This window comes from Eurosta solidaginis, chromosome 1, assembly GCF_040869045.1.
Source record: "Eurosta solidaginis isolate ZX-2024a chromosome 1, ASM4086904v1, whole genome shotgun sequence".
Taxonomy (NCBI): domain Eukaryota; kingdom Metazoa; phylum Arthropoda; class Insecta; order Diptera; family Tephritidae; genus Eurosta; species Eurosta solidaginis.
In genome coordinates, this window is record NC_090319.1 from 106,459,913 (window position 1) to 106,670,684 (window position 210,772).

At 39.0% G+C, this 210,772-nt stretch overlaps 3 protein-coding genes and 1 pseudogene across 6 annotated transcripts; 2 read left to right on the forward strand and 2 right to left on the reverse strand.

Moving 5' to 3' along the window:
* The first annotated feature begins 306 nt into the window (after positions 1 to 306).
* Positions 307 to 155,490, forward strand: pps (protein partner of snf). 4 transcript variants are annotated; one of them, XM_067759550.1, is made up of 14 exons: positions 44,138 to 44,659; positions 45,003 to 45,434; positions 45,495 to 45,764; positions 45,840 to 46,387; positions 46,439 to 47,263; positions 47,325 to 47,875; positions 47,937 to 48,111; positions 48,288 to 49,025; positions 93,359 to 93,499; positions 93,562 to 95,952; positions 101,135 to 101,282; positions 101,337 to 101,536; positions 110,149 to 110,386; positions 154,062 to 155,490. In XM_067759550.1, the coding sequence occupies exons 1-14, from the start codon at positions 44,500 to 44,502 to the stop codon at positions 154,214 to 154,216; spliced, it is 6,972 nt and encodes a 2,323-aa protein (XP_067615651.1). In that variant the 5' UTR covers positions 44,138 to 44,499; the 3' UTR covers positions 154,217 to 155,490. The 4 variants fall into 4 exon arrangements, with proteins under 4 accessions (XP_067615653.1, XP_067615651.1, XP_067615650.1 ...); XM_067759552.1 differs by lacking the exon at positions 44,138 to 44,659 and adding an exon at positions 307 to 815 and having other exon boundaries at positions 45,495 to 46,387; XM_067759549.1 differs by having other exon boundaries at positions 45,495 to 46,387.
* Positions 155,491 to 163,914: 8,424 nt separating this feature from the next.
* Positions 163,915 to 170,768, reverse strand: LOC137237485 (uncharacterized; annotated as a pseudogene).
* Positions 170,769 to 174,441: 3,673 nt separating this feature from the next.
* On the reverse strand, positions 174,442 to 176,000 carry Scgbeta (sarcoglycan beta). The gene has a single exon (XM_067760568.1). It carries the CDS (start codon positions 175,777 to 175,779, stop codon positions 174,772 to 174,774), a length of 1,008 nt encoding a protein of 335 aa, XP_067616669.1. The 5' UTR covers positions 175,780 to 176,000; the 3' UTR covers positions 174,442 to 174,771.
* Positions 176,001 to 193,750: 17,750 nt separating this feature from the next.
* On the forward strand, positions 193,751 to 194,652 carry LOC137237212 (c-Myc-binding protein homolog). The gene is made up of 2 exons (XM_067760579.1): positions 193,751 to 193,909; positions 193,973 to 194,652. Exons 1-2 carry the CDS (start codon positions 193,898 to 193,900, stop codon positions 194,483 to 194,485), a joined length of 525 nt encoding a protein of 174 aa, XP_067616680.1. The 5' UTR covers positions 193,751 to 193,897; the 3' UTR covers positions 194,486 to 194,652.
* The last annotated feature ends 16,120 nt before the right edge of the window (positions 194,653 to 210,772 follow it).

The following is a 210,772-nucleotide window of genomic DNA, read 5'->3' on the forward strand; positions in this document are numbered from 1 at the left end:
ATGTTTAAGTTTTCTTTTAGTTTCGATTTTTACTTCGGTTGCGCGGACGTAAAAAAAATATGAGTTTTTGTGAAATAAAAAAATTTAAGAAAAAATAATCGCGCGAGTGCATTAAGTGAGAGATAAAAAAAGGTTAAGTGCAATCGCAAAAAGTAAAAAAAAATATTAATTGAATTTAAAGTTCAGATGGAATGAATAGTGTAAAAAAAATCTCCATAATATTAATGATTAAAAGAAACAAATTAAAATTCATAACTTTGACAAATAAAAAAATGTTTACCAAAATAAAAGAAATTTGTGTGCAAAAGTGGGATGAGTAAGTTTCATTAGAAGTAACCAACTCAATTAATGTAATTAAGAAAAAAATTATACTACAATAGTCTAAAAATTCTTATTGTAAACAAAGCAGAAGAAAAATCCCAAAGAGAATATCTAACTGAAGCCCACTTATGACCTTTTGCACACAAGTGACTGCTTATGTAAACTAATTAAAAAGAAAGCGCAATCAGTGGAAAAAATTCAAAAGCAAATAAGTTTTGCAAAACTAAAAAAATTCTATCTTACAGCTTCGATTCTTATATAAGTTTTACAAAAATATAAAAAAATTAAAACAAAAGAAAAAAACGCAAATGTGATTACTTAGCAAAAAAAATTAATAATATTTTTTTTTGTATTATTAAATTCTTAAATTTTCCTGGTGAGCCCTAATGACTTATCGGAGTGGTGGGCAGGTGAGATGATGAGAGCGCCAGTGGGGGAAATTTGATTGGCTCTCCCGTTCGCTCAATTTGTGATGTTCTGCTCCGTTGTTGCTGGTGAGTGATGTTGCTTGTTACATGTATTGATATTTTCGTGGTGGTGGATTCGTAATGTTACCTATGTTGCTGGGTATTGTCTTGACTTGTTGCCAGCCACTGTGCAGGATGTTGCTGGGCCACTTACCAGTATGTCGCCGTAGTTATGTTGAGGGATTTTGTGTTCATGTGTGCTAGTATATAATGTTTTGTGTCGTGTTCATGGATTTTGCCTTGTATTAGTGTGAAGTTGCGTGTCTTGCCTTTGATGTTCGGGTTTGTTCTTATTTTCTTGTTGGTGTGATGTTGGTGACTTTATGATTATGTTGTGTGTGCGTGTTTGTGTATGTGTTTGCGAAATCTTGGCGCTAATGCGTTTGGATGCTTTTGGCCAATATAGCCTTTTGACCAGAACCCAATCCCTTAATTTGACGATTGACCCCTTTTGTATGTGTGGTTGGTGTCTGTTGTTGATTTGTGTGTTTTCTTCGACCAAATTCGTATCTTTTTGTATGTTTTTGCGTGTGATTTTGTGTAAATTTATGTAAAAAGAAGTCGCGGCCTTCGGCTGGCTTCGTGCGCTGCAAAAAGAGAACGCATATATTTTAAAATATTTTTATTTTAAAGAATTTTTGTTTAAAATTTTTTCTGGATTTGAAAAAAATTTAGTTATTTTGTTTCTCTTCTTCTAAATTTAAAATGACTTAACAAAAAAATATTTCAATTATCTCCTCTCTTCTTCTTTTAATCTAACTTTTGTTTGCATATGTGCTCGTGTACATATATATGTATATACATATGTACATGTAAGTGCACCTATGCATATTTTAATATTTATGAATTTTAAATTAAGACCAAATTCGATCGAATAAAAGTCAAAAAATTTAAAAATTCACAACAAATATTTCGACGGGAATGCAAGTATTTACACCGAAAAACGGTCAACATTTGAAAGGGAATTTTGGGTAAAAAAAAATTTTTAGCTTGGTAATAGAGGAATGATTTTTGTGTAAAAGCGCCAAAGAAACATTTATGAAAAACTCTACTTTCGCACAGTGGATTTTAGGTTGAGCCGATCTAACGATTCGAAACTATTTTTACCTCAATTAATTTTTTTTTTTTAAAAATAAAATGGTTTACTAACAACTCTCCTGCTTCAAAAAAATTTACCAAAAAAAAAATGTTAATTTCAAACAAAATTATTTAGACCAAGGTTCAAAAAAAAAGAAAATGTTCTAATAAAAGGAAAAAGATGTAAAAAAAAACGGGGGTAAAAAAAAAACACAATGGTTTCTCAAAAAAATTAAAGGAATTTCAAATATCACACTTTGGCTTACCTGTGACTTTTCTGCTTCCTTGCGGGGATTTTTCCACGCCCAGTTGTGGCGATACTCCTTGCTCTGCGGTGCACCTAGGGAGGATTCCCTGGTATCAAGGTTCACTCTTATTTTTTTTTTCGCTCGCGTTTACTTTTCGCGTGAAACCGCACTTTAAAAAATATTTTGTCACTCGCGCACCCACACTTTAAGGTGAACAAAACGCACTTTGAATACAAAACTTTTCACTTCACTTTTGGCACTAGTTAAGACCGCGACTTTTCAATTTTGAATGCTGTTGGTTAGCGGGACCCCCTTTTATACCTACTAATCCTTGCGGCAATTAGGACACCGTAAGTCACGAATCGCCTTCCTGCTTTGGTTGAGCCAATCCGCGTTCGCCCCTTAGGCGGCACGTATATACACATATGCGCAAGCGACAGTTCAACCCACTCACACAATCAAACATCCGCTTTGTTAATATCGTAAAGCGGAGAAGGAGATTTGATTAGCGGTTGCTTACACATCTGTTCATATACCCGCTTGCGTGTCGTCAGAAAAATCCTCAAAGGCTGTCGTTACAACCGTTATTGTAAATGTGAAGTCTGGACCCGAAAGCCACTCCGAGTTTTTATTCAAAAATCGCTCCTTATGTCTTCCAGAAGTGTTCCACTTTTGATCCAGCTTCGACGAATATGCCGATATTTGTAAGCTTAAACTTTTTATCGAATACTCGGCTGCTTCGCTTAAATCGTACTTAAGTACAACAAAACTCAATAATTCTTTATATCTGGTTTCCTTCGAATGTTGAACCCAAATGTCAAAAAACTCCGTTCTTGGTACGGTTATAACTAAACTGCTTTGTGTTTTTATTTTTTTGATTTTCCGACAGGGTGAATAGTGTTGATTGTTGTGCTGCCGTTTGTAGATCAGCTTTAAAGGTTCAAATATCTCGTCGGAGCTGGTACGTACATATGTACATCCTATTTTATATGTAGAGATAACTAAATCTACAAAAAAAAAAAAAAATTTAAATAGATGTGCAAAGAATTCGCAATGGTTTTTTCTTTGGACTATTAGAGAATACTTGCGACTATAACATATGTAAAATTTAGCCCCGATGTCGGCGGATGTATGTAACTTTTTTGTCCCTAAAGTTAAAAATATAGAGAAAAAATACCTTTTCTTCTTAATAACGGAATGTTAAATATATTTTCTTACCTTCGAGCTTAGAATCCATCAAAAAAATTATATAAAAGTGTTCACTTAAAAGAAATATGAAGCTTAATATTCAACAAGAATTTTGCAAATTAATCAATGCATTTTACGGCCACTCCTGCCTTCTTACTTCAATTACTAAATATATATGAGCAAAAATCTCAAAAAAAAAAGCAAAAATCCCGTTATTTTGTTTGTTTTCTTTCATTTCTCATTACACTTTTCTTGGAATAAGAACTTTGTTTTTGTCCAACTAGCTTGTTCTACACGAAACACTGTGCATTGGTCAGGCCTATTTTCGAATACGCTTCAATAATTTGGAATCCACGTTATCAGGTTCATTCTGACAAGCTGGAATGGTCCAGAAACAATTTTTGTTTTTTGCTTTAAAACACTTAACATGGGATACTTCCAAAAATCTTTCCCCCTACTGCAACCGGTTAAACTTACTACAGTTGCCCACGTTAAAGAGCCACAGGGAGATGCATGGGGTCTGGTTTATTGTACAACTAATAAGTGGGTCGATAAATAGTCCATTTTTGCTTGGCGAAATAAAGTTTAACGTTCCAACTAGGCCATCTAGACATTTTCTTTAAATTTTTGTAGCTACATGCAGATCGAATTATGAAATGCATAAACCACTTCGCTGTTTATGTCATGGTTTTAACAAACAGTGCAAAAATTTTGAAGCCTGTGACTCGTTTCTCAGTATGAAAAAATGCCATTTAACTACATTAAATTTGTAATTCGAAATGAAGCAAGAACGCTAACCGTGGTAATACTGCTCAACCCTCTATTTTAAATATGAAAGTGCTAGTTATTGGAAACTTGTTTGCAAAATTGTGATTTGATCATTGTCTTCATATGCCCCCTACTGGGCAAACAGCTCCCTCATGAGTACTTTGAGCGAGGTCGTTTGGAGATACAAGAATTCGTTTACAACATTTTAAACTTCTGCTTACTTCTAAGTTTTGAATTCAAATTATCAAGCGTTTAATTAAATAATGTTTAATATTGTTATTTATATCGTCCATTATATCTTTAAATTGTCTGTATAATTGTTTAATTTGTAGACTGATAAATAAAATTAAATAAATAAGATGTGCGTGTTAAAAATTTAAACTTTTTTCTACTTATTTTGCATAGACATACATATATTATGTGGGTATTAACAATAAAAAGGATTCATATAATACAATAAGGCGGCTCTTTGCTGATCTTCTACACCCATATCTGCATCCATTGTATTTGTTCTTCTAAACGTGTAACAGCTTCGTTATACGAAAAATTGTACTTATCCTTGAATATGTGAACCAGCCACTCAGGCATTAAGGGATTGGCAAATAGCTTAGAGTACTGTATATATAAAAAAAGGTTAAACATTTTATGTACGAAGTAAAGATGGATCAAGCCAATACCGCCTAGGAGCTTAAGGAGTCATCTCCGTAAGCATTATGAGGTAATACGGCACCTGAGAACTCAGCCGTATGAAGCAAAAAAAACACAAGCAGGTCCTCAGTGAACTCCAAAAACAGGCGTCGGACCTTTATGCCAGAAATGGCCCGGTGAATCCAGTACTCAAAGAACAGTACCCAAAACTTGCGGAAGATGTTCGCACACTCCCCAGGGAAACGCGAGTCACTCTAGCTCAACTTCGTTCTGGATACTGTAACAGGCTAAACTCCTTCCTATCCAGAATCAACCCCATCATACAAAATGTATACCCTGCTTCCAATGTGTCCCCACATGACACCAACAATCTCTTCAATTGTAATATAGAACCAACGCCTCTAACACCCCTCTCACTATGGTCCACCCCTGTTGAAACAGCAACTTTCCTTGGACTCCCGTTAGAGGATATTGATGAAAATTTGTGATCGGTCGCTCCTATTGGATGGGGCGAAGCACTGCTATAACAACAACAACAAGCCATCGAATATTCTAAATCATCTAAAGCAGTAGGCCCGTCCCTGAATGCCTCACAAATTGAAACTGGCGAGGGTGGTACCGCTACTAAAGGTGGGAAACCAGCTAACATAGGAGTTTCATATCGTCCGAACTCTCTCCTATCGCCAGTAGTAATTTCACCATAAGCCTGCGACTTGCAAATCATTCGCAATGCTTTCGAAAATTGCTTACCACCACTGCTCTGAATGACATCAACACACAAATAAATTGCGAAATGAACCAAGACCCCATTATCCCTAGAATATCATACTTCGTCGAAACGACGACGCATGTTTTTGTTTTTAGTTTTTCTCCTTAAATTATATGTTTTTTTTTTTTTGCTGATTTTTTGTATAGATAATATTAAAAACCTAAACTGTTTTTGTCTTATTTCATATTACATTAAAAAGAATTTAAAAATAAAAATAAATAAATTTAAGGCGCGATAACCTCCGAAGAGATCTAAGGCCGAGCTTCTCTTCCAATTTGCGTCGTGCTCCTCTTGATTTTTCCCTACAAATTGACCGGACGGGACCTACATGCTTTATGCCGACTCCGAACGGCATCTGCAAGGCAGATGAGTTTTCACTGAGAGCTTTTCATGGCAGAAATACACCCGGAGCACTTGCCAAACACTGCCGAGGGGCGACCCCGCTTAGAAAAATTTTCTTCTAATTGAAAAACCTTATTTCTAAAATTTTGATGTTGCTTTGCCCGGGAGTTGAACCCAGGGCATACGGTGTGATAGGCGGAGCACGCTACCATCACACCACGGTGGAATTTATTAATACAAATTTAAACATTTTTTTAAACAGGAGACATCCTTTGTACCCTTTTAAATATTACCGTAGTCAGTTCGACGAAGTATGATGTTTACGTATTAAAAATAAGTATGATATTCTAGGGTTATAAAACAGTACTCGTAGCGCTAGACTTATCAAGACCTTTGACACGTCAATCACAGAACGTTGGCTCTAGACTTTGAAGTGTCTACTCAATCTAAAAGGTGGACTGCAAATTATATGTGTGGTCGGCGGGCATCGGTGCAGTTCAGGAACGTAACATCAAAACCTGGAAGAATTAAACCAAATCCTCGGCGGTCTTGTTTACAACGTGTATGCGGCAAATTTCGGCAATATTGGACACCCATGTCGATGGCATTACGTTACCAACTGACCTACAAACAATAATACTGGGTGTGACGTTCGATCAGGACCTACAACCTTAACAAATTCTCAAGTACCTTGCCGGCAGAAAAAGTGTTTATCGCTACAACAACTAAAATCACCAACCATCTTTTCAATTACAATGTGGAACCAACGCCTCTTACACCCTTATCTCTTAGCAAATTTCCTCAAACTCCAAGTTTCCCGTAAAAGGATATTGATGTGTGAGTGATCGCAACTTTTGGATTGGGCGAAGCACTGCTACAACCACAATAAAAGTTAGTGGTGTTATGGATATGGGAGTCCTTTTCGGATATGAATTCGCTAAGCTCAGGTACGAGGCCGACTGCGAGAGAACCCATTTTGCACCCCTCGAATCTTAGGGCTTATGTGTTTTAGTTGCCTTTTACGACTGGAATGTTCTACCATGGGAATGTAGTGAGGCCCTTAGCCCGGTGGTGACTGGAAGGTTCGATCAGGGCAACTCAGAACGTTCGCATGAAATTCGGTGAACCGAAGTCATATCCGACAAAAGCCCTAAAATATTAAAAAAGTGAAATCTGGGTGGGGTCTGCCTTTCTTATTTTAATATGATTGGTTTTATAAGGGATCAAAGGACAGATAATTTTTTAAAAAACATTAAACAGGATATACATATTTGGAGCGCTGTAATTCAGTTTGAGTTGAGCAATCAATCAGTTATTGATTAAGCACGCGATCTGGCGGCCAATAGTAGAGTTCAATTTGAATTATCAATCAGTTTGGTTATTAAGCCTGCGAGTAGCAAAGTATAAGTGTCATTGTGAAGTACTTTAATAAAGGCCATTTTTCCATTATTCAATATTGGAGTTATTTATTCAACAGTTTAGAGATTCGAACTTAGCAGAGGATTGCAAATAAGAGGATTTGCAAGTAAAATCGTTACAACATTCTCCATATTTTCATTAAATCTCAATTTTGCCTTTCCGCTGCGTTCATTATCTGCAATTTCTTCGGGTGTTCAATAAACAATACGTCTACGACGCCTCTGCTGCTTTAGTTTCTTTCGCCTGCGAATATTTACTAGTTTTAGATGCATTTTTCGACGATTTAACTAATTCTTCAGGTTTCTTCTTACCCAGCCATTTACTCATGGGTAATAGTGCAGTTTACGGTACCCACCGAAATTTGGGCCAAAATTTTCGAGTGGGGTATGAAAAGACGCGTATTTACGTCTAGATCAAGAATCCGAAAGCTTAAGTTAACTTTTTTTACCCGTTCAAAAGATATTAACGAAAAACCGAAAAAAGACCCGCGGGTCCCTCCGAAACCGGGGGTGGGATCCATAGTATTTTTGCGCAGAACACCTTTCTGCGTTGGCGGCCTTCGGCCGCGCTTATAAGAAATAACCCTGGGCTACGCCATGCCAAGTCCGGGTGTGTGGTATAACCGTGGCTACCGCCACGGTGATGCACAATTTTTTTGTGGTTACAACACAACAATAACCACATTAAAATCGCCAACTTCAACTGCAAATATCTTCGGACAGAGATAAAATTTTTCTTTTCCGTCTTCGGATTATTGTTCTCGAGATTAATACGCGTCTTTCGATACCTCACTCGATAATCTTGGCCCAACTTTAGGGTGGGTACCGTAAACTGCACTACTACCTACTCATGGATTGCTTCTCTTGCTGACATAAGAGTTCACTTTTCCTTTCTTCACGCTTCCGTTTTTATACTGAAGAGTGCGACGATGTTTGCACCGAACCGGTTATTTTGGGTGCCACAAGTTTAGCTGGCGTCGTCTCAACAACAAAATAATCACTTTCAGAACCAAACGTTTCCGTACGAGATCTTTTGACCGCTTTTGGTTCTTGAAATTTTCACTCTCAGCGGCGGATACTTCATAACGTATTGGTTTTACAAGCGAACGGTACGAACGGCGTTGTTCTGGATTTCGCCTCGGATTTGGTTTGTTCTTCTCTCCGCTGCATTTGTTAGATTTGTAAATTTTTGGCTTATTAAATCTATATTATCACTTTTTGTTGACAACAAATTACATGTCAGTTTTCTTCTTCCGTCACTTTTACCGAAAAAATTGAAAGAACTATTGACAGTTTATGGTCAAGCGGCAACAACAAAATACACGGGAGGGTTGCATTTTCACTTATGTTTCTACCTGTTAATTGTACCATGGTTACGACGGTAACCAAAAACCAATTGGTTGGCTATGATACGGTTACGACCTTAGCGGCACCAATAATCGATTGCATTCATTCTCATAAGGTTGGTCGAATCAGCTGTTATAAGGTTACCGATAAAGCACCAATGTCTGCAGCTTAAGGAATGTGAAATTTCCACTAAGCTTCGCTAACTTTTGCATACTTTCACAAGTATTCAAAAATTCCTTATAACTGATATTTAAGTACTTAAACTTTCATAGTCCCCAAAAATTTTGTAGGGAAGAATCATTCTGTTAGTGCTATCCACCCTACAAGAACACTGACTATCATATGACTATCATCTGATTGTCAGCAATGTCAACCTAACGATCAGCGCCTCATACAAACTTTCTATCACAAACTTAAGGGGACTTGCGCAAATGTGATGTAAACAACTGTGTGCGTGTGAGTTTTTGTCTCCTTCTTATACACTAACATGGCCTACTGATTAAGTATATAGCCGTACTGCTCACTCTCATTCCTTTTCCTGGATCAGTGCTGACACTCTAACTATCAAAAAGTGTCATAAATGATAGTTTACTGTAGATATCAGGTTTGACGGTTATACTATCATAAATGACCATTGTTATATTCCGCCAAAAAAGAAACAATGCTTTTTTCTTTTTATTTACTTTATTTCATTACGTTTTTAATTTTGTACGTGATAAAAGCATACGTGTTTCTTATTTGTTTAAAATAAATAGTTTTATAAGAATTCGAGTTCAAAATGTTCAATTTAAATTCAGAAAATAACAAAACAACAGAAGAGCGATTTCCTCATGCGGAAACACATTTAAAAATGAATCACCACTAACCACTATTATTTTTCGCGAATCAATTTTTTGAGTGCGCCCCATACATTCCGACAGCTTTTGGTATTTTTTAATATTATTTTAGATTTTTTTTCTTTTAGCATGGAGCTTTGAAATGCTCTCTTTTTCATTTTTTAGACTTATTTTTTATATGGTTTTCGTCGTTTGAAAATGGCGGAATTTAAAAAATAACAAAACAACCGTGATAATCATTTGACTGCCGTATGACAGTCAGTAGTGACAACATGATTAAATCGGATAATCTGTTCTCGCATACATAAAATTCCGTTGAGGATTATGTATCTGTCTCACATGCATTATGGTATCTGCTGTATGTTCTTTTGTTCTGTACCAGGTGTCCGAAGCCTTCCCAGTTTGAGTCCTTTTTCATAATTATAGGCTGTCGTTGGGAACATGCGGACATGCGTGAGCGAGCAAAGGAACATACATAAATTTGAGTATCAATGTTTACGTCATCGCAGGATCAGCATTGTCAATTACAAGTGTGAGTGTATTAGTAAAACTATCAGCGTTTCTTGTAGGGCAAACACTACAATATCAATTCAGTACGCTGCTTATGCTCCCTTTTATGCAGGTTTAAATGCATGAGAATGTCGCGTCAGTAACCCAGGGCAGTCCCCAAAATTCAACTGTAGGACCTGTATTTATATGTTACTGAAATCAAAAATTCAATTTCGCTTGAAAATAGTTGCGATGCAGATGAAACACCCAATCGAATCGAATGGCATACACCCGGAGCGAAAATGATAAAGGTTGATTTTTCTTTAACAAAGTTACTACGCCTCGATTTATGTATATCATAACACTAACTGTATCTTTTTTTAAGCCATTAAAATTTTTAACATCTATCTCAAATGCATTCAATTTTCCTAAAATTGAATCTTCACCATTTTCCCAAATTTTTCAAAAAACTAAAGAGAGCTAAAAAATTTATTTACAAAGCTTAAAACTAAATCGAAACTTTTCAAGCTAAACGGAGAAAAAAAGCTAAATCTAGCTCGAAAAAAGCTAAAATGGCAACACTGGTTGGTGCATTTCAGAAACTTTGAACTAAATTGATTGAAGGTCCAGTGCATTGTGAATTCATACAAGTGGCGAATGTTTGAAAAAAAAACGTTCACAATAGTAAATAGCCTGGATTACCTGTTAAATCGCTGTTCGATTACTTAAATCATTTGCTCTAGTGTTTTTCAAAAAAAAATTTAAGACGACTGGTACATTGCGTTATTTACATATTTTAAAATGGTTGCTTAACTGGCTGCTCATATTTCATCTATTAACAACATTTTAAAAATTAATATTAATTTGTAGTCTCATTTTCTGTGGATACATTTGAAACACAAATAAGCAATTCATGGCACTTCAATTTCTTAACCGCGAGCAACCCTTCAAAAATTGTTGGATCATGTGGTCCACTTATGTCCTACTGGAGTACTTACCATTCTACTCCACTGTAATGCAGCAATGGACCAACTCATGTTTCTACACGAACATATTATAAGCCGATCATTGATCTTTTTTAACGATTGTAATTACTACACGATGTTTATTGGACTGTGGGTATTCCAGGATTACTCTGCTGTAATGCTGAGCTGGAGTATATGGGCCAGTCCTAGGACATGTTATGGTAACGCATCTTTAATGGAGCAGCAAGGAAGGCAGTCGGCATGATCTGGTCGTGCACTGTGGCTAGTCATGCCGGCTGGGCGGGGTTCTTGCCAACCTTGCTGTCCTGCGCCATAAACAGAAAAAAATCTATCATGCCTTTCAAAAAAAAAAAAACTGACAAAAGCGCAGAGCCGATTCAAAACGCTTATATTTCAAATTAAACCAACATCCGGTCGAACCGGATGCCACGGAAAGACCGTTAAAAATTCAAAATTAAAAAAAAAAATCTAACGCAAAAATTTAACCGAACCGGAAACGACCGGTTATCAAACGCAGAAACGAAAAAAAGGCTGAAAATTAGAACAACAAGAAAAAAAGGACCAGAAATGGGCCGAATATATATAGGGGGCGCCGCGGGTGTTGTTGCGACGCCCGGTGCTTGACCCACCCTCATCGATGGCCATCGACGCACCTAATTATCGATGGCCCCTTACCTGCATTACCTATGCCTTCTAAATAACAAGGAAAATCAGCATTCCCATTTATAATACTGTGACGAATATTAGTGACACTAATGTGACACATCACTAGTCTGATGCTAAGTAAATGAAGCCACAACAACAATAAAGCAGGCAGTTACTTGTATCTACATAAACGAATCAATCATTATGTCTACACATATGTACGTACACGAAGCGCAGAAGTGACGCACAAACACATGCATATATCTTATCTGATATGCGCTCAAAAGTAGGCAATAATTTGTACAAGTATCACTCACATATACACACGCATATGAGAAGCTATACACGTGCATCTGTAGTTACAATTTTATAGCTGGTAACTAAGTAAATTCTGGAATCGCCTAGAAGTATGGAACGAGGAAATCGAAGAGTATAAAAGAGCGCAAGTTGAGGCACGACAAATCAGTTTTATTTAAGCACGCTATCTGTCGAGCAATAGAAGGGTTATTGTGAAGTACTTTAATAAAGGCCATTTTTCCATTATTCAATATAGGAGTTATTTATTCAACAGCTTAGCGATTCGAACTTAGCAGAGGATTGCAAATAAGAGGATTTGCAAGTAAAATCGTTACAATTGGTGTCAGAAGAGGAATTGTTGAATAAATTCCAAAGGACAACAAGGACATGGCAAAGTTCAGTGAATTGAAGATCCAGCAACTAAAGAAGGAGTTGGAGACCCGTGGATTGAATACAAGGGGCGTTAAACTTGAACTTCAGGCACGGCTACAAGAGGCAATGGAAGCAGAAGGAATTGATGTGGAAGAGTATGCCTTTCATCTTGATGGCGAGGAGACAACAAAAATTGAAGAGAAAAACGAAACATCGCAAACGGTTACCAGCACAGACTTGAACTTGATATTGCCTGCAATATCTGCACAAACGTCGACAGTAACATCGAAAATTGAAGCACAAGAAACACGTATTTCAGAAATGTCGACACAAATTTCTTCACAACTGGAATCGCAGGAAACCCGTATAACATCCAAGATGGAAACTCAACTGGAAGAACAGAAAACGTATATGTCATCACAAATGGAAGCACAAGAAACGCGTATTTCAGAAATGTCGTCGCAAATGTCATCTCAACTGGAAGAACAGAAGACATATATGGCATCGCAACTGGAAGAAGAGAAGACATATATGATATCTCAGTTGGATCAGCAGTTGAAAGCGCAAGAGGATCGCATATCATCGCAGTTGGAGGGTTTTAGTGAACGACAAGATAAAATGGAAGCTGAGATGGATGCTTTGAAAGATCGGATTCAGCAGTTACAATTAAATCGTCCAGCAGTTTCAGCGAGTAATCCAAAGGTAAAAACACCATCCTTTGACGGTTCTGTTCCTTTCCAAGTCTTTAAGCTACAGTTTGAGAAGACCGCAGCAGTGAACAACTGGAATGTGGAAGATAAAGTTGCCGCACTCTTCGTAGCATTGAAAGGACCAGCTGCCGAAATCTTACAGAATATTCCAGAGTACGAACGGAACAGTTATGACGCATTGATGGCTGCTGTAGAACGGCGATACGGAAGCGAACACAGGAAACAGATATTTCAAATAGAATTGCAAAACCGCTACCAAAAAGCTAACGAGACTTTGCAGGAGTTTGCTTCGGACATTGAAAGATTGGCTCATCTTGCAAATGCGGATGCACCCGTGGAATACACGGAAAGAGTGAAGATTCAGATCTTTATAAATGGCATACGGGACGTCGAAACGAAGCGAGCCACATACGCGAACCCAAAGCAAACATTTTCTGAAACGGTATCCCATGCATTGACTCAGGAAATGGCGTCATTATTGAGTAAACCAGCATACAAAGCTCATCGTGTGGAAGTAGAAAGGCCGGAGTGGGTAGATACAATTTTGGAAGCTCTAAAGGGATCACAAGAGAAAAATGCCGGAGTTATGAAATGTTTCAAATGCGGTAACCCAGGTCACATTGCACGTCATTGCAGTAGCAATTCCAATAGTTCCAACAATGTGGGTGGCCGTAAACGCAGAGCTGAAGGAGACGAGCAAATCTCCAAATCCACTCAATCGTTAAACTAAAGCGAGTCAGCTGCAAGGGGCGACAGCTGGCTCCCTCAATTGAATGCCCCATAATCTCTATCTCGCAAATTGGAAGAAGGTCAAGCAATCTTACTGTCGGAGGACATGTGGATGGAAAGGAACGTTTACTAACTGTAGATATGGGTGCATCCCATTCCATCATTCGATCAGATTTAGTCAACAAGAAGATAAGACCATTGCTTGGAGCAAGATTACGTACAGCCACGGGAGAGGACACCCAGGTAATTGGAGAAGTAGAATGTGAAGTAGCAATTGGGAACGTCACGGTACTTCACAATTTTATAGTGGCAGGTATTGTTGATGAAATCATAATTGGAGTGGACTTCTTAATCAACCAAGGCATCAAGATCGATATGCAAAGCAAGACGATGCGATATAAGAACATGGATGTGCCACTTAATTTCGGCTACGAGAGGCTACAGCAGTAAACGAGTGCTGGTGGAAGAGAGTCAGCAAATACCACCAAAATCAGAAGCAGTCATCTGGGCAAAGGTAGATGGAGATTGTGGGACAAACAAATTGTGGGTTGTCGAAGCAGCAAATAAATCAGCACTGAACATACTTGTAGGAAAAACCCTGGCTATGACAAAACAAGATGGACGTATTCCGGTAAGAGTACTCAATGAGTTCAAGTCACCATTCAATTTGACCAAAGGAGCTATTTTGGGAAGATGCCAAGAGGCCGAAGTAGTTATTAACTGTGAACAGCTCCAGGAATACGTTTCATCTAGTAATACTAACCTTTCAAATGATATCACGGCATGGACGCATGGGCTAGAGGAAGCCTATCAGAGTAAGGCAAAACAACTGCTCCTAAAGTACGCGAACATATTTGACCAGGATGATTTTAAACCAGGCCGCACCAACGTTGTGAAACACCAAATTGATACTGGAGATGCGAGGCCGATCCGTCAAGCTCCACGTAGTGTTCCACTGGCGAAGCGGGAAGTTGTGAGTCAAATCATTCAAGAAATGAGCGACAGCGGCGTCATCGAACCATCAGCAAGTCCGTGGAGCTCACCGGTAGTACTTGTAAAAAAGAAGGATGGAAAAATGAGGTTTTGCATGGACTACCGGAAGTTGAATGACGTAACGAAAAAGGATAGCTACCCATTGCCAAGAATTGACGACACTCTGGACTCGCTATCTGGTACGAAATGGTTTTCCACGCTGGACTTGAAAAGCGGCTACTGGCAAGTGGAGGTGAAGGAGGAAGATAAAGAGAAAACAGCCTTCAGTGTCGGTGATGGTCTTTGGCAATTTACAGTGATGCCTTTTGGACTTTGTAATGCACCAGCTACTTTTGAGAGACTCATGGACCATGTACTGAAAGGACTACATTGGAAAACATGCTTGGTGTACCTGGACGACATCATCGTATTGGGCAAGAACTTTGATGAACATCTTAAGAACTTGGAGGAAGTTTTCCAGAGAATAGCTGGCGCTGGTCTGAAGTTAAGTCCCAAAAAGTGTGCGCTGTTTAAAAAGGAAGTCAAATATTTGGGTCACAAGGTAACGACAGAGGACATCTGCACTGCAAACGAAAACATAGAGGCTGTAAAGGATTGGCCAAGACCACAGAACCTACATGAATTGAGAAGTTTTCTTGGGCTGTGCACATATTACCGCCGATTTGTACCAAATTTTTCCAGCGTAGCCCATAGCCTCCATGAGCTTACAAGAAAAAAATAAAGCTTTTGAATGGAAAAAGGAGCAAGAAGTGGCTTTCCAAACATTGAAGGCGCGTTTGTGCACTGCCCCAATGTTAGCATATCCGATTCCAGGAGCAACATTTATTCTAGATACAGATGCGAGTGGATATGCTATAGGAGGCGTTTTATCACAACTGGTCGATGGACAGGAGAAGGTAGTTGCATATTACAGCCGTTCGATTGGAAAACCAGAGAGGAACTACTGTGTTACGCGGAGAGAGCTGTTGGCATTGGTAGAGTGCATTAAACATTTTCACAAATACCTCTACGGCCAGCGATTCCGTGTCAGGACAGATCACGCAGCGTTGAAATGGCTTCTGCAGTTCCGTAATCCGGAAGGACAATTGGCACGGTGGATCGAGCGACTACAAAGCTACGACTTTTCCATTGAGTATCGAAAAGGTAGTACCCATGGAAATGCTGATGCAATGTCACGAACACCATGTAGTTTGGAATGCAAGCACTGTTCAAAATCCGAGGCTAAAGAAGACATTATAGATGTCCGGCTAATGAATATAACATGTACAGATGAATGGGACAAGGAACAGCTAAGAAAGTGCCAGCTAGAAGATGCAGATCTGTCACGTGTTATGCAAGGGCTCGAACGAAATGAAAGACCAAACAGAGAAGAGATGTCAGCAGAGAGTCCCATTGCGAAGTCATATTGGGCACAGTGGAACAGTTTAGAATTGATATCCGGTTGCCTTCATCGAGTATGGGAGAGTGAGGATGGTAAATACAAGAATAAACTGATAGTTGTTCCCAGAAAGAGGATTCCTGACGTGCTCAGCGAGCTGCATAATGGTCCAAGCGGAGGTCATCTTGGAATCACGAAGACGCTCGAGAAGATTAAACAGAGATTCTATTGGGTTGGTTACCGTCAGTCGGTCACTGAGTGGATTGCGAACTGCGAGGTTTGCAGCAGAGCGAAAGGGCCCAGAACACGAAGTCATAGCCAGATGAAGCAATATAACTCAGGTGCGCCATTTGAAAGGATCGCCATGGATGTCGCAGGTCCATTTCCTACTAGCACCCGCGGAAACAAATACGTACTGGTGGTTATGGATTGTTTCAGTAAATGGCCAGAGGTATACCCAATCCCAAACCAAGAAGCAGAAACAGTAGCAGAAGTGGTTAAAAACGAATGGGTTGCAAGGTATGGTGTACCAATGGAGTTACATTCTGACCAAGGCAGGAATTTCGAATCAGCTGTGTTCCAGGAAATGTGTAAGTCATTGGGCATTCGAAAAACACGGACAACTGCATTGCATCCTCAATCCGATGGTATGGTAGAACGATTCAATAGAACATTGTAGGAGCACTTAAGGAAAGTAGTAGACAAGTACCATAAAGAATGGGATACCCGCATACCATTATTCTTGATGGCTTACCGATCAGCAGTGCATGAGACAACGGCCCAAACCCCTGCAAAAGTAATTTTTGGCAATGACCTTAGACTGCCAGCTGATTTGAAGTTTGGGATAGATGCCAATGCGGAGAGAAATGTCAGGAAATCCACTAGTGATTTGGAAGAAGAGCTAAGAGAAATACATGATCTGATAAGGCAACGAACAAAGATTATGAGTGACAAGATGAAAGCCAGATATGATAAAGCAATTAATTCAGAAGGTTTTCAGGAAGGAGATTTGGTGCTGTTATACAACCCACAACGTAAAAAAGGTTTGTCCCCGAAATTGCAGTGTAATTGGGAAGGCCCATACAAAGTTGTAAAACGGATCAACGATGTAGTGTACCGCATACAAACCATCGGTAAACCACGAACCAAAATGAAAGTGGTCCATTTGGAAAGGCTGGCAACGTTTAGATCGAGAGATTTGTCTGATCGGGACGATCAGACTTAGGTGGAGGGCAGTGTCACGGATATTAGCATCACTAAATTATCCCATCACGAAGGCGATGCTAAGGCCATGCCAAGCAGTATTTACGTTAATAATCAAATCAAGTATACACATATATAAGGCAGCCCAGAGAGATGTCACACACAGATGCATTTACTTATACGCCTATATGCGCGCGAGAGACTGTAAACTACAAACATTCACATCAATAATTCAATCTTTATGTATCTACATAAACGAATAAATAATTGCGTCTACACATACATATGTACCATGTACGAATACGAGCAGCGGAGAGTCAATGCGCAAACACATGCATATATCTGAGAAGTTTGAGAGCTAATGGACTAGTAGATTCTGGAAGCGCCTAAAAGATGTATAAAATTGTGCAATTTTAGTTATAGCTGAGAAGTTTGAGAGCTCATGGACAATGCTAGTACATTCTGGAAAAATGCGAACGAGGAAACCAAAGGGTATAAAAGGCAACAGATGAAGAGGCGCTGTAATTCAGTTTGAGTTGAGCAATCAATCAGTTATTGATTAAGCACGCGATCTGGCGGCCAATAGTAGAGTTCAATTTGAATTATCAATCAGTTTGGTTATTAAGCCTGCGAGTAGCAAAGTATAAGTGTCATTGTGAAGTACTTTAATAAAGGCCATTTTTCCATTATTCAATATTGGAGTTATTTATTCAACAGTTTAGTGATTCGAACTTAGCAGAGGATTGCAAATAAGAGGATTTGCAAGTAAAATCGTTACAACATTCTCCATATTTTCATTAAATCTCAATTTTGCCTTTCCGCTGCGTTCATTATCTGCAATTTCTTCGGGTGTGAATAAACAATACGTCTACGACGCCTCTGCTACTTTAGTTTCTTTCGCCTGCGAATATTTACTAGTTTTAGATGCATTTTTCGACGATTTAACTAATTCTTCAGGTTTCTTCTTACCCAGCCATTTACTCATGGTTAATAGTGCAGTTTACGGTACCCACCGAAATTTGGGCCAAAATTTTCGAGTGGGGTATGAAAAGACGCGTATTCACGTCTAGATCAAGAATCCGAAATCGGAAGTTAACTTTTTGTACCCGTTCAAAAGATATCAACGAAAAACCGAAAAAAGACCCGCGGGTCCCTCCGAAACCGGGGGTGGGATCCATAGTATTTTTGCGCAGAACACCTTTCTGCGTTGGCGGCCTTCGGCCGCGCTTATAAAATATAACCCTGGGCTACGCCATGCCAAGTCCGGGTGTGTGGTATAACCGTGGCTACCGCCACGGGGATGCACAATTTTTTTGTTGTTACAACACAACAATAACCACATTACAATCGCCAACTTCAACTGCAAATATCTCCGTACAGAGATAAAAATTGTCCGCCTTCGGATTATTGTTCTCGAGATTAATACGCGTCTTTCGATACCTCACTCGATAATCTTGGCCCAACTTTAGGGTGGGTACCGTAAACTGCACTACTACCTACTCATGGATTGCTTCTCTTGCTGACATGAGAGTTCACTTTTCCTTTCTTCACGCTTCCGTTTTATACTGAAGAGTGCGACGATGTTTGCACCGAACCGGTTATTTTGGGTGCCACAAGTTTAGCTGGCGTCGTCTCAACAACAAAATAATCACTTTCAGAACCAAACGTTTCCGTACGAGATCTTTTGATCGCTTTTGGTTCTTGAAATTTTCACTCTCAGCGGCGGATACTTCATAACGTATTGGTTTTACAGGCGAACGGTACGAACGGCGTTGTTCTGGATTTCGCCTCGGATTTGGTTTCTGCTTCCTGCTTGTTCTTCTCTCCGCTGCATTTGTTAGATTTGTAAATTTTTGGCTTATTAAATATATATTATCACTTTGTTGACAACAAAATACATGTCAGTTTTCTTCTTCCGTCACTTTTGACCGAAAAAATTGAAAGAACTATTGACAGTTTATGGTCAAGCGGCAACAACAAAATACACGGGAGGGTTGCATTTTCACTTATGCTTCTACCTGTTAATTGTACCATGGTTACGACGGTAACCAAAAACCAATTGGTTGGCTATGATACGGTTACGACCTTAGCGGCACCAATAATCGATTGCATTCATTCTCATAAGGTTGGTCGAATCAGCTGTTATAAGGTTACCGATAAAGCACCAATGTCTGCAGCTTAAGGAATGTGAAATTTCCACTAAGCTTCGCTAACTTTTGCATACTTTCACAAGTATTCAAAAATTACTTATAACTGATATATAAGTACTTAAACTTTCATAGTCCCCAAAAATTTTGTAGGGAAGAATCATTCTGTTAGTGCTATCCAAACACTACAATATCAATTCAGTACGCTGCTTATGCTCCCTTTTATGCAGGTTTAAATACATGAGAATGTCGCGTCAGTAACCCAGGGCAGTCCCCAAAATTCAACTGTAGAACCTGTATTTATATGTTACTGAAATCAAAAATTCAGTTTCGCTTGAAAATAGTTCCGATGCAGATAAAACACCCAATCGAATCGAATGGCATACACCCGGAGCGAAAATGATAAAGGTTGATTTTTCTTTAACAAAGTTACTACGCCTCGATTTATGTATATCATAACACTAACTGTATCTTTTTTAAGCCATTAAAATTTTTAACATCTATCTCAAATGCATTCAATTTTCCTAAAATTGCATCTTCACCATTTTCCCAAATTTTTCAAAAAACTAAAGAGAGCTAAAAAATTTATTTACAAAGCTTAAAACTAAATCGAAACTTTTCAAGCTAAACGGAGAAAAAAAGCTAAATCTAGCTCGAAAAAAGCTAAAATGGCAGCACTGGTTGGTGCATTTCAGAAACTTTGAACTAAATTGATTGAAGGTCCAGTGCATTGTGAATTCATACAAGTGGAGAATGTTTGAAAAAAAAACGTTCACAATAGTAAATAGCCTAGATTACCTGTTAAATCGCTGTTCGATTACTTAAATCATATGCTCTAGTGTTTTTCAAAAAAATTTAAGAAGACTGGTACATTGCGTTATTTACATATTTTAAAATGGTTGCTTAACTGGCTGCTCATATTTCATCTATTAACAACATTTTAAAAATTAATATTAATTTGTAGTCTCATTTTCTGTGGATACATTTGAAACACAAATAAACAATTCATGGCACTTCAATTTCTTAACCGCGAGCAACCCTTCAAAAATTGTTGGATCATGTGGTCCACTTATGTCCTACTGGAGTACTTACCATTCTACTCCACTGTAATGCAGCAATGGACCAACTCATGTTTCTACACGAACATATTATAAGCCGATCATTGATCTTTTTTAACGATTTTAATTACTACACGATGTTTATTGGACTGTGGGTACTCCAGGATTACTCTGCTGTAATGCTGAGCTGGAGTATATGGGCCAGTCCTAGGACATGTTATGGTAACGCATCTTTAATGGAGCAGCAAGGAAGGCAGTCGGCATGATCTGGTCGTGCACTGTGGCTAGTCATGCCGGCTGGGCGGGGTTCTTGCCAACCTTGCTGTCCTGCGCCATAAACAGAAAAAAATCTATCATGCCTTTCAAAAAAAAAAAAAACTGACAAAAGCGCAGAGCCGATTCAAAACGCTTATATTTAAAATTAAACCAACATCCGGTCGAACCGGATGCCACGGAAAGACCGTTAAAAATTCAAAATTAAAAAAAAAAATCTAACGCAAAAATTTAACCGAACCGGAAACGACCGGTTATCAAACGCAGAAACGAAAAAAAGGCTGAAAATTAGAACAACAAGAAAAAAGAACCAGAAATGGGCCGAATATATATAGGGGGCGCCGCGGGTGTTGTTGCGACGCCCGGTGCTTGACATACCCTCATCGATGGCCATCGACGCACCTAATTCTCGATGGCCCCTTACCTGTATTACCTATGCCTTCTAAATAACAAGGAAAATCAGCATTCCCATTTATAATACTGTGACGAATATTAGTGACACTAATGTGACACATCACTAGTCTGATGCTAAGTAAATGAAGCCACAACAACAATAAAGCAGGCAGTTACTTGTATCTACATAAACGAATCAATCATTATGTCTACACATATGTACGTACACGCAGCGCAGAAGAGACGCACAAACACATGCATATATCTTATCTGATATGCGCTCAAAAGTAGGCAATAATTTGTACAAGTATCACTCACATATACACACGCATATGAGAAGCTATACACGTGCATCTGTAGTTACAATTTTATAGCTGGTAACTAAGTAAATTCTGGAATCGCCTAGAAGTATGGAACGAGGAAATCGAAGAGTATAAAAGAGCGCAAGTTGAGGCACGACAAATCAGTTTTATTTAAGCACGCTATCTGTCGAGCAATAGAAGGGTTATTGTGAAGTACTTTAATAAAGGCCATTTTGCATTATTGAATAGTGGAGTTATTTATTCAACAGTTTAGTTATTCGAACGTTAGTATAAGGTTGCAAATAAGAGTAATTGCAGTAAATTCGTTACAATTGGTGTCAGAAGAAGAATTATTGAATAAATTCCGAAGATTTTGAATACAACTTGGACATTGCAAAGTTGAGTGAATTAAAGATCCAGCAACTGAAAAAGGAGCTGGAGAACCGTAGATTGAATACAACCGGCAATAAGACCGAACTTCAAGCAGGGCTACGAGAGGTAATGGAGTCGGAAGGAATTGATGTGGACGAGTATGTCTTTTATCCTGATATGGAAGAATCAACAACAAAAATTGAAGAGAAAAACGAAACATGCAATCCACAAGTAAAAACACCATCCCTTGACGGTTCTGTTCCTTTCAAGGTCTTTAAGCTACAGTTTGAGTAGACCGCAGCAGGGAACAACTGGAATGCTGAAGATAAAGTTGCAGCTCTATTCGTAGCATTGAAGGAGCTCGCAACAGAAATCCTACAGACGATTCCCGAAGGAGAGCGGAACAACTATGAAGCATTGATGGCCGCTGTCGAGAGACGTTATGGAAGCGAGCATAGAAAACAGATATACCAAATTGAGTTGCAAAACCGTCACCAAAGAGCGAATGAGACTTTGCAGGAGTTTGCCTCGGATGTTGAAAGGCTGGCACATTTAGCGAATGCGGACGCACCCGTAGAATATAGCGAAAGGGTAAAAATTCAGAGCTTTATTAATGGAATACGGGACATCGAAACGAAGCGAGCGACATACGCAAACCCAAAACCTACATTCACAGAAACAGCACCACATGCTCTGATTCAGGAAATAGCATCGCTTCTGTGTAAGCCAGCGTTCAAATCACGCCGTGTGGAGGTAGAAAGGCCAGACTGGGTGAACACAATATTGGAGGCGCTGAAAGGATCGCAAAAGCGGAGTGAAAGAGTTATCAATTGCTCAAATGCGGGAAGCCCGGTCACATTGCACGTCATTGCGATCTTGATCCTAGTGGTTGCAACAGCATGGGTGGTCTTAATAACAAAGCTGGAGGGGATGAGCAAGGGCGAGTAAGATGTAGAGATCGAGGGCTATCTCCAGCTATTGAATGTCCTGTGATATCTGTGTCGAAAATTGGAAGGAAATCAAGCAGTCTTACCGTCAGAGGGAATGTGGATAGCAAAGAACGTGTACTGACTGTAGATTCGGGCGCATCTCATTCCTTAATCCGATCTGATTTGGCCAACAGGAGAGTAAAGCCATTACCTGGAGCAAGGTTGCGTACGGTCACTGGCGAGTATAACCAAGTCCGGGGAGAAGTGATCTGTGAAGTCTTAATTGGGAAGGTCATGGTTCTACACAAATTCGTTGTGGCGGAGATTGTTGATGAAGTCATATTGGGAATGGATTTCTTGGTTGACCATGAGATCAAGATCGATATGCAGAGAAGGGTGATGCGTTATGAGAACCAGAATGTGCCACTTAACTGCAGTTTGGAGAAAGGGTTCAGCAGTAAGCGAGTGCTGGTGGAGAAGACTCGACAAAGACCACGAAAGTCATAGGTAAAGGTTCATGGAACGAATGGGCCAAATAAAGCGAAATCAAAAGTACCTGCGAGAGAAACACTGGTATTGACAAAATCAAATGGACGCACAAAAACAAAGGAAAGAATTTCCCAGAAGGAATGCGACGGTAGTTTCAACCCAAGGCGCACTACTATTGTGAAATGTGGGAACGATACTGATTATGCGAAGCCAATCCGTCAAGCGCAAGCTCTGCGAAGTAGTTCAATGCTAAGTAAATGAAGCCACAACAACAACAAAGCAGGCAGTCACTTGTATCTACATAAACGAATCAATCATTATGTCTACACATATGTACGTATACGCAGCGGAGAAGAGACGCAAAAACACATGCATATATCTTATCTGAGATGCGCTCAAAAGTAGGCAATAATTTGTGCAAGTATCACTCACATATACACGTGCATCTGTAGTTATAATTTTATAGCTGGTAACTAATTAAATTCTGGAATCGCCGAGAAGTATGGAACGAGGAAATCGAAGAGTATAAAAGAGCGCAAGTTGAAGCACGACAAATCAAATTGATTTGTGAAGTACTTTAGCAAAGGCCATTTTGTATTATTGGATAGTGGAGTTATTTATTCAACAGTTTAGTTATTCGAACGTTAGTAGAAGGTTGCAAATAAGAGGAATTTCAGTAAATTCGTTACAACACAATATTTATTTAAAATACATTATGCAAGTAACTTATAATTAAGCGCAATTGTTATATAGTATGCCTAACTTAAAAACAAAAAAAAAATGTTTATTGACGAAACAAAATTTGATAAAGGGTTTGAAGTTTTTATAAATTTAGGCAGTATACCTTTTTATGTTCTTATTTTCTAAGTGAAATAAATTGTTTATGGAGAACTACAGTTATTTTCAAATTTCCCAGCCTGCAAACTAACAATTCATAAAAAAAAAATTATGCGAGAAATTCATCTTTTGAAAATTTCCCTTCATATGTGATACTTTAAAAGTTCTCAAAATAACATAAGGTATAACGGCGTTTTCAGTTAAATTTTTACGCCGTACTTCTACTATCACAAACAAACGCAGTAGAAATTTTACTGATTGTTTTGTCATTTAACATTGTGTCAAAGCAAAGTAGGACGTAAAGTTTATCTAAGTTTTATCTACTTCAGGAATGAATTTTATAAGTTATTTGTTGCGTTTGATGTAGCTAGTATTTTATTTCTTTGTGGTATTTATTTAGTTTATTTGTTTATTTATTTCTTTTATTGGCTTTTTTGGTCTTGTTAATTTATTCGTTAGATTTATTTACTTTAAGGTAATTTTATCTTAATTTACTTTTAATTTAACTTTTATTTCATTTAGTTTAATTGTAATGTTATTTAGTTTAATAGTAATTTTAATTTTCTATATCTTCCCTTTCCCTTTTTCCTACCTCCAATTTAGGTAAATGTTAATTTCTCCTTATTATACCTTTCATGAAAATGAAATGGTATATTAATTTCGTCACGAAACCGAAAATTGTAAGTCCTTAAAGGAAAATAGATAGACCCACCATTAAGTATACCGAAATAATCAGGTTGAAGAGCTGAGTTTTTTTAGCCATGTCCGTCTGTCCGTCTGTCTGTTTGTATGCAAACTAGTCCCTCAATTTTTGAGGTATCGTGATAAAATTTGGTGAGCAGGTGTATTTGGGTGTCCGATTAGACATTTGTCGGAACCGACCGGATCGGACCACTATAGCATATATCCTCCATACAACCGATTTTTCAGAAAAAGAGGATTTTTGTAATATCTTACCCAATTTAACAGATTGAAGCTTCAAACTTCACCATATACTTTCGTATATTGAACATATTGTTGCCTGAAAAAATTTATGAGATCGGTCGTATATATAGTATATATCCCCCACAACCGATTGTTCAGATAAGGAACTTTTCGTAATTACTGCCCTATTTTAAGAGCTAGAGGCTTCAAATTTCAGCGAATGCTTACGTATATAGCATATATTGTTGTCTGAAAAAATCATAAAGATCGGTGGTATATATAGTATATATATGGTGGTATATATAGTATATATATATAGTATATATATATATATTTTCGCAAATTTTAGCCCTATTTTAACAGCTAGAAGCTTCAAATTTCACCGAATATTTACTTATATAGCATATATTGTTGTCTGAAAAAATCATAGAGATCGGTTGTATATATAGTATATATCTCATACAACCGATTGTTCAGATAAGAAACTTTTCGCAATTTCTACCCCATTTTAACAGCTATAAGCTTCAAATTTCACCGATTGCTTACGTATATAGCATATATTGTTGTCTGAAAAAATCATAGAGATCGGTTGTATATATAGTATATATCTCATACAACCGATTGTTCAGATAAGAAACTTTTCGCAATTTCTACCCCATTTTAACAGCTATAAGCTTCAAATTTCACTGATTGCTTACGTATATAGCATATATTGTTGTCTGAAAAAATCATAGAGATCGGTTCTATATATAGTATATATCTCATACAACCGATTGTTCAGATAAGAAACTTTTCGCAATTTCTACCCCATTTTAACAGCTAGAAGCTTCAAATTTCACCAACTGCTTACGTGTATAGCATATATTGATGTCTGAAAAAATCATTGAGATCGGTGATATACATAGTATATATCTCATACAACCGATTGTTCAGATAAGAAACTTTGCGCAATTTCTGCCCCGTTTTAACAGTTAGAAGCTTCAAATTTCACAAAATGCTTTCGTATATAGCATATATTGTTGTCTGAAAAAATCATAGAGATCGGTGGTATATATATTATATACTTCATATAAACTGTCATATTGACCCCTTTTTTACGGCTAGAAGCTTCAAGATTCATCAAATTTCATCAAATAGTTACGTTTACGTCATATATTTTTGAAATACGTGATTCGTAGCCATAGTTTTTACATGCTGACCACAAAAAACGTGAAGCTTTGCATCCTCACACAGATTACCTACCTATTTTTTATTTTATATTTATCTTAAAAATCGTTTAGATATGTTCAAATTTCACCAAGTGCTTACGTGTATAGCATATATTGTTGTCTGAGAAAATCATAGATACCGGTGGTATATATAGTATATATCCCATACAACCGATTGTTCAGATAAGAAACTTTGCGCAATTTCTTCCCCATTTTAACAGTTATAAGCTTCAAATTTCACCGATTGCTTACGTATATAGTATGTATTGTTGTGTCAAAAAATCATAGAGATCGGTGATATATATAATATATATATGATGGTATATATAGTATATATATATAGTATATATATATTTTTTTTACGATTTCGGCCCCATTTTAACAGCTAGAAGCTTCAAATTTCACCAACTGCTTACGTGTATAGCATATATTGATGTCTGAAAAAATCATTGAGATCGGTGGTACACATAGTATATATCTCATACAACCGATTGTTCAGATAAGAAACTTTGCGCAATTTCTGCCCCATTTTAACAGTTAGAAGCTTCAAATTTCACAAAATGCTTACGTATATAGCATATATTGTTGTCTGAAAAAATCATAGAGATCGGTCGTATATATATTATATACTTCATATAAACTGTCATTTTGACCCCTTTTTTACGGCTAGAATCTTCAAAATTCATCAAATTTCATCAAATAGTTACGTTTTCGGCATATATTTTTGAAATACGTGATTCGTAGTCATAGTTTTTACACGCAGACCACAAAAAACCTGAAACTTTGCATCCTCACACAAAGTACCTACCCGTTTTTTATTTTATATTTATCTTAAAAATCGTTAAGGTATGTAGATCTGTTCACTATATATTTCTTATCTTATACATCCGATTATTCGGAGATTACGAACGGGATAAGATTATTGTTCAGCCCCATGCATGAAAGGTATGAAGTCTTCGGCACAGCCGAAGACAGTCCCGTTCTTACTTGTTTTTCTTTTGAATACGCTTCACAATAACTAGACCTATAACTTATTCATTACGAATTAAAATATTACACAATGTGAAATTCTTTTCTTATAAACCAAATTATAGGTGACACCTGCATTACTTAATGCTACTGCTAAATACATCAAACCATAAAATTGGATAAGTGCTATGGAAATATTTTAAATTTTAATTAATTTTAGTATGCTAATATTGTCGCGTTATAGAAACGCGGCGAGCGTATTGTACATAGGACATAGTTATACTGTTATGGATTCGCATTTTCGGTGGAAGCAGTAAGGAAGGCGGTCGGCATGATGTTGTGGTGCACAGTGGCTAGCCATTGTCGGCTGGGAGGGTCCTTGCCAACCTTACTGTTCCTGCACCATAAACAGAAAAAAGTTCCTATCATGCCTATTAAATGGTCACACAGCGCAGAACTAATTCAAAACGCTGGAAATTCAAAAGAAACGACATCCGGTCGAACCGGATGCCACGGACAGACCGTTAAATTCAATTCAAAATACAAAAAAAACTAACCGCAAAAGAAAATTTACCGAACCGGAAATGACCGGTTACTATTATCGACATTCAAAAAAAGCTGAAAGTTAAATTTACAAAAAAGAGCTGAAAAGGGAAAAGGGGAAAAACAAGAAGGGCCGAATATACAGAGGGGCGCCGCGGGTGTTGTTGCGACGCCCGGTGCTTAGTCCCACCCTCAAAAACCATGGCCACTTTTCAGCTCATAAGGCAATACATAAGGCAATAAAAGTTAATTTGTTTTTTGAAGTCTAAATTTGCATTTTGTTGGAATTACATAAAATATAGTATAAATTCATAAATATATGTATGTTTACGCATATAAGTATAATAAATTGATTATATTAACGTGTATTGGTATTTTCGGTTCTTAAATAGTTTATTTAAATGCTATTCTGCTTTACATATGTACATGCAATATATTATCTGTTTAACAGCAAGTTTGGTTATGTTAACTTACTATTTATGCATTCATGCATACAAAGCAGCTTAATTCAAATATATTTCATATGCTATGTACATGTATGTTTATAGGTAGATACGTTAGAAATGAAGAAATCAGAATATCTGCCGCACGTAAAAAAAAGGGAGATTCACTAGTAGGAGTGATTAGTGAAAAAAAACATATATATATATATATAGTTCTTTCTTTTGGGGTAAAACTTGTTTGAATCAGGGTAATATTTGCTTTTGTATTAAGTTCAAGACTGATTGGGCAAGCAGTTAAGGTATTTATACAATTTACATGTATGCCTATATGTATGTGTACTAAGACTAGGAACTTATTGTATAAATAAAATGTCATGAAATCACATACTAGACTACACGAACGCTAAATGCACTATTAAATAAGTTTAGATCTAGTACTAAGTAGGGATGGCTGCAATAGTATGAAGCTCGCTTATATAAACGTGCGTCATAGATCGCCATTAGAAACCAATATGTCAGTAATTTACACGTGAAACAGAAACAGAAATTGTAATATAGTTTTCCTTAACTTACAAAAATTTTGTTCAAAATTTTTCAAATGGCACTAATGACAGCGCAGTTAAATTTCTGTATGTTTGATATTAAACCAGGGATGCACCTTAACGTTAAGCTAATCGTTTATCAAAAAATTTCCACCGTTTCCGTTGAAACACTTCGAAATATTATCGATAAAGAAATTATCAAGATAAATTGTATCTCGTTTTTAACCGAAACGAAAAGCTTTCGTTAACGTTAAAAACGTTAACGAAAACTTGATACTTTATGTTTGAATTATGCTGGCAATGCTATAGCCATGGTGAAGCCGTAAGGTGGCAACAACGAGCGCACATACACACACAAACTCTATGTAATTTGTTTGTGTAATTCGTTGGTGGTAATGTCAAAAATACTCTGAGAAATGTTCGTACTGTCAAAATTCATGAGAAAAGTTGCTATCAGCTTGGATAATGCTTTCACCTTTAATGACTCCGCCATCAATCAGCTTTGCCAGCATAGTTTGAAATTAATAATCAACATAAACGATTTGATTTCGTTTTGATATGGCAGAAAACGAAACGAAATCATTTCGTTAATTTGACGATCTTAACGTTAATAAACGAAACGAAATTACTTCGTTTCGTTTATTAACGTTGATTATCGTAACGAAATGATATCGTTTCGTTGGTTAAGCATGCCTGTATTAAACACATATGCATGTATATGTACTACATATTAAGTGGGTCTTTGTTGTTCCAGAACGATGAGTTGCATTATACCTGCTAAACTTGGGTTTTTTTTGTTTTTTTACATGACAAAACCAAACTGTAGAACATAACTAATAAAATCTTTCTTTTGCTGCTCTTTTCTTTCTCGCAGGTGTATTATATAACATTGAAAAGTATAAAAGTATATACGTATACAAACATCGGAATTTAGAGCGGCAGGTATACAAAAATACTGAAAAGGGTATATTTTGTTATGTAGGTATTAAATGTGGCTATTGTTTTCGAGTTTTAGCACATCAAAACCTTTAATACCCAACACAAAATATACTCTTTGTGGTTTAGCGAATTGGAACAGACTCACCGGGTTTTCTAAATTTTGTTTGATTGCCGGTAAATGAGGTTCTTTCCGGTAATCGATATTGCTGGTAAGTGCTCTTGCCGGTTATGGTTGCGCTAGCTGGTGGTTAAGCATTGATGCCGGCTACCGGTGTTGGCTGATGATGTGGATGGCTTTTGCAGTTGCCGTTAATTGTTGCTCCCTGTTTCCTACTGTTGACCATATATTGAAAGGTTTTCTGGTTTAGCATCACGATAAACTACACCCGCATTGTGTAGTTAATAAGACTCAGAATGTTTGATGCTAAGATTATCATCCATTACCTGGTAGTGATAATACTCCAGTAGCTCGTATATTTGCTTGGGTTTTTGTTGATTTCTCGCTGGTTTTAGAAAATATATCCACCCGAAACTATGGGATTTGTATGTGCACTCCTTTGCCTCACAAATGATTAAAGGCACACCTGTATGGCATAAGCTATGCATTAGAGGTCATACCATAGTGGGTACATATGTAGCTATATGTATAAGTAATTTGGTTACTGCAGGAAGTACATGCGTAGTGCGTAGTTTTGGGGACGGCGGCGATACTTTAACACATTTTTAATGAATTTGCATCTCGAGTACGCATTACTTACAACGACAAAAGTAATCCCACTCAATGCCACATGATTCCAACACTTAATATTCCATTTTAAAAATTCTTTCAAATTTTCATTTCTTTCCACTCTTACTCAATTTGAAGCAGTTTTTAGGGCTTTCAGCAAGTTAATTGGAAAATCAATAGCCAGTGCGGTTTCCGGCAAGATCCAAAGAGAAAAATGTGTTCGTTTTTCAGCAACTAAAGAACAAGGAAAAAACCCATCTCTTTTTCTTCCGGAAACTCGTGGTTTTTTTTCTTCGCGATCGCCCTTTTTCGATTCCTTCGCCTCGATACATTTCATCGCAACTTTTAGGTCCCATCACTAGTCACTAGGCGTGTTCGCACGCCGACTCTCTCAAGTAGATCGTAACAGTAGACCATAACAGTATACCGTAACAATACTTTAATATACTCATTATAATTATGTACTAGTTTGGATACGATCTCTAAATACCAGTTTTTCAGTCACGATTTCAATACGTTGTGTAAATTATATATCAAGTTATAAAATAGAGTTAATTTTGCTTTTTAAAGCAATAATGAACAGCTTTTTACCTAACCGCTAGGAATCCTTTGATGAAAGAAAGTCAGTTCTGGAAAAGTTCCGAAAATAATTACGCAATAGTCACCAGGTTAACACTTTTGAATTTAATTGGAGGTCGGAAATCCGATAATAAAAAAAAAATACTAAAATTGAACTTCTTACCAATTTTTTTAAGTATTTCGTACTTAAACGACCGTATATTATAGAAATATTATAAAAATATTGCTCTGGTTATTCGAATATTTTGGTAAATAATATCTGTGAAATCAATTGTTACTTAAATAAGTTAAGATAGGGTTTGTTTCCCTGAGTGAGCGATAGATTGGTTTTGAAATGATTCGGTGGTATTTAAATTCAAACACATGGCAACCAATGAAAACTAAACTAAAATAATTCGAAGTGTGTTCTTTTTCTTGAAAGGTTCTAAAATTTAATGGTCTGCCATGTAAGATTCTAAAATGACAAATGTATCCCAGGCGTATACTGAAATGTGCTTGTCTTCCTTTTTACATACAATAAAATGCTAAAGTCAGCCTAAAAAACTGGCGCCGAATATCTAAAATTAAATGCTAGACACTATTCACTGCGCACGTAAAGGTTTACAATTTAGATTGTGCTATTTGTAATCTCGAACTTTATGTAGATTAGTTTTCAGAATTTCTAGGTTTAGGCCAATGTAACTACAGGAGAGCTCAGAATTGTATATAAAAAAAAAATTGGCTTTCCGTTTCACGGAACGAACTCACCCCGTTTTAAATGTAGTTATTGTTGTAGTTGGTGGCTGTATCAGCAGGCCTATGTTCGCCGGCCCTGCTGTTATAGTTGTAGCTGGTAATTGTTCCTGTTGTGCCGCCTGTTGTTGCTGTTGGTGGTAGTATCAGCAGGCCTATGCTCGGCAACCCTGCTGTGTTTGTTGCAACTGGTGGTGGTGGTAAGTCTGTATGTTATCAACAATGATTGTATCGCATTGATTTTGATAGCCAACGTGAGGATTGGTTCTACGTCCCAGATCCCAATTAACACCTACTGTTTTTGGGCGATGGTGTAGATTTAGAGCATCTGGATTTCTGACATGGCTTCCATAAGCGACAAGGGGTCTGAAGTTCTTTCATATTTACAAACGCAACATCTTGGTTTATTGTGGCGATGTTATTGGAATGCATAAGCTTGTGTTAAACGTATCTATATGAAAAATGTCATTGTGCCGCGGCCTTAACACAAGCTTATGCATAATGAGTAGATTGCACGTATTTTTATGGAGAACGGTAGAATGAGCGACACTGGCGCCATCTGATATTGAAAAATAGCCAACTCCCAAATTTATATAACAGTGCTTCGCGAAATTCTGTATGTGAATGGGGAAGGCGAAATAAACTTTAATTGCCAAGTCTGAAGTTCCTTCATATTTACAAACGCAACATCTTGGTTGATTGTAGCGATATTATTGGAATGCATAAGCTTGTATTAAGCGCATCTATATGAAAAATGTCATTGTGCCGCCGCCTTAACTATGAATAAAATAAAAATAAATGTAAGGCGCGATAACCTCCGAAGAAATCTAAGGCCGAGCTTCTCTTCCAATTTTCGTCGTGCTCCTCTTTATTTTCCCTACAAATTGGCCGGACGGGACCTACATGTTTTATGCTGACCCCGAACGGCATCTGCAAGGCAGATGTGTTTTCACTGAGAGCTTTTCATTGCAGAAATACACCCGGAGCGCTTGCCAAACACTGCCGAGGGGCGACCCCGCTTAGAAAAATTTTCTTCTAATTGAAAAACCTTGTTTCTAAAATTTTGATGTTGCTTTACCCGGGGTGTGAACCCAGGGCATACGGTGTGGTAGGCGGAGCACGTTACCATCACACCACGGTGGCCGCCAACTATAAATACAATCAAACATAACTATAAATACAATCAAAATAAAATGCATGCGCAACTACATAGCAACCATAGATGTTGCACCTAACCAAATATGTGCCTATTTTCGAATCAGCCATATTATCTTATGCAGCATATGCAGCGAAAATTAAATTTTAAATTTTTTCGTGTTTTTCTATTTTTCGTAAATTATTGAAAATAATTTATTTTTGATTGTCATTTGTTACATTGACAACAAGATTCGAAGTACCAAGCAAAACCTACTGGATTTTTCACTCTATTACGCGTTCAATAAAGCAATAATGAGATAATTAAGAATTTGTATTGTGTATGTAAGATTGAATTCAATTAGGGCTTTAATGTAGAAAACTTGACTAATTATTTCATTAAGCCTCTGTGTGAAATTGGCATTACTAAATATATTGAAAATTTAAATCGTTGCATCTCTTTTTCATTTCGTATAACATCTTTCTTGATTTTTTTGTTTACGTATATATGTATGAAAGATGACGCTCCGGTCAAGAAAGGACCATGTGGAAAACAATTTATACTCCTTTGGTGTGACCATTAGGGGCCGGTTGGCAGAGAGAAGAAGCGACTGGCGTGCCTTGTTGGAGGACCACAACCGTTTAAACGGTTAAGCGCCACTTAAGTAAGTAATATATGTATACAAAAGATTACTTTAGGAAAATCTTACATCAGTTCTGATTCCTACAAGATACAATTTTTAAAGATTAATTTAGGTTGGTGTATTCAACGGTTTCATATGCAGACATAAAAGAAAGAAGAGCAAACTATCTAGCATTTTTCTTTTGAATTGTATCTGGTTTTGAAATCGTTCGTTAAAGTACAAATATTTGTCGATTTGTGACAAGCAAAATAGTAAATAAAACGGTTATTCAAAATGTAAAAATTCAAAGATTTGGTTTATTTAGTACTGTTTCTCAAATATTTCTGTCAATAACATTTACATTTTTACATCGTTAGAGGCACAAAACTGTACTCATTTGAAAGACATAAATTACATCGAAGAATAAACAAATGGATATTTATATGCCAGTTGATGTCTCCGCTTATGAAAAAGGGGTTTCGAAATTCCAAATATGCAGATTTTGTATACTTGAGGTATGGCTCGCAAAGAATATGGCGCATAATCATAGTCAAAATAAAATAGATTTTAAATTTAGTTACAGCTTTTTGACATAATTTTTTATGAGCTATCTTTCAAAAAAGCTGAAAATAAATTTAAAACCTATTTTATTTTGACTATGATTATGCGCCTATATGTTTAATGTCATATAGTGCTATTCATTTAGGAAAAAGCGTCCTTTACCGTACTTTAACTAATGGCCTCAGTTTTAAAAATTACTTATAACTGATATATAAGTACATAAACCATGGCTCAATTATATGGTTGGCTCATCACATCAGCTGATTTTATTTTTATCATTGCATGGTCGATGGGATTGTCAAAAGGAGATGGCAAACTCAAAAATGAAACCAACACATTGACAACATTTTCTTACCACACACAAAAAGTGCTATGTTTTATGTTTTCATTTCATTCCATTCGCCTTATACCAACCCACAGATTTTGACAATTTGAACAGACATAATTTGTTGATGAGCCAACCATATAGTTGAACCATGTACTTAAACGTTCATAGTCCCCAAAAATTTTGTAGGAAAGAATCATTCTATTAGTGCTATCCAAACACTACCATATCAATTCAGTACGCTGCTTATGCTCCGTTTTATGCATGTTTAAATGCATAAGAATTTCGCGTCAGTAACCCAGGGCTGTCCCCAAAATTCAACTGTATTTATATGTTTCTGATGATGAAACACACAATCGAATCGAATGGCATACACCCAGAGCGAAAATGATATTACGTTGATTTTTCTTTAACAAAATTACTACGCCTCGATTTCTATATTCCATAACGCTAACTTTATCTTTTCTTAAGCCATTTAAATTTTCACCTTATCTAGATTTTCCCAAATTTTTCAAAAAAGCTAAAGACAGCTAAAAAATTTCTTTAAAAAGCTTAAAGCTAAATCGAAATTTTTCAAGCTAAACGGAGAATAAAGCTAAATCTAGCTCGAAAAAAGCTAAAATGGTAAAACTGGTTAGTGCATTTCAGAAACTTTGAAGTCCAGTGCATTGTGAATTCATACAAGTGGCGAATATTTGAAAAAAACGTTCACAATAGTAAATAGCCTGGATTACCTGTTAAATCGCTGTTCGATTACTTAAAGCCGGAGTCATTGGTGCCGTATGTCGTATCGCTTTATCCGTATCCCTAACGTAATCAGCTGTTTATCGTTACGACGGTAAACCAAAACCCAATTGGTTGGCTACGATACGGTTACGACCTTAGCGGCACCAATAATCGATTGCATTGATTCTCATAAGATAGGTCGAATCAGCTGTTATAATGCTACCCATACGGTTACCGATAAAGCACCAATGTCTCCAGCTTTAATAATTTGCTCTAGTGTTTTTCAAAAAAAATTTAAGACGACTGGTACATTGCGTTATTTACATATTTTAAAATGGTTGCTTAACTGGCTGCTCATATTTCATCTATTAACAACATTTTAAAAACAAGTAAGAACGGGACTGTCTTCGGCTGTGCCGAAGACTTCATACCTTTCATGCATGGGGCTGAACAATAATCTTATCCCGTTCGTAATCTCCGAATAATCGGATGTATAAGATAAGAAATATATAGTGAACAGATCTACATACCTTAACGATTTTTAAGATAAATATAAAATAAAAAACGGGTAGGTACTTTGTGTGAGGATGCAAAGTTTCAGGTTTTTTGTGGTCTGCGTGTAAAAACTATGCCTACGAATCACGTATTTCAAAAATATATGACGAAAACGTAACTATTTGATGGAATTTGATGAATTTTGAAGATTCTAGCCGTAAAAAAGGGGTCAAAATGACAGTTTATATGAAGTATATAATATATATACGACCGATCTCTATGATTTTTTCAGACAACAATATATGCTATATACGTAAGCATTTTGTGAAATTTGAAGCTTCTAACTGTTAAAATGGGGCAGAAATTGCGCAAAGTTTCTTATCTGAACAATCGGTTGTATGAGATATATACTATGTGTACCACCGATCTCAATGATTTTTTCAGACATCAATATATGCTATACACGTAAGCAGTTGGTGAAATTTGAAGCTTCTAGCTGTTAAAATGGGACCCAAATCGTAAAAAAAATATATATATACCAGGCATGCTTAACCAACGAACCGATATCATTTCGTTACGATAATTAACGTTAATAAACGAAACAAAGTCATTTCGTTTCGTTTATTAACGTTAAGAACGTCAAATTAACGAAATGATTTCGTTTCGGATTCTGCCATATCAAAACGAAATCAAATCGTTTATGTTGATTATTAATTTCAAACTATGCTGGCAAAGCTGATTGATGGCGGAGTCATTAAAGGTGAAAGCATTAGCCAAGCTGATTGCAACTTTTCTCATGAATTTTGACAGTACGAACATTTCTCAGAGTATTTTTGACATTACCACCAACGAATTACACAAACAAATTACATGGAGTTTGTGTGTGTATGTGCGCTCGTTGTTAGCACCTTACGGCTTCACCATGGATATAGCATTGCCAGCACAATTCAAACATAAAGTATCACGTTTTTGTTAGCGTTTTTAACGTTAACGAAAGCTTTTCGTTTTGGTTAAAAACGAGATACAATTTACCTTGATAATTTCTTTATCAATAATATTTCGAAGTGTTTCAACGGAAACGGTGGAAATTTTTTGATAAACGATTAGCTTAACGTTAAGGTGCATCCCTGATATATACTATATATATATACTATATATACCATCATATATATATTATATATATCACCGATCTCTATGATTTTTTGACACAACAATACATACTATATACGTAAGCAATCGGTGAAATTTGAAGCTTATAACTGTTAAAATGGGGAAGAAATTGCGCAAAGTTTCTTATCTGAACAATCGGTTGTATGGGATATATACTATATATACCACCGGTATCTATGATTTTCTCAGACAACAATATATGCTATACACGTAAGCATTTGGTGAAATTTGAACATATCTAAACGATTTTTAAGATAAATATAAAATAAAAAATAGGTAGGTAATCTGTGTGAGGATGCAAAGCTTCACGTTTTTTGTGGTCTGCATGTAAAAACTATGGCTACGAATCACGTATTTCAAAAATATATGACGTAAACGTAACTATTTGATGAAATTTGATGATTCTTGAAGCTTCTAGCCGTAAAAAGGGGGTCAATATGACAGTTTATATGAAGTATATAATATATATACCACCGATCTCTATGATTTTTTCAGAGAACAATATATGCTATATACGAAAGCATTTTGTGAAATTTGAAGCTTCTAACTGTTAAAACGGGGCAGAAATTGCGCAAAGTTTCTTATCTGAACAATCGGTTGTATGAGATATATACTATGTATATCACCGATCTCAATGATATTTTCAGACATCAATATATGCTATACACGTAAGCAGTTGGTGAAATTTGAAGCTTCTAGCTGTTAAAATGGGGTAGAAATTGCGAAAAGTTTCTTATCTGAACAATCGGTTGTATGAGATATATACTATATATAGAACCGATCTCTATGATTTTTTCAGACAACAATATATGCTATATACGTAAGCAATCAGTGAAATTTGAAGCTTATAGCTGTTAAAATGGGGTAGAAATTGCGAAAAGTTTCTTATCTGAACAATCGGTTGTATGAGATATATACTATATATACAACCGATCTCTATGATTTTTTCAGACAACAATATATGCTATATACGTAAGCAATCGGTGAAATTTGAAGCTTATAGCTGTTAAAATGGGGTAGAAATTGCGAAAAGTTTCTTATCTGAACAATCGGTTGTATGAGATATATACTATATATACAACCGATCTCTATGATTTTTTCAGACAACAATATATGCTATATAAGTAAATATTCGGTGAAATTTGAAGCTTCTAGCTGTTAAAATAGGGCTAAAATTTGCGAAAATATATATATATATACTATATATACCACCATATATATACTATATATACCACCGATCTTTATGATTTTTCCAGACAACAATATATGCTATATACGTAAGCATTCGCTGAAATTTGAAGCCTCTAGCTCTTAAAATAGGGCAGTAATTACGAAAAGTTCCTTATCTGAACAATCGGTTGTGGGGGATATATACTATATATACGACCGATCTCATAAATTTTTTCAGGCAACAATATGTTCAATATACGAAAGTATATGGTGAAGTTTGAAGCTTCAATCTGTTAAATTGGGAAAGATATTACAAAAATCCTCTTTTTCTGAAAAATCGGTTGTATGGTGGATATATGCTATAGTGGTCCGATCCGGTCGGTTCCGACAAATGTCTAATCGGACACCCAAATACAGCTGCTCACCAAATTTTATCACGATATCTCAAAAATTGAGGGACTAGTTTGCATACAAACAGACAGACGGACAGACGGACATGGCTAAAAAAACTCAGCTCTTCAACCTGATTATTTCGGTATACTTAATGGTGGGTCTATCTATTTTCCTTTAAGGACTTACAATTTTCGGTTTCGTGACGAAATTAATATACCATTTCATTTTCATGAAAGGTATAAAAATAGGTAGGTAATCTGTGTGAGGATGCAATGCTTCACGTTTTTTGTGGTCTGCATGTAAAAACTATGGCTACGAATCACGTATTTCAAAAATATATGACGTAAACGTAACTATTTGATGAAATTTGATGAATCTTGAAGCTTCTAGCCGTAAAAAAGGGGTCAATATGACAGTTTATATGAAGTATATAATATATATACCACCGATCTCTATGACTTTTTCAGACAACAATATATGCTATATACGAAAGCATTTTGTGAAATTTGAAGCTTCTAACTGTTAAAACGGGGCAGAAATTGCGCAAAGTTTCTTATCTGAACAATCGGTTGTATGAGATATATACTATTTATACCACCGATCTCAATGATTTTTTCAGACATCAATGTATGCTATATACGTAAGCAATCAGTGAAATTTGAAGCTTATAGCTGTTAAAATGGGGTAGAAATTGCGAAAAGTTTCTTATCTGAACAATCGGTTGTATGAGATATATACTATATATACAACCGATCTCTATGATTTTTTCAGACAACAATACATGCTATATAAGTAAATATTCGGTGAAATTTGAAGCTTCTAGCTGTTAAAATGGGGCTGAAATTTGCGAAAATATATATATATATACTATATATATATACTATATATACCACCATATATATGCTATATATACCACCGATCTTTATGATTTTTTCAGACAACAATATATGCTATATACGTAAGCATTCGCTGAAATTTGAAGCCTCTAGCTCTTAAAATAGGGCAGTAATTACGAAAAGTTCCTTATCTGAACAATCGGTTGTGGGGGATATATACTATATATACGACCGATCTCATAAATTTTTTCAGGCAACAATATGTGCAATATACGAAAGTATATGGTGAAGTTTGAAGCTTCAATCTGTTAAATTGGGTAAGATATTACAAAAATCCTCTTTTTCTGAAAAATCGGTTGTATGGAGGATATATGCTATAGTGGTCCGATCCGGTCGGTTCCGACAAATGTCTAATCGGACACCCAAATACACCTGCTCACCAAATTTTATCAAGATATCTCAAAAATTGAGGGACTAGTTTGCATACAAACAGACAGACGGACAGACGGACAGACGGACATGGCTAAATCAACTCAGCTCTTCAACCTGATTATTTCGGTATACTTAATGGTGGGTCTATCTATTTTCCTTTAAGGACTTACAATTTTCGGTTTCGTGACGAAATTAATATACCATTTCATTTTCATGAAAGGTATAATTAATATTATTGTAGTCTCATTTTCTGTGGATACATTTGAAACACAAATAAGCAATTCATGACACTTCAATTTCTTAACCGCGGGCAAAAAACAAACGTTTCTTCCATTCTCTAGTCATTCGCGCAAGCCGTTCTCCCTGTGAGCAATTATTTGACAAGTAGGTATGGCAATGGAGGAATCATTGTTAATTCATACAAGTGCCTATGGCGAATGTTTGACAAACGCGTTCACAATATTAAGCAGCGTCGATCACCTGTTCAATTGCTGTTCGATTACTTAAATCATTTGCTCAATAGTGTTTTTCAAACATTTTAGTAGACGACTAGTATATTGCATTATTTACATAATTTCAAATGTTTGCTTAAGTTACTGTTTACATTTAGTCTGATTTTCTGTATACGCATTTAAAAGAAAAGCCGATTTGAAACCCAAATGAGCAATACATGGCACTTCAAATTAATAACCGCGAGCAAAAAACAGACCGTTCTTCCATTCTCTGGCCCATTGTGAATTCATACAAGTGGCGAATGTTTGACAAAAACATTCACAAAAGTAAACAGCCTCGATCACCTGTTCAATCGCTGTTCGATTACTTAAATTATTTGCTCAATAGTGTTTCTCAAAATTTTTTGTAGACGACTGGTTTATTGCATTAATTATATATTTTAAAATGTTTGCTTAACTGGCTGCTCAGATTTTATCTGTTAACTAGATTTTAGAAATAAATAGAAATATGTAGTCTGATTTTCAGTATACACATTTAAAAGAAAAGCTGATTTGAGACACAAATGAGCTACTCATGGCAGTTCAATTTAATAACCGCGAGCAAAAAACAAACTTATCTTCCATTCTCTGGCCATTCGCGACAGCCATTCTCTCTGTCAGCTATTATTTGACAGGTAGGTATGGCAATAGAAGAATAGAAAGATTTTTTACTTGCATGAATTCGCAATGCTCTGGCCATTCGCGACAGCCGTTCTCCCTGTCAGCTATTATTTGACAGGTAGGTATGGCAATAGAGGAATATAAAGATTTTTCACTTGTATGAATTCACAATGGTCCAGTGATAGCTATTAATAATTTAAAAAATAAAAAAGCTATTGAGTTACATTGTGATGCAAGTTCATGAATGCTCGTATTGCAAGATGGGCATTAGAACTTGAAAGGTTTCATTATACTAGCCGTTTTTTTTACACGCGTATACGTTTCTTTTGCACGTGAAAAAACGCCTATCTCGCTTAGATAATGCTTAGGAGACCCATCTAGTGGCAGTAATTAAATAACTAGCTACAGCACAGGGTGTATCGAAAAGCGGAGACACAACCCTCTGTTGTATTTCTGTGTATAACATATAGCTGAATCAGTCGTGATAAATAGTGGACGCGCATAAAATACACAGAGATAGTGCAGAGCAGGGATGCACCTTAACGTTAAGCTAATCGTTTATCAAAAAATTTCCACCGTTTCCGTTGAAACACTTCGAAATATTATTGATAAAGAAATTATCAAGGTAAATTGTATCTCGTTTTTAACCAAAACGAAAAGCTTTCGTTAACGTTAAAAACGCTAACAAAAACGTGATACTTTATGTTTGAATTGTGCTGGCAATGCTATATCCATGGTGAAGCCGTAAGGTGCTAACAACGAGCGCACATACACACACAAACTCCATGTAATTTGTTTGTGTAATTCGTTGGTGGTAATGTCAAAAATACTCTGAGAAATGTTCGTACTGTCAAAATTCATGAGAAAAGTTGCAATCAGCTTGGCTAATGCTTTCACCTTTAATGACTCCGCCATCAATCAGCTTTGCCAGCATAGTTTGAAATTAATAATCAACATAAACGATTTGATTTCGTTTTGATATGGCAGAATCCGAAACGAAATCATTTCGTTAATTTGACGTTCTTAACGTTAATAAACGAAACGAAATGACTTTGTTTCGTTTATTAACGTTAATTATCGTAACGAAATGATATCGGTTCGTTGGTTAAGCATGCCTGGTGCAGAGGGTGAAACATAGACACATATTTCAGTTACATCTGAGTATAATGCGTATTGAAATTTAGTAGTATTAATTTTATGCGTAGCAATTTCAGAGGTGCATTTAAAGTTTTTCGCTTAGCAGTCCAAATCTTTACGAAGCTATGTTCACATTATTGGTTTCCGAAAATGAAACAAAACGTAAAAAAAATGTGTACAAAACTGTCTGAAGTGTATTATTTTTGTAGAACCCATTCCGGTAAATGAACGAAATTTGTTTCATATACCTAAAAGACCTGCAACACTTAACACAATTCATATCGACCACTTTGGTCCCTTACCTTCAATACAATCCAAATGAAAACATTTGTTAATTGTGATTGATGCTTTTACGCAAATCGTTAAACTTTATCCGACAAATTCAACGAGTACCAAACAAGTTAATGCGGCGTTAAATAAATATTTTAGCTATTATAGTCATCCGAGACGCATTGTAAGCGACAAAGGTATATGTTTTAGTCATTGGACTTTGAAAACTTTTTATTAAAGAGAAATATATTACATACTAAAGGACTTCCGCCTCTCCACAGCAAAGAGGCAAGTGGAAAGGGTAAATAGAGTTTTGAATATTATGTTAGGAAAACATAATCATCCACTGAACCATGCAGATAGGTCCAACAAACTTCTCCAAGTGGAATAAGATATTAATAATTCGGTTCACAGTACTATGGGAAATTCTCAAGTAAGATTTAATTCAGCGTACAGAAGAGGGATGAGATAGTGGACGAGTTCAAAGAGTACCTAGAAAATAGAATAAATGTTGGTAATAGTGCAGTTTACGGTACCCACCGAAATCAGGTAAATGAGGTATCAAAAGACGCGTATTCACGTCTAGATCAAGAATCCGAAAGCAGAAGTTAACTTTTTTTACCCGTTCAAAAGATATTAACGAAAAACCGAAAAAAGACCCGCGGGTATCTCCGAAACCGGGGGCGGGATCCATAGTATTTTTGCGCAGAACACCTTTCAGCGTTGGCGGCCTTCGGCCGCGCTTATAAAAAATAACCCTGGGCTACGCCATGCCAAGTCCGGGTGTGTGGTATAACCGTGGCTACCGCCACAGTGATGCACAATTTTTTTTGTGGGAAACACAACAACAACCACATTAAAATCGCCAACTTCAACTGCGAATATCTCCGGACAGAGATAAAAAAATGCACTCGAAAATGGCCCAACTTTAGGGTGGGTACCGTAAACTGCACTACTACCTAAATGTTAAATAAACACGTGATCTTGAGCAAATAACAGTAAAAAGTCCTAAAAAGTGAGAAAAACAATTTTACTTGCAAAATGTAAACACACACATAACCTAAGCAAGTTTCGAATACTTCTTCTTGTGCATTGCTTTCCAAGTTGGATACTTTTTGGATGACGCAAGTGGCGTCTTACCTGCCATTCTCCAGAATATGACTTGCAATCTACTCATCGTGAATTATTGTTACGTTCAGATACGGATAGAAATTTAGTATACAAATGCAACAACAATTTTATCAATATGGGTCACATTGTTATTGCATTTGCATGTTAAATCTCTATCCGTATCTTGATCACGTTTCATTGGAACACGAGGAATAGCGAAACTCAGCTTTGGTAAGATTTTATAATAAAATTCGGTATACGCATATATCTTTAAAAAGTAAATATTCACACGAAAAAATCGCAAAATACACCACAAATGAAAAATTTATAATTTTCAAGTTGGCTGCTGCATTCATGTTAACGCATTAATAGCCGTGTTTTTTAACACGCGCGTATACGTTTCGTTTGCGCGTGTTAAAAAACGCCTATCTTCGCTTAGATAATGCTTAGGAGACCCATCTAGCGGCTGTGGTAAAACAACTAGCTACAGCAACAGGGTGTACCGAAAAGCGGAGACGCAACGCTCTGATGGCCATAGGGTATAACATATAGCTGAATCAGTTGCGATGAATTGTGGACACACATATAATACATAGAATTAGTGTACAGGGTGAAACAAAGACACATATTTCAGTTACATCTGAGTATAATGCGTATTGAAATTTAGTAGGACAAAATTTATGCGCAACAATTTCAGAGGTGTATTTATAGTTTGTCTCTTAGCAGTCAATATAAAGTTTAAGCGTAAACGGATATACGCGTGTTAAAAAACACGGCTAATGTGGAAAAATGCCATTTTGAGGAGTTCGAACGTGTTTTCGGAGTTTCATTTTATTGTGCTTAACGCATCTACACGAAAACTTCTTCTGACGTAGCCATTAATACATTTGTTCGATAGGTTTTGATGTGTGGCAAATGGCAGCATTGGCGGAAAGCTAAATGATCCAACAGCACTATTTTCCGTACGTCTCCGATTTGCAAAATAGTCTCCAAATACTTTCGGAAAAATTGCGCGTTTGTAAAGTGCGAGATAAGAATTTTCACCACCAAAATAAAACTACCGTGTAATTAGTTGAATTTAATAAACTAAAAACAGTTGAAAATATTCAAAACATCCGTAAATTCCTTTTATATCAAAAATAGCATTTACCGAAATATTAGGCTAAAGTGGCGTACCAATTTTGCTCTTGATTGGTATACTCTTCACTTCGGATTTTTCCATCTGTATTTTCTTTCGGGCATTCGTGTTTTTTTTTTGTTTTTTATTCCACTTAATTAAGTGATTCGGTGTTGTAACCGGTCTAAAAGCGGAAATATGAATAGTCAATTGATGAGAATTAGTTAAAAACAGTTTCATAATAACAAAACATGTCCAGCTCGGTGTTCATTGAAAGCTGCCCAAAACCTGGCAAAGGTGCTTTAGGAGCGGATGAGCCTGTAATTTCAGGGTCCCCTGATTCTAATTTAGTGGTAGTGTATGGCAAGAGTGGAGTCAACTTCGATCAAAGGGGAATAGAAAATCTCATTGGTAAAGTACATTTTATTTACAGGACATGCACTGTCTAACATTTGTTGAAAAATGTCGATGGGTGTTTAAAATACGCATTTTGACGTCGGTGTTAGTACTGCAAAATCACGCACATTGTGTTTCGGCGTATAACACCATTTTACATTGGAAAATGTCTTACGCGCTGTACAAATATGAACCCTGTGCCGATCCAGCTCTCAGCATTCTTGCTCAGAACGGTTCTGGTATAGGCGCTGACAATAAGTGTGTGTGCTTACAAAACATTAATCCCCAATCGACTTTTGATATTTACTTAACCTTAATTATTTTTCAATTTGATTTAAAAAGAATGACTCCATTTCAGAGGAAAAAACTCTTTCATCGATAAGCGTTATACGGCTGACTTCACCAACACCCAGTATGATAGACGAGGAAAAAGAAGCCGAAAAAACAGAGGAACTGTTGCGTAGACAGGCAGAAGGTATATTTGATGACGACTCAAATGATAGTAGAAGTGCGAATAGTTCGAGCGCAGACGAATGTGAAGAGCATACGGAAAGTGAAGAACTGCCTACTGGGGATGATGAAAAGAGCGATGGCGATGAAAACTCGGCTGATAATGTGAAGCTACAAAATCGCAAACAAAAACGGAGGAATAGAAAAAAATCTCTTATATCAACCAAAATACAAAATATGCAAAATAAATTACAAAAAGAACGTCCAGATATTGTTGGCCTCACTATTGAGGAGTTTTATCCCCCTGAAACAGCAAAGGAAGTTGTTAAGGAAGCTTTAAGTATTGTTTTTCTTTAAATTTTATTATTTAAATTTTGATAATTTATTATGTTGCTTTTAGAGCTTGCAGGCGTGTCTACAATCAAACATACTGCAGATTATGAATTTCAGTTATTCGTTATAAAGAGTGATCACTGCTATACTCCGTTTACGTCTCCCTCGCAAATGAGAGCTAAACTGGCCGAAAAATATAAGGCCGAGAAGCATGCTATAATCGGACGTAAAATCATTCCCATACCACATAGCGCCATAACCATGAAGCAAATACAATTGAAAAAGAAAGTTCTACAAGATATGAATGATGGTGTCGAACCGTCACCAAATCATTCTGGTAAGGAGCAGCATTTTAAAGTATTAAACAAAAACTCTGAACTATCCAATAAAACCGAAATGTATGAACATTTAGAAGATGATGCTGAAGTGCGAAGTTCAACAGCAGAGTCAGACTTGGACATAATAAGTGAGGAATCCGGAGATACTGACAACGATCGCGATAGTGACTTAGACTTTGATCTTAACAACAGAAAAGGTCGGAAGAAAAAAGATCTTGTTACAAAAGCAAAGCGTTTGTCTGCTGGTAAAGTATATGTAAAACGTCAGTTGCAAACTCATGATGAATCAGATGACCAACGCAATAAAACTATACGACCAGTTCAAAGCGCCGTGGCAAATCGGTCAAATAAAGCTGGAGTACCATCTAGGGCTGCCGGTTGCGCTCCCATCGCGGTACAAAAACTTCTTTCAGAAGCTGTTGCTGCTTTACCACCAATTCCAAGGCGTTCTGCTACTACCAACCTGAAAGATGCGACTACAAATCCTGTAGCACGGCAACAATCTATACCCGGTACTATGCGAAGAGGTCCAGTTATAGAGGTTGGTGGAGAAAATACACCAAGCTCCCGCACACAATTAAAATCATCACCACAACCTGTTAAGGAAATTGCTATTAATAAGGTACTGTAAAAAACTTTTACAAATATTTTGTAATGCATTTTTGTATTTTAGGTAATGGCTAGTCCAAAAGGAGGATTTACCGAAATAGGTGAATTACTTTCTCAAGTTGAAAAGCAAACACCAACAAAAGGTTTTCCTACTACTCCAACTAGCAGTATAAAATCACCTGGGTTTCAGTTTGGTATCAGCCCATCACGTTCCAAAGGATTCATGCCCCTTGGAATTGAAACTGCTGCTAAGAATAAGCTTCCCGCTCAAATTTCAATTCAGACTCATCAGAGTTCATCTGAATTGGCTGCGAAAAATAAAGTTTCTTTGGAACCACATAATATGACGTCAATTGACAATGCATCAAATAAACCGGAAATACAACTGCCGCAAAAGGAACAAATTTCTCCAGAATTTGCAGCCGAACATTTTGATCTCATTGTTTCTATTGTCAAAGACGAAATGCAAAAAACTGACTTAATGAAAGTGACATCACAACCAAATGATAAAATACCAAAATTAGTAAAGATGCTGGAAAACGCGGAACAAACTCTGGAATCAAATAATGCCCTTAGGCAAATAGACAATAGTCTTTCTAATTTTGGTCCTTCCGCGGATAACACAGTTGATGATATTGATATATCTAATGCACCACTTTTAGATGCCACTGAGGGTGATGAAATCCCCGACGATTTACTGCAGCATGTCGTTGACCTTATAGAAGATGACGAAACATTACAGGACGCTGTTCAAAATCAAGTTTTTGGTGGCGCAAATAACGAAGGAGCCTTATGCCTCAGTAATGCTGATGATGGGAAGGCAAATATATCTTCAACGATAACTGTGTCCATTCCACCAACCGTAGCACAAACTCATGTAACTCAACCGGTGTGTTGTTATTGGTATTTTATTAGTAATGTTTCTATTATAACTTTTTGATTTGTTCCAGGAACCTAATCAACCAAAGAGTATTATAGAAATGGCTATATCCAATATACCATCTACACCGAATAGGGGAGGCAGCTCTGGTAGTAATACACCAAGTCGCGTCAATAATGTACAAACATCAAGATCACCACTGGTTCGCAAGGAACCTATTCAGATCATCCGAGGAAATGGGCGAGTTATTACTTTACCGCCAATCGAAGCACCAACTACACGCGCAAAGCGAAGAGCGCAAAATCAACCAATTACTGGTGTTCAAGGTGCCACTGCTAATTCCAGTACACTCCTTAACGAGTCGTCTATGGATAGTTCACTTCAATCGAATTCCTCAATTAACGTTGTTGAGCAGCCCGTACATCAACTTACAGTTGTCGCTGAAAATAAAAAAGAACAGTCTAATAAAAGACAAGTTTCCAAAGAATCAGCGACTTCTGGCGCATCTGCAAAAGCAAAACGGTCCACAGTTAAAAAGAGCAATGCAGCTAAAAATGTCAATAAAAATGTAATTGAAGAAAATGGTGCTGGGTCCCAGGAGGACGATGACGATCCAAATAAGTATGTGCAGCTGCATGAAATGTCATGGTATTTAAAACATTAACATTATTTTATTTTGTAGACTTTGGTGTATATGTCGACAGCCGCATAACAACCGATTTATGATTTGTTGTGATGTATGTGAAGATTGGTTTCATGGTACTTGTGTAAGTATCACAAAGGCGATGGGAATAGAAATGGAACAAAAAGGCATTGATTGGACTTGCCCCAAGTGTATAAAACTACAAGAAGAAAAGGTACTAACATCTTTAGTTTCAAAACTACGTATTTTTGAAAAGTTACACGATTTGAATATATATATAAATGTTAAGTATTTCTCTCGAACATGTTGGCAGGGATGAAACAAAAATGCATTGTATATAATGAAACCGGCGATATTACATAGATTCATTATTTTTATTAATTATTTCAGACACAAAGAAAAATTACAGACATGCTTATGCCAAAGGACCCTACATTTACCACTTCTTTTGAAAGAAACAAAAAATTTGAGTTACAAACATCAGATGCATCTAGATTAGAGGCTATAAGGGAGAGCGTTGTTGATGTATTAAAAAATAGGAACTCTTTACAGAAATCTGATGGGTTAGACATAAAGCAAGCTATAGAGCCAAGTAAAGCTCAGTCTGGTACAATACCGCCTATAAAGCCACCATTAAAAAAATCAATTGGCGGAGTGAAAGTAGCCAAAACTGCACAGAAAAAGAAATCTGCGATTGCGAGAAATAAAACTTTAAATAATAGTCTCTCACAAACTAAACAACGAATTCCCATTCAGCAGCAAGAACAAAAAATTCAAATGGACCACGGTAAGCAATCAGCAACAATTGTATCTATGCCTGAATCTCAGGAAAAAGTTAAGGACTTGCAAAAACCTCTTGGATCAGAATTGGTACCAACCGTAGAACGTACATTATGTATTGTTTGCAAAAAAGTTGCGCGACAAAATTCGATTTATTGCAGTGATGATTGTATTCGGAAACATGCACAGAACGCTCTTAATTTGTTTGCAGCTGCTTCCGCCGCTAAACCCCCAGAGCCACCAATTATAATATCAGCTAATGAAGAAATTGCGGCGAAAAAAAAGAAAGCAAAGGGTCTTTTTGAGGATCTACTCTTAATGGCTGATAGAAAGCCAAAAGTTGAAAGGGTAAGCATAATGTTTTGAATTTTTTAGCTTACAATCTTGTTATTGTTTAATTCTGCATAAGAATATTGATATTTTATGAAGTTAGGTTGGGAGTTGCTTCCCTTTTTGGTTGATTCTTCCTGTCCAAACAACGTCAACAACAAAATTTAAAAAATAACGTTAAAATGTTTGAAAAACAAGTGAAAATTAAAATATTTTAATCTTTTTTGATGAAAATAACATTATACAGCCTTGATATAATTTGAATGTCCAATAAATATGAGCTGGATATCAGCACTGTGGCAACACCTGGGGCCGAATTGTAACATACGATCACGGATCAAATACGAAAGAACTACGTGATACGTGAGCCGTATACGTTAAATGGGATTTATAACATAATGTAACGAATTTAGGGAAAATCCGCTTATTTGAAACCTTGTGCTAACGTTCGAATCCGTAAACTGTTGAATAAATCACTCCAATATTCTGTATTGCAAAATGGTCTTTATTAGACTACTTGGGGAGTAGTACAACTATACTTCACTTCGCAACTGATAGCGTGTTTAAATCAAACTGATTACTGACTACTCAGCTTGGGCTGCTTTTATACTCTCCGTTGCTTCATTCGCATATTTCTACTAAAGTCTAGAGGTTTCGCCTTCTAGAACTGCTGTATCTACTGCGTGGTAATTGAGCTACATATGTGTTGTTGTGCCTTTATTTACTAATAACATGGTGATGCTAAACTCGCCACAATAAGATAGCAATCAAATCTCGATTTATGTTGAATGAATTACTCGTTAAGAACCAAAAGTAAAAAAAAAAAAAAAAAAAATTGGTTGTAAAAATACCAAAAAAAAATTAAGAATTCCAGGTTCGATTCGAGCTCAAGGCCAGAACAATAATTTTTATGACAATTATTGTTTTTTTTATTATTGTTATTGGCCTTGAGCTCGGATCGAATCTGGAATACTTTATTAATAGGCCGCTAAAACAAAAACAAATGTAAAAATAATAAATTCAGCGAGGAGTTCAATTACTCGTTCACGTATATCACCAGTCGAATACGAAACAAGTAGTACGATCACTTCTTTTATAATCCGAAAAACATGTTTTTACGTGACGAGTTATACGATCACGGATGTTAGGATTCCATAGCAGGTTGACTAGTAGCTATAAATAACATTAAAAGTGCTATAACTTCTTAGTTTTTTGACATAGGGAATGGTTCAAAAGGAAAACGGCCATTAATTTGAAAATACTTACGTCCGGTAAAACAAAAAGCATACTTAGTGGGGATAAAACCCTATTAAGTGACCTTATCAAGTGAAAACGACACTGTATGTCTGGAAGTTAATTTTTTAAAGATTACTGCGCTCAGGGGTCGAATTTAACCACAACGAGGTAACTTAACCAGAAACAAATAGCTTCGCCCTTTTTGTTAAGAGCTTCGTCGGCTTCTTATCGGGAACAAACGATACGGACAAGGATCGAGACATGGATTTGTTATTAGCTTGCTATAAACAAGCCATTGTCTTATTGGTTTCTTAACGGCTTGCTATCGAAGGGTTATAGGTTCGTAAACGATTTTATATGGAAGTCTTGAAGGTATGTGTTTCATAATAAACTCATAAGTCGACGTTAAAAAATCGATAATCCACTGGTAACAAATCGATACATTTTTGATAATAAAATCGATAATTCGCCGATAACAAATCTAAAATTTTCCGAAATTTAACTAAATTAAATTTAACTTAATTTAATTTAATCTAATTTTCCTTGGTTAATTTATTTTTATTTACTTTAATTTAATTTAATTTTGTTTGGTTTGATTTTTTATTTCGTTTATTTTAATTTTATTTATTTTTAATTATTTAATTTTTTCTTTGTGCAATTATTATTTCATATAAATCCAACCAAACAATATACAAAAATGTGCAACCAACAAAACCCTAAGAAAGGAACAAATTTCAACTTATACCTAACCACGTGCTTTATTTTTGCAAACACTTTATTTCTAACAAAACAACAGCGCATCCATCTCTTGCTCATGCATGCACAACGTATATATTCCCAGAGACTTAAATATATATGTAAGGAGCGTGTTTGCTTCCTGTATGACAGCGCTCATATCAACATACCTTGCTCCCACATTACGCTAGAGTACTCGAATATCTCCGCATGAAACTGGGGCATGAAAGAAAAGAAAAGAGAAAACAGGGAAATGGGAAGAAAAAGTAAATAAAATTGGAGGAACGTCGGAAAAGTAAAAAAAACAAGAGGAAGATGGAGAGTGAGTGTAAAAATAAGAATAAGGTTTATGGTTTAAGGCAAAGTAGAAAAAAGAGGTTTGCAGTAAGATTAAGAAAAAGGATAAGACTAGGAGTGATATTGAGAGTTAGACTTGGTCGAGAACAAAAGCGGGGAGAGTAAGAGCAAGAGCGGGAAGATTTAAGGAAGAATGAAAATGATAGGTAAATTGAATGAGCCGATTAAGGCAAACCAGAAAATACATACTGGAGAGGAAAAAGGGATGAACAGGGTTAGATAGAGGAGAGGCAGATGCATAGAGAAAGTCAGCACATTGTCTTTTGGGTTTGATAAAAGGGCTGGGAGTATCCTGTTTGTCTAAACTTTCAATCCCGAGTTTTCGTATTACAAGCAACTTCATGATATTGTTCCAGATCGTCAATCATCTCATTGACGTCAGCGGTATGTTTCCATATTCCTTATTTGTGGAAAACGTGATACTCTGAAGACCTAGCCATTCATTTCTGTTGACTGGAACATTTCCATCTCCTCCCGGGAAAATGTAATAATCCCTCCCACAAAATGAAATACAGACAACAGGTTTTTTTCCTGTACGTTCATATTTCAGAAAGGCATTAATGAAGTATGTTTTTATGATACTTAAATCTAAGGCGAATCCATGCCAGGTGGCAAAGCGAATTCAACCAATTCGCCGTGCAGAAAAATGTCAAGTCAAAAGAAAATGTTCATTGATTTCGATTAACTGACATGTTGTAGTACAAGGTGTTGTATGGAAAATAATCAAGAAGAAGCAATCAGCTGTTGGGATAACAACACTTGCCCTTTAAAAAACGCGAGTACTCCATAAATAGTGTAAGGAATACTCCTTTAGGAGTATAGAAGTGTTCTAATCTGTATTCATAAAAAAAATTTGCTCTAATTAACATTGCGATGTCCTAGGACAGGAGTAGGTGATCCCACTCTCGCTTTGTTTGTGAGTATTCCATAGAGTACATACGTGAGAGTACTTTCCAAAGTACTTTCACTGTAGTACTCCATGGAGCACCCACAGAGGATCATATGCCAAAGCACTAAAGAGGAATTGTTTCGGAAAGAATTATCGGATGGAATTTAATTTAAAACAAGTAAAGAAGGCTAAGTTCGGGTGTAACCGAACATTACATACTCAGCTGAGGGCTCTGGAGACCCTGGAATGTGTTTGTATGACATTGGTATCAAATGGAAGGTATTAAAGAGTATTTTAAAAGGTAGTGGACCTTAGTTCTATAGTTCGACGCCTTTTCGAGATATCGCCATAAATGAGGACCAGGGGTGACTCTAGAATTTGTTTGTACCAGGGATGCACCTTAACGTTAAGCTAATCGTTTATCAAAAAATTTCCACCGTTTCCGTTGAAACACTTTGAAATATTATCGATAAAGAAATTATCAAGATAAATTGTATCTCGTTTTTAACCTAAACGAAAAGATTTCGTTTACGTTAAAAACGTTAACAAAAACGTGATACTTTATGTTTGAATTGTGCTGGCAATGCTATAGCCATGGTGAAGCCGTAAGGTAGTAACAGCGAGCGGACATACACACAAACTCCATGTAATTTGTTTGTGTAATTCGTTGGTGGTAATGTCAGAAATACTCTGAGAAATGTTCGTACTGTCAAAATTCATGGAAAAGTTGCAATCAGCTTGGCTAATGCTTTCAACTTTAATGACTCCGCCAACAATCAGCTTTGCCAGCATAGTTTGAAATTAATAATCAACATAAACGATTTGATTTCGTTTTGATATGGCAGAAAACGAAACAAAATCATTTCGTTAATTTGACGTTCTTAACGTTAATAAACGAAACGAAATGACTTGGTTTCGTTTATTAACGTTAATTATCGTAACGAAATGATATCGGTTCGTTGGTTAAGCATGCCTGGTTTATACGATATGGGTATCAAATGAAAGGTGTTAATGAGTATTTTTAAAGCGAGTGGGCCTTAGTTCTATAGGTGGACGCCTTTTCGAGATATCGCCATAAAGGTGGACCAGGGGTGACTCTAGAATGTGTTTGTACGATATGGGTATCAAACGAAAGGCGTTAATGAGTATTTTAAATGGGAGTGGTCCTTAGTTCTATAGGTTTTTTCGAGATATCGCCATAAAGGTGGACCAGGTGTGGCTCTAGAATGTGTATGTACGATATGGGTATCAAATTAAAGGTATTAATGAGGGTTTTAAAAGGGAGCGACCCTTAGTTATACATGTGAAAGCGTTTTCGAGATATCGATCAAAATGTGGACCAAGTTGACCCAGAATATCTGTCGGGTACCGCTAATTTATTTATATATGTAATACCACGAACAGTATTCCTACCAAGATTTCAAGGGCTTTTGATTTCGCCCTGCAGAACTTTTTCATTTTATTCTACTTAATATGGGAGGTGTCACACCCATTTTACAAAGTTTTTTCTAAAGTTATATTTTGCGTCAATAAACCAATCGAATTACAATGTTTCATCCCTTTTTTAATATTCGGTATAGAACTATGGCATCATACTCGGATTTCGGCCATTTTTTATGCCAAGACAAAGTGAGTTCAGATATGTACGTGAACTAAGTTTAGTAAAGATATATCGATTTTTGCTCAAGTTATCGTGCTAAGGGCCGAGAGGAAGGACAGACGGTCGACTGTGTATAAAAACTGGGCGTGGCTTCAACCAATTTCGCCCATTTTCACAGGAAACAATTATCGTTATAGAATCTATGCTCCTACAAAATTTCACAAGGATTGGTTAATTTTTGTTCGACTTATGACATTAATCGTATTCTAGACAAATTAAATGAAAAAGGGCGGAGCCACGCCCATTTTGAAGATTTCTTTTATTTTTGTATTTTGTTGCACCGTATAATTACTGGAGTTGAATGTTGACATAATTTACTTATATACTGTAAAGATAATCAATTTTTTGTTAAAATTTGACTAAAAATTTTTTTTTATATAAAGTGGGCGTGTTCTTCATTTGATTTTGCTAATTTTTATTTAGTACAAATATAGTAATAGTGGTAACGTTCCTGCCAAATTTCATCATGTTATCTTCAACGACTGCCAAATTACGGCTTGCAAAACTTTCAAATTACCTTCTTTCAAAAGTGGGCGGTGCCACGCCCATTGTCCAAAACTTTACTAGTTTTCTATTCTATGTCATAAGGTCAACCCACCTACCAAGTTTCATCGCCCTATCCGTCTTTGGTAATGAATTATCGCACTTTTTGGATTTTTCGAAATTTTCGATATCGAAAAAGTGGGCGTGGTTATAGTCCGATTTTGTTCATTTTAAATAGCGATCTGAGATGAGTGCCCAGGAACCTACATACCAAAAACGGATTGCCGTTATGCGAACAAAGTTAATATACTCTGTGAGCTCTGCTCAGCTGAGTATAATGAAGGTAAATGATGAGGGGCAATACAACTTTTATATTTTATACTACGAATATTCTTATGTTATTTAGCATTTGCGTGAATAAAGAAACTAATATTTCTCTATACTATAGTATGTATACATAGAAGCAGTGCGCGGTTGCATTTTATCAGAGTTGGCATAGTAAAATTTTATTATCAGTTATTTGTATGCAATATTTTACTTTTGGCAACTCTGTTCGATCGTCACCGTGTCGTGACCACGGTCGTTAAGCTGATGGTGGTCCGCAAACGCATTGCAGAAGAGTATTGTTAGAGTACTCCAACATGAAGAAAATGGAACACGTAATCCAACAATTTTTGCAGGGTGGTACTGAATTCGCCTTGTTTAAACCAATTTATGAGGGCGAGTATTGTCAAATGAGACTCCATTTTGTAATATTGACTTCACCTGTCTGGTTTATTTGCATCTTGGAGTTGCCCAACAAAAAATTCGAATATTATTTGTCACATTTTTTGATTTATCGTAAATTTGTTTATTTGATAAAAATTTTTATAAATAGGTGGAGCTACATCCAAACTAATGTACAGTTTTATATGGCACTAGAGAAATGACACTGCCTCAGTGAAAGTGATTACCGTCCGATACCTAAAGCGCCTTCAAAAGTATGTACATTAATAAGTGAATTTTGGGGACATGTTGTTGTTGTAGCATTGGGGGAGATAACTACCTACAGTGATCTATCACCTGAGCGATTTTTGTTACGTATTTTCTTCAGGTGACAGTTTCGAAAAACTGTTGTTGTTGTCGTAGCGTTAAGGACACTCCCCGAAGGCTTTGGGGAGTGTTACCTATGTTGATGGTCCTTTGCCGGATGCAGTTCCGGTAACAAGCACAATACAGGTACTAGCCCGAGCACCTCGGGAACGATTTGGTATGACCACATGCAAGCTATATATTGCGCAAGCAACCCCTTGAGAGGTTGTGCTTGGTATTTTAGTCGCCTCTTACGACAGGCGGGTATACTCTAGGCCCCCTAACCCGCTGGGACAGAAAGAAGATTCTCTAGATTTTTCAATATTATTGGTATTTTGAGGTACCGATTCAACAGAACCAATATTGGATTTATTAACAACTTCTCATAATTCATCATCCAGTTTAACCATTTCAAGTATATTGGTAGTTCTTGAAGATGTAAGGGCAATAATAAATTTTTTTGACAGTTTTTTAAGCCAAAATTGCTTATGAAGTTCTGTATCGAAACCAGAACCTGCAAGAAGTAATAATGAACGATATACATAACTCTCAAGTTTTCAAGTATAAATATTCATATTGTAACGACTTTTGGGAAATTCCGCTTATTTGCAACCTTCTGCTTACGTTCGTATCGCTAAACTGTTAAATAAAACACTCCAATATTCTGTATTACAAAATGGTCTTTATTAGACTCACTTCGCAACTGATAGCGTGCTTAAATCAAACTTATTACTGACTACTCAGCTTTCGCTGCTTTTATACTCTTGTGAGGACCAAATATAACACCATTAATTTGGCCCACACAAAGCGACCCCACATCATATTCGATACAGCACTAACACAACAGCCAGTCACAAAAGGCTATAGCAACAGACCAACCAACAAGTTCAATACAGCATACATCATATTCGATACAACACTAACACAACAGCCAGTCACAAAAGGCTATAGCAATAGACCAACCAACAAGTTCAATATAGCATTGACACAACAGCCAGTCACAAAAGGCTATAGTAGCAGACCAACCAACAAGTCTCAGCAACACAACGGGCAAGCACAACACTTTAATGCCAACACAACAAACTAACAAATCTCAGCAACGCAACCATTTGAGCCAGCAGGACAGAAGTTAGTTAGCACGGAGCTGTGGCCGTGACCAGAGCTACTTGTGGAGCGTCCCTTGAAGTTATCGGTTCTACCATGCGGACAGGTCGTTTCACAGGAGTAAGTCGTGGGCTCAAGTGGTGAATGTGTCGGTTATACCACCAAACACCGCTTGAGACTTCGCCAGCAACGGCACTACCACAGTAACGCGCACCCGCGAACAGGCAGCGTCCGCCCGCCTGCGCCGACAGTAACAGCGCCACAAACAGCGCTACGCAAGCATATACGTTGGCCGCAGCAACACTACGCAAACATACAACGCTAGCCGCAACAGCATCATAGCTAATATATACGCTGGCCATACCATTACGCCAATCTACTACGCTGGCCGCAACAGCACCATATCTAATACACTACGTTGGCTTCAGTACTGCGCCGATCTACTACGCTGACCACGACAGCGCCCCTATAATATACTGCGTTGACACAGCAAAGTTACGCAAACCTGCTACGTCAACTGTACCAGAGTTACCCTCGTGCCGAAGCACGGAGCTGTGGTCGTGACCAGAGCTACTTGTGGAGCGTACCTTGAAGTTGTCGGTTCTACCATGCGGACAGGTCGCTTCACAGGAGTAAGTCGTGGCCTCAAGTGGTGAATGTGTCGGTTATACCACCAAACACCGCTTGAGACCTCGTGAGCAACGGCACCACCACAGTGACACGCCCCGCGAGCAGGTGACATTCGCCAGCCAGACTACCACGCTGGTCACAATCACAAACATACTGCGTTGGCCATATCATTACGCCAATCCACTACACCGGCTACAATCGCACACACACTACGTCGGCCACAGCATTACGCCAGCCACTACGCTGACCCCGACCGCACCACGCTAACATATGTGGACCACATCACTCCGCAAACATACGACGTTGGCCACAGCATTGCGCCAACCCACTACGCTGACCGCAAGCGCCAACATACAACGCGGGCCACAACAGCGCTACGCAAGCACATTACGTTGGTCACCGCACCACGCTGGCCACAACAGCACTACGCACACATACTACGGTGACCACAGCAGAGTCACGCAAATACACGACGTCAACCACACTAGGGTTGCGTACATACACGCCAACGCAAGGCGTCACCGAAACACGTTTTACACGCACTCAGGCAACGACCAGCCGGGCGTCCTAACGGGACACGCACGCCGACGCATCGAGGCGTCATAACGGAACACGAGTACCGTTGGCCCACCACGCAGTATAGAGCAAGCATACAGTGATACGAAAACAACAAATATTTCTTCTTTTGATTACGTAAAATTTTTCATTTTAATTATAGTGTACATACATATATAGAATTAGAGAAATAAAGTGAATTTATATGAAAACGATTTGCACGGTGTCCCAAATTTACAAATCTATTGTAAGCGAACCTTGGACACGGCGAGTATAGCCCTAGCACTTATTGAAGAAGCGCCGGGACGGAAAAAGCTTCGTTACAATTGGCGCCCGAGCAGGGACCCTGCAAATCGTTACCACGTCAGAAGGAACATCCCTGACGAGAAACCTAACCACAAAATGGTCGACCAGATCGATACCACGTGGTTAGACACAATTTCAAAGGAGCAGCTGATATCCATCACACAGGAATTGGGTATTGAGAAGACAGGTACCACCCGAGAAATCCGAAAGCGCATAGCAGCACTGGCCTCAAAGGCAAATGCGGACTCGGAAATCCACGAAAAATTTTTATCCCTACAAACCACCTACAAGGAAACTACGCACATGAGCGACGTAAATGAGGTTAAGACACCGACTCCGTCGAACAGAGGAGGCACACCGAAGGTCGCCGTTACAACAGTAGAACAAACTCAATTCGCGTTTCCTCCCAGGAATACAGTACCCACACAACAGTACTTACCACCAGGAATAGCGGTACCACCCAACGGTACATCTCAGGCACCTCCCAGGAGTACAGTACCCACACAACAGCACGTACCATCAGAAATTACGGCATTATCAACCGGTAACCCAGGTAACCCAAGCACCGACCGTGGTGTTCGCGCCCATCATCGACCAGGTAAGAAAGTGGTCCGTAAAGTATGAAGGTGGACGGGACCCGTTAGCGTTCATCGAACGGTTAGAGGAGTTAGCCGAAGTATACGCGCTAAACGTGGACCTCCTGCCAAAAACCATGCCCGAGCTACTAGGGGGCGCCGCGCTACAATGGTACCGCAATAACAATGCGCACTGGGGAGAGTGGACAAGCTTCAAAAAGGATTTTTTACGTTTCTTCCTACCAGTCAGGTACTTCGAGCGGCTCGACGACGACATACGCCAACGAAGGCAACACAACAAGGAGAGGTATAAGGACTACGTACTAGGAATCCAGAGCTTGATGAGACACGCAGGGTACACCAGCGAACAGCGGCTGGAACGAATCTTCCGTAACACCCACCCCGATTACCAACTTTACATCCGTCGGAGGGACTTCACTAATCTCGCAGAGCTCCTGACACTTGCCGAAGAATACGAGAACATACGCGAGCACTATCGAAGATCATCAGGCGGACATCACCGCGAAGTTACGCGACACATCGCCAGTGACACAACCCGGGTGTCACCATCAAAACCTGCAACACAACCACCACCGAACCTAACGAACCGCACGCCTCCAGGCAATCAGAGATACGACCCCAACGGCGTATGCAGGAGATGCGGCGAACGAGGACATGACACCAATAGGTGCCGAAACCCACATCAATTTTTTGCTGGGAATGTGGCCGCAACGATATACGAATCATCGAATGCTGCCGCCGACGTCAGGGAAACGACAGAGGGCTCCACGAAGAAGAAGGCGCCGTGAGCCCAAGGGACCTAGCGCCGAAACGGCAGTAACGATACCCAAGGAACCCAGCGCTGAAACGGCAGTAACAATGTACAAAGAGCATGGTCGCCTCTACGCCGTAGCCAAGCTCGGCGCGGAATCAGCCGAGGCGGTCATCGACACAGGGGCATCAAGAAGTTTCGTCTCGAGCAGCTTAGCAGAACGTGTGGTGAACTCGGGAAGCGGAGAAATGGTGAGAGTGGCCATCAAAATAACGATGGCAAACGGGACTAGCACTACCACCTTCGACGCCATAAGGACTGATGTACGCCTCGTAGAAGCGTCACTCCACACAGTTTTACACGTCATGCCCGGAGCGATCGACGACATCATACTGGGCCTAGATACGCTAGGAAGCATGGGAGCCACCATATCATGTGGAGAAGGCCACCTCGTGCTAACCAGACCCCTTGCCCAGCACACACCGAATCCTGGAGCCGCGCCAGAAACTATTCAGAGAACAACATCAGCAAGAACGAATATCGCCAGGTACGACAGCCCTGGGACTATTCCAAGTTCAATATCATCAAGAAAGGATATCGCCAGGTCGACAGCCCTGGGACTATTCAAAGTACACCATCAGCCAGAACGGATATCGCCAGGTACGACAGCCCTGGGACTATTCAAAATTCAACATCCTCAAGAACGGATATCGCCAGGTACGACACCCCGGGGACTAATCAGAGTATAACACGAGCGAGAAAGGGTAACGCCGGATACGACACCCCTGGAGCCCCATCTGGAACCATTCAGAGTGTAACAGCACCGAGCAGTAGTAACTTCAAGCACGACGGCATTATGCAAAACAACGACGACGACATACAAGAAGAAGCGGAACGAGTGCGCGGTTTTCTGGCAAAGGAACTCCGAAAATTCGAGAGCATGAGTGGAGTGACGTCAAACAACGTTACTTCCCACGCAACCCAGCCATGCAGACAATCATCAACAGCGAAGTTGACGAATTGCTCCAGAAAGGATGCATCGAGCCATCCTGTAGCCCACACAGCGCACCGATCGTACTGCCCAAGAAGAAAAACGGGAAGTGGAGGTTATGCGTGGACTATCGGCAGCTCAACGCCCGATCCGTACCCGACGCATACCCCTTACCCAGAATACAATACATCCTGGACAAACTACGACGAGCGAAGTACATCAGCAGCTTAGACTTGAAGAACGGCTACTGGCAAATACAACTGGAGCCCAAGAGCCGGCCCTACACAGCTTTCACAGTACCGGGACGCGGATTATTCCAGTGGCGCGTTATGCCTTTCGGCCTACACTCTGCACCCGCAACGTTTCAAAGAGCACTAGATCAGGTTATTGGGCCTGAAATGGAACCCCACGCCTTCGCATACATCGATGACATAATCGTCATAGGATTCACTGTGGAGGAGCACAATCGCAATCTGAGGGAAGTAATGCTACGACTACAGCGCGCCAACCTCAGAATAAATCCGGAGAAATGCAAATTCTTCAAGAAGGAAATCCGATACCTAGGACACCTAGTAAGCGACAAGGGAATTCACACCGACCCCGAGAAAGTCACAGCCATCAAAGACTTGAAGCCACCAACGGACGTGAAAGAGGTACGCCAATATCTCGGTATAGCATCCTGGTACCGACGTTTCGTACCCGACCGCCACGATCAGCCAACCACTCACAACCCTACTGAAAAAGGGCAAACACTGGAAGTGGGGGGCGAACAACAGGAGGCCTTCGAGGCCTTAAAGCAAAAGCTCACGGAAGCACCGATACTTGCTTGCCCGGACTTCACCAAGACCTTCACCTTACAAACGGACGCCAGCAATTTCGGGCTGGGTGCCGTATTGACACAGGACCTGGAAGGCGGAGAACGCGTGATCGCCTACGCCAGCAGGAAACTCAACAAGGCGGAAACCAACTACTCGCCCACCGAGAAGGAGTGCCTCGCGATAGTCTGGGGAATACGCAAGATGAGACCATACTTGGAAGGATACCGATTCAAGGTAATCACGGACCATATGTCTCTAAAGTGGTTAAACTCCATCGAAAGCCCTTCAGGCCGTATAGCACGATGGGTATTGGAGCTTCAACAACACACTTTCGACATCGAGTACAGGAAAGGGAAGCTGAACCTGGTAGCGGACGCACTATCACGGCAGCCACTGGAGACCCTACCCCTAGCAACGACAACAGAGCCACAATGCAAGTGGTGGCACAAGCGCGTCGGCGAAGTACGCACTAACCCCGAGAAATTTTCTGACTACATGATACAAGATGGGCAACTGTACCGCCATATTCCCTGCCGGTCACACGATGAGGAAACGGTCCCTTGGAAATTTTGTGTACCAACACCACTGCGACAACGAGTGTTAGAAGAAAACCACAACATCCCAAGCGCTGGACACATTGGCATCCGCCGGACGGTAGCACGGATTGCCAACCGCTATTACTGGCCCGGCATGTTTCGGGACATCAGTCGATATGTACGGCAGTGCGAGTCTTGCCAGAAATACAAGGAGGCACAGCAAAAACCAGCAGGAAAAATGCTCACACAGGTGGCCCAAGAACCATTCGCCACGGTATGCGTCGATTTCGTCGGACCACTCCCACGATCCACACACGGGAACACGATGTTATTAGTATTTTTCGACCGCTTCAGCAAATGGGTGGAATTGGCCCCCATGAGGCGTGCGACAGCAGAGGGCCTTCGCCGCGCGTTCAGAAAACGCATCCTAGCAAGATTTGGTGTTCCCAAGATACTGATATCGGACAACGGCGTTCAGTTCACCAGCACAATGTGGCAGCGTTACCTCAAGGAAATGGGGATACGACAACAATTCACGGCGCCCTACACACCGGAAGAAAACCCGACGGAACGGGCGAATAGAACGGTAAAGAGGATCATAGCGCAACTCACCAAATCACAACACAACAAATGGGACGACTTTATCCCCGAGATCGAGCTGGCCGTCAACACCAGTGTAACCGCGTCCACTGGGTACAGTCCAGCCTTCCTCGTACAAGGACGGGAACCGCGATTACCAGGGGCATTGTTTGACGAGGTCAACCTGGGGACGGGCACAGCCACCACCACGGCAGAAGAAAAATCCGACAGAATGCAAGAGGCATTCAGAATAGTGAGGCAGAACATGGAACGAGCAGCGGCAGACCAAGCACGGCATTACAATCTACGGCGGAGAAAATGGACCCCCGTAGTCGGCAAACTAGTGCTCGCAAAGGAACACCATCTCTCCAAGGCCGGGGAAAATTTCGCGGCAAAGTTGGCCCCCAACTATGACGGGCCCTACCAAATCCTAGGATATGTATGTGAGAAGGGATCTGGCATCTCTGTTAGTCAACACCAAACGTGGCAACAGCGAAGAGAGTTGAACAAAAGCGAGAGGAGTTGAGTTGTATTTTGACCGGCGAATAAAACAGACGAAAACGACGCGAGCTGTAAAATTCTAAATCAAATTCATTTTATTAACTTTGTACTTTCTTTTAAATATTTAAATTCATTTGAAATCATTAAATTAACATTATAATTTCAATACACTAAAACATTCTATCAATAAATTGATCAAATAGTGATACATTCATATGTACATCACCACATATGGGGGCTCAACCTAAGAATTTTCAATAAAGAAATCAACCTAAGAATTTTCAATAAAGTAATCAACCTAAGAATTTTCAATAGTGAAATCAGCCTAAGAATTTGCAATAGTGAACTTAACAAAAGAATTTGTAATCGTGTGCTCAACATATACAAAAGTGCGCATTCAACAGTGAAAAATTGCGTGTTGTATTTTGGCACAGAAACTTGCACGTACAAGAAGTTTGCACGCACATAGTTCTTATACATACATACAAACAGTCGGTTGGAATTAAAAAAAAAAAAGTTGTCAGTATGTCGCGTCTGGTGGAATTCGAGAAAATTCGAGATGCGCTTAAGAATGAGTGTAAGCAAAAAATTGTGCTGCTGCACAAATATGTTTTTGAAAGCGACGGTAACCGCAACAATCGAAAACGTCTACGCGAATTTGAAGGCTTCGATTTTAATACAGACGGCGAAAAATACAATAAAAAAATCGAATACATAGCCGAAAACCTATCTAGTAACGATTTAGTGGTAATATGCAGTATATTACATTTGCAACATAATACCAGTGATTTAGCTGCGCATATATTCATGAATTTGCGCAAGGGGAATTTGTTAGCTGATGCTGTTTTTGTAGCTGAAGACGACGACGACGACGACGATGGGCACGAAGGCAGCGTTAACAGAGGCAACGAAGGGTGTGAAAAGAGCAGCAAAGTAAACGACGATATGGTAGGCAATAACGTGTATACAACAGCAACGAGCATACAAACAACGAGTGAAAATAACATTGCAAATTCAACAACAATGATTAGAAGTGGTGAAAATACAACTGCACACAGATTTGTATTGAGTTTTAGAGACTTGGAAGATTCCATTAGATCTTTCACAGGCAACAATGAATTTCCTATTGAAATTTGGATTCAAGAATTTGAAGAAATGGCATGTGTTATGGGGTGGGATGAATTGCAAATGTTTATCTTTGCAAAACGTTCGCTTAAAGGCCTTGCAAAATGTTTATTATGAGTGAGCGCGGTATTACTTGTTGGAATTCGTTAAAAGTCGCATTATTAACAGAATTTCAATCAGACGTTAACAGTGCTCAAATACATAAACTAATGTCAGAGACAAAAATGAAGAGTAAAGAGAGTGTACAAGAATATTTGTTACGAATGAAAGAATTGGCAATACGAGGTGGTGTAGAGAATAAAGCGTTGATGCAATATGTCATTGTTGGCATAAACGATCTAATACGGCCCATACATGACACAAAAACCTTGCGCAAATATAAAACGACGAAATTTGTGCAAATGAAAATTTTTACATACACGGCTCAAAAACACTGCGCAATATTCATTTTTAAAGTAGCGCAACAAATGAAACATGTATTTTAATTGTATAAAAAAGGCATTAATTTTATAAAAATTCACTATTTATTTTCCACAGTGCTGGTAATTCACGGTATTAGTCGAAAAACTCGCACAGAAGCATTTATTTTCCATTGTATTTATAAAATATATATTTTAATTGCAAGACCAGCTCAACTCATTGCAGCACTGCGCAATATTCATTTTTCAACTACCGCAACAAATGAAACATGTGTTCTAATTGTATAAAAAATTATTATTTATTATTGAATTTGTGTGAATTCCTGTTACAAGCTAGAGATGGTCCTTGCGCCTTCGATATTAACATTTTAAAGCAATAATTACTGATGTTATATTATCAGGAACCACAGGTAAACTGTGTAAGATTCACCACACACGAAGAAAAAAGCATGTGCAATATTTGCAGACATGCGTAAATATCAAAATCGTTTTGATTTTAGCGCAGTTTTCTGCGCAAATAGCGCAACCAGTGCACACACCGTGTAATTGGCGTATAAGTGTAAATAAGTCTATTCTGTACAATGCAAGAGATTTGAAAGAGTTTAAAGATAAGCTGAAATGCTACGAAAAAATACGTGAACGATCGGATAATGTCAGAGCTGCGTTCGATAATATGAAACACAATGAAAACAAAAATAAAAATGCAGTAGGTGAAAAAAGCCAAAAGACAAATTATGATAAGAAAGAGGTGAAATGTTTTAACTGTGGCAACAAAGGACACATATCGGTGCATTGTGATAATAAAAATAAAGGCAGAAAATGTTTCAATTGCAATGATTTTGGCCACATAGGAAAAGATTGCCCAACAAAGAAGAGTGGTAGTGACAAAAAACCAAGCAATGTATGTAAAGTGACAAATAAGTATATGTCCATGTGCAAAAACGTTCTTATGAATAAACATAATTTTATTGCATTGATAGACACGGGTAGTAAATACAACATTGTAAGTGAAGAAACTTATAAAAACTTGAATAAACCAGCGCTGAGTGTATGTAACTTTTATTTAATCGGATTTGGAAATGAAAATAAAGTGAAACCTATTGGTGCTTTTGAACATAGTTTCGAAGTAGATGAAATGCAATTTACAAGTAAATTTGTAGTAGTGCCTTCACAATTTCTAGATGTTGAAGTGGTGCTAGGAGCAGAATTTTGTAAACAAGCTGAAATTAAAATAAATCGTGATGGCATACAAGTGAACAAACCAGAAAATGAAGATGAGTTGACAAATTTAATGAAAATTGATATTTTGACCTATAACGATATTAACAGTGACATTGAAATAAGTGCAAGTGAGGCAGCTAAGAAGCAAGTGTACGAATTAATTAAAAATTATCAACCAAAAAAGGGTAAATCAACTAATGTAGAAATGCGAATAGTAGTTAAAGATGACGTTCCAATTTTTTCGCGACCTCGAAGATTTGCTTACTCTGAACGTTGCATAATTGAAAATCAAATTGAAGAATGGTTAGAAAATAAAATTATAGAACCATCAGAATCAGAATACAGTAGTCCAGTAGTATTGGCAAAAAAACGTGATGGTACGCCGCGATTGTGTGTTAGATCGACTGCAAGAAGCAAAATTTTTCAGTACAATCGACCTAAAAAATGGATTTTTCCATGTTGGCGTAGAAAAACAAAGCCGTAAGTACACTTCTTTTATTACTCACAATGGGCAGTATCAATTTTTAAGAGTTCCATTTGGTTTGACGAATTCGCCGAGTGTATTTCAACGTCACATTAATGCTATTTTTCGAGATTTGGCTAGCAAGGGCATAGCTCTGCCATACGTAGATGATATTATCATACCAGGGAAATCAGAAGACGAGGCAATATCAAGGTTGAAGCAAGTAATGAAACAATGCGAAGATTACGGTTTAATAATTAATTTTAAAAAATGCTGTTTTTTGAAGAAAAAAATTGATTTTTTGGGGCACGTCATAGAAAACAATAAAATAAGTATATCTCAAGCGAAAACGCAAGCCGTTACAAAATTTTAAATCCCTAATAATCAAAAACAACTACAAAGCTTTTTGGGACTAGTGGGTTATTTTCGGAAATTCATTCCAAAATTTTCGATAATTGCCAAACCCTTAACCGACTTATTGAAAAAAGATGCGAAATTTATTTTGAACAATGATGCAATGGTTGCATTTAATACTTTAAAGAAGTTGATTACACAAAAACCTGTTTTAAAAATTTTTCATCAGCTACACGAAACTGAGCTGCATACAGACGCTTCCATAGATGGTTTTGGAGCGGTTCTGTTGCAAAAATCACCCGACGATGGTCTTTTACATCCAGTTTATTACATGAGTAAAAAAACAACTGAGGCAGAAAGAAAATATACTAGATACGAGTTGGAAATTCTAGCAGTAATAGAAGCGTTACATAAATTTCGATTCTATTTGTTAGGCATACATTTCAAGCTTATCACTGAATGTAATGCTTTTGCCAAGACAACAGAAAAAAAAGACGTTAGTACCAGAGTTGCGCGTTGGATTATGATGCTACAAGAGTTAGACTACACAATTGAACATAGAGCTGGAACTCGTATACGACATGCAGATGCTTTAAGTAGATATCCAGTAATGACGATCAACGACACTAGTATGCATAGTAAATTGAAGTATGCACAAGCAGGAGATGACGAATTAAAAGCGATTATTGACACTCTAGCAGAAAAAGCAATACATAACAATTATTTTATGAAAAACGGTTTATTATACAAATTAATTAACGACAACGAACTTCTAGTAGTACCTTTAAATTTACAACGTGAAATCATTAGACAAGCGCATGAGAAGGGTCATTTCTCGGTCAAGAAGACAAGAGAGGTAATTGGTGGAGAGTATTACATTCCAAATTTAGAAGAAAAAATTCGAAAACACATTAGTTGTTGCATATCATGTATTGTGTCGAACCGAAAGAAGGGCAAACAAGAGGGAGAATTGAATCCAATTGTTCGAGAAGAAGAACCGTTACAAACTTTACATATAGATTTTTTGGGACCGCTGGAATCGACGCACAAACAATAACACATATTAGCAGTAATCGACGGCTTTACTAAATTTTGCTGGCTTTACCCAACGAAAACTACAGCAGCAAAAGCAGTTACAACAAGATTGCAGGCGCAGAGTACAATTTTTGGTAATCCGGTACGGATTATATCTGACAAAGGTTCCGCTTTCACGTCCGAGGAATTCAAACAATACTGCGAAGACGAAAAAATCATTCATCACAAAATCACAACAGGTCTTCCGAGAGCTAATGGACAAGTCGAAAGACTCAATGCGATAATTATACCAGTTTTGTCTAAGCTATCTATCGACGATCCGAGCAAGTGGTATAAACATGTTAGCAAAGTTCAACAAATAATAAATTCTACATACTGCAGAAGTACCAAAATGACACCATTCGAGTTACTTGTTGGTATCAAGATGCGTACACAATACGACGTAAAATTGAAGGAGATGATCGATAACGAGATAATTCAGATATTTAACGACGATCGCAATGAAATGCGTAAACAGGCTAAAAAACAAATTATACAAATACAGAATGAGAACAAACGATCATACAATCTTCGACGGAAACCAGCGACAGTTTACAAAGTGGGCGACATAGTTGCAATAAAACGTACGCAACTAAGCGGCGGTTTGAAGTTAAAACCAAAATACATGGGACCGTATAAAGTCATTAAAGCAAAAAACAACAATACCTACGACGTAATAAAAGACGCAATTATATATGATGGTCCAAACAAAACATCTACATGTGCTGAGTTTATGAAACCTTGGCATTTCAACGAAATTAACAACGATACATTCGAGGCAAATGTGCAGTAGGATGGCCGAGATGTGAGAAGGGATCTGGCATCTCTGTTAGTCAACACCAAACGTGGCAACAGCGAAGAGAGATGAACAAAAGCGAGAGGAGTTGAGTTGTATTTTGACCGGCGAATAAAAAAGACGAAAACGACGCGAGGTGTAAAATTCTAAATCAAATTCATTTTATTAACTTTGTACTTTCTTTTAAATATTTAAATTCATTTGAAATCATTAAATTAACATTATAATTTCATTACACTAAAACATTCTATCAATAAATTGATCAAATAGTGATACATTCATATGTACATCACCACATGTATCCCCAGCGATACTCAAAATACGAAAACCCAACGGAGGAAAGGAAAAAACTGTCAACATCGCGGAACTAAAAGCATATCATACAGCAGAGATCATCTCGTGAAACCAAACAAATTCAGGGAGAACAATTTTTTTATATTATTAATTAATATCAAGGACAATCAAGCGCCGGTCATTCCAACGCAAACCTCCGAGGTGACAACATCGTTTCCTTTTGCTACGAATTTTTTTCACAAACCAATAATCTACAATGCAGAGCTATAACGCTGGACTAACCAACAGCGTCAAGCGTATGCGCCAGCGCTACGAGGAGGAGGAAGCAAAACGCCCGAGGGCCGTATTGCTGGAAGGAGTTACAGGCGCCACGGCATTACACCATTAAATACTACAGGCGGCGACGTCAACAACACGCGTGGAACTACACGCGCAAAGAGGTACGCTGACGTCGCACGAATCATTAAACTACCACACATCACGGGCACCAATGACAACACCACGAACACCGAACCAGTCACGGCCAAGGCCCACAATAAGACCGGAGCATCGCCGATAACATTCACACTCGGTAGGATAGAAGTGAAGGCAGGGTAGTTGCCGGCAGCTATCGAGTTCCCCTCCAATGAGGACACAGCTCCACCGGAAAAGCCACAGTCGCCGAAAATTATCGAGCTCTCGGATGAGGACACAGCCCCACCGCCGAGAGACACGCCTAAAATAATATTCCCGGCAGGACCAGGCGGCATACCCCTCTATACGACTGACCTCGACACTCTCAGAGAATCGAAATGGTTGACCGACACCGTCATTGACGCTTGGGCAAAGGGACTGGAAGAGCAACATGGGCAACAAAATACGACTCTCAGCCCGTTCGTGATCTGGCAGCTGACCCAGAAGAGTAACACGGAGGAAGACTACCAACGCATACGCCAATGGGTCCGGAACGTCGACCTGTTTGGCAAGAGTGCGGTCCTAGCACCCCACAACACAGCTAACCACTGGTACCTGCTCGGTCTGGCAAACGCAGTAGTCACCCACTACGTCACCGACACGGAATGCTGGCAGGAACGATATATATGGGTAGCAGACTCAATGCACAGGGCCAGAGTCCCCCACGCAACCCAGGTTTGGGCAGATTTCCTCCGGTGGGAATACATACAGCGGTACGGACACGACGGTTTTAAAGCGCAGGAACTAATACTCGAGGTGCCCCAACAACTCAACAACAACGACTGTGGCATCTACGTAGCCGTATGGAGATGGTTTTACGATACACAGGGAGCGGAGAAGGAATGCCCGAACTGTGTAAAAAGCCGTTCAGGGAGGAAATGGCGAGCAAGAAGCGCACAGAAATGCTGGCACGGTTCCTACGAGACGGCCGAAAGCCCAAGGAAACCATACAAAACAGTATCACCACATACCACTCTCACGCAGCTCCACAACTAAGCACCGAGGACAACACCCACCCCATAATACCGGACACCAAAACGAAGCCACACACGACAACAGAAGACCTCCAAGTAATAACCATCGAAGCTAAAGACGCAGATGGACCAATGCTGGACCGATTCCCGGAGATAGCAGGGGAGGTACGGGACAAACTCCGACGCATCGCCGAAGGTAGAACCTACTCCCGAACACGATTCGTGACAGAGACATACCGGGTCATCATAATGAAAAGCAAGGCGCGCATTCGACTACTGAATACCGGGGGCTCACTCTCCGAAGTGGGGGGGGGGGGGGGGGGGGGGGGAGGACCAAATATAACACCATTAACCCACACAAAGCGACCCCACATCATATTCGATACAGCACTAACACAACAGCCAGTCACAAAAGGTTATAGCAACAGACCAACCAACAAGTTCAATACAGCATACATCATATTCGATACAACACTAAGACAACAGCCAGCCACAAAAGGCTATAGCAACAGACCAACCAACAAGTTCAATACAGCATTGACACAACAGCCAGTCACAAAAGGCTATAGCAGCAGACCAACCAACAAGTCTCAGCAACACAACGGGCAAGCACAATACTTTAATGCCAACACAACAAACTAACAAATCTCAGCAACGCAACCATTTGAGCCAGCAATACCAAACAAAGCAATAAAAGGAGCAACACAGCAGGACAGAAGTTAGTTAGCACGGAGCTGTGGCCGTGACCAGAGCTACTTGTGGAGCGTCCCTTGAAGTTGTCGGTTCTACCATGCGGACAGGTCGTTTCACAGGAGTAAGTCGTGACCTCAAGTGGTGAATGTCTTGGTTATACCACGAAACACCGCTTGAGACTTCGCCAGCAACGGCACTACCACAGTAACGCGCACCCGCGAACAGGCAGCGTCCGTCCGCCTGCGCCGACAGTACCAGCGCTACGCAAGCATATACGTTGGCCGCAGCAACACTACGCAAACATACAACGCTAGCCGCAACAGCATCATAGCTAATATATACGCTGGCCATACCATTACGCCAATCTACTACGCTGGCCGCAACAGCACCATAGCTAATACACTACGTTGGCTTCAGTACTGCGCCGATCTACTACGCTGACCACGACAGCGCCCCGATAATATACTGCGTTGACACAGCAAAGTTACGCAAACCTACTACTTCAACTGTACCAGAGTTACCCTCGTGCCGAAGCACGGAGCTGTGGTCGTGACCAGAGCTACTTGTGGAGCGTCCCTTGAAGTTGTCGGTTCTACCATGCGGACAGGTCGTTTCACAGGAGTAAGTCGTGGCCTCAAGTGGTGAATGTCTTGGTTATACCACGAAACACCGCTTGAGACTTCGCCAGCAACGGCACTACCACAGTAACGCGCACCCGCGAACAGGCAGCGTCCGCCCGCCTGCGCCGACAGTAACAGCGCTACGCAAGCATATACGTTGGCCGCAGCAACACTACGCAAACATACAACGCTAGCCGCAACAGCATCATAGCTAATATATACGCTGGCCATACCATTACGCCAATCTACTACGCTGGCCGCAACAGCACCATAGCTAATACACTACGTTGGCTTCAGTACTGCGCCGATCTACTACGCTGACCACGACAGCGCCCCGATAATATACTGCGTTGACACAGCAAAGTTACGCAAACCTACTACGTCAACTGTACCAGAGTTACCCTCGTGCCGAAGCACGGAGCTGTGGTCGTGACCAGAGCTACTTGTGGAGCGTCCCTTGAAGTTGTCGGTTCTACCATGCGGACAGGTCGCTTCACAGGAGTGAGTCGTGGCCTCAAGTGGTGAATGTGTCAGTTATACCACCAAACACCGCTTGAGACCTCGTGAGCAACGGCACCACCACAGTGACGCGCCCCGCGAGCAGGTGACATTCGCCAGCCAGACTACCACGCTGGTCACAATCGCAAACATACTACGTTGGCCATAGCATTACGCCAATCTACTACCCCGGCCACAATCGCACACACACTACGTCGGCCACAGCTTTACGCCAGCCACTACGCTGACCCCGACCGGACCACACTAACATATTACGTGGACCACATCACTCCGCAAACATACGACGTTGGCCACAGCATTGCGCCAACCCACTACGCTGACCGCAAGCGCCAACATACGACGCGGGCCACAACAGCGCTACGCAAGCACATTACGTTGGTCACCGCACCACGCTGGCCACATCAGCACTACGTGCACATACTACGGTGACCACAGCAGAGTCACGCAAATACACGACGTCAACCACACTAGGGTTGCGTACATACACGCCAACGCAAGGCGTCACCGAAACACGTTTTACACGCACTCAGGCAACGACCAGCCGGGCGTCCTAACGGGACGTTCCTAACGGGACACGCACGCCGACGCAGGGCGTCACAAAACACATTTACACACACACAAGCAACGACCATCGAGGCGTCATAACGGGACACGAGTACCGTTGGCCCACCACGCAGTATAGAGCAAGCATACAGTGAAACGAAAACAACAAATATTTCTTCTTTTGATTACGTAAAATTTTTCATTTTAATTATAGTGTACATACATATATAGAATTAGAGAAATAAAGTGAATTTATATGAAAACGATTTGCACGGTGTCCCAAATTTACAAATCTATTGTAAGCGAACCTTGGACACGGCGAGTATAGCCCTAGCACTTATTGAAGAAGCGCCGGGACAGAAAAAGCTTCGTTACACTCTCTGTTGCCTCGTTCACCCATATCTCCTAAGGTCTAGTAACTTCGCGAACTCCATGCCTGGTTACCAGCCTATATGTACATGTATATTTGTAGTTTATAGTCTCTCGCATAGCCATATGCGTATGTATATGTGAGTACTACTTCGGCTGATGATTACATCTGTGGTTGAGTTATATCTTCGTTGCCTTGTATGTGTGTGGGTAAATGATGATTAATGTGTTTATGTAGCTTGCTTTAATGTTGTTGTGACTTTATTTAATAACCTTAGGTATGTAAGTATCAGTGATGCTAATATTCGTCACAATATTTAGTATTGTCTGTTATAATATTTTTTGAAACAAACTGACTTTCCAAATGTATTTAATTTAATCGATGAAGTGGAAATTTCCAAATTAGATTGTGTATGTGTTGTTCGTTGCACTTGGATTTATGGGAGTATTTAAACTATAATCAGCCCTAGTTGTGCGAGGTGGCGAATGAGTTATGATTTTGTATATCAATTAAAGAATCAATACAATAATAATATATATAAATATCTAGCTATTACCCGGCTTACGTTGTTATGCCGCAAAACTAAACCTATTGTATTTTTCTGTTTGGGTAGATATTTTCTTCATTAATTAGGAACTTCCGTTAATGCAACACTCTCTTGTTTAATTGGTATTTCCAGGAATGAAAAAAGTTTGGTTCTGTGGTGACCCAGTTCGTCATAGAGCGACATATCGCTCGTTTTATTGTAGATGTAGTTCTAAATTTTCATTTGTTAGGAAAACGTAAACAAAGTTAAATTTTTTCATACAAGATTACAAAATTTAAATTTAAAGAAAACAGGTCCCGTCATTTTTGCCCCTAGCAATATTCTATGTATGTCAGCATAATTTTACCAGGAAGTTCTTTCGAGATAGCATAAAATCTCGGAAATTTAAAATTATCAATTCACGTCTTTATTTCGGTTTCGCATGCATATTTATCCGTTTTGCCAGGTTGATGCTACTAAACCGAATATCAATCAAAATTACTTCACTAAAAGCTTTCATCAACAACTTTCATTTGATACCCATATTGTATAAACACATTCTACGGGCATCCGGATCCACGTTTGGCTATATCTCGAGACCCGAGTCATCCAGGGGTACGAAAAATCACCCTGTAATAAAGCACTCATCAACAACTATCATTTGATATCCATAGTGTATAAACACATTCTTGTGGTATCCGGTCCACACTTTGGCCGAGACCCTACAGACCCAGGGGTACAAAAAATACTCCGTATTAAAGTACTTATCAGCAGCTTTCAGTAGATACCCATATTGTGCAAACACATCCTTGGGTTACCCGGGTCCACGTTTTGGTCTATATCCCAAGACCATAGCCACCTAGCGAGATAAAAGTATGCCTAGGGACTTCAGTGGGGGAAACTACATAAGCATGCGAAAAATAATCCTGTTAAGACCTGGTTGAAGTCCCTTCTGTTGATAATGGAGTTTTTTTTTAATATCTGGGCCACAACTTATTAAAATTCAAAATTATGCAATTATTTTTCAAAAGAATTGATTTAATTTTATTGGATGATTCGTCGATCATGTTTGAATATTGACTATTGCATAGGTTTCTATGGCCCCTATTTTGAAAATTATCTTTTGTAACCATGAAAGTGGACTGGCAAAAAATAAGTGGGGATACCGAGGGTCAAATAACGGGAAAGATCAACATCACATACTATCGTTTTATATCCCACTGATACTCATAGTTCAGACACATTTCCAAATTGTGCGATGAAATGGCAAAGGATTGGCTGTGGCCATCTCCCTTTCGTCGCGTCCCGTATCGAGTAAAAAGGAATTTGCTGCCGGCAATTTGGACATGTGTCTGAACTGGGACTATTAGTTCGATATTAAGAAATTCGCCACGTGCTAAGAATATTTCTCATATAAAACGGTATGGTGAATTCTTTCTCCTACTTGCGAAAGATGAATCTACTTGTTCAACATTATTTGGCACAAAACATCGGTTTTTAAAAGGGCACAAGTCCAGGGAATGAGCATCGCCTATAAAATTGTATAGGGTAAATGTGGAAATGTGAAGTTTTGCCAATAAAAAGGCCCTGATTAAAAGAATACATTATATACCCCATATAAACTGTAATTTCTGCCCCCTTTTTAACGGCTAGGAGCTTCGAATTTCATCAAATACTTACGTTTACGGCATATATTTTTGAGATAAGTGATTCAAGGTCAAAGCTATTTCAAGCGGACCACAAAAAACGTGAAACTTTGCATCCTCACACAAAGTACCTACCCAATTTTTATTTTATTTTGGAACAAATTTAGGAAAATCCTGGTTATTATTATTCCGCTATCGTTTGTTTCGCTGAACTGTCGAATAAATAACTCCAATATTCAGTATTGCAAACTTGGCTTTATTTAGATTACTGTGGGAGTACTTCACAGCTGATAGCGTGTTTAAATCAAAACTGATTCTGATTCCTCAGCTTGCGCTGCTTTTATACTCTCGTTTTTCTCGCTCACACAGTTCTCCTAAGGTCTAGTCATTTCGCGAAAATGTGTTCGAGAACAGTTGTATCTCATGCTTGGTTAGCAGCTATATACATGTATATTTGTACTCTATGCTTTTCTACTAGCCATATACGTGTGTATGCGTAAGGATCAACTTCTGCTTTTAGCTGATGACCACATATGTGTATATGAGATATTCTTCGTCGGCTTCTATGGATGTATGTGTGTAAATGATGATTGACGTGTTCAAGTACAAGTGTGGCTTGCTTGAATGTTTATGTTTTTGTGATTATTTACTAACATAGTGCATAGCATAGTGATGCTAATATTCGTCACAATATTTATCTTAAAAATCGCTTAGGTATTGTAACGAATTTTGGGGATTTCCTGATAATTATGCACCTTCTACTAACGTTCGAATCGCTGAACTGTCGAATAAATAACTCCAATAATCAGGGGCCGAATCGTAACATACGATCCGTGATCGAAGGCCGTTTTTTAAATCACAATAGCTCCGAAATGGTGTATCGGATTAATGAAATATGGGAACTAGGGACAACGGGTACTCACTAGATCCATCATATACTATTATTTTTTTAAATAGTTCCATAGCCACATTTTTTTCGCTTGAGTGAAACCAGTTTTTGTTCCGCAGTCGTATGTTACGATTCCATAATAGTATTGCAAAATAGTCTTTATTTAGACTACTTTGGGAGTAGTACTTCACAATTATACTTCACAACTAATAGCGTGTTTAAATCAAACTGATTAGTTATTCCCAGCTTGCGCTAATTTTATACTCTCTGTAGCCTCGCTTCGCATATTTATCTTAAGGTCTAGACTTTTCACGAACATGGAACAGTTGTATCGCAACAACAGTTGTACATGGTTGTTTAGCTATTATGCGTGTGTATGTGTGAGTAACAACTTCTTAGCTGATGACTACATATGTGTATGTGAGACAATCTCTTTGGTTTAAGCCGCTGGTTATGTGTGTGGAATAGTCTTCATCGCCTTCTATGTAAGTGTGGTTACTTGGTTTAATGTGTACATGTACATAAGTGTGGCTGCTTGCTGTTTTTGTTGCTGTTATTATTTACTAACAGCACAGTGATGCTGATATTCGCCACACTGCTCCCCACCTAAGTCGTATCGTCCCGATCAGACAAATTTTCCGATCTAAACGCTGCCAGCCTTTCCAATTAAACCACTTCCATTTTGTTTCGTGGTGGTTTGACAGTGGTTTGTATGCGGTAAACTATATCGTTGATCCGTTTTACAATTTTGTATGGGCCTTCCCAGTTACAAACCTTTCTTTCATTGTGGGTTGTATAATAACATCTAAGACACCAGTGGATTTCTTCGCATTTCTCTCCGCATCGGCATTTATCCCAAACTCAAATCTGCTGGCAGTCGAAGGTTAAAATTACCTTTGCGGGAGTTTGGCCCGTTGTCTCATGCACTGCCTATCGGTAAGCCATCTAGAATAATGATATGAGTGTATCCCACTCTTTATGGAACTTGTCTACTACTTTCCTTAAATGCTCTATTGAAACGTTCCACCATACCACCGGACTGAGGATGCAATGCAGTTGTACGTGTTTTTCGAATGCCCAATGATTTACACATTTCCTGGAACACAGCTGATTAGAAATTCCCGCCTTGGTCAGAATGTAACTCTATTGGTACACCATACCTTGCAAACCATTGTTTGTAAACACTTTTGCTACTGTTTCCACTTCTTGATTTGGGATTGGTTATACCCCTGGCCATTTGCTTAAATAATCCATAACCACCAGTACATATTTGTTTCCGCGGTTGGAAATGGACCTGCGACATCCATAGCGATCCTTTCAAATTGTGTACCTGAGTTATATTGCTTCATCTGGCCATGACTTCGGGTTTCGGGCCCTTTCGCTCTGTTGCAAACCTCGCAATTGGCAATCCACTCAGTGACCGACTGACGGCAACCAACCCAATGGAATCTCTGCTTAATTTTCTGGAGCGTCTTCGTGATTCCAAGATGACCGCCACTTGGACCATTATGTAGCTCGATGAGAACATCAGGAATCCTTTTCCTGGGAACAACGTATCAGCTTCTTCTTACATTGACCATTCTCACTCTCCCATATTCGATGCAAGCAACCGGATATCAATTCTAAACTGTGCCCAATATGACTTGGAAATAGGACTCTCTGCTGACATCTCCTCTCTGTTTGGTCTTTCGTTTCGTTCGAGCCCTTGCATAACATGTGACATATCTGTATCTTCTAGCTGACACTTCCTTAATTGTTGCTTATCCCATTCATCCGTACACGTTATAGTCACTAGCCGGACATCTATAATGTCTTCCTTAGTCTCAGCTCTTGAACAGTGTTTGCATTCCAAACTACATGGTCTTCGTGACATTGCATCGGCATTCCCATGGGTACTACCTTTACGATGCTCAATGGAAAAGTTATAGCTTTGTAGTCACTCGATCCACCGTGCCAATTGACCTTCTGGATTACGGAAATGTAGGAGCCATTTCAACGCTGCGTGATCTGTCCTGACGCGGAATCGCTGCCCGTAGAGGTACTTGTGAAAATGTTTAATGCACTCTACCAATGCCAACAGCTCTCTCCGTGTAACGCAATAGTTCCTTTCTGGTTTTCCAATTGATCGGCTGTAATAGGCAACTACCTTCTCCTGTCCATCGACCAGTTGTGATAAAACGCCTCCTATAGCATATCCGCTCGCATCTGTATCTAGAATAAACATTGCTCCTGGAATCGGATATGCCAACATTGGGGCAGTGCACAAACGTTCTTTCAATGTTTGGAATGCCACTTCTTGCTCCTTCTTCCATTCAAAAACTTTATTTTTTCTTGTAAGTTCGTGGAGGCTATGTGCTACGCTGGCAAAGTTTGGTACAAACCGGCGGTAATATGTGCACAGCCCAAGGAAACTTCTTAATTCATGCAAGTTCTGTGGTCTTGGCCAATCCTTTACAGCTTTTATCTTTTCATTCGCAGTGCAGATGCCCTCTGTCGTTACCTTGTGACCCAAATAATTTAGCAGTGCTCCGCCCCACCTAATAGCTGCGACCGATCACAGATTGTCATCAATATTCTCTAACGGGAGTCCAAGGAAACTTGCTGTTTCAACAGGGGTGGACCATAATTAAAGGGGTATTAGAGGCGTTGGTTCCACATTACAATTAAAGAGATGGTTGGTGTCATGTGGGACACATTGCAAGCGGGGCATACATGTTGTATGTCGGGGTTGATTCTGGATAAGTAAGAGTTTAGCCTGTTACAGTATCTAGAACGAAGTTGAGCTAGCGTGACTCGCGTTTCCCTGGGGAGTATGCGTTCCTCTTCCGCAAGTTTTGGGTACTGGATTCACCGGGCATTTCCTGGCATAAAGGTCCGACGCCTGTTTGTGGAGTTCACTGAGGACCTGCCTGTGTTTTTTTGCTTCATACGGCTGAGTTCTCAGGTGCCGTATTTCCTCATAATGTTTACGGAGATAACTCCTTAAGCCCCTAGGCGGTGTTGGCTCATCAATCCGATGTCTGCTGGGATGCCCAGGTTTTTGGGTATTCAACAGGAACTGTTTGGTTAGCATCTCATTTCTCCCTAATGGGGAGTATTCTCGCCTCATTATGTAGATGGTGTTGAACATAAGAATACAGCCCGTGGCGGTTCTGAGAGCAGTATTTTGGCAGGCCTGCAGCTTCTTCCAGTGAGTAGTTTTTAGACTTGGCGACCATATAGGGGACGCGTAGCATGTAATCGGCTGGCCAATTGCTTTGTATGTGGTAATGAGCGTTTCTTTGCTCTTTCTACTACCAGCAAGGGATTTGAGGATTTTATTACGGCTCTGGATCTTCGGTACAATTGCGGCTGCATGTTCGCCAAAATGTAGATCCTGATCAAACGTCACACCCAAGATTTTGGGGTGTATGACAGTCGGTAGCGTAGTGCCATCGACGTGGATGTTCAAAATGGTCGACATTTGGGACGTCCATGTTGTAAATAAGGTCGCGGAGGATTTAGTCGGTGATAATGCCAGGCTTCGCGAGGCGAAAAAACTGGAGAGATTGGGGAGGTATTCTGTTGCAAAGCTCATCGATCTGTGGGCCTGGGCCTATGACCATTATTGTGCAGTCATCGGCGTAGGAAACGATAGTAACTCCTTCTGGTGGCGAAGGTAGCTTAGATATGTAAAAATTAAACAAAAGTGGGGATAGGACACCACCCTGTGGCACCCCTTGTTTAATTCTTCTTGGTTTTGATATTTCCTTTCTAAATTGCACCGATGCCTGCCGACCACCCAGATAATTTGCGGCCCACCTTTTAAGACATGGGGAAGGGTAGACCCTTCCAGGTCTTGCAGTAACGTGCCATGGTTGACCGTATCAAAAGCTTTTGATAGGTCTAGCGCAACGAGTACCGTTCTATGACGCGCGGTGGTGGTGCTATGGAGTTTTCTGAAGCCATGCTGATTACAGGCTAGCTGCAAATTTGTTTTGAAGTAGGGGAGGAAAATGGGTTCAAGCGTCTTGGCTACTGGCAATAGGAGAGATATCGGGTGATATGATTCTTCTATGTTAGCTGGTTTCCCAGGCTTTAGTAGCGGGACCACCTTGGCCATTTTCCATTTTTCGGGAATGACAAAGGTGGAAAGAGACAGGTTGAAGACATGCGCTAAATATTTGAAACCCTCTTTCCCTAGGCTTTTAAGCATCGGCATGGCTATGCCGTCTGGGCCCACTGCTTTGGATGGTTTAGCATGACCGGTGGCTTCCTCAACCACTTTGGCGGTGATGGTGATTGGTGACGCGCTGAATTTATGTTTATGTGCGTGTCTGTTGGCCCTCCGCCTAACTTTGTCGACCGTAGAATGCATTATATATTGTCGGCAGAAAGCGCTCGCGCATTTTTTCGCATCCGACAACACTTTATCTCCAAAGGCGATGAAAACTTTGTCATTGTGCCTAGACGGATTCGATAGGGACTTTACGGTGGACCAAAGTTTACCTACACCGGCAGGCAGGTTACAACCGCTTAGGCGTTCCTCCCATTTCTCCCGCTTATGTTCATCCACAAGAAGTGTTGTTGTTGTTGTTGTTGTAGCGATAAGGTTGCTCCCCGAAGGCTTTGGGGAGTGTTATCGATCTGATGGTCCTTTGCCGGATACAGATCCGGTACGCTCCGGTACCATAGCACCATTAAGGCGCTAGCCCGACCATCTCGGGAACGATTTATGTGACCACATTAAACCTTCAGGGCATTCCCTCCCTCCCCACCCCCAAGTTCCATGAGGAGCTTGGGGTGCCAGAGCCTCGTCTGTTAGTGAAACAGGATTCGCCGCGGATAGGTGAAGCTATATATTGCGCTGGAAACCTGAAGGGTTGCGCTACACAGCCCCTTGAATCTGGTATTTTAGTTGCCTCTTACGACAGGCATACCGACCGCGGGTATATTCTGATCCCCTGACCCGTTGGGGGGTCCATCCACAAGCAATCTGATGCGTTGGATTATATCCCTTATTTGGGGGTCGGCGGGATCGAGCTGTCTTATAAGGTCACGTTCTCTCGCTAAATTTGGGGCCTCCGCGGGAAAGAGGGCCGAATTTCGGAAATTCTACCGGCGGGAATGAAGTGAGCCGAGGCGGATTCAATGAACTTGCGGAAAGCACGCTCCCCTTGGCGGGCATCAGTCGGGATAGGGAGGGCAGCAAAGCGGTTGTCTGTAAAGGATTTGTATTCGTCCCACTTTCCTTTTTTGAAGTTAATGAAAGTGCGTTTTTCTGGGACGATGAAGTCGGCGGTACGCTCGAGCGAAATAAGTATAGGCAGGTAGTCGGATGCCAATGTTACCATCGGCTGCCAGTTGACGCAGTTTACGAGTTCTGCGCTCACGATTGATATATCCGGCGAACTGTGACAGCTTCCTGCCATACGTGTGGGGGCGTCTCCGTTTATTGTGCAGAACGTCGTTTCTTCTATTTGATCCGCCAACATCTCACCCCTACTGTCCGCCCGCAAGTTTGAATGCCATAGATCGTGAAGGGCATTGAAATCGCCTAAGATAATGCGATTGTTGCCTGTGAGTAAGGCGCTAAATTTAGGGCGGTATCCACTGGGGCAACAGGTGGCAGGAGGCATATAGATGTTGATGATTTCTAGGTTTGCATCGCCTGACCCGACAGATAAGCCTTGACGTTCTTGCTGTGAGTTTAGTCTCTTGAATCGCAGCAATGCAGATGTTGTGACGTGATGTGGGAGACGTCGCCACTCTGGGAGTAAGTGACGGGTGAATACGCCTGGGTTGTGGAAGGCTAGGACGCAACTTCTGTTGTGGCCCTGGGACTGGACATCCTTGGGTAAGCATTGGGGTACCCTTTGTATTTGGGTATGCGGCGTGGCAACATGGCGCAATGAAACTCGTCGGGGGGTTCACATTGGGGACGAACTTTTTAAAACCACCAACATATCACATATGTATATTAACCAATTTTAATCATTTTTGTACAGAAATTTTTGTAATTGAATTCTGAAGAAACTCAATCGCCCGATTTTTAAAATTAATTAGAAAAAAAAATTTTGAAAAAAATTAATTTTGCAAAATGGTCTTTAAAAAATTGTTTAAACAAATTAATTTTGCAAAACGATTAGCAATACCTACTATCTCTTAAAGTGTATATCATTCTCTTAAGTATTGAGCAAAAATTGTATGTCATGAAAGTGATACATAAATACGTATTATAATATAAAGTTCTGCAAAGAATTGGCTATTTTGCAACAAATTGTTTATTAAACAAATTATTTTGAAGAATCAAACGATGTGAGTCTCTTCAGAATTCAATTACGAAAATTTCTGTGTAAACATTGTTGCAATCGGTTGATTTTTCGAACCTGTAAGTGGTTTTGAATGAAATTAGTGCTTAATCCCCAATGTGGGGTTGCCGTCGCGGAGACCAGAACATCTAAGAAAGTGACACCGTCCATGGCAGGAGCTGCATTGGGCGGATGTCGCAAACATATATATTCTGTGCTGGCAAACGGTGCAAAGGGGGTAGGGACTAAGAGCCTGTTTCCCTGACCTACGCAATTGCTGCCGGAAAAGAGGGGGGGGGGGGGGCGAAGACGGGGGCAGGGGCTGATGCTCGGCATTGCTCCCGACTCTACTACTGATATTGTAGGTATGAGTGGGAGCAGCCCTATGAGTTGGTGACGCCGAGGGGCGCGAGCAGCAGCGGGTACTTGTTGTGGCTTGATGGGCAGCAGGGCTGCTGGAAGGGAGTGGAGGGGGGGGGGGGGGGGGGGGGGGGGGGGGGGGGGTGGAGGCGCTGAGGCGTAGACTACGGGACGCCCTAGGGCGTGAACAGCAAGGAGCCACAAAAGATTTTTAGAAGTTACATGGACGTCTGGTTTTGGGATCTAGCCCAGAACAACCTGTCCGATGCAACCATCCCTTACACGAGACCGTCCTAAAAAGATTCTTTTCCGGCAGATGCAGCAAAACCATTTCTCAGGACCGGGGTCAGGAGACGGACCCGGATTGGGTTCGATACCTTCCCGGAGCAAGAGAATATGGAGCAGTCCCGCTGCAAGGAGTTGCTGGGAGGATGACACTTTGTGGGAGGGACGCAACAAATTAACTGGGGTTACACTGAAATGACAGTTCTTGGTCGGGAAAAACCCCGAGTCGCTCCGGTACATAGAACCGACTGATTTGGGAAGCGAACCGACTGCCTTGGGAAGCGTCAATGCAATGGTCTTATATTCTTGTTGGGCCTATGTAGACCAACGCGGACGGCAGCCACTTGAACCTAACCTTGAAATGTGATCGAATTTTGGAATGAGATGCGCCCGTATCTTCCTTTCTATCCACATGTCCTCCGACAGTAAGGCTGGTCGACCTTCTTCCAATCTGCGAGATAGAGATTATGGGATATTGAATTGCGGGAGCCAGCTGTCTCCCATTGTGGCTGACTCGATTTAGTTTAACGATTGAGTGGTCTTGGAGATTTGCTAATCTCTTTCAGCTTTGCGTTTACGACCACCCACATTATTCTTCTTCTGCGTTCCTTTCAATGCTTCCAAAATTGCGTCTACGTACCCTGGCCTTTCTACTTCCACACGATGGGCTTTGTATTTGGTTTACTCAATGACAGTTTCCTGAGTCAATTCATGTGATACGGTTTCTGTGAATGTAAGCTTTGGTTTTGCGCTCGTTTCGTTTCAACATCCCGTATTCCATGGATAAAGCTCTGAATATTTACCCTTTCGGTGTATTCCACGGGTGCCTCCGCATTTGCCAAATGAGCCAACCTTTCAACATCCGAAGCAAACTCCTGCAGAGTCTCATTAGTTGTTTGGTAACGGTTTTACAATTCTATTTGGTGTATCTGCTTCCTGTGTTCGCTTCCGTATCACCTTTCTAGAGCTCCCATCAATGTTTCGTAGTTGTTTCGTTCTCCCTCTGGAATGGTCTGTAAGATCTCAGCAGCTGGTCCTTTTAACGCCACGAACAATGCAGCAACTTTATCTTCGGCATTCCAGTTGTTCGCTGCTGACATCTTCTCAAATTGGAGCTTGAATACCTGGAAACGAACAGAACCATCAAACGTTGGGGAGTTTACCTTCAGAGTAGACGTTGAAGTGATTAGACGGTTCAGTTGTAACTCCTAAAGCCGATCTTTCAAAGCATCCATCTCGGCCTCCATTTTATCTTGTCATTCACTAAAAGCCTCCAGCTGCGATGAGACTTTTGTTTCCTGTGCCTCCAGCTTTGTTGAGATACGCTCTTGGATGTTAAACGTGTCTCTTGTGATTCCAGTTTAGATGCCATTGTCGATGTTTGTGCAGATATTGCAGCCAATATCACGTTCAAATCTGTGTTCGCCGCTGTCTGCGGTGTTTCATTTTTTTCTTCCATTTTTGCTGTTGACTTTTCCACATCAGGATGAAAAGTGTGTTCATCAACGTCGATTCCTTCTAATTCCATAGCTTCCCTTAGTAGTGTTTGTAGCTCTGATTTATAGCCAGTAGTATTCAATTCACGGGCTTTAAACTCCTTTTTCAGTTGCTGGATCTTCAATTTACCCAACTTGGCCATGTCCTTGTTGTTGTTGTTGTATTAACAGTGCTTCGCCCCATTCAATGGGCGCGACCACTTACAAATTGTCATCAAAGTCCTCTAACGGGAGTCCAAGGAAACTAGCTGTTTCAACAGGGGCGGGCCATAGGGAGATAGGTGTTAGAGGCGTAGGTTCCACATAACAGTTGGAAAGATGGTTGGTGTTGTGTGGTGACACATCACATGCAGGGCATATATTACGTATGTCGGGGTTGATTCTGGACAGGTAAGAGTTTAACCTGTTACAGTAACCAGAACGAAGTTGGGCCAGGCTGACTCGTGTCTCCCTTGGTAGTGTGCTTTCTTCTTCTGCAAGGGTGAGATATTGCATATTAATAACGGGGTTCACCGGGCGCGTCCTGACAAAGGCGTTTACCGATTCAGTGTGGATTTGGCTAAGGGTCTGCTTATGCTTGCCTGGATCAAACGGCTGTGTTGGCAGGTGCCCGATCTCGTCATAGTGATTTAGGAGATGTTCCCTTAATCCCCGTGGAGGCGGGTCTAAATCAAGCAATTGTTTTCTAGGATGTCCTGGTTTGTGACAATTAAGCAAGAACTGCTTGTTCAGCATTTCGTTGTGCTCTTTAATATTGAGCTCTTTGGCCTCACTATGTAGATGGTGTAATGATTGTCCAATAAGTAATTTAATAAAACTTTTGAAATAATTCTATAACAGTCAATGTCTTTGTATTTAATGAAAATTTTTAAAATATAAAATTGATAATAAATATTTAAATAACTTGATAAATATTAAAAAAATTCAAAGTAAAAACAGAAGTAAATTTGTATTAAGGTTAAAACATTAAAACTAATACAATAAAAGTGCCCTACAATACTCCCCCTTCTGCTGGTTTTAAACGATCAACAGCAATATTTTTTATTTCATCATTTATTTCAACCTTGAAATTTTTTATGACTTTTTCGATAACCTTATAAGGACCCTCATATGGATGTTGTAAAGCATGTTTGTTTACAACACGCACAAAAACAAACTTACAATCTTTTAACGCCTTTGGAATAAAAATATTAGAAGAACTTTTGATGATGGACTAATTTTGATCTAAAAATTTTAAAGTGTTCACGCAAACTGTTTAAGACATCTGATGAACTTAAGTTTTCATTAACCGATATAAAAAGCTCACCAGGTAACCGTCAATTTTGACCATAAACCATTTCTGCAGGTGTAGCCGAAACACCTTTTAACGTTGATCGGAAACCTAGAAGTATTATCGCCAACTCTTGATACCAATCTCTGAGTCCATTTCTAGCCATAATTGATGATTTTAACTGTCTATGAAAACGTTCCAACGTTCCAACATTCCATTTGCTTGAGGATGGTAGGCAGATGTTGTTATATGATGACTCCCAAGTAATTTAGTCAGTTCCGAGAACAAATATGACGTGAACTGAGTGCCCTGATCTGTTGTTATTTTTAAAGGAACGCCAAAACGAGAAACATATTCTTAAAAAATTTCTTCGCAGTAGTTGCAGCAGAAATATCTTTTAATGGATATGCCTTCGGCCAACGAGTAAATCTATCAATTAAAGTAAAAATATATAGATGTCCTTTCGATATTAGTAAAGGGCCTACAATATCCAAATGGATATGCTCAAATCTACTTTTTGGTATTGGAATTTAGAAAATAGGTGTTTTTGTATGACGATAAACCTTCGACTTTTGGCAACTGATACATTCTAGAGACCATAGATTAATTTGTTTGTTCATATTTAGCCAAAAGTATTTTTTAATTATAAGTCTACGAATAGCCTTTGTACCTGGATGTGATATTTCATGTAACATTTCAAAGATCGGTTTTCTTAAATTGTATAGAATATGCGGTCGGGGATGTTCACCCGAAATTTGACACCAAATATTAAAATTTAGTACAATAAAAGTATCCTACAATGGTGTTCGGGGGTCATAAGGAGACATCCGGTGGCAGTTCTGATTGCAGCATTTTTACAGGTCTGTAGCCTTTTCCAGTGTGTATTTTTAAGACCAGGCGACCAGACTGGTGACGCGTAGGTCATGAGTGGCCGGCCAATTGCTTTGAACGTGGTTAGCAACGTTTCTTTATCTTTTCTCCATGTGCTGCCGGCTAGCGACTTGAGGATTTTGTTGCGACTTTGTACTTTAATCTCGGTGGCATGAGCCTTCAAGGTTAGAGTATTATCGAATGTTATCCCTAAGATGTTTGGGTGACTGACAGTCGATAGTGTGACACCATCGACGCGTACGTTCAATATTTGCGACATCTGTTCCTTCCACGTCGTAAACAGGGTGGCCGTGGATTTTGTCGGTGATAATGCCAAGTCGCGCGAGGTGAAGAAACCGGAAAGATCGGGGAGATAGCTGTTTATTTTAGAAACTAATTGATGAATTGAAGGGCCAGGTCCATCCAGCCATAATCGTGCAGTTTTCAGCATAGGAAATGATTGTAACTCCTTCTGGTGGGGAAGGGAGTTTTGATATTTAAAAATTAAACAGAAGCGGGGATAGGGCACCACCCTGTGGAGCCCCCTGTTAAATTTTTCTAGGTTTAGAAATTTCGTTCCTCAATTGAACCGACGCACAGTGGGGGCACTTCATACAAAAGTTGGCCATAAATAGTAAAAATCGACCTACATACTTCAAAGTTGACACACATGTTCCTTTGATTAATAATAGTAAATCCTGCTAAAATGAGCTTAATCCGTCCACAAATACTCCCCCTCCCCATATAACGGTAATTTTGAAAAACGTTCAAATTGCAATATTTTCAAAACCATTGAAGTTAGAATGCTCAAAATTGATATATAAGCACATATAGTATATGAAATTAAAGAAGTTTTATTATCATATTTTGAAAGGGGTTACACCCTTTTCATAATTTTTTTTTTTTTTTTTCAAAATGTCCTTTACAGAAATTACCGAAATTTGGTTATCTGCACCATTACTTACATATATAAGTTAGTTTCATTCATACATATTTTTTAAAATATGCTTAAAACTCCATATTCAATTTATAAACATTTCCAGCGCTTCTGGTTCCAGTTCTTTAGATGGCTTATCTCTTTTAATGCGTAAGCTACTAATAAGCGGGTCTGATGAAATCAAAAGATAATGAAATACATCTTCATTATTTTCGACTCTAGACCAGCATCTATCGTAATCATGCCGGGCATTTTTAAATACTTTATTCGACGCTCCCTGGCCTCTTCAGATATTCGCCTAATTGCAATTGTCATAGCTTCTATTATTTGCCTTCCATGTAGTAAAACTTTATGGACACATGGAGGCATATTATACCAGCCATAAAGTTGAACAAACATCTCTGCCGTTTCTTTGGTGTAGGATTCAAACTTTTCCGTATCAATTCTCTTCCCGCAACATAAAACTTGTAAAATATTCCTAAATCGTTTAATGAGGTTTACATCCAATATCCGTGCATTGCGAAACAATTTCCGCTTCTGAAAAAAAAAACGTCGGGCAGTGTTGCCAACATTTGTGCTTCCATAACCAGGCTTTACAAAATCTACACAAATCGATAGATTTTGTTTAAGTTTATTCTGAATCTGTCGCTTTCGTTCCTCTTTTTTGACTTTGTTTTCTCCTGATGCAAATCCCTTTTTAAATTCCAGATTATAGGATATATTCAAAACGCACTCCATAAAACGTATCCAACAATGTAAAGTTGAAAGACCAAATTGAAAACTTGCAGTGTTTATCTTTAAAAATTTAATTAACCAAAATATTTAAACTGGATTGTTTTAATTTTTTTAATAACCTTTAACTGCCCACATAGCATATGGAAGATTGATTAAAGTATAAATCACCACAATGAGACATTTTCGACTCCTTTTGACGACTAAAAACTGTTTAATCCATTCTGCGATCAAAAGAAGACTCGAAATCGACTCCCTCTTATGAGTGAAATATGATTTATTGAAAAAGCAGCAACAAAATGTAAAGCGATCACAAATTGATCACATTGGGGATCGAAATTTGATTGAGTATATTTTTGTGTGCTTTACATTTTGTTGTTGCTTTTTCAATAAATCATATTTCACTCATAAGAGGGATTCGATTTCGAGTCTTCTTTTGATCGCAAAAGCTTTAAAATACACTTAAAAATTATTCCCACAAGACTCATAAATGATGGTAAATATGACTCGAAAAAGACTAAATACTGATTAGAAATATGGGTTAAAAGAGGCTCACCAAGTGTAGTCGCGCGTAAGGTACCATTTTCTCCCGACGAGGGAGTCTTTTCTGATCAGAAAATGAGGGCATATATATATGCTTATTTTGATCATGCTGGAGACTCGAAAAAGACTAATATGATTAATAATTTCAAAAAATGCTGGGTGGATGTTTAATTTTTTCTAAATTATTCATTTCAGATGGCTTTGCTCCACAAATGTTGCATGATGCTTTGACTTTCTATAATTCTTTCTATATTTCTCTAAGTAAGGCATTGTGCTTACTGGGATGTTGTTTTGTTTTCTTATACATCTACATAGAAAGTTAGTATGAATATATGTATGCACATATTCTATTAAATATTTCATTAGTTAATACGTAAGCTGTTAAAAAAAACAAACAATTGCACATGAAATGTCTCTTTCCTAAAGCTATTCCTAATGAATACACTCGCTAATACACCATTCGAAAAAAATCTACCAAAATCAATCGGGCAAGTGAATGCTAAAACTTACTTTAATTTCTTATAAACCATACTTGGGGCTATCAAATATCAAAAAATTGGAGAGGTGTTTTTTTGTTATTTTTTTTTTATTTGATGGCAAAACTTTAAAATTTTTTCGCAATTTTTTTTAATCCATAAAAAAAATATAATAAAATTAAAAGGGTAAAATTATATACAATTTCGTTTCTGAACTTCATAAAACATGCTATTTTCTATAATATACGGAAATATTGAAGTACACACTTTTATTTTATATTTAAATTTTTTTATGACAAATAATGCATAAAAAATGGGTTTACACAAATGCAATTTAAGTCTAATAGGAGAGAACTTATTACAGCAAGTCGGGCAAGTGGATTTCCTTGCTGATTATGGAATTTTATAAAGATGTTGTTTCAAAACATAAAAAAAAAATTTTTTTGTTTGAATTTTTAAGTTTTAAAAAAAATTGTTTTTCATCATTTTTTTATCAATTTTTGAAAAATCATAGAAATTCAGATTGAATTGATAACAACAAGAATCCTTTTTCTAATAGAAAGAGTCAAAATCTATCTTCTGGTATAAAAAGAAAATGTATACGTTAACAAACAAATTAGATAGAGCATTTCGAAGGGGGTTATATATAAATAAAACGGCATCATTTTTGCCCAACTTTGAGATCCTCGTGGCGCTTATCCTTAAGCAATTTGAAATGCCCTATAATTTTTTTTTCTTATCCTATAGTATGCCTGTAGGCGGCCACCGTGGTGTGATGGTAGCGTGCTCCGCCTATCACACCGTATGCCCTGGGTTCAACTCCCGGGCAAAGCAACATCAAAATTTTAGAAATAAGATTTTTCAATTAGAAGAAAATTTTTCTAAGCGGGGTCGCCCCTCGGCAGTGTCTGGCAAGCGCTCCGATTGTATTTCTGCCATGAAAAGCTCTCAGTGAAAACTCATCTGCCTTGCAGATGCCGTTCGGAGTCGGCATAAAACATGTAGGTCCCGTCCGGCCAATTTGTAGGGAAAAATCAAGAGGAGCACGACGCAAATTGGAAGAGAAGCTCGGCCTTAGATCTCTTCGGAGGTTATCGCGCCTTACATTTATTTTTTATTTTTATAGTATGCCTGTCGATCACTGTAAAAAAATTTAGATTTACTAACACTTTAATTTTAAATTTATTTATGGCCAAAATCCCCCACTGTGCGACGCCTGCCGACCACTCAGATAATTGGCGGTCCATCTTTTTAGACAAGCGTGAAGGTGAGAGCCTTCTATGTCTTGGAGTAGCGTGCCGTGGTTGACTGTGTCAAAAGCTTTTTACAGGTCAAGTGCCACGAGCACCGTCCTATGATGGGGTTTTTGTTGATTTAATCCGTAATTAATCTGAGTGTTAATGGCATTGAGCGCCGTAGTGGTGCTGTGCATTTTACGGAAGCCATGTTGGTGCGTGGGTAGTCGAAGATTTGCCGTGAAATGAGGGAGCAGAACGGTTTCCAATGTCTTAGCTACTGGAGAAAGGAGTGATATCGCCTTCGTTAGCTGGTTTGCCCGGCTTTAGTAGCGGGATTATCCTTGCCATTTTCCATTTTTCGGGAATAACGAAGTATTCCAGTGACAGGTTGAAAACATGTGAAAGTATTTTATTCCCTCATCGCCAAGGTGTTTAAGCATTGGCATGGCTATTCCGTCGGGGCCTATCGACTTGGAGGGCTTGGCCTTGCGGATGGCTACTTCAACCTTTGTGGGGGTGATGGTAATGGGTGGAACGTCGTGTTTTCTTAGAATCAGATAAAGTTTTGTCACCAATGGCAATAGATACTTTATCGTTGTGTTTAGTTGGATTAGACAAGGATTTGACGGTTGACCACAATTTACCAACACCCGCAGAGAGGTTGCAATTCTTTAGAAGCTCCTCCTATTTAGTACGTTTATGTTCATTTACCAGCTGCATGATATCCAAGTTAAGACTCCTAATAAGGGCGTCTATAGGGTTGAGGTGTCTCGCAAGGTCACGTTCTCTTGCTAAATTTGCGGCTTCGGCCGGGAAATGCGGTATGATTTCAGGTATTCTACCGGTCGGGATGAAGCGTGCAGAAGCTGAAGCGATGACCTTGCGGAACGCACGCTCGCCTTGCTGGACATCAGTCGGAACGGGAAGAGCAGCAAAAGATTGATTTGTAAAGGTTTTGTAGTCTTCCCAATTGTTTTTTTTTTAAGTAATGAAAGTCGGCTTTTCAGATATATTGGCAGGTCGCTAAATTGAAAGGAGTATGGGCAGGTGATCAAAAGCTACAATAAGGATCGGTTGCCATTCAACGCAATTTATGATCCCTGACTGATGATTGAGATGTCAGGCGAGCTGTGGCAATTACCTGCAATTCTGGTGGGGGCATCGGCGTTTATCGTGCAGAAAGTCGTATTGTCTATTTGCTCTGCTAGCTTCCTGCCTCTGCTGTCGACTGACAAGCTGGGATGCCAGAGATCGTGGTGAGCGTTGAAATCGCCAAGGACAAGACGGTTTTCGTCACAGAGTAGCGGACTGATATCAGGGCGATAGCCACTTGGCCAGCAGGTGGCAGGGGGAATATAGATGTTGTGGCAGTCGTCACTCTGGAAGTCAGAGATGGATGAAGATACCTTGAAGGATATAGGCTTTGTGGAGTGTGCTGTCCGATTGCTGCTGGTGTACCTGGTGTCAATGAGTTGGTACTAGTGTTTTGGCAGCAAGGTGCAACGAATGTACCGGTCGGACGGTTGCCGTTTGTAGGCCCAGAGTATCCATGAAGGTGGCATAGGCCAAGGCATGAACTGCATTGGACCGATGCCGCGATCGTAAATACTCTGACCTGGCACACGAAACACACGGTGTGGGGGACAAGGAGTTGATGACTCCTTACGCGAGTACGAGTGTCGGAAAGGGAGGGGAGGTACGGGGGTAAAAGCTGGTGCTCGGCATTGCTACTATCCATGCTATGTAGATTGTAGTGATGGGTTATAGCGGCCGCGTTAGGTGGAAGCGCCATTTGGCGCGAGCAACACCGGACGGTTGATGTGGACTGCTGAGCAGCGTCGCTGCTAGAAGATGGCGGAGATACGTTAGAGAGTGAACCGCGGACATCCTAGGGCGTGAACAGCAGGGAGCCACAAAGGTTTTATAGAAATTTCGGGGGGCGACGAACGTTGGGTTCTAACCCAGAACAGCCCGAACGATGCAACCATCTTTTACACGTGACACACTGGCAAGAGTATGACCGTCTAAGATAAATCCTTTTCCAACATGTGCAGCAGAACCACAGCGTGGGACCGGGTTAGGTTCAATACCTTCCCGGAGCAAGAGAGTATGGAGCAGTCCAGCTTCAAGGAGCTGGTCCGAGGATGCCAATTTGTGGGAGGGACGCAACAAATTAAATGGGGTTACACTGAAATGACAGCCCTTGGTCGGGAAAAAATCCCGAGTCGCTCCGGTACGAAGAATCGGCTGCCGTAGGAGTCCTCCGCTATTCTGGAATTTATTCAACAATTCCACTTTTGACACCAAATGTAACGAATTTTGGGGATTTCCTTCTACAAACGTTCGAATCGCTGAACTTTCGAATAAATAACTCCAATATTCAGTATTGCAAAATGGACTTTATTTAGACTACTTAGGGAGTAGTACTTCACAAATGATTAGTTGTTCCTCAGCTTGCGCTGGTTTTATACCCTGTTGCCTCGTTCGCATATTTCTCCTAAGGTATAGACTCTTCACGAACATGGAACAGTTGTATCGCATACTTGGTTATTTAGCTATATGCGTGTGTGTGTGAGTAACAACATCTGCTCTTAGCTGATGACCACATATGTGTATGTGGAAATGTGTGTGGAATATTCTTCGTCGCCTTCTATGTAAGTGCGGCTACTTGGTTTAATGTGTACATGTACATAAGTGTGGCTGCTTGCTATTTTTGTTCTTGTGATTATTTACTAACAGCATAGTGATGCTAATATTCGCCACTGTATGTACATCTGTCCACTATATATTTCATATCTTATACAGCCGATTATTTGGATATTACGATTAGGATAAGATTTATGAAAGGTGTGAAGTCCCGTACTTACTTGTTTCTCTTACAATCATGTGCAAACTTCGTCCCCATTCCATCTGTGTCGAACGACCGTCTAAATTTTTGCATTTTTCATTGAAATTATGACGCAGATAACAAAGTGGTTCGTGCATTTCAAAGTTCAATATGTATGCAATTAAATATTCATTTCTTCTTCATCTTATTACTTTTGCAATTCCTTTTATTTTTTAAACTATTTTTCAAGGTACATGTTATTGAAAGAAAAACTGGCCGTGTTTTAACTGGAAGCAATGCTCCTACAACTCTTAATCTGAAGAAATGGCTGCAAGACAATCAAACATTTGAAGTAGTCCAACCGGGAAGTTTTCAAGCTCAAGAAATCGAGGTAAAAAGATTAATATACTATTTTCGCAATATTAGTTTAAACGTTATCATACCGTATTATAGAAAAGGCAAAAACAACGCCATCCACAATCACTTTCTCCTGTGGTTGTTTCTAATGCGGCTAAGCTTATTCCGCAAACACCACAAAATGCGCAATCAACAACACAGTCCCTACAAGTTACACCCATCACCAAAGCAACAATCCAGGCACAAAAAGGATATGATGTCAGCCCACAAGTGCCGAAGCCGGTAAAGCAATTGGTTGAACAGGTAGTAAAAACAGCTTCCAACAGTCCTCGACCTGGAACTCCAAAACAATTACAAAAATACGCCCAACAAGTTTCTATTAAACCAGACAAAGCTACCCGCAATGAGTTAAAAGAAGATACAAAAGAGAAAAAAGAAAAATCATCAAAGCAACGGCCGTCTCTGGAAAGTGCTCCTAAAAAGCATCCTGATTCTGTTACACCTACCAACTCGAATTCTGAACCAATACGATTAAATGTACGACGAACTTTAAAGGAGCAATTGCTTCAACGTATGAATGAGCCTGATTCAGGAAGTAAAAATGACATTCCTAAGTTAAGTGTAGAAGAGATAGAGAAATTTGCTTCGGAAACAGAAGGCGAAATGTACGAGTACTTCAGTCGAGACACTGGTTCTCGGTACAGGGCGAAATACCGTTCATTGATGTTCAACATTAAGGATAGAAAAAACCATACGCTTTTTGCAAAAATATGCGCTAAACAAATACAGCCAAAACAATTAGTACGAATGTCACCAGAAGAACTAGCAAGTCAAGAATTGGCGAAATGGCGCGAAAACGAAACAAAACATCAATTGGAAATGATTAAAAAGTCAGAATTAGACTTGCTTTCATGTACTAAGAACTACGTTTTAAAGACTCATAAAGGAGAGGAGGTAATTGAAGGCAAATCAGAAAATTGCGTTAATTTGGATGTCACCATACCAGTTGAAGATGTTGTATCTGTATTGAATAGCGCGGTTGTAAGTAGTAGTAGTACAGAAGATGATAAGGTTAAAAGCAATTTGATAACGAGCGCTGTATCTGTGGATCATTTACAAAATATTGAGCACTCTGAAATACAATCAACTAAAATTACGAATCGTTCGGATGAAATCAAACAAAAAATTTACCCGAAGGAAAAAGATAAGGAGCCTGAACGCGAGATTGAAAGGGATCGAAATCGAGATCATGGCCGAGACCGTGATCGCGATCGTGAACACTCTCACATTCGTGCGCGTTCTCCTGACAGTGACCGAAGTCGGGAAAAGCAGAAAAAGAGCAGAGACAAGGATCGTCATAGAGATAAATCTAGATCAAGAAAACGTAGTCGAAGTCATTCTCGAAGTCGCAGTCGCAGTAGAGAAAAACGACATAAAAGTCACCACAGAGAAGAAAAGCGAGAAAAAGAAGAGCGAGATCGCGAAAAAGATAGGTATAAAGAAAAAGAACGTGAGCGTGACCGCGAATCTCGTCCATTAAAGGATGAATCCGATAAAAAAATAGTTGAGAAATTCGCACATGAAAACTCGAATAAGAGTAACATCTCAAATGTCAGTAGTAAAGAAAAAAATTGTTTAAAGAAACCCATTACTACGAAAACAATAGAATCTTTTAGCTTAATAGATCAAATACTAGAGTCTAGCAAAACGGTTGAGGAGGCTGCAAATCTAATAAGCGAAAAAGATAAAGTAAGAGATAAAGAGAGAGATAAAGAAAAGCAAAAGCAAGATGTGTCCAGACAAGCTAACACCCCGCCTCTCCCTTCTTCCTCATTAATTAAATATACACCGGAAACAAATTTTTCAATTTCTAGCATGGGGTCTAGCGATGATCAGGAACCTTCTAGTACTGTTTCAATCGCGACACCACCACAAGATCCATACATACGTTACGCTGAAGCTGACTCTCCAACTATGGGTGGGAACGTATCATCAATTGCCATTTGGAATGGCAACATCAATATGGTCGACGTTGCATCATTCCAGATTGTGTTGCAACCAGTTGTGGGAAATTTCGTAAATATAGGATCATTGTTACCCGATGAATTAGATGTTGTGGGACGAATTGGGCCAGATACAGTATGGGAATATATATCGAAAATTAAGCGAAGTCCTAACAAAGAAATCGTCATAATACGCTTAATTCCTGCTTCAGAGTCGGAAACTGCTGCTTATACGGTTTTGTTTCAATACCTGGAAAATAGGAATCGTTTGGGAGTTATAAGTACTGTCTCTCCTCAGATAAAAGATTTTTATATATACCCACTGGGGGCTGGAAAAGAAATGCCCACAGTATTACTGCCAACAGAAAAAGTTGACTTCTATGAGGATCCTTACAGACCTGATATACTGGTAGGTGTTCTGGTAAGAATTATTGGAAAACGTCACTCAACCGCCGCACCATCATCCACATCTTCAAAGCAAAAAGTGAGTAAACATTTTATTATTTAAATATGCATAAGTTATAATATATCGCACACTAACTACAAAAGAGTCACAACTTGAAAAATGTAAATGTTCAGAAGAGAAGAAAACGGTTTATATAGTATTTGTTTAACCGCGCTTAGGTCCAATTTTTTTAGTATTAAAACACCAAAAATTGTTTCTCCTTCAGTTTACCAATATATTTCGGTTACACGTGGTAACCGTCTTCAGGGCTTTCAAGTATAAACAAATTACATAAACATAATATATTAAAGTAAAAGGTCGCCAAAGAATTTAAAAACGGTGTATATGAAAACGTCTGTAATATTATACTGAAATCATGTTTTACAAAGAAGGAGAACTTCATTATAAAATGAATTGACGAAATTTTGTTCTAATTATTTGTTTACGGAGAAAATATATATCAATTTTGAATTATGACTATTTATGACAATTAAATATGACAATTATTTCATCAAAAAAGGCACATTTCACAATAATGCAAGCAAATTTACTTACTCTTTACGTATAAAAAGGTACAATTTTAATTAATACACAACAAAGTTAAAACTTTTTTTGCAAAAAGATAGTATTTAAAATAATAAGCTTTATGTGTAAAAAAAACTGTTCACTTGTTCTTAAGCACATTGACACAACTAAAAATAGACTCATTAGTTGATACAGCGCAAGCGATGCAATCAACACCAAAACTGGCATAACGGTAATTTTCCAGTTAAAGAAGAAAATAATGACAACGAAATTTACGGGGCAGTTAGAGATGTGTACTGTGAATTGGTTTATGGAAAAAACCTATTTTGAAAAATTTTGAGTTATGACTCTTTTGTAGTTAGTGTACGATATGTTTGGTTTTCATATTTTATCTTTGTATTTTGTATTATGAAGTATTGTTGAGCTAACTAACCTAATGTCTCCGATAATGTTATTGATGGCTACAGGTCTTTTATGTCAAAAGTATAGTTGGAAAATATCCGTGTACCTGTGGTTTTGTCACAGCTACTGAAATATCACATTACATTTCAGCAACAGCTTAGAAGGAATAACCGTGACAGATTGCCTATGACAGCATTTATTTCCCGTTACCAATCACGCTTACCAATAAACTCAATTGTAGACTAAAATAAAGCTATGATAACAGGAACAAATCGCTTCTATGCTATGAACCAATACAATGAGCGTTTTATTTAAGTTGCGACTGAATAACAGTACATGTCCCAGAAAATGATACAGAGGCCTCCTCGCTAACAGAATATATCCACTGTTAAATCCATGGTCGCAGTAATAGTAATGTTATCTATAATAATTGTTTTTGTTTTTATCGGCCTATTGATAAATGATTCAAGGTTCGATTAGAGCTCAAGGCCAGAACAATAATTTTTTTCTAATGATAATTATTGTTATTTTTTAATTTTTCTAAATTTGAAAAATTGTATTTTGTTTTTGGAATAGTAAGTAGAAAATTTTTCAGACCACCTGCCATAGCTGCGCAGATAAATCCATTTCGAAGGGTGCTAAGCCTTCATCATCAGTTCGCTTTAGGCACGCTGCGCTAACCATTTAGCTATACAGCGGTGGTTTGTTTGACTGGCAAATTTGCTATTTCTATTCCTTTTACCAACTATATTTATTCAGTGTAGCGTCATCTGGTACAAATCACTGATAATGCTGGATTTTTGTTTATTGTCAATTACTTTGCTTGACATTCCCAAGTGCTCATGGTTTATTAACAATTGTTTTTGTTTTTATCGGCCTATTGATAAATGATTCAAGGTTCGATTCGAGCTCAAGGCCAGAACAATAATTTTTTTCCTAATGATAATTATTGTTATTTTTTAATTTTTCTAAATTTGAAAAATTGTATTTTGTTTTTGGAATAGTAAGTAGAAAATTTTTCAGACAACCTGCCATAGCTGCGCAGATAGATCCATTTCGAAGGGTGCTAAGCCTTCATCATCAGTACGCTTTAGGCACGCTGCGCTAACCATTTAGCTATACAGCGGTGGTTTGTTTGACTGGCAAATTTGCTACTTCTTTTCCTTTTACCAACTATATTTATTCAGTGTTGCGCCATCTGGTGCAAATCACTGATAATGCTGGATTTTTGTTTATTGTCAATTACTTTGCTTGACATTCCCAAGTGCTCATGGTTTATTAACAATTGTTTTTGTTTTTATCGGCCTATTGATAAATGATTCAAGGTTCGATTCGAGCTCAAGGCCAGAACAATAATTTTTTTTCTAATGATAATTATTGTTATTTTATAATTTTTCTAAATTTGAAAAATTTTATTTTGTTTTTGGAATAGTAAGTAGAAAATTTTTCAGACAAAATTATTGTTCTGGCCTTGAGCTCGAATCGAACCTTGAATCATTTATCAATAGGCCGATAAAAACAAAAACAATTGTTAATAAACCATTAGCACTTGGGAATGTCAAGCAAAGTAATTGACAATAAACAAAAATCCAGCATTACCAGTGATTTGCACCAGATGGCGCAACACTGAATAAATATAGTTGGTAAAAGGAATAGAAGTAGCAAATTTGCCAGTCAAACAAACCACCGCTGTATAGCTAAATGGTTAGCGCAGCGTGCCTAAAGCGTACTGATGCGCACTGTGCAGCTATGGCAGGTTGTGTGAAAAATTTTCTACTTACTATTCCAAAAACAAAATGCAATTTTTCAAATTTAGAAAAATTAAAAAATAACAAGAATTATCATTAAAAACAAAAACAATTGTTAAAAAACCATGAGCACTTGGGAATGTCAAGCAAAGTAATTGACAATAAACAAAAATCCAGCATTATCAGTGATTTGCACCAGATGGCGCAACACTGAATAAATATAGTTGGTAAAAGGAATAGAAGTAGCAAATTTGCCAGTCAAGCAAACCACCGCTGTATAGCTAAATGGTAACGCAGCGTGCCTAAAGCGTACTGATGATGAAGGCTTAGCATCCTTCGAAATGGATCTATCTGCGCAGCTATGGCAGGTTGTCTGAAAAGTTATCTATAATATAAAAATAAGTCTCGTTTTCTTTCCTGACGCTATAACTCCAGAACGCACGAACCGATTTCCACGGTTTCGCATTCGTTGGAATGTGTTTATAGAATATGAATATCAAATGAAAGCTGTTGATGAGTTCTTTAGTAGAGGGTAATTTTCATGCCCCTGGGTGACTAGGGTCTCGAGATATAGGCCAAAACGTGGACCCGGGTACCCCTGGAATGTGTTTATAGAATATGGATAACAAATGAAAGCTGTTGATGAGTGCTTTAGTAGAGGGTAATTTTCATACCCCTGTGTGACTACGGTCTCCAGATATAGGCCAAAAAGTGGACCCGGGTACCCCTAGAATGTGTTTATAGGATATGGATATCAAATGAAAGCTATTGATGAGTGCTTTAGTAGAGGGTAATTTTCATACCCCTGGGGGACTAGGGTCTCGAGATATAGGCCAAAACGTGGGCCCGTGAACGCCTAGATAATGTTTTTACATTATGGGTATCAAATTGAAGCTGTTGACGAGTGCTTTAGTACATGGTAGTTTTCATACCTATTGGTGACTAGGGTCTCGAGATATAGGCCAAACATGGACCCGGATACCCCTAGAATGTGTGTGTATTATGGGTATCAAATAAAAGCTGTTGCTGAGAGCTTTGAAGTAATTTTCATTGTGATATTCGATTAAGGTGCATCAACCTGGCAAAACTGATAAATATGCATGCGAAGCCGAAATAAATACATGAATTAATAATACCCACATACCTATTTACATACGTCCTATTCGATTTACCTGAAATTTGGTATATAAATTTGCCTATATTAGTATTTACGATGCTTTTTCCGGGAAGTAGACCAGGGACGGACTGGGACTGGGACTGGGATTAGGACTAGGACTGGAACAAAATACATACCACCCTCTGGGACTGGCAATAAGATATGAAGAAGAATGAGAAAAACTTGAGAGAAGAGAAAAGCGAGAAGGAGAAGGAGACTGAGAAAGAGATAGAATTAGACGAAGATGGAGATAGATGAAGCGAAAAATACGGAGGGAGGAGTGAATACAAATATTGGGAAAACGTGTAGAGGGGCGAGGGCAGAGTTAGACGGAAACAGCTTATTAAAATGTATGCAGATAGACCAAATTTAGGGCAGAACAACGTCTGCCGGGTCTGCTAGTGTATGTATATGCTACTAGTGGGTGCGTTAGTAGAGGCTGATCCTTAGAGTTTTTCTGCGACATCTGCTACTTATTCGCAACACAATCCGTAGGGAAAAATATAAATTAATTTTCCTTTGTTGTTTTTGTTTTGTTTCAGTCACAGTCACAAGTAAAAACCGCTGTGACTAAGAGGTCACAATCACATATAACGTTGTTCCTCAAGAATCACGGGATCGGCCAACATTAGTCAAAAGAAACCAATTTACTGTTCTTTGTAAGCTCAACGGTCGCAAGTTACTCTATTAGTTCTGTACAATCTAAAGTTTTACATAAGTGTCGCGGCCGTAACAATAAAGCGAACCCACAAGCACTGTTTCTGACACAATATTTGAATCTTTAAAACTTGTTAACAAAAAACAAAGAATCACACAAATCAACAAACACGTAAAAAAGGTCAAACGACTAAAGTTACTGACTTCTACCTGCCTCAGCTAACCAGCATATGTTCATATGTCCTGCCTTGACATTTATTTTAGTTAATTTCAAGAAGTTTCTAACGTACACTTCTAATCTTCTCCATATTTTATTTTTTACTCCACTTCATCCCCTTATCCCTTCCCTTATTTGATCCTTTTACCACACTCTTCTGATTCCCCCATTTCGCTGTCTCCCTCTCCCTCCCGGCCCTTCGTCTATATCTCCCTTTCTGTATCCCCTACCCAGTAATAGCCCATCTCCGCGTCGCCCATCTCCATTTTTCTTCACTTCCCCTCTATGTTCTGTTCCCTACTCTACTATTTCTATTCCTCTCTCACTCTCCTGGACCCATAAATACGATTTTTTTGAAAAGGTTGGTCTAAAATGTATGCAGATAGGCCATTCCCTTAAATGAAGGAATCACATTCGTTAAGTGTGTTGAATGCATTTGTACATACAGATGTACTTTATTAACACATTAAGTATCTCTTAATTTTAATATTTATTTTATTCACTTAATGTATTCAGGCCTATCGTCGAGCAACGGATGCAGATGCCTTTACACCGCCCGGTAGTCCTAAAAGGAAACGTCGAATTCATACGTCCACTCCAAAGGTTGATGAAATCGATTTGGATGCTATAATAAAAGCACCAATAACTATAAAATCACACAAAAGTATGTTAATAATTATAAAATTTCTTAATGTAATGTACTTTTATAATTTCGCAGCACCTACTGTCCCACCAACATCCAATGATGCTGATGAACCATACTCGCCTGGAGGAAGTTCTGATGACGATGTGCTTTTGGTCCCTAAAACGACTGGTAGATCAGATGAGGATGAGTTAAAGCGTAAAATGGATGAACTAAATCGGCAAATTGCAGCACAGGAAAAGGAAATTGCTGGACTGTTAAACGTCGAATCGTCGGTAAGAAATGAATCATCAAACAATCAAAAACTTTTTTTAATTTTTAAATGAATTTTTATTTAATAACTAGCAAGTACCCGGCTTACTTCGTTACTCCGCAAAAAGTAAATCTATTGAGTTTTTGTTATTTGGGTATAGCTTAAAAGAAGAGATACACATACATATGTCATGTACGGTAGAATCGCGAAAAAGTTACCAAAATGTCCCAAGGGTAGTTTACTTATCGGAAATATTAACTTTTCCAAGCGGTTTTCAAATTTGAAAAAATGCCGTAATAAACATAGTCTACTCCCTTTCTGTTGTTGCATATCTTGCTCGATAGCTGATTATTCGTTATCATTATCGATTTGCAATCTTCGTCATCTTGCGTAATTTGAACGTCGTTCCAATTTTTAATGTCGTCAATGCTGACGTCAACACCACCCACCTTTGACAATAACACAGAAATAGAGGAATACCCGCACTTGTTTTTATTGCCAAAAAAACTTGAATTTAAAAAAGCTCAGAAAAGTTAACAATAGTTAGTGTAATATTTTAACTTTCTAGAGAGTTAACTTTTTCGCGATTCTACTGTATTTTTTCTGCTACAAAGGTAATAGTGTACTACCCTCTGTTGTATGAAATGCAAACACTTTTAAATTCGTTAACGTTATAAACGATTTATTAATGAACAACTTTGTGAGAAAACAAAACGCAAAAAGATAATTCAAATAACATAAGATACGTAAGTAAATCGACTGCTGAGTCTAATATCACTCTATTTCAAAATGCTTTTCAAAAACGCCCCACCTCAAAACTCTTCAAAAACACCCTACATCAGAATTTTTTTTTCGAAAACGCCCTATCTCAGAATTTGATTGAAGAACGCCATCTCAGAATTTATCTCAGCTCAAAATGTATTGAATTTATACCGAGATGAAACAAATTTTCTTCAATCAAATTTTGCGGTAGGACGTTTGCTTTTGGCGTGTCTTAAGGATTATTTTACAAAATGATAAACATCTAATTAACTATTTAATTTAAAACTTTGCCTTTTAATTTAATTTAATTTAAGAACAATATTCAATAACTTCTAGGCAATGTTTTGCAGCATACAATCATAAATACAATGAAGTTTGAAAAAGAGATACGTTCTTGGATTTGCGCGCGCTAACATCCATATGTATGTACAATATACATACATCACATATACTTCGCTAATAAATATCAGAATTGAAAATAAGGTAAAGGGAGGAAGAGACAGAAAGAGCGAGTTTATTAGTTTCTTAAGCTACATACATATGTGTTGCTTTGTAAGCTTTGTTTGTAGCAAATCAGTATCAAAGCAAAACACATTTTGGTTTTGCATATGTGTTTCATATTACAAAAACAAAGCAATGCAAACGGTATTTGCCAAGAGCGAACTGATGTACTCCTTTTAGTGCAAATACACTTGCTGCAGATTTTTTTGTTGGCCTGCTGTAGCTTGTGTTGGGTCATCGAAGTTTTATGCTTGCATTATTTGAGGTTTTCATCAACTTTATCCTAAAAATAAAGGGCTTTAGTTTGTGAAAATAGAAAAGATAAAAAGCACAGCGTATTTATTTGCGCCAATACTTTCTTAAAAAAAAATGTATAAAAAACGGTTTGGTAGTTCTTGAGATTAGCCGTTCCAAACATTGCCCATATAAGCATTTTTAAACGGTTTTATTTAGCTTGACTTGACAGGCTGGCATGAATTTTGTAATTGAAATTTAAGTAACTTCCCGATAAGATACAAGCTTGATACTTGGAATATAGTTCAGAACCCGATGACAATGCAATAATAAGAAAAAAGGTGGAGCGTGGATCGAAAACTTTCAAAAAAAAAAAATGTTTTTGTGGGCCGAATTGGTTCATATTTGGAACACCTAACAAATACATGAATAGAAAGCGACCTATGAAAAAAATCGCCGCTAGGTGGCGCAAGGATCGAGATATTCAAAAATATCGTATTTGTGGTCGGATTTGGCTCATATCTGGAACACATAATACATACAAGAATAAAAGAGAACTATGGAAAAATCGCCGCTAGGTGGCGCAAGGATCGAGATATTCAACAAAATCGTATTTGTGGTCCGATTTGGCTCATACTTGGAACACGTAATACATACATGAATAGAAAACGACCTATAAAAAAATCCGCGCTAGGTGGCGCAAGGATCGAGATATTCAAAAAAATAGTATTTGTGGTCCGATTTGGTCCATATGTAGAACACATAATACATACATGAATAGAAAGCGACCTATGATGTCCGATTTGGCTCATATTTGGAACAAATATTACATATAGTCCGGTAGAAGTGACATCAAAATATTTTGGAGTTCGAGGAGGGGTAAGCATACGTAGCGCAGAATCGAGTAAAGTCTTTGGGAGGATTATGTATTGAGGACTTAGATTGTAACAAATTGTCAGGAAAGATTCCTTGTAATAATGAGTCACTAAATGAACTAGGTTAGGTTAGGTTTAAGTGGCCGGTCCATGAGGACCTCACATAGACTGATTGAGTCCGTAGTGTTACCAGAAGTTTGTTTTAACGACCAAACTGAAAAAACCCTATCAAAAACCAGGACCTATATTATAAAATAACTCCGTCCTCTTGGCAAATACCAGAAGCTTCCTAAGACTTTAGCCACTTGCTGCTTCTAGATCTGACAGCTGTATCAATCCTAATAGCAGGAGTCCTAGCCTGGCAAGTGCAGGGCACGAGCACAGAACCTGCTCGATCGTTTCCTCCTCCAACCCGCACTTCCTACAGTCCTCTCTTTTGAATGATAGAAGCAACTTTGTTAGTCTAAGGTTGTAAGACCTACACATAATCTTCGACACTTTACAGCCCCGCGCTTGAACCCACGCCTTTCTCGCTTGTTCGATCATGTGTACCTCTCGACTTCGCTTAATCTCGCCCAATCTAATTGGGACGTCTACGCAGCAAGCTTCAAGGGATGCACCCTTTTTAGCTAGTTCGTCCGCTTTTTCATTCCCATCTATTCCCATATGCCCTGGGACCCAATATTGATGTATGCTTCTCCCTGTCCCGATTCTCCCCAGAGACTGCTTACACTCTAACACGCATTTAGATGCTGTGCTATGCGAGATTATTGCCCTAATTGCTGCTTGACTGTCAATATAAAAATTAACACGGTTGCAGCTTAAGCTATTCTCTTCCAGGGTTCCTACTGCTTTGCTTACGACTAATATTTCCGCTTGGAAAACGCTACAGTAATCCGACAGCCTGTAGGATCTGCTTATTTCCGGATCAGCACAGTATACCGCAGACCCTACTCCTTCCACTACTTTGGAACCATCTGTGTACACATGTATCGCCTCGTCCGCCATTTTCGCACCCTTGCGCCAACCGTTCACCTCTATTGTCGCCTTAAGATCTCCCTCGAAGCGCAGATAGGGAATCAGGTAGTCTGTTCGTCTTGTGATTGATGACGCTATACTACTATGGCCATATGGTCGGCGCTCAAGCTGCCCCGAGGGCCGAGCCTGGTTGCGGTCGTTAATTCTTTGTTCTTTGCTACCAGGTCTACAGGTGGAATGTGCTGTAAAATCCCAATGAGAAAGAGAGAGCGATAGGCCCCACGTACACCCCAGCATTCTTTTACATGCATAGAGTGCCGTTGAAGCCTTCTTGACCCTCTCCTCCACGTTGAGCTCCATGACAGCTTACTGTCTAGGATGATTCCTATATATTTTGTGCAAGGTTTCTCCTGTAAAGTCACCCCTCCTAACATAGGCCTGGTCCAATTTGGGACCTTGTACCTCTTTGTAAACAAGACTATATCCGTCTTCTCCGCATTCACTTTCAACCCGACTTTAGATGCCCAGGTATGTATATCCCGAAGCGCCCGATCCATCAAAGAACTAATCGTTGGAAGGCACTTTCCACTTATGACAATTGCAACGTCATCTGCGTAAGCCGTAAGTTTTCGGGTCCCTCATCGAATCGCCTGAGCAGTTGGTTGATGACCAGCGTCCACAGCAGAGGTGATAGCACCCCTCCCTGCGGCGTGCCCCTGTCCACTGATTTTGTGGCCTCGTACAATCCCCATTGTGATGTAACCTTTCTGCAATTTAACATGCAGCCTATCCATCTGATTAAGGCAGGATGTACTTTAATGTAATTAAGACCATCCATAATCGCCAATTTAGCAACATTATTGAAAGCCCCGGCAATGTCCAAGAAGACTCCTAGAGCATACTCCTTATATTCCAGGGATTTCTCTATGCTTATTACCACCCTATGTAATGCGGTGTCTACCGACTTGCCTTTGGTGTACGCATGCTGTGTTGTGGAGAGCAGCTTTTCATCCACACTGGACTTTATGAACACATCTATCAGCCTCTCAAAGGTTTTGAGCAGAAATGATGTTAAGCTAATGGGTCTATAGTCTTTGGGATACACGTGACCGATCTTCCCCGCCTTTGGTAGAAAAGCTACACGAGCAGTTCTCCAAGAGTGCGGTACATGATTCAGTCTTATGCACCCATCGAATATTATTTTAGGCCATTCCACGACCGCCCTACTTGAGACTTGTAGCATGGCCGGGAATATACCATCTGGGCCCGGCGATTTAAACTTAGAAAACGTCTTTACTGCCCACTCGATCTTGGTATCGGTCACCAACCCCGGCACTACTAGCTCCGTGATCGAAGTGTGAGTGATGTCTGTTGGCTCTTCTAAACCGTCTCCCGATGGGAAATGTGTGTCGAGAAGCACCTCAAGGGATTCCTCACTATTACGTGACCATTCCCCTTTCACTTTCTTTATTAGTCCCTGGTTTATGTTTCCCTTTGCTAGGACTTTTTTCAACCGTGCTGTTTCGCTGGAGCACTCTATGTCCGTACAGAAAATTTTCCACGAGTTTCTCTTCGCCCTGGGATGTTGGACCAATGTATGTAGGGACATTTCCCCTGTTGGCTATCTGCAAATTGGTTTGCAGGATGTAACAAAATAGAGATTCGCCTCTCTCGTTCGTATCTGCTCTTCCCCACGCATTGTGGTGCGCATTTGCATCTGCGCCTATGACCAAACGCCCTTTGCGCCCTTCCTCCTGTACTAGCCTTTTGCACTCCATCGGTGAAACCTCCGCAGCATGGGCCATGTAGCAGGACGCCAGGATAAATGCCTGCTTATTCTTTTGCGCAACGGCCACCGCTACGAGATCCTCAGTGGTGTAATTAGGCAGCATATATGAATGCAACTGTTTCCTTACCATTACTACCGCTCGCACCCATCCTTCCGTTTGCGCGAAATAAACGCCAAACCCGCGAGCGCTAAGTCCAGAAACCTTTCCTCCGATGAGAGCCACGGCTCCTGGATCAGCGCCACGTCAAACGAACCCTCCTCAAGGGTTAGGAGGAGTTCGCTCGACGCCACTTTGCTGTTGGAGGCTTATCTGTAGGACTCGCAGCACCATTGGGCTGTTTGTCCCCCTTCAGCACCTTCGTCTTGACGTCGTCGTCCTCCCCTTGCCCTTTTGGTTTAGAGTATTCGAGGCCCCCTTCAGCCTCTCGTGACTGTTGTGCCGGGTGTTCCTCTGTGCGAGTCACAGCACCATTTAGCGGTTGATCCTCTTCTAACACCTTCGTGGTGACGTCGGGGAGCTCCACCTGTCTCTTTTCCCTTAGGCTTTTGAGGTCCTCTTCGACTTCGCCCACCTCTAGCGTGTTAGGGTTTCTATCCTCGGGACTTCTTTTCCTGAGTCGCATGTAAATTTTGCCATTGCCAAAGAAAATTTTGCCAAGCTGCGTGTACAAAATATCCTCCGCCTGCTTGTTTATTCTGAAGAGTAGAAGGGAAGAGAGAAGGAAGTAGAACTGACCATCCTCGGTAGGCCGAGATACAGTAAGTACCTTCCAATCCTGTGTCGGTATGTTCGGATTCTGATTCTGCAGAAGTCGCAGTGTATCCTCCGACTTCATCACGCATGGTTTCCATACCTTAACTTTTGGTACCGTGGGGATTTGCGCTTTATCCACCACCTCAAACCGCGCGTTCGTGCCTTGCCTTTGGAGGTTTGGAACCACTTCCTCCAGCCACCGCAAGCTCGCGATGTTGTCGCACGCTATCATCTTCACACCATTATACCATCCCCCCGAATCAAAGGTTGGAAGGGGCTTACTTGATTGTTCCGGCATCATCTTAAGCATTAAGCTAATAAGCTCCCTTTCCACAGATCTCCACCTTTCAGTAGTCATTTGTCCGAAAGGACTGCTACGATCAACCAGCGCCACAGTCAGTGAATGCTTTGCCACATCACTCATCTTCTCGGGAAAAGCCGGAGTCTTAGTGTTATCTCCCTTTGGCACCTCCGAGAAAGCCGGAGTCTTAGCGTTAACTCCCTTTAGCACCTCCGAGAAAGCCGGAGTCTTAGCGTTATCTCCCTTTGGCTTATCTCCTACTTCCGTAGTTGGAACTTCCCTCTGACTCGCAGCTTTCGAGGTAGTTGCTACCTCGCTATTAGAGCCCATCTGTCTTACAGCTTTGGGCCTACTTGTCTTGTCTATGCGACTGCCCTGCCTCGTGGTTTCTAGGACTGGGTCCTTTCTACCTCTTGAAAGCAGGCTTGCCGCTTGCCGCCTTCCGCCGAACGTTGCCTCTTCATTCTACCATTCGACGCTCTTCCTCGTACCGGTTGCAAAACCGAGGGTTTCTCACAGCAAACGTTTTGAACTGCCTTCGACCTACTTCTACCGCTTCAAGGGCCCATTCCAAGCGCTCGATCTTCACCTCTGTTGGGTCGACCACTGCTCCCAAGCGTTGTACAATTCTTAGTGCTGCACGGTACTCCGAGAGAGCTCTTTTACTTCCTCTGCTCCGTACCCTTCTCCACTCTTCTACTCCGTTTTCATTTGTGTGCTTCTCCAACACGGAGTTCATTGAATCAGCACTACTCTCGCTTCCCGAGTCCGACGCATCGCTTAATTCGTATTTGTCGTCCTTGGATTGCGACTCAGTCCTCCTCTTTACATCGTCCTTATTACAATCAGGTAATGAGTCGTTCATCTTGGTCGTACGACCACCTTCCTGACAAGACGGGCTCAGCGGTCCAGTATTATATACGGGGAAAGAACCGTCCGCCACAGCAGCGCCCCTTACTGTGGTAAGGCCATAAATACTTCCCGAGGTGGCCCGGTATCGGGAAGGATCCGTTCGAATACAGCCAAATTTATCCCCTGGCTGCAAATCGTCCAATAGGCACGGCCCGCATAACACCCTGGATTAGGGGGTTGGCAGTTCTTGGTCACCGACATCCCGCCGCCCTCCTATGAGGCGAAACGGCGTAGATGTCAGTCCTAAACAGCTCCGCCTCATAGTCGGGCGAGCTCGGCTAAGCCCTCACACCAACGACAAGGTGCCTGTAGGGATTTACTACACGTTTTTATGAAATACTTATTGTTGTTGATTGTTGAATAATATAGTTGTTAACATATACTTATAATTGAATTGTGCGTGTTCATTATATCTGGAAATTCATGAAAGTGCCTACCCTAGTGAGGGACTAAATGAACTAAATAGAATGAGAAATAATAGGCAAATAAATAAAGACTAAAAACTTGAAAATAAAAAAATTTAAAAAAAAATTTTAAGTTAAACGGTTTTATTGAAAACAATATTTACATGAAGTAATAATACTAATTATGTAGGTCGTAGGTACTAGTCATCATACTCCTCATCAATTGATAGGGCGTTGATCAGACAATTAAATAAAAGCGTTGGACGTGTCAAATTTCTATTGATAGTCATAAGTAAGACCAACTGAACCTTAATAAGGTTATGCTACGCCTCACATTTTTAGAATAATATATAATAGATAATTTGTTTGTCGAACGTTTATTTTTCACGTAGCTTAATATTCATTATTATCAATACATTTTTTTTGTTGGCAATAAAAGTTAAAATCTGAATGCTGGTAGACACAACCTTATCCATCCCCAACAAAGAACGTCAGCAACCTCTTTCTAGCAAAAGCTTATTGAAAAGCTCAAAGGAAACCAAACTTTTGTTAACATGTATTCACCCAATGCAGTGGACCGGAGTGTATCAAAATTACCCATCTAAGGAAGCTAAAAGAGGAATCGGAAACGAGGCTCTCCGCAAAGAAGGTAAGCTGGCGAGGTCAAGGATCTTCTGTGGGCGAAGCTCCTGCCTCTTGATTTTAAAACATGGCATGGGTGAAAAAATAAATGCCAGTTCTAAGCAGAGGTAATCCCGCAAGCCAAGTCGCTAAACAATGGCTTTTGGATTATAAGCGAAATAAATTAGAAGAAATCGGAGAGGTCCAAATATCGACTGGAACGATCATCTTAGGCATCATGATTTCAAAAAAAGCTTTTGCATAATTTAAAATTAGAACAAACGAAAAATTCAAATTATTGATTATATTACCAACGAAAATAAAATGTTTTGTTCATTAAATTTATTAACAAAGTTGAAAAATAAACGTTGACTTATTATTATTATTCAAAAAATATGCTTGTTTTTTCGCTTGAAAATTATAGATAAATTTTTGAATTCAAGCAACGTTTTCAATTTGAAAATTTTAAATACTTACATTTGGTCTCTGTATTTTATTTGTAGTGTTATGCAGCCACATCTTCTTCAAAGACATCAGCAGTTTTGGCAAACATATCCATTCCTTCCAATCTTTCTCAAATACTGGCCAGTATAAAGAGTAAACCGGAAGGTAATCAAAGACGAAATTCTACAATTCAGGTACATTCACATCAAACCGTGATTAAAACAGTAACCAAAACTCGAAGTAGCATAGCAGTGGATGAAGAATATAACCCTGAAATGACTTCATTTGGATCAAACGGTAAGAAAATGTCCAGTATGTATAAATTAAATATAAGTCGATTATTAGAGCCATGTTTTGTTATCAACCTGTCTAATAATTGAAGGGTAATCGCGAAAAACATTTTAAGCACCAATCATAATTTTTCCAAAAAACAAGAATTACTTTTCTTAAATAGATCAAAATTTAGCTATTCACGTAGGCGTACTAGTCAGGTTATCTGCTCATGTGCTTATTATATTTACTCTATTACAAAAGCAAAAACCACAAACAATTTTTAAACAGAAAAACTTATAATTTATTTAATAATTTGGGAAAAATTTAAACAACGTGACATCAGGACGGACAAGGCGACAGCTGTTTCGATTATACCTTGTAAATCTCTTCAAAGCCTTTTCTCCCGGGAGTGGGAGTCGAACTCGCACTCCTACGATAGTTGAAATGGTTATAAACGCATTCAGCTACGTCATGCCTGTTGTAAAGTTTTTCCCAATTGCCTTCTTTTTTGCATATTTTAACTTATGTTTTGGTAGTAACATCGCTTCAGTTCTTGAAATTTTATAAAATTCTTAAAATATCTAGTAATTATTGACAATTTACAAATTTTTCAGTTTTCTTTTCTTGTTTTAATGTTCATCATGGTGTAATCATGGTGGAATAACCAGGTGAAGTAAGCCGTCAATTGTCTCGCTCTAAATTCTTTTTTGTTCTGTCTTTCGGCTGTCTGAGAATTTTTCACCAATGTGTCCCCGAAAAAGTGTTACTTTTTGCATTTTTCAGGAGTAAATTATGCAACTTGTAGTACTTTTTTCACATAAACTATTAGGTGAATATCGATTGACTTTTACTGGATTTTATCCAGCTCCGGCCAGCTACATAAATCGTTTTTAATAGCTAAATATTCCATAATTTTTTCTGGTATTTGTTTTTCCCTTCATTTACCCACGGGTTTTGTTGTAACTTAAATAAATATTTTGTACCCTTATTATAATAATATTAATTGTATTTTAATCTCTTTATTTAACAGTCCACCCCACTGTATTTTTATATTTCATAGAAATGACATTTGCCTTAGCATAAAATTGTCTTAACTTTTCCTATATCTACATGTATATATGTATATCCCATATAAGATTAAATTGCTGTTTATATTAATTTAAAATGTACATTCATAGATATAAGGAAAATGCTCATTAAATGAATGAATGAATGAATTACAGATATGCATCATTTGGTGTTGGCTTCCATTAGTAAGGCCGTGCTAAACTAATATGTCCATATTTTTGATATTTTCATTATATATGTTTAATTTGTTCCCAAAAAAATTGAAACAGGTCTTTGTTGAAACAAGCTATTTGCATTCACGTCGTAATCAACCAAGGATCTCCCCTGTACAGTGCTAGTGGAGACTTTCAAAGAATGTTTTTCTCATTCCTACAAGAATACCACAATTGTCGTATTATACCTTATTTTAAAAATACTTCGCTAAAATAGTAGTCTTCTAAATATACAAAAAATTTTAACTCACTGTTGCTGTTTTGCCCTAAAAATCAGACCACTAAGATGAGATGAATGTTACACTTAAGGATTGTAATTTAAAATATATGAATCCAGCTCGCTTCGAATCAGCATCTTCTGGTCCTGGGATTTGTCACGGATGACTTTGAATAGTTTATTTAATAATAAATAATTGAATTATAACGAAATTGATATACAAACAGTTTTAATGCAAATGATTGTCACGCATACTCTACACATCACTGACTAAAACTATTAAAATACAACTCTACTGACCAAAGCTATTAAAATACAACTCTGCTAACAAAAACCTAAAACCCTATATACGCCAAGTAATGCGGCAGTTACTCACGAACGTACGTACCAAAAACGTGTCAGCTGACACGACCTATCTTATGAGTGTGCAATGTAAACGAAAACTCACCGACGTGCAACGCCCGTACGTACGTAGCCCGGAACGTAGAAATCAAAACAATTTTGATTTTTTCCGTAAGAACGTGTCAGCTGATCGCTCTCTCACTAGACAGAGTTGCCTACTAAACTTTTGTACGCTAATTTTTGACCGTTTGCAATTTTATGCAAAAACGCCTAATTAAAGTTTGAAAAATTGTGAAAATAATTCGAAATAATTATGTAAAAGTGCTGATTATAAATATTTTATCTATTTATACTTATTTAATATGTATTCAGGCCTTTTACAATATCAAAAATTAAATTGGAAAAAGTTGATGTTTCCATAAGCATGCATGCAAAATGGTCAATGGCAACAGTGCTTATCTGTAAACAATACACACACAAATATGTTATGTACATGTACACAGACGCACACATTGATTCCTACGGGCTTGAGAGTTCGGTCAAACGTGCTTCGTACGACAAACGTCCTTACTGCATTATGTGGCAGTTACCCACCGACGTGTGCCGTACGTAAGAACGTTTGTCGTACGAAGCACGTTTGACCGAACTCTCAAGCCCGTAGGAATCAATGTGTGCGTCTGTGTACATGTACATAACATATTTGTGTGTGTATTGTTTACAGATAAGCACTGTTGCCATTGACCATTTTGCATGCATGCTTATGGAAACATCAACTTTTTCCAATTTAATTTTTGATATTGTAAAAGGCCGGAATACATATTAAATAAGTATAAATAGATTAAATATTTATAATCAGCACTTTTACATAATTATTTCGAATTATTTCCACAATTTTTCAAACTTTAATTAGGCGTTTTTGCATAAAATTGCAAACGGTCAAAAATTAGCGCACAAAAGTTTACTAGGCAACTCTGTATAGTGAGAGAGCGATCAGCTGACACGTTCTTACGGAAAAAATCAAAATTGTTTTGATTTCTACGTTCCGGGCTACGTACGTACGTGCGTTGCACGTCGGTGAGTTTTCGTTTACATTGCACACTCATAAGATAGGTCGTGTCAGCTGACACGTTTTTGGTACGTACGTTCGTGAGTAACTGCCGCAGTAGTTGAAGAAAGAACAGTTAAGTCATCAACTCGCGCTCGTGAAACACTCTGGACTAATTTCGTAACTCTGCTAAATATTAAAATATAAACTCTGTAAATCATCATTAAAATCATATAATTTTAATTTAGTAATTACAAAAGGCTATCCTGTCTAATAAATTCTAAAGAATACTAAAATACGGGTAAGTGTATCGGTTCCCCCTTGCCAACGAAAATACATGTGTGACAATTCAGAAGTAGGGACGGAACTCTACCTACTACGCGAAAATTAACAAAAATCGTAATAAAATCTAAAATAACATCATAAACGATGAAATGATGGTGAAAATATATTTATTAAATGCATAACCCATTTATGTGAATATACATATGTGCGCGCTTATATATATATATATGTGTACATATTCGTTTGGGACTACCAAAAACGTTTGTATGTGTGTAGCTGTTGTGGACATACGTTTTGTCCATCGTGATTGCAGTTGTCACGCATAATTCGAAATAACGTCGTTCAGTCTATAGCTAAGCTGTTGTGGACATACGTTTTGTCCATCGTGATTGCAGTCTCGTCAGAATTTGAATTAACGTCGTCCAGCTGTCGCTAAGCTGAGAAAGTAGCATTGTTTAAGCTACAACAGAACTTCGAATTATTTTAAAAAACTTCATTACACACCAATTCGTGTATAAGAAACTGTGTGTTAAAGAAAGACGAACGTATAACTGGTACAGAAGTGAGAGTGATACCACAATTCTCATACAATCCAATACGAATACTATCAATAAAAATATAACAAGGCAAAAGTGTCTTTGTTACAACAGTGCGATAGTTGGTTGGTTGCATGGTTCAACTATATACAGGTTGGCTCATCTGTAAAGCAACAAAATATGTCTGTTCAAATTGTCAAAATCTGTGTATTGGTGTTGGTGCGAATGGTATGGAATGGAAACATAAAACTTAGCAGTTTTTGTATGTGTAGGTAAAATGTTCCCAATGTGTTGGTTTTATTTTGAGTTTGCCATCTCCTTTTGACAATCCCTTCGACCATGCAATGACATAAATAAAATCAGCTGATGAGATGAGCCAACCTGTACATAATTGAACCATGGTTGGTTGTTAATAAAATCCAACTAGCACCATACGAATAATCGTTATCAAAATAAAAGTGTCGAAATGTCGTTCCACAAAAAGAATTTGCAAGACTTACGAAAAGAATGTAAACAATTAGGTTTGCCTACATCGGGGTCGGAAAAATGAACTTGTTGAGCGGTTAAAGGAGCATATGAATGCAGTAATTAATGGAAGTGAGGAAACAACATTAACGCGAAATAATGTTTCGGTAATACAACGAGTTTCGGAGTTAGAAAGAACAATTGCTGAATTGCACGAGCAATTTTCCACTCCTCGACAGTCGCCTGTCATATCAACCAATTTCGAACATTTAATACCGTCGTCTCCGGTACCCGCAGTGTACACTACCGCGTCAAATAATATAAATAATAGTACATCGTTTTATGTCACAAGGTATTCCTTTGCAATGGGAATCAGCTCAGACGGGGCATGTAACAAATGGTTTACCTAATCAAAATTTTCAAAACATTACGATTTATACGAGTGTGCCAATAACCTACGGTAACGGGCATAATACTATACCACAACCAAATATTCAGTACACTTATGGTCACTATCCTCCGATTTTAAATTATAACAATTCGCCTTATCAAAGTCATGTACGTGATATAATTGAGCTGTTGCCAATATTTGATCCGGCTTCAGACAAATCGTTAAATTCGCGGCAATTCGGTAAGCGTATAGAACTTTTAAGAGATACGTATAGATGGAATGAAAGTTTATTGCTGTTTGCATTGCAACAGAAAATGCGTAAAATTTGTAAATAAATTTTTATACGATTTTCCTTGTATGGACAATGAAGCCGACGTGCATTTAAAAATGTCTCAAACCAAACATCAAAACGCGGAGACACCGACAGAATATTACTATACTATAATAATACTAATGTTAGCGATAGGAACAAAAGGTGGACTACCGGAGTCCAGTATTGTGCGTCATATTGTTAATGGAATAAACGATATTGACTTGAAAAGAAAAATATCAAACGAATACAGATGTTGTCAGGACTTACTGCGGGATATAGTAAGCTATTGTGTTTATAATGACCCAAAACCCAGTGTTCAAAAATTACAAGACTACGTACAACCGTCGCGTAATTACAAAAGTACGAGAGAATCGAACTCAAATAATAAACAACAAACAGAAACATCACGTCCAAAGGTAGCATTGGAAAATATTAAGTGCTATAATTGTGGAAAGTTAGGGCATTATTCGACAAATTGCCCAGAACCACAGAAAAGCCCACGTTGTGCAAACTGTAATCGTACGTCTCATACGACAGAAAAGTGTACATCCACAGCAAAAGATGTAAATAAAATTACAGATAATACTCAATACAAAAATACTGAAAGTATTGTGAAAATGTTTGTAGTGAACGGGCATGAAACGAAATCCATCGTCGATCCAGGTAGTACATGTACGCTTGTAAGAAAATCATTCGCGGAAAAAGTAGGAAAGTGTGAAGAATGTCACACCATTCTACACGGATTCGCAGGTGGTGAATACGTTTGCACGGAAAAAGTAAATGTTCCACTCGTAATCGATAATAACAAAATAGTTTCGAACTTATTAATAATCGACGATAATTTAATTAAAGAAAATGTACTTTTGGGTAAAAATGTATTGTGTCGCGCCGATAAAAGATTGGTTATCGAAGGTGAAAAATGTATAATCGAACGAATACAGTCGATTAACGCGTCCGCCGATTTAAACGAAAATGAACGTAGTAAACTTGAAGAACTAATAAACAATTATAATGACGTATTCTCTAATAATATTTTCGAAATCGGAAAATGTTCTATTGCTAAAATGAGTATTAAAGTTAATACTGAGGTCCCCATTTGCCTCAAACCGTATCGCGTGCCGTTCGCGAAAAGACCAATTATTTCGAAAATAGTTTCTGAACTATTCGAAAATGACATAAGACGACCAAGTGAATCGCCATACTCTTCGACACTCATACTCGTTGATAAAAAAAAAGTGGCGGTCATAGATTATGTGTCGATTATAGATGCTTAAACAAAATAACATTAAAACAACCTTACCCCATGCCTAACATGGAAGAGGAGTTTGCTCAGTTAGCCGGAAATACGTATTTTACGACCCTTGATTTAAGAATGGGTTATCACCAGATCGAAATTGACGAAAACTCTAAAAAATTTACCGCGTTCGTAACCACAGAAGGACACTATGAATTTAATAGAATGCCTTTTGGTCTCGTTAATGCATCAGCCGTGTTTCAGTGCGTAATGAATAACATTGTGTCGAAAATGCCACATAACGAAGTGCTTGTGTATTTAGACGATGTGATTATACCCAGTAAAACTGTTGACGAAGGACTAAGTCGATTAAAAAAATTTTTAATGTTACTAAAAGACGCAAACCTCACATTACACATCGATAAATGTAAATTCTTAGAAAAGAAAATCGACCATTTAGGTGACGCTATAGACAAAAATGGAATTACGCCTGGTAAGTCAAAAATTAACGCAATATTAAATTTTCCTACACCGAAAAATATTACCGAGGTAAGAAGATTCCTTGGTCTCACAGGATTCTTCCGGAAATTTGTTGAAAATTATTTGCTAATCGCTAAACCGTTAACGAAGCTTTTACACAAAGAAAATGTCGAAAATTTTGTTTGGGCCGAAGACCAGCAAAACGCGTTTACAAGCTCATTAAAGCATTAACAGCCGAGCCTATTCTCACTTTATACGACCCTGATGCGCAACATGAAGTCCACACTGATGCAAGCAGCGTAGGTCTTGCCGGTGTGCTATTGCAGTCATCAGACGGTAAAAATTGGAAGCCTGTTTTTTATTATAGGTGTCACTGTACGAGCAGCGAAAATAAATATCATAGTTATGAACTTGAAGTTCTAGCCGTTGTGGAAACTTTGGAACGATTTCGAATATACCTATTAGGCAAGCGTTTTCGTGTGGTAACAGATTGCTCTGCTATTGCACAGGTTAAGGAAAACAAGGAACTTAAGCCAAAAATTGCTCGCTAGTGGCTTAAGTTACTTGAATACGATTTTGAATGTATGCATCGTGAAGGTTCTAGTCTCCAACATGTGGATGCGTTAAGTCGTATGCCAAACGAACCCAGTAGGGAGGTTGAACCAGCAGGTTTAGTTCTTAAGGTAACGGCGAACGTAGACGACTGGTTACTAACAATGCAGTTGCAGAATGGAAAACTCCACGAAATAATATCAATTTTAAATGGTTCAGTGAAATCTGCTGAAGAGAAGAATATAAAACAAGAATATCAAATTCAAAATCATCGTTTATACCGTAAACAGCCAGAAGGACTCAGGTTTGTTGTCCCAAAAGCTGTACGTTGGCGAATACTCCAATACTGTCACGATAAAACAGGTCATCAAGGAATAGAAAAAACTTTAGAGCGTCTTAGACAAACGTATTGGTTTCCACAAATGCGTAAATACGTAAAACATTATATAACAGCGTCCGTCGAGTGCTGTTATAAAAAGCAACGTTCGGGAAAAACTGAGGGTAGTCTTCACTACAGCGAAGTAAAACCAATACCATTTTACCGTATACATATCGACCACATGGGTTTGTACGAAGAAAACGCGGAAATTGCTACGTCCTCGCATTTCTGATGCATTTAGCAAATTTCTTATTGTGAAAGCTATTCGAGATACCAAAACTGTTAATGTACTAAAAACACTGAACGAGATAACGAGTTACTTTGGACTTCCATCACAGATTGTATCTGATCGAGGTACGGCGTTTACGTCCAAGGCTTTCGAATCTTATTGCGACGATAACAACATCCAGCATATTAAAACCGCAGTGCGTACTCCAAGATCTAATGGTCAGGTGGAGCGCGCCAATCAAATAATACTTTCCTTTATACGAAAAACGACCGAAGAACCGAAAGATTGGGATTTAACGCTTCGAGGCTTACAATGGACCGTTAATTCCCAGAAGAACTCAACGACAGATTTTGACTTCAATCTCAGGGATGTTATTCAAAACCAAGTCATAGCTGCAATTCATGATGATATTGAACACGAATCAACAACGAGCATCGCCGATAAACGTCAACAAGCAACAATCAACAACACAACGAACAAGAAAAATGGAAACAACGGTTTGATCGTAAATATGCAACACCAAAGGTCTATGCTGAAAATGACATTGTGGTTATAGAAAACGAGCCTGCATCTGTAGGCGAATCTAGAAAACTTGAGTCGAAGTATCGTGATCCATATATTATTCGAAAAACGTTGGGCAACGATAGATACCTCATCGAAGATATACCTGGTTATCAAGTCACATCGAAAAAGTTTTGCTCAGTTTACACCGTGGATAAAATGAAACCGTGGTCCTGAATTAGATATCGAGGAATCAACCGACGAAGACACCTAGGCCGATCTCTAATCAGGAAAGGCCGAGTTGTCACGCATACTCTACACATCACTGACTAAAAATATTAAAATACAACTCTACTGACCAAAGCTATTAAAATACAACTCTGCTAACAAAAACCTAAAACCCTACATACGCCAAGTTAGTTGAAAAAACAGTTCAGTCATCAACTCGCGCTCGTGAAACACTCTGGACAAATTTCGTAACTCTGCTAAAATATTAAAATATAAACTCTGTAAATCATCATTAAAATCATATAATTAAAACCGCTACAATTTAGTAATTACAAAAAGCTATCCTGTCTAATAAATTCTAAAGAATACTAAAATACGGGTAAGTGTGTCGGTTCCCCCTTGTCAAACGAAAATACATGTGTGACATGATATTTAATGTTCTTTGTTGTCCGCTCGTGATCACGTTCGCCTTGTTCAACCGTTCAACACCAACTAACTAGCGATGACATTTCTCACTCGTTGGCGATGACAACTCGGCCGGTCCTGACATATCGTCACTCCCGGACGATTCGTCACCCTCGTCGTTTTCATCGACATCCAAACCTGGTGCCAGCATGCACCATGGTTTCATATGGTCAGTACTCATCACACCACAGTATCGTCGGCTGGATACAGTTGTATCTGGCAAATCTTCGACGATGTACCGGTCGTAGTCCAAAACTTTGGTAACAATTTATGGACCCTTGAACACTGGGTCTAGCTTATGTGAATCTCCCGTTGCTGTTGGCACATGTTCAATCACAACCAAATCTGCCACCTGGTATTTATGCGGCTTACGATGTTTTTTATCATATCTTTCTTTCCATTTCTGTCTTTCCGCTAAAATGTTCTTAACTGCTTCTTCTTGTTTGCTCTCACAATCTATCCCAACATCGACTTCGTCATGGAGCGCTTGAATCATTCGGTTTTGGGTTACATCTCTGGGATCGAAGTTGAAGACCAGCTCGTTAGGACTGAACTTGGTCACTTCATGTCGTTGCGAATTAAGGTTCCACTGTATTTTTGGCAACGCTGTTTCCCAATCCTTCGGTTCCTTCACAGTGCAGCGTACGCAATTGAGCACAGTCTTATTGACACGTTCCGCTTGACCGTTAGCCCTGGGTGTACGAACAGCTGTCTTAACGTGTTGTATTTCTAACCTGTTGACGAACTCTTGCAATGACTGTGAAGTGAATGCTGTCCCTCTGTCGGACGTTATCCGAAGTGGTTGACCAAAGATGACCATCACCTCCTCCAAAGCTTTAATCACAGGCTCTGTCTTGGTATTCCGGAGAGCTTTAAGGATGGAGTATTTAGTAAAGCTGCAAACAACTACTAAAATATAAAACTTGCCTCTCTTATTTCACGCTTCTAAATGGGATTGGCAGCACCTCCATGATGTGCATCTGGCCCTCTGCCTTGCCACCTCTAGCTTTGTTCAAGCAACACTCCCCAGTTTCGTAAATTGTCTTCAACTGTGCAATTTTATTCGCCTTTGTTCCTGTTATTGGTAAATTATGTTTTTCCAAAAGAGCATTCAATTGCTCCACCTTTAAATCATTTAATGTTACCATTTCCCTTTTTTCCGAACGTTCTTGCTTATGCATCTATCGCTGTTGAATTTTTCTCACGAATCACGCCAGCCAATTTCTGCCGTTTTTTAATTTAAAAATCCACCCTTCTCGCTATCACTTTTCGTATTGTTCGTTTCACCCTTTGTGGTTTAACGTGTGCGCTGCTTCTATATTGACACTATCTGTCTCTTTTATATCTTTTAACTCGTTATTATTTTGTCCCCAAATGTCTATCACTCGTTTCCTTGCGTCAATCGCTCGATCAATTTTCCTATGAATTTTCCCTTGCCTCTGCATCTATCGCTTTTTTTCCTTTAATCAAATGTCTATCACTTAAACTATCCTTTTGCGTCTATCGTTCGATGTATTTCCTTGAAGTACTTTTTACTCGTATTCCTGTGTATGTGTGTGTTCTCTTTAACTATTTTCCTCTGTGTGGGCTTAAGTTAAATCCCACTCTGACACTGTCACGGATGACTTTGAATATTTTATTTAATAATAAATAATGGAATTATAATGAAATTGATATACAAATAGTTTTAATGCAAATGATATTTAATGTTCTTTGTTGTCCGCTCGTGATCACGTTCGCCTTGTTCAACCGTTCAACACCAACTAACTAGCTATGACATTTCTCACTCGTTGGCGATGACAGATTCAAGGGGTTGATAAGCGCAATACAAAGATTTAAAGCTTCTGCAAACCAATTGTCAACCTCACCTACGCGAGACAATATGAATGAATCATACACATATTTATCAGGCGAGACCCTGGCGACCCCAAGTTTCTTATGTGGGGTGGGGTGCGGGATAGCCTAGAAGGTTTAATGTGGTCATATCAGGCCCGACGAGAGGGGTGAATGGGGGATTCCCCCCGGGCCCGAAGTTTCTTAGGTGGCCCGCGATTCAGAGGTACTAAGATTTTTTTTTAATTCAGGAGAGTCTTTAGTTGTTCCATGTGCAAATTTTAAGCCGAATTTCAAAAGCAACGAATATTGATAATGATCTTTTGCCTGGGCCTGAGGAGGCAATAAAAACATCAAACAAAAATGTATGTTTACATTTCTCCGAAATAGTAAAGTTTTCATGGTGACACTGATGAAGGTTCATCTTCAAAAAGTCTTCCAACAATACCACCAACTGTATCAAAGTCCAGATTATTTAAACGACTTCGATATCGGTACCGTGAATAATGAAAGAGGCCTAGCTTTCAAAGGCGAAAATATATATCTTGGTGAACGAAAGGATGGACTTTTTTGGGCATTTAAGATCTCATAAGCCATTATCATCCGATACTTAGAGATCATTTGGAGGAAGTTAGGATTTCACAACAGCAGCACAAACGTTTACAAGTTCACTATCTTTCCCCAGATATTCAGGACGAGTTTATAGAAATTTGTGCAAAACACGTCAGGGAAACTATATTAGATCAACGCCGGAGGCCAAGAATTTTGCTAATATCGTTGATGCTATGCCTGATGCTAGTCACGTTGACTACGTTCATTTTGCGCTAACTCCATTTCAATTCGAAAGCAACAAATTTTACAATTAACGAACGGTTTTTGGCTTTCGTGAATTTTAACCACGAAATCGCTGATTTAATTTGCCATACTCTATATAAACATGAAATCCCTTTAAAAGATTGTCGTGCAGACGGGTACGATAACGGCGCCAATATGAAAGGAGCTTACAACGGAGCACAACGTCACATTCTGGACAAAAACTCGAATGCTGATTACTCGCGTTGTGCAACCCACAGTCTGAATTTTTGTGGTATTGATGCTGCAGAATGTTGTACGGCTGCATTACTTTCTTCGGAGTTGTATAAAAATGTTTTACTATTTTCAGCAACAGTCCACAACGATGGGAGATCCTTAAAAAAATGTACCGAGCTCTCTTCATAGTCTTTCAGACGAAAGCCAAATTTGACTGCGTAAGCATACGGAGATATTACCGGCATTCTCAAATACATCAACAAGTTCGAATGTATCTTGCTGTCCTCAATTTTGTTCAAAATGCTGACTACCATTAATGAAACAAACGTGGTCCTCCAAGCTAGAGAAGCCACCATAGATGTTGAGGTCCGACATCTAGATGCCTTATGCCAATGGGAAACAACTTTAAACGAATGCAAAACAGTTGCTATTCAATTGAACATCTCGCCAATATTTTCCTTTTTGTGGCGAGCGCAGCAAAATTTGTCGCAAAATACAAGTCGAACATTTCTCAAAGCTTAAAATGGGAATTGCTAAATGCCATCTACATTAACCTGGGTCGATTTCTATGGACGAAAGTTAACCGATATCGCGCCATCGATTTTTCGATAGGATTTGGGCTCAGGAAAAGAAGTTCCACTACGCATACCCAAAAAAATTATTTTCGAGCCTGCGAAAATAAAATGGCGAAATGGTCAATTTTTCGACCAAAACACTCCCCAAAACCCAAAAAATATATATATTTTTTTTTTTTTCAAAAAACTGTTATCACCAATGTTTTTACAACAGTTTTTTGAGAAAAAAAAATATTTTTTGGGTTTTGGGGAGTGTTTTGGTCGAAAAATTTACCCTTTCGCCATTTTTTTTTGCAGGCTCGATAATTATTTTTTTGGGTATGCGTAGTGGAACTTCTTTTCCTGAGCCCAAATACTTACTTACTTACTTACTTACTTAATTGGCGCTTAACCGTCTAAACGGTTATGGCCGTCCAACAAGGCGCGCCAGTCGCTCCTTCGCTCCGCCAACCGGCGCCAATTGGTCACACCAAGGGAGTTTAAATCATTTTCCACCTGGTCCTTCCAACGGAGTGGGAGCCGCCCTCTACCTCTGCTTCCATAGGCGGGTTCCGATAGAAACACTTTCTTGGCCGGAGCATCATCTTTCATTCGCATAACATGGCCTAGCCAGCGCAGCCGCTGCGTTTTAATTCGCTGGACTATGTTGATGTCTGCGTATAGCTCGTACAGCTCATCATTAAATCTTCTTCGGTACTCGCCATCGCCAACGCGTAGAGGTCCATAAATCTTTCGAAGAACTTTTCTCTCGAACACTCCCAAAGCCGCTTCATCTGCTGTTGTCATGGTCCATGCTTCTGCCCCATATAGCAGGACGGGTACGATAAGTGACTTGTAGAGTATGATTTTCGTTCGCCGAGAGAGGACTTTACTTTTCAATTGCCTACCTAGTCCAAAGTAGCATTTATTGGCAAGATTGATTCTTCGCTGGATTTCAGTGCTGATGTTGTTGCTAATGTTGATGCTGGTTCCCAAATAAACGAAGTCTTTTACTATTTCGAAATTATGGCTGCCAACAGTAGCGTGGTTGCCAAGGCGCATATGCGCTGACTCTTTGCTCGATGACAGCAGGTACTTCGTTTTGTCCTCATTCACCATCAAACCCATCTTTACCGCTTCTTTTTCCAGCTTGGAGTAAGCAGAACTAACAGCGCGGGTGTTTAGGCCGATGATATCAATGTCATCAGCATATGCCAGTAATTGCACGCTTTTATAGTATATTGTTCCAGTGCGGTTAAGTTCTGCAGCTAGTATAATTTTCTCCAGCATTAAATTAAAGAAATCGCACGATAGGGGGTCACCCTGTCTGAAACCTCGTTTAGTTTCGAACGGCTCGGAGAGGTCCTTCCCAATTCTGACTGAGCTGATGGTGTTGCTCAACGTCATTTTGCACAGCCGTATAAGTTTTGCGGGGAAACCAAATTCAGACATAGCGGCATATAGGCAGCTCCTTTTCGTGCTGTCGAAGGCGGCTTTAAAGTCGACGAAGAGGTGATGTGTGTCGATTCTCTTTTCACGGGTTTTTTCCAAGATTTGGCGCATTGTGAAAATCTGGTCGATGGTAGATTTACCAGGTCTGAAGCCGCACTGATAAGGTCCAATCAGCCGGTTCACGGTGGGCTTCAATCTTTCGCACAATACACTTGAAAGGACCTTATATGCGATATTAAGAAGGCTGATTCCACGATAGTTGGTGCATTTTGCAGTATCCCCCTTCTTGTGGACTGGGCAAAGAACACTTAGATTCCAACCGTCGGGCATGCTTTCGTCCGCCCATATTTTGCTAAGAAGCTGCTGCATGCGCCTTACCAACTCCTCGCCGCCGAACTTGAATAGCTCCGCAGGCAATCCATCAGCGTCCACGGCCTTGTTGTTTTTCAATCTGGTTATTGCTATTCTAACTTCGTCATAATCGGGCGGGGGGACATATATTCCATCATCATCGATTGTGGGATCGGGTTCTTCATCTCTGCGCGGTGAATTGCTGCCTCCATTTAGGAGAGCAGAGAAGTGTTCCCTCCATAATCTAAGCACTCTCTGGACATCAGTTACAAGGTCGCCGTTTTCATTCCTACAGGAGTTTGCCCCGGTCTTAAAACGTTCCGTCTGTCGCCGTATTTTTTGGTAGAATTTTCGGGCGTTATTCCTGGTGGCTAGCAGCTCAAGCTCCTCGCACTCACGCCTTTCTGCTTCTGCTTTTTTCTTCCTGAAAAGGCGTCTCGCTTCCCTTTTCAACTCACGATAGCGTTCACACACTCCTCTTGTCGCGCTCGCTTTTAACGTAGCCCTGTAGGCAGCGTCTTTTCTTTCGGTTGCAACGCGGCATTCTTCATCATACCAGTTGTTTTTTCGTGGCCGCCGGTAACCAATTTTTTCCTCGGCGGCAGTATGAAGTGCTTTGGAGATATGCTCCCACTGCTCCTGTATTCCTTCAGGATGAGTTGTGCCCTCAGAGAGCAGGTGTGAGAGTCGAGTTGCGAAATCATTGGCAGTCTGTTGTGATTGAAGCTTTTCGACGTCTAGCTTTCCTTGTGTTTTTTGTTCCTTGTTTTTAGCCTGAGCCCAAATCCTATAGAAAAATCGATGGCGCGATATCGGTTAATAATCGACCCAGTCTAATCTACAAAATCTGTATAAAATTTTCCTCAACATTTGTGTTCCTTTACGTATCTTTTGTACTATACCTTTCACTGTAGCTAGTGCAGAACGTTCCTTCAGCGGCCTTTCAAGAATCAAAACTTTCATCGATCTTGTTCATCTCAAGAGCGAATTTCAGGACTTGCTACGCTTTGTTTTGAATCCGTTTTGGCAAGCCATTTAAATCATATTATTATAACAAATTTTGCAGCGGAAAAAGCAATAACCTTCTATATTGAATAATTAAAATTTATAATCATCATTAAATTTATCAGAAATGTATTAAAATGTTACCAAATAACTAGAGAAGATTATTTGAAACAATATGTGGCTGTTAAAAGAGAATTTTATTTCTACGTTACACTAAAATAGTATAAATACTTATTAAATATTCTGTGTTAATTTTATTTTCAGCTTTTAGTCCAAAAACATTTAGTTGATGTAGCAAAATTTTTTTTGATGTAATCCATTAATGATTTATTTTGTTTTTTTGGCCGTTAGTATATACCGTTGTTGTTATTGTTGAGCTCAAGGCCGGATTAAATAAAACGCTTTTATTTTGTTTTTATTTAATTTAATGTCAATATTTCGACTTCAGACTGAGGTTGAAATATTGACATTAAATTAAATAAAAACAAAATAAAAGCGTTTTATTTAATCCGGCCTTGAGCTCAACAATAACAACAACGGTAATCCATTAATAATGATTCATGAATGAGACGTCATTAATTCAAATTAATCAAATGTATTAGTGGATTTTTTATAGGGGGCCCGTAAATTTTTTAGTCCCGGGCCCGGATTTTCTCTCTACGTCCCTGGGTCATGCTAATCGTTCCCGAGATGGTCGGGCTAGTACCTCAATGGTGCTTTGTTACCAGAACGTACCGGATCTATATCCGGCAAAGGCCCATCAACATCGATAACACTCCCCAAAACCTTCGGGGAGTGTCTTTATCGTTAATGCAACAACAACAACATCTTCTGGTTCTAAGCCGACTGCCCTGCTAGTATATGCCCTGACTTATTTTGGTAAATAATAACTTAGTAGCATTAGTAATACATCATGAATTTAATTGTCAAGAAATTTTGGGACATCTTCTGATTAAGTTTGTTATTTTTATTTGGAAGAGCATATGTTTTACTCCCGAGTCTCAACGACAAATCAACAAAGCAGATGAACATGTAAAAGAATTTTAAGGGATAATACATTTAAGAGTATCACGATTTTAAGAGATGGAAATACATTTAAGAGTATCACGATCACTTTCAAGTGTGACTGTAAAACTTTTCATCGAACACGAAACCCATTTAAGTTCCGAAAAAGGCAGAAAAACTGTCGAAAATAACTGACGTACATACCTACAATATATGACTAACACATGCTTCTTTTATGTCCGGTTTTTCAATGAAAGTTTCAACTGCAGTTGAAGTTGAGGCCAGCTTGCTAAAGTAAAAGTAAAGTAATGTAAACTCGCACTGGTCCTTTGTATTCAATTTTGCATTTGCGGTAGGTGGCACTGATATGCTGAAAAAAGCAGTTCCTGTAATAGTTTCCGTAGCAGGGTATTTATCTTTCTACACCTATTTTTTCAAAGCAGGTAAACATTTTACTCTCTTCTGACCGTCGAAAATACATCCCTACCGTTTCAGATAGCGTACATCTTCTGTCTTTTTTCATTTACTTCACCTGGTGATTCCACCATGGGTGTAATAACCAGTGAAGTAAGCCGTCAGCTTTCTTGCTCGAAATTCTTAGTTCTGTCATTCGGCTATCACAAAATTGTTCAGCAATGTTGTTCTCGAAAAATATTTGTTGTTTTTTGCATATTTTATGAATAAAATATGCCACTTTTAGTACTTCTTCACACAAACGTATTAGCCGAATATCAGCGTATCTTTACTGGATTTAATTACAGATATTTATCATTTGGGTATTTTCGTTGTTGGCTTCCATAAGTTAAGTTGTGTTAAACTGTTAAGTTCATATTGTTGATGTTTCGATTAAATATGATTAATTTGCTCTCAAAAAAAAAAATAAATTGGTCTTTGACTCACGTCATAATGTGAATTGATTGCTGCAGTTTTTGTCATTTCTACAGCAGGAACACCCAAACTTTCGTATTGTACCAAATATCTACAAAAACTTCTCCAAAACAATCGTATTCTAAATCAGACCTGTTAAATTTGAATTAGCATTAGTAATCAATTAATTAGGTGCCTATTTTAATGGCCAATGATTATTTCAATTGTTTTCTGAGAAAAGCAGTTACTAATTGATTACCATTAGAAAAAAATCCAAAAAAATCATGATTTTTTTCGATTATTGAATTTTTCTACATACAAGTACATTTTAGGATGCAATAGTAAATCGTAAGCGCTTATCAAGGCGAATATATACATCCAAATTATTGGGCGAATGGTATATGAGCGTTGATTTAAACATATTCACCGGTAAGTATACACAAATGTGCATTTTTTACTACACTCATTATATAAAATAATGACGGATCGAAAACTACGGTTTTTGTAATTGCCTAGACAATATGCAAACAAATTTTGGATTCATAGGTTGGCGTCAAAAAGCTTTCATTTAGCAACGATCCTTTATGGTTTCATCCTTAAGTCTAGCCAATTTGTTATATCCAAAATAAATATATCCACTATTTTGGATTACGGTATGGCTATTCACTGATTATTTTGTACATACAAGTACATTGGTGGATGTAACGGTACATCGTAAGCGCTTATCTAGGCATATGGGTACATACATACCCACCTACAAATTATCGTGCCTATAGATGCATCCGACGAATACCTTGCGGGGGAGTGCGTATTGTTTTACGACGAAACAATAAGCTTAAACAATATGTATGAGTAATACTACTTAGGTTATAGCTTCACTTCCAACTGGAGCGATCCTTTAAGTTGTCATTCATCATCATGATCAGTTGTCTAACCAAAGGTTGTTATATCCCAGATAAATTTATTAACATATATCCGTGTACATTCGATTGAAACGTATTTTTATTTCCTTATGATTACGTCTAGGATATTTCCTATAAAATTTTAAGTTTTGCATAGTGAGCCATATTTTTATTACTAGCAATGGAAATTCCAAACACATTTGTTTGCCTATCATACATTATTTTTTCGAGATGGTTGGATATTTTTCAAGAATATATATATATACATTGTGAAAGTCTACCCTGCAAAAATCGTTGGATCATGTGGTCCACTGGAGTATTTACCATTATACTCCACTGTAATGCAGCAATGGACCAACTCATGTTTCTACACGAACATATTGTAAGCCGATCATTGCTCGTTTTTTACGATTGTCATCACTACACAATGTTTATTGGACTGTGGGTACTCCATGGATTACTCTGATGTAATGCGGAGCTGGAGTATATGGCCCGGTCCTAGGACATCGCAGTGTTAATTGGACCATATTTTTTGTATGAATTGTGATAAATTTTGGAGCACTCGGTTGGTCCATAGCGAGTACTCCATACATGCATGCATGGAGTACTCGCGATTTTTGCAGGGTATAACAGCGGTCGACTGCTAATACGTGTCCTAAAAGACTTGGCTTGACCTCAGTATTAATAATCCGAAGGCGGAAACAAAAATTTTGAGTCGTTCAGAAGATATTAACGAAAAAAATTCTTAGTTATGATAAAGCTCTTTAAATGGGATGAAGAATAACTCACATAGTGGCGATGATATGAAACCAATATTACTAAAATCAAGTCAACAATATGATAAACTTTGATTAAAAAACAATCAGTGCATAGCGATAACGTAATCCAAAATAGTGGATATATTAATTTTGGATCAAAACAAAATTGGCTTGACTTAAGGATGAAACCATTATTATTTTATATAATGAGTGTAACAAATAATGCACATGTGTATATAGGTACTTGAGAATATGTTTGAATCAACGCTCATATACTATTCGCCCTAAATATTGCATGTATCTATGTAAACGCCTCGATAAGCGATTACGATTTACTATTTCATCCTAAAATGTACGTATATGCATGCAACAAAGCGGAAAAATAGTCAAAAAAATCAAAAATAATCAATTACTCTTGATTATTTGTGATTTTTTTCTTTTGATTTTTGATTACTTTTCATTATTTTTAATTTTTTCAATAATCGTAAAAAGTTTTGTTTTTTTTTGTTTATTTTTTTTAATTAATTGAAAAGTAATCATTAAAACTAGAAAATAATGGCAAGTAATCATTAAATGACGTTTAAAGAAAATAATCAATGGAACGGCTAATCATTTCCATTAGTAATCATTATTTAACAGGTCTGTTCTAAATATAATAATCTTTTTTATTCACCGTTGCTGTTTTTACATAAAAGTCAACCCCCCTAAGATTTAGAGAAATGTTACCGTTATCGATTGTCATTTGCAATATATAATTCCAGCTCAGTTCGGTACATATTAAAAGTACATGTCAGTTACATATTAAAAGTACATGTTTTACTTCCGACTTCCAACTGCTAACCAAAAAAGCTGTTGGAATTTCGTAAGGTTTTTTAGGGATGAAAGGACACTTGAGAGTATAACGATAACTTCCATAGGGTTTTGTAAAACTTTTCTCTCATCACGGCACCAGTAGTCGAACACGAAACCCATTTAAATTTCGCAAAAGGCCGTAAAAAACAACTCAATAGCTGACGTGCATACGTTATATGTATTAAATCCTTTTTAAATCGTTTTTTTCAGCGAAGGTTTCAACTGCAGTTTAAGTTTGGTCTCGTAAAGTGCATTTAATTTTACTGCTCACCACAGTCGTAAGTAGCCAAATCTGAATTTTTAATTTTTCTAAAGCACTCGCACTAGGTCTCAGGAACGCCTTTCGTACTGGCGTTTGGTGGCACTCTTAAGCTGCAAAATACAGTTTCTGTAATGCTTGCGTAGACAGATACCTATTTTTTTAAATGGGTAAACATTTTACCCACTTCTTCCCTTTATATTTACTTCACCTGGATATTCCTCCATGATGCTCATTTAAAATTTCAGTGTGATTTGTGTTTCAGTAAATTTTTAAGTTTTTCAAAATTTACCAATGAAATAAACAAAACAAAAAAAGCTAGGCAAATTTATTTTACTTTCCATAAAAAGCGAAAACAAAATATTTATAATGTGCTAAAATGTTGTATATTGGAACGATTTTCCGTCATCCCTTGTCAAATGTGTGGAGCCGTGTGTAGGGGTCCGCGCAAGTGGGGAAAGCTTCTGACCGCCATTCACCGGGGAATGGACAGATCGATTCTTTTGCATGCGGTTTAAGCAGCTGACTACTTCCGGTCGCTTGCGGGCTAGTATCCACTAGGTAGCCACTGAATATCCGTTTAGTAGTGAGCTATTGTGAAAAGGCGACAACCTGGCTAGGCCACTCCGACATACTCGGTTTAAGGGGATTTTCATCGGCCGCGCCTGTCTACCAAGCTGCGGCTGCAAGCGGGCGTCTGTTTTGTCTCAAGCAGCTCGCTATATAAACGTGCAAATAATATTTTCATCCCCGCTAAGCGGGTTGTGCGATGGGCTTAGAACCCGCCACCTTAAACACACTCCAGTGAAAACAAACCTCAGATAAGATAACCCATAACTGATGACGACCCTGGAAAACGTTTAAAGGACAATGATTTGAGGGCATGCACCTGGAGGGTTCTTTCCCTAAATGAGATTGGTGCAGATACCCGGCCGGTTGATGTCCTCGTTAAAACAAAATCCCACATCACCGCCATCCAAGAAATTCGATGGACGAAGCAAGGAAGGAAGAAGATGCAGAATTGTGACATCTACTGTGGTGGCCATGCAAGTAAACGCAGTTTCGGCGTCGGATTCGTGGTGCACGTCTCGCCGCTATCCTAATAAAAGCAACATTTTTCAATATATCATGCTTCTGCTCCCTTGCACCTACAGAGGAGAAAGACGATGAGGTGAAACACGCTTTAGAACGCACATATGGGCGTTGCCCCCGCCCCACAGTCGGAAAATCAAGACGCTGTTCCTCGATCGAAATACACGCAATCAGATGAACCACGTTGTGATGGACGGCATGCATCCAGTGTTTTAGATGTGCGCACAATCCGAGGACCTAACATCGATTCGGACCATTATCCCGTCGCAGCCAAAATACGCGCCCGCTTTTGCGCGGCTAAAACCAAGAACAAAAAAAGACTGCCAATGATTTCGCAACTCGACTCTCACACCTGCTCTCTGAGAGCACAAGTCAACCCGACGGAATGCTAGAACAGTTGGAGCATTCTTTAAAACACTTTGAACCGCCGCCGAGGAAAAAACAGGTTACCGGCTACCACGGAAAAACAACTGGTGCGATGAAGAATGCCGCGAGCTCAACAAGAAGAGTGTGTGAACGCTACCACGGGTTGAATAGGGAAGCAAGACGCCTTTTCAGGAATAAAAAAGCAGAGGCAGAAAGGCGTGGGTGGGAGGAGCTTGAGCTGATACCCACCAGGAATAACTCGCAAATTTTACCAAAAAAACCGCGAAAAAAGAATTTACACACATCACCTCTTAGTCAATTTTAAAGCCGCCTTTTGGAACTGAGTTGGGGAACAGCATAAGCTCAGTCAGAATTGAGAAGGACCCCTCCGAACCGTTCGAAACTAAACGAGGTTCCAGACAGGCTGACCCACTTACGATTTATTTAATTTGAAATAGAAAATTAAACTAGCTGCAAAGCTTAACCGCTTTTAAACAATATTCTATACAAGCGTGCAATTACTGGCGTGTGAGAAAAGTTTATTGAAATATTTGTGGATGTCTTTGCGTTGGAGATGGCGAAGATAGAAAAATTATTGATGAGCTGTACGAGCTTTACGCAGACATCAACATAGTTCAGCGAATTAAGAAGCAACGGCTACGCTGGCTATGCCATGTTATGCGAATGAAGGAAGACGCTCCGGCTAAGAAAGTATTTTTATCGGAACCTGGAAGCAGGGGAAGAGGGTAGAGCGTCCCCCACTCCGCTGGAAGGGCCAGGTGGAAAATGAGCAGAGCGTAAAAGCGACTGGCGCGCCTTGTTGGCCGGTCATGACCGTTTAAACGGTTAAGCGCTAATTAAGTAAGGAACTAAGACGAAATTAATTCACGACATTGTTGCTTCCGAACCATTTCCCTATGTCAATAAACAAAGATGTTATTTATGGCTACTAATCAACCTGACTCTTATTACGTGCTATTCAGTACGTGCGTATAAAAACATTAGGCTTATTTGTAGCATTCATAAGGCCAAAAAATTACTTCAGAAACTAGTAAGCGGTCTTCAACATAAAATTGTTGGGATAAAACTTGACGCTGTGGTGTGGTGGTAGCGTGCTCCGCCTACGACACCGAAGATCCTGGTTCAAGTCCCGGGCAAAGCAACATCAAAAAGGGGTGTTCCATCGTCACGGGTGGGACAATTGTACGCAAAATTTCAATTTCATTGAAGCATTCTGATAAAACCAGCTGGGTATTTCTGGTTCTAATAGATAAGCTGAGACACTCAATTATTTCTGGTATATAAAAAACACACACACAATAAATTATTATATATCAAATTATAATTAATAATAAAAAAGACGTTATTCAATAGCGAAGTTACATACATATTGTGACGAGTATTGACATCACTAAGTGATACTAGCATCCCTAATCCGATACTAAGCAGCCACGCGTATGTACGTAAACAAATCAATCATCATCTACACACATACATACAAGGCAAGGGAGAGATACTCATAAACACATGTAGCCATCAGCCGAAGTAGTAATCACATATACAGACGCATATGGCTACAAACTACAAATATACATGTAGGTGGCTGGTAACCAAGCATGAAGTTCACGAAATTACTAGACCTTAGTAGAAATAAGCGAATGAAGCAACGGAGAGTATAAAAGCAGCACAAGCTGAGTAGTCAGTAATCAGTTTGATTTAAACACGCTAGCAGTTGCGAAGTGAAGTATAATTGTGAATTGTGATTGTACTAGTCCCAAAGTAGTCAAATAAAGACCATTTTGCAATTCAGAATATTGGAGTGATTTATTAAACAGTTTAGCGATTCGAAAGTTAGCAGAAGGTTTCTGTTGTTTGTACTTATTTTTTATATACTTGTAATTTTATGTTATAGCAATCACATATCAGTTTGTTAAATATGTCGACATTTTGTGAAAATTATTTTATTCATTTTCTGAACTTTGTATCGAACACAATTATAACTATATAAATTTCACTGCGATTTTATATAATTACAAAAGGTTATGGGCGATAGCAAGAAAGACTCGTCTCATGGAATCTTGCAATTTCATGGTAAAAATTTTGAAAACTGGAGTTTTCGCGTGCAACTACATTTAGATGCACTGGACCTTTTTGAAGTCATAAAGGAGGCTCCTCCGGCAGAGCAGAACTTGGCAGAGCAGTTCAGCAAAAAGGATAAGAAAGCGAAATCAGTTTTGGTCAGCTTAATTGCTGATGAATACCTGCAGTATATTCGAGAGAAGGAAACATCCAAAGAGATGTGGGCAGCGTTGGAATGCACTTTTGCGAAGAAGTCTGTTTCGAGTCAGACATTGGTACGTAAACAGTTTGCCAATTTAAAAATGAAGAAAAGTGATGATTTACGCAAACATTTTCTGGTTTTTGATGAGCTTATACGTAAACTCAAATCGTCCGGAGCAACTGTTACAGAGAATGATGTTGTTGCGCAATTATTTGCAACCTTACCCGAGGTTTATGATCCTGTTACAGCTCTTGAGAATATGAGCGAAGCAGAACTTAATGTTGATCTGGTGAAGCAGCGGCTTTTAGCAGAGGAAGCTAAACGTATAGATCGGGAAGATGGGCAATGTGATGTTGATAAAGTTACAGCATTTTCTGGAGAATATAAGAAATTCACTGGGGTTTGCCATAGATGCAAGAAGCGGGGCCATATGAAAAAGGACTGACGTGTTAAATTGCGGCAAAGCAAAGCCAGCGCGGCATCGAGCTTCAAATCAGTATGTTTTATGACTTTACTTCTATCATCTACTAAGCGGGAATCTTTGAGAAATACTGTTGTTTTTAAGATTGACTCTGGGGCGACTGATCATATGTGCAATTCTAAGTCGTGTTTTTCTACATTGGAAGATTTACAGAATCCGGTTATTATTAGTGTAGCAAAAGAGAAGCAATGTATCCAAGCTAGTTCGGTGGGTTGTATTAGTGGTTGGTCAAACGGTGTTTTTGTTACCATTAAGGAAGTTTTATTTGTCCCAAATCTTCGAGATAGCTTACTGTCAGTTCCAAAACTGACGTCTGTAGGAATAACAATAACATTTTCTGGTGATGTTGCGTTTTTTCAAAAAGGAGGCGTAACAATACTGAAGGCATATAAAAATGGAAATCTCTATGAAATGCATCTGGATTGTAAAAGGGAGTCTCATTTGAGTAAAATTGATGAAAGTAGCTTGTGGCATAAACGAATGGGTCACGCAGTGATAGTTCTTCAAGATCTTGTTCAAAATCAAATGGTTCGTGGCTTGGAAACATATATGCCCGTTGGTTTCTGTGATGTATGTATTCAAGGAAAGCAGTGCCGAAGTCCATTTAACGGTAGTCATCCAACATCATCACGTTTGCTAGAAAGGATTCATACAGATATATGTGGTCCTTTTGATTCGATGACATGGGATGGGTACAAATATTTTGTAAGTTTCATAGACGATTTTAGTCATTTCGCGGTTATATATTTAATTAAAAAGAAATCGGAAGTTTATGAAAAGCTAGTTGAGTACGAAGCTGTGGTATCGTCAATGCATAATATCTCTATTGCAATGATAACTGTCGACGAAGGGCGTGAGTATATGTCTAAACAAGCTATATCCTTCTTGAAACAGAAGGGTATTCAAATTCAATGAACTATAGCTTATTCGCCACAGCAAAATGGGGTCGCTGAACGATTCAATAGAACACTTGTTGAAAGAATAAGGGCCATGCTAATCGAAAGCGGTATTCCAAAGATGTTTTGGGGCGAAGCAGCGCTTGCCGCAAATTATATTCTAAATAGGAATCCTTGTCGAAGTCTTAATTTAAAAAAAACCCCCAGCTGAATTATGGTATAATCAAAAGCCTGATGTATCCAAACTAAGGGTTTTCGGTTGCAAGGCATTTGCATGGATCCCTCAACAAAAACGGAAGCAACTCGATGTTAAATCCATTAAGGTTCCTATGATGAGGTATGCTCCTAACGGTTATAGACTGTGGGATATAAATAAAGAAAAAATTGTAATAGCAAGGGACGTTCGTTTTAACGAACTCATGTATCCATTCAAACTACCAAACAAATAATCTGATGAGGATAGGAACTATTTGCGCATTGACGTACGTCCTCAGCAAGAGGGGGAGGAAGGTGAAATTTATGCTGATTCCTCTCCTGACAAAATTAACGAAAATCACGATAGAGATGACGGGAGTGGCTGTCCTGAAGATGATGTGGAAGATTCTGATGTTGGTGAATCTTATTATTATAGTGAAAATGGTATTTCCCATATCACAACCTCGCCGAAGTGAGAGAATCAAAAATAGATTTATGCAATATATTTCTGGGTATTCAGCAATTTTGGATGCAACATGTGAACCACTTACATACGCAGATATCGAAAATAGGTCTGACAAAGAATTGTGGATGAAGGCTATCAATGAAGAACTAAACTCAATGAACGAAAACCGTGTTTGGGAATTAGTTCCACATCCACCTAATGTTAAGATACTAAAATCAAAATGGATCTTTCGTGTGAAGGAGGATGCTGATGGAAATCCAGTGCGTCACAAAGCGAGATTGGTTGCGAAAGGTTTCTTACAAAAGGCTGGTGTTGATTACGAGGAAACATACGCTCCTGTGGCAAAGTTGACAACTGTCCGCATTGTGTCGGCGATCAGTGTGCAAAAAGGTTACTATTTATACCAACTAGATGTAAAAACAGCATTTTTGTACGGCACTTTAAAAGAAGACATATTTATGGCAGTTCCCGAAGGATTGGAAGCATCGGAGGGATTGGTATGTAAACTTCGAAAATCTCTTTATGGTTTAAAGCAAAGTCCTAAATGCTGGAATGAGAAATTTAATTAATTTTTGTTGGCAAATGGTTTCGAACGTTCTAAGCATGATTACTGTTTGTATTTTAAAATTTCTGCTACTAACGTATTATATCTAATTTTATATGTTGATGGCATACTCATTTCTGGAAGTAATTTGGAAGTAATTGAACAACTGAAAAAAGAGCTTGGCAAAATTTTTAAGATGTCTGATTGTGGTCCCTTACGATATTATCTTGGGACAAAAATTGATTATGAGCAGAAGGGCGGTGTTCTCAAGATGAGTCAAAGAAGCCATATTGATAGAATATTAGAAAAATTTGGAATGACAGATTGTAATCCTGCAAAAACACCAATGGAGAAAGGTTTGCAAATGTCGCTAGATAATGGAAAACGAACTGAAAAACCATATCGTGAACTCTTAGGCAGTTTAATGTATCTGATGTTAAGTGTACGTCCAGACATATGCTATCATGTAGGTTACATGGGTAGATTCCAACAACAACCTAGTGAAACCCATTGGCAGGTATTGAAACGAATTGTCAGATATCTCAAGGGAACAAAGAACTTAGACTTGGTTTACAAGAAAGCTAATTGTTCAGAACTTACAGGATATGCAGATGCTGATTGGGCATGAGACACATTAGACAGAAAATTAGTAAGTGGTTTTGTATTTTTCGTATATGGCTGTCCGATATCTTGGGGAAGCCGAAAGCAAGCACAGTTGCAACATCATCAAGTGAAGCTGAATACATTGCCTTAAGTCAAGCAATTGTGGAAGAGTTATGGATTCGAGGTGTTTTGATCGATTTAAATATTATAACTGCGCAATCACCAGTACTGATGTATGAAGATAGCGCAGGCTGTATTGCGATGGCTAAAAATTCAGAAAGTAAAAGATCAAAGCATATTGACATAAAACATCATTTCATTCGTGACCACATTACCAAAGGAAATGTCAAATTAGAATATACTAACACTCAAAATCAAATAGCTGAAGTATTTACGAAGTCTTTGGATTACAGAAGATTTACACAATTGTGTAAAAGTCTAAACTTATGTGATTGAGAGGGGGTGTTGTTTGTACTTGTTTTTTATATACTTGTAATTTTATGTTATAGCAATCACATATCAGTTTTTTAAATATGTCAGACATTTTGTGAAAATTATTTTATTCATTTTCTGAACTTTGTATCGAACACAATTATAAGTATATAAATTTCATTGCGATTTTATATAATTACAAAAGTTTCAAATAAGCGGAATTTCCCAAAACTCGTTACAGTATTATAGCTTCTTTTGTTTAAATAATTAAGATATACGAACATTTGGGGAATCCAATAGCGTAAAAGTAATTTTTCTCACGGACTTTATTGCTTTAATGTAATAAATATAGTTTAAAAAAACACCTTTTTAAATAATATCAAACTAGAAAGTTAAAAATAATTTTCAAAATAAGTTTAAAACAATAATGAACGAAAAATACTAGTGTTATTGTGAAAAAAGCGTCGGGCGTTCTAGTAGGAAAAATATGGCACAAAGCGACTGACGAGTGACCGTGAATTTGTTCGGTGATAATACTAGAAAGACGATGAAGAAACAGAAAGACTGGGAAGATAGATTTTTATTCTAGAAACTAGTTCATCTTTTGAAGGGCCAGGTCCTGTTGCCATTATCGTGCAATTGTCGCTTCAGCTGTATCACTCCCAATAGCTGAAGTCTTAGCCTGGAAAGCGCAGGGCAAGAGGACAGAACGTGTTCGAGCGTTTCCTCCTCCATCCCGCACTTCCTACATCTGTTATCACTGTCCAAGCCTAATTTGAAGGCATGTGACATCAGAAGGCAGTGTCCAGTCAGAATACCCGTCATGAGTCTACAGTCCTCTCTTTTTAATGATAGCAGCAACTTTGTTAGTCTGAGGTTGTAAGACCTGCACATAATCTTCGACGCTTTACAGCCCCGCGCTTGAACCCACGCCTTTCCTGTTGGTCGATCATGTACACCTCTCGCCTTCGCTTAATTTCGCCCAGTCTAATTGGGACGTTTACGGAGCAAACTTCAAGGGATGCGCCCTTTTTAGCTAGTTCATCCGCTTTTTTCATTCCTATCTATTCCCATATACCCTGGGACCCAATATAGATGTATGCTTCTCCCTGTTCCGCTTCTCTCCAGGGACTGCTTACACTCTAACACGCATTTAGATGCTGTGGTATGCGAGATTATTGCCTTAATTGCTGCTTGACTGTCAATATAAAAGTTAACACGATTGCAGCTTGGGCTATTTTCTTCCAGGGTTTCTACTGCTTTGGTTACGGCTACTATTTCCGCTTGGAAAACGCTACAGTAATCCGGCAGTTTGTAGGATCTGTTTATTTCCGGATCAGCACAGTAAACCGCAGACCCTACTCCTTCCACTACTTTGGAACCATCTGTGTACACATGTAGCGCCTCGTCCGCCATTTGAGCACCATTGTGCCAACCGTCCACCTCTATTGTGGTCTTAAAATAGGGAATCAGGTAGTCTGTTCGTCTTGGGCTGCTAAAAAACTGAACAAATTTTTATTTAAGAATAATTAGTTATTGATTGTAGCCTCCAAAGCACAACAAAATACTCAATTTTTTTCTGCTGACGCCAGCTTGTATCAATTCAAATTACATCTGAAGTAATATAAAAAAATTTGTTTACTTTGCTCATTTCCTTCTGCTGAATTTGTTTTCGAATATAAGTGTGGATTTTAAAAAAAATGTTCATGCTGACAAAAAGTTAATTGGTAGTAAAGCAAAAAACTTATAAATTTTACTATTTTTCAGTAAGTAATTCAAACCCATTCTGGAATAACCAGGTGAAGTAAGCCGTCAATTGTCTTGCTCAAAATTCTTCTTTGTTCTGTCATTCGTCTATCTGAAAATTTTTCACCAATGTCCCCGCAAAAGTGTTGCTTTGTGCATTTTTCAGAAGTAAAACATGCCACTTTTAGTGCTTTTTTCACATAAACTACATATTGTGTGAATATCGATGTACCTTTACTGAATTTAATTACAGAGATTCATCATTTGGATATATTTGACGTTGGCTTCCATAAGTAAGGCCGTGCTAAACGAATACGTCCATATTTTTTGATGTTTCCATAATATATGTTTAATTTGTTCCTAAAAAATTGATACAGGTCTTTGGTAAAAAAATGCAACCTCACTGTTGCTGTTTTGCCCTAAAAATCAGACGACTAAGATTAGACTAATGTTACACTTAAGGATTGTAATTTAGAATATATGAATCCGGCTCGCTTCGGGTCAGCATATTGTGGTTCTAGGCCGACTGCCGCTGGTCTAGTCTATCCCCTGACATATTTTGGTAAATAATAACTTGGTAACATTAGTAACACATCATGAATTCAACTGTCAAGAGTTTTTGGGAGATCTTCCAAGTTTTTATTATATGCTAGATGGGACTTCCGACTCTCAACGACAAATCAAGAGAGCATATGAACATTTCAATGAACCTTTAGGGATGGAAACACATTTAAGAGTATAACGATTACTTCTAAAAGCCCCGTCACATAAGTAGTTTTTCATAGAGATGCGTTTAACTCAATCTTATGCATTATGAGTAGATTACATCTTTACGGAGAACGGTGGATTGAGTGATATTGGCGCCATCTGACATGAAAAAGTAACCAACTTGCAACTTTTGTTGCAAGCAAAGAATAATAAGAAGCATTTGACATTTGCTTTGGCTAAGGATGCTGGCACATCTCGCAAGTGAAATTATTTTTCCCTCTCGTTGGTAACTTTTCTAACATTTTTCACAGTTAAAAACTTCAATGTAATAGATGAGTAGGACACAAAATATGCTAAAAAGTATATTTCTTGTATAGTGAAAATGTTTATAACAGTGATTCGCAAAATTTTGTATGTGAATGGCCAAGACGAAATAAACTTCAATTGCCAAGTCTGAAGTTCCTTCATATTTACAAACGCAACAACGCAGCGTGATTGTGGCGATGTTACTGGAATGCATAAGATTGCGTTCAACGCATCTACATCTATGAAAAACTTCATTGTGTATCGGCCATGAGTGTGACTGTAAAACTTTTCACCAACCCGAAACCAGTATAAGTTCCGCAAAAGGCATAAACGTTCAACTAAATACAGTTATATATGAATAACACATATTTCTTTTATGTCCAGTTTTTCAATGAAAGTTTCACCTGTAGTTGAAGTTGAGGTCAGTTTACTTTTTCCGCATCCATTCAACTGCTAATCACAGTTGGCCAGGAAAAGTAATGTAAACTCGCTTTGGTCCTTTGTATTGCCTTTTGCATTGGCGTTAGGTGGTACTGAAATGCCGAAAACAGCAGTTTCTGTAATGGCTTTCGTAGCAAGGTATTTATTTTTCTACTCCTATTTTTTCAAAGCGGGTAAAAATCTTACCAGGCATGCTTAACGAACGAAACGATATCATTTCGTTACGATAATCAACGCTAATAAACGAAACGAAGTCACTTCGTTTCGTTTATTAACGTTAAGAACGTCAAATTAACGTTAACGAAATGATATCGTTTCGTTCGTTAAGCATGCCTGAATCTTACCCTCTTCTGACCGTCAAAAATGCATCCCTATAGTTTCAGATAGCGTAAATCTTCTGTCTTTTTTTATTTACTTCATCTGGCAATTCCACCATGATTCAAACCCTGGCATAAACGCTATTAAAGTCGTCAAAGATATTGCAGAAAGAGAGATCCCTTTAGTTAAGCATTAGTTAGACAAGAAAAACTAAAGCAGTATTGGCTGCGTGTAGTCGAATATCAATGAACAGTTTCATAACCCTGCCAACCAAAATTGCGTAAAAAACTGGATAATGCACGAGTAAAAAAGTGGCTAAAAAGTGGATAATTTTGTATAGGCAGTGTGCGGATTTTATCCATGGTAAAATGGGATATTTCGTATACGTGTGAGCTGCTAGTCGGCAACTATTGCACACTTATAGGTGCTAATGACACCTTTTAACGTCAATGTGTAGGGTTGCCAGCCCGTCCTTTAAAATATCCCAAAATTCCACATGCGGTATGAAAAATACTCCAAATGATATAAAACAGAAAAAAATTAACTGAAACGAAAAAATACGAAACCATATGAAATTAAACGAAATGGAATGAAATGAAATTAAATTTAGGAAATCAAACAAAATTTCATGAAACGGAATAAAATTAAATTAAATTAAATGGAATGCAATGAAAACAAATTTAGGAAACTAAATTAAATTAAACGAAAAATATAAAACTATATGAAATAAAATGCAATGAAATAAAAAATGGAATGGTATGGAAATGAATCGAAAGAATATGAGAGTACATGACAAGAAACGGAATTAAATGAAATGAGATAGAAAAAAAGAAATGATATTGAAATGAAAAACAATGATAAAGATCTATATGAAATGAAACAAAATAAAATGGAATATGAGGTGAAATGAAATTAAATAAAATGAAATAGGATTAAACGAAATTACACAGAACGAAATAAAATGGAATGAACTAAAATATAATTTAATAAAATGACATGGAATGAAATGGAAGGAAACGGAATGAAATCAAGCGAAATAAAATAAAATTCAATTAAATGGAATCAAATAGAATGAAGTGAGATGAATCAAAATAAAATGAAATGGAAAGAAGTGAAATGAAACAGAAAAAAATTTACTGAAACGAAAGAATATGAAACTGTATGAAATTAAACGTAATGAAATGATATGGAAAAGAAACCAAAATGAAACTATGAAATGAAACGGAATGATATAAAATTAAATGAAAAAAAAAAGTATAAATCATATGGAAGTGAAAAGAAATAAAACGAAATGATATTACGCTATATGAAATGCAACTGAATAAAATAGAATATTATGGAGTAAAACGAAATGAAATGAAAGAAATTAGTTGAAATCAAATAATATAAAATGAAATGACATGGAATAATGAAATCAAACGAAATGAAACGAAATAAAATGAAATAAAGTTCAATTAAATGGAATGTAATGAATTAAAATAGAACAAAACCAAGGAAAATGCTATGTAGTAAATGAAATGAAGAATGAAATTATATGGAATGAAATTAAGGAAAGTGAAATGGAACAACGCGAAACGATACTGAAATGACATGAATCGAAAGAAATTAAACGAAACGAAATGGAGCAAAATGAAACGGAATGAAATGAAATAAAACTAGATGATTAAAAAATATAATGAAATGAAATGCAACAAAATTAAATTAAATAAAAAAAAAGGAGTAATGAAAGGAAGCGAAACAAGATTCAATGAAATTAATATAGAAATTAAATGAAATGAATTGAATAAAACGAACGAAATAGAAATTTTATAAAACAAAACAAAAATAAAATATTATAACATAAAATGTAATTGAATGGTATAAAATTATAATGAAACAAAAAAAACTTAAAAAATAAATAAAATGGAACGAAAAGAAATGAAATGAAGCATAATGGAATGAAATATTATGAAACAAAATGAAATGGAAATCAATGAAACGATATGAAATACAATGAAATTAAAAAAATAAAATGAAAGTAAACGGAATGAAATTAAACGAATGAAATGAAACGAAATAAAATGAAACGAAAATAAATAAAACAGAATGAAATAAAATGAAAAGATATGAAATAAGGTAAAAACTAAATAAAGTAAACACGAAATGGAATAAAATGGAAGGGAATGAAATGAAACGCAATGTCATGAAATGAAACGAAATAAAATGACATGAAATGGAATAAAATAAAACCAAATCAAATGGAATAAATTGAAATGAAACGAAATAATAGGTATAAAATTAAATAGCATGCATTACATATTTGAAGCTTCTGAGTCCACCCATATTCCGGAATCCTTTCGTACAAAGATGGGCCAAAGTCCTATTATGAATAAAGAAGGAATTTGAATATATATATATATACATATGGGGTATTCCATCCCATTTCGACCAATTTTGAACCCGACCCCTTTAGAATTGGCTGAAAGTTCTTCTTCTTTTTCTAGCTTACGAAAGACGTTTTTCAGAAGTTTTTCAAATTTTTTCATCCAACTCAAAAAAAGTTATGAATTTTTAAAAAAACACCGTTTTTGTTTTCAAAATGCTATAACTTTTTCAAAAATTGAAAAACTGAAAAATTACAAAAAAAAAAACCTTAAAAATTTTTTTGAATTTGTTCCGAAAAGTACATTTAAAAACAAATTAAAAAAAAAAAAAACCCAAACGGTCAATTTTTGAAAAAGTGATAGCAATTTGAAAACAAAAACGGTGTTTTTTTTTAAAATTCATAACTTTTTTGAGTTGAATGAAAAAATTTGAAAATCTTCTGAAAAACGTCTTTCGTAAGCTAGAAAAAGAAGAAAAACTTTCAGCCAATTCTAAAGGGGTCGGGTTCAAAATTTGTCGAAATGGGATGGAATACCCCATATATATTATATAGATGCATTGTCACTAGTCAATACCCAAGCCAGCATTTTTTGAAAATTTTGATCAAAAAATATTCAAATATCATACCCCAAGATGATTAAAAACGTTCAAATTTAAAAGCATTTTCTGTTTGAAAATTAACGTATCGTCGGGAGCAAAATGTACCATAAACGTGATTATTCTTGAATAATCATTTATGATTCATATTTCGAAGCGCTTTTTATTCATATTTGATATCATTGGAAAATTGAGCTTTAATTGTTTTAGAGTAATATTTGACTGCTTTTCACAGTCATTTTCTGATCATATTCGTGAACATATTTCAATCGTTTTGGTTAAGATTTTTGAATCATTTTTGAATGCGATTATGATGCATTAATTTTTCATATCTCATTCCAAATAGATACTACATAATAATCTTATTTTATTAGGGGAAGAAATCATGCGGAAGTGAGCTATTTGAACCACAGGTCACTCGCAAACAAACTTGACCTATATACACCTGCGACTACAACATCCAGCATCAGGTATGATCGTCAATATCTTAAAATACGATACGGCACGGGATGTTGAAGACATATCCAGGTACATATGTCAAAAGAGTTTCACTTACCTGGTCGAATAGCTCACAACTTTTGTATTGTCCAGCTATTATGTATTTTCTGGGAAGCCGAAGGTGGAGAAATGGTTGGGGAAATCTTCGGGCACGAGCAGCATTTGCATTACATTGTCTTGAAGAATGTCTTAATAATAAAAATTTTATATATGTACATATTTTTTCAGAACTTCATGATTGAAAAAATGTGTGTATGTGAAAAAAAATAAGATTTTCAATGAAAAGTAAAGTTTTAACAAGTATAAAACTCATTACTCAGTCAACAAATATAGTCAGAAAACATTCAGAAAGCTGATTGAAAAATTATTATAAATTTTTGATCACCTAAAGTAATCACATTTGATTCAAATATTATTCCAAAATGTGATTGAAAAACTATATTCAGTTTTTGATCATCAAAGGTAAAGCATATATGACACTACTTTATTTTTGCTTAGATTCCAAACTAAAAAAACTGACGAAACTATCGGAACTTCAAAACACAAAAACAAATTCTATCATGAAAAAGCGAGACCACTATTCCCCCAAAATTAGTGAGTTTGACATGTTTTTGTTTATGTTTTACATTTTATTTTTACATTAACACTTTTAACAATTAAAACAATACAAATAACACGCGAAAATTATTTCGGTCTCTGATGGTTCACTTTTTTCACAAGAAAGTTGATTTGAGTTGTGTTTTATGCACCAAATTTTCAAACTAAAAACAAAATTTTTATGTGTCAGAAAAAAATAAAGAAAAAACGGCCGAATGTCAAAAAAACCTATCGAAATACAAACTGGCTCGTTTGTTTTTAATGAACTAGATTGTATTTTCCTTGTATTTCTTTAGTTTTTTTCAAATATAGTTTACACACTTACACCAGTACTGAAGCCGTATTAGGAGGGAGTGCGACAAAAAATTGAAGATAAAATACAAGAAAAAATACACGAAAATAAAGTAGTGTCATATAGGTATTATTATTAAACGGTTTTATTTAGCTTGAGTTGACAGGCCGGCCGTTGTGAACGAATCTTGTAATTGAAATTTAAGTAACTTCCCGATAAGCTACACGCTTGAAACTTGGAATATAGTTCAGAACCCGATGACAATGCAATAATAAGAAAAAAATCGCCGCTAGGTGGCGCAAGGATCGAGATATTCGCAAAATTCGCATTTGTGGTCCGATTTGGCTCATATTTGGAACACATAATACATGCAAGAATAGAAATCGACCTGTGAAATAAAATCGCCGCTAGGTGGCGCATGGATCGAGATATTCGCAAAATTCGCATTTGTGGTCCGATTTGGCTCATATTTGGAACACATAATACATGCAAGAATAGAAATCGACATGTGAAAAAAATCGCCGCTAGGTGGCGCATGGATCGAGATATTCACAAAAATCGTATTTGTGGTCCGATTTGGCTCATATTTGGAACACATAATACATGCAAGAATAGAAATCGACCTGTGAAAAAAAATCGCCGCTAGGTGGCGCAAGGATCGAGATATTCGCAAAATTCGCATTTGTGGTCCGATTTGTCTCATATTTGGAACACATAATACATGCAAGAATAGAAATCGACCTGTGAAATAAAATCGCCGCTAGGTGGCGCATGGATCGATATATTCGCAAAATTCGCATTTGTGGTCCGATTTGGCTCATATTTGAAACACATAATACATGCAAGAATAGAAATCGACATGTGAAAAAAATCGCCGCTAGGTGGCGCATGGATCGAGGTATTCACAAAAATCGCGTTTGTGGACCGATTTGATTTGGTCCATATTTGGAACACATAATACATACCTGAATAGAAAGCGACCTATGATGCCCGATTTGGCTCATATTTGGAACAAATATTGCATACAGTCCAGTAGAAGTGACATCAAAATATTTTGGAGTTGGAGAAGGGACAAGCATACGTGGCGCAGTCGAGTAAAGTCTTTGGAAGGATTATGTATTGAGGACTTAGGTTGTAACAAAATGTCAGGAAAGAGTCCTTGTAATAATGAGTCACTAAATGAACTAAATAACAGGCAATTAAATAAAGACTAAAAACTTGAAAATAAAATAATTAAAAAAAAAATGTTTAAGTTAAACGGTTTTATTGAAAACAATACTTAGATGAAATAATAATTATACGAAAAGAAAATAATTAGGTAGGTCCTAGGTACTAGTCATCACACTCCTTATCAATCTAGGGCGTTGATCAGACAATTAAATAAAAGCGTTGGACGCGTCATATTTCTATTGATAGTCATAAGTAAAACCAACTGAACCTTAATCAGGTTATGCTACGCCTCACATTTTTAGAAATTTCACGCGACAACGCTTTTATTTAATTGTCTGATCAATGCCCTAGATTGATAAGGAGTGTGATGACTAGTACCTAGGACCTACCTAATTATTTTCTAGTTTTTCGCTTTTATTTAATTGTCTGATCAACGCCCTAGATTGATAAGGAGTGTGATGACTAGTACCTAGGACCTACCTAATTATTTTCTAGTTTTTCGTATTATTATTATTTCATCTAAGTATTGTTTTCAATAAAACCGTTTAACTTAAACATTTTTTTTTTAATTATTTTTTTTATATTTCTACTTCTAGAGCAGTACGTTTTTGACACTCAACGAGAAATTTACAAAAACAAAAAATACTTGAGTTGCGTGTGTTTGTTTGTATGTATGTCACCCTGCCGCCACGATGTTGTTATTTTGGTTTATCTGCACATTCGTTTCATTCGCTGGTTCACAATTGTGACCTTTTTAGGTCGACTGTTGCTTAAGCGATTTCATCCCAAAGCGCTTAGCCAATTGAACTAGCTTACTTTGTGTTGTTGCTTTCAATGCAATTCGCTAATCTATCTAGCGTTTTATTTCCACTACCTTGCAAAAAAGTGGCTTATATTAGTAATTTTAGTTACTTATAGTAAATATATGAAATAAATTATAATTCATAAAAGAAAACTGTATCATAATAAAAAAGTTTTGTTATACTCAGTTGAGCAGAGCTCACAGAGTATATTAACTTTGATTGGATAACGGTTGGTTGTACAGGTATAAAGGAATCGAGATAGATATAGACTTCCATATATCAAAATCATCAGTATCGAAAAAAAATTTGATTGAGCCCTGTCCGTCCGTCCGTCTGTCCGTTAACACGATAACTTAAGTAAATTATGAGGTATCTTGATGAAATTTGGTATGTAGATTCCTGGGCACTCATCTCAGATCGCTATTTAAAATGAACGATATCGGACTATAACCACGCCCACTTTTTCGATATCGAAAATTTCGAAAAACCGAAAAAATGCGATAATTCATTGCCACAGGCGGTTAAAGCGATGAAACTTGGTAGATGGGTTGACGTTATGACGCAGAATAGAAAATTAGTAAGATTTTGGACAATGGGCGTGGCACCGCCCACTTTTACAAGAAGGTAATTTAAAAGTTTTGCAAGCTGTAATTTGGCAGTCGTTGAAGATATCATGATGAAATTTGGCAGGAACGTTACTACTATTACTATATATGTGCTAAATAAAAATTAGCAAAATTGGATGAAGAACACGCCCACTTTTTAAAAAAATTTTTTTTTAAATTCAAATTTTAACAAAAAATTTAATATCTTTACTGTATATAAGTAAATTAAGTCAAAATTCAACTCCAGTAATGATATGATGCAACAAAATACGAAAATAAAAGAAAATTTCAAAATGGGCGTGGCTCCGCCCATTTTCATTTAGTTTGTCTAGAATACTTTTAATGCCATAAGTCGAACAAAAATTTACCAATCCTTCTCAAATTTGGTAGGGGCATAGATTCTATGACGGTAACTGTTCTCTGTGAAAATGGGCGAAATCGGTGGAAGCCACGCCCAGTTTTTATACACAGTCCACCGTCTGTCCTTCCGCTCGGCCGTTAACACAATAACTTGAGCAAAAACCGATATATCTTTACTAAACTTAGCCGACGTACTTATCTGAACTCCGACCATAACCACGCCCACTTTATCGATATCGAAAATTACGAAAAATGAAAACAAATGCCATAATTCTATACCAAATACGAAAAAAGGGATGAAACATGGTAACTGGATTGGTTTATTGACGCAAAATATAACTTTGGAAATAACTTTGTAAAATGGGTGTGACACCTACCATATTAAGTAGAAGAAAATGAAAAAGTTCTACAAGCCGAAATCAACAGCCCTTGGAATCTTGGCAGGAATACTGTTAGTGGTATTGCATATATAAATAAATTAGCAGTACCCGACAGATGATTTTCTGGATCACCTGGTCCACATTTTGGTCGATATCGCGAGAACGCCTTCACATATACATCTAAGGGCCACTCGCTTTTAAAACCCTCATTAATACCTTTAATTTGATATCCATATCGTACAAACACATTCTAGAGTCACCCCTGGCCCACCCTAATGGCGATATCTCGAAAAGGCGTCCACCTATAGACCTAATGCCCGCTCCCTCTTAAAATGCTCAGTAACACCTTTCGTTTGATACCCATATCGTACAAACATTCTAGAGTCACCCCTGGCCCACCCTAATGGCGATATCTCGAAAAGGCGTCCACCTATAGACCTAATGTCCACTCCCTCTTAAAATGCTCAGTAACACCTTTCGTTTGATACCCATATCGTACAAACATTCTAGAGTCACCCCTGGCCCACCCTAATGGCGATATCTCGAAAAGGCGTCCACCTATAGACCTAATGCCCACTCCCTCTTAAAATGCTCAGTAATACCTTACGTTTGATACCCATATCGTACAAACATTCTAGCGTCACCCCTGACCCACCCTAATGGCGATATCTCGAAAAGGCGTCCACCTATAGACCTAATGCCCACTCCCTCTTAAAATGCTCAGTAACACCTTTCGTTTGATACCCATATCGTACAAACATTCTAGAGTCACCCTTGGTCCACCTTTATGGCGATATCTCGAAAAGGCGTCCACCTATAGAACTAAGGATTACTCCCTTTTAAAATACTCATTACCACCTTTCATTTGATACCCATATCGTACAAACACATTCTAGAGTCACCCTGGCCCACCCTAATGGCGATATCTCTAAAAGGCGTCCACCTATAGACCTAATGCCCACTCCCTCTTAAAATGTTCAGTAACACCTTTCGTTTGATACCCATATCGTACAAACATTCTAGAGTCACCCTTGGTCCACCTTTATGGCGATATCTCGAAAAGTCGTCCACCTATAGAACTAAGGATTACTCCCTTTTAAAATACTCATTACCACCTTTCATTTGATACCCATATCATACAAACACATTCTAGAGTCACCCCTGGCCCACCCTAATGGCGACATTTCGAAAAGGCGTCCACCTATAGACCTAATGCCCACTCCCTCTTAAAATGCTCAGTAACACTTTTCGTTTGATACCCATATCGTACAAACATTCTAGAGTCACCCCTGGCCCACCCTAATGGCGATATCTCGAAAAGGCGTCCACCTATAGACCTAATGCCCACTCCCTCTTAAAATGCTCAGTAACACCTTTCCTTTGATTCCCATATCGTACAAACACATTCTAGAGACACCCCTGGTCCACCTTTATGGCGATATCTCGAAACGGCGTCCACCTATGGAAATAAGGATCACTCCTTTTCAAAATACTCATTAACAGCTTTCATTTGATACCCATATCGTACAATAATATTCTAGAGTCACCCCTGGTCCACCTTTATGGCGATTTCTCGAAAAGGCGTTCACCTATAGAACTAAAGCCCATTCCCTTTTAAAATACTCATTACCACCTTTCATTTGATACCCATATCGTACAAGCACATTCTAGAGTCACCCCTGGTCCACCTTAATGGCGATATCTCGAAAAGGCGTCCACCGATAGACCTAAGGCCCACTCCCTCTTAAAATGCTCAGTAACACCTTTCATTTGATACCCATATCGTACAAACAAATTCTAGAATCAGCCCTGGTCCACCTTTATGGCGATGTCCCTAAATGGCGTCCATCCATAGAACTATGGCCTACTCTCTCTTAAAATACTCTTTAATACCTTCCATTTGATACACATGTCATACAACCACATTCCAGGGTTACCCTAGGTTCATTTTCCTATATGGTGATTTTCCTTATTTTGTCTCCATAGCTCTCAACTGAGTATGTAATGTTCGGTTACACCCGAACTTAGCCTTCCTTACTTGTTTTTTTTTACAACGCAACTTTAGTTTCAATTTACCTTGTTTAAGGAGATTTCGAGAATATCCTTCTATATAAAGTTGTATTGTTCTTCATATGTGGCTAGACGCCATGCTTTTTTATCCAATTATGATAAATCTTTTAGTTTTTAAATGTTTTTAATTTACTTTTTCTCATTTCGATTCCCGCACTATCCGCCATTTTTTCTCAACCACATGAATAGCGTCATTTTATAGCACGCGGTTGAGTTGTGAGGAAAAACGAACTTGACGCGACGACGTTACAAAACGAAGTGATAAAAAAGTTTCGTTGGTCAAAATAATAGGTGTATGAAACTTTTCTTAGAAATCAAATTAAACCATTCAATTATAATTCCTTACTCCATTCTTTTTAAAATCCCTCTTTGTTTTGAAATGAAAAGGATGCCTAGAAGTATTTTTTGTACTGTTATCTTGGTGATAACTCCATCTGAGTGGGGTGTTTTTCTCCGCATATGGCATTATACAGTTTTGCAAAATATCCCTGTACTCCTCATGGATGCCGGTTTTAAGAATCTTGAGAGGCATGGCAGAACACTGAGAAACAAGTTGATTTAAAGGAAATGTGTCTCCAATTTCGTCGTGTTTGTAGGGAGAGTGAAAGTAGGACGGGTAGGGAGAAGGTGAGGGATAGAGAGAGGGAAAATGAGATGGGTAGGAAGATAGAGAGGGTGGTAGTGAGGGTGAGAGAGAGGGCGAGGGAAAGAAAAGGGCTAAAAAAGCGATAGTTACACGTAGGCCCGGTTTCACCAACTCTTAGCTTAGTTAAGTCATATTTTTTAATTTTTCTGTTTCACCACCAATGCTTAGCTAAGTCGCAAATTAGCCTACCTGCCAGCTGGCTTATTCTCGACTTTCAACAGTGTTGCTGTAGTACAAATTTTGAGTCGAATTAAATGGCAGTATTGATACATACTTATTTCATTATGCAAATATGCAACCCCGCTATTGTATGAATTCACTGGGTGGTGTGTGATTAAAACGTAGCTAAAAATACTACTATGAATAAAACAGCTGATAGGGTTTTTGTATGTCAAATGGGTTTAGTGGCTAAGTTGGTGAAACCGAAAAAAAACTTAGCCACAAATCTGGGCTAACTTAAGTTGCAACTAAGTTTTAGCCTAATTCGAGTTGGTCAAATCGGCCCATAGTCTCCAGTTTTTTAACATTGGGCACATCCATATTAGACTTGACAATGGTCTTTATTTTAGATCATATTGCTTTTACTGGGTTCAACATTGCGGAATATTGTCCCAAATGCAGTACACTTGCTAGTCCATTGAAATATTCACTTACAGCAGCTTCAACGATATTTATAATAATTTTTTTGCATACATACATACATACATATGTCTTTACATTCTTATATGGTATTGCGTGGTTTTATTTAAATTTTTTACAATGAATGTGGAACGTATAAAAAATACAGAAAGAAGTTACCTTTAAAAAAAAATAACTGGTGAAAGAATTGCTTCTATTAAAAAAAATACCTGTCGCAATTTAACTCCGAGGTAATTTAGGCCGAGCTTTTCCAATTTGCTTCGTGCTCTATTTTTAATTTTTCTAACAAATTGACAAACGGTTACTGAGAAGCTTTTTTTCGGAAGAAGTACACTCGGAGTGTTCCCCAAACCCCTTCCGAGGGGCGACTCCGCTTAGAAAAACATTTTTTTTTTTTTTATTGAAAATTCTTTTTTCACAATTTTCTATGTTGCTTTGCTTGGGGCTTGAACCCAGAACCTTCGGTGTGGTAGGCGAAACACGATATCACTACACCACAGCGCACGTCTGGCTTCTATGCATGCATCATAAAATTTAAAAATTCTAATTTTCTGAATTTTAATTATAAGCTTCTGAATATCAATTGAAACATTCTTATTGATATATATTTACAAACGGCGATGGTTACTAGGACATGTTTCTGAATTTCACTTCTTTAACACTCAGCCATATGAATGCCACGCTGCTCGCTTTGCAATTGGTCTCTAAGAATTGCCTTTTTTATTCACTATTAGGTGCATACACTCTGTATTTTGTTTAATCCTAAATGTGTGGAATGTAAGTAACGGCATAAACTAATCGAGATAGATATAGACTTCTATATATCAAAATGATCTGGGCGAAAAAAGAAATTAATTTAGCCATGTCCATCCGTCCGTCTGTCCGTAAACACGATAACTTGAGTAAATTTTGAGGTATCTTAATGAAATTTGGTATGTAAGTCCCCGGGCACTCATCTCAGATCGCTTTTTTAAATGAACGAAATCGGACTATAACCACGCCCACTTTTTCGATATCGAAAATTTCGGAAAACCGAAAAAGTGCGATAATTCATTACCAAAGACGGATAAAGCGATGAAACTTGGTAGGTGGGTTGACCTTATGACGCAGAATAGAAAATTAGTAAAATTGTGGACAATGGGCGTGATACCGCCCACTTTTCAAAGAAGGTAATTTAAAAGTTTTGCAAGCTGTAATTTGGCAGCTGAGTAAGTAATGTTCGGTTACACCCGAACTTAGCTTTCCTTACTTGTTCGCCCTTAAGTTTGATCCAATTGATATATTGGCTTGAAATTCGATGCACTGCTTTCTGTTGAAACCAGCTGGATTCTGTATGTGAAAAAATCGGGTGATTTGGATGAGCCGTTCCATAGTTATAGGGCCGGACTTTTATTCTGTCCTTAAAAAATAAAAGTCCAGATTTAATAATTTCTCTCGGACTGAATAATTAAACGAATCCGGAAAGATTTTTTTCTGAAGGATTTTAATATGAAAGGAATAACTTTGGGTCGCTGTCTGAATATGAATTGTAACCTTCTGAATATGTATTTTTACTTTCTGAACATAAATTGTAAGTTTTTTAATATTAAATTAAAATGTTGATTATTTGTTGTAACTTTCTGAATATAAATAGAAAAAGGTGTAGACAGAATCGTATATGCTATATTAAGAGCAGGCTGATTCCCCCTCAATTAGGCCACGTCCCACCAATTGGTTGGATAAATAAAAAGGGGCAAGACGCAAATTGGAAGAGATACTCGTTCTACAATCTGTTCGGAGGCTATCGCGCCTTGCATTTAATTATTTTATTTAAATTGAAATTCCACTGTGGGGACACGTGCTCCGACCAAATTTTGCATAAGAGAGATCGCCAAAATCAAAACATTGCCATCTCCAATACTTACTTAGTATTTTCTGAGTATAAATTGACACATTAGTCTACTGAACTCTTTTAAATGTTATGTTATCCACTGCTGTGTTTATATTTTTTACAGCTGATCCAATAGGAAAAGCATCCAGCCGCTTAGCGCAGTTAAGCGAGGCAGAACTATTGAGCATGGTTCCAGATGGTATGATGGATAGCACTCATATACCAAAAATCACAGAAACTAAACAACGTTTTGAGGAGCCACCACCACCTGGCGTTTAAACAATATAAATACAACATGCCACCGCGCATGTTCAGGAATTGTTATTTTTAAATTGTAAATGTACACTTATTCAAGTTATCACATAAGTATAGTTATTAGAATATATGGGTTATCAAATTGGTATGTCAGCCGCTCATTGGATATTTCTGAAATTCACTTTAGTCTCAATTTGGCAACATTTGTCCTTAAATTTTAAAGCTCATTAGTTGTTATTTTGCTAAGCAAAATTAATAAATGTGCGAAAAACATAATGGAGTTGTTAAATATGACCTTAGGTCCAATTTTGCATACGGTAAATGCTCCTCTTAGCATAGTTTTAGAGTTCTCGTTAAAGATTTATATAAAAAGTATTGGTCACAAAATGTCCAAAATCCAGGCACTTTAAATATGTATATGTATGACACAAGGTAAATATTTAACATTTTATAGGTATGTTCTATCTATATATCTAAAATATGCTCTAACACAGATATATATGGCCCCTATTTGAGACAGATTCGATCTTCGCCTGTGGTCGAAAGAGCTGATCAAACGAAATTTCGTTGTCTATTTCTGGCTAATTCCAGTAAAGAATGCGGTTTGACGATTCGTTAGATGAAGAGGAAAGCTTACTGGAATTAGCCACAAGTTGAAAACAGTTGGGGGATGCTTCCAATACTTTGGAAATTATTTTCATCGTGTTAGTGTACCTTTCTGAACAAGTTGTGAAATGTGTTAAAAGTATAAATTTTGCTTATAGATTTATTCAAAACTTCAGACTGTCCATAGAAGCGTTTGCTGTCCTGTTCAGAGCCAGTCTCTTCCAAAAATGTTAAAATTGGCAACAGTTCCCAGATTTTGAGCTCAGTGATCCTATCAACTGGGAATTTTCAACGACAATGCACTTGGGAGGATTTTGTTCCATTATTGAAAACAGTCTTTCCAGTTGGATCCTTGTACTTACGACCTCGAACCCATATAAAAATAATACAAATATCTTAAAACTACTATTAGGCAGTAAAAAGAGTAGAAGATAAACAAATAGCCTAAATTTTCTTCCAATTTTCTTTCAATTCGCTACAGCGTCGACAACAAACTTCTAATTCACTTCAAAATTAGATACACAACAAAAATTTCGACAACGATGAGTCATAAAACGAATTTGACATTCGATGTTCGAGAGTCAGCGAAGATCGAAAGATGATCATAAAAAGGGCCTATATGTACTTATGTAAATGTATATTAAAACAATGTTTGTGGAATGTAAATAAAGTAAATACAAAAGCTCAAAAAACTCTAATAACTTGTTTTAGATGAAAAATGTAAGTGCATTTAGGTACTAATCTTTAGACTTTCCGTACAACAAAATGTATCCACCATCACCAATAATTGGCTTAGGGAAGGTTTTTCAGTTCCAGTTTAAACTTAAGTTAAAGTTGACTTAAGTTTAACTTTGCCACTTTTTTCGATAACATAAGAAGAGACAGGGTTAAATCTAGTCCACTTTACCGGGGTTTAACTCGCACTGAAAAATCAAACCTTAAACGCAAATGCCACTAGTTTTTAAACTGCAGTTACCCTGTAGCAGAATCAAGTACAATTGCTATTACCATTCCAAATTCTCAGTAATTAAAAATACCAATTACCAAGTATAAGTCCATTTTATTAAAATAAATACAAGGCGCGATAACCTTTGAAGAGATTTTAGACCCAGCTGGCGGGACGCGACCTAAATGTTTCACACCGACTCCGAACGGCATCTGCAAGGCAGATGAGTTTTCACTAAAAAGATGTTCATGGCAGAAATGCACTCAGAGTGTTTGCCAAATAACTACCGAGGGACGATTCCGCTTAGAAAAACTTGAAAAAACTTGCTTCTAAATTTTTAATGCTCCTTTGGCCGGAACATGATTCCAGGATCTTCAGTGTGGTAGGCGGAGCACGCTGGCCCCACACCACGGCCACTTTTGTTGCTGTAGTGATAAGGACACTCTCCGGAAAACTTGAGGAGTGTTATCGATGTTGATGGTGCCTTGCCAGATGCAGATCCCGTACGTTCCGGTAACAAGCACCATTAAGGACTAGCCCGATCATCTCTGGAACGATTTGGTATGACCACCTGAAACCTTCTAAGTCATATCGCCCTCCCACCCCCTAAATCCATGAGGAACTTGGGGTCGCCAGACCTTCGGCTGTTGAAGAAACGGCATTCGCCACGGGTAGGTGAGGTTGGCGGCGGCCGCCGTACATTTTATTGGTACTTGATATTCGATAAACGCATTTTCATTTTTTATTCCAATTACAATTATTTGATATAATAAAATCTTATTCCTCTTTAAATGACAAGAACTGTACACCATATTACCGCCATATTCATAAATTTTTTTGTTAACGGTAGCCATGATTCAATTACTGGACCTACGTGACTTAAACAGTATCTGCAAGGTAGATAAATCTTCGTCGAGGAGTTAAGTGTGCGAAAAATCGAGCTCTAATATTATTAAATCTTTCCCAGTTACGGTCGCGACACTATTTCATTTCAAGTTTAGATATTTACCGTGAGACGTACATTCTTCAAGAGATCATGAGACTTGTTCCAAGTTATGGAAAAAGTTTGTCAAATTCATCGCAGCTTGATTTGATGTTTGTGAAAGAAGGGCGATTTCATTTAAAATCTTTGCAACTACGATTACGATTTTAAAGACTTTTTTATCACGATATGCAATGGAAAAAATTTTAAATCATAATGGAGTAGCCTTACTTTAACGCATGTAAACGTTTTTGCACAGTCCAAGTTGGAATTTGTATATTAGCTCAGGGGGGTCTGCGTTGATGGAAACTCCCATTTGTTAACAGCACTGCTTCGACTGACCATCAAACAAAAGCTCAGGCGGTTCATCATGTGACGGGGCACTGATGACGTTTCAGCTGCTTTGACCAGCCAATCGGCCATGTAGAAAAGACAGATGTAGCCTTGTTTACTAGAAACACAAGACCGCGAATTTAACTATGCCTAAGCTGGAGGTGTAATCCTACAAAGGAAACAGCGCTATATATATAGGAATGAAAGTAAATTGTGGAAACTTCTTGTGGAGGAGAGGGCGAAATAGTCCTCCACGGCACTGTTTGTATGCGGGAGAGTGCTGGAATGGTCGTGGGCTCCATTTCGTCACACTTTCTCATTAGATATTTGCGTTCCAAGGAAGTGCGTCTGCCGGAAAAGCATACATTTAGACAGTCATACTTCTATTAGTGTGTTTCGTGCATGATCGCGATGTTTATGGTTGGATCTCAACATTCGTGGACCTTTGTTTGCGGCCAGGAACGCCCCGCGGCTCACGCTTAAGCGTACCTCTGCCACTTCTGCCAGGTCATACCCTGCAAAAATCGTTGGATCATGTGGTCCACTGGAGTACTTACCATTGTAGTCCACTGTAATGCAGCAATGGACCAACTCATGTTTATACACGAACATATTGTAAGCCGATCATTTCTCGTTTTTAGCGATTGTAATCACTACACGATGTTTATTGGTCTGTGGGTACTCCATGGATTACTCTGATGTAATGCGGAGCTGGAGCATATGGTCCTGTCCTAGGACATCGCAATATTAATTGGACCATATTTTTTATATGAATTGTGGTTAATTTTGGAGCACTCGGTTGGTCCATAGCGAGTACTCCATACATGCATGCATGGAGTACTCGCGATTTTTGCAGGGTACCTTGGCCGAAGCTTCCCTCATAGATGTTCTGGGATTAGCAACATTAACCTTTCGACGAATGCATTTATTCCACCGTGCTGCTAAAACATGAACCCAACAAAAGTGGGTACGGCGGCATTAGCCGGACTACACATTATTTAAGCCTTTATTCACCCAGGCGTTCTCACTCGTCCTTGACCTCCAGTGTTACGACTACCTCTCCGTCGCACTTCAGAGTCCTTCAACTTAATTGTAACGGCTTCACCGTTCAACATCCATTCAAAAGATGAAGATAACCGCAAGATGGGATCTCTGAACTTTCGATAGCTCTAACATCCAGAGAAAATATCGAATGTGGGGAAATATAGTATACAGTAAAATCTATTTTACCTAAACACCCGTAGGTCTCACTATAGCAGGCACCTTGTCGTTGGTGTGAGGGCTTAGCCGAACTCCATAGCGCCAAGAACGCTATGGGGCTGAGCGGTTTAGGGCCTGCATCTACGCCGTTACGCTGCATAGGAGGGCGGCGGGATGTCGGTGACCAAGAATTGCCAACCCCCTAATCCAGGGTGTTATGCGGACCGTGCCTATTTGACGATTTGCAACCAGTGGGTATATTTGGCTGTATTCGAACGGAGCCTTCCCGACACCGGACCGCCTCGGGAAGTAATGATGGCACAGAAAGAGGAGCTGTTATGGCGGACGGTTTTTATCCCCATTTTTAACATTAGACCGCTGAGCCCGCCTTGTGGGCAGGTGGTCGTATGACCAAGATGAACTCAAAAACTTTAAGAGAAAGTAAGGAAATCGCTATCAGCGATGACGCGTCTGTGCGCTCGGTAAAGGAACGGCATACTAGCCCGGACAAAGAATAAATGTCAGAACGGGAACAACGACATAGGGAGCTTAAGAGAACCCTCTCAAAATATCGGGCTGCATTAAGAATTATGCCATGGTCCCACGAGGCAGTAGAATAATGTCGAAGACAATTCACAGACGAAAGCTTTTCTGCCCCAGTCCAAGGAGGCGAATTAGCTGAATGACAGGAACCAAACCTCAAAGTCTGCAAAGCGGATCGAAGAGGGGAATATAAGCTTGGGAAAATGTCCTGGGCTCAGGTAGTATATTTATGCGTCTTAAAAAGAGGAGTCCTCAGGACAATAACCACAATACGCTAAAATCAGGGGAGGTGGAAAGGGCCCTCGATAACCTGAAAGTAGCGGCAAATGATGGGGGAAAGGCGCAGTGGCAGAGATTCACGAGCAAATCAAAGGTGCTGAAAACCTTAAGAAAAACCAAAACATGCTAAAAGCAGGAGAGGTGGAAAAGGACCACGATTGCCTGGAAGTAGCAGAAAAGACAGGGGTACAAGCGTATAGGCAGAGGTATTGGATGTGGACAAACAGCTCAATGATGCTGCGAGTCTAACAAAGACGTTTCGAACAGGGGAGGGCCTGAAGACTCGGAAAACAGCGGGAAAAATGCATTGCGTGAGCGCAGTGGCGGATAATTTGGAGGGAGACAAACAGCTCAATGGCGCTGCGAGACTTACAGATAAACCTCCAACACGAGCGAGCTCCTCCTAACTCTTGAGGAGGGTTCTTTCGATGTGGCGCTGGTACAGGAGCCATGGCTTTCATCTGGAGGAAAGGTTTCTGGACCCAGCGCTAGCGGATTCAGCGTTTATTACGCAAAGACCGGAAGCAGGGTTAGAGCTGCAGTCATGGTAAGGAAACACGTATAATGGTGCATGCAATTTAACTTTAGCACCGAATACCTAGAGGTAGTCGCAATAGAGGGAAAGAAAGAACCATCCCTTGTCCTGGCATCCTGCTACATGGCCCATGACGTGGAAGCCCCACCAGAGGAGTTCAAAAGCCTGGTGGATCAATAAGGGTGCAGAGGACGGCTTGTCATCGGCGCGGATGTGAATGCGCATCACAGCTTACGGGGAGGGCACGATGTTAATGGCAGAGGTAAGTCCCTTTTTAGTTACATACTACAGAGTAGTCTACAGGTGGGCAGCAAGGGTAGCGTGCCTACATATGCTGGTCCTACGTCAAGAAATGTGCTTGATATCACATTGAGTTCTGAACATGATATATCGGGGTGTGAATGGAGGGTCCTTGACAGGCCATCATTCTCAGACCATGCATATGTCAGCTTCAGAATCCCCCTAAAGGGGGTAGAGAAGGCTAAAACCTTTAGAAACCCTAGGGCAACGGACTGGTACAAATTTCAGAAAGGTGTATCAGGAAGACTGGGGAGCCTAAAGATGTTGCCACCGTAGAGGAGTTGGAGGAGTGCAACAACTTCTTATCAAAAGCGCTGACAACTGCGTACAACAGAGCTTGTTCTCTGAGAAGATTCAAGGGTAAAGCAAAGCCACCATGGTGGCGTAAAGAGCTAAGTCTTTTTAGAGGGCAGGTAAAAAAGATTTTTAAGCTGGCAAAAGTTGCGGAAAGCGAGGAATGTTGGGACGAATACAGAGATCTGTTGAGGATCTATAAGCGTGAAATCAACAGGTCAAAGCGGCTTTCATGGAAGAATTTTTGTGCCGACATAGAATGCTCCAGCGAAACTGCGAGACTGAGGAAAGTGCTATCTAAAGGAGATGCAGTCCAGGGACTGATAAAAAAGGAAGACGGGGAATGGTCACACAGTAGTGAAGAGTCCATCGAGGCGCTAGTTAACACACACTTCACTTCCCATCAGGAGACGATGCGGAAGAGTTATGTAACCACGTCTAATACGGAGCGATAGGTAGCAGGATTGGTGACAAAGACCAAAATTGAATGGGTAATAAAAACGTTTGCTATGTTCAAATCGCCAGGCCCCGATGGGATATTCCCTGCTATGCTGCAGATGGCTGGTGGAGCGATTATAGAATGGCTAAGAATAATCTTTGAGGGTTGCATAAAACTGAACCACGTCCCGCAATCTTGGAGAACGGATCGAGTAGTCCATACCGAAAGCGGGAAAAGCCAGTCATCTGCACCCGAAACACTACAGGGCTATTAGTTTGACATCTTTTCTACTCAAAACCCTAGAGAGATTAATAGATGTGTATTTAATATCAAAAATGAGCGAGGAATTATTCTCTTCAGCATAACATGCTTACACCAAAGGCAATTCAGTCGATACTGTATTGCATAGGGTTGTTATGAATATAGAAAAGGCCTTGGAACACCAGGAATACGCCATAGGTGTTTTTCTGGACATTGCCGGAGCTTTCAACAATGTTTCCAAGAGAGAATCATGGACAGTCTCAACTCGATTGAAGTTCATCCAGCTTTAGCAAATTTGATCGGTTTCATGTTAAGCTGCAGAATGATCACATCGCAAAGGGGTCTGTGCGAAGCAACGAAATCTGTAAACAGAGGAACGCCACAGGGTGGGGTTTTATCACCAATGCAGTGGAAGCTGGTTATAAATTAATTACTTAGGCGGTTCGCGGAGGACCAGTCAAACTGACGGCATATGCAGATGACGTTACTGTCATCATAAGCGACAGATGCCTGCCAACACTCAGCTCTCTGATGGACTTTACTTCGGGATGTACATGCCTGGGCATCTGGCTAACCGCCAACGCGGAAAAACCCGATCTAGTATTATTTACTAGGAAGTATAAGGTCCCTAATTTCATATTTCATATAGCACAAAGTATCTAGGAGTTATACTAGATAGTAAGTTGTCGTGGAAACTCCATGTGGAAGAGAGCGAAGAAAGCCTCCGCGGCACTCTATGCATTCAAGAGGATGCTAGGATGCACGTGGGGCCTATCACCCAAACCCTCTCATTGGGTATTTACGGCAATTGTCAAACCCATACTGCATTATAAGGTTCTTGTTTGGTGAACAGCCACACAAAAAAGTACGTATACAAAAAACTTGTGAGAGTATGCAGAGTATCAATGATGAGCATACCGGGAGCCTTAAAAACTACCCCGACAGCAGCATTGCATGACATTCTACACATGCCGCCTGCAGACCTAACGGCCAAAAACATCGCGTTAGCAACGACAACAAGGCTTAAAGCCTCGGGGCAGCTTGAGTGCAGGCCTTATGGCCACAGCAGTATAACGCCATCTAATATCGGGCAAACTGAATATATGGTCCCGTGCCTGAGCTTCGAAAGAAATATTTGCGCCACAATTGAGCCGGAGGGTTGGTGCATAAATGGCAGAACATGCTATACACGTGTATACGGATGGTTCCAAATTAATGGAAGGGGTTGGGTCTGCTGTTTACTGTGTCGACCCAGAAATAAGTAGATCCGACATGCTGCCAGATTACTTACTTACTTAATTGGCGCTTAACCGTCTAAACGGTTATGGCCGTCCAACAAGGCGCGCCAGTCGCTCCTTCGTTCCGCCAACCGGCGCCAATTGGTCACACCAAGGGAGTTTAAATCGTTTTCCACCTGGTCCTTCCAACGGAGTGGGGGCCGCCCTCTACCTCTGCTTCCATAGGCGTGTTCCGATAGAAACACTCTTGGCCGGAGCATCATCTTTCATTCGCATAACATGGCCTGGCCAGCGCAGCCACTGCGTTTTAATTCGCTGGACTATGTTGATGTCTGCGTATAGCTCGTACAGCTCATCATTAAATCTTCTTCGGTACTCGCGATCGCTAACGCGTAGAGGTCCATAAATCTTTCGAAGAACTTTTCTCTCGAACACTCCCAAAGCCGCTTCATCTGGTGTTGTCATGGTCCATGCTTCTGCCCCATATAGCAGGACGGGTACGATAAGTGACTTGTAGAATATGATTTTCGTTCGCCGAGAGAGGACTTTACTTTTCAATTTCCTACCTAGTCCCAAGTAGCATTTATTGGCAAGATTGATTCTTCGCTGGATTTCAGTGCTGATGTTGTTGCTAATGTTGATGCTGGTTCCCAAATAAACGAAGTCTTTTACTATATCCAAGTTATGGCTGCCAACAGTAGCGTGGTTGCCAAGGCGCGTATGCGCTGACTCTTTGCTCGATGGACTGGTATCGTGGAATCAGCCGAAGCGTTAAAGATGGGTTTGATGGTGAATGAGGACAAAACGAAGTACCTGCTGTCATCGAGCAAAGAGTCAGCGCATACGCGCCTTGGCAACCACGCTACTGTTGGCAGCCATAAATTGGAAATAGTAAAAGACTTCGTTTATTTGGGAACCAGCATCAACACTAGCAACAACATCAGCACTGAAATCCAGCGAAGAATTAATCTTGCTAATACATGCTACTTTGGACTAGGTAGGCAAATGAAAAGTAAAGTCCTCTCTCGGCGAACGAACATCATACTCTACAAGTCACTTATCGTATCCGTCCTGCTATATGGGGCAGAAGCATGGACCATGACAACAGCAGATGAAGCGGCTTTAGGAGTGTTCGAGAGAAAAGTTCTTCGAAAGATTTATGGACCTCTACGCGTTGGCGATGGCGAGTTCCGAAGAAGATTTAATGATGAGGTGTACGGGCTATACGCAGACATCAACATATTCCAGCGAATTAAAACGCAGCGGCTGCGCTGGCTAGGCCATGTTATGCGAATGAAAGATGATGCTGCGGCCAATAAAGTGTTTCTATCGGAACACGCCTATGGAAGCAGAGGTAGAGGGCGGCCCCCACTCCGTTGGAAGGACCAGGTGGAAAACGATTTAAACTCCCTTGGTGTGACCAATTGGCGCCGATTGGAGGAGCGAAGGAGCGACTTTAAGCGCAAATTAAGTAAGTAAGTATTCCACGATAGTTGGTGCATTTTGCAGTATCCCCTTTCTTGTGGAATGGGCAAAGAACCCTTAGATTCCAATCGTCGGACATGCACTCGTCCGCCCATATTTTGCTAAGAAGCTGCTGCATGTGCCTTACCAACTCCTCGCCGCCGTACTTGAATAGCTCCGCAGGCAATCCATCAGCGCCCACGGCCTTGTTGTTTTTCAATCTGGTTATTGCTATTCTAACTTCGTCATAATCGGCCGGGATCGGGTTCGTCATCTCTGCGTGGTGAATCGCTGCCTCCATTTTGGAGAGCAGAGAAGTGTTCTCTCCATAATCTAAGCACTCTCTGGACATCAGTTACAAGGTCGCCGTTTTCGTTCCTACAGGAGTTTGCCCCGGTCTTAAAACCTTCCGTCTCTCGCCGTATTTTTTGGTAAAATTTTCGGGCGTTATTCCTGGTGGCCAGCAGCTCAAGCTCCTCGCACTCACGCCTTTCTTCTTCTGCTTCTGCTTTTTTCTTCCTGAAAAGGCGTCTCGCTTCCCTTTTCAACTCACGATAGCGTTCACATACTCCTCTTGTTGCGCTTGCTTTTAACGTAGCCCTGTAGGCAGCGTCTTTTCTTTCGGTTGCAACGCGGCATTCTTCATCGTACCAGTTGTTTTTTCGTGGCCACCAGTAACCAATTTTTTCCTCGGCGGCAGTACGAAGTGCTTTGGAGATATGCTCCCACTGCTCCTGTATTCCTTCAGGATGAGTTGTGCTCTCAGAGAGCAGGTGTTAGAGTCGAGTTGCGAAATCATTGGCAGTCTGTTGTGATTGAAGCTTTTCAACGTCTAGCTTTCCTTGTGTTTTTTGTTCTTTGGTTTTAGCCGCGCTGAGGCGGGTGCGTATTTTAGCTGCAACGAGATAATGGTGCGAGTCGATGTTAGGTCCTCAGATCGTGCGCACATCTAAAACACTGGATGCATGCCGTCCGTCTATCACAACGCGTTCGATCTGATTGCTAGTATTTCGTTCAGGAGACAGCCATATAGCTTGGTGTATCTTTTTATGCATGAACCTCGTGCTGGATATGACCATGTTTCGAGCACCGGCAAAGTCAATCAGCATCAGTCCGTTAGGAGAAGTTTCATTGTGTAGGCTGAACTTTCCGACTGTAAGGCCAAAAATACCTTCGCCCACCCTGGCGTTAAAGTCGCCAAACACGACTTTTATATCATGACGGCGCTCGTATGTGCGTTCTAATTGTTCATAAAAAGTGTCTTTCACCTCATCGTCTTTCTCCTCTATCGGCGCATGGGCGCAGATGAATGATATATTCAAAAATTTTGCTTTTATTCGGATAGCGGCAAGACGCTCGTCCACAGGTTTGAACTCCAGAACTTGGCGACAAAGTCTCTCTCCCACAACTAATCCGACGCCGAAACTGCACTTATTCTTATGGCCACTCCAATAGATGTCACAATTTTTGATCTTCTTTCTTCCTTGCTTCGTCCAACGCATTTCTTGGATGGCGGTGATGTCAGATTTTGCTTTGACGAGGACATCAACCAGCCGGGCATCTGCACCAATCCCATTCAGGGAGCGGACGTTCCAGGTGCATGCCCTCAATTCATTGTCCTTCAAACGTTTGCCATGGTCGTCATCAATAGAGAGTGTATTTATCTGAGGCTTGTTCTTATATTTCATTGGAGTATGGTTTTACGTCGCTGGTCCCAGGCCCAGCGCACAACCCGCTCAGCGGGGGTGAAAATATTACTTGCACGTTTATATAGCGAGTCGCTTGCTCCAAGACAGATGCCCGCTTCCAGTCGCACCTCGAGGTGTACAGACGCTGCCGATGAAATCTTCCCGGCTAGCCCTTAAACCGATTATGTCAGAGTGGCCTAGCCAGGTTGTCGCCTTCTCACATTACCTCACCGCTAAACGGATGACGGCTCCACCCTGGACTTCTACACACGGCTCCATCCAGATTACTGCAGCGTTTTCCAAGCGGAAATTATAGCAGTGAAGAAAGCAGCAGAAATTCTGGAGGAGGCGTGCTTAAGCGGCATTCGCGTCAATTTATATATTGATAGACTGTGATTAAGGCAATAATCTCACACAGTACTTCATCAAGAAGTGTTCTGGGATGCAAAGAAGCATTGAAAAAACTTCACTCAGGCCGGACCATACATCTTTACTGGGTTCCCGGTCACAAAGGGATAGAAGGTTACGAAAAGGCCGCTGAGTTGGCAAAGGAGACAGGAGTTGCATATGATCCATTAAGCAGGAAAAGCGTGGAAAACAGCGAGGTGCTGCAAAATTTCTAAGATCATGTGCAAAGTCTACGATATTAGACTCACAAAGTGGCTCATATCTCTGTAGAGAGAAGACTTAGGGCTCACGATGATCATACTGACTGGACACTGCCTTCTGGCGTCACATGCTTACAAGTTGGCCCTCGTCAGTAACGGAAAGTGCAGAAAAAAAGGTTGAGCACGTTCTGTGCCAGATCTTGAGGCAGCAATTAAGCCGGTTCGTAGAAAACTGTTAGTATTTACCTAGAGGACGGAGTTATTCTATAACATATATCCTGGCACCTGAATAGAGTTCTTCCGTTTGGTCGTCAAACAAATTCTGGTAACACTATGGACACAGTCAGACTATGTGAGGTCTTTATTGACCGGCCAGCTCAACCTAACCTAACACCCGTAGCAGGAGCAAAACCTTAGAATGTCAAGGCATAACTGTCCGGTCAGGCGATTTCAATCTTGAAATCATAATCGTCTACATTCCTCCTGAGACTAATTCACCAAATGCAAATATCGTCTTCCGTCAGAAGCTTTAAAACAGTTACTGTGATGGAAACAATGTTCTTACTAAATCAAGTTACATTTTGTCGCTTATTTTGGACTTTGAAATTAAAAGTTTTATAAAAAGCTTAATTAAAAGAAGCGGACCAGGGCTATTTACATTCTTTTTTTTCGTACTTTGCACTAATACATATATACTAATATAACTAATAAAAGGCTGAGCTGCTCTTCCAATTTGCATCGTGCTTCTTCGAGCGGCAGCTGAAGCTTGAACCCATAACCTTCGGTGAGGTTGGCGGAGCACGCTATCACCACACCATGGTGACCGCCAATGGTAATGGTAATGTAGTTACGTGTCATTAATATATTGCTAATGAAATTGATGAGCAACTTCTTTTAAAAAAAGGCGTGGTCATTAACGAATTTTTCTCAGATCTAAATACCAATAACCGTATTTCTGCAAAATTACAAAGTGACACTAACTCTAACGGTTTCTGATGTACGGCTTGCAAAACTTTTAAATTTTCTCCTCCTAAATGTAGACGGTGCCACGTCCATTTTCAAAAATTTTGCTAAATTTATATTTCGTGTTATAAAGTTAGTTTCCCCACTGCCAGAACTTTTTTACGCATTCACACATTATTTAACGGACTGACGGAAGGAAAAACGTACGTCCGGGATTAAATAGAGACCACCTAAAAAGGGCTGGGTCACGCCCCATTTCGAATATTTTTAAATTTTTTACTTTGCCACATCACATCACTATTGAGGTAAAATGTTGGTATAATTTAGTTGTATACCGCAAAGGTGTTGAACTTCTTGTTACCATAACACTGCACTTTTTTTAAGTGGGCGTGCTCGCCAAAGAATTTTTTAAATTTTCCCTAGAAAAAAAAAATAAAAAATTTTCCCTAGGTGTTTATATAATAGCAACCCTACACATATTCATGATATGTTCAATGGCTTTTGATTTACGTATTGTAAAACTTTTAAATTCTATTCTTCTAAATGTGGGCGGTGCCATACGTCATTAAGTGGACACACATATCAAGTTTCATCATTTAATCTATAATTGATATTGAAGTATTGCATTTTTCGAAATTTCGAAACCGGTTATTTTTTAATTTTATTGTCTCGTGTTTGGCCGTTAGTATCTAGAATAACTAAAATTTTTTAGATTGAGCTCAAGGACGGGTTTTATTATATAAAACATTTGGATGTGTATTTTATTTGGTTTTATTTTTCAATATGAAGCGCACCTTAAGATTCCTGAGGATGCCTTCAGACTGAAGTCGAATTATAGAAAAACGAGCCGGACCCGTGCGTATCTTGCGCAACAAATATAAAAGTCTCTTATCAAATATCAACCGAAATCAGTTGTTCTATCAATCAATTAAAAATGGTAGCAACTGCCGGTAATGCAGTGTTAGTTCTAATCAAATATTCACAATAGTGCCATAGTACAAATAGATTTATTTGTGTGCTCACAATCGTTTATTTTTAACAACTTATTGTAATAAAATATCTACATCTTCACAACCAAAACTTTATTTATAGATTTGGATTCCAAATAAAAGGGAAAAAGGGACCTGCACATAGAAACAGCAATTAGAAATAATATATCTATATATATAAAAATGAATTGCTGTTCGTTAATCTCGCTAAAACTCGAGAACGGCTGAACGGATTTATCTTATCTTGGTCTTGAATTATTCGTGGAGGTCTAGGGAAGGTTTAAAAGGTGAGAAAAATTCTAATACTTGCCGGGAAAATACTCAAAACAGCATATTTCCTCGAGATATAGGCCAAAACGTGGACCCGGGTACCCCTAGAGTGTGTTTATAGAATATGGATATCATATGAAAGCTGTTGATGAGTGCTTTAGTAGAGGGTAATTTTCATACCCCTGGGTGACTAGGGTCTCGAGATATAGGCCAAAACGTGGACCCTGGTACCCCTAGGGTGTGTTTGTAGAATATGGATATCAAATAAAAGCTGTTGATGAGTGCTTTAGTAGAGGGTAATTTTCATACCCCTGGGTGACTAGGGTCTCGAGATATAGGCCAAAACGTGGACCCGGGTACCCCTAGGATGTGTTTATACAATATGGATATCAAATGAAAGCTGCTGATGAGTGCTTTAGTACAGGGTAGTTTTCATACCTATTGGTGACTAGGGTCTCGAGACATAGGCCAAAACGTGGACCCGGGCACCCCTAGAATGTGTTTATACAATATGGATATCAAATGAAAGCTGCTGATGAGTGCTTTAGTACAGGGTAGTTTTCATATCTATTGGTGACTAGGGTCTCGAGATATAGGCCAAAGCGTGGACCCGGGTACCCCTAGAATGTGTTTATACAATATGGATATCAAATGAAAGCTGCTGATGAGTGCTTTAGTACAGGGTAGTTTTATACCTATTGGTGACTAGGGTCTCGAGATATAGGCCAAAACGTGGGCCCGGGCACCCCAATGAATGTGCACCCCTAGAAAGCTGGGGATGAGTGCTTTAGTACAGGGTAGTTTTCATACCTATTGGTGACTAGGGTCTCGAGATATAGGCCAAGACATGGAACCGGATACCCCTAGAATGTGTGTGTATTTTGGATATCAAATGAAAGCTGTTGCTGAGAGCTTTTAAGTAATTTTTATTGTGATATTCGATTTAGTCGCATCAATCTGGCGGCCACCGTGGTGTGATGGTAGCGTTCTCCGCCTATCACACCGTATGCCCTGGGTTCAACTCTCGGGCAAAGCAACATCAAAATTTTAGAAATAAGATTTTTCAATTAGAAGAAAATTTTTCTAAGCGGGGTCGCCCCTCGGCAGTGTCTGGCAAGCGCTCCGATTGTATTTCTGCCATGAAAAGCTCTCAGTGAAAACTCATCTGCCTTGCAGATGCCGTTCGGAGTCGGCATAAAACATGTAGGTCCCGTCCGGCCAATTTGTAGGGAAAAATCAAGAGGAGCACGACGCAAATTGGAAGAGAAGCTCGGCCTTAGATCTCTTCGGAGGTTATCGCGCCTTACATTTATTTATTTTTAATCTGGCAAAACTGATAAATATGCATGCGAATCCGAAATAAAGTCATGAATTAATAATACCCACATACCTATTTACATACGTCCTATTCGATTTGCCTGAAATTTGGTATATAAATTTGCCTATATTAGTATTTACGATGCTTTTTTCCGGGAAGTAGACCAGAGACGGACTGGGACTGGGATTAGGACTGAGACTGAGACTCGGAGTGGGACTGAGACTCGGAATGGGACTGGAACAAAATACATACCACCCTCTGGGGCTGGCAATAAGATATGAAGAAGAATGAGAAAAACTTGCGAGAAGAGAAAAGAGAGAAGGAGACTGAGAAAGAGATAGAATGAGACGAAGATGGAGATAGATGAAGCGAAAAATACGGAGGGAGGAGTGAATACAAAGATTAGGAAAAAGTGTAGAGGGGCGAGGGCAGATTTGGACGGAAAAAGCTTATTAAAATGTATGCAGATATACCAAATTTAGGGCAGAACAACGTCTGCCGGGTCTGCTAGTATATGATAAAAACCAAAATAAAATACATATCGAAGTATTTTATTTAAGAAAACCCGGCCTTGAACTCAATCAAAAAAATAAAAATGTAGTGATTATTTTTTAAGTAGGCGTTTTTTGTTGATTTTCACAAAGTGTACGTATTTATTACAGCAAGGATAGCTCCCATGCCACATTTAAACAAGATATCTTCAATGGCGTTTGATTTACGGATAGCAAAACTTTGAAATTTACATACAACCATCTTTCAATGATTATTTAATATGTACAAATTTGTGTACCTGTATTATTTTGTTTTGTTGCTAAGCCCCAGTTTTTCAGTGCGAGTTTAAATTCCAGTCAAATTTGAATAAAGTTTAACCTTGCCACTATGTTCGATAACATAAAATTTTGCTGCTCATCTCAACTTAAGCGGCGGAAGTGGCAGGGTTAAACTCTAGTCAACTTTGACTGCAGTTTAAACTCGCACTGAAAAACCGAACTTAAAGCAATAATTTTATTTTTAAATAACAAATATTTTAAAAATATTTTTGTTTATTCATTATTTTGTAGTTTCCCAGTTTCACAAGCAGTATTGGCTCTCCTTTTTCAAGTTAAATTGTTGCAAAATAATGCATATCCAAATCCCGAGATGACGGGATCATGGGATAGCATATAGAGATATACGTCGCCGATGAACGCCGCTGCCGCTGCCGATTTTCGTCGTGTTTCGCACGCCCCCGCCGAATGTCAAAAATATCGGCGCGGCGGCGTTCGGCGCGTTGCTATATTTTCTACTCATTTAAGACTGTCTAGGCCATTTACTGTTCATGTCGAATATGGATACGGATATAGTCGAAAGTGGTATCAACGGATGCACATCATTGCCAGTTATAAGAAACTAATTGTGAAATTTATCTCTTTCCACCCATTCAAAAGTGATTTAAAAAAAAAACACTCGCTTTCAATGCCAGCTTAACACGGATTTTGCATCACAAATCACACCCAATTCACCAAGTTATGAAAACAAAGCACTAAAAGAAACGTTATATAAAAAATGTAAATGCTCACTTTGCATAATTTTTTCAAAAAATTAATAAGAAACAATGAATTCAAATAAAATGACGCAAGTCGAGCAAGTTTTCAAATTGTCCTTAACTTGATAAAAAGCATATATGTAATACTCCTATATTGCTAATAGAAAATGCTTGCAATGTGTTTTGAATTCGAAATCAAAACAAGACAGCCTATAAAATTTTTGTGATTGTAGCAGCATAAGTGTGACAAGAAAAATTTTAAATTTAGGTACATTCGATTATTGAACACGAAAACAAAAACGTTTAAACAGCAATATATCGGCACTCTGATGCTTGGGAATGTACTTAGCTTTTTGTAGCAATATAGGAGTATTACATATATGTTAAAAAGCAAGTTACCCGAAAAAAGTTCCGATTTTTTCAAAAATTCTATATTCCGATTGGCGAAATCAGTGATGCAAGATCCGTTAGTAGGTTCCAGGGGTTTAAACACTCCTTTGAAATGATTCCCACCTCATAATGAAGTTGAAGATATACATATGTACGTATGAGAAGGGTTTGAAAAATCACTTGGCCTTATACTCAAACATCTGTTATTTATTTGCGAAACTTTAAAATATCGTCTGAAATGTTAATTTTGATTTTCACGCTTCATCATTCAATACCCAAGTCTATTGGCTTGACACTTCTTAAAGCTGGCGACCATATCCCCAACTAGCCCAATGGAGTGAATCACATTGTTTATAGCCTACGAATCAAGTTTAAATATAACCTACGCTTCACGGCTCCTGTTACATATGTGAATACGTAGGCACATATATTTACCAGCTGAGGCTTCGTCCTTCGCAAGAACACGCAAAGTGGTGAAGCAAAAGCTTCCCAAGACAGTCGAACAAATACCGGCTGTGCTACTGCCCTAACGTAGTCTGAAAACTGAAGCTACGCGATCATCCATAATGTACTCTTATATCATAAGGCCGGAAAACAGCAGTTAACATCTTTCAACTTAAAATCGGTCGACTTTCATTCTAAAATATCGTTTTGGTTTAACGAAGACTACTGAAATCAATGTTTCGAGCACAAACATCTGCAAATTTTGGTCTACATTAAAAAAAAATTATTCAGGGTCTTTGTAAAATTTATTCACCCTTATAGCGAGTTTTGTTGTCACCCGAAAATATTCACAGTTTTTGTTCACCCTATCGCAGAGAATTGCGAAAAAATTTTTCGTGTTCGAAAAAGATTTCACCTTATCGGCAACTCTTTGTACGGGCGAAATGAACAGCGGGGAAGCCCAAATTTGTTCACTTATATTTTACAGGCGAACGAGAGGAAAAAAAATGTTAAGTAATTTTTAGTTTTGAAATTTGATACTCTTATGATTATATGTACTTTTATTATTAGAAATACATCAATAAATAATGCACAATCGGAAGCTGAGCGGAAAAAAGTGTAATTCCTGTATTCCTAAGTATGAAAATTCTATTTTTTATGACAACGTATCAGTCGGCCAAGTTATCCATTGTGGACAAAGCGACGGTTCCAAAATGTTGAACACCTCACTGGAACAAGATTGACTAATACCCATTTCGTCCTTTCCAACGCCTTTTCCCTCGAATCGAATATATGTACTCAACTTTACAATTGGTGGAACTCCAAATTTTTGCTTCAATGGTGGCAAGGAGTTGGTAAGAATATCTAGCCAATATTAGAATGCCGGCTTGTTTAGCCTGTAATATTGGCGAAAGCTAATTGAATAAAAATTAACTTGTTATTCAAAAGTGCTGACAATAGTAATTTTTAGCTTACAGTGAATCAATTAGCTCCAAATGGTTAGAACCGTCCCTTTATTGTTCCGCATCGCTTTCGCATTTATATTCTCCTCGCGGGCAATCAATACCAACCTAATTGCAATACTAAACATTAATTTATAAATTTTTTATTTCTTTTTTTGTTGTATTTTAAGGAAATATATACATACTTTGTTACAAAATTTACACAATTGTAAGTAAATTATTTGTTCACTGCTAATTCACAATAGAGCATCAGCTGTTTTGAAGTGAACTTTTGTTCGCCCGAAATTGCCGATAGGCGGAAAAAGTTCACCCGAACAAAAGAAGTGAAGGCGAACACTTTTCCGCGTGAATTTCGCGATAAGGGTGATTATGTAGGATTATACTATTTTCACCTATAAGTTACGCAATAATATCCACTTGGACTGCTTATGATTTCGAGGGCGGTATCCTTGGCCGAATAGTCACTCCCTAATGTTTTAAGGTGTTTCTCTGGTAGTGCTCGGCAGCATAAATAAATAAATGTAAGGCGCGATGACCTGAGCAGAGATTTTAGGCCAATTTGCGTCGTGCTCCTTATAATTTTTCTTACAAATTGGCGGGACGGGGCCTACTTGTTTTATGCCGACTCCGAACGGCCTCTGTTGTGCCTGGCTCGTGAACCCAGGATCTTCGGTGTGGTAGGCGGAGCACGCTACCATCGCACCACCACGGCAGCATAGCGCGACAAAAAAAATCAGTTAGAAAATCTTCGGTGTTACATCAAGAGCTTCTAGGAAAGTGAGGTCGACGAAGTATGAGTTCGAAGTCGCAGTCCTGTAGCTTCTGTGCTGGCATGTGGTGTGAGGGCCAGGAGGCGTGGTAGTGACTGGTGGTGGACAGGATTACTACTGTTCGCACAACGGGAATTATAGCTCTTAAAACAACAGAAAAAACTTGGGACCCCTTTGCCGCGATCAACAATAGGCCAGCGTTGGTGTTAATCGTTTAAACTGTGCCACGAGAGCCATGAGTGTTAAAAGGCCATTAATAGCAACCGTAAGTCGCCTTTGTGCGTGACCAGCAAGGGGAGGGTGTTAGACCAGAACATTTGCTTTGTACGAGACATATAGACAAAAGTTTGACCATTTTAAGTACTGGAATTTTTTCGGCAGACGCAGCAGTACTAGTCCCTTAGACCAGGATTAGGTTCAAAGCCTCCCTGGAGTAAGTGAATGCAGGACAGTCCCTACGCAAAGAGCTGAATGATACGCGAGACTTTGAGGCAAACCCCCATATCTTACCGAAATGGCCAAAACGTTGATTTCCTTAAATACATACAAACAAAACCTTTCTTAAATATTATTTTTTAAATAGAAAAATCAAGCTTTTTAAAGTAAGAACACCGGCATAAGCCGGCGCGCCGCCCACGCCGCCACCGCCGGTATACAATAGTGCCTACGCCGCCGCCGCCGATATAGCTATCGGCGTAAACCTCTAATAGTAAAACCTAGATCCCGAAAGTTTCGGCATTATACAAATTTTAAAACTGGTATCTCTTACGGCCAACGAACGATTTTTCGTACTTTTATATTAAGTATTCCTATTTAAAAAGAAAAAAGTGGACTGAGTTGTACTAAATCCAGAATAACTGTTTCCCACTAAATGCTGAAGTTAATAGAAACAATTGTGAAGGTTAAATTCAACTACTAAAACAAACATTTTATTAATATATTGCAGACAATTTTATAGGTATTTATTATGTTTGAATCTAATTAGTTAATTGGCGCCAGTGTCTTTCGAGATCAGAGGAAATATTCCCAAACTTCTTTAGCGGCCGATAGTCGCTAAATCTAGCGAAATTTTTTCTTCGCAAACTTCACCTTTATCGCAATGTTAAATAAGTAATCGACTAAGTAATATTTGTCGGTTTTCTTCAATATGCGCTATATATTTTATACGAGTATCTTATTTTGGGTAATGCTACGAAATCGTTTAGATAACTACTACGATGGTGCTTATCACTTTATATACAAGGATCATGTTCGGCATTGAAATGAGCACACGTTACTTTAGGTCCACTACGTATTCTTGGTACCGCAATTCGAAAAAGATTCCCTTTAGGCATACAAACGCAAATCTTATATTGAATACTACCAGTTCGTAAACCAAATTCAGAGCTCACGATAGGAATTTTATCCATATCTAAGTAAATACCATCACCGGCCTCCAAGACAAGTATGCCCTCTGTTGAATTAACAGTCACATCATATGATAGCGATTGTAACATCACACTTGCTGCATCCAATGAAATTCCTTCAGATCCTTTAAATGAAACAGCGAAGTCGGCATCCATATTAAGGGGACGGTCTAATGGACTGGCTATGCGACTGGCACTTATAGTTTTCACATGTAAGTTATCAGCTCCAGATGGAATATTATAATGGGGACGATGTGAAGTAAAGATAATATCACCATTGCTTGGATCTTTAACTTCAAAATTATTAATGGCTTGAAATTGTATACCCTTTTTATCCAATATCATGCGATTATAAGATTGACCGTTTCTATGAAGACGTACATAAACACCGTCATCGCTGGTAATGGTGACTGGCTGATCAACAAATCCTTCAATTCGTCCTGTTTGTTTACTATATGTACGATCTAAATCAGTGTATCCATAAAACTTTACTATATCATGTTCGGGAATGATTTCTATACCATTTATTCCCCGACCAAGATGCATAACTCCAAATATAGTAAGCATTAATATCAAATTCCCCACAGTAAGTGCCAAGATTATAAGGTATATTGTCCAAAATGCAAATGTCTTGCGATCCTTTTTAAGAATAGCTCCCTTGTTACTAACATCGTAGCCACAATTAAATCTTTTACTTATGCACTTATCAATATTGGATTTGATGTGGAGCTGTGATTCCATAGGAAGAGTAGCTGACATCGCGTTTTCCGATGTCGCATCGTCAGTGTACGAGGGTGATGGTCCACGCACAAAGGTATTTCCAAAATTTTCCATTGCGAGTTTAATTTGTAAATATTAAAATGATAATTTTTTATGAACAAAGTGGATATGTTGTACGTATTTAGTATAGATACAATATGGATATTTACGTATGTATGAAGTGCTAAGAATAGCAAGCGTCACAAATGTTATAATTGCTTTCAAGTAGACATTCGAGTTCCAGAGCTCATGCGCAAGATGTATGTATGAACATACATACATACATATATGCACAAGTATGCCCCGCTATCCGTTCAAAAAGAAATTGCTTCTTTCTTTCATAGTAATCTATTACTGGCTATTATCAACTAATTTCAGAAATTAGTAGTATTTATTTGAAAAATCTTATTTATTTAATAAAGGCTCATAATTAATATTATACTACTTTTCTTTCCCCACCACGACCACCGTGGTGTGATGGTAGCGTGCTCCGCCTATCACACCGTATGCCCTGGGTTGGAGGTAGACGAGGGCGAAGAAGCTGGTGGCTACGCTTCGTCAGGCTCGAGCGGAAGCTTGGCTCTCAGAGGGTTGTACTCTGAGGGTCAGCTTCTGGAGGAAGGCGATTCGGACGCGACGCTCACGGAGGAGAGCGCAAATAAACAGTGATTCGGGTCCCCCAAATAAACCTGCATCACTGCAAAGCAGCATCAGCTGCACTCCTACTGCACCTGTTTTCAGGTGCGGTAGACATCGTACTAGTCCAAGGGCCGTGGATCGCTGGCAATAGGATCTGTGGCCTGCGGACACCAACGTATAAGCTTTATAGCGCTCAGGAAAAGGGTAAGCCTCGCACATGTATATTGGCTAAGTCTACTCTTAATGTTTTTCTTCTACCCAATTTTAGCGATGGGATCTGACAGCGGTTAGCGTCGAGGTGCTAGGGAGGAGCTTTAAACTTGCTTCCTTCTACCTAGCGCACGATCACCAAGGCTCATTACCACCGGATAATTTCAGGGAGTTCGTGAGAGCGGCAAATCCACGAAACGATTTCATCCTACTCGGAGGCGACGCCAATGCTCATCACGCCCAGTGGGGCAGCAGTAATACAAATGACCGAGGTGAATCTTTAATTAACTATCTTTTAGGCACTAATCTAAGTATATGTAATAGGGGAAATGATCCCACTTGCATTACGAGGAACCGCGAAGAAGTCCTTGACCCTGGTCACAGACTCTTTCAGTGACCTGATCGTTTCATGCAGAGTTCTAAAGGAGCACTCCTTTTCTGACCATAGATATATAAGCTTTTCTATATCACAGGCGCACACAATTCCTAAGTACATAAAAAATATTAGAAGAACGAACTGGGGCTACTATAAGAAGATATTAGGTAAAAAGCTATCTGAAGAGGTGCGAGGCCCAGAAAGCGAGGAGGAGCTAGACGTGTTTGTAAATAATTTCAGTCAAAAATGTAGGAATGCTTTAGATAGGGCTTGCCCGACTAAAAAGGTTTTGGAAACTCACAAAGCACCATGTTGGTCGTCCGATTTTGACAAGCTTAGGAAGTCATGTAGGGCGGCCTTGAATAAAGCAAAGCATGATGGACATGAATCCTCATGGGCTGCTTATAAAGTGAAAATAAATATATATAAAAAAGCAATCCGAAATGGAAAGCGATCCTCCTGGAGGGATTTCTGCGGCAGGATTGAATCCACATCCGCGGCCTCCCGGTTATGGAAGGTGCTATCGAAATCTCCAACTCAGCTAAGTTACGTCCAAAAGCCGGATGAGCACTGTACGGACGCCAGCGCTGACCCCATAAACTTGCTAAAGGATACACACTTCCAAGCAAGTGCGGGCGTGTCTTCAAGTATTGTCAGCGGATGGTCACCTAATGATCAGCTGATAAGCGAAATCACAGATGATAACAGAACAGATTGGGCTTTACAGACCTTCAAACCCTATAAATCACCGGGGCTGATGGAATTTTTCCGGCTCAGCTGCAATTTACTGCCGAACTTATAAGGCCCTGGATAAAAGGGATGTTTATAGGTTGTCTTAGGCTCAATTACGTACCAGTATCGTGAGGGAAGTCAACGTGGTCTTTATCCCCAGGGCAGGGAAACCCTCCCACTCTAAACCAAATGATTATAGGCCTATAAGCTTATCTTCTTTTCTGCTTAAAGCACTCAAAAGACTCCTAGGGGACTACATCAGGAGGAGGATTGAGCCGTCGCTTCTTTCGCAAGCTCAGCATCCTATACTAAGGGCAGGTCAACTGACACGGCCTTGCACTCACTGGTATCCGTTATCGAAAGGTCACTAGACCTCAATGAATACACATTGGTGGCATTTCAAGATATAGCGGGTGCCTTCAACAACGTTCTACCGGAGGCCATCACCTCGGCGCTGACCGATCTGGGGGTGGACGCGTGCCTGGTGGAGTTTATATACAATCTGCTTACGCGTAGGCAGATTAAAACTGAGCTAGGTGGATGGGTGATCCGCAGACCGGTCGGCACTCCGCAGGGAGGTGTTCTCTTTCCGCTACTTTGGGTGGTTACCGTCAACCAACTGCTACACCTCATGAAATCAGAAGGTCACCAAGTGATCGCGTATTCAGATGACATCTGCGTCACCATGCGGGGGAAATATCCGCAAACTCTTTGCAACCTAATGGAAGGGGCACTATCCAAAATTTCGCACTGGACCACAGCCACAGGTTTGGAAGTCAACCCGGATAAAACCGAGCTTGTCCTCTTCACGAGGAGGTACAAAGTACCTAATCTAGAATTGGGGGTACGTTTTTAGCGTTTAGCGATCAAGTCAAGTATTTGGGAGTCATTCTGGATAGGAAGCTATTATGGAATGACCATATAGTGGAGCGATGCAAGAAGGCAGCACCAGCGCTGTTCACCTGCAAGAGGGCAATTGGCACCTCCTGGGGATTCTCCCCTAAGGTGACCTACTAGATTTATACAGCCATTGTGCGCCCGATTCTTCTTTATGGTGCCTTGGTCTGGTGGCTTGCACTAGCTAAAACTACCTATCTTAAAACGCTTCAAAAGGTGTAACCGAGTTCGGAGCTCTGCATCACCGGGGCTCTCGGCTCCACTCCATCTGAAGCACTCAACACAGTGCTATACCTTCCACCTCTTGACCTGGTGGCGAAGGAAATAGGGGTCATCGCCGCTCTACGCATAAGGGAAACAGGTCTCTGGTCAAATGGATCCAGTGGACACGCAACAATCCTGGGCACGAACGCCCCAGTCCCAATACCGGTGCGCACTGACTACTGCACGCCAAAGAACGTCTTCGTTAAAAACTGTAGTATATATATACCATCGCGACAGGACTGGAATACCAGACAACATACGGTACCGGGTGCCATCAACATATTCACGGATGGTTCTAAGCTTGAGGGGAAGGTGGGAGCAGGCCTCTTTTCGCCGGATCTGGGTCTAGAGGTCTCTTTCCGCCTAACAGATCACTGTAGTGTTTACCAAGCGGAAATGCTGACAATAAACAGGGCTATGACCATCTCGGGTCTATGCCTAACGATGGTAGACGGGTGTTTATTTTATCAGACAGCCAGGCCGCATTAAAGGCCCTGGACTTATTCGTCGACAACGCAAAGTCGGTCACTGAATGCTGCAGATCTCTTAACGAGATGGCTCAGCACTTCAGTATCAGCCTTATATGGGTACTTGGGCACAGGGATATTGAAGGCAATTGCAGAGCAGACGAGCTGGCCAGAAGAGGCACCACCGACCATATCCTTCCTGGAAATGATTTGGTAGGTATATCCATGGCCACTTTCAGGCTTCGTGTGAACACAAGCACTATAAGAATTGCAAATGGGCTATGGTCAGCCATATCATCGTGTGAGACATCCAGGCAAACCTGGCCCTCATATGACAAGGGGCGCACAGGAGCGCTTCTGGTTTTAAACAAATCAGTTCTATCGTCCCTGATAAGGATTCTAACAGGGCATTGCTTAATGGGCACGCATGGTGCTAGAATGGGGGCAACGACCTTCGACTATTGTCGCAGCTGCAGATGTACAGAAGAGAAAGAGAGTGTCTAGAACCTTCTCTGTCATTGTCCAGCGCTTAGTAGGCGTAGGCTGGCAATCCTTTTCTACATGACCTCGCTGAGGTCTCTGACTATGAAGTAAAGGCTCTAGCAAAATTTATAATTTCCACGAGGTGGTTAGACCCGCTTTAGGCAGGGTAGGGGTCCTCTTTGAGACCGTATAGGGTATTACAATGGGCCCATTGGTGGCCTAAGTAGTGAGCTGTTACCATAGTGTCCAGCTCAGCCCTTGCAACCTAACCTAACCTAATGTTTACATGCGTATTGCGCAATCTTCCACCACAAATCACACAAACAAGATTGCGCATTTAAACAAAAGATCAGCTATTTTTTATGGGCAATTTTTACGTCTCTTTCTTTCATTCGTTCAAGCAGTCAAGTGTGATTAGATGCGCAGAATGAAGCAATTTTGAACTCGTGAATGCGCAATCTTCTGTAAGTGATTTGTGAGCGGAACCCTCTCAAGGGGTTGCCAGCGCAATATATAGTACCTAAAACCCAATTTTCAACCTCATCTATCCGTGGCGAATCCTATTTCATTGACAGCCGAGGCTCTGGCGATTTCAAGTTCCTCATGGAACTAGGGGGTGGCGAGGGCGGTAAGGCCTAGAAAGTTTAATGTGGTCATATAAACCGAGATGGTCGGGCTAGTACCTTAATGGTGCTTTGTACCGGATCTATTTTAGGCAAAGGACCATCAATATCGATAACACTCCCCAAAGCCTTCGGGGAGTGTCTTTATCGTAATACAACAAATAATAATAATATAAATAAAATTTTTTTAGACAATAAAATAATTACTTATGCAGCTTTTTATTGAATTCAGTATAAAAAAGTAAAATATTTCATTTTGTACGTAAGTTCATACATAGCATTTCAAAATTATATGCACAGAGCACAAAATAATTTATAAATGAGCAGAAACAAAACAGTTTTTACAAAAAGCCAAATTACAAGCTTTGCAAATAATTTACGTTCTTTTCTAAATTTTCCTGTGAGCACATGTGGCACATCGACGCCTCGTAGTTCCTTGGATCGGCAAATGATCGCCAACGTTTTTCATATTCCTCAAGCTTCTTGATCGCCTTTACTGCCGACGAGATATTTTGTAGTCGGTAGTCTCTCTACCTTTTGCAACAAAGGACTCAGCAAGTTGTACTATAAAGTCCAGAAAACGAAGTTTTTTTCGATGCACCTCCGAGTGAGTAATACACGCATTTCCAGCACACATCATTAGAATGCGATAAAAAACTTTTTTCCACCATATGGTTGACCTACGATCAATATAAATGCCATTACAAAAATGCATCCAATCACTATATCAACTTCCTACGATCAATATAAATGCCATTACAAAAATGCATCCAATCACTATATCAACTTCAGCAGCATATGTACAAGCTATTCTTTGCCGCTTAGCCTTTGATCTAAGCATTATATTTATCCTCTCGTTTGTGCACTGTGCAATATATTGTGACACAATTTTTGGAAAGATTTTACTAAATATATCATATGCGGTTTTACAATTAAGACTATTGGTGACCAATTTTCTTGGTAGGAAAGTGTCACTACGAGAGCCCCAAATAATAAATTCTGGACTTGAGACATCTGCTGTCTCTTGCTGATCGTTCAGGCTAACATCCTTATCCGAGTAGCCTTTTTCTGAGTCACTTGAGTCAACTTCAGTGTCAGTGTTACCTTCTGAGCGATCGTAAAGGCTATCGCTTCCACTACTAAAATCAGTACCTGACAGATTCTCGTTCTGTTGGTCTTCCAGGATATCTGCGAATTCATTTTCACTTAGGTTTGTGGCCATTTACAGTTCCTAAAAGAAATTAACATTAAACATATATAGGGTCGAAAACTATCTACTGGGACATTAATGTCCCATCAAAAAATACTGCAGGGACATAAGCGTCCCAAAGTAAATAAATATCCAAAATCTTTGGAAATAAACAATTAAATATATATTTTGTAACTTACCATAATCAAATTTAGGTTCCGATTTAAAAACAGTAAGGAATTAAAGCATTTGAACAATTATTTTAAGCACAAGAACGCAATTAGCACTAGTTTCTTTGAGCACTGTCGACAAATTGATGAGAAAAAACAAAAAAAAAATGCCTAAGAACGTGCATGTTTGTAAGAATAAAATGTAGGTAACCCCATAAACTAATACTTGGGACTTCTTTGCACCACTTTAAGTAACTTATAAGAGATTTGGGAACTTACAAACTTTTCGTGGGATAATAGTGTCCCTGGAGGGTCGAAAGGGTTAAATTATTACCGTTATTGGTAAACGCGCGTCTTAAACCCAGAGTCACGAACCCGAAAATGAAAATTAAAAATTTTGTGTGGGTGAAGAGATATTTGTAAAAGAAATTGAAATTTTTCATGTAGTTGTTTAAATGTTGTTATACACAGGAAGAAGTTTTGTGTACAAAGCGATTTTGCACAGATTTTATTTTGATACTACCACAGTGGCCAGGGCAATTTTTTATAAGCGTGACCGAAGGCATAAAGGTGTTATGCGCAAAAATACTATGGATCACACGCCCGGGGGTAATTTTTAGGTTTTTCGTTACAATTTTTTGAACGACTCAAAATTTTTTTCCGTTTTCGGATTCGATGGTGTCACCAAACCGCGTCCTTTGTCGTCCCTCCCGATATTTTTGGACGTATACTAAGAGTGCCATGTTGTCATTTTTTACATAAACGTATGCTTGGTTGTATATATTGTTTATTACCAATAAAATAAAGCAAACGCATTCAGCCACGTCATGCCTTATACTATGTACAAACACACACCAAATTGGCAATTTATACCATTTCGGCAATTTATTACGCAATTTATCATATAATAAATCATAATAATAAATTGCCAATTTAAAAAAAATTGCGTAATATATTGTTTCAAACTGCAAATGCAACCTTGTAAAGTTTGAAAAGGTTGGCCACATCCCTTAATTGTGGTAATCTAAATTGTTCTAATGAAATCTAAAGTGTGGCTCAAATGCTAAAGTTGTGTCTTGTCATGAACAAATGCGTGGTGGCAACGGCGCGCACCCACGTATTTGTTAAGGAATGATTAAGGCGAAAAAAGAGGAAGAAAATAAGAACACCAAAAGGTTTCGTGTTAATAAAAAGGGAATTCACAGTGTGTTTTTATTTGAGGTATATAAGTACAAGTGTTAAGAAAGATTTTAACAAGTGTTGTGAAAGTTAAAATATTAAATATATTTGTATTAAATTGTATTAATTTGTGGCCTAAACATACCTGCCCCTTGCCGTAAGCAACAAAGAAAAAAATGAAAAAAAGGAATGCCACGTCATCGCACGTCCAGTAAGGCGTTATGTCGATGTGCAGATGCGGACTGCAAGCACTGCACGTCGCACGATGGACTTCGTGTCCCGTTGGCCTGTGCAGAAAAAGAAAAGAAGTTATTAAATATACGTACGTGGTTTCTGATTCCGTGCAGTAATTACTTATTTTTTATGAAAAGCTCCTATTTTTGGCAGGCTCCTGAGACTACCAGCCCGAAAACGGTCGGTTGGGTCAGGAGCCCGCCAACTGTTATTGCTGGCGTTCCGCTCACCATCATTTCGGCGTATAGATCAGCGCCGAGTGTAAGCCGAATTGGCGATGAGCGGTAGAAATGTGGGTCAGCCAGCCGCATGAATTGGAATGGAACGGCAATCTTTGGATCCACATTTGATGGCGGACTCAACCGATAGTGGCCGTTGACCACGGCGGCTTGGGTAGTGACATGCGTCGATGACCCGATCTTGCCGCGCAGAATAAGGGTGCATTGCCCTGGTCCTTGGCGCTCCAACTGCAAGTCGCGTACCAGCTCTGCATCGACGATGGTGCTGGCGGCGCAGGGATGTAAATGCCCACGCGATTCGACGCGCACTATGGCCGTCGGCGCAATGGGCACGAAAGGCCGCATGATGGGCGCTGGAGTAGCTTGGAGCAGTCGGCCGGTTCGGAAGTCTTCCCGTGTACCACGCGATAGTGCTCGTACATTTTGGGCGTCAGAAGGGTATGGCGTCGATTTATTTCGCCGCTGCTGTCTTCCACGTTTGGATGACTTGGTCGGGCCTCCTTGGAGTCCGATGTCGCGGTGCCGCCAGTTGTCTCGTTGAAATATGAAACCAGAGTTTTATTTGTATCAACCGCATCTGTCCGGCCTGTCAAAATCCAGCCGAACACCGTTTCCTGTGCTATTAATGTGTTTATCACATCTTTCCTAATGCCGCCTAACATAATTTGGGGGTATATGTCTCCGCCCAGAATTAGATCGACTGGCTCATTGACAAAGAATCTTTTGTCAGCCAGTACTAAGTCAGGGTATGCTTGCCTAGTCATTGCGTTTATTTGGCAAGTTGGAAGATTCCCTGTTAATTGTGGTAAAACCAGCATGATCGTATTGATCTCGATTAATGGGTCTGTTGGTGACCGCAATTGTATGTTGCACGCTTCTTTTACTTATGCAGACATTGTATTATTGATGCCCGAAACTTGGGCATGCATGCGTTTAGTTGGCAGATTTATTCTGCGCTTGAGTTTCTGGGTTATGAATGAGCATTCAGACCCCGAGTCTATTAGGGCTCTCGCCGAATAGTCAACACCATTTAAATGAATATTTACCTGTGATGTCCCTAATAGCACTCCTTTACTTGTATTTGCGAAGCATGAGTTCACATTATTAATCGAACTGTTTCCTTTTTCAGCATTGCGACGCGTTTGAGCATCTCTTGACGTTGATGCTCCGATCGTATCTACCGAATTTGCGGTTTTGGGCTGATTCGGAATGTGAAGCAGCGTATTGTGTCTTAAATGACATGCGGTACAGCTCACTTGACTGGTGCACTTTGTGACAGTATGTCCAGCCGAAAGGCAGTATAAGCATCCGCGAATGCTTTTAATGTGCTCAAACCGTTTATTTGGCGTTAAGCGCAGAAATTTTTCGGATTTTGCGATTCGATGTGCAGAACTTTTGCACATCTTGCACGTGGGTTTGGCTACACTAGCCTGATACGACCCCAATCGTTTCGACGATGTATCTGCCGAGGAACGAGAAGCTTGTGGCTTAGAGGGTTTTGAAACCGTATCCCCTCTTATATCTACGACAGTTTCCAACGTTTGGAATCTGCTGGATAAGAATTTATCCATGTCTGCCAATTTTGAAATTTCTGTTTTATTTTCTATGGTTTGTTCCCATAGAGCCAGTGTGTTTTCTGGCAGTTTTGTGGAGCACAAATACGTTAGAATTGCATCCCAGTTTGATATGTCAATCTTGTGACATTGAAGCGCTGAGATACAATTGTTTATTTCACGTTGCAGTTTTTTAATGGGGCTACCGCATTCACTCTCAACTGCTTTTAAACTAAAAAGAATTTTTAATTGGGCATTGACCAAGATACGTTTGTTTTCGTATCGGTCACATAAATTTTTCAACGCTGTATCGAAACCGTCTGTCGTTAAGGAACACCGTTCCACTATTTCTTTGGCCTCCCCTTGGGTTTTTTGCCTTAAATAGTATAGCTTTTGTACTGCATGGAGTTTACTATTATTAATATATATGGCAGTGAACATGTCCCTAAAGGACGGCCATGAAATATAGTCTCCCTTGAAAATATCCGTATCACACGCTGGCAGGCGCACATGATATTCCATATTATCTGAGACTTCTACTTTTTTCTCTTTCTTTTCAAATTCTTCCAAAAGCTCAGCTATTGCCGCCTAACACTTTAGAAAGATGAAATAGCACATTTTATGCTTCTTTTTGATAGCCGATAGGTCCTTTGACTCAATGAACCTACGAGCTTTTCGCATGTCATCTTCGTAGCTTCCCACAGAGTTTTTAACTCATCCCTTTGGTATATTAGGGAGTGTTTACTGTGTTGCGAAGGTGACATATCGTGGTTTCATACTCCGTCACTGCATCTGCTTGGCGTGTATAGGTCTCCATTGTGTATAAAAATTAAAACCGACAAATTTATAAAAACTAAGAAGAAATTGCCTTTGCAGAAAGTAGTGAGTGAAAATTTTGCCAAAGGACCGAAACTTGGAAGTGATAACGTGATAAGTGAAAAGATTTGGTGTAAGCGTATGTATACCCAAATTTACCAATTAATTGTGAAAGCCGATTAGTTATGGCTAAAGTGAAAAAAGGACTGTATTCAGGCTTGTGTGCTAAGTGGGATACGTTCAAGGAATGTACAATTTCTTAGTAATGGCTAGTGCAAAAATGGTGTCAGTGAAAATAAAAATATATGAACGCTTGTTATGGACTTTTTGGTAATTTAACCAAGGACGGTGAACTTTTGTATCACAAAATTAGATCAGTTAAAACTGATTTGTGTATTGCCGCAAGTGAGAATAATAATTCTTCAATTTTTTTAAATAATTGTGCAACAATATGTGTGTATGAAACTAAGTGCACTTTGTGCTATAGCAACAAACTAAATTGCAAACGTATTGCCCCGTGTAAAATAAGTGCAAGTGATTTGTATGTGAGATAAAATGCGCGTAAATTAAAATTACAGGTTTCTAAATAAATAACCTTAACAAATCGAATTTTTGTGCTGTTGATTACATGAATTTTTTGAGATAAATCCTGCAAAGGTGAAAGTAGAAAAGTGGCGTTTGAGGTTATGTTAACCCTTTAGAGCAGTTTTGTGCTACCTTGAGCTGTGTCCGGAAAATCTTACCGCTGGTGGGGGATTATTCCGGATAGTCACAAGGCGTGATGCACGAACTTTAAATAACTGCGTTAAGCGCTTTTTTTTCTATTTTGCACAAATAAGACCTCGCTTCACAACAAAATCACTTGCACGGTTTTAATAAAGGGAAACACTCTACCTATTTATAATTTTATTTTTTGAAATTTTTATTAAAAAGTGAAAAGGAAAACCCTACCTAGCACGGAATGTTTATAAAACCACGTACCTTTTATCAAAGTGTTGATCCGGAGTAATCGAATGTGATTTAAATATTGTTGTTGGATGTTTCCAAGGTACCACCAAAAGTGTATCAGTTGTTGTATATTGGCTGTTGATGTTGTCTTCAATATAAACTCGCTGGTATCACCAAGAAAGTTGTATCACCATGAACAATTGCTGATATTTGATGTTGAAATTCGTAGTTTTTCCTGTGTATTATCACGAGTTTGGAATGCTTCCTTGCTTTAATGCCTAGAGAGTTGAGTGGACTGTAATTATGTGACTGGTTCTCTTTACCGGCGCGGTAAGGACCATGAACAAATGCGTGGTGGCAACGGCGCGCACCCACGTATTTGTTAAGGAATGATTAAGGCGAAAAAAAGGAAGAAAATAAGAACACCAAAAGGTTTCGTGTTAATAAAAAGAGAATTCACAGTGTGTTTTTATTTGAGGTATATAAGTACAACAAGTGTTAAGAAAGATTTTAACAAGTGTTGTGAAAGTTAAAATATTAAATATATTTGTATTAAATTTACACTTACGTGAACGTGGGATAACGTGTACCTTCGCTGGCTGCTGGATTCAAAGAGATCGAGCCTCTTTGCCACATGAGCCGATGAACCCACGATACAGCTCCTTCGTTGGATTTCCCGGCAACAAAGTTGCTGTACCGCGGGCTCACAGCGGTAAAAATCTAGGATACATACGTACTACCACTCACAGATGCTTGTGTGTATTAGTGATCACAAGCATATGTGGGTGCTAGTAAACAAAGGAAAATAGAGTAAAGAAAATTATGTTACGAGGGGGGGAGATATATTTAGGCCTGTGGCCTAAACATTACGCATGGCTGAACCTCGTGCTTTATTTAATGATTATTCACTGAACTAGGGTTGCCTAGTTCACTTATGCATGTACAAGGTGTGTTGTTATAAATAGTATGGGTATACATATACAACATCTTCCCTTTATAAAATATGTATCAATACAATTTGAAATATTATGCTTTACAAGTTCAGTTTGTCTGGTGGTTTAACTTTTCTGCCTCTATGAGTTGTATACATTTCATTTGGTTAGCTATACTAGTATTTTGAAAATTCATATTTTTATTTTCTACAGTCTTGTTTTCTTGGATTTTAGTTTGGTTAGCTATACTAGTATTTTCAAAATTCATATTTTTATTTTCTACAGTCTTGTTTTCTTGGATTTTAGTCTTTTCATTTACATGTGTATGGTAATCTATTACATTCCGGTCTTTTGCCATATCATCACTTATTGCGCCATTTTCATTTATATTTTCTTCATTTAAAGGTTTTTTGAGAATATGTTCTCCGCTTCTTCTATATAACCCACCTTCAGTATCTTGAACTAAATAGGACCTCGGCTCTGGACATTTTTTAATTATTACACCGGGATACCAAACAGAAGTGGGAGATTTCTTATACATAATTTTCTCTTTTTCATTAAGTGGCTTAAGAGGTCTGGTTTTCTTATTGAAATTTTTAGCTGATTTTTGACTTTGTTTTTCGATTTCCATTCTATACGCCGATTTATCAACAAGCCTTGCTTCAAAATTGTGTGTCATTGATGGTATTTTAGTTCTCAGTCTTCGAGACATGAGCAACTCGCTTGGGCTTGGCATGCTATTTTTCGGAGTTGATCTGTAATGTAAAAGTGCTGTGTATGGATCGGTTCATTCATCTAGACATTTATGTAACATTTTCTTAATGGTTTGAATTGACCTCTCGGCCAGACCATTCGACCTAGGTAGATATGGGCTGGAAGTTGTATGCTGAATATTCCATTCGACACAAAATTTTTTAAAATCAATAGAATTGAATGGCGGACCGTTATCCGAAACAAGGATTCCCGGTACCCCATGTCGGGCAAAAATAGATTTCAATTTAGTTACTACTGCCAAGCTTGAGAAACCCGAGTTAAGAAGTTCAATTTCAATATACTTTGAATAGTAGTCTACGACCAGTACATACGTTCTTTTGTTGAACTCAAATAAATCACAGCCTAGTTTGTACCATGGTATATCTGGTACCTCATGGTTCATCAATTCTTGTTTTCGATTTGCTAATCTGTATTTCATGCAAAGCTCGCCCCTAGAGACTACGTTTAAGATGTCATTATTTATGTTAGGCCAGAACATTGATTCTTTCGCTAGACTTTGACAGCGCTGCACGCCCATATGGCCCTCATGTATGTTAAATAAGACCTTTTTACGAAGTAGCTTGGGGATAACAATGCGATTATTTTTTAAAAGTAAATTATCTACAATTGAAAGGTCATCTTTGTAACTAAAGTAAGGCATGGCTGCTTGGTCAAATATTTTTTTATTTGATGGTCATCCGTCTTTAACATACTTTTTCACCTTTTGCAAGACTTGATCCACTTGCGTGGCATTCTTTATTGCTTTTATGGACTCTTCTGAAAGTCCTATGTGAGACATTAACAAATTGCACTGTAAATCCAATTCTTTATCCACATCCAGGTTGGTTTTTTTCCTCAATGGCGCTCTAGAGAGTGTATCGGCTACAAATAAATATTTGCCAGGCTTATACACAACTTGTAAGTTGTAACGTTGTAAACGCATCATAAAGCATTGTAGTCGCGGTGGAATTTTAAAAAGAGGTTTATTAAATAGCGATACTAAAGGTTTATGGTCGGTCTCTACAATAACTTTCAACCCGTAAACGTATTGGTGGAACTTGTCGCAGCCGAAAAGAATAGCGAAAAGTTCTTTTTCTATTTGTGCATAATTAATCTGAGAGCTAGTCAAAGAGGCTGAGGCGAACTTACTTACTTACTTAATTGGCGCTTAACCGTCTAAACGGTTATGGCCGTCCAACAAGGCGCGCCAGTCGCTCCTTCGCTCCGCCAACCGGCGCCAATTGGTCACACCAAGGGCGTTTAGGCTGAGGCGAACGCTATCGGGTTTTCCTCATGAAAAATAGCAGCACCGACTGCAAATTTAGAGGCGTCTACAGACAACCTCAGCTGTTTGCGGGTATCAAAATACGTCAGCACCGGTGCTCTTGTAATTTCATTTTTTAGATTAATGAATTCCTTTTCATGAGCATCATTCCAATGCCACTGTATATCTTTTTTCAATAATTCGCGTAAGTTTTTATTTTTGGCTGACATATTTTCTATAAAAGCCCCTAAATAGTTAATCATGCCCAGGAATCTATGTAACTCAGGCACTGAACGTGGTGCTGGTAACTCTGTTACGGCTTTAATTTTTTCTGGGTCTGGTTTAATTCCCTGCTCTTTAAAAATATGCCCTATGAACTTAATTTCGCGTCTATAAAAATGTGATTTTGTTTTATTAAACTTCAAACCTACGTTTCGAGCCCTTTCCAGTACTTTCTTCAATATTCTGTCATGTTCCGCGATGTTAGATGCATGTATCAAAAAGTCATCCATGTAAATTATTAACCCTTCAATGTCACAAAATAATTTTACCATTTCGGCATGAAATATTTCTGGCGCTGCATTGATACCAAAGGGTAAGCGTAAAAACCGATACCTGCCGAATGGTGTATTAAATATACATAGCTTGGAGGAGTGTTCATCCAATTTCATCATCCAAAACCCTGAATTCGCATCCAGTGTACTAAAAACTTTAGACCCGCTTAATTTAGATTTACATTCATCAATATTCGGAAACGCAAAACGTGGTCGCAAAATAGCTTTATTCAAATTTCGTGGATCTAGACATAAGGGTAAATTGCTATTATACTATTTTCACACAGAGGGCTTATTGAATAATAAAGGCAATTTTCTACATTAAGACGCTTATTGAGCTCAATCTTCCCTACAAAATTCGAATCTATTATTATTTCATTAGTAGCTAATCGAATGCCTAATGAAGTCAAAAGCACAATGCAACTCTGTTGGTAGCTTTCCGCTTCCGTTTCCGCTTCTTAGTTTTTAGTGTGGTCAGTGCTTAAAAATGTCATTTGTCAAAGCAAATGTCATTGTCTGCATGGCGGAACGGTACAAGGTGGCCGCATCGAACAGCTGATTATAACCTTTTTTATTGTATGAACACAACTCAATTTAAATCGAAATTGCCTCAAACTTTATTATCCCAATTGCTTCTTTAGGTTAGGTTGAACTGGCCGATCCATGAGGACCTCACATGGACTGAATAAGTCCGTAGTGTTACGAGAAGTGTGTTTTAACGACCAAACTGAAAAACCCTGTCAAAAACCAGGACCTATGTTATAACATAACTCCGTCCTCTTGGCAAATACTAGAAGCTTCCTAGGATTTAAGCCACTTGCTGCTTCTAGATCTGACAGCTGTATCACTCCTAATAGCTAGAGTCTTAGCCTGGCAAGCGCAGAGCACAGAACGTGCTCGATCGTTTCCCCCTCCATCCCGCACTTCCTACATCTGCTATCACTGACCAAGCTTAATTTAAAGGCATGTAACGCCAGAAGGCAGTGTCCAGTCAGAATACCCGTCATGAGTCTACAGTCCTCTATTTTTAATGATAGAAGCAACTTTGTTAGTCTAAGGTTGTAAGACCTGCACATAATCTTCGAAACTTTACATCCACGCGCTGGAACCCACGCCTTTCCTGCTTGGTCGATCATGTGCACCTCTCGCCAAATCTAATTGGGACGTCTATGGAGCAAGCTTCAAGGGATGCGCCCTTTTTAGCTAATTCATCCGCTTTTTCATTCACATCTACTCCCACATGCCCTGGGACCCAATATATAGATGTATGCTTCTCCCTGTCTCGATTCTCTGCAGGGACTGCTTACACTCTAACATGCATTTAAATGCTGTGGTATGCGAGATTATTGCCTTAATTGCGGCTTGACTGTCAATATAAAAGGTAACACGATTGCAGCTTGGGCTATTTTCTTCCAGGGTTTCTACTGCTTTGGTTACGGCTACTATTTCCGCTTGGAAAACGCTACAGTAATCCGGCAAATTTAGGATATGTTTATTTCCGGATCAGCACAGTATACCGCAGACCCTACTCCTTCCACTACTTTGAAACCATCTGTGTACACATTTATCGCCTCGTCCGCCATTTGAGCACTCTTGCGCCAACCGTCTACCTCTATTGTGGCCTTAAAATCGCCCTCGAAGCGCAGATAGGCAATCAGGCAGTTCATAGTGTATAATGTATGTAGTGTATATACTGTACACAATGAGGCAGTTGTTAACGCTACGTTCTATGCTACCAGGTCTACAGGTGGAATGTGCAGAATGGCATACAGTGCAGCTGTCGGGGTTGTTTTCACAATTGCTTCCTTGCTTATTTTATTCTTTTTGCACAGTACATACTTTGTATGTAATCATGTGTTATAGATATGCTTTTTGTTGGCGGTTTATATGAAACTGGTATTTTTGCTTTTTGTTCTATTTATAGAACTACAAAGATTTAACCAATGTTGTCTATTTGTATGTATTATAAATTAAAAATTGCTTCAAATATATTTTTTCATACATTTAAAAACAATGAGGGCAGTATCCGCTTAATTCATACAAATTAGACAAGTTTTGGTCTTTTTCCGATGAATTTTGGTCCCAAATGAAAATATGGTATGATTTATTTTACAAATATCATGGCGGAACTATCAGCCCTATTCTGCATCTCGACTTGGATTGGAATTTTTTCGATTTGGCAATTTTGGTATTCTGTGTTCCAATCTCTTTCGATCCAACTTCGAATCGTTCGATTTTGTGTATTCTGCATTTCGATCGTAGTTCCGTTTTTCTAAGTTGCAAATTAGTTGGCGGAAAAATATTTTCTTTTTATTTTTTTTATTAATTTTTAACAGAATTTTAACAAAAACGTAAGTAAAACTTGTTAAGAAACGTAGAAGGCTTGATGAAGATTGTTTTTGACCTTGGACGTATTTGCCCCGCAAAAGTATCTAACACATACTTGACAGCATCCTTATTAAATCGGAAGTTTTTTTGAACCTAAATAAGACATTAAACTTTACCACTTTTAAGTTCAATTTCTTACAATTAGTCATTCATCTCAAATGGATTACACAAATCTCGCAATATTTGTGTTTCCATTCCCGCCTGGCCATTTTCGTATGCGTTGCTTTCCATTCCACAAATAATGCCGCGGCTATTGATTCCATTATAATAGACAGCTATAATTTGTGTCTGTTCGTTGGGTCCAGTTATATGTCAAAGCAAGCTGCCGGAGTAGAGGAAGGTGAATCGAAAACGTAAACAATCCTTGCGGAAAGGATAAATAAATCTTTATAAAGTAGTTTAGGCCAGTGCAATGAAATTAGCATCCATAAAATTAAGAAAATGTCAACTATATTCGTGCAGGAATCCCTTTTAACAAAACTTGGTGGCCACGGCAGGGAATTGGCCAAAAGAGCGACAAAAACACACTTGCAATTATGAAAGCACTTCACTCAAAAAATATAACACTGCGGCAATATATTCTATTGCTTTTTTTTTGTCAAAATGGCGTGGGTAATAAAATGTAAACGTTTTTCAGTGTTTTTTACAAATTTTCTTTATTTTATTTTGTTCCAATGTTCACGCATTCCGTACAAACAGCTGATTTGGAAAAATTATTTGCTCTTCCTCTTCTTGTTACGATTCCGTCGTAATGCAGAATACCCATCTTCGATTAAAGCGGAGCGCAGAACGGGAACGTAATCGAAATGCAGAATAGCGATGTATAAATACGATATGCTGACGAGCCGGCGCATCTGCGAAGGCCCTTACTTTAATTTGTGGTTGTTGGAAACCATGCAAAGTGTCTACATGAGCAACTCTGCGTTAGACGAATTTCTCTCATAGTGTACAAGTACAAGTGTGTTGCCTTATCTGTCAAGCATTCTGACAGGCACTCGCTGGATTCGGAATGACAGCGAATTCAAAATGGATACCATTACCGAGTGCGCCGAATGATTGAAAAATTGAAAAAGTCGATACGATTGGTAGTCAAAAATGTTGTCGTTGAGACCAAAAATGCGACTCTATACCTGAGATTTCCATCAGGTGAGCGAGGCTGTTTGTAGTTTTGACGTTTATCGCTTAGTGAACACACTTGTATAGGTACACTATGATTTCTCTTTGTGTATTTGAAATCCTGTTTATTACATCCCGTTTTGTTTTTAAGTAAAGAAAATCATAAAATGGCATTTAAGGTATTTATATATATTAACATTGTATTATATAGATTTTTCCAAAAATATGTCTTGCATTTACAGCCCATCGATCCAAAACGTGATGAATTTCGGCGGTATCTCGAACGGTCGGGTGTTATAGAAGCCTTGACCAAAGTATTCGTGCGTATCGTAAAAGAACGTCCAGAAAACCCGCTTGATTATTTGCGACGCAATCTTGGAGATGCTCTCCACCAGGCAGACAGTATGGCATATTTGCAAAGCGAATTAGAAGAAGCACGACAGGAAATACAAAGACTACGTACTATTATCGAAAATGTAAACCCTGATGCATTGAGAGATCAGCCTCAAGAGCATGTTGAAAAAAATTGTGTCGAAGACACGTCCGAAAATCAAGAGCACGCTTGCGATATGACTCCTAAGCTAAAGGGCGAATCTGAACACGAAGAATGTACCGAAAAAGAATCCGAACCAATACAAAAAGACAAAACTCAACAGGATGATTTGGAAACAAATATAGAGAAGCCTAAAGATACTGCTGGCGGTAACCTAGTTGAATCTGATCAGATTCTAGCACAAAGTGTAGACAATAATTAAAATTTGACCCGTCCATTATTTTAAAGCTTATTAGCTACTTAGTACTAATCTAAGTTCCTTATTATTAGAAACTTACTATATATTTGATGTATGTATGCACATACACTATGCCATATACATTTATATGTATGTACCAGACTAATAAATTAATTACCTAACATATGTTATCGAAACTGTTTTTTTTAATATTGTCTTACAGTTGATGTATTACTAATTATTAGCTGATGTACCCGCTCAGAATGTAAATGTGACATGCTTATACTGCCGTCCTATTAAAGAATCGGAGTTCCTACATTTTAACTGAAACTGAGATATTGAACTTAGTTTGTTTGCATTTGGACTTTCCAACATAGTTTTTAAAATAAAAACGGACGTGGGCCCGAGGAAAAATGTGATCGGTCCGGTTCAGCTGGGACCTTTGTGGCCAAATTCGAAAGAAATTTCTGAGAAGGCGGACAGTCTGGCTCGAGAGACAGTGACTGCACAACCCATCGGTCCGCTGCTGCCGCAGGAAATTAGGGATATTTATTATCAGAAGAAAGGGAAAAGAGCACTGGCGCAATGCGGCAGGTTTGAGACAATCTAAGTTATAGAATAGTTCGCTGATAGGCCTCTTGAAAAATAACATAAGAATTCTAACAGCTATTCTTACACAACACTGTAGACCTAACAGCCATATGCAGAAACCATACATACTATCGAATAACACATGCCGATTTTGTGATCGATCAACGGAGACGACTAAACATATCCTCTTGGAATACGACGCAATCTCAAAACGTAGGGCTAAGTTTTTGGGCTCACAATAGCCAGAGCATTCCCATATTAAATCCCTCAAGGCAAGAGAACTACTGGGCTTCATCAAGGATGAGGCTTGGATGAGGTTATGTGAAGGAGATTAGGGCACAACGATGGTCGCATTGCAATCCTCTATAAATTATCTATCTAACTTGGGTCACTTCAGTTAACTCTATATCTCAGTAGTTATTCATTCCTTTTATGTGTCTATAAGTAATATATTTTTGTACATGGTCACATTTTCCCTATTTAAAATTTCATCAATTTTCTCGCCGATACTGAATTTTGACGATATTGATAGTGCCAAGATGATGTTCCGGCCTAAAAGATATATATGCATATCGGAATCCACATAAACTCCGCTGGAAAGACGAAGTAACAAGAGATTTAAATTCCATTTAGAAGCAATTCCACCCCCAGCGGGTTAAGGGGTCAGAACATACCCGCGGTAGGTATGCCTGTCGTAAGAGGCGACTAAAATACCAGATTCAAGGGGATGTGTAGCGCAACCCTTCAGGTTGCCAGCGCAATATACAGCTTCTCCAAACCCAATTGTCAACCTCACCTATCCGCTGCGAATCCTGTTTCACTAACAGACGAGGTAGGGAGGGATGGCCTGAAGGTTTAATGTGGCCATATAAATCGTTCCCGAGATGGTCGGGCTAGCACCTTAATGGTGCTGTGTTACTGGAGCCTACCGGATCTGTATCCGGCAAAGGACCATCACATCGATAACACTACCCCAAAGTCTTTAGGGAGCAACCTTTTCGCTACAACAACAACAGATTTAAATTCCCTTGGCGTCAGTTTGCACAATAAAGAAGCAACTGGCTCACCTCGTTCGACGGTCATAACCGTTTAAACGGGTAAGCGCCAATTAAGTAAGTAAGATAATACCAACGGGTAAATAAAAAAAAAAAATAAATTTTTGTATCGAAAATTTACTGAGTGAATCATAGAACCGCTACGAAAAGTAGTTCGTGTTTCAGTTCGGATCAAGAATTTGTGAGCAATTCGGACCCGGTTAATGGTTCAGTTATTTAAAAACAAGTTTTTTTTTAATAAATGTTTTGGACTTATTCCGGTGGGAAATTTATATTCATACAAAAAAAGCTAAAACTGTAGATTGTTTGAGATTTTTGAATCATTTTTGAATGCGATTATTTTACATTTATTCTTCATATCTCATTCAAAATAAGATACTACATAATGTTGTTGTTGTTGTTGTAGCGATAAGGTTGCTCCCCGAAGGCTTTGGGGAGTGTTATCGATGTGATGGTCCTTTGCCGGATACAGATCCGGTACGCTCCGGTACCACAGCACCATTAAGGTGCTGGCCCGACCATCTCGGGAACGATTTATGTGGCCACATTAAACCTTCAGGCCATCCCCTCCCTCCCCAACCCCAAGTTCCATAAGGAGCTTAGGGTCGCCAGAGACTCGTCTGTTAGTGAAACAGGATTCGCAGCGGATAGGTGAGGTTGACAATTGGGTTTGGAGAAGCTATATGTTGCGCTGGCAACCTGAAGGGTTGCGCTACACAGCCCCTTGAATCTGGTATTTTAGTCGCCTCTTACGACAGGCATACCTACCGCGGGTATATTCTGACCCCCCTAACACGCTGGGGGATATACTACATAATAATTTTATTTCATCAGGGGAAGAAAGCATGCGGAATTGAGCTATTCGAACCACAGGAAACTCGCAAACAAACTTGGCCGATATACACCTGCGACTACGACATCCAACATCAGCTATGATCGTCTACATCTTAAAATACGGATACGACACGGGATGTTGAAGCCGTATCCAGGTTTCAATTACCTGGGGTTCAAATAGCTCACAACCTTTGTATTGTCCAACCATTATGTATTTTCTGGGAAGCCGAAGGTAGAGAAATGGTTGGGGAAATCGTCGGTCACGAGCAGCATTTACATTATTTTTTTTTCTTGAAGAATATCTTTTGTATAAATAAAAATTTTATTTTTATTTTTTTTTGGCTTCATGATTGAAAAAATATGTGGATGTGACAAAAATAAGTTTTTTAATGAAAAGTAAAATTTTAGCAAGTATAACATTCATTATTCAGTCAACAAATATATTCATAAAAGATTCAGAAATCTGAATTAAAATAAATAAAAATAAATGTAAGGCACGATAACCTCCGAAGAGATCTAAGGCCGAGCTCCTCTTCCAATTTGCGTCGTGCTCCTCTTGATTTTCCCTACAAATTGGCCGGACGGGACCTACATGTTTTATGCCGACTCCGAACGGCATCTGCAAGGCAGATGAGTTTTCACTGAGAGCTTTTCATGGCACAAATATACTCGGAGCGCTTGCCAAACACTGCCGAGGGGCGACCCCGCTTAGAAAATTTTTCTTTTTAATTGAAAAACCTTATTTCTAAAATGTTGATGTTGCTTTACCCGGGGTTCGAACCCAGGGCACACGGCGTGGTAGGCGGAGCACGCTACCATCACACCACGGTGGCCGCCGCGAAAGCTGAATTAAAAATGATTATATGTTTTTGATCACTAACGTAAACACATTTGTTTCAAAAATGATTCCAAAATGTGATTGAAAAACTATATTCAGTTTTTGTTCATCGAAAGGGAAGCATATTTGATTATTTCTTTTGTTCAATTGTATGATAACTCATTATTTAGTCAGAAAGAGTAATCAAATTGTATTGATATGTAGGGAAATTCAAAATCTAATTTCCGAAATGCTGAGTGGGCTAGTTTTAAATTCGAAATCAAAAAAAAAAGACAACCTATAAAATTTTAGTGATTGTATCAGCAAGCACAAAAAAAATTTAAATTTAGGTACATTCGATTATTGAATAGAAAAAAAACCATTTAAACAGCAATATACCGGCAGTGGCGTAGTAAGGTTTTCTTGCGCCGGGAGTAAATATTTTTTTGGCGCCATATTTCAAAATCAGTTTTAATTTCTGAATGAACGTTCGCAGCTAGCAATTGATATTGAGATATTCAAGAGTATTTGAAGTGCCACTCGTAAGTTTGGAAAAACATCTCTCCATACCAAATTATAAAAGTAAGTAAATCTAACGTAGTTTAAGGTTTCTTTTCTACTGCGAAGTAATATTTCGCAGTCACATATTACGATAACAAGTTCTGTTCCATCGAAATCTGTATTATAAAATTCACCCAAGTTCTTACAATTTCTTTCTAAGTCGTTATCACCTTGTTTAACAAATTTCCAACGTCCAAAATATAAAATAGAGGTCATTTAGTCGTGTAAATATTGTACGTATTTCTTGTTGGAGACGATCGAGAACAGTTTTCATAACGCGAGAAACTTCACGTTCTGTGGAAAGACCAACATCTATAGCCGATTCTCCGGGCATTTTGCGGCGCCTTACACATTTTACTATATCATTATCCCATTTTTCACAAAGAGACTTTGCTTTTTCTATTGCTTCCTCACACAGAGTGTCTCGAATTTCGGATAGTTCAGTCGCTAAGGATTTAAGATCATGATACGCTTATCTAAAATTCATCCCCGGATTTTGCAATCTGAGCTGCATACGATCAATCCTCCTTAAGATTTCATACCAGAAATGAACTAATGTTATCAAACCGAAATTTAGTATATTTTCCAACAGAACTGTCCTCTGCTAATTGTTCTAAGTATTCTACTACATTATCTAGCCCCTCGACGATAACGCTAACCGCTTGCATTCTGGTGCTCCATCGTGTTTCAGATTCACGTTTGAAGGGTTTTGTTAAAGCATTTTTAATAACTCCCAGCGTAACGTTGAACGTGAGAAAAAAAGGTATATCCCTTCAATTATTCCACAACCTGTCGCAAGTGTTCCGGATGTATGCATGTCTTTTTTAGTATAGACATTTTTTTGCAGAAATCAGTTATAAAAAAATACAAACATTGGGCCCCCCTGTGAGTAGCGCCCGGGGCAAGATGCCCCTCCCCTCCTCACTACGCCACTGTATACCGGCACTCTGATGCTTGGGAATGTACCCAACCTGAAGTAGCAATAGTAATAGAAGTATTACATACATATATATATTTTTTGGTATGTTTGCACATGTATGCTAATGTTTCCACACTGAAGAGATTTAATCTACCTATATACATACATATGGGGTATTCCATCCCTTTCGACCAATTTTTAACCCGATCCCTTTAGAATTGGCTGAAAGTTTTTCTTCTTTTTCTAGCTTACGAAAGACGTTTTTCAGAATTTTTTCAAATTTTTTCATCCAACTCAAAAAAAGTTATGAATTAAAAAAAAAACCCGTTTTTGTTTTCAAAATGCTATCTTTTCCAAAAATTGACCGTTTGGGATCTTTTTTTTTTAAATTTGGTTTTAAATGTACTTTTCGGAAAAAATACAAACAAATTTTTAAAGTTTTTTTCAATTAAAAAAAAAAAAATCGGCCCACTCCGGGAATAGTGGGGATGATTGCAGAATTGATTGAAGTTTTTTATGAGAAAAAAAAATGGCGAAATTCGAAAAATCTCGAATTCTGAAAAACGTCTTTCGTAAGCTAGAAAAAGAAGAAAAACTTTCAGCCAATTCTAAAGGGGTCGGGTTCAAAATTGGTCGAAATGGGATGGAATACCCCATATATGTATATAAATTAATAATTCTTTTCATGATTCGATTTGCCTGAAATTTGGTATGTAGGTAGCATTTTTTATCATAAACCACTGATGTTCCGACTCAGTCATTACCAGAAGATGATATTGCAGTGGACATAACTTAAAAATAATTACATTCGCGAATTTATGTTACACGTAATGTAAGAAAATAAATATTTTTATTTACTTTTTAAGATTCAAACTGAACTCTGTTTCCAGTCCTTTTTTATTATTTTATTGTAATTAATTACTTGTATGCAATTTAAATTTTTTTAATGACGACAAAGTATAACTTCTCACGCGCGTACATATATGTATAAATAAGTACACGTACACGTGAGGACAAAACGAAGTACCTGCTGTCATCGAGCAAAGAGTCAGCGCATATGCGCCTTGGCAACCACGCTACTGTTGGCAGCCATAATTTCGAAATAGTAAAAGACTTCGTTTATTTGGGAACCAGCATCAACATTAGCAACAACATCAGCACTGAAATCCAGCGAAGAATCAATCTTGCCAATAAATGCTACTTTGGACTAGGTAAGCAATTGAAAAGTAAAGTCCTCTCTCGGCGAACGAAAATCATACTCTACAAGTCACTTATCGTACCCGTCCTGCTATATGGGGCAGAAGCATGGACCATGACAGCAGCAGATGAAGCGGCTTTGGGAGTGTTCGAGAGAAAAGTTCTTCGAAAGATTTATGGACCTCTACGCGTTGGCGATGGCGAGTACCGAAGAAGATTTAATGATGAGCTGTACGAGCTATACGCAGACATCAACATAGTCCAGCGAATTAAAACGCAGCGGCTGCGCTGGCTAGGCCATGTTATGCGAATGAAAGATGATGCTCCGGCCAAGAAAGTGTTTCTATCGGAACCCGCCTATGGAAGCATAGGTAGAGGGCGGCCCCCACTCCGTTGGAAGGACCAGGTGGAAAACGATTTAAACTCCCTTGGTGTGACCAATTGGCGCCGGTTGGCGGAGCGAAGGAGCGACTGGCGCGCCTTGTTGGACGGCCATAACCGTTTAGACGGTTAAGCGTCAATTAAGTAAGTAAGTAAGTACACGTACCCATTAGGAAACATGTAATCTTATCTTTTATACCTTCATAAAGTGTCGTACTGCTTTCATTTTTTGATTCCCAAGTTTTTGATAGGATTTGTTGCAAATGTAGATATTTGTATTTTCAAGACGCCTATGCAAATAACTAATTTTGGGGATTATTTTAGATATCAACATCATTTATTAGGACGACAGCATATATGTATATATTTGGCTTGTACCCATCTTCTCCTTCTATTTTAAACCAGGAACGGCAATCGTTATGAGTCAAACAATACAAATCAGTAAATAATAATTTTTCGGCTTATATAATTTTTATTAAGGAATTATCCTTTTATTTACTGAGTTTTATTTTTCAATTGAAAGTAATGAATAAATTTGATTTTAATAATTTATTATTATTACCTACCGGACATAGTCCTCACAGATATGTAACAACTTAGATAAAAATTATCGAAATAGAAAAATATATGGTAACAATTTATAATAACAATGACATTATAACAAAAATTTTTGTAAAAAATTCGCTACGACTTAAATAAATACACACATACAAGCATTTATATATTAATAGGAATACTGGAACATATTAATTGAAAAGAAAGTAATCAACAACATCAGCTTTAAAATGTTCTTTACATGAGTTAAAATCGGCATAATTGCATAAGGAGATCATTCTGTGAATAGGTTTATTATTTGCGTTTGAACGTAGAAAATGTATTTGTCCCTTAGACACCTTTCAGGTGCATAGAAGGTGAGAAGAAAAAGTAGTTCCGGAGAATCGATTTTGTTGTCGTAAATGTCTTTGATAAAGAAAATACCTAAAATTTTCCTTCGAATCTTAAGGCACTGAATATTTAAAATTCTACATCTTAGTTCATAAGATGGCATCGATTCAAAAGTGAACATTTTCGAAGGGCGAATTTAGTGAATCTCCTTTGAACTCTTTCTAACCGGCTGGAATGTGTGACAAAGTCTGAGTCCCAAATGATGCAGGCATATTTCAAAATGGATCTTACAAGGCTAATTTAAACACTTTTCAGGATTAGCGGATCAAAAAAAAATTTGGAATTACGTTTGAGAAAGCCGAGTTTTGAATTAGCAGCACTGATTATGTACTCCCTATGAAAGTCGAATATAAGCTTCGAGTCTAAGTATACTCCTAAATCCTTAACAGTAGTTGTACGATTGAATGGGTCGCTATCGTTAAAGTAATATCTGTTCAATGTGCATGCGTTTCTCCGAGTGAATGTGATAATATTACACTTGGAAAAGTTCAAGAAAAGACCGTTACTATTACACCATTTTATCAATTCCAAGATGTCTTGCTGTAGCTCTATGCTAATGTGTTTAACTCTGTAATAAAGTTTATATCATCGATCGGATGAGAAATAATAATTTTAAAAATTTTTTACCACTAAAATTTATTTTGATTTAAATTTTTTTTAAACAAGAGCATATATGTAATACTCCTATATTGCAAATGTAATGAATTCAAAATCAAAACAAGACAGCCTACAAAATGTTTGCGATTGTAGCAGCATAAGTGTGACAAGAAAAAATTTAAATTTAGGTACATTCGATTATTGAATACAAAAACAGAAACATTTAAACAGCAATATATCGGCACTCTGATGTTTGGGAGTGTACATAGCCCGTAGCAGAAATATAGGAGTGTTACATATATGATCAAGAGTAATTAATACTTCTGCTTTTTATTTTGTTCTTCAGTCAAAATTAATATCTTCGATTTTTATTGTTTTGATCAAGAATAATCATAACCTTATAAACATTATTTTTTCAATCAAGAATAATGATTTATGCCCCTATTACCGATTACAACTCAACTTAGTTGGGTTGTAATTAAAACAACTCAACTTTAAGACAACTCAACTCCTGTTTGGTATTACGAATTACAACTTATTTCAGTTGAAATTGAATTGAGTTGCCAACTTCGGAAAGTGACGATTTGACAGATAAATAAACAGCTGATCAATTTGTGGCAGAAATTTAAGCATTTTCAAATGTGATTTTTTTATTAATATTATATGAAATCTATTTTATAATGACGAAAATGTTGGTGATTGACATTTCGCGAATACGGAAAACATTCGCGTGATCATTCCATCCCTTGGAACTACCAAGCACCAAGTAAGAAAATGTTTAAGTGACAAACAAATAATGAGTTTCGTATGAAGTTATTTTGCAGATTTGAAAGGAAGCATTTTACTCAGTACTAAACAAAATTAAGGACCATTTCCGCATACGCGTTCGTATTTTAAAATTATGCGCCATACTCCGATTCCTTGCTGACGGCAGCTATCAAATATGATGTGGAAATGATTTTGGTGTTGGACTGGTTTTAGATATTATTGAGGAGAATATTTGTGTGAAGTAGATTAAAACCCAAACAGAAAAAACTGTATTTTACTCAAATAGGATTCCCAGGAGTAGTGATAAGTATCAATGGGACTCGCATATTTATTTCACCTATTTTGGCTGCATCCGAACTGCGGCCAGCCTCGTCTAACTGAAGTCAAAAAGTTATTCAATGTAATTCATTTAAACGTTGTTTTTTCTAGAAATGTGTACAAAATTGTTGATTATTGTTTGATTAAAAAAGGTTTAACTACCGGCTTTAAATGTTTTGCTTTTTTTTGGTAACGTTTTATAAGCCCGTGCACCATCTAACTCTTATCAAAGGTGGTATCAAAAGACGGGTTTCCATCTCCGTTTTTAGGATTCGAGAGCGGAAATTAAAAATTTTATTTCTTTTGAAAGATATTTACAAAGACCCACAAAATTGCCCGAGAGGGTACGAAATATGAGGCCCGTTCCACAGTTTTTTTTGCACAGAACATCTTTCTGCGTTGGCGGCCTTTGGCCGCGATTCGTAAAAATAAATCTGGTTGGGTCCAACACCTTTCTGCATAGCTGTGTACAAAAAATCTGGCAAAATACAACAACCACATGAAATTAGATTTTATTAGAAATAAAATTTTTAATTTTTGTGGTAATTCTTTACGACAGCATGACACTGCTAATACGTGTCCAAAAATATCGAGAGAGGTATTAAACGATGCGTCTTGGCATCAGTATTAATAATCCGAAGGCGGAAAATAAAAATTTTAACTCCTTCAAAAGATATTAAACAAAAACCGAAAAAAGACAACAACATTACAACAACCACATGAAAATCGCCAACTTCAACTACAAATATCTCAGGACAAGAGATAAAATGTTTCTTTTCCGCCTTCGGATTATTGTTCTCGAGATTAATACGCGTCTCGATATTTTGGACGCGTATTAGCAGTGCCATGCTGTCGCAAAGAATTACAATTTTTGTTTTCGGATTCTTAAATCGGAGGTCGAAACGTGTCTTTTGATATCAACTTTGAACATCTTTGTTAAAAATTAGGTGGTGAACCGTCTTCTAAAACGTAACATTTTTTCAAAACAACTGCAAAATTGCATGAGACAACTGCTAGTAAGCAGTTGTAAGATTTTGACGTCTTTGACAACTACACCAACACAAGGTTGTAAACGGCAATGCCACAAAAAGTTGTAAGACTAGACAACTCAACCGAAATTTTTTTTGACAGGTTGAGTTGTAATCTGTAATACCAAATTGCGAAATTTCAACTCAACCAGAGTTGAGTTGTAAACGGTAATAGGGGCATTAATTACAACGCAACTAAGTTGAGTTGTAAACGGTAATAGGGGCATTAAATCAGATTTTTGTTTGATTAAAATTAATGTCCCTATTACCGTTTACAACTAAACTCTGGTTGGGTTGAAATTTCGCAATTTGGTATTACAGATTACAACTCAACCTGTCAAAAAAAATGTTGGTTGAGTTGTCTAGTCTAACAACTTTTTTGCGGCATTACCGTTTACAACCTTGTGTTGGTGTAGTTGTCAAAGACGACAAAATCTGACAACTGATTGATTACTAGCAGTTGTCTCATACAATTTTGCAGTTGTTTTGAAAAAAGGTAACGTTTTACAAGACGGTTCACCACCTAATTTTTAACAAACATTTTCAAAGTTGGTATTAAAAGACACGTTTCGACCTCTGATTTTAGAATCTGAAAACAAAAATTAAAAATTTAATTTCTGGCATATCATTTCGATTAAATTTTTCATGTGGTTGTTGGATTTTGCCAGATTTTTTGTACGCACTAATGCAGAAAGGTGTTGGACCCACCCAGGGTTATTTTTACAAGTCGCGGGCCTCGTATTTCGGACCCTCGGGTCATTTTGTGAGTTTTTGTAAATATTTTTCGACAGAAATAAAATTTTTAAGTTCTGCTTTCGAATCCTAAAAACGGAGATCGAAACGCGTCTTTTGACACCACCTTTGATAAGAGTTAGATGGTGCAGGGGCTCAGAAAACGTTACCAAAAAACAAAAAATTTAAATCCGGTAGTTAAACCTTTTTTAACCAAATAACAATCAAAAATTGTGTATACATTTATAGAAAAAACAACCTTTAAACGAAGGATTACATTGAATAACTTTTTGACTTTATGGAGCGATATTCCGAAGTTGGACGAAGCTGGTCGCAGTTCGGATGCAGCCAAAATAATTAAATTATGCGAACACTACTCCTGGGAATGTTGTTGTTGTTGTTGTTGTAGCAATGCTCGCCCCACCTAATAGCCGCGACCGAACACAAATTGTCATCAATATCCTCTAACGGGAGTCCAAGGAAACTTGCCGTTTCAACAGGGGTGGACCATAAGGAAAGGGGTGTTAGAGGCGTTGGTTCCACATTACAATTGAAGAGATGGTTGGTGTCATGTGGGGACACATTGCAAGCGGGGCATACATTTTGTATGTCAGGGTTGATTCTGAATAGGTAAGAGTTTAACCTGTTACAGTATCCAGAACGAAGTTGAGCAAGAGTGACACGCGTTTCCCTGGGGAGTATGCGTTCCTCTTCCTCAAGTTTTGGATAATTTTCGTTAAGTACTGGATTCACCGGGCAATTCCCGGCATAAAGGTCCGACGCCTGTTTATGGAGTTCACCAAGGACCTGCTTGTGTTTTTTCACTTCATAGGGCTGGGTTCTCAGGTGCCGTATTTCCTCAAAATGCTTACGGAGATGACTCCTTAAGCCCCTAGGCGGTGCTGGTTCATCAATCAGATGTCTGTTGGGATGCACAGGTTTCTGGGTATTCAACAGGAACTGTTTGGTCAGCATCTCATTTCCCTCCCTGATGGGGAGTATTCTCGCCTCATTATGCAGATGGTGTTCTGGGGACATAAGAAGACAGCCCGTGCCGATTCTGAGAGCAGTATTTTGGCAGGCCTGTAGTTTCTTCCAGTGGGTGATTTTTAGGCTTGGCGACCATATGGGTGACGCGTAGCACGTAATCGGCTGGCTAATTGCTTTGTATGTAGTCATGAGCGTTTCTTTATCTTTTCCCCAAGTACTGCCAGCGAGGGATTTGAGAATTTTGTTACGGCTCTGAATTCTCGGAACAATTGCGGCTGCGTGCTCACCAAAATGTAGATCCTGATCAAACGTCACACCCAAGATTTTGGGGTGTCGGACAGTCGGTAGCGTAGTGCCATCGACGTGGATGTTCAAAATGGTCGACATTTGGGGCGTCCATGTTGTAAATAAGGTCGCGGAAGATTTATTCGGTGATAATGCCAGGTTTCGCGAGGCGAAAAAACTGGAGAGATCAGGGAGGTAGCCGTTTATTTTATTGCATAGCGCATCGATCTTTGGGCCTGGGCCTGTGGCCATTATTGTGCAGTCATCGGCGTAGGAAACGATTGTGACTCCTTCCGATGGTGAAGGTAGCTTAGATATGTAGAAATTAAACAAAAGTGGGGATAGGACACCACCCTGTGGCACCCCCTGTTTAATTCTCCTTGGTTTTGATGTTTCGTTTCTAAATTGCACCGATGCCTGCCGACCACCCAGATAATTTGCGGTCCACCTTTTAAGACATGGGGGAAGGGTATACCCTTCCAGGTCCTGCAGTAACGAGCCATGGTTGACCGTATCAAAAGCTTTTGATAGGTCTAGCGCTACGAGTACTGTTCTATGGTGGGAGTATTGATTTAAACCGCAATTTATCTGGGTGCTGATGGCATTCAGCGCGGTGGTAGTGCTATGGAGTTTTCTGAAGCCATGCTGATGAGGGGCTAGCTGCAAATTTGCTTGGAAATAAGGGAGCAGAATGGCTTCAAGCGTCTTTGCCACTGGCGATAGGAGAGATATCGGACGATACGACTCACCTATGTTAGCTGGTTTCCCAGGCTTTAGTAGCGGGACCACCTTGGCCATTTTCCATTTCTCAGGTATGACAAAGGTGGAAAGAGACAGATTGAAGACATGTGCTAAATATTTGAACCCCTCTTTCCCTAGGTTTTTAAGCATCGGCATGGCTATGCCCACTGCGGCCTCCGCCGGGAAGTAGGGCCGGATTTCGGGAATTCTCCCGGCGGGAATGAAATGTGCCGAGGCGGATTTAATGACCTTACGGAAGGCACGCTCCCCTTGGCGGGCATCAGTCGGGATAGGCAGGGCAGCTAGGCGGCTGTCTCTAAAGGATTTATATTCTTCCCACTTTCCTTTTTTGAAGTTTATGAAAGTGCGTTTTTCAGTAACGATGAAGTCGGCGTTACGCTCAAACGAAATAAGTATGGGCAGGTGGTCGGATGCCAATGTTACCATCGGCTGCATGTTGACGCAGTTTACGAGTTCTGCGCTCACGATTGAGATATCTGGCGAGCTGTGACAGCTTCCTACCATACGTGTGGGGCGTCTCCGTTTATTGTGCAGAACGTCGTTTCTTCTATTTGATCCGCCAACATCTCACCCCTACTGTCCGCCCGCAAGTTTGAATGCCATAGATCATGATGGGCATTGAAATCGCCTAAGATAATGCGATTGTTGCCAGTGAGTAAGGCCCTGATATTAGGGCGGTATTCACTGGGGCAACAGGTGGCAGGAGGGATGTAGATGTTGATGATTTCTAGGTTTGCATCGCCTGACCGGACAGATAGGCCTTGACGTTCTAAGACATTGTCCCTGCGGTCGATGCCAGGATCAAATATACAATATTGCACAGAGTGGTGTATGAAATGAATGAAACGCGAGACCGCCTCCATTTCCGCTTTCGCGGTCTTTCCTGTGGACGTTATACCCAGAGCAGGTCTGCAATGCAGATCTTGCTGTGAGTTTAGTCTCTTGAATCGCAGCAATGCGGATGTTGTGCCGCTTCATGAAATGTTGTTGTTGTTGTTGTAGCGATTAGGTTACTCCCCGAAGGCTTTGGGAAGTGTTATCGATGTGATGGTCCTTTCTCGGATACAGATCCGATACGCTCCGGTAACAGCACCATTAAGGTGCTGGCCCGACCATCTCGGGAACGATTTATATGGCCACATTAAACCTTCAGGCCATCCCTCCCTCCCCACCCCAAAGTTCCCTGAGGAGCTTGGGGTCGCCAGAGCCTCGTCTGTTAGTGAAACGGGACTCGCCGCTCGAAGGTGAGGTTGACAATTGGGTTGGAGAAGCTATATATTGCTTCGACTATCTCCGTAATCTTCCCAGTTAGTCCATTACAGTTTAACTGCAGAATTCTGAAGTGCATAAGGGGCGACGTCGCCACTCTGGGGGTAAGTGACGGGTGACTACGCCTGGGTTGGGGAAGGCCAGGACGCAATTGCTGTTGTGGCCCTAGGACTGGGCGTCCTTGGGCAAGCATTGGGGTACCCGGATGATTTGGGTTTGCGGCCTGGCAACATGGCGCGATGAAACCCGTCGGGGGGTTGCCGTCGCGGAGACCAGAACATCTAGGGACCACCAAAGGCAGGAGCTGCATTGGGCGGATGTCGCAAACATATATATGCTGTGCTGGCAAACGGAGGTAGGGACTAAGAGTCTGTTTCCCTGACCTACACGATTGCTGCCGGAAAAGAGGGGGGGAGAAGACGGGGGCAGGGGCTGCTGCTCAGCATTGCTTCCGACTCTACAACGAAGATTGTAGTTATGAGTGGTAACAGCTGTTTGAGTTGTTGGCGCCGTGGGGCGCGAGCAGCAGCGGGTACTTGTTGTGGCTTGCTGAGCAGCGGGGCTGCTGGAAGGTAGTGGGGGGGGGGGGGGGGGGGGGCGCTTAGACGTAGACTACGGGACGCCCTTGGGCGTGAACAGCAAGGAGCCACAAAAGATTTATAAAAGTTACGTGGACGTCGGGTTTTGGGATCAAGCCCAGAACAACCTGTCCGATGCAACCATCCCTTGCACGAGAAACACTGAACAGAGTATGACCGTCCTAAAAAGATTCTTTTCCGGGAGATGCAGCAAAACCATTTCTCAGGACCGGGGTCAGGAGACGGACCCGGATTGGATTCGATGCCTTCCCGGAGTAAGAGAATATGGAGCAGTCCTGCTGCAAGGAGCTGCTGGGAGGATGACAATTTGTGGGAGGGACGAAACAAATTAGATGGGGTCACACTGAAATGACAGTCCTTGGTCGGGAAAAATCCCGAGTCGCTCCGGTACATAGAACCGACTGCCTTGGGAAGCGACTCCTGGGAATCATATTTTAGAGTAAAATACAATTTTTGCTGTTTGGGTTTCAATCCACTTCGCACAAGTATTCTCCTCTATCTAAAACCGGTCCAACACCAAAATCATTTCCACAGCATTTTTGATAGTTGCCAGCACCAAGGAATCTGAGTGTGGGCCATAATTTTAAAATAGGGGTAAAGCCTTCCCTGTTGTTGTAGCAATACTCGCCCCACCTAATAGCCGCGACCGATCACAAATTGTCATCAATTAAAGACAACAACAATGATACAGATATCGATTAATAATAGAATGCATATATGTATATATATAAAACATATCTTATTGTTCATGACGATCAAGTTTTTAAACAAAAATAGTTGAACTTAATTCGAAAGTATATAACGAAATGTAAAAATATAAATTTTTTATTTGTTAACTTTACAATTTTTCAGATTACATTTCCCCTTCATATGTAGTATTTTTTAACGGAAACTATGGACTTGTAAATTGAAATTTGTATTTAATTGTCGTCCATTAGGTTTTTAACCATTTATATAAAGCCTTCCCTTGTTGTTGTTGTTGTAGCGATTAGGTTACTCCCCGAAGGCTTTGGGGAGTGTTATCGATGTGATGGTCCTTTGTCGGATACAGATCTGATACGCTCCGGTAACACAGCACCATTAAGGTGCTGGCCCGACCATCTCGGGAACGATTTATATGGCCACATTGAACCTTCACGCCATCCCTCCCTCCCCACCTCCAAGTTCCATGAGGAGCTTGGGGTCGCCAGAGCCTCGTCTGTTAGTGAAACGGGATTCGCCGCTCGAAGGTGAGGTTGACAATTGGGTTGGAGAAGCTATATATTGCGCTACACAACCCCTTGAATCCCTTCATTTATCTGTCAAATCATGACTTTCTTAGGTTGGCAACACCAATTCAACTTCAAGTGAAATAAGTTGTAATTCGTAATACCAAACAAGAGTTGAGTAGTCTGAAAGTTGAGTTGTTTTAATTACAACCCAACTAAGTTGAGTTGTTAACCGTAATAGGCACATTATTATTTTCCGTCCCTAATTCAAATTAATAAAATTTGGCTGTTCAAGTTAATTAAAACTTCAACCAGTCCACCTATTATGAGTGCTGTTGTTGTAAGTGCCTTGTAGTTAAGTGTCCCGGTATTTCTTTGAGTGATCGAAATCAATGCTACGTACATAGTACTCAGCTAGAATACATACTAGAATACTGTATCAAAGCACCCAGGAT

Coding starts and splice junctions, on each gene's coding strand:
- pps (XM_067759549.1), top strand. CDS start 44,500: ATGTCCAGCTCGGTGTTCATTGAAAGCTGCCCAAAACCTGGCAAAGGT. Junction 46,388..46,438: donor AGGAAATTGCTATTAATAAG/GTACTGTAAAAA, acceptor TTTGTATTTTAG/GTAATGGCTAGTCCAAAAGG. Junction 48,112..48,287: donor TAAAACTACAAGAAGAAAAG/GTACTAACATCT, acceptor TAATTATTTCAG/ACACAAAGAAAAATTACAGA.
- Scgbeta (XM_067760568.1), bottom strand. CDS start 175,779: ATGGAAAATTTTGGAAATACCTTTGTGCGTGGACCATCACCCTCGTAC.